Raw genomic sequence first — 272,978 nt, 5'->3', positions numbered from 1 at the left:
GTCTGAGTTCTTGTGGGTCACCGCTAGACGTTGCCGTTCATCTTTCAGTCCTGTCCTCTTCTTCATCGGTGGCGCGTGTTCTGTTTGGCAAAAAACGGATTGTTTGCAAGACACCCCTCTCACCATGATGCCCCTCTCGCAGGTGTTCCCCTGCCACGGGATATCCCTGAGGCCCTCTTCATCAGATCTGGCCTGGGTTGAGTGTCCTGTATCGTGTTACTCCCACGCCGATAAGTGCGGGTGCGGAGGAGACGACAAGTCTCACCTCAGATTCCGCAGTCAGACCTGGAGGGTAGCTGTTGGCTCCTGTCTTCGCGCGCGATGTCTTCATCCTCCCGGGACCTTTGCTGAAGGGCGGCTGATGACCATCTCTCGTCGCGGGGACGCTCTCTCACTGCCATCCCTGAGGCCTCTGCCCCTGAGTCACCACGGCTGGCGTTGTCCAGTGTCCGTGTGACCCCAGAGGTGGATGTCCCGAATGATCCAGCCTGCTTACCTCTGCAGATCCCAGGTGTGCTGAAGCATCGTGAAGCAGATGATCTTCTCTCCGTGCCACGGGTGTTCTCAGGACTTGCGCTCCCTGTTCTGGCGCTTGTCGCCTTCCTTATCTTCGGGTGTGTGAGTAGTCTTGCCACACTCCTCTCTCTTTTCCTCGGTTCACTTCTCCGTGAGAGTGTCGTGTCACTCTGACTTCTTCTCCTCTTCTTGCAGTGGCAACTGTGCCACTCAGATCTCTTCTTTCTTCTTTTCCCTTGTAGTGGCAAACGTGCCACTCCGATCTCTTCTTTCTTCTTTTGCTTGTAGTGGCGAACGTGCCACTCAGATCTCATTCTTCTTCTTTTCTTGTAGTGGTGGACGTGCCACTCAGATATCTTCATCCCTTCGCTTCACGACCTACTATGGACCGTTTCTGTTCTCCTTTTGGTCTGGCCAGGCTTCTCCATGCAGCGCGCGCACTCTGCACGTGTTCCCCCTGGTCTTGTCCTCGTCCGAGGACACTCTCTCCAGCTTCCTCAGCATTCCGAGTTAGGGTCGTGACCTTCTCTTCGTCTTCTCCTTTTCACCAGCTACTTTGGTTGTTGAAGTTCGTGGGGCCATACTCTTGGTCCTCTTCGTTCTTGAACTTCTCGGACCACTTGACGGTCCATTCTGCCGATCTCTGGCAGGATACCTTCGGTTTTTTCGTCAGACCTCTTGTTCAGTAGTTTCACTGACCCGTGCGTCGGTCACCTCCTTTTGCAACCCCTGGTGGGTTGGCTTCTGTGTGTTGACCACCTGGCTGGTCACTGGTTGGTGTGATATTCACTTTGACCTGTGCGCCGGTCACCTCCTTTCGCAACCCCTTGGCTTTTGTGGCGATCGGCTTGGCCTTTGTGGTGCGACCATTTGGCTGGTCGGCTTCACGAGGTGCGTCACGTCGTGTGACTACCTGTGTTCACGAGGTGCGCCACGTCGTGTGACTACCTGTGTTTGCTGCCTTGTCAGGCGCTGGTGCGTGCTCATCTTCGTACCGTTGTGGTACATCTTCAGTGTAGCGTTGCACCTTGTACCGTGTGATCTCTTGTTGGGGTGGCTTCTTGGCGCCACTGGGTGTGCCTCTGCATCCTTACCCGTCAGTGTCGGATACTTGCTGCGCCCATCCTCTTCAGTGGGTTCCTCTCCTGTAGGCGCTGCGGTGTACCTTCCGCGTCGTGGGTACATCTGCGCTGAGTCCTTTAACTCTTTCGAGGGTTCGCTCCACTTGATGCGGCGACAGCGCAATCCTCGCTGGGGTGGATGTGGCTTGACGACCCGTTTCCCTTTTCTCCTGTGAAGAGTTGTCTTTTCCCTGCACTTAAGATTCTGCAGATACTTTGCACTGTACTCCCAGGGTAACTGTGGGCCACAGCAGTGGGGCCCTTGCTGCAAGTGTGTCGTGCCTCCACTGTTCATTCACCAGTGCAGTGTTGCACAATGGCCAGCAGGTGGTGCTGCTGCTCTCCACAGTGTTCTGCAGCACTCCGATCGGCCCCAGCAGCTGCACACAGGCTGCGAGCCTCTTCGATGGTTGTCACGGCGTTCTCCCCGGTTCTGGGCGCTTTGGTGTTGGCGCCTTGTAGGCTTAGCTTCTCTTCCGCCGGTGAAGTGGATTGCCGGCCATCAGCAGGGCTCGTTCAGAGCTGCACACTGCGGTGAGTGTTTCGTTTTACTGGTGCACTGAGAGGGAGGGTGAAATGCAGGCTCTGACTGGGTCCTGGGGATGTGTTGTCGCGGGTGGGCTCCGCTTTATTCACTTTCCCGCGTGGTGGTGAGGCTGTGGGCAATTGGTTGTGCTGCAGGGGCTCTCGCGCGATCTCCGCATCCATTCGCACGGCCCCTCGGAGTATCGCCATGCTATTGCGGATCACCGCGCTTCACTGTCGGCGCTGTGACACTTCCCCCTGGGCAATCTGTGATCGGTGTAGAGCCGCATTCTGCCTCCGGCCGTCGTGCGGGCTTCGGGCGGTCGCTCTCAGCGTGCAGTCCTGTCGCTCCTTCCCCCGCCGCCTCATATTACTCACGCTAGGCGGCGGTGGGGAAGTGCCGGGGTTTCATCACTCCCCTCGGCCACACCCTGGGACTGCCCGCTTAGTCCGGCAGTCCGCGTGCTGCGCAGAGTGGGGGTCAGAGCCTCGTGCGCAGCTTCGTTTCCCACTCCTGGGGAAACAGTTCCTTTGCTTTCCTTCTCCGCCTCGCTGCTGCCGGCTCACTGGTGACGTGCCGCGCGGGGTGAGGGGAGGTCCGGGCTACGCTGGGTAGTGGTAGTCTTTTGTTCCCCCCCCCACGGTAGACTTACGTAGCAGTCCTGGCCATTGCCCATGCAGGGTTCGCCTCACGCCCGGTGTCTGCTCCAGCGCCTCTCACCTCGGGGTAGCTAACAGCGGCGGCCGGCGTCTTAGCAGTACGGCCCCGCTCACCTTACGCTTCGGCCATCGCGGGGTGATAACTTCATGCTGAATGACACCGCCGCAGTCTCTTCGGTGAAGGGTGGGCTCCCGCTGCAACCTCCTCACGTTTGGGGCACTCGGTCGCGGCCGATGCGGGTGGGCACCGCTCGACTCGCACTTCACCCCAGGGGGCACAGCGGCAGGCTCGACGGGGTTGGGGTGGGCACCCGACTTACTCGCCTTCACTTTGGGGCGGTGTGTACGCCCGCAGGTCTTCGTGGCGGTGCGGGGTGGACTCCCGGTCACCGCTCACGCCCGGGGCTCTTCACACGCCCGGCGGCGATCAGGCGCTGTTCGTGCCTGCTGGGGGTTTACACGCAGGCAGCTCTCTCCCCCTCTCCATCAGCTGGGCTGCTGCACGCTAGGGCACATCCCATCCTCGTCGCCAGTGTAATGTTGGGCACTAGGCCCGCATGCTGTGTGGAATGACTGACACAGACACTTAGTTAGGGGTAGTGGGAATGGCCACGAGAACGTGCGCTCGGCCCTTTTATTGACCGCGTCACCTGACACAGTGACGTCGGTGGTGGGTGGGTGTGCAGTGTATTACAGGGGTCTGGAACACTAGAACGTGTCCATGCACGGACACTACAAACTCCAATAAGAGTGAAACACGTGTCAGGGGTTGCTTATATTCATTCCAAGTTGCCTTCAATGGTATTTTACTAATCCAAAGCTGTTTACTTGGCAAAGGCGTTTGTCACTTTTTTAGCTCAGGGAGGGTGGCAGTGTGCTAATCATATGCTTAAAAACTGTGCTAGAAAAACAGTCAGTTTAGATGAGCAGTTTTGGAGTGTCAGTGGTGCTATATAGTGGAGCGTTCCATATGAAGGACCAGCGAGCCCTCAAACTCTGATTGTGAAGAGGTAGACAAGGCGCTGGCCGAGGTGGAGGTGGGTACTCGGCGTGGGGAGTTGGTGACTCTTTGGGGGGGGCTTGTCCTCCATGTTACACCCCCAGCCTTATTCAGGATGCTATTGGCAATCTGGAGCTGGGCACCGTGCAAGCAGAGCTTAGCGATAAGGGCCAGAGACTTTGGAACATATTTGCAATAAAGTGGCAGAGCGTGGGTTAGCTCCAAAATAGCTAACGCCGCACCCCATCACTTTAGAAACACAGGGATGCACCGTATTTACAAAAATATGGTGCACGCCTGCGTTTCTCCATGTGCTGGCACTAAATTAAGCTGCCTAACACCAACGCAGGCACCCTTGCGCCTGGGGCGGCTCCTCCATAAGAGCAGGGGAGCGTCACCCCACTGCTTTCTCGCAGTGCGAGAAGCAGAAACATAAAATGGTATTTTAAATACCATTTGATGTTTCTGCTTCTCACACTGCGAGAAAGCAGAAGGGTAAGCCTGGTTGGGGGCAGGCGGGTCGGGGAGGAGTGGATTGCCCAATGCTGTGGGCCCTGACTGTTTGGTCGGCCCTCTGGGTCGTGCAGCCTACATAGAGAACATGGCCTCCCCATAGGCGCCCGGCTGGGGCCGTCCTCATCAATAACAACGCTGCCATTGCAGCATTGTGATTGGCTTAGGGGAGGGGAGGGAGGCTGCCTACTGCCTGTTTCTGCTGGAGGCAGGAGAGTATGAAAGCAGCAGGAAAACTCGGGACCCAGACAGGAGCAAATGCGGCGCGGGACCCTGTAAGGTAATTTTTTTTATTTTTATTTTTAAATTCCCTCCCCCCCACCCGGCGTGACCTAAACCACAAGTCATGCCCGCTGCGACTGCCTGGCTTGCACCATAGTGCAAAGGTGCCTGCATTGAGGGAATGATTGTTTATGTGTAGGGAGGTGTCCCTTCCTGCACATAAACAATCCAGAATGCCGATTTGAAACTCCTATGTGTGCAGCATTGTGCAGCACACATAGAAGTTGCAAATCACCATTTGATTAATGATTGTTTATGTGCAGGAAGGGACACCTTCCTGCACATACTCAATCATTCATAGTGATTTGCTGTTTCTATGTGTGCTGCACAATGCAGCACACATAGAAAAAGCAAAAACGAGGAGAATTAAAGCGTTTCGCAATGTTAGGACCATGTTTTCCCTGATCTTAATTTTGGCACTGCCTCCTATTTATGCCACCCTTGTAAATAAGGGCAAGCATCTAAATCAAATGGGTGTTGTGGTGGAACGCCCACAGCAACACCCATTGCCCATCCCTTTCATGCTAAGCATAGCATGAAAGGGGCCCTTATTTACAAGGCGACGTAAGCCGCGTTAAGTGGCTTAACGCCACCTTGTAAATAAGGCGCAGCGCCTATCGCCACCACAACATCAAGAAAAGTGTCGTTCCTGTGGCGATAGGAGCTAGAAAATATGCCCCTTTGATTGTTTGATGGGAAGGTCATCTCCTGAGCTTGCAACTTGCAACTGTTGTGCCGCCCTTCCTGCAGCAAGAGCGTGATCATAGGACACATGGGGGAGGGGGACTCCTGGCAGGTGTGCGATACTCAGATGTGTCAATATAGCGACTAAATGTAATGTTCAGGGCAAATCTACATATTTATAGTTACTCGTGAAGGTGGCCTCGCGGCCTGTGATTGCAGGCGACACGCTCTGCCTTTTTAAATGCCATTATCTGTTAGAAGTTATGAACGTTGTTATTATTTTAGCCCCCCCATGTCGTATGATGAAAATCATGAAAATTCAAGGCTCTTGGCAGTTGGGCAATACTTCTATACAGGGCTGTAAGTGGGATGAAAAAACTGGGGGGGTCTCTTATAGGGGCGTGGCCTATATAATTAAGGGTGTGGCTTAAAACACTTGTGCTAAAAATCTGTGCTTCGCATAGTGTACTGCCGCACTGGTATTTTGCTACTTCTGTCCATTCATCCAGCTACATACCACAACAAGTAACATTACAGATACAAATTAGCAACAACAATGAATTCACTGCACATTATGGTGAAAATGGTTCTGTTCTTGTGGTCGTGGTTAAGGCTAGAGCTGCCCACCTTCAAGCCTGAGAACGCAGGTTCGAGCCTGACATCCGCTCAACACTGTGATTCAAAACATGAATATGCCCTTAATGTAATGTAATGTAACTGCTGCTCATGTAAAGCGCTCCAAGTTTGCGCTAAAAAAAACTGACCGCCCCGGCCTGACATAACAAAAAACAAGCATTGGCATACCCAATAGGTCTCGCCTTTGGAACCTTATACGTATTTAGTGCAGTACAATATCCTTGGTGCAACAACATCAACTGTTGCATGTCTAAACACTTATAAGGTCCCAAAGGCGAGACCTATTGGCTATGCCAATGCTTGTTTTTTGTTATGTCAGGCCGGAGTGGGCAACACCGACAATGGGAGAGTGGGTCATAATGGGCAACAAGGACAAGTGGAGGGTGGTACGTAACAGCAAAGGGACGGTACAAAAGCGCAATGACACGGCTAACCCTGGCCGCATCACAGCACCTGCAATGTCGGGGCCAAGTCGCCGGCCATCTCCACAGCCTTCCTTCCAAGCCATGAAATGCACGTGGTGGCAAAGCCCACATCTGGGCCCTTCCCTAGGGCATCGCCACAGAAGTACATTAATCCTAAAATCTTTTTTCCAACTTCAAGCACACTGAAGTGAGTTTCCAAGTAATGTGAACGCTATATAAAATAGATCAATTACATTATTGGAGCATTTAAAAAAAACTGCAGACTATTTACTTAACAGATTGAAAACTTTCTGCAGTACAAAGAGATTCGGGGACAAAAAAAGGCAAATGGATGATGGTCCGAAAGCCTACCCCCTGTGGAGGTGCGTCATATGACACAAGAAAGCAACTAAAACCTTGATTTTCAATGCAGGAGCTTGAAGATAGGTTTTGCAATTCTCGAAGAGACCCGAGGGCTGACGTATATAAACATCCTAACACTGGGGAGCTTTTCATCATGTGGGCAAAGTTCATGCAAATCCAGATTTTTGGCCTGCGCGTAGTGCTCAGAGTTTCCAGTTTGTAATAAGTCATCACTTTGGCAAAGTTTTTCTAAGCAAGCGGACAATGTTTGCTTAGGAGTGCTAGCTGGCACTGAGGTGTGTGCCACTTTCTCAAAAGGCAGGTTTAAAACTGTGTTGCTTGCTAGTTCCAAATAGGATGACATATGCAGCCTTTTTTTCCTCGAATGAATGTTAAGTTTGCGGATTTCCTAATTTGTATGTGATAAAAACCCTGCCAACTATGTGTCATTATCGTAGTATGTGCGGCAATCACAGGAGGTTTGTGAAAGAGAAACCGACATTTCTTACACTTCTATGCTGAGTAAACAAAGATTAATTCACTGTGGTGCTTACTAAAGGCAAGGTAAATATTATTCGTCAGTGTTGGCCAAAATTAGATGGGTGAAGTAAACTTGGGGCCAGAGACCAGAGCATGGGAAAATAAGCTAGCCACATATGAGGGCTCTACGGTTTACAGGCCCAAATAGCCAGCCTCAAATAAAATAAAGGCTGTTCTCCGGGTACAGCAGCCATGCCAGATTTTAAGGATTTCCTTTTAGGATATATTTGCATAGAAAGGTTCGAAATGGTAATTGCAATCTGTGGCTATCTTGAAAACCTGGTGCCGCTGCTGCCCCTGTGGACTGGAGCTGGACACCTCCTGTTGTGGACAAGAGCTGGGCACCCACCCACGTGGACAGGAGCTGGGCAACCCCCACGTGGACAGGAGCTGGAAACCCCCTGTTGACAGGAGCTGGACACCCCCTGTGGACAGGAGCAGGACACCCCTTGTTGACAGGAGCTGGACTCCTCCTGCCCCGATGCTTGCACACTTTAATGTGCCAATGAGATTCCCTTGGCTGGGACCTCACAAGGCTTAGGGGGCAGTCATGACCGCTTAGAAAGCAATTTAACATTGTACACTGGGATCAAGAATGTCATGGAAATTGATTATTATTGATTAAGCACAAGGATGGAAATATGATGTTATTAAACTGAACATTTGTTTTATTAAGTGGGAGTTTGAGGTCAAAACCACCAAAAATTGTAATGGTACACTTTGGAATAAAACATTCAAAAAATGTACAAAGAAACACCAGGAAAAGGAGGAAACCCCCACTCTAGTAAAGTTCGGACTGAAAATAAAGTTTTGCATGTGGTGTGGGTCTGTCACTGCACTTTGCCAGGTATGAAAACACAACGCTTGCAAACCTAATTAATGAACCTGGCTTACCAGCCCAACTCAACGCATGAATGTGTGAACCTACTGTTGATTGGCTCACTATGCGATAACAGACAACCAGGCTGACCAATCCGCAGTCTCAAATTACACTGTGCCTGGGCCTTCACTCAGCAGGGACTGCTGCCTTTCGACCAGTACCTAAAGTAGGAAACGTGTGTGCAAAAGAATCTTCACCACTGACTGCACTTTAACTTTCCATCAAATATTACGAAAATATAAATACGCGACTTCAGTGCACTACGTTTATGGTGCACGTGGGTGATGGCTGTTACAAACTCGCCATCCAACGTGCGACCTATCCGGACACATATAGGACATGAGTTGGCTTTCAAGCAGTAAGCATCCTTAATTCTGCTGCAGTAACATACAGCAACGGTGAGAATAAAATCAAGCATTGTCAATGGCAAAAGGTTTGATGCTGGCATTCATGCCCTGAGAAAAATCAATTAAATAAGCCTACTGCAGTGCACAACAAGTAAAAAATACTTTATTTGTATATATACGGGTGAATAAGTAAAATAAATGTGTGATGCATTCCTACAGAGACGGAATGAAAAACACGGACACCATTAGAACGAAGGTGAGATGTTGGAGGGCTGATGCAAGATGTGATTGACAATGTCTCAAGCCAATGGCAGAAGACACCAGTGCTAAAGATATCCAATGGCTGAAGGCGGATGAATCACAGCTCCGGCCCTCTCCACACAGCTGTGTGAGACTCGTGCGTGCAAGGGCAGCCTCAATGACAAGCGCCGACCCACTTAAGGGCAGCTGATGAAGCGGGGCTCCTAGCCCCAAAGCCGGGTAACTGGAGCGCAGCCTCGGCAGACTGGCCCGGGAGGCGACCAAGTGCAGCTGGTCCTAAAAATAACAAACCCCAAAAGAGCCGCCGTCCACTCTGTCCTTGAGGCCAGAGGTCGGCGTTCCTCAAGCTGGCTTCCAGATGAAACATTTATTGCGCTTTCCAGAACCCGGGGCTGTGTGTGGAGAAACTGACGACGGACTGACTGCTGTGTGGTTTACAAAACATTAATGGGAAATAAATCCTCTGGGCTGAGCTACGAAGCTAATGAACGGATGCACAGTGTGCAAAACATAAGCGCGAGATTGAGAGTATTGCCTGCCCAGGATCACACAAGGTGATCATTAGAAATCCAGTTTCTGAACTCAGGTCTCCTTTCAGCCGGGGTCATTTGCTTAATTAATCACAAGCACACACCCCCTTCAAGGGTTTAACACAAGCCGAAATGTCTCGTGAATAGACGGGTTTCAACGCGGCTTAGGACACTGCTGGATAAAAGGCAGGAATCCAATTTGAATACTCAGACAAGTCTTCTCGAAAACGAAAAACACATTTAGGAAAAAACGTTTTTTTTATTAGAAAAAGTAAATAAGGGGCAGGTGAGTGAGAGAGTTATTCCAGCAACCACATCAGGCTCCAGTGAGAAGTGCAGGCAAAAGCACAGGAGAGTAAAATAACGCTGATCTACAGATGCAGAATCAAGGGGAAACAGGGAACAACAGGTATGAAAGTCTTATTTAAAGAGAAATGTTTTTTCAAGCCTTGCGAAGAGTTAGAGAAGTATAAACAAAACAAGAAGCGCAAGCAAAAAGTGGACGCGAGTGGTGCGCGCGCGTGCGATGGGAAAAGTGAAAGTAGGCTGCGCGCGCGAAAGTGAAAGTGATTGCGGCTGTAAGGGTGCCGCGAGATGGCACCTGTGATTGTAAGCGCGCGCACGTAACAGCACGCTCTGCGCCAGCCAACAGCATGTGGTAGGACTTTTTAAAGCCCACACACTAAATGTCGCGCAGAGCAGCGCATGCGCTGGCTCAGCGAGACCTAGAAACGAGTCACTTTGAAGTTACATCAAAAGCAGTGACGGATGATACTATTGCAGAGTTAAGGTTTTTTTTCCCACCCTAAGGGTAACAAGCATTTGCAATGCAATAGGTCTCGCATTAGTAAAAGTTTGAGCTTTTGGCGTTGCAAATAATAATGCAACACCAATAGCTCTAATATTTAGTAATGCGAGGCCTATTGCCAACAGACAGCTACACAAAAATAACGATGAACACAAAAATCACTCTCAATAGAAAGCAACAAGCTCCAGACTCCAATGCCAAACAATTGCTTAACCTCAGGGTGACGGGGTGCCAGGTCGAACATTCGCAAAATGTTTCAGTTACTCTCTCCATCTCGACGGCAGGATACAGTATTGTTGCATAATAACAAAATAATTAATCATAAATAATTTGTAAAACGTGAAAACTTGTGCCGTGGTTGCGTTGAAAGGTGGGCCAGGCGTTCCTCCAGTGATTGCGGCCTTCAAATGCACAGGATGTCTTTTTAATTCAACTGCTGATTAATGTAATTAAATTCTATTAAAGAAACGAAACAAAAAGCTGAATGCTGGCAGTACTGACCCAGCCTGAATCGCCCGGGGACGCGTGTAGGTTTCCAAGAAATTTTTGTTCCATTTACTGCTGCGCTGTGAAAGGCGTTAACGAAGGGGTTGTGTGGTGCCCGAGGCGGATTCTTAGATCTTAATCATAAAAGCCTTACGCACGCACACCCAGATTGACTTAGATAGAGTGGCACAGACATCCATGCCCATGCACTTTTAAAGAAATACACAAACCCGCACACTCAGCTAGAAGGGAATTCACACACAAAGGCGGCCAAAAAGATTACATTATGGACTTGGCCCATTTAGAGGTGCTGGCAATGGTAAAATCGACCGAAAATTATGTTTTTACTAAATGTAAATGCAGGTACGTAGCTTCAGATGGGCTGTTTGGGCGGGACACCCCCTTATGATTTCTCAGTCTGGTCATGCTGCGAATTGCCATGCCAGGGTGCAAGGCGGGCGGTCAATGGGCAGGTACCGCCGCCATGGCACCTCATTTACGAAGAGTCAAGAGAACAGTTAATGCAATTTACAACCAGCTCTGATAATATGAAAAGACAAGCGTGACCAAGGCGGACCGCACTGAAAGCGGACCACGCTGAAAATAAAGATACACAATACCATCACAAAACACATGCCAGCAGGGGGAGGAGAGGCTGTCAGGCCGGGGGCACTCACCTTCCTGCGCAGCCGCAGCTGGCCGGTAAGGATCGCCAGCAGGGTGGGGTCAGGCTCCTTCACACTCACGCACACATGCCAGCACGGGGTGTCAGGCCGATCACGTGCACATGCCAGCAGGGGGTGTCAGGCTTGTCCACACTCACTCACACATGCCAGCAGGGGGGTTGTCAGGCTCGTTCCAACTCACTCACACATGCCAGCAGGGGGGTGCCAGGCTCGTTCACACTCACTCACACATGCCAGCAGGGGTGTGCCAGGCTCGTTCACACTCACTCACACATGCCAGCAGGGGTGTGCCAGGCTCGTTCACACTCACACATGCCAGCAGGGGGTGTCCGGCCGATCACTCTCACATGCCAGGAGGGGGTGGGGAGGGTGTCTGCCGGGGGCACCCACCTTCCTGCGCAGCCTCAGCTGGCCGGTAAGGATCGCCAGCAGGAGCATCTTGAGCAGCAGTGTGTTCTCCATCCTCGTGGCCGTGCGAGGGCTGCTCTCTGCCGAGGGTCACCGAGCAGTGCGTGGCTGCGCTGGGAAGAGGCACTAGGTAGTCAAAGGGGGGAGGAAGGTGACTCAAAGGGCAGGGAGTAAGACAAAAGGGGGTCGAAGAGGAGGCAGGGAGAGGAGGGGAGAGAGCTGCGAGGGAGGAAGAGAGGGGGCCTCAACGGGCGGGAGAACCTGAGCGTGGGCTGAAACGCCGGAGGGAGGGAAAGCGAAAGCACGCCATGTGCGCGTTGAGGGATACGCATGCACTGGCTGAGGGCGGCTGGTGCGTGTGTGTTTGTTGGCGCAGGGGGCGTAGAACTCGGCGAAGCAGGCGCTGCAGGAGTTCAGCAGGTGAGAGCAGGCCGAGTCGGAGTACAAGATGACCAGCGGGTCTTCCCGGGAGTACATGCCGGCCCAGCGACTGCGAAATATTCGTTGTTGCTTTGAATTGCGCTTGCATTAGTGGTTTGCCTACCAGGCACTAGGACCGGGGGCTCATGCCGATATGTTTAGCTGCCCGGGGACTGCCCCAGGGTAGCCAGCGATGGGGGTGGCTGGCCCGCTTTGGATTACACTCGGGCAAGACTGCCCGCGAGTTCTCTCCTCGCTTCCCCTTCAGCCAGACCGGGTTTCCTGACAGCCGGGATCACAGATCCTTTATCCTGTCCCTAGGGGGGGTGATAGCGCGACGGCCTAGGGGTGCAAGGCACACTACACGCGTTGTGTAGAGCAACACAACATAATGGCTAGAGCGTGGGACTTTGAAGCTGGGGAATCCAGTTCGAGTCTCTGCACCGACCCTCAAACATCCGGTGATTCTGGGCAAATCACCTAGCTCCCAGCGCTAAAAAGGAATGGGCCCGCTTGTTTACGCTTGAATGAAGAAGGCAGTATAGGGCGCCCTGAGCACCAACCCTCCCGTTCGCTATTAGCGGATGTAGCGCGGCATGTAGTATGACGGAGCGCGCATAAGGCTCGAACCTGTTAATATGTACACATTGAAATGGCGCAAGGGGCGCGAGCACTGGAGTTCGAGGGCTAGGTAATTACCGCAGCATGTGGGTACCAAGGTACAGGTGGCGCAGGTCCATCGTACCTCTCTGGTGTGGTTCTTGTATTTTTACCGCTGCGCCATAGCCATAGTTCAGGAATTGAGAGGGGCCCGAGTCTTTATGAGCGCGTTCACAAAGAAACTACTGCCTCGAGCCTAATTAACACGGCACCAAGCACCAGCTGTACACGTTACATGCAAGCGCCAAAAGCCCTGCGAATGCCCAAATGCTGCGTTTTTAACGAGTGAATGTTCACGAAAGTGAAACTGCATGCTGACTTGCGAGGGAAGGGGGACAGGAGATGTGCACGCCGCGTGGCTGTAAGCGCGTACACCAACTCAAATCCGCCAAGAGCCTGCGCGTGCCCATCTCCTGTCCCACTTCCGAGGCAAGTCAGCAACAATAGATCTCGCTGGCGACAGCGCTTCGCGCTGCGTTCGCCAGGCGAGACCTAAAAATGGAGAGCCCGATACGGACCCTCTGGGCACCTGCTTTTGGAACTACCGGTGCTGAGCACCGGCAGGACCCGGCCCACTTAAAGCCCTGCTCATATGCAAAGCATCCATGGCTCAAGTTATCACGTTGCAGATTGAATTGCTGCCGGTGAGCTCAGAATAACACTATTATATCAATGAAAGTGTTTTTTGGCCCATGATTAGAAGGTGGCACGGTATGCATAGTATAATTGATTTGCAAGTCATGGTCTTGAGAAAATATCAGTTTAAAAAATATGCAGTTTGTTTGTTCACATGGTTTAAATACAATGGTCGTGATAAAAAATTATATGACTTCACTTTTAGTGATTCCGTCACATGGGAAATGTTTAAATGTTTATTTACGTTTTTTTCAAAAGTTCTGGATTTATAGCATCATAATTCATGTGAACACTGCTTGAGTATGCTGAAAGTACATACTTTTTGTGACTACAGATGTGAAGTACTGCTAATGAGTATTTAGAAGTATTTTGTTTATATTCATGATGTATTCCAGTATAAAGATGTCATTAAAATGGCGCTTTTTAGAAGGAAAAAGGCTGTTGAACAGCCGAAATGCATCTAAGTCACCCGTCCTGGGAAGCCCAATATATTAAATTGATATTATTTCTCCAGTCTTCGAATGCATGCTCTCTGCTGTAAGGAAGTTGAGAGAAGGTATGTGTGTGTGGATAGATAGATAGATATAGATAGATAGTCCGATAGATAGTCAGATAGATAGATAGATAGATAGATAGTTAGATAGATAGATAGATAGATAGATAGATAGATAGATAGATAGATAGATAGATAGATAGATAGATAGATAGATAGATAGATAGATAGATAGATAGATAGATAGAGAGAGAAACGAGAGAGATAGATAGATAGATAGATAGATAGATAGATAGATAGATAGATAGATAGATAGATAGATAGATAGATAGATAGATAGATAGATAGATAGATAGATAGATAGATAGATAGATAGATAGATAGATAGATAGATAGATAGATAGATAGATAGATAGATAGATAGATAGATAGATAGATAGATAGATAGATAGATAGATAGATAGAAACAAACACCTTCAGTGCTGAAAAAACTAGACAAGTGAAAGGGTTTTGTTCAACCGTCTCCCATCAACTTGCTTAAGATATGGGGATTAGCCTTCGTTTTTCAACTTTTTCCTCAAGTTACTGAAGGGGCAGTTTGGCAAACATTTTAGACATGTTATCCAATAGCTATGTAAGCCAACAGGGCCAGAGGGAGTCTCTATTAACCTTTTGAATCTCACCAGGAAGAAAATGCTTCCCATGTCTGGACATTAAACAGCATGGTGGCCTGCCACAGCAAGTTTCTGTATGTTATCAGCTCTTTCAGGAGGATTCTAGAAGAGTGGAAGAGCTTACATCTAGGTGTTGTCTAGTTAAAATAGAACCTGTAAGAGGCTGAGCTCTGGAACCCCGGTGTATGCTGGGTAACTCAATTCTGAAACTCATTTGTGAATTTTGTGCTACTCTGTTTCCTGAAGCTATCCAGCATTACACTATCAGCCAGGGATCATAAAATGATTCCAAAATAATTTATAGTTCATACCAAATTTAAAGGGGACCGAGATCAAATTATCATAGTCAGTTATTTCTTTGCAAGCTTTTTATATATTATTTTGCTACGTATATATATTTCAAGTGGAGCAAAGCTTTTAGGTGCATCATATGTGACAGTACAACATATGTTAGGACTTTAGCACATAAGCGAGTGAGAAAGGAGTGACGGAAGAACTTGTTAAAAGGGAGATCTCCTAAAACCTGTCTTCATGCCGTCACACCCCACTGGAACCTTAGAATTATATGGTATAAACAGTGAAAGAGCTGGAAACCTTGGAAAATCAGGCAGTGGCATCTGAGATCAATAAAGACCCTAGCCACCATGGTGGTGGGACCTTCCTAGTGTGTTGTTCCATTTCCAGGACAGCCTGAGCAGAGCACAATTAAATGCACTGTAGTCATGGCTCTGCAACATCTTAAAGTTGTATTGGGTCTCTGCTCCTGCCTAGTTTGTCCATTCAGCGCGGCTCTGCGTGGTGGGATAAATCTGGAGTAACGCAAGACTGCGCAAATCGATGCCTTGCTTTACTGTGCGCCAGGGAGGCGTTACATGGGTGGAGCCTGGTGTTCCCCCGCATACACTCATGGATTTTGGTGCATTCGTAGAATTACCATTAGTAGTAGACCTGGGAATGGGTCAAAATGCTACACCTCCCCAGAAATATCTTTATTTCTTCTTATTTCTTCCTCTTTCTCCGGAAAGAGGAAAATGCCTCTGAGGATTGTTATTGTGCAGAAATCTGTCCCGTCCTGCACGAAATCCTGTGGAATATGTATTTAAGGATGCTCCATGAGAAAGGGGTCTCATCCAACAATTTCCTTCATATCCCAAACAAATTTCATGGTCTGGACTGAAATGTATAATATAGCAAACAAGAGAGGAGTACATCATTTATTGCTCCATTATCTCACTTAAGTTTCCCAAACAGATTCCATGCTCTGGACGTAAGAATGTAGTATAGCATACAAGAGAAAAGTACTTAATTCATAAACAAATATTGTTCCATTATCTCACATTTACATATATTGATAGCTCCAGCAAATCCTAGTATGACACCATCATATGTAATGCTTATGACTAAAGCAAATGTACACCGTATCTTAGCGAATCCTGTTGGCATAAGGATCTCATGATCTTATTGCTTCATGTTCACCCATAGTTCTAGTTCAAAGCCAACATACCTTTTATATATGAATAAGGCAGATACCTTCTTTGAAAAATTGTTTCCTGAGAAGTCCTATTAGGAGGATTGCCACATGTTCATCTTGCAATACAATGGTCATCCAGGCTGCAAAGGGGTCACAATCTCCCCTAAACGCTACCCCTAATGGGATTAAAGAAAGGGTTGCCCCATCTTAATTGTCCATGATCCTCTGGCGATCATTATCAAGTTATTGCAAATTAGCAGCAAGATCTAATAACTTGATAAAGTCTCTACCCAAAATCAATGAGCAATGTCACCTACTGTTTTGCAAACTTGTACGCCTGTGCTATAAATGTTATGTATCCCCATAAGGGCAAACACAAGTATTTTTACTTTAATCAATGTCATCAGTATTTAACACCTCAGATCGTTTATATCCATAGAGAGGTCAGAAGGATGTAGAGTCAACAAACATACTCAGACGAACGCGGCATACTTCCAAGAAACACCTAAGTGACTCATCAAATTGTCACATATCGCACCCATGGTTTTATAGAACATGCCCAGAGACTCAGCAATATTACCCAGCATCTATTTTAAGCGGCCATTCATCACACCTCTGACCCCCACATTTCCACTCAGTCCTCAGTATATGGCAACAACATCCAGCAACCCGAATGGACTCAATCATTCTGCGTGAACAGTAATGCTTCGCGAAGGAAGTTCCCTCACAGGGCATGCAGCGCTGTATTGCCCAAAAAGGTTTATGCTGCAATCATGACACATGAACCAATACCAGTGATTTGACCCCAAAAAAGGGTCAATAAAAACAGTTAATCATGCACGATGAAAGTCTTCCCTCACCTTCCCCCTCCCCTCCACATAATAGGGACTCTCGTGAAATATTGCTACATTACATTCAGGCCAGTAAAAAGAACTCAAAGAGCCCACCACATCCCAACTTTAAAGGTGCTTCTGATTGACCTGCATGGCATCTTACCTTTACGCATGTATCCATTGAGCCTTCCCAAAGCCTGATACATTAACACACTCTTGCACTCTTGTGATGCAAACCAAACAACCAAATCATCCTAAAACAGCGTCTATTGTTGTTAAGACATCTTAAGTAACAAGCATTGGCATAGCCAATAGGTCTCGCCTTGGGGACCTTATAAGTGTTTAGCCATGCAACGGTTGATGTTGTTGCACCAAGGATATTGTGCTGCATAACTAAATACTTATAAGGTCCCAAAAGTGAGACCTATTGGCTATGCCAATGTTTGTTTTCCCAGGCTGCAGTGACAGCAGGCACATCGATGTGCGCATGGTGATCGTTGTAGAGGAAGGGAAATCCTTTAAAGAGAGTCATTTTCTCTCTGGATTTCCCTTCTCTTTTTGAAACTCAGGAGCAGCAACATTGTCGTGTTGTCACCAGGGCTTTAAGTGGAAGTTTTTTCAATATTATATACAAGCCATAGTTGCTGCTTATTTATATTATGTAACTAGCAACCATTGACAAAGCCAATAGTCCTGACTTGTGCGTATAAAGTTATTTGTTGTATCATATGTCTGGACGCAATGACATGAACAGCAAAATACAAGTCTGGCGGCACACTGTGCTAAACACACACTTCTAGCTTACGTGTTTTTAAGCCACGCCCTGAACTCCAAGACCACGCCCCTTTGAGAGACCCCACAGTTTTTTCATCCCACTTAAAGCCCTGCCCGTGACAGTAGCTTCAGCAGAGGGACCTAGGACTGAATGGGAGTGAATAGGAATGGTTTGCCAGCTGCCTTACTGCCCACCCTTTGGAAAATTGGTGAGGTCTACCAGTCGAGCATGGTGGGAAAACTAGCACTTTGCATGGACGGCTGTGTACAGGTTCTGTTAAACTAGAGGTGTAAAGTGTCACAGACATGGAAACTCCGCCTGCTCCCCTGTGCCCCGGAATCTGTGCGAGCCTTCACCGAATCCACCCAACGCGCGTGTCTGAACCCGGAATAAGGATCGAGGCACTCTACACAAAAGGCAAAATAAATTAGGGCACCTAACAACTTGCTACAATGCTATTTTGGTATTACATAAAAACAACAGGTAAGGAGGTGGGTACCCTAGGAAACCAAACACACACACATAACCCTCGTCTCAAAGGCAGTCTCCATAATAGGGAGTGTTCCATCAGCTGACACAATTATAAATAATTTAGCCGAGACCTCTTTGCACCTGATTAAAGTCTATTGAAAGAAGAACATCGCATCAAATTAGGCACTGAGGGGGCCTGCATAATGAGCCGCCGCGGTGTGTGCAGCGGCGCGTGCAGCGGCAGATGGCAGGCAGGAGATCGGCGCCGGCACGACGGTACCCAAATGCCAGAGAAGCGCGAGAGACATCAATAAGCATTGGCCGCTTTCGTGGCCGCAAAAGTGTAAGTGATCGCCCGGGAGTGGTGCGTGCGTGTGTGCGTGCGCGCGCATTGTGCTCTTTTTCAAAGCACATACTCGTGCTTGTGACACGCCCCTGCGCACTCCCGCAAGGCGTATGCCGCCACAAGCACGAGTATGTGCTTTGAAATAGAGCTGCACAAAGGCTAAAGGTCTCCTATGCTGTGCATGAGCACTGCGTAGGCGAGACCTAAAAAGGGGGCACTTACATACCACTGAGTCTTGTTATGTGTCAAAAAGGCTGCTTTATTGAAACAGGTGTGCATCAAATTTAAATTCCTTCGCTCAAAGCCTTACAAAACTAAATCCTCGCTATACATCCAATCACCTACCTTCTCCCCAATATACATAACCTTCAAACTTTGTCATCATGATCTATTAACCTGTCCGCTCATTTCCTTTTAAACTCCCCCCCTATCTAAAATGAATATTCAACCTATGCTCAACTTGCTATTCTTATGGCATAACAGCTTAACTCCAGGTTTTCCGGTGTGGGTTTGTTGAGACTCTCCATTTTTGCCTCCTTATCCTATCTTAATCAAATTAACCTGAAGCAAAGGCCTGAAACCTTGTGGGCCTTCCACCTAATTCCGCACCTGTCTCAAGCAACAACCAATTCAAGAACAGAGCCCCTATGCACCTTTTGCTACCAGCTTGCCTTGCGATTGACTGTGTAAACCACTACTTATCGCCCCTAAACTAAAAAATCAGGAATGGAGGGTGGGCAAAGATTCCTACCTAAATGGGGGCTACCTCTGTGTCCAACTACCAACAAAATGGTGGATGGCAGCCCCAAAATGTCTGACTATATATCCTTGGGCTTCATTCTGTACTGAATGTAGCCCAAGCAAGCACCGTCAACTAGACTATGCCTGCCTTTTCCCAATGCCCCTGGGGGACAGAACTCTCTTCGCTATGCTGTCCCCTAAAGCCCTGCCGGGTAAAAAAGGTGTTCTTATGTACCACTGAGTCTTGTTGTTTGTGAAAAAGGCTGCTTTATTGAAACAGGTGTGCATCACATGAAAAGTCCTTGGCTCAAATCCTTACACAACTACAGTCTCACTTAACATCCAATCACCTACCTTCCCTACCCACCTCCCCTAACTCCTCTCTCCCCAATATACATAACCTTTAAACTTTGACATCATGACCTTATTACCTGCCAGCTCATTTCCTTTCAAACTTCCCCCCTATCTAAAGTGACTAATTGACCTATGCTCAACTTGCTTTTTTTATGACGTAATAGTTTAACTCCAGAACTATCGGTGTGGGTTTGTTTCGACCCTCCGTTTCTGCCTGCTTATCCTACCTTAATCAAATTATCCTTAAGTAAAGGCCTGCAACCTTGTCGGCCTTCCACCACCAGAAAAGGGCTTCCCTGACTTTTCTGCCACCCCCCACCCCCCACAACTGCTCATTCCTGAATCACCAAAGATCTTCCCAAAAAGTCTGTCAACTCCAACAAATAAAAGCGCATTCTATACTCCGAAAGATGCACTCCATCACTCCTAAAGAACTCTACCTCCTTACCTAAATCCACATGCTTCACCCTACCTAAGCTCTCATCCCTACAAGAACATCTAATTTCTCTAATGACCTTTCTCCTGGATCTATCTATGGATAATGGCTTGACCGAGCCATGCCAAGACTTCCTGGGAATAAACTCTGTCTTAGCTACAAAACAGCCTAACCATTGCCCTTTTATCTCCCTCAAGTCCTGTTTAATGCAACGTAAAAGTGCTAGGCCTTTCTCAACTACCATGTCATTTTCCCCTACATGAATCAGCAAAATGTCAGGGCAGAGTTCCTAACCATCACCTGGTTGAGCCTGGGAAGCAGTTCCCTCCACTTCATGCCCCCTTTACCAAACCATTCAATTTTTACTGAGCTTGTGTTAAAACCCAGATTCCTACCCCAGGAATTCTTCCCTACTGCCTGTTGGCCCACCTCACAAATAAATGTCCACTAATCCACATCGACAAGCCAGCATACATAGGACTAGGCACCGTATATGTCAAAAGTGTAAGCATCTCGGATTCATAACTCTTTAGTACCCATCCCCTCCCCTGCCCTGCCGTACCTCTGATAACAATCTAACGAATACCTACCTAAACCCTTTATTTGCTTCCGAGACAAACCTCTCCCACCTGCCTCTGTGGCTGCCCCTATTCGAAAGGAATGGGTACCAAAGTCTGCACCCACCAAACCGAGGCTTCATCACTGCTTTTCTCAAAAACACCAGTAGCTGAAGGAAGTCACCCAGTCCCCTTGCTGATGCGTAGGTACTAAGTCACCTGTACTGCCAGCATGTGTCCTGAGTCTCCTGCGCCACACCACTGGGCATACCTCACACCCCTGTACTGATAGGCAAACTGTAGCCCGTCTCAATTTCTGGTCCGTCTTGGACTTACGCAAGCGGCTTTTCAACCCCTCCTGACTAAAACTGACCTCTTTCCAGTTTAGACCCTGCTCTCCCGACCCACCCAACAGCTGAGATACCAGAAAGACCCCCAAAAAACATCCACAGCATCAATGTGGGAAATAAAATTGTCTCTCCTTGTGAATAACAAATCTCTGGCAAACTGTGTATCACTCTACAAAAAACCTCCCATGATAGATGTTTCCTAGTCCTTCCCAACCTACCCTGTTCTCTAGCCCAACCCTCCAACATCCTCCTACCCAACTCTCCCGCTGACGGGGCATAACCCCAAATGAGTTTACCAATGAAGGCAATCCTTCTAGTGTGATCGTCACTCTGGATAGACCTTTTTTAGTCAATTTCAATATACACTGAACTACGTTCTCTACTCTCTCCCATTCCCCGAAACGGCGATGAGCTCCTGAGCTCAAGAATTCACCCCAGGCCTGAGCATAAGCCTTACGCATGGAAGCCGCCAAGGACTCTACTACCAGTTGAAATATCCGCTGTCTCCCACCGTCCACAACTCCGGCAGCATGCGTGTCCTTCCCCTGTCCTCTTCCGGGGTCAGCCCATAGATCCTCTCCGACTGTGAACGAGACAAAACATCCACAATGTTATTGTCCACTCCTGGTATATGCTTGGCTTTAAACACAACATCCCGATGCAAGCATTCAAGCACAAACACCCTCAGCAACTTTAGGATCTGTACATCCCGTGCTGATTCCCTGTTGAACACCTGAACTACAGCCATATTGTCTATCCTGAAGATGACTTTCTTATGTTGCAACCACACGCCCAACAGTGTAACAGCTACCACTAATGTAAAGAACTCAAGGAAGGCAATGCTTTGTCCTCCATTCTTCCAACCCACTGGCCACTCTTCTGCACACCAACGTTCTTACCAATATAAACCAAAGCCTGCACCACCCAATGCATCTGAAGAATCTGCACCTCCCAATCCATTTCCTGAAGGGTCTTCATTGGCATGACATTGAAGCTGTCCAATAAGCGTCTCCACATACGCAGATCATCTTTAACCCCCACCGACAATCTAACATGGTGGTGTAAAAGGGACAGGCCCGAAAATGCTCGGCCTAGTCTCCTACAGGATGTCCTACCCGCCCGCACCACTCGGCCTGCAAAATTCAAATGGCCGAGGAGTACTTGCACCTCCCTGACCGTGACCTGCTCCGTTGCCAACATCGTATCCAATAGCACCTGCATGCCCACCTTCTTGTCCTGTGGAAGGCATGCCATCATGGCACATGAATCTAATTCAATGCCAAGGAATGAAATGGTGGTGATTGGACCCACTGTTTTCTTTGGGGCCAAAGGTACCCCCCACATCCTCCATGAGCTCCTGAAACTAACCAGTTAATGCTGGCAGTCTGCAGAACCGGAGTCTGTGACCATGGAAAAGTCATTGAGATAGTGTTCCACCTTCTTGTGACCCATTGCCTGTACAAAGATCCATAGTAGGAACGTGCTGAAGCACTCAAATAATGCAAAAGAAACTGAGCAACCCATGGGCAAAGCTTTGTCCACGTTCCAAGCGCCTTGAAACTGAATACCAAGCATTGAGAAATCATCCAGATGCACCGGAAGTAACCGAAATGCTGCACCTTTGGCCATAAAAGCTCACGGACCTGCTTGTTCAACCATGGCTACTTCCACCTCAGCTTAAGCGTATAAGACGGACGCCAATTCATCCCTAATGAAGTCATTAACTGCCTGACCATCCGGCCATGGCAGTTGCTTGATGAGCCAAAACTGCCCTGCCTCCTTCTTGGCCACTACCTACCCCTATTGGGTAAACAGCAAATCCTGTAGTGGCCATGTGTCAAAAGGTACGGCCATCCTCCCTTCTTTTATTTCCTTCATTAATTTGTCCTACACCACCTGGAGATGTGCTTTAACTGACTTAAGATTCTCTACACACCTCCTAACTCACGGTCCTGTGCTCCCCAATCAAAAACCCCATGTGAATCCCTCCTGCAATGAGCAAGCATCATCTCTATTCGGATAAGATGCTAGCCAAAAGTTGAGCCTGTCTAACGTAACCAGAGTATGATCCTTTCACTTGAGATCCTTGGGCCCCTCTCCCCCCTTGTAGCTCCCTGCATTGGGTGTGCCTGCCCCCCTGAAGGCTGCTGCCAGTTGGCATTGTAACCCAGCTGATGTCCTGCTGCCCCCCGTGTTCCCATAACAGTTGATGAGGGGACGTTTCCCTGGGCATTTGGAGCATTTGTGCCTAAACCTGCAGCCCTCCTGTTTACAGAGGCCCTTATTAAAGTCCCAGCATGGCCCTTCAGCATCCCCCCTTGAATACTGTGGGAAGTACCTACCCCTCCCTGGGTGGGACAGGCCTGAAAGGGGCGCTAGACGATAGGTAGACCTCTGGCAGTGTATATTGTCTTCCCGAATTTGGGCCTGCCCATGGTCTGCTGTGACAAATCTGTACCCAGCTCCCCGCACTTTGCGTCTGGGGAGCCATGCCAGTCATGCCCTAAACTCGTCATCATACTGGGCCCATGTGTTATCCCCAAAAGAGATTTGTGCTTTGCGAATAACATCCATGTATTTGAAGAGCACCATGCTCCTTTCAGGATGCTTCTCACAGTACACACTGGCGAATAATAGAAACGCCGATGTCCAATTCTCAATTGTCATGGGCACATGCGGCCGCTTGGCAAGTTCATATTCCACCTCTCTGGAGCCTTCTTTTGCCCGGAGTTCCGTGTGTAGGAGTTTAAACATCTCTACATACTCTCCGTTATAAATGTGCTCTTTGGTCGAAAACATCAAGTGCATTTAGTGACCCCCATGTAAGGTCATGTTCATATTTTCAGCTCTTTACTCCCCTTAGCGTCTGCCGCCTCAGCTTTCCTCTCGTCCCCTCGCTTATCCTCGCTCCCTACACCTGCCCCTGCATCCCTACCTTTCAGTGAATGTGGTATAAGCTCCTTAACCATCAGGCCTCTCTTACCTTCTGTCTCTGCCTTTGCGTCTTCTGTCCCCACACCTGTGTCCTTGACATACTTACCCTTGCTCAGCCTCCCCTCCCTCTCCCACTCGCACTCCGCATCCGCCCCTGTAGATACCATCCCTGGGCCGGTGCTGCATTAGGCTGCAAGGTCAGTGTCCGCTCCATAGCCTGCTGACTTGCCAGTGTGGCTGACTTTCTCATTTGTTGCGTGTCTCCCGTCCTTCCTCTGTCCCAACTATGGACCTGCAAAATAGCACTAGACGTGGTATTAGTTTGGAACCCCCTCCCACTTAACCCTCTCCCTCGGCAGCAACTCAGCACCCTGCTCTTCATCCTTCACAATTTCGCCCTCTTTGAGACTATCGTCTCCATAATATAATACTTTCTCTTGTCATGCAAGCCCTTCAGAATTCCTTCTTTTGGCAACCACACCCTGTAGACCTTGCCGCCCCGCATGAGGGACATTCTCCGATGGACCCTAAGGGCCATACCAAACCCACTCAGGTATTCCCTTGATGCGGGCTATTGCGCCCCAATTTGTGTCTACTCCCACGACGTCCCTTGGTGCTCCTGAGTCCTCCATGGCAAGGCCTCCCAGGACCCTCATGTGCTACTCGTCGCTGGCTCTAACTACGCCATCCGGGGGGCCGTTCTGGGCCACTCCGTCCCTTTCCCCGGGGTGTACCCGAGCCATACATACTGTGCTCTCCAGGGTCTGCTAACTATCGCCGCACCTAGCCCCTGAAAAGAAGAAAGTAGACTGGAGTGCAGCGCTCTGTAAAACAAGCATTTGCAATGCAATAGGTCTCGCATTATAGAAAGTTTGACCTATTGGTATTGTAAATGGCATGCATGCCTTTTATTAATGCAGGGTTTTTAAACACAAATAAAAGGCATTGTCATTTACAATGCCAATAGCTCAAAATCTCGCAATTGTGAAACCTATTGCATTGCAAATGCTTGTTTACTTAAGTATTCTAGAAAGAGCTTGTGGTCACTTGTTGCAGACCACGGAAAGATCAAGAAAGATTAGAATGTCCTCCCTCCCACTGTCAAGGAACGGAGCAGATCATCTCTGTTGTCAGAAGTTGCAGGTGGAGAGCTTGCCTGGTCTGAAATGTGGCATTGGGTTCATGGAATATTTGTAGCTGGTGTGTAACTTCAATTTCGAGAATTTTACAAAAGACAATGGAGGATTGAAATGGGTCTGTAATTCCCCAATACGAATTATTCAGCATTCGGTTTCGGCAGTACAGGGGGTGACAACTGCTTGCAATACAGCACCGGAGCAATGCATTTGTCATCCTTATAATAGTTGGTCCTAGAGACACTATGCTATCTTTAATTGTGGATGCAGCACAGTTCTCGTATGGGAGGTTAGATTTTGCCTGCTGCTTTGCATGCCTGCTGAAGACTTGTAACAGAAAAGGCCAGGTAGTGTCAGTGACTTACTGGTGGCTAGGCTGGACTAGGACGTTTACGGCTTTTCACGAACATTCAACCACATTTTCAGGACCCTTGTAATGTTATGGATGCTCAGGAGAGATGCTGGGTCAGTGTCAATCGTAGGAATAGGGCAGGCAAGATTAAATGCTTTTACAAACCTGCCTAAAGGGATGGTCGTACAGTATTTATATTGCATTTAATTAGTTGGGCTAACCGCTTTGTTGTGTTGAAGTTTGCGGGAAGTTTGTCATTAGAATCATCAATGATTGGACCCGAACTTATGAAGAAACCAATTTAGAATATGGCATGCACTAGAATTTGGAGCAGACATTACTTGAGTAAACCCCATGGACTCTACATTTTAAATAATGAAAGTAACAGCGTGTTTGTTGCCCGTGTCATCTACCCTAAAGTAGGTTAAAGTAGACATGGAGAGATCCGAAATTTCCTTGTGGAATTAGGTTCTGAAAGAAGGTGCAGCTTGAGTGAGGGATCACTTAACATGTTAGAGATTTATGGTTGATGACAGCAGAATCACTACTTAGGCAAATGTTTTTATTCTTTGGGATTTCATTAGGTAGAGTAGGGGTGTCAAGGATTGTGTGGGCATTAGTTTAAAAGTATATCTTTGTAACATCTAGTACAGGATATTCCTGGCACTCTCACTGCGATCTCCAATATGGGTTCGGCTGAAGAATGAGCATTAATGAGGCGCGTTCTGACACTACAGTGCCTACAACTGAAGTGAGTTAGGTGGGCTCGACCTACTCAGGGATCCTGTGGATTGATGCCATGCAACTGAGTGCTCCATCTCCTGGTGGGGGAGAATATTGAGTGGCTGGGAGAATAGGCATGATAGACTTTTGAATCACTTTAAAGGTTCGCATGGGGTTTGAAGTTGAATTACTAATCTAAAAAATGTCTGAGCTTGATTCAGTAGGTAGGGAGTACCTCAATGGACACAGTGAGAGTTCCAGTGTGGTGTGTGCATTTGTGTTGTGATTCGGGCGCATTTGTGTTGTGATTCTGTATTCTTGGTCCTTCGGAGAGTTGAAAGTTCCCCTTTTAGCCAGGTTTTATCTTTTTCTAGTTGTAGATGTGACTAAAAAAATGGGTGTTTGTAGCCCCCTTACGTCATATACTCTGTGTATTTCCCCCTAAAATACTGGCTCTTCAGAGTGATTATTCTTATACTCCTAATTTTTTTAACTTTGTCAATGATCTTAAAAAATACTCAGTAACTCTTTTCCCAATGTTGGGTGCCTGTTTTGTGGAGGAGCATTTCGGTTCTGCATTTTCATATTCTACTATGGAAGAACTGCTCAGAAATTAGTTGTTCAGACTTTTTAAACAATCATCTGGTCTTTCCTTCAAATATTGTATCAATAGATTATTTTCCACGCATTAACACCAGATGAGGTCAAGATATTGGGTGTGGCTTTGGGAGACATTTCAGAGAGGATGGGGAGTAGGAATATACCAAGTGGTGTGGGACCTTAGGCCGACTGGGTGAAAACCCTACCTGGATGAGAAGGAGATTAGACCCACTTAATACATTTATTGGTTGAGACAAGAGAAGTCTTTTTCTGAGGTCATATCACCACAGGGGAGTCAAGAGGATTCCACTCAAGTATGTCCTCCTAGTACAACACTTCACCCAAAATACTTGAGTATATATTACATCTGTCCCACTAGTCTAAACTTGATGAAGGAATAATCGTATTGGGTCATCAAATAGATAATGGAGAGGTTAACTCACCCACAACTTTTCGTGGCATGCTTCATTACGATATGGAGGGGGACCCCTGATAGAGATACCGGGCTAACACCATACTCTTGATGAATGTATGACTACAGAGGAGAAGCCTCCCCCCACACATACTGATCCATGAAGCCCGTAGGTTAATCGACATGGGTGTATGTCAGACCTGATGTTAACATGGTATGGATAATTTCCTTCTCTCAGTAGTGCATGACTGTGATAGCTAGGGAGTTCTTCCTTTCCTACCCTGACAAAGTCTTTTGACCTTTTTAGGCAGGCAACATAGGTCAAAACCTGTGCTGGTGGTCTTTCCCCCTAGAATGGTCAGACGCATGATAAAATTCGATCCAGTGACCATACCCGTATCATTTAACTGATACCAGGGTAGCCAGTAATAAAGGCAATTCCTTTGGGTATACCCCCTAGGTATTTTAACCCTTTTCTTCACATCATAATTAATACAGGACCAACAGAATTGTCCTGAAACAGTCATCTAAGAACTCTTAAGCCTCATACACTTGGTTGAGTCCGGTGGAGTGGTATCATCCTACTCCAGTGTGAGAGGTCGCCTATGATGAATCATGCCACATTAAGTTGAGGTTGAGTCAACTTCTCAATTCTTTATTTGATGACCCAATATGATTTTTCTGTGGTCACCCACTACCTGCACTGAGGATCTAGAGAACATTAAGTGTGTGTGTGTGTGTGTGTGTTTATATATATCAAGTCAGTCATGCAGACTATTCTCTCTTAGTGGTGAAATAATTTAGATATTACATTGCCCACAGGTACATGTATTTTAAACTCACTATTTGCATTTAAGAGGTTTAGTACAACAAATGTACACTAGCAAATTGTTTATGTGTACTCGTTATATGCTACTGGAAGAGCACTTACACTGCACTGAGGTTGACTCAAAGTGTTGAAATTCAGTTTTAGTAGTAATGTTACATGGTAGATCAGCTTTACAGTAATGTTACCCTGAGCTTGTAATATGCTAGCATGGCACTGAAGGGACTCCAAGGATCAGTCGGCAGCTGTGACTTCGGAAGATGAGAGGTGGGGGATATAGAAAGGTATATAATAACGGTTACCCAAACCCAGAATCCACCATTGAGGGGATTGTGGACAGTGGATCTAGGCGTTTCTGTGGCTGAAGCATTTACTGCACACTTAAGAATTTAGAGTGTTAGTTAGATAATTTATAACATTTGTATGTTCACCACAATGATGTTTTACTGTCAAATGGATAAAAATAATACTGATTGAGAATGTCCGCATAATTTGGTCCTCCATGCCGCATAATCCTAGTTGCTCTAGACAAGAGAGTGGTTTGAAGGCTATAAGTATGACGAATTTCATATTTCACAAGATTCTAATTGGGAGTCCAACATTGGTCCACAAGGGCTGGATCCATGCTAGGTTTCGGGATGACCACAGTCTATGACATGCATAACCCTTTAGTTTGCTGGATGTAAATTCTTGCCCTATGCCTATCTTCACAAGCTGGCATACATCTGCCCCTCATGGACAAATATTAGAAGCAGCGGCTGTGGTAGCGAAGGTGTGAAAATAAAGAGGCGAGTAGGACCAACATGTTTTCATCCCACGCCTGAACAGACCGTAAGACCCAGTGTAATCAGGGCCAGTTCAATTATGTGATAGTGCCGCTGCAGAGTTGATCACATCATGATAGATTTGACGAATTTGCCACATACTCGATAATCTGCTGCATAATCTGCAGATTTTAACAAAACAAAGATTTTGTTTGTAGAGCAATGGGTTCAAAAGTTATTAAAACACAGCAAGTCTTGTTGTCACGCAGTGCAAGACCCTTTGAAAGGTTCACTGGCCTCCTTTCTGTTGCTTATGTTTAGATTTGGGTGTTAAACTAGTAATACTGAGGTGCAACCAATGGCCAGTGTTAACAAGTGTAATAGTTACAAAATACTTAAGTAATAACATCACAAAATGTTCCGCATAATTTGCCTTTTCTAGCTGCAAAATGTACTCAACCCTGCCACATAATTTGACCCTCCCTTGCCACATGATTCCAGTGGTCCTGAGTATAATTAATCTTTAACAGTGTATAGTTTCTAGGAAATGATTTATACAATCGTGTTTCAAACTGCCATTACATGTGGCGCCAAACTCAGTGGCACTTAATGATAGAAGTCTACGGACTATTTAGCCTGTGACATGCACAATGCTAATACCCTAGACATCTGCCACTCAAGGTCTCAGAAGGACTCGCTGAGGCCTTCTGGGAGACGCGGGAGCAGCGCCTACAGTCCTGGAATCGGTGCAGTAACACAGGCGCTCTTACACAACACCCACACTTCCAGCTCGGGGCACTAATGACTTGCACACCACTCAACCTCGTCTCGCCGACCACGAAACACCAGCTGCCACCCTATGCCTTTCAGACCATGTGAGATATGTCCTAACAAGTCGGGCGTGACCTTCAGAGTAGGGTTCGCGGTCTGCCCACAGGCAGCGCGAGGCAGGAACCTCAAGTGATGACGACTTTAGGCTGCTGCCTCGAAGCCCCACGAGACAAGCGGTGTACAGACTGATGACGTGGCTCTCGTCTAGGGCCCAGTGCGCCCCGGCCCCCAACAATGATGGAACCTGCAGGGCTGTAAATGATGTGTAACAGTAAGAGAGAGGTCCGTGTGAACAGTTAACAAGTTCATTTATTTTGGACGTTTTAATGAAGCGCATCGTTTTTAAGTTTCAGAGTAAGGCAACTTAGACAGATAAATCACACATTTAACTGTATGCCTGTCGTACGATGCTCATGTTTTGATGCGTATTGGAGATCTAGTGCTTTCTGATCAATGGGGTGGGGGGGTCAACTCTCACCATGAAGAACAAGCGGCAGGAAAAGCGTTCGCTTTCACTTCCGCTTGAAAAACAAAGAAGCCCGTGAGTGGTGCATGCGCACGCGCCACTGCGAGCCATGTTCTTTTTTAATTATCGCACCCGTGTCTGGGCACGATAATTGAAACCACATGGCCTAATAGTGTCTATTACATGCACCAAGCGCGTAATAGACAGCAATAGGGCATGGGCGGAGTAATGCGCCCGCCTTTGGCCAATTGCGTGCAAAGGCCAATGGGGTAGCACAAAAGGAAAAGCACATGCACAAGCGTGCGCGATTCCAGGCTCCATTTCTAAAACCCGGACAAAAGGACTCTCGCTGCGCGAGCAGTGCTACGCATTGCATCGCTAGGCGCAAGACCTAAAAAATGGCCAGCTGCCCCCTGCTTTCCCCCTCTCTGCCAAACTGCCCTGACCCAATATTCTGCCCGCCCTTGGTGCCTGTGCCCTCTCGCTAAGCATAAACTTTGCAGGGTTTGCGATGCACTGACACCAACACTATGTCGTCCTCCTCCGCCTCACTCCAATCTAGCATAGCCACGGTTGGACTGGGAACCAAAACCGGCCCTGGCAAACTGTCAGCCACCCCCTGGGGGCGGGGGTAATGCAGCCGAGCTGTTTGCCAGGGCCGGTGTCTACTTACTTTGTTATAGGGGCCGATATTGCAGCTATGCTGTAACAAAAACAGCCCCCCGAGAGGCCCAAAACCGGCCCCCACCCTGGCTGCCCACAGGGAAAACGTCCAGTGCACGCTACGGCCAGTCCGGCCCTGAGTATGGTGGCCACTATTGCGGACACTTTGCTGCATTGCGCCACCTCAGATGCACCCTCTGCTATCTGCTCCTGTGTCCCCCCCAAATATTGTCTCTATGCTAGGCTCATCCCCCACCCCAGTCTGTGACCCTAGACCTGGACACCTATCTCTGATGTCCTCATTAAACTCTCCGAAGCCAAATAACTCCGGGCTAGCCCCATCCGACCCCACCCCCCATCCGCTGCACTGGCTTCCCAGCCCCTCCCCCATCCGTCACTCTCCAGATCCTGTGTCCCCAATAGGGTCACCACATCTGTGGAACCCTCCATTGCCTGGCCTAGCACCAACTCACCACCCTGCACATGCTGCCCAAGGATTCCCCCTACTCCCACCTCCCCTTCTGTTCAATGGCCTTTGGCCCTCTGTCAGCCCAGGGACGCCTTCTCCAGGCTCCGCAACGCTGCTCTGTTCCGGATGTTTTTAACATCAAATGGAAATTTTTTGAAAAAAATTGTAAACAAGGCAGAAAGTGGGGTCTAGCTTAGAGAGTTTTTTTTAAACACCTCAAAACTAGCAGGAGAGCACAAAAGATTAAGAGGTGGGCTGTTGTGAGCTTCCGTCCTCGATACCAAGATGTGAAAACTCTTCTCTGGACCTTTCTTTCAAGGTCCTAAATGTTCCTTTACACCACTACATGCAGAGAACAAAACAGAAGCATTCCACCTTTCACTGTACACATAAACAAACAGAAAGAGGCCTACAGAATACCAAATACATCATTTTGAAAGACTGAAAAGGCAATTCACCAACTATGGCATACATGGATCTCTAAGATTTTAAAATATTTATAACCACTATCCCCCCCGTCCTTCGAATTGTAAAGGACATTTGCGTTCCCCACTGATACAGCTCAGGGGGTTGGGTTCCTTTGGCACAGGGCTTGCAGGTCAGAACTTTATGTCCTGCTAATGCCTCCAGCCTTTCACACCAATGCTGATGCAAAGGGGTACCGCTAACATGTATGTAACAAACAAGCGCCGAGAAAAAATGCATGCTATGATATGCGCTTTACGGGTTACGCCCAAACAACTAAAGCTAACTGGGAATCACTGCATTTCATGCCCTTGTTTAAAAAATATGATCATAAACCTGCAAAATGAGATACTCCACGGTGTCTTGAGTGAGATCACTGTTTTGATAACGAAAGAGACAATCTTTGCTAACATGGTATTGCATTATTTATGGCGCTTACTACGACTAATGAGGCATTAAAGCACTTTATATGGAAATTGTTAGTTACAAAGAACACCTTCATAACTAAATAATAAAACACCTGAGTACTTACATGCCTATTCTTTTCTGCAGACCCCCGACTAGCACAGGTAATTCACCTGGACCCTTCACTCCTCCATCGCTTTCACCATCTGAGGGGTTGGAGGCCAGAACAGAAGTGCAAGAGGAAGTTCCCAAAGAGAAAGCCAGGAAGGACAGTGGAAGAGGGCATTGAAAGGGTCAGTGCAGGAGGGGGTGAGCTGGACAATGTTTCAGGGAGGTAGAGTGGCAGTGCAGGAGAGGGCTGGATGGAGAGGGAACAGGAGCAGATCAGTATGGCAAAAGTGCACAATTGGGGCGCCAAAAATGGCTGTACAATCTCCCTGTAGTGTCTCGCGATATTTTATGACCAAACCCTTTTGGCTCCTAATGGACTCCATAGAGCCATGACGTAGGCATCAGAGTGCAATGCCATGAACGCATGCTTTAGAATGTTGAGTTCGCAGTTACACGCAGCAGAATAAAGGTGTGTAATACTAACTGTGGTGTGGTCATTGGCGGGTACCCCGTTTGGGAAGACGCTACAAATAGCGACGAGATGTGGGATAAGTAACCCAAAGAACGACCATGCTGTCCCAGAGAGCCTGCCGTTGTCCAAGCAAACTGCTTGTACGTTCCATGTGTGTTGCTGTCGAAGAACAGAATTGATGCTTTATGCAAGTGGAGTCAAAGCGCAACTCCAGTCACTGTAATGCAAGTGAAGACAATGAAAGCGTGACAAAGTACTTACACATTGATGGTCGAGAACCTGTTGGTCAAGCCATGCATAAAGGCACCATGCTGCCACGCAAGATGAAATTGTACATTATATGGAGCAATACTGCAAAAGGTAGACACGCACTGATAAAGGAAAAATTGCTGGCTGACAGAACAAGTTAGAAAGAAGTATATTATTTTCACACTTACCAGAGCCTCGAAAGGTGGAGCTATATGACCTCTGTACCAGGCGAAGAGACCAAAGAAGACGCATGAGGGTTGTGCTTACTGAGCTGTCCAATACCTGATGCGGCCCACCAGCAATGTTGTCAGGTGATGGCTCAAAACAACTAAAGAGGTCTCCAGCAAGTGATGAGCTCTGTTGGAGACTGGAGAAAAAGTCATCGCTTCCCCGCTTGTCTATAACGACTCTGAGATCGGTCCATCACAAGGCCTCAGCACCAGAATGAATGACGCAGGCTCAAATGGACAGCTGACAGTAGCAGAAACAGTCCTCAATGTCAGCCACTCCCATAACTAGTTACCAATCTGCTGCCTTTTTTAAACCACCCCCACGTTTCGATACCGCCAAATAGACTGATAACAAAATGATTATAAAGTATCTTAAAAATCTTGCTGGTGATGGTGTGAAAGAGGTCATACAGACAATGCCACAAACTGACAAAAAAATTGCATATTTTCAGATTAAAGAAACACTGAATCTTAGGTTCAATCCAGTACCATATGTTGATTACAAAAGATACATTTTCAGTCAAGTATGCCAAAACATTGGTGAAACCATTGATTAATTTGTGGAGAGAATTGATACGCTCATCAAACACTGTAATTTCAATTACATTATTTTATTTTTTATTTTATTTTTTTGAAAAACCTTTATTGACATTTCAAGCAATGACAAGTATGGGCCTACAACCCCCCGGGGCCGGCCGCTAAGCAATCAGAGCAATAAGGATCAAATGTGAACACAGGCGGCACCTCGGAGAGCAGAATGTTCATGCTAATATAGCCCGGCCAGTGAGCAGCGCAGGTAGGACACCAGGAGAAAAAAGGTTTTTCATTTTATAATGGAACAAGACAGTAGGATCAGGTGCCAAACAAGTTCCCAACAGCGATAAGAGGCAGGCAGAATAATGGACGTAAGCAATAAACAGCAATCTATTGGATCAATGGCGCAGACACAGGAAATTCAGGATGGGGAAGAATATCATAAACAGTTGCGCCTGCAGGCCCCCGCCCTAACGCCCAAGAACACCCCGGAAACTGTGGCACACATGAAAAGGCAACGATTCACAACAAAGGAGGTGTACCACGCTGATCCCAGAAAAGAAAAAAACAAGAAGAAGCGGAGAAGAAAAAGGAGGCCATGGAAAAAGAGATGAGAGACTAAAGAATCCCCTCTCCCAACCCCCCACCCTGCACCTCTGCAAATGAGTACGGCCCCCCCCCCAGCAGTGTGCCTGTCGCCCTGGAACTAGACCCGAAATATAGAAGAGACAGGGAAAAAGGAGTAAGAAAAGAACCCCACCAGACGGGGGGGTAGAGAAAGTATAATAAACTGGAGGAGGGCCTTCAAAACATACCCCCGGCTTCTCCCTCCCGCACGGTGAGGTCTCCCCACAGCAAACAATAAGCAGCACAAAATCGACCATATCAAAAAAAAGGATGGGGAGCATTATGCACCTAATATGCTAATAGCTATGTCATGAGATTACGCAACCCCTGAGTCAGCCCGTCTACTAGATGACCACCCCCGAAGGATCAGCTTTATCCTTGACCACTCTTTGCAATTCTGCCCATGCCTACCCCTCGACCCAGCGCCATGTCCGATGTTCCAAGGTAAAGGAGTGTCCAAAAACGACCAGGAAGCGACGCACACAGGTGGGGTGGAAGTCTCTGAATACCAACACAGTCCGCATCATGGAGGGACGTCTTTCCCAGTGCTGCCCCAGGATCTGCACTGCACACAAGGTCCAGGAAGGCGGAATCAACCAAAGCAGACAACCGTTGCCGAAATTGTCCCTGGGTCGCCGGAGGCCGTGCACGGGACAAGGCCACCACCTTCCACTCAGGTCCAATACCTCCGGAACAGATCAAACCCTCAGCTAGCCGATCACACGGTAGCATACTGTCCGGAGTGTCCAGCTGTGCACTAATCGCAGGGGTGGCCGCGACATTGTCCTCCTGTGTGCAGTGTGGGGAGTCCCTGTGTACCTGTGGACAGGCAGGCCGCCACTGTCCCAACGCTGATGCCACACCATCGAGCTTACTCCCCAAGACCCCGACGCCCCGAGCCAAGGAGAAATGAAGGGCACCCAGGGCCTCTAGGAGGTCGCCGTACCCCAGCACAGCTCTCTGCGGTCGCTCCGCCACACTCCCAAAAGTCACACACTCCCAATCCTGCTGCGACCCAGTGGACAAGATGGTGGGCTGCATCGCAACAAGATGGCCGCCGGGGAGGCCCGACCCGGATTGGGGCCGGGACCCAGGGACAAGCGCCTCGAGGTCCACGTCGCTGGAGACAGGGTTCCGGGGGCAGGCAAAAATTTATCCGTTGCGTGGTCACGGGCAACAGTCGTCCCCACCACGGACCAGCTCCCGCGAAAATCCGGGAGCAGCCCGCAAGGATCAGGGCGAGCCACGGGCGGCGTCCGGGCAGCTCACAGTCAAAGGCAGGAGCAAACACCGGAGAATCTAAAAATTGCACCCCCGGGCATGCCCTACGCTTAGCAGTGGGAGCGACCACGGCGAAATGCAGGCCGAGGCTAGCACCGCTCCGGTGGACCGACTCCACCCAGTCACCACAGGCCGCTGTTGTTGAACTGCCACCCGGCCAAGGCGTCCACTCGAGGTCCCGGCTCCAGGGCTGCACGGGCCGCAAAGTTCAAATGCACATTTCTCCGGCGGTACCGCAGCCAGAAACCTCGGAGTCACACGTTCAGTTACCACTCTCATTCACAAACACGATCGCATAGCGCAGACTAAGGATCTCGTGCAGGATATCCGTGCGGGATGCGGAGGTTCACGGAGCCGGGAGTCTACGCTGCCGTCCCGGTCGCCATCTTGTTCAATTACATTATTGATGAGGAAACTATGCGACTTAGAGTTATTGATGGATGCTCGTCAGATTCTTTGAGATGATAAACGCTAAGAGAATTTAGTCTGGAGCGAGTATTGGAGGCTGGCAGAGCTGAGGAGCGTGCTGAAAGACAAGCTGCTGACATGGAGGGCGGAGGTGCCCAGAGTAGATCAGTCATGGGAGAGAGGATGTGGCCTAACAGTTGGGGCAGTCGACCTCAAATCTGGGGAACTGGGTTCGAGTCTCAGCAACGACGCACAACATCCTGTGATTCTGGGCAAATCACTTAATCTCCCCGTGCCTAACAAAAAAATTAATGCGTCCTTATGTAACGCAACTGGTGCTCTTGTAAAGCCCTCTGATACCTTCAGATCAAGTTAGCGCTATATAAAATCCCGGAAAAAAAAGTTAAGAATATAAAAAGTAAGCAGAAGAATGAAGGACACAAAGTGCTGTCTATCGGTAAAAAGAAGTTATGTTTTAGATGTAGATTTTCATTTCCACACATAGGTAAATGTCCTGCCATTGAGCAGATATGAAAAGGCTGTCGGAAAGAGAACCATTTTGTGATGGTTTGTAAAGCAAGGGAAAAAGCAAGTGCCTCACGGTGCAAAGACAAAATGGCATCCAGAACATTCCAAAGGCAACGTTCTACGCACCCCCACAAGGCTAAGAGGCAACATCAAGTGAGGCAAATTGACACTGAACTAAGTCAATTGTCATCTAAATCACTGGCAAACACTTTGTCTGCCTCAATATCAAGTGAAAGTGATGAAGACGGTTGCGCCATGTCAATGTTTACCCCAGAGAAAAGTGTGCATGTCGAACCGCCCGCATATGAGATAAAATGAGGGTCAAAGAAAAGTCGACATGCCAAAGCACCAAAATCATACAAACATTGTCCGAAAATTACATTGAACACAAATGATTGCTCGATACCTTTCATCATCGACAGTGGTGCATCAATAAACATAATGCCTGAAGAGAAATGCAATGAATTGTCTCCATTGCCTTGAATTACGCCATCGAATACCAAAGTGCATACTTGGGCTGCATAAACGCCCATAAAAAGTCAAGGTTTATTTGTAGTGACTCTGAAGCACAAGAAAATAAAGGTGCAAGCACCCATTCATGTGCTTCAAAGTACAGCGGCGAGTACCTGCCTGCTCAATTTCAGTACCGCTGCTGACATGGGACTGATTGTTGTGAATTACGATATGAATGCCAACTACAAAATAGTAAGTCAATCGCCTTTATCGTTTCATGGTTTGGGAAAGCTGAAGACTATGAAATGAAAGTTACACATTAATGATGATGTTCATCCTTTTACGCAGAAACATAGACAAATTGCTTTTCATTTACAATAAGCTGTTGAAAAAGAACTTGAATCGTTAGTTAACCATAACATTATTGAGCGTTCAGCTAATCCGATGCCTTGGGTTTCTCCCATAGTGTTAGTGCCCAAAAAGGACACTGAAGGAGCTGTATGCATATGCATTGATATGCGCCAAGCAAACAAAGCAATTGAATGCGAACGATATCCAGGTCCACATATTGCTAGCATGATAACGCAATTAAATGGTGCAAAGGTTATCTCTCGTCTTGATTTAAATAAAGGTTATTATCAGCTGGAACTTGAAGAAGATTGCAGGTATATTACAACCTTTTCTATACATGTCAGACTGTTTCAATATTAAAGACTCTGTTTTGTTGTGTCATCGGCTGAGAGAACTGTTCCAAGATGTCATTCGACATGTCAGACAGCCGGTTGTAACTGCATTCAACTATAGCGATCACATATTGGTTTTCGGAGCTCCACAGAAAGAGCATGATAAAGCTCTCACCCAAATATGTTGCTTACTGACTGATGCAGGTCTGACTTTGAATGTGGACAAGTGTCAGGTCCACAATCATTTCTGGTGGGGGTATGACACATGATTCTGCTAAAGAACAAGCACTATCAAATGCTGATCCTCCACAAGATGTTTCTATGATACTTCATTTATTGGTATGGCCAGTTACTGTTGAAATTATATACAAGACTTTGCTACCATAAGTGCTCCCTTATGAGAGTTAACAAAGAAAAATGTTTCATTCAAGTGGTCTCAAGAATGTGAGAGAAGTTTCAAGAAAATCAAACAAGGCATTGAAACTGCTACTTAAATGGCCTATTTCAATCCAAAACTTCATACAGAGGTTGTTGTTGATGCTAGCTCTGTTGAGTTAGGCGCTAGCCTGACACAGCACAGTGGACACCGCCATGCTCGAAAGCATATTGTGGCATATGCCAGTAGAAGTTTGTCCCAAACAGAACGTGCTTACTCTCAACCAGAGAAAGAAAGTTTGGCCATGGTATGGGCTTGTGAACATTTTCATGTATTTCTGTATGGAACTCCTTTTACACTGGTAACTCATCATCAAGATTTATTAACTATCTTTGGCAATTCAGAAGTCAAAATGACCCCTCGCATTGAGTGATGGAGACTCCGATTACAAGAGTATGATTACACCATTGTACATCATCCAGGGAAGGATCAAAACCTGCTGACTCCTTTTCTAGAGTGCCTATACAAGGTCAAGATACTTCGTCCAAGACGGCTGAAGCCTATGTTATTTTCATTGCAAAGTCACATATGTCAGCTGCCATATCATTGGCCCAGATCATCACTGCCATAAGCCATGATAGTGAAATGCTGAAGTTGAAAGATATAATTACACATCAGTCATGGAACCGACACGCTCTACCAGTCTCACCAGTGACAGTGAATACCAAAAGTACAAAAATGTTAAAGATGAACTGCCTATAACTCAGGAAAGAGTTATACTGCAAGGGTTGAAAATACAAACATTGAAGAGTTTGACACAGAAAATAATTGAAGTGGCTCACAAAGGATATTGTGGTATTGTTGCCACCAAGAGAGCTCTCCAAAATAGAGTTTGGTTTCCATATTTAGATGAGAGGGTTGAAGAATAACTCAAGGCCTGTCATCTATGTAACTGCCTCTCTCCAAACATTACCCAACATACTCTTACCATGTCAGAACTCCCTAAGCATGCATGCATGGGAGAGAATAGCCATCAATTTCTTTGGTCCACTCAACAATGGACATCATCTGATGGTAATTGTAGATGAGTACTCTCGATTTCCATCAATAAATGATCTATCATCCACAACTCATGAGTGAGTCATTGAAAGACTTGACGGCATTTTTGCAACATGGGGCGTTCCAGCCATTTGGAAGTTTTATAATGGCCCGCTGCTAAACAGTAGAGAATTCAAGAATTTTTTCTGGAGCATCTGAACTTAAAGCATCAGAAGAGTACACCTTTGTTGCCACTGCCCAACAGGCTTGCTGAGTGTTTTATAAGTACGCTTAAAAAAGCAGTACAGTGTGCAACTCTGGAGAGGCTCAGTTTGCAAACTGTTTTGAATTCCACCATACAAGCCTATGGTTCAACACCTCACTTGACCACAGGCGAAAACCCTCCAACTTTGATGTTCAGGAGCAATGATCGGAAATTGCGTTCCACATTCATGGCCAATTAAGGAGGCTGGTAAAGAAGAGTGACATGAAGCCAGCAAATGGTAAGCAATGGGAGAGCTCCAAGTCCTTTTTTTGTATACAATAGTGTCTCACAAGCAAGATGCATGAGCTAGAGCATACCACTCGCAGGCTAGACCATAACAAGCCCTTTTTTGTATACACTTGTGTCTCACAAGCGACATGCATGCAACAGCACATGCACTCACAGGCTGAACCCTAAAAATGAAGAAGGGGGGGGGGGGGGAGGCACAACCAAAAAGCCATAGAGGGAAGGGAAGCAATGGAGGAGCTTCAACGCAGAAAGCACAGTGGGGCTGTGATTTGAGGGGTAAAGTAACACACAGGTGAGGGAGTAAGAAAACCCATTGACTCCCACAGAGTGCCAAAGGGATAAGGAAATAGTAGCTCTCTAAATGTGAACAGTGGAAAGATACAAGTCATCGAGTCAAAAGAAAGGTGATTAGCTGTGCGCCAGGGGAGTGACAAATTCAAGAAGAAGAAAGAAAGCCATTGAATAAGAAGCAAGCAAAGGACAATGACAAGAACGGACACCAACTGTAAGCAATGGGCTGGCCCAAAGCCACTGTAGGTATAAGGCTGCTCTGATGTGTGTAAACAGTGCATGTGCATTATTTGCTTCCGTAAATTGTGGCATGGCTTACTTGTTGCAAACCTTGAGAACAAACTCCCACTTTGGGTGCATCTGGAGGCTGAGTTGTAATTGCATTGGGGGTGCAGGCATGCTTTGAACATTCTTACAATGACCCTTCCTCATTTTAGAGCAAAATCAAAATGGAGACTTCCAGTCTGATGACCTCACATTGGTGAAATCCAAATTTGGTGAGATTCCAAAATAAGCAAAACCACTTTACGTGAAAAGTTTGAGGTTATATGTTGAAAAAAACAGGGCAAGAAAATACCACAGGTAAAGAGAAAAGGAAGAGGAGTGGTAGAAATGGGAAGGGGAAAATATACTAGAGTACATGCAGTAGTACTAGCAATAGGGAACAGGAAAAAACCTGAGCAACTGGTGTGCAGGATGAAGTAGTAGTAGTATAGGGAAAGCAGATGCAATAGGATGTACTAATACTAGTGAGCGACCTCACTGTCTTCTGTCAGCGTCCGTTGCACCCCTGCCACACAGCTCCACCTGGTAGCTGTCGCCCCTCTGCGCTCCAGGTCTCGATTTTGAGAGCGTCTCCAGCCTCAAGAACCCGCCTGCACCTCATCCCTGGTGGTCCAGTGATGAGTCTGTCTCTGCTTCCTGTTCCCTCTCATCTCTTGTTCTGCTTTTCTAGTTTGTTCCTTTTTCTGTCGCTTGTCTTCTGTATTTCTCTTTTTTCCCTTATTCTGTGCCTCTTTTCATCCTGCCCTTGCTGCTGCTCTGTCTCTGCGGCCCTCCCCCTCCGGTGCCGCTTCTCACCTCCCAGCTGACCAGTTCCTCCCACTACTTAATTGCGGCCGTTGCGCTGTGAAGGAGCGACCTCACTGACGCTTTTGTCAGCTTCCGTTGTTCTCCAGCTGCACAGCTCCACCTGGTAGCTGTTGCCCCTATGCACTCCAGGTCTCAACTTTACCTTGACCGACCATACATCCTTCAAAACTGCCCCCACCACCTTGTCAGAACCACAAGGAAAACTGCCATACAGAAACATATCAATGCCAATGCACACAACAGCAAAGAAGTCTTCACTGTGATCAAGGAATTCGCCAAACCCAGCACGGATGCCACAGACATCGCCCTCTCCCAACACCTCTGTGACAACCTTGCCACCTTCTTCCACAGCAAATCATAAATATCTACGACAGCTTCGCAACCCAGGCCCCACCCCACCCGAAACTACCACACCAAAATGCTCCAGATACCAGCTGACCCTGCTCAACTGGACCACCCTCACCACTGGCTACACAACCATATAAACCATCCACTCTGAAGCCCCCTCAGACCCCTGCTCTTACCACATATTCAACCAAGCCGGCACCACCATCGCCCCAAACTCTGCTGCACCATCAATTGCTCCATCAAGTCCACTGCCTTCCATGAAGACTGGAAACACACAGATATCAACCCCACGCTGAAAAAACCCTCTGCCGACCCTACGGACCGCAAGAATTACAGACCCATCTCTCTGCTCTCTTTTCCAGCCCAAAAAATCGAGAAGGCCATCAACGGCCAACTCACCGAATTCATTGAAACAAACCACACACTGGCCCTCTCTCAATCAGGCTTCAGAAGCAACCAAAGCACCGAGACTGCACTCCTCATCGCAACAGACAACATCCGCACTCTTCTCCTCAACCGAGGCAAAACTGCAGCCCTCACCCTCCTGGTCCTCTCTGCCACCTTCAACACTGTCTCCCACCACACCGTCTGCACAAGACTCCATGATGCTGGAATCCACGACAAAGCCTTAGAGTGGATCCTCATGGCTCCTCTCTGAGCCCCACCCTCTTCAACATTTACATGGCCACCCTTGCAGCCATTGTCAGAAACCTATGGACAAAACATTGTCTCCTTCGCCGACGACACCCAGCTGTTTCTCTCCCTCACCGATCAACCTACAGCCGTTAAGAGCAACTTTCACAATGGAATCAAGGCAGTCGATGCCTGGATGAAAGACAGCTGCCTCACACTCAACTCCGACAAAACTGAAGTTCTGATCCTGGGCACCACTCCCGCCACCTGGGGCGACTCCTGGTCGCTCGCATTGCTCGTAACTCCCCCACACCCACTGACTACTCATGCATCTGAGGCATCATCCTCGACTCCTCGCTCTCAATGAACTGCCAAATCAACACCGTCTCAATCTCCTGCTTTCACGCGCTCAACCTGCTTTGGAAGATTTTCAAGTGGATCCCCACCGAGTCCAGGAGAACAGTCACCCAGGTGCTCATCAGCAGCAAGCTCGACTATGGCAACGCACTCTTGGCCGGCGCCACTTAAAAACTCCAAAAGAAATTGCAGAGCATCCAGAACGCCACTACCAGACTTATCCTGGACATCCCCCACCACAGCCATATCACTGGTCACTTGAGAGACCTTCACTGGCTCCTGATCAATAAAAGAATCACCTTCAAGCTCCTCATGCATGCCTACAAAGCCCTCCACAACACCTGACCTGCATACCTCAACCACCGCCTCTCCTTCTGCACACCCACTAGACATCATTGCCCGACTGGCCCTGGCCACTATTCAACGGGTCCGCAAGCCCTCGGGCGGAGGAAGATCCTTCTCCGACCTCACTGCAAAGACCTGGAACTCTCTATCTCTACATCTCAGGCAATCACCTTCACTGCCATAATTCAGGAATTTTCAGCGCAGGGATTATCAGCGCTCTATAAGAACCCTGATTGATTGATAGTGTAGGCAGGGGGCTTGTACTGAGCCATAACTAGGAATAGAGGTAAAAGGTATAGGTATGTACAGACGAACAGAGTGTAGGCAGGTGTAAAGGTAAAAAGGCATCGGAAGGTATAAACGGACTAGTGTATACCTAGGTAGGGGTAGATATAATAAATGATAGTTAGGAGTAAGGGCAGTGTAGAGATACTAATGTTGAGGCAGTGTAAGGGTAGTATGGTATAGCCAGAAACAGTAGTGAATAGGCAGAGGTATAGGTCCTCGGGAATATGTAGGAGAATTTGGTATAGGTAGGAGCATAGATACTAAGGTACAGTCAGTGGTAGTTGTACTAGGGTATAGGTAGGGTTAGAGGCATGAGACCGTGGGTATAGTTAGAGGAACTAGGTAAAAGGATTGAAAGAGACAAAAGGGTATAGGCAGAGTTGACTATACATCAGGTACCTACAGGCGAGAAATAATAGGGTATAGGCATAGAGTAGAAGTACAATGGTGTAGGCCTTGTAGAAGAACTAAAGAATATGTGTGAGCTAGGGTACCAAGATTGGAGTTACCAGGTAGATGTCCTAGGTTACAGGTAGTGTAAGAAACCAAATTATTGTTTAGGGAGGATGACTGGTCACTCTGAGGAATAATCTCAACAACTGTCTGGGTGAACCCTCCAAGTCACTAAAGTGACTCGAGCTAAAAAACAGTCAAATTGAATACACATAATGACATAAAAATGACAAAAATCCATTAGGGGAACTGGAGGGACGAATTGTTTTAAGTTCAGTAGAAATCGCACCAAAAGCACTTACCACCAATTATATGGTAGACCGGGACCTAGACACAATTTCAGGCTGGCCTCGATGGAGCATGGGTAGGATACACCAACCAGGTTTGCCCTGGTCAAAGATTTTACCTTCTGACTTTGGGCCTGATTTATATGTTGGTGGAAAGAGAACTCAGTTGCAACGGCGATGGAGTTCCCTCCCCACCAACACAGTGGTTCGTCTGTCCGATTTTGATGCAGGCAGACCTTATGTTTGACCCTGGGGTGATTACTCCTCCACCGCCATGGCCAAACTTCTCTGACAGCCCAGCAGAGAGAGAGCCATCGGAATGTTAGTTATATGTTCACCCAACAGATATGGGTGGACTGACATTGAACCATTTTTTTGCTGTCCGTCACCGCTTGGCAAACCCTGGCAGTGAGGGGCAATAAAATCGAAATAATGCGACCCTTCACCATGTAATTCCTGATTGCTTTACTGCAAACAGCCTCAAATGCTACAATGCTACAAGTCAGGGCATTTTCAAGATGGCAAATATCTTCGGCAGCACTAAACTTGGGTTCTGAGGACTGGGGATGTGGACAGTGCATGTACTATGGTAATCCTCGTGTCCTTCCACGTCTCACACTAAAATCCAGTTTGAAGCAGGCACTGTACCCACAAAAAACCCTGAGAGAGAATTCAGGTACAACAAAAGGAGGGTCCTTCAGCAACTAGACATAGCAGCCACAATAATTTTCTTGCCACCCTGTTCCCTCTCTCGTTCAAGTGAGCACTAAGACTTATATTTGCCTCAATGGCCCTGTCAAGCATGATCTGACAGGGGGGGAGTGTCATAGTATGCCCACAGCCCCCACTCCGTATATTCTGTGAAGTTCAGAGGAGCCATCTGTGCCCATTCAGATCAACCTATTCTTTGCTCCTGGGAGGCATTTCAGACTTTGTTCATACTTATTCAAGGCTGAGTACAGGTTGAGAGCTGACCAAGACTTATGCCAATTAGCTCTCTGGCAGTTCAGGCAGGAAAAGGGTAACTTTCTCAAAATTTGTTTTCCTTAATATTTATTTAAATCTGACTTTAAGCATTTAAGTAGATTTTTAATAACTATGAAAAATTGTGCTTTTGCATGGTAAGGTGAACTCCTTTATATGGGCCTCAAAAGGTGTATATCATGGAAAAAACTTTGTAGGCGAAAGGAGAGAGGAGTACTTGCAATACTCGATCTCTGAATCTATTGTTGGCCATTCCAGTTGAAAAAGTTGAATGTTAATGAAGGAACCCAGCCAATCAGAGACAGCACATTTTATGAAGGCAATGCTGAAATACAAAAATCAGGGAAGCCCACACTTTCTGTATAAATTTGGGGCGTCAAACTTTTTCTGAAAAGTAAGCTGAAGGTTTTGAGGGGCAGCAGCTAAGTTGTGGTGGGAAATTGGAACACTATTCAAGATTTCATACTTCAGTGAACTGGTTTCTAATTGGAATTCACTCGGCACACCAGAATGTATGAAAGATAAACTGGTTGAACCATTGCAACAGGCAGGAATTATGACTTTGGGACCGGTAGCTCCAAAGGGGAAGCTTAGGTCATGGGAAGAGCTGGTGGAGATGACAGATTGACTTCTATTGAGATATAAGTATTGTAGCAACATTGTACTGGAGGATTCCGAAAGCAACAGACTGCAATTTCAACCTGGTTTCAGAAATGGGGGGGGGGGGGGAGGGGGAAAGACTTGCCAGGGATAGACCTGGAAAACAGATGGCAAGTATCTATGTGCATTTTGTATACCACAGTGAAATCTGCAGCTCTCAGGAAGAATCATCTGTTTACCCTCGACTGGGTTTATTGGTCCCCAGTCTAAGTTGAAGAAAATCAGGAGGTACACAAAGACGATTTCTGCCATAAGAGCATAGCTGAGAACGTGGATGACCTGCATATGTTTAGAGAATGTCCAAGTTTAACATAGTTTTGGCAGAGAACGAGTAAGACATTATCGGAAACTATGCAATGAAAAACAGAGGTCAGCACTTCTCTGATTATATTTTGGTATGCCTGCAGATGAATATTTGCCTGTCTCTTTATTAGTGAACCAGAGCAAGTTACTATTCTACCTGATGCTGCTGGTGAGAAGGGAAATATGCAGAAACTGTGTTATACAGATACTGCCAAAACATGCAAACTGGGGGAATTATGGGATATTCATTCAAGATCTTGATTTGAAATGCTCTAACCCAAGGGAAGCTAAGCTTTGGAGATCGGTTGAACATTTAGTGTTGGTTTGTAATGAATGAGATGCTTACTGTCCAATGATTAGGGAAACAGTCATTACATCGCATGCGTAACAACTCATGCAATTACAACCAGGTTGTTACAACGACCGCGTTGTTACATTGCAGCACCTTTACAGTGCAAGTTGTTACAATAACTTGCTGTAGGTGGCGCTCTAAGCTAAGGAATAGTATAATTTACTATTCCAACACCTTCCCAACTATTGCACACACTGCAGTTGGAATAGTAAATTATAGTATTCCAGCATCCAGCACCCCCTACAGCAAGTTCTTGTAACGACTTGCATTGTAATGGTACTGCGATGTAACAATGCGGTCGTTGTAATGACCGCGTGGTAATCGCATGCAATGTAGAGGTATATATTCAATGATTACACCTACAAAGTCAGGCAAGATTGGGATTAATTCCTAAGTAAGATCCCCAATTGAGCAAACCATGTACGGGCAATACCTTTGCTGCCTTAAGACAGATGTTTTCAAGGTAATACATATATGCAAATCTGAGGTGGTATGAGGACAAAAAAATTGTGTTTTAGTTTTTTTTTCTAGCTGGTCCCATTCCTGAGATACAATATTCGTATTTTAAAGTCTATTCTGGTTTTCTACATAGGACTGCTAAGCATGCCACAGTGAAAATAGCTTTCAGAGGCTTGTCACTGTAGGTTTATTGTAACATTACTTTTCTACATGTCACACTTTTAAATACTATGTACCCTACCCTGTTGGCTACAAACCTTTTCTAGGGGTGACATATTAATATTTAAAAGGGTGGCTATTATCTGTCAGAAAGGGTTATTTTAACAGGGCATACTGCAAGTTTTACACCACAGCAGTCAGGGTATGCAAGGTAAGCCTGAAGCCATGTTTGTACTGCCACTATAGTGGATGATGCAGTAGATGATGCAGTCCACAAGTGCTATTTAACTTACAGGCCCTGAGCGCACTTTCTACACCGCATGCTAAAGACTTACAGGAAAGTAAAATGTTCCAATTAGAATAAGCAAATTTAACCATGTTTAAAGGGGAAGCATCCACACTTTACTCCTGCTTAGCATGGGTAAGGTGCACAGAGTTAAAGGCAGCAGAAATATAGGGCCCAGCAAAAGGCAACAAAAACAGGAGTGACCATGCAGAAAAGGCAGATTTCCTGCAAGTAAGGTTAAAGGTAGGCGAATAAAGGCAGAGTACTGGTACTAGGGTAGAGGCAGATGTTCTAGGGATGGGCAGACATATATATGTAATAGGCATAGAAGGTATAGCTAGAGTCTAGGTAAAATTTGTAGGCATGGCGTTAAGGAACTGTAGCTTGGGCAGAATAGAGTAACCGGGGCACTGGTAGTGGATTGAAGTAAACAAAAACTATATGAGGATGGAGGGAAAGAATCTGACTTGGGTACAGAAAGAGAAATGAAGGGAGGAGAAAAAATATGGGATGTGTGTAGTTAGAACCCATACCCTCAAAAAAACTAAGAGAAAGTAGGCAGAAAGATGAGAGAGAAGTAATAGGGCTCCAAATACAAAGAGGACCACCCACCTGCTTTCCTTTGCATCACTTATTCCCCCAAACTGATGTAAAATAACCAGCAGGGTGTAGGTAATTCTACAAGAAGGCAAGAGCCATATGAAAAAGTCAATATTCATGCATACCTGAAACAATAACAAAAATCAACTTTCATATCGCAGCGAGATATGGATGCAACCAGGTGATGCCTCCATGTATTAGCAATTGGACAAGGCCTATATGCTTTTGTTTGGACTATAGTTACAGTAGGTATACAATGCTAAGGTTGCAACTCTAGACATAAGAGGCCTGATATAAGAAGAGGCTGCTCACAGAGCAAGCATTTGTGCTGCAAGACATTTGACGTCTGCATAGAGAATGAATAACTAATCTTTCGCTGTGTAGAAGAGCTGTTCACATTAAAATGAACATCACTTATTTCTGTAATAAGTTTTAAACAGCGTGAACATGACACATGGGTATCACAGTGCACCACATAAACATCAGATTTTGGTTCATGTCATTCAATATCAGGTTTTGCAGTTGAGTCCTTTCTAAGGCATTCAAAGGACTCTACATAGGAAATCAGCATCTAGGCGCAATGTCTACTGGAGTAGCGTAGTTTTTCATTCATATTAATAGAAGAGAAATTAGCTGTACACCTTCTTATGTACAGTAGTGACTATTGAGAGGAAGGCCTGCATGGAACAGCAGACTTCTGTCTTAGTATTCAAATTCCAACTATATGGTTGATTACAAACACTGTCCCTTGAAGGGTCAGTGGTTAAAATCAGAGGCGTAGGAAGGGGGGTGCGGTGGGTGCGGGCCGCCCCGGTTGTCATCTCTGAGAGGGGTGACAAAATGGCAAAATTATGTACGTATTGAAACTTTTTAGTTCAGTCAACAAACGTAACAAAATGCGGCTGAACTCAACGTGGGGAGGGTGACAAGAAATTTTCCGCACCGGGTACCACCTGACCGTGCCACGCCACTGGTTAAAATGCCTCGGTAGGTGGGACATTTTGAAAGCAATTTGGGCAGTACAAAGCAGTCCAAGGCACCTGTTCCTCCTTACGCCCAGATCCTTCACTTATGTATGGAGGGTCATTCAATTACAACCTACGCTTTGCCAATGCTTACCCCCTGCCATCAGCAGGGATTAATCATTAGATGTTATGCGACTACAGCAATCACAAAGTATATATCCACTACCATATGAGTTGCAAAGAGGTCGAAGAACACAGCCCTTTGAGGCCTGCAAAAGTTTTGTATGTGTGCATTGTGAAAAGGCCCTTTGCATGTACAAGTCTGCTGAAGGTGAGTGGAGGGGTTTTGCAAGGGGAGAAGCACAGGGGAGAAAGAGTAAAACAAAGAACCGGATGGGAGGCTGCAGGGGTAAAGCACATGTGGGAAAGAGCAACACAGAGCACCGGCAAGCAAAAGAGAGGGAGAGCAACACATTGTGCAGGGAGGTATGGCAGCAGTAAAACACTCAAAGGAGAGAGCTGGGAAGCACATGTCTTGTCATGGAGTGCTTAACCCATAAGAAACAAATAGTTAACGAAAAGGGAGAAGTGGAAGACTATAACTTAGTCAAGCAAAATGATGGTATAGAGGCTAGGCTCCAGGGGAGGAGCAACAGAAGATGAACAAGATGGGAAAAGGAATGCCACTGAGTGATGAGCAAGCACATAAGAAATATAATAAAGCCAACCAATTATAAGCTATGGGTGGATGGGGATGTCAGCCCATTGTAAGTTATTAGTATGCCCACAATAGGTCTTTTGCACATAGACAGTTTGTGCTGTGTGGTAGGTGAGACCTAAAAAGCAGCACTTGGATCTTGATTATATAATGGAGGCTGGAGTCAACCAAGACTCTTAAAGCCCTCACAAAGATTCCTGGAGCAGTGTGAGCTCTCATAGAGCTAAGCCACAGATTTCCATCTCCAGTCCATGTTGAACTATGTTATGTGTATGTCAAGATCTCACATAATTTTTTCCGCAGGAGCAATAGGAAGTCACGATGCGAGTTCCAAACCTCACCCTCAACCATGGTGCCCAACAGAAGTCAAAGTGAACCAAAGCAGAAGGGGAAGAGGAGAACGGAAGAGAAAAAAGACAAATGTCTGTATGCACTCTATAGTAATACAAGATCAGATGTGGAATTAACTAAATCAACCATCCAGGCCTATATAAATAAAGACCTGTATAGACAATCAATTCCTTTGTATCTCATGTTACCGATGACAAATTGGGAAAGATCGTTATTACTCCGTCTAAGGGCAGGTACTGTCAGATTTTTATTATGTTTTCCATTAGGTTTTTGTTCATCGAAATCTGAAAGAATGCTATGCCCATGTGACGGAGCGAGTCTACAAAATGATCTACACTTTTTCTTTTTCTGTAAATTTTATCTAAAATATATTAAATGGTTTTTATTCCCATATTTTAAGAAACAAAAAACACTTTCTTTGGAGCAGTCTTACGCGATGTTGCTCACCCTGCATACTGACGAATTGATCTTCCGTGTCAGCACTTTTTTGAGAGTTGTAACCCATGTACGTAAAACAATGGAAAACCCCTGAAATAATTTTTGTTACCATATAATATGTACCATGTAATGTGCGTTGTTTACATATAATTGGAATTATAATTAATTTTTTTGGTTTGTGCATATGTCACTGCTTTTTTGAATTTTGAAAATTCGAATAAAGATGAATTGAATTGAATTGATTGACAAATGTCTCAATGAGACTGTGCTGAGGTGCAAGAGACTACCCAGGCTAGTCAGTACTCCTCCTGAAACCAATTGGAAAAGAAAGAGAGTGTCAATTATGTTTGCTATTAAAGATAATTGTCAGAGTATAAATATCCCTAGGTATTATAACTAAATATTAGAGCTATTCCCCTCTTCCATTCTATCAGAAAAATCTGATGACACTGTAGTTGTTATCTATGGAAACAAGAGAAAATACATGTATATACAGAAAAGGAGAAAGAATGGCTTTATAAAACATATACTAGCTTATGGTAAAGCGTACCTCATGATTTACTATTAATTGCGAAAAGAAGGCTTGTAAATACTAACTAGAAAAGTAAGGGCAAGCAAGATGAAAAAAACACAATGTAAATACATTTCTACATGTATAGTCTTTTCTAGTCAAAATGGAAATGTAAAAAGTAAAAACAAAAATAGAGCCTTAAGAAAATGTACAAAATTAAACCTGGTTGGGTCTGAACTGGGGTGGTGAAGTGAGCTAAAGAATGATGATGGATTCAACCCAGATCTGTGACTCGGGGTGAGTGTCTGAAAAGTTTCAGTGCTCCGTCCATCCCCTCCTTGTGTTTGCTTTGATCGCCCTAAGTTGGCAGGGTATGCACAGACGTGGGTCCCTTGCTCACTTTGCCACTGGATTCAAGCTAGCTTGGCTGATATGGGGTGTTACCACAAAATCAGTCCTAGGATGCTGGTTTGCGGTACAAGGAAGACCTGGCTTGGCAGTTCCGGCTGGACTGTTCCCATGAGGGACAGGGTTAAGACTGATTTGCATATGGCTGGGTCTGAACTGGAGTGGCAAAGTGGGGGTGTTACCCTGAAACCAGTCCTAGGATGCTTGTTTCCGGTCCAGGGAAGACCTGGCTTTGCAGTTCAGGCAGAACTATTCCCATGTTCCCATGAGGGACAGGGTCAAGACTGATTTTCATATGGCTGGGTCTAAACTGGGATGGGGAAGTGAGCTAAAGAATGATGATGGATTCAATACAGATCTGTGACTGAGGGTGAGTGTCTGAAAAGGTTCAGCGCCCTGTCCATCATTTCCTTGTGTTTGCTTTGATTGCCCTAAGTTGGCAGGGTATGCCCAGACGTGGGTCCCTTCTTCACATTGCCACTGGATTCAAGCTATCCTGGCTGATGAGGGGTGTTACCCCAAAACAGGTCCTAGGAAGCTTGGTTCCGGTCCAGGGAAGACCTGGGTTGGCTGTTCAGGCTGGACTGTTCCCATGAGGGACAGGGTCAAGACTGATTTGCATATGGCTGGGCATGAACTAGGGTGGTGAAATGAGTTAAAGAATGATGATGGATTCAACCCAGATCTGTGACTGGGGGTGAATGTCTGAAAAGTTTCAGAGCTCCATCCATCATTTTGTTGTGTTTGCAAAATTAAACATGTATAACTTATTTCTTTTCATTCTGAAAGAAGTGTTAACGGAAACTATTGTTTTGTCCACAGATATGCAAAATCATAGTTCAAAATGCGGATGCCTGTGATGAAGCCACTTCAGATAAGTATTTCTCTGGTGTAAATGTGATCATTTGCTTGATGCGCATAACGCTTTATCCCCAACTGGAAACTGTAAAGCTTGATCCTTTAAAGGTGTTATCTTTTTCTTTTCTTTGCAGGTACAACACAGGAGTGGAAAACGAGAAGAAACTCCAGGTCAGTGGAAGGAACTTCACAGAGAACTTGGAAGCCCGATGAGGGAACATTAAAAAATCCTACATGGCGTGCAGGGACCTGGAAACGAAGGTGAGTGGCCCTATGGCAGGAAGCTGCAGGCGCGGAAAACAACTAGAATGCCAAGCAGCTTCATGCTGAAATATTGTCAGCTTTAACGTAGTCGCGGACAGTGTATTTGTAAAGCGTACTATCACCCGAGAGAGTATCCTGGCGCTGAGCAGGTGTGTGTGCCTAGCCCTGCTGTGGTAGGTCGGTTAATTGAAAATCCAAGTCTTCAGTTTCTTATACATTTCAAGAAGAGAGAAGGGGGCTCTGATGTGGAGTGGGAGGTCGTTCCACACTTTAGGGGTAATGTAAGAGAACATCCAGCCTCCTATTCTGTGATTGGGTCTGAATCCAGACTGCGTGGTGTGGAGGAGCTGGTGGTTGCTGAGGTGATTATTGAGGGATCTGTTGATTAGTTTCTCTAAGACCTTTGCTGAGTATGGTAGGAGGGAGATGGGTCTGTATTCGGAAAAAGTGACTGGGTCAGCAGATAGTTTCTTGAGCCGGGGTATGATGGTGGAATGTTTCCAGGTGTTCAAGAATGTGTCTGAGTCGATGGAAGCATTGATGATGGGTGTTAGTGCTTTGCTAATCGGTATGAGTTCTTTGGTAAAGGCATGGTGGGGGCAAGGGTCAGATAGAGCGGGCAAGTGGATGGTCTTCATGGTAGCAGCGATTTCGACAGTGGTTATGGGAAGTTGATTTGCAACAGTGACGGAGTCTGGTTGAGGGTCAAAGTTGATGTATATGGAGGTGATTTTGTTACAGAAGAATTCTGAGAGCTTTTTGCAAAGATCTTGTGAAGGGATGATGTTGCTGGAGGTGGCAGGAGGCCTAGTGAAATCTTTGGATTATAAGAATCTCAGATTCAAGACGTTCAATTGAAGACAGGGACTGAAGTAGCCAAAGAGGTTCTATGACGATTTTTTCAAGTTTGCTCAGTAGTACTTTCCCCACATGTGCTTAAACAAATCTAGCAAAACAATTGCGGGAAATTTAAATTGCACTATTAACTTATTTTGGCGTGTAGGAAGTTTTAAACATACATACCAACAGACCCAATTCAGGAAGGAGACTCCAAATTTTTAAATCCAAAATTTACCTGAATTTAGCTTTGTCCTGCCTGAAATTGCTCCCAACTCAATTGGAAAAATAAATCTAACTATTTAAATCGTCCTCTTTCTGCTTTCCCAATGTTGCCATGTATGTTTAAGCTGGACAAAAAAAATGTAGTTTCTTCTTAGAAAGTGGTGAGTCCCTATCTAAAAACGAGGGTCCTGATTCACAAAGGTAAACTTACACATTTGTGTAAGTGCACGTTTTTTCAGTATTCACCTAACTGCACTTTAATAGTAAGTTTACAAGTGTGGAGCATCCACAGTCAGGGCAGAGACCTCCACTTAAAAAGATAGGACAGGCCTAAACTTATACAAACGTGCAAGTTTACCTTTGTAAATCAGGCCCAAAGTGTTTGCTTGTATGCTTTGCCTGCTTGATGATCGTCACGTGTAAATGTTTTCAATTAGTTCTGGAATTTTAGCCTACAGAACACTTCAATCTAGAACTTGCAGTTTCACTTTCATCACTGGAAGTAAGGGAGCAAAAATCCCCTCATTCAAAGTGCTGTTGATTTCCAAACCAAGAATACCTGATGGTGCCACACAAGGAAGGTGGAGCCGTGGCAGGTTTTCCAAGAAACATTCATCTCTAACTTATAATCAAAGGTTAAATTGGGGGGATCTGAAGAGCAAGATGTACCAATATTTTTTAAATTTTAGAAAAACAGTTCCCCTACTTTTTGAGAAAGACAACCGTCCTGGGACAGTTTATTTAGACAGTTGAAATGCTTCAGCCAAGTGCAAGGCAGGGAGTCTTCTGTGCTGTGAAACCATGGGCAAGGCAGACAGCTAAACAAGCCTTCTTGCCAGGGTGCCTGACTCCCTGAAAGAAATGTAAATGTGTGCATCTAGTCAATCTGCAAATTTAAGCGGTGCTTGGAAGCAGTATTGGCTTTAATTGATTAAATCACTTGAAGCTTCTGGATGACACACATTTATTCTTTTTGAGAGGTATTGTAAGGGAGCTACCAGCTAAGCTGTGAAGCATGTGCTTTTAAAAGACAGTTATAAAAAGCTCTGCTATCTGTACAGTCTGGGTATTACTAAAATCTATATTTTGGAAGCACTTTTTTTTAACTTAAACCTTTTTGCACATTTTGTAGCATCCTATCTTGTACTGTGTGTAATGCGAGTTTAAAAGAAGGACTTACGTGTTCCCAGTGCTTTCTGTCACAGACTGGGACCTTGTAGCACTATTCTCCATTGCACAAACCAGGATTCTATGTCAGGACCGGAGCCTCTGGTTATGCTTCTCATTTTCTTTACTGAAAATGCTCAGCAGCCAATAAGATGAAAGTAAAATAAATAAACACTACAAAACCCATGAACACTTACTGGGTATCACATGACAACCATAGAGTAACCACTATATAAAGAGTACAAGAGAATACCATATCCTCTTTCTTTGCTGCTCCGCAGCCAATTAAGTGTTTTTACCTCTTGCTTATTTGGAATGCTTCTGTTATTACCGTATTATTTCTTAGCGTGTTTCTAGTACTGTTGCACTTGCCTTTGATCTGTGTTACATTGTATCACTTTGCTCTGTGTCCGATTGTGTCATTTTTCCCCTCCGCGTTTCCGTGCAGCCTAGCGCAGCTGACGGGGGCGTCCCTTTCAGCCTGCTCAGATCGCGTGTTGGATTCTTGGCGCACAAACGGCAAACTGTTTCTCTGCCTGCCTTTTTCTTGTGTCCCTGTGGGTGCGGGGTCTTACTGAGGCTGTCGCTTTCCCGCTGTGTCTTTGGGAGCATTGTATCCTCCCCGGTTCGGGCGCTTCCTGCCCGCACTTTCCTTTTGTGGAGTGGGAGTGCAGGGGTGTGAGGACGCGCATCGCTTCGACGTGCAGTCCTCTTTCTGGTTTCACAGGCGGATCGTACCGCGCATGCGCGGCGGCCATTTACCCGTTTTTTTATTTCGCAACCGGGTTTGAAGGAGCACGGGAGCAGTGCTGAACTTGCTCTACACCCACTTACCTGTGCCAGACCCCAGTGACGCCCGTTCTCATATTTAGGGAATTGGGCTGTATAACAATTGCATAGGCATTGCCTAGAGTGGTCTTTCTTGGCAAGCCCTTCCTCCATGCTTTATTTCATTGGCACGTGCTGTTACTCTTTCAGTGTCTCATGCATTGGCTTGTCTGGAGTTCGCCACTCCCCCTTACTGACTTGTTGTTCTATTTCTGGTTGCACTTTCTATAAAGAGCACAAAATCTCCTCCAGTGGGTATAAGTGTCACTTTATTTTGTCAACATGTCGGATTTTTATTTTGGTGAGGAGTATCTTGATGAAGGACCCTCTGGGTCACTGGAGCAGGAGCTTGTTGAAGCTCTTGATGTGGGGGTTCAACAGTCCGTTAACAAAGCCCTGGTCCGGGCTATTGAACCTTTGAACGCCACTTATGCAATTATGCTTTGCAACAAGGCTGGCTTCCTGGTTCCACCAGTCGTCCCTCCACTAGTGGGAAAGGTGTTACAAATCCTCACGCCTCTGACTTTGCCAGGTTAGCCAAAGCCTTGTCTAATGACCACTTCTATGGTTCTTCTTCTAAGCAAGCCCCTGCATCTGGTTCTCCTCACGGTGATGACGGTGATACTTCCTCTGATCCTGCTTCAGAGCCACAAGATTCTTCTCCCCCTGCCAAAAAGTTGCGTAAAGAACGTTATGTGGATGCGCCCTCCTATCCTAGACTTCTCACCTTTGATCCCACTGAGATTGTCCATCCTAATTCCTCTTCATGGCTCCCGTTTTCCGAGGTTGCTGACTATGTGCAAAGCCATATTCGCCAGGCATTCGATCAAAATGTAACAACGTGGTTGCGCTCGGAATGTCCTCGTCCGGACTTGGCTGACAAGGTGGCGGATACTCCGGGTGTGGACCCCTCCATGCTCATCTACCTTAAAATATACTCTAAGGATCCTAAGAAGGGGGTCGATCGTGCATGGAGGTCTTGTCAGGACAAGTTGTTAGATTTAACTGACCCTTTCACAAAAATCTTGGATCTGGGTTTTCGGGTGAAAGAGTCCGCTTCCGCAATTGATCCAGATGAGCTGATTGGGTGGGGTCAAAGGGCCATCTGTCAATTAGGGAACACGAATTGCGCTATGCCTTGCAAGCGCCGTCGCTCTATTCTTTTGAAACTCGACCCGAAATTGGTGGAGCTTTCCACATCTGAATCTGGTCCCTTAGCTTAAGGTCTGCTGTTTGGTCAGCCTTTTCTTTTTTGTTTTTTTTTAATAATAAAAAAGAGAAGTATTTTATTTCTGCTAACCACACAGGAAAAATGTGATATGCACAAACAATTATACAGGTCGAGGCTCTAGTGTTTTTTTGGCAGTTCCCTCTCCCACTCACTCCTTGCAATTGCAGCAGTGGTTATTCCCCATTCACAGTTTTTTTGTTTTTTTGTTTCTTTTTATTAAACAGTTCGACCAAAACACATCAATTAGCTACAGACAGACGACTTCAACATTCCTCATTGACATTGTATACAATCCAAAACATACACAGTGATTATATTGAATAGATCAAGGAGATTCAAGCGCTTCAGTCTCTATTTGCCCGTCTGGCGGGTGACAAATATCGCCCCTGTAACGATTGCATGCTTCCCACACCTTCTTCCACTTCCCCGGGCATCCCCTGGCGATGTAGACTGATTTTTCCCTAAACATACACCAGTCTAGATCCTCCCTCCACCTCCCTACTTGAGGCGGTTGACAGGCGCCCCACAGTTGAGCGATGTTACACTTCACTACCATGAATTCTAGCGTTGCCCATTGTGTGGGGTAAGTGGTGAGGTCAGCCTTTTCTTAAAGAGCTAACTAAATTTATCGCCACTTTCAGTGGCCTCGACAAAGCGCAAAGTTCCCTCAAGCGTGCTTTTCGACCGGTTTTGGGCCGGGTGGAATGATTTCGTGGGCGGTCGTTCGGCCGTGGTTTCCATCAAGGCACCCAGCGTGGCTCTCAATCACAGTGCGGAGGATATCAGGATTCTGGCTATAACTCCTCCTCCTCCTTCTATCTCACACGGAGAGCTAGGAAAAAGTTCAGGAAAGGCCGTTATGGAGGTAACCAGGGAGGACAACAGGATACCTCAGCTTCAGGTGAGCTTGATTTCTTTTTCCGAAGTGATGTTGGGGGACAGGATAAAATAAATTCCCCACAATTGGCAAAAGATCTCGCAGGATGCATGGATCCTGGACAGTGTGCAGGGTTACAAGATAGAGTTCTTCAATTCCCCCTCTCAAACTCTTCCTCCACTCCCGATGATCTTTTCCCTTCAAGATAAATCCTTCATTTCCAGCGAAATAGAATCTCTCATTCAAAAAGGGGCCATCGTGCTGGCGTCTCCTCACCCACAAGGTTTCATCAGCAACATTTTTATAGTGCAGAAGAAGGGGGGTGGATCCAGGCTAGTTTTAAATCTCAGGGAGTTCAATGGATGGGTCGTATATCGACACTTCAAGATGGAGGGGATCCATCTTCTTCTCGATCTTCTTCAGGAAGGGGACTGGATGGTTCGTCTGGATCTGAAGGATGCGTATCTGATTGTGCCCATTTATGCACCTCATCGTCGTTTTCTTCAATTCCAATGGCAGGAAGTCTGGTACGAGTACAAAGTCCTCCGCTTCGGCCTCTCGTCAGCACCTTGGTGCTTCATGAAGCTTCTTAGGCCTGTAGTAGAATCTCTACGAGCCCAAGGTGTTCATCTCATTATTTACCTGGATGACATCCTCATCATGGCTCGTTGTCCTCGTCTGGTACTAACTCATCTGCATTGGACCATAGACCTTTTGCAGAGTCTCGGTTTTCTGGTGAACCCATCAAAATCGGTCTTGATTCCGTCTCAATCGATCGAATTTCTGGGTTTCCTGATCAACTCCCTCACTTGTCAACTGCTCTTGCCCAATCAGAAGATCAGATCAATCAAGAGAGAGTTGAGGTTGATTTTGCACAAGCAGATTGTATCGTTGTGATCTGTAGCCTGGATTGTAGGTCTGTTAGCTTCATCCATCCAGGCGATCTTCCCGGGTCCCCTTTACTACCGGGCATTGCAACAGCTCAAGATCCAGCATCTCCAGAAAGGCCTCAAGTATTCAGATCAGATTCCTCTGTCAGAGGAGGCGAGGTGGGAGATGTTGTGGTGGCTGGAACATATGGAGTCTTGGAATGGACAAGCCCTATTCGGAGCCACTCCGGAGGTAGTGATAGAATCCGATGCCAGTCGGTGGGGTTGGGGAGCCCGTTGCGGTCAGTTATCTACGGGCGACCGCCGGTCGCAGGAGGAATTGAATTTACCCATCAATTGCCTGGAGCTTCTGGTGGGCTCATTTGCGATTCGTTGCCTATCTCCCCGCAAGACAAATTGTTGCATTCTTCTCCGCATGGACAATGTGTCAGCGGTTCGTTATGTGAACAAGTTGGGGGGAACAAGGTCCCGGATTCTTGTGGAAATTGTCAAGGATTTCTGGCACTTTTGTCTTCAAAACAAGATATTAGTGGTAGCGGAATATCTTCCGGGGAGCAAGAACCAGATTGCCGATTGGCACTCTTGTCATCTCCGAGATTTCAGCGACTGGAAACTCCATCCTCGAGTGTTCCAGTCGTTGAATCGGCTTTGGGGTCCTTGTCAGATTGACCTCTTCGCCTCTCGCCTCAACAAGCAAATGTCTGCGTTTTTCAGTTGCCTCTTCCGGTCTCGCCTATAGAACTGTAAATTATTTCCGGTCTGCCATCTCTGCAGGTCATGTAGCGATCGCAAACCAGCTGCTGAACATCCTTTGATATGCAAACTGCTCAGGGGTATCCGGTTGGTAAAACTACTGTGTCCTAAATATTCTGAACTATGGGATGTGTCAACTGTTTTGCGCTTCTTGGAAGCATGGCCATCCAATAAATATTTATCCCGTAAGCAGCTTTCTGCGAAATTGACTATGCTACTTTGTTTAGTGTCTTGTAAACGGGTTTCGGATATCCGCGCACTGGATCTAGCAAGTCGTAGATTTTCACCGGAGGGTGTTACTTTTGTGATCACCCGACACACTAAGTGTAATACCGCTACTATTACCTATCCGGTTTTTCCTGATAATCCTAAACTTTGTGTGGTACAATGTATTCGGGATTACGAGGTAAGTACTGCTGAATTCAGACATGATATGAGAGGTCAGTTATTGATTGTTCTGCCGAAACCATTTCGCCCAGTGACCCCAGCTACCTTATCCAGATGGGTGTGTTGGCTCATGGGCGAGGCGGGAATAGATGTTTCAAAATTTGGTGCACATTCAGCTCGCGGGGCTATGGCTTCTAAAGCTTTTTCTATGGGTGTCAGTTTATCAGATCTTATGAATGCAGCTGATTGGTCATCTGACTCTACGTTTAAGTCTTTTTACTATAAACCTATTGTGGATATTGCATCTGTCGTGTTGGCGCAGCTTTAAACAAGCATAATCAGAGCCTCCGGTCCTGACATAGAATTAAAAATTTGCGAACATACGTGACAAAAATTTTCAATTCTATTAAGGACACGGAGGCGAAGATTATCCCACCCAGGAATTATGTATTGCTTATTGTAATTTTGCATTATCTACCTTGAGTATATATTTTAGACTGTGCCTATGTTCCTATGTTTTTCCCTCCCCTTTTTCTGATGTAAGATACTCTTTTGGGGAGTAAGGTATTACGGCTTTATCTTTTCCTTTCAGGATCGGATCTCAAATAAAGTTCGCTGGTATTCCTTTGATTTTCTTCATGGTTTCAACATGTCCAGATTGAATCGTTGATGCAAGCTTCAAGACTGCTTTCTGCGGCCCGTTGCACTGCTGTTTTTTCATTCAGAAGATTTGTTCTCCTTTCCATATTGTTCGCGGATGTGAGACTGTGTTTCATGGACTTAACTGTTTATTTTGACAAAGAAAGAGGATATGGTATTCTCTTGTACTCTTTATATAGTGGTTACTCTATGGTTGTCATGTGATACCCTGTAAGTGTTCATGGGTATTGTAGTGTTTATTTGTTTTTCTTTCATGTTATTGGCTGCGGAGAATTTTCAGTAAAGAAAATGAGAAGCATAATCTTCGCCTCCGTGTCCTTAATAGAATTGAACATTCTTGTCACATATATTCGCAAATTTTTAATTCTATCCTGTGGCTCTCTGGTATAGTGCATAAATAGAGGTTTCATAATGAGCGTTATCAAATTAAATTAACATAACATAATATACAAGAGTGCATTTCCCACGAATTAACATAACTTGCATCTAGTTTTCATTTAAACTGTGTATTATATGTAATTGCCTGACTGTGAAAGACCGAAAATAAGTTACAGAATATTTTGATTTGTTTAGGCACCCTTTGATCACGCCCCTACGTTCACTTGCCCCGCCCCCATTGCGTGCAGTATCACTGTTCCCATACTGTATTTTTAATGCAGTTCGACCACTCCTTATATAGAAAGTCAAAGCTCCCCAGGTCCAGGCGGGAGAGCTGATCTGGGCAAGGATTTTGCTTTGCATTCTGCTACACGTAGTCTTGATTTTATACGTGACTACCAGTGCCACACTGCATAGCAAATAGTTGACTTACATGAGCTACCCACGCAAGTGTCTTGAGAGCTTTATGCTGTGCTGTTGACTAATAAAGACTGGTTGAAGGTGTCACACATAACGCGGGGACATTATGCAGCTTTTATTATGTCAGCCTTGAGTGGAGAGCGGGTGCCAATACAGGACAATAAGATAAATCAGTAGGCCGCAACCTCAACTACCGATTCTACGCTCTAGCTTGTTCCCATGGAGATAAACTAGTCGTGTGGGGGCGCGTCACTTCCGTAGACGTCAGTGGTGACACGTGGATCCAAGATGGCGGCAGCACTGGTGAGTAGCGGATATTCCGGGTCCAGGAGAGGGGAGGCCTTGGGGGCGGGAGGTTGTCTGGGGGTCCTCGCTGAGACCTCCTCCCCGGTCAGGGATACAGAGTCCCCGGGAGGGAGAGTTGCGGGGGCCCTTAATTACTGAGTGCGGCAATTGAGTGCTCACGGTCTGTGCTTGAACGGGCTTTCACTAGGACGCTCAGCGAGCCGAAGAGGCTGTGTTTAAGGAAGCATTCATTGGAGGGGGCTTTTATGAGAGAGTGCAAGTGGTTGCGAGACAACGAGAGCTGTCACTTTGCTGTGTCACTTGAGCAGAAACTTCAGTGAAATTGTGAGGCTATGTATTTGTGAGTTTTTAGAATGAGTTGTTACCGAGGAAAGGGAATGAAAGTTGCGTGTACCTGTCATCAGTGTGGTTAAAAACTGTCGCTGAGTTTGTCATAGACAAGCTACCACCGAGGAGCAGTTTGTCACAGGGGGATCCGTCGCTGAAAGGGAGCCCCACTTAAGATTGAGTAGCCTGGTCGGGCGCTGTCAGGGAGAGGTCGGGACTCGCACTGAAGTGACGGCGGTTGGTCCTGGTACATTGACCTAGTATGTAGGATGACTACAGTCGTCGCCGAATTAGGGTGTGCCAATAAGAGACAGTTTGTCTCGGGGAGAGGCAGGGCAGTTGGGGGTTTACCGGGAAGTGGTGTTTGGCAACTAGAGAAGGTATGGTCTTTTGGAAGAATGAGTATTTTACATTGGATAATGTCTAAATATTCCCTGTTTTACAGTGAGGGACTTTTTGTTGAGACATAATGGTAAATGGAGACAAGTCTCGGGTGGAATAATAACTGTCTATTAGAGAAAGGGGCTGTCGGTAAGGGAAACAAATACCCGCCACATATTAAGTTAATTGTATGCAGTGCTTTAAATGGGGAAAAAATAAGTGCAGGTACTCATTAAAATGAGCTAGATAGGTGTGTTGAGTGGGCGTCGCTAAGGACAAGACATAATGGATACATAGGATATGAGTAAATAAAAGCATAAATCATTCAATCCCTTCCAAAGTGAAAAAAGTATTTCCATATATGTATGTGTGTGTGTGTGTGTGTATATATATATATATATATATATATAATGAAAGTTAACAAGAAATACAGCAGATTTTGAACTCTGCACTAATTTGTGTTAAAATGCCATTTTTAAGCCCCGATTTCATAACTGAACAAATATCTGGTACTTTTAACTAAAAAAAAGTGCCAATCCTAACTTCAGCTGTCATCTCACCTTTTTACATCCCTCCCTCCCCTTCCTTCTGTGTTCATCATCTCGTTTTACCCCGCCAGATCCATTGCCAGTTGTCACAGGAGCTCCTTTCTGGAGTGCTGCAGCGTTCCCTGCTATTCATTGCTCTTTGGGCAGGGCTACTTTCACACCGATAGATCCGTTGCTGTTATGTAAATGCAGCGATTAGTGTTGATGGGGCACACAAAGGGAAGCAGCTCCTGCGCTGAAAAAATTAAGCATTTCCAGCTGAATGGTCCTTACACGCCTAATCAACAGTGCAAGGTCTGGATAAACCCTGCTCTGTTAATCACAACGTGACACAAGCCCTCTCAAACCCCTGCAGTGTGAGGAAATAAAGGGGCGCCTCAGGACTTTACCAGCGTCTCTGCAAAAGTCAACTTCATGGCTCAGTGTTATTGCGTGATCCGGAAGCAGAGCAGCATCTGTCCTGCGTTGGAGGGGATATGGACCCTGAGCCTGACACGACATCAATCAGGGTACCGGTACTCTCCCTAACTAAAGAAAAGTGCCAGCACTGAGCGCTAGAACATTTGGAAGTGCTGGTACTCAGTACCGGTGAGTACCGGCCCATTTAAAGCACTGATTGTATTAATCGCTATCAACCAGTCCCTGTCACAAAGCTGAATTTCAGCTACTCATGAATTTTCAGCCAATAGAACTAAACGTGCTCTGTCTTGTTGCCCCCTTTTTCAGAGTATTACTATGGGTCTACAAATTTCAGTATGCTTTTTACTGTTGGTGGAAATTCCAGTTCTCTCTTAATTTACCCACTTGGCACAGGGTTAGTTGGCAGTTTTACCCTTACACTTGGGTGTGCCAAGGTGTTAGTTACTTGTCACTGGGGAAGGTGGTGTCACCGAGGAAGAAAGTATATGACACGGAGGAGTTTGCTGAGGGGTCTGTCGCCAAGAGGTGAGGTATAGGTACGCAACGTGGGGGCGGGAAGGGCTAGGATTTGATTGGGGAGATGTAATTCAGACGGAAATGTAGTGGTCCTGTCATTTAAGAGGAGGAGTGAAGATCCAGTCATGGAGGAAGGAGGCAGCTGTCACTGAAATTAAGATGGGATCCTGTCACTGTAAAAAAAAAAAAGAGGGCACCTACCATTGAGTAACAGGCCCTACAAATAGCAATAAGCTTGGCTAGGGTTGAGATCAGCGAGGCCCTTCTGCTGACGTAAAGGGTGATCCTCTACTACTAATATGCAAGGAAGTAACCATTTCGCTGAGACTGGTGGTAGAGTGTAAAGAGGGATAGACCTTGCCGTCGAGGAGGTAGACCCCTTCCTTCAGTGGGAGTGGAGCCATTCATATGAGAAGGGGGCCCATGATTGTGGCATTGAGTACTGGCACAGATTTCATACGAGGAGGTTGTACTTTTATTGTCAGACTCTAGATGAGCCCCAGAATCCATCTGTATGGGTTATTCCAAAACACTGGCATAGAATCTCTCCCAACAATAGTCTTTGTGGACAATGCAGTTTAACGAGGACAACTTCTTTATTCTGTCTCTAATAAGCATACTTCTGAGCTCAACAAGGGACCCATGTCCTACTAAACTTGCATGACGTCTCCCATTGCTATACTCTACGGAGAAGTACTCTCATTTATCATCTTCCAAACATTGCTCCTTGCATGAAAATAAATCAACTCCTCCCTCTCATTCGGGCTCAGTTATTGGGATCAAAATTGCTGCACCTATACTTGTGTGGCCATTTCGTAGTCTTTTATTGCTCCATCCTGGTCGCCAGAAAATAATGTAATCCCTCGTTCCCTAACTTAGTGGACGATAAGCTATTGCTCCCACCATCATCACAAAGATAATTGGCTGCACTTGCTCTACAGCATTAACTTTAACATGACACTTTCTCCAAAACGGTGCTGTCAATTTTTGGTTAAGGCATGAAAGTGATGGATGGTAATACTTAATATGAAGCAAACACAAGGAGATGATGGATGGCGCGCTGAAACTTTTCAGACACTCACCCCATGTCACAGATCTGGGTTGAATCCATCATCGTTCTTTAGCTCACTTCGCCACCTCAGTTCAGACCCAGCTATATGCAAATCAGTCTTGACCCTGTGCCTCACGGGAACAGTCCAGCCCGAACTGCCAAGGCAGGTCTTCCCTGAACCGGAGACAAGCATCCTGGGGCCGGTTTTGGGGTAACACCCCTCATCAGCCAGGCTAGCTTGAATCCAGTGGCAAAGTGAGCAAAGGACCCACGTCTAGGCATACCCTGCCTACTTAGGGCGAACAAAACAAACTCAAGGAGAAATAATTTGTCCCAGATTTTTCTATTTTCTCTACAGGTGGTAAATGGATATTCTGGGCAAATGACCAAACACATCTTTGTAACTGAGTGATTACGACAGAATGAGCCTCTTGTATAATGTTGTTGTTTCAACACGTATTGGCCAATCAAGTTAAAGTTCAAGTTTTAATCTTTATTCTCGGTCATTTAGACCATCAAAGATGAAAATACATAACATTGTTTGAGATTTAAAATTTACAATATTGTTAAGAAAAAGTTTTTAAATTGCACACAAGCTCAAAATTGCATGTTACAGGCATTATAATCCAAACTAAAAATCAGCCAATATCTTAAGACTTTATACAGTATCCCCCTCTTTTAGAACCCGCGATCGTATATGCCACATAGCCATTAAATACTTTGCTACAGCAAAAACGAACGGAGGTGACATGTCAGTTTTGAGAATTCTAAACGCGGGGAGATATTTCCTAAAGCCCATATTTTTAAGAATGGGCAGGAGCCAATACCTCCTCGCACGTTGATAAGCTTTACAAAAGAAGAGTACATGTAAGTCACTCTCAGAGGGATAGGTGCATACTGGGCACTGCTCTACTGCTGGTGGATTGGACCAAGAGCTAGTGAAGGCCCTCAATGGCAAGGAGCCATATCTCCAGTGAAGATATAGTTTTCTTGCCAGCGCAGGACTCATACCATCTAATACACTTTCCATTTGGTAGGAATCTTTGAATTGTAAGAATGTATGGGTCAATGATCCCACCCGTGTATTACCTATGTCAATGGTCAACTTCTGCTGGTAATAAAGTTGTGAGAGTGCCTTCCTGGAGATCCTCCTACTTGCGGTCGCAGGGTCAGTCCATAATTCCGGGAGACCCAAGCTTTCGCATGTGCTCCTTCTGTATTTTAACCAAGGGATGTTACTGGTATTTGGTAGGGCCAGGAACTCTCGAAGCTCATTTCTGTAATCACCAAGATCCTGGCTGCTCCATATTCGTCGCCAAAAAGCTAAAGGCTTCAAACCTAGCTCCTCAGCAATTGGCCTCAAACCTAGATCCAATCTGAGTGGAAGCAATGGTGTGCTCGAGGGAAGGGCCACTAGCTGTTTAAGGAATTTGTTTTCTGTGGTTGATAGGTTTTTTACAGAAACATGGCCCCAAAGTTCCGCCCCATATACAACTGAGCCCCGTGCTTGGGATTTATAAATCTGTATCATAGGGCCCAGTGGGCGGTAAATGGAATTACCCACCATTCTCAGGATGCCCCCGTCTTCTGGGATAACTTCAAATTTGCCCTAGTCGTGTGAGTTCCCCATGTCATTTTCTCATTCAGGGTTACCCCCAGATATTCAAATGTGGTAACCCTCTCCAGACGCGCCATGCCTAACAAGGGATTGGGGCGTGTGGACGGAATGGGGTTCAAGATCATAAATTTTGTCTTTGAGGCGTTTATTTCAAGACCCCTCTCAGTACAAAACTCTAGGAACCCGTCGAGTATCCGCTGAATTCCCATGGGTGATTTAGAAAGCAGCAGGGTGTCATCCGCAAACATTATGGCGGGCACCCTGCTGCCATTCAATTTGGGGGCATCGATATCATCTAACCTGGACAAATGGTCAATAACCCCGTTGACAAAGAGGCAAAACAGGGTGGGTGCAAGCACACAACCCTGCCTCACCCCCCTGTCAACGGGGAATTTTTCCGTTAGGCCTCCCAACCTCCCGTACCTGACCTGGGCAAAATTATCCTGATGTAGTTTGATCAGAATGGCCAGTATGTCTGGCGGGACTCCCATATCTCTCAGGACGCTCCAGAGTTTGGATCTAGGCACCAGGTCAAAGGCAGCCCGTAAATCCACGAATATCGTGTACAGGCAACCCCCCTCGACAAGTGCCGTCCTCCAGTAAATAAGACTTAGCCGAAAAATTTGGTCCGTGGTGGATACCCCCTTTCTGAAACCAGGCTGAAACGGACTCATAGTGGCAGTTTCCTCTATCCAATTTTCCAATCGATCTAGGATAAGCCTTCCAAAGAGTTTCTGCGAAACATCTATCAAGCTGATGGGCCTGTAGTTGGATGGGAGCAGAGGCGAACCCTTCTTAAAGATCGATACCACCTCTGCACCCATCCAAGTACGGGGTACCTGCATGCCCTTTAAAATCGCATTAAATAGGACCAGAAAGTAAGGGGCCCATATATCTGGCTCCTGTTTAAAAAGATCGCCAGGGAGACCATCCAGTCCGGGTGCCTTTCCGGTTGACAAGCCTGTTATGGCAAGCCGAACTTCCTTTATTGTGAATGGATCCCCTGTCATGCAATTATCAGCTAACAGAATGGGGCTGCTGCCCCCACATCCTGGGGCCTCTGTATACAGGGATTGAAAATGCTCCTGCCAGGACTTTGATGAAATATTTGGCTTTATTGCCGTAGCTAATTCTCCAGAACCTGAACTAACAGTTCGCCAGAACTTCCTTGAATCCGTAGAGGCCAAGGATCTTGCAAGTTCTTCCCACTTATTCTGGTCCCATTCCATTTTAGCATTGGCAATGAGCCTCTTGTAATCTCGTCTCCTGGTTTGAATCTCCAACCTATCTTTACGATTCTTGATACTCAGCAGGAGATCCCTCCTTGCACTACGGCACGCCGCATTATACCAAGTGCACTGGCTCCTTCCACCCCCCCTCCTCGGACCATTATTAAATAAATCTGCGGATAAAAACGTTACAAGTTCTTCATGGTGCAGCCATATCTGTTCATTATTGGCCACAGAACTTGGTTTTTCGCTTAAAAACGCCATCTTCTCCAAAGTAGGGATAAAATTATTATAAAACCGGGGAAGCTTATCTATACTGGCTGCTAATTTTTCCCACTTAATTCTTTGTCTGTTACTCTCAAGAACTAGGTCAGAATTTGGCTTGGGGAGTTCTCCTTCCCCGCCGGGTCGGATAGGAAGGAGAAAGTTCAATTCCAAAGCATTATGGTCGCTGTCATGTCTATTCATGACCCTAAAGTCTGCGACATATGACCAAGAGGAAAGCTGTACTAAAATATAATCTAGTCTTGATTCCCTGCCTTTTCGGTTGAATGTAGGTTTGCTCGGGATGTCGGATTTAGCTCGCCCATTACAGGCCCTAAGCCCATGTCTCATTGTTAAGGCAGTAATCTGTACTGCCAATGGGCTCCAAGCCTTTGGTGGGATAGATACTATTGATGGTACTCGCCATCTTACCTCTTCCTCTAAACAGGCCCCATCTAAAAGACCTGGTAAAGGTTCATAATGGGAGTTCAGGTCCCCACCTACTATGAAAGGGAATCCCTGGGGGAGCTCCGCCAAGAGGTCTGCTAGTTTGTCGATGGTAGGAGACTCCTTTGAAATAATAACCGGCCTCGAATAGACATTTACCACCGCCAGTCTGCAAGAATGATGCCATTCCAGTAGTACCACAAGTATATCTTCGGATTCCACTGGGAAACGCGTAGCCTTGCATCCCAAGTGGATACCGACCCAAGTTTCAAGTCCGCCGGATGGGCGCCCCCTTCCCCCCCCCATTTCGCAGGAATGGAGAATACTGCGAAGCCCCGCCTCTCATGTTCCTCTCTTTCCCATGTTTCCTGAAACATACATAGATCCTTGGAATCAGTATATTCAGTCCAATCCTGGGAATCAAACTTGTTTCCCAGGCCCGCCACGTTCCAAGATAGTATTTTTAATGAATGGGACCTGGTACTACAAATGGTATTGTGAGTACAAGCGTCCCCTTTATCTCTGATCGTTACCTCTATGTTTGTTAATGGGGTGTTCATATCTCCCTCCACAACATGGCATGCCGCGGCAGCCGGGTTGTTCAGAGCCACATGGTGTTCGGGGGGATTAAGCAGCTTTGTTCCTATGTTAGCTTCCTCCACAATCTCCCCTGCTGCAGAATTAGATTTCCCACTTGCGTGTATGGGTAGTCAGTCCACCATATCTAAATGGCTATATCTATTCTGGAGTGGGAGATGAAAGTAGTGGGGGGGTCTCCGGGAGTATTGATTTTGCATTTCTACGCCACGGTTACTACCTCTACCGTGGCAGGTTTCCCATCCCTCGTCTATCATACTGGGTGTGTAGTGGACAAGTTCCTGCCTGCGAGGGTCGGGTGGTGCTCTCCATCCTCTTGGCAACTCCTCACCCAATCTCTCTTGGTGTGAATGGTATGTATTAATTTCGGGGTTCCCTAGATATTGTCTTCTGGGATAATAGGTGGCTCCCCTTTTCTTGTGATCTCCCCACCTGATCGATCTTTGTATCTGAACCCCCCATGTCTCATCCTCTCTATCATATACCAGGGGAGGATAGAAGAAGGAGAGGGGTAGAGATTGAATGGTGGTCCCCTCTGCGTCATTGGGCCACCCACATATATGCAGGACGGCCCTTTGATCTTTGAAATTAACTATGACGCAGTCGCCCTTTATGGATTTAGTAGAGTTACCCACCCACGGGACCCTTCTTACCATAACAACGGGGCTCACTATACCTTCCGGGAGCGGCCTATACGTACATAACCAATTTATCACCTTGTTCTTAAGAGAGATAGTGGATTCTTTAAAGGTGGAGTTCAATTCTGGAACCCCCACCAACACAACAGTGTATGGTACTGCCTCTGGGGGGAGATGTATTGGTCCAGGGTTTGTTCTCTCATTGGCACCCTTCGTCGGTAATTTCGCATCATTAGATGGATTGGTAGAAGCAGATTTGCTCTCCCCAGTTTGAACTACCCTCATAGGGGGGGGAGATGTGTGATTAAGCTGATTAACATGTTTATTTGCAACATCTGCCATCAGGTCAGTAGTAATACAGGTAGGCGAGCTAGATACTGCCTGTTGGACTATGTGTGAGGCACTTTTAGCTTGGTGTGTGATTTGGGGGGAGTCCCTTTGAGCAACCCTATCGGAAGCCTTTGCTCTACCTTTATTAGCTATTTTCAGGCTATCGGCTAGTTGGACTGTTGATTTTTCTATAACCACTAGCCTGGCCTCCATCTTTATTAGTCTTTCTTCCAACGGGCTTAAGAGATTTCTTAAGAGGGCAGCTATGTCCGCAAGGGTGACATCCTCCTCAATATATTCAGGTAGGGTTAAATTGGATTGGTTACTTGTCTTCTTTGCTGAGTTCAAGGGCATGAGCTCAGCTCTGCCTGATTGCGATTTTTCCCTGGTGGTTGAGCGGGAACTTTTTGGTGGCATGTTTGTGGGTGGAACTATGGTGTTTTGCTTTCTTTTGCCCTTAAGCCCTCCATGTTTTTTTTTAAATCGCTCCCTCACTAATTCCACTTCGCTTATTTGGTTTAGAGCCTGAGGGATTAGTAATGTCAGGATCTAATGTAGGATTTATAGTGGTTGTAGGATGGGGTTGGGCTCCGGGAAGAGTTAGCATACTAAAATCTACAGAATCACTAGGGTCCTTACTACTTGCCTGGGAAGTACAATTCAATATATTCAATGACTCAGAAAAATCATTAATGTCATCCACCAATATATCCGGCGTGGTGAATTCTGAGCTTACCACAGGCGACTTAGCCTGGGCCAAAGGGCCCATAGACTATCTCCGCACCCAGTCCAGCTCTTGGGATATTCGCCTTTCAAGAAGCGTGATGTCCTCAATTAACAATGACCCTGCTTTCACGAAATAATTGTCCAATGTTCCCTTTGGTAAGGTCGTGGAAGCCATGGCGCTTTTGCTCCTTGTCTCTCTTGTCGACATCTCTTCGTAAAGGGTCCTTTAATTATCCCTCTTGTTCCGGGAAAGGTCTAAAGGGTATGGCCCTAGCCCGGCCTCTTCCGTCCTCTAACGGCCTCAAACGGCCCGCTCTTTGCCCGGTCTTCGCTCCGGGCGCGTTCCGCTGGCGCGTAGGGGCGGGGATCATAAACTGGTCGGGCGTAAAGAGAGGGGGAGGGGCCGGGAAGAGGACACAGGTGTGCTGGGTCAGCGCAACAGCGAGCACCCTGGTCCTCGCAGTCCCGGGATGGTAGAGAACAGCCTCCCCAGATGCAGCGTCCTTTTAAAATCAGTGGTCCCAGGCAGGGAGAATGACCAGCTTCCAAATGTCCTGCGGTCAAATGCGGCGAGCGGCTCCCGCGAAGCGGGGGCCGCGAGAGGTAAAATGCTTGATGGGGGAGGGGCCGGGAAGAGGACACAGGTGTGCTGGGTCAGCGCAACAGCGAGCACCCTGGTCCTCGCAGTCCCGGGATGGTAGAGAACAGCCTCCCCAGATGCAGCGTCCTTTTAAAATCAGTGGTCCCAGGCAGGGAGAATGACCAGCTTCCAAATGTCCTGCGGTCAAATGCGGCGAGCGGCTCCCGCGAAGCGGGGGCCGCGAGAGGTAAAATGCTTGATGGGGGAGGGGCCGGGAAGAGGACACAGGTGTGCTGGGTCAGCGCAACAGCGAGCACCCTGGTCCTCGCAGTCCCGGGATGGTAGAGAACAGCCTCCCCAGATGCAGCGTCCTTTTAAAATCAGCGGTCCCAGGCAGGGAGAATGACCAGCTTCCAAATGTCCTGCGGTCAAATGCGGCGAATCAGCTAGTCATCAGGATAACAAAAATGACAGCATTTGTAAAAAAAAAAAAAAAAACATTAAAACTTAATATAATATTTCTTTAACTTGGAGGTAAAATAAGTAGTGCAAACATGTATCCAAAGTGAAATACTGGCAAACTTGATTGAAACACCTTATGAATCTATATATTTGATTGCTAAAAGACCAAAAGCTGGTACGTTAAGCAAGGGGCTAAAAAAAAACCTGACGACATTTGCTAGGAATGATACAAGAGAATGCTTACTTCCAATTATTTGTAGATAAAATATTGTGTGAAAAACTGGGATATGCGGTTCTTAGATTTTTGTTTTTGGATGCAAAGCTAAATAAACATCCTAGTGCAGAATTAACAAACCATTTCTTCATGTATAAAAAAGGAGATAAACTCTTACTAATAACTCGACTAACAGTACAAGTCTGATTCAGAGCTCAAGGCTCACTGATGTAAAGTTAGAAATGGGGGCACACCTTCACTGACCACCTGGCAATAGAAGTGCAAGCACGTGTTGACAAAAGGCTGAGTAAAGATGGCCAATACGTGGTGTGTCGGGGAGATGTGGTCAAACGGCATTGGGGGTTCCATGTTGAGGAAAAATGAGTTGGATAAATTGCAAAAACATCCAGTGTGGAATGAGGTGAATGCGACACAAGATGTTTGGAAAAAATGGAGAGCAGATTTAGAAAAAATGCTAAAAAGGTGTTGGTATAGCAAAAAAGACTGGATATCAAGTGGCAACATTGATTTTGAATAAAGAGAATCTAAAATCGCCGTGCAACTTACAAATGGTAAATTATTGATAGCATATAAAACTCAATTAGTGAAGGCACTTGTAAATCATACCCTTCAGTTCATATGTAGAATTCAAATGATTTAGAATCCAGATTTCAAGTAAAGTCACATAAAGATATCCTAGGAAAATCATGCTATGTAATTCTTCAATTTCGTTGAGTCCTTGTGATAGTATCCAGGGTTTTCATCCAAAGGCATTTTTTTCCTGGTGAGATGCAAGGCAACAACTCCTCCTCTAGGTGGTCTTTGTACAACGTTAGTTACTTGCCAGGTCATGATTTCTTCACCATTTCCTGCTTGTGTGTAGTGTGTGACTATGGGGGAATTTGAGGTCTCACATGAATCCTACTCCAGTGGTATGAAATCCTAAGGCGTACTTTGTGCGTGGTTTGACCTACATATACAAGTTGATATGGACACCAAATAAAGTCTACTACCATGTTGGTGTTGCCGTTTAAATAAAAACTCACTATAAAAGGCTTGGATTCATGATTTAGAGACTTGGTGTTGATAGTAAAGTCACAGCCCAGACAGTTAACACATTTATGGTGTTCAACAGCAAGTGGGAGCCCTGAGTCCTCACTGGAAAAATATGGTATTATTGACTGTAGGTGTACTTTAGGCAGCTATAAAATGTTCTGAGATTATTGTTCTTTGTATATGAAACTGTGTCAGGGCGATGGTCCTCACCTGCCAACAAAAAAAAAACTGTTCCTTGATGCTCTTTACAATTTGGTTAGAGCCATGACTAGAGGTGGACAATGTATTCTCCTGGGCACATTTGGATTTGGGTGCGTGCAATGTGCCTCATTGGCAATAACATTTATTTGTATAGAGCATCTAATGAGCCATGTGGATTAGCCCAATTTAATAATTTGTGACCCAAAGTTTGAGTTTTTGTGAAGAAATCTTCCTTGAAAGTAGTTTCTGCATATTGTGAGAAATTGATCATAAGGAATATTTTGCCTGAGCGGGATGTAAACTCGGTACAGTAGGATGGACATACTATTCTCAATGGGTTTTCATTACCGACTGTTCAGTGATTTCCCTTCAGCAACCCTAATGTACGGTCATGATCATTTATTGCACATTGAGAGCAGATGGAGTGAAAAATAGATTATTACAGCATTAATTTAGCCATATGACAGAAGTTTCTGAGGTTTGTCTCATGGCTGACACGATCACAAAGAAATCATCAGTGTGACGTAACCAGCACCTGATACTGTGAAAGAACGGATTGGTCTCAGCTCAAATAAATTGTTTTTCAAAATTGTTCATGTGTAGCACTGCTAAACTTGAGGCAAAAAATCTCCCAATGAGGTACTCTTAATCTGTTAAAAAAACAAATTAAACAAAAATTAGCAAAGCCAATCTGTCCTGCAGAGGCTAAAGGAAAGTAGTGTTGGTATGTTACTCTAAGCATACAAATATGTCCCGATAGACAGTTGCACTTCCGAACAATTTAAATATGCCAACGGTAACTTGTCTTTTATTTACCACTTCATGCGGTGCAAATATCAGATGTTATTATTTCACGTGTGCATAGTTATTGCATTCATAATGTGCCCATCAGTTTTTTTTTTTTTGTTAATTTTTTTATTGAATTTTATCGTTTCAGAAAACACAGGTTAGAGTGATACAGGTCATGTATACCGATTTACACACGCGTTAATTTTACAGCTTACAATGTACCGCAAAGCTTTCAGAGGCCTTACAGGTTAGACTGTATACACTATACAGCAGTGTTTGTTATATGCATCATACTGGTCCGATTTCCCATCTGTAGTGGCTCTCGTATTGGGGCGTGACCTGGTGGATGGCCCCTACCCGCATCACTGTATTGTGGCATGTAATGTAAACCACCGATATACTGTTGGTGGTCGGAACGTGCGGGGGTAAACTGGGAAAGCGGGTGGGGAGCGGCTACGTTGGGCTCTGGTGTGTCCCGTAGCAAGCCAGCTATACTGTCTTTACATGATGTGTTGATGTATACGGGCAGGTGAGGGGGGGTAGGGGGTTTGTTCCTGGCGCATTCTTTCGCTGTAGTTTGGTGTTCGGGGTGTCCAGGTAGTATCTTCCCGTGGTGTCAGCGTTACATGCTTGCGTTTGGTCCGGTGATTGGACCTTTTGATCCCAGGAGAGGTGAGCATGGGGACTGTGTCAGGGAGGCCATAGGCGAATTCGCCTGTGTTGTTTCGTGTGTGTATTGGTGTAGCAGTTGTGCCCACTCCAATGATTTGGGATGTTTTTGTGTTCCTTTTGACCTCCTCCTCCCTCAGTACCTCATCTTCCGCTTTGCCCCATTTTTTTAAATGCACCTACCCAGGCTGCCTCGGGTTGTCCCGACGGGGCTCGCCAATAAATTGCCAATCCCCTTTTTGCTAAAAAAGGAGGGCTAGTGATGCAAAATGGCACTGTACCTTCTCGGATTTCCGCCTGCGGAATATACCGAGGGCACACGCCTCCCAAGTGGATATGCTCGTAAGATTTGTTGTTGCTCGAAGTGCCCTGTGGATTGTATGCCAGTAGTGTTGTATCGTGAGGCATTCCCAAAACATGTGCCTAAAATCTGCCTCTGGGGTTTGACAGCAGGGACATGCAAAGTGTGTGTCGGGATAAAAACGGTGGAGACGTTGCGGCGTGAGGTATGCTCAATGGAGAATATTGAATTGGATGTTCTTGAATCTGGAGTTCCTGGATACCTTTTTTGTGTATTCAAGTGCCCTCTCCCATTCCTTGTGATGAAATACTCGTCCCACGTCCTCTTCCTATGTTTGACGTAATGTGTGCAGCGGTTGCAGAAGCAGTTTCCTGGCGACTTTGTAGAGCCAGGTAATTAAATGTCTACCCACTCCCATGAGTAGAATTGCATGTAGTACTGGGTGCGTCGGGGGTTCTCCATCGTCTAGGGTCCAGTATTGGCGGCCACTATCTAACAGTTGTCTGTGTAGTACGAACTGTCCCGGCGGGAGGTCATACTCGTCCGCTAGTTGGTCATATGTTCTAAGTTTGCCATCTATGAATAGGGATTCCATCTCGGTAAGTGAGTGTTCCGTCCATACCCATAGGTTGCGGGTAGTGAAATATTTTTCTTGTCTGGGCAATCCCACTATGGTAGCAAGGGGGAGAACATGGGTGTACCTCTAAACATGCAATGGATTTTGTGCATACACAGTCGGGCAATAGTTACCTGTAGCGGATAGGTTCACACGGGCTTGGTACCTGGCATTAGTAATCGCCGGGAGGGGTATTTGTCCGTCACAGGTTGTCTCCCTCATGTGACGCTCCGCTGTCCAGTGTGATAACCACTGGAGTTGGGCTGCTAGGAAATACGCTTTGAAAGCCGGGGCTCCCATTCCCCCTTGGTCTGTCGGTAAGTACAGGGTGGTGAATGCAACCCTATGTCTCCCTCCGCCCCATATCAGGGAGGTGAGGAGTGTGTTCAGCTCTCGAAAGAAAGGGCGTGGTGCTATTACTGGGAGGATGGCAAAATGGTAGAGTAATCTGGGGACCATGATCATTTTTGCAAGCGCTACCCGGCCTATGGGGGCTAGGGGCAATGTCCTCCAGAAGCTCACCGCTGCTCTTATCCCCGCTAGTGTTCTGCGGTGGTTCCCCTCGTATATGTCCTCCGGGGAGTGATATAGTCTTACCCCCGGATACCTGGGTGCCGCAGTGCTCAAGGTGAGTTGCTGATCTCCAATGGAAATATCCAGTGGGGCCAGGTGGGGGGACTCAGTGGGTAAATCGTCGATTTGTCCCAGTTGACGCGCAGACCGGAGACGCTCGCAAAGTCCCGCAGTGTTTTCCAGATCGTGGTTAAGTCACTGGTGATGTCCTGGACATAGACCAAAAGATCGTCTGCGTACAGGGAGACACAATGTATAGTGTCTATCGGAATCCCCCAAGCCCCGCCTCCCTGATGCAGACGTGCTGCCAGGGGATCCACCGCCAGCGCAAACAAGATGGGTGATAGGGGTCACCCCTGTCTCATGCCGCGCTCTATCGAAAATTAGGCGGAGATGTACTTGCCCATCCGGACCCTTGAGGTGAGACCCCTGTATAAGAGTTGTGTGTATGCCATCTTGAGAAGGACATCGAATAGACACGGCCATAAGAGGGTATCAAAGGCCTTTTTGAGGTCTAGGACGAGGCATGCTGCATTAGGGAATGGGGCTCTCGCTCTGTCTTGAATATGGAACAGCCGACACAGGTTCTGGGAGGTGTTGCATCCCGGATCAAAACCACATTGATCTGGGTGTATCAGGGGTGAGAGCACCCGGACATAGCGGTCCGCCAATATTTTCCCCAGTATTCTACAGTCTGTGTTTAGCAGTGTTATGGGTCGGTAGGAGGCTGGGAGTGTGGGGTCTCTATGCGGTTTTGGGAAAGTGACTAGGATGGATTCCCTGAGTGAGCCTGGGAGTTCACCCTTGTCTAATGCTGTGTCGTACATCATTACTATGCGAGGGGTCAAGTGTGTTGAGAAGGTAGCGTAGTATTCTAAGGGGAAACCGTCCATTCTGGGCGCTTTGTTACGTGCTAATGCTCTGGTGGCCTGTACTACCTCTGGGGTCTTAATTTTGTCCTCCAAGGCATCCTTGTCCGCTGTCGGGATGCAAGGCAGTGGTATGGGGCGCAAGAATTGGGATAGTTCCCTGTGTATATCCTGCTCTGATGTCTGATATATGCGCGTGCAGTAGTCATAGAAAATGTTCAGGGTATCGATCTGTGCATGGCGGAGGGTCCCGGTTTTGTCCAGGAGTTCCGTGACTGGCTTTACATCTGTTTCTTGCTTGGCTAACCACGCCAGGAGTGTCCCGGTCCTGCTACCCTCTCTATGTACCTTGGCCGCATACGCCCTAAAGTCCCTCCGTATCTCTGCATGGGCTGTCCTGGCTTCCGCTACTTGGGCAGGGGTAGCTTCGTTTACGTCAGCTTTTTTTCGTCAGTGTCGCTAATGTGGTCTCCGCATGTTTTAGTGATTTGTCTAGTGTTTGACGCACCCCCACTATTTGTTGTATGCAGTGTCCTCTAGCGGCTACTTTGAATGCGTCCCATTCTACCAGTCTGGATGTCGCCATGCCGGAATTTAGTGTGAAGTGCTCGCGCATATACGTCCCATGCTTGTGACGGAACACCTGGTCTGTGAGGCACTCACGTGGCAGTTTCCAAGTAGGCACTGGGGGGTGGGGTGGTTTCCACTGGAGCGTTACTATGTGTGCGTCGTGATCCGATAGGATCCTACCTAGGTAGTCCGTGTGTTGAACCGTTTGGAGTATGGCAGAAATCTGTCAAGGCGGACTCTCAGATTGTGAGGTATGGAGTATAATTTAGTGGTGGGGTTCCGTTCCCTCCAGGCGTCTGCTAGTGCCCAATGCTGCACCCAGGTGCAATACCGCTCTGTCTGCCTATGCGCAGGTGACCGTGCCGGTGGAGGGTGAGATCGATCGAGATGTAGATCTAATGCTCAGTTGTAGTCACTCTCTAGAAGCCATGGGTATGTGGTGTATTGGGGCAACACTTTTGTGAGGTGGTTCCAAAATGTCTCCTGCTCTACATTGGGGGCATATAAGGAATCTTGGTGACCATGCTATCTGACGTTTAGCAGTGAATTATGTGTCGTATTGTCTGATCCCTGCATCTTCCTCCCCCGCCCCGCTTTTCGTATTGCCGCTCATGTTTCCCGCTGGGGTCTGTAGGGGAATTGGGGATATTGGAAAAGGGTACAACCAAACAAGGGGATATAATACCAATTTTAGGGGGACCTGTCGCTCGAGGCTTCACATCCAAACTAGGCATCTGGTAGTGTCTTTAATTCGTTTTATGTGGGGGAGGGGGGTTGCTTACGATTCCACTAGTCTCGGGTGTTGCGACTACCTGCTATAAGAAGATTACATTAGAGATGTCAGGGAACATCCTCCCCTCGCCCTCCTCCCACAGCTCTCCAGACCAGCATAGAGTTCAGTAGTGTTCGGGACACCTTAACTCTGTGTCATACTGGGCTAGAGGTGTCATGGTTTTGGTCCCAAGATCTCGACGGTTGCTTCTTCACAAGGCTGCCTCCTGACACCTTAGTGTTCAAACCATCGTGTCTGCAGTTTGTGGGGTCACTATCGGTGGGGTGACATAGCCTTCACGGGAGGTGCATGTGTCGTTGTCCTCCTCCTCAGACGTAAAGATATGAGGGGTTCTTTCATCATCAGTGTCGCTCCGGGTTTGACCTAATTTTTCAGCCGCATTCAGTGCTATTCTGCGCTCTGCTATAATCTGTTCGAAGTCAGGGGAGTTCTTTGTAGAGGCGGCGGGTCGCGGGCTCAGTTGTTTGAGGGAGACTTTCCGGTATTGCCTCCTTTGCTTTCTGGAAGGCTGTTGGCTGTGTATTGTCTCACTATTGCTGAGGGCCCCCCAGTCGTTGCTCTACCCAGTCGCTTGCCTCCGTGGGCTCCGAAAAGAAGTATGCGGTTCCATCTTGGATGATTTTGAGACGAGCCGGGAACAAGAGAGCATATTGGACATTCTTTTGGCGTAGGGTGCGTTTAAATGCCATAAATGTGGCTCTTTGTCATTGTACAGCCCGGGAGTAGTCTGGGAATAGCATAACCTGCTTATCCTCAATCCTTAGTGGCCATGGCTGGCGTGCTGCCCACAAGACCGTGTCCCTATCCTGATAGTGGAGCAGCTTCAATAGGAAAGGTCGCGGTGGTGAGCCTGGAGGCGGTTTGCGGGCCGGGACTCGGTGTGCTCGCTCTACTGTGAAGAAGGGGTTGAGGTCTTTTTCTGGAGTAAACATTTTCAGCCACAGTTCAATGTACTCGATTGGGTCAGACCCTTCTACTCCCTCCGGCATATTCTGGATACGAATATTGCTTCGGCGGGAATGCCCTTCTAAGTCATCAGCCTTGTTTACTAGGATCTTCATCCTAGTTGGTAGCTCTTTCATGGCCTCTTGTTGGGACTGTACTTGCGGCTCCAGGGTTTGGAGTGTCTTTTCCCCTTGCTTGACCTTGTCCGCTAGTTTTCTGTGGTCGTCTCAGAGCAGATTCAGGTCAGTGGCCAGTTCTCCGAATTTGTGCTCCATAGACACCCGTGAGTGCTCAACTGCCGCTAGTACTTTGTCCAATTTAGCTGACATGGAATCGGAGTGGGACGTCTCCCCATTTGACTGGGTGAGCTTGAGGTCCGGGGTGGTTGGTCGAGGGCCGACCGGTGCTTGTCGTTCCCGTGGCACGTTGGCGTCCCATGGTGTTTATGAGCTTGGTTAGTTTATGCTGATGCAGTTTTGTACCCTGGGGCTGGTTGTGCCGGATTGGGGTGTAGGTACGTGCTGTTCTTCCCACTCCTCTGGCTGTTGGCTCCCTGCCTTAACTATCTGGGGTCTCTTGGTGATGTAGGTGCCGTTTAGTTGTTCTGGCACCCCTGTACTATCCGGTCCCTTTTCGCGCGTCTCTTGTCCCAACGCTGTGCGGGATGGATGCTTCAAGTCACCTAGAGGTCGGTGGGGTTGTGGGCCCCCTCAGAGCCAAGCAGCCGTATGGGGCCTCGCTTGTGGGCGTGGGGTTGTCGGGGCTTCTCGAGGATCCCCGGTGTCCTGCTTCAGCCAGGCGTGCCCCAAGCTGGCGAGTCTTGACCCCCTCCCCTTCCTGTGCCTCGAATCCCGGCGCCGAGTGGGAGGGGGGTGGTTCTTAGTATTCTGGTGTCTGCCCGGCATTAGCACCGTACGGCTCCCGGTGCGGTGACTGGCCCTGCGTCTTGGTGAGCAATGCTCTGCCCAGTTGGGGGTGCGGTTTTGCCGTTAGCGCTCAATTCGGCTCAAAGCCCCCGTGGTATTTTTTCCCCCAGTGATGTCTCGCCTTGCGCCTCGACTCTTAGCGCCGATCTGGGAAACATGCAGCTGGGTGATAGGTTGGTGAGGCTCCGGGGGCAGTCGCAGCGCCCCAAGGTCCCCTCTGGTTTCCGGGGAGTTTCACTTACATGGTTTCTCTCAGGACAAGAGCCCACCTCGATCGTCCGTTCCCAACTCTACCCGACACCTCAGTCCTGTTGGCTTTCCCCTCTATTCCTCCTCGCGTGCCTCGAGGCCCAGCACCGAGCGGGGGGGGGGGAGGTCAAGGGTTGTCTGAGGAAGGGAATGCAGTGTGTCGCCAAGAGCCTCGAGGGGGCACTGCAGGGTCCTCTTTGTTGTCTGTGGGATTGCTGTGCGGCTAGGCCGCGTCCGGGCCCGTGGAATTCTCACGACTGTGCCGCTGTATTGCGTCAGGGGCTGATGTGGGCTGCCCGGGATTGGTACGGGCCTGCAGCCACGGTGTTCTCCGTGATTACGGCCTGGATCCAGCCGGTTGTCGAGGCTCACGAGGTAAATGCGGACGTTTCCCGGCCCTTTGTGCCTCACTCGCCCCCCCTTCCGCACGCCACAACTCCCAGCGCAGTGCAGGGGGGGGGGGGGGGCAACTTGTACTGCCGCCATGTTATCTGGAGCGTTGTGTGATACGCCTGTGTCGGGGCACGCAAATGCTTCTTTAGGGGTGTTCGACCCAGAGCTCTGTGGGATATCAGTAAGGGCAAAAGCAGACCTCCCAGGGTCTATAAAAGGCCTCCGGTGATAGTGCACTCCCCGACCGCACTCCCCGGTCCTGTCGGGGTTCGAGGTTTTCTGGGCGAGCGCGGTAGTAATTACTGTATCCTGGTCTAAAACTCTCCTTGAGAGTACTGATCTCTATACGAACCCGTCCGCAGGATTCCTCCTGTCACTCCCTCTGAACTGCTCGCATCTTGCTGAAAGAACACTCAGGACATTGGGGTGCTTGCACAGCACGTGCTGGCACAGGAGATTGCAAAATCTAAGGAGTAGCCAGATGATTAAAAGAAGGTAACTACTTCATTTTATCTTGTACCCCTCCCAAGGTTGGTTATTGAGTGTTGGTTGATCACTGTAGCAGTCTGATAGATTTCCCTCTCTTCGTTGGTCAGATAGCATTAAAACAAGCCCTGGTTTTATTCAAATTATCATTGACTAACTTAGCATTTGTGTTGGTCATCCAGACGTCTTTTCCTCAAATTATGTAATTCAGTATTTTCTGGGGCAATATCCGCACCCAACACAATCCAGTGGCGTAAACTTGTGGCCATGCAACTAAAATATTGCAGAACTTGGGTTCATTCAAGAAAATGACTGGATATTTTTTTTCTCAAATCTGTAAACTAATAGAATTGCGTTCAACTTTAGCATCTTTTTTTAATTTGATCGGTTATATGTCCAGGAATGCATCAGAGAGGGACTATTTGTATTATAGGGCTATTAACATTCTTTACGGATACTGCACCAACTTTGTGACCACAAACCTGTTTGAGGATGTGAAATAGTTCAGGCTTAAAAAAAAAAAAGCTTTAGGTCTTTCTTTTACATAGGTTGCTGTTTAGTACTTGACCTTTCGCTCCCTAAACTTTTTTTGTTGTAAATGGTTTTAAAAAGGGCCATGCAGTGTCTCTGTACCTGCCAGACCTATTCCACAGACTTCTGTAACTTGTTACTTGCTTGATTTGTGCTCATTTCTACACTGGGCATGCATTGTCCATGATCCTTCTCTGGCAGGCTGCATCCTTTCCTTGGTTCCCCTTTTGTTCTCCTTTATAACAGGGAAGTCCAAGAAATCTTACAGGTTGCATTAATGATTTCTAGATTTTAAAAAAGACAACCGTCTCTTCTGCAAAGTCCGTTTTTATCTGTAGCTGAATGTGTACTCTAAATAATTCTAATTTGACATACTGAATCAAACGTCTTATGTTATTATAAAGTCACTTGCTTCCTCGTTCCAATTCTGCTCACTCAGCATATATTTCTTTTCAACACCTTGAAAGCAAGAGTGTACCCTGGTCTTTAAACATTCATAGTTAAAATACCAAACTTTCTTTAATATATCATGTACACCAGTAAGAACTCTCCCCGTAGCCTTTTAATCTGGCTTTCTTTAAAAATCTCTTTTTACTGGCCTTACATCATTTCTGATGTCATTCACGCTGACCAGTGCAAAAACAACAAGGTGATTGATGGAATACTTGAATTAATCTCAGCCTCTGGCAATCGCTGGGGCCGCATCCCAGTCCATTTTTTTCCTCCCACCATGCCGCCTCAGTGTGGACCCAGCCATATGCAAATCAGTCTTGACCCTGTTCCTCGTGGGAACAGTCAAGCTTGAAATGTCAGGTCACTACCTCCCTGAACTGAAACACCGCCCAGGACCGGTTTACCCTTGTTATGGGCTCTTCAGCCGGTTGCAGCTTAGATCCAGTGGCACAGTGAGCCCAGAGCCCATGTCTGGACATATCTGGCACACTTGTTCGTCAAAAAGGTGATCGGAATGCTTGAATTCATCTTAGCCACTGGCAATCGCTTGAGCTGCATCCCAATTCATTGTTTTTCGCCCACCATGCCACCTCAGTTTGGACCCAGCCATATGCATATCAGTGATGACCCTGTTCTTCATGACCACAGTCCATTCTGAACTGCCAGGCCAGGTTCTCCCTGAACCGGAACACAAGCAACCCAGGACTGATTTTGCCCTTGTTATGGGCTCTAAAGCCGTGTATACCTTGGATCCAGTGGCACAATGAGCCCGGAACCAAGCTGTACCCAATTGATTAGCCCAGAACTAGGGCGAAACTGGTCCTGGGTTGCTTGTGTCCGGTTCAGGGAGGTCCTGGCTTGGCAGTTCAGCCTGGACTGTTTCTAATAGAGCAAGGTTAAGACTGGTTTTCTTATAGCTGGGTCCAAACTGAGGTGGCATGGTGTGCAAAATAATGATGGATTGGGATGCGCCTCCAGTGATTACCAGTGGCTGAGATTAATTAAAGCATTCCATCCACAACTTTTTTGTATACATCCTGGCTGACGAACAAGCTTCCCACTCTGCAGATGCTTGCAAGGAGGCAGAATGACTAGACAAGTGCTCTGTACTCTTTCAGCATAGTGTGTGAGGTTGGGGGAAGAGCTTCACTCCTTCAGTGCCAGGGGTATTCCGGGCCACACTGTTCGGCTTGAAAGAGTTGGTACTCTGGTGGCGCGAGCCTGCGGGTTATTGAGGAATGAGTAGTGAGCCTCACACTCCTGTAGCTTGTAATTTAAGACTTGCAGCCCCATTATTAGTCTTTTACGGGACCTTGTCAGGAGAAAATGCTTTCAAAGAAAGATGACAATTGGTTAAAGGTGTCCTTGTTCGGACCGGTTGAGAAAAGGCACTTAAGAATCTTTCCCTGCCTGTGGTAAATATTTCATTACCGGTACTATTTTTTATGCGGTAAAGTCTAGGAAGAATAACTCAGTAAATATAAGAGGCAGAATCCGTGGTATTAGAGGTTTAAAAAGGCTTTATTCCTATACAAAGGAATGTAATTCGAATTACAGGCTTCTATTCCATCACCACGAAAGTTCAGGAAGGAAGGGCATACATTATTGACAGATAAAAGGCTTTATAGGAAAATGCATTTACAGTAAAACAGATGCAAGAGGCGTAACAGCTGATAAGAGAGATAAAATATGCATACGTAACCAAAAAAGGCGTAAACATGGGTGTAACTAAAATACGTCATTAAACATGATGTCACAAATGGGTGGATCCATAAGAGAATCCTGCAATGTCAGCAGAAATATTTGGCAGAGATGCGTGCGCAGCCGCATGACGTGTGATTGACGTGCAACTAGAGGGCGAAGGGGACTTGACATTTAGCTCTACATGTGGAGACAGAAGTCTGAGGGTCATGTCAACCTAATCCCAAATCATATCTAGTATCCTATGTTTAAAGAACTGTATTATCCAAAAGGAAAGGTCTCTCGGACGGAATCTATTCTATACTGACTGTTAGTGCGTGTACGGGCGTCTAAGTGTCTACGTGAGATGCGAGGGGGCAGGAATCTTCCATGGTAACGGGGGCTATGAATTACTTGCACGAGGACAGTGAGGCCTGGCCCCTTGCACGGTAGCTGGAGGAATGTTTACCTAAACTGCTAGACAGGAATGCATTGGATGAGGAGCGAAGCAGATAATCTTGAAGGTGAAATACAGTTTTTGGCAGGCAACAGGCTGGATCAGGCACCGTTAGCCGCGCAGGGAGTAGGCACAAAGTTCATGGATACAGATGCAGGCTCAGACTGGAGCTTTCAGAGGCAGAAGGCAGGAAAAGGCTTGATGACAGAATTCAGGGCCTACTCGCCTGAATCTGTAAAATGTGGAAAGTGAACCACATAAAGTCGGTGGCCTTTCATACTTAGGAATGGAATATCTGACCCATTCATGGTGGATCTGAAAGAGGACATGTTGACGGTGGACGCACATGTATTTGCGTCTTCAGAGCTGGAACTGGAGGGAACATACATGTACTTGTAGCATGCACATGGAGTCGTTGGGGTCTACGATAGGGGACATAACTGATCACAAAATTCATATTTCCTCATTCCTTCCTTGTCCCCTACGGACCCTCAGGAGATATCGATCTTCATCAATCCATCGATCTGTTCATATAGCATCATTTGTTCTTCTTTCTTCTTCCGGGATTTTGAATGAAAACTTGGAGGTGGAATACACGATGTGGCACACAGGCCACAAATCGCGGGCCCACATTGTAAACATAAGCAGCAACTGAATAGTATGAGAAAGCCAATACCTAGGAAGGATAGGATTCTCCATCCCCAGGCTGACAACACGCCCCAGAACCAACCGGACCAAGTCCAGGTGCCTGGACTCTGGTGTATCTGGCTTATAATCTTATGAAGGCGGGTTATGGCTTTATATACTGACGGCGAATTTTCTGGTATGAAAATACAGCAACTTGATCCGATGACCCTACAAGCTCCGCCCCTATCGGCCAGGATGACGTCAAGGACAAGACGATTTTGAAGCACAACAATCCGCATAGCAGACTGCTCTTCTGTTAAATTGCCTAAGGCGGAAATAGTTTCGTTCACTACTGCTTCAAGGGTTCTGGTTAATCTACGTATCAGCTTACTATTAGTGACTGTACCTATATAGGGAAAGAACCCTTTATTGAAATCTGTGTATTTTTCCCATGCTGTTTCAGTGTAATCGACAATTGGGAGATCTCTCTGTTGTCTATTGTGTACTAAATGGGTATTTCTGTGATAATCAGGAGGAGCTAGGAAAACAGGTGGCAGAAGGAATGCTATGTAACAGGTACCATCCCAATCTAAAGGTAGACATATATATGCGGTCTGACCACATATGAAGTAGGAATGATGGGAAGCTCTAAATGTAGACTTGCCTTGATCACTGAATTTTATTACAGTGGTGCATTTACTATGGCCCATGTGTATGGAACCATTCTTTTGTACACATAATTCCCCTTTTACTGGGAATACTGACATGGCGGGCAAGATTGGTGTAGCTTCAGATTCAACGTTCAGGATCATGAGGTTAAGCGTAAAATTACCTAATCCATATACTTCATTTTCTAGATCAGTTCCTGTTCTTCTGGGAAGTCCCTCCTTGTTAGGGTAGCAGACTTTAAGCAAAACTAGGTTCAGGTTTCCCCATACCCAGTTGTCTTGATAAACTGCGGAATTTGAATCTAAGGAATTAATCAAACTAAACCATGCTCCACAGGAGCCATTGTGTGTGAACGGATATGGAAAGAGGGGCAAAACTCCCTTATAGTTTTGATAGGGAGGGAGTCGGCCACATATCCAACAATTGGTAGCATTGCTGGTCTGATGGGAGTGATGTAACATACTAATGAATGTGTTGTTGCGCAGCGCAAATCTATAGGACAACTCATGCGGAGGTAATTCGCTAAAAGAATGTTCTGCAGTAACATTGTAAGCACGCTTAAGAATAGGGTAATACATATGCAATAGTATGCTGAAAACGATGATCAGAAGACTTAGAAAAAACAAAATTAATAGTGTTACTGTGCAGTGACTACGAAGTGATTTACAATACGCATGCTTTTTAAGCTGCATCTGCTGATTTCTTTCTCTATTCCGGTCTAGAGGATACATGTCAGAGACAAATTCAACCGATTCACCTTGGAGAGGACTTAAACAATCAAATTGTTTGACTTGCTAGACCTCAATTTTAGTTTATAAAGTTCTGGTTTTAACTGCTCAACCAAGGGGAGCTTTGAGTCTGTCTGTGAGGGAATACAAGGTTGAGTATTCACACTGGATGGTAGTCCATAAAATTTCTTGATATGACTCGAGTGCAACCACCCTTTGCGACCCTCGATCTTCACGGCTGTCCTTGTAGTGAGTAGAACCAACTTAGGCGACTTCCACCTAGGCTCCAGTTGGGTCTTCCGATCGAAATTCCTGACCAAAACCAGGTCACCAGGAACCACGTCATGGGGCTTCACCTCAGTATTATCGGGAAAAGCTGCGGTTACCTGTGAACGACAAGATTGTAGTGCAGACATCAAGGAAGCTAGGTAATCTGTCAGCATATTACAGTCAACATCAGTGATTTTGCGAGGTACAGGCGTCCCCCACATATTTGGTGGTCTACCGAAGATCACCTCATACGGGGATAGCCCTGTTCGAGAATGTGCTACCATTCTCATGTAAAAGAGCGCAACTGGTAAGGCTACTATCCAATCGACACCTTTTTCTCTACATATTTTGGACAATCTAATTTTCAGAGTTTGATTATGACGTTCCACGAGACCTGCTGCCTCGGGATGTCGGACACAGTGGAATTTCCATTGGTAGCCTAACAAAAGGGAAACGTGTTTCATTAGTTCGGATGAGAACGGCTGGCCGTTATCTGAGTAGACAACACGTGGTAAACCGTACCGTGGGAAAAATTCTCGAACTAACTGTTTGGCAGTAGTCGGGGCCGTGTAATCTGAAACCGGGTATGCTTCTGTCCAACGGGAAAGAGCACAGACAATTACGAGAACATATTTGAATCCTCGACATCGTTCCATCTGGATATAATCCATCTGGAGGACTTCAAAAGCATGATCGGGAGGTTGAAATCCACCCTGCTCTACGGGGATACTTTTACCTGGATTAAACTGACAACATATCATACAGGTACGAACTTTTTGTTTAGCTGCTGCTCGCAAGTGTTTGTTGAACCAAATGTGTTGAATGCTGTCTAGCATAGCTTTCTCTCCTAGGTGCGCTGGACTATGTATTGTATTAATGATGACTTGAACCATGGAGTCGGGAAGAAACCATATAGATTTTTCCTTCGTCATCCATCCTTGATCCGTTTGGATCCCTCCTAATTCAGTCCATTTCTTTATTTCTTCTGGTGTAGCATGTGTCTGTATGTCAATTACATCAAGAGCGGGATCCTTAACTGTCATGCAATGTGTTGGTGTCGGAACTATTGTCTTTGTCATGTCAGTTGTGTGAGTCTGATTCTGAGCAGTCTGTTTAGCTGTTCTGTCAGCTAGGTCATTACCTTGAGAAATTATATCGGTAACTTTTGTGTGGGCTTTGCATTTCATAATCGATATTGCAGTAGGTAGATGAATCGCGTCTAATAGGGCTTGAATGAGGGGTCCGTGTTGGATGTGGGCACCGTGAGAAGTTAAATAACCTCTCTCTCGCCATAGTACGCCGAAGTCATGGACGACTCCGAATGCATAACGTGAATCTGTGTATATGTTGACTTTCTTATTCTTGGCTTGAATACAGGCTTGTGTCAGAGCGATGAGCTCTGCTGCTTGAGCTGACAAAATGTTAATACAGTTTGTTTCAATGACTTCAGTGTCTGTTGTGACTGCGTAAGCGGCCACTAACTCTCCTGTACTTGTTCTCATACATGACCCATCTACATACAATGTCAAGTCTGGATCTGACAAAGGGATATCTGTCAAGTCTTGTCTGGGTTTCGTCGTGATAGTAATGACTTCGACACAATCATGTGCCAATGGATCTGTTCCGCCCACTGGTAACAGTGTGGCAGGGTTTAATGTATTACAACGTCTGATTTCTATATGTGGCTGAAACAATGTCAGTTCATAACCAGTGAGTCTCGCTATAGTCAAGTGTTGTGTTTGTGTGCGGTTCAAGAGAACCTCTACTGCGTGTGGTACTTGTACTGTCAATTGATGTCCTAACACTATGGCATCGCTTTGTCTGATAGCTAAAGCTGTTGCTGCCACCGATTTCAGGCACGCAGGAAGAGCCTGAGCTACTGGATCTAATGTACTAGAGAAATAAGCACATGGTTTGTGTGATCCTGCTTGTTCCTGAGTGAGTACTGACAAGGCAGTACCTTCGCGTTCTGTAACAAAGAGTGTAAACCGTTTACTGTAACATGGTGGTGTTAAAACAGGCGCTTGGCATAAAGCTTTCTTTAAGCTTTCAAAGGCATGTGTATGTTCTTGAGTCCAAGGGGGGACAGTCGATGTGGCTGCCTCCTGTGTTGTCAACTGGATGAGTGGTTTTGCTAGAAATGCATATTGAGGGATCCACTGCCTACAGTATGAAGTGAGGCCTATAAAAGCCCGCACCTCTTTTTGTGTCTTGGGTGGTGGCATGTTAGCGATTAACTGGATACGGTCGGGTGTAAGCTGCCTTCCCTCCTTGGACAGCGAGTGCCCAAGGTAAACAACTCGCTGGACACAGAATTGCAGCTTAGAAGGGGACACCTTGTGTCCCTTGTCAGCCAAGAATTTTAAAACCGTCAGTGACGCTGTTTCACATTCAGGTTCGCTTCGGGCGGTGATCAGCAGATCATCGACGTATTGAAGCAAGGCAGTGTTAACTGGCATGTGGATACTGTCAAGTTCTCGTTTCAGTGCTTGGCTATAGATGCTAGGGCTTTCTGTAAATCCTTGAGGTGCGCGTGTGAATTTAAAGCTTCGTCCATTTAAACTGAATCCGAACAGATATTGACTTTCCGGATCTATTGGGACGCTAAAGAAAGCATTCTTGAGATCAATTACAGTGAAGAACGTTGCCTCTGAATCAATAGCTGTTAGTAATGACGAGATATCTGGGACCACAGGGTATTGTGGTACAATACATTTATTTAATTCGCGCAGATCAATAACTAATCGATATACTGGTGGTGCTTTTGGATCCGTTCTTTTAAGAATCGGAATTATCGGGGAATTACATACATTGGAGTCAGTTTCGACAACCACTCCTTGTGCAATGAGCTCGTCAATGATTTGCAGCAAAGCCACAACAGCATCGGGTGGTAATTTGTATTGTCGTATTCGTGGTAGTATTACTCCTGTTTTTAGTGTGACACGATATGGTGTAATATTCATGCAACCAACATCAGTGGGGCCTTGTGCCCATAAATGTGTAGGTAAATTCTGCAGTCGGTGAGCCATGTCTCTGGACACGTAGTGACCTTTGAAGTCACGTAGAAATAGTCGTACTCCTTCCGGAGAACAACATATTATGGCTCCTAGAGCTTTCAATGTTTTTATACCTAACAAGTTTTCTGGACAGGATTTGGTAAGCAATAAATCTGTAGTACATTTCAATGGACCAATCGTAAGTGGAAGAGGTTGTGTTACGTCATTTATTATAGGTTTTCCTGAAAATCCAAGGGAAATATTTTGTGAGCCTGAGAGGGGTGCCCCTGGAACTTCACTGCGTCTTATAGTTGTTCTGCTTGCCCCTGTATCAAGTAAAAACTTTCTGTCTTCCCCTAATAGTTCACTATGTACATAAGGTCCCTCTTGGTCTACAGGAACCTCTATAAGGGGTAAGCCAAATTCCCTCTCTAGGCTATTTCATGTGTATCGCTGATAATCGGGATAATCTGCTTGTGCATACTGATACATCTGTTGTGTTGTTGCTTGTGTTGCAGCAATAGGCTGCGTTTGTGGTGGTGCTACGGTCTGTTGTGGAGCTCTCTGTTGCGGAGCTAGTTGTTGCGGAGCTAACCTAGGTTGTGCATGCTGAGGGATTTGTTGTTGATTCTGATCCTGTCTAGGTGGACGTGGTCTCTCCTGGGTTCTACCTGTAGCAATATTATGTTTCAGGACTGGACAATCGTGTATATAATGACCTGGTTGTTTACAATAGTTGCATGTCCCTTTTGTAGGACCTGCGGGATCACCCTTTTGATGACCATTAGCTGGGACTGACTGAGCAACAAGCATTTTCATTTTTGTATCTTTCATACGTCTTTGTTCGTGTTCTTGTTCTTCTTTAATTCTATTGTGGTGATATTGTAACATCTGTAACATCTGTGATGGGGTATTACCTTGCCAGGTACTTTCGAATTTCAATACTCTATTCTTGACTTGCAGCAGGGAATTTTCAACTAATTTTGTCACAAACAGATGTGGATATGACTCACTACTGGCTTTTATGCCACTATTTATACCAAAACATTTTTCAAATCGGGAATAGAAATCACTAGTGTCTTCATCTGGTTTTTGTTTACAGGCTGAGATTGCACCCCAGTCTTCCTTTTTCGTAGTTAATAAACGTGGCAGTACCTGCACTAGTAGTCCTGCTAGTGCTGTAGTCTTTTCCCCCAAGTCCTGCTCCTGCAGCTCGGGCCCTTTCTTCGTTTTCTAATGCTGTCCAATCTATCTTTTGGTCTCCCACCTCCCATTCCTTTTCTTTAAGTTTCTCATAAACACCAGCTGGTAATAGGATTTTTAATATTTTCATAATGTCGGGGTAGGTATACTCTCCCATGAGTAACATGTCCTTTATTTCACGGTGGAAACCTGCTGGATCCTTGTCATGGCTGGGTACTACTTTCTTCATTTCTAATAATTCTAGTTTAGTTATAGGCGTGTACACAAACACGCGTGTAAAGTTATTACCGTCACCTCTGATTGGGTGTACTTCGCGTAACGGGTTCTGTCTATCTATGTGATACATTTTTCTTCCTATGATGGGAACTGGAACGTGTTCTGGGCATACGAAAGTTAAATATTGGTTTCGGAATTCTAGAATCTCTTTAATCAAATCAGTACCTGACCCTTTCCATATATTCGTGAGTAGTTCTGACAATATGTCAGGTAAGGGTCCTGGATCGGAGTGTTGGCTTTTATATAATATAAGGAGGTGTTGAATCATGTATATACTAGCTAAACGCTGTTCGTATGGGTCAAGATTCAGAAACGTGTGTGCAAGTACATCATCATTGTAGTCGCTGGGACTGTCAGCCCATTGTACTGCTGACCTAGCTAATTCTTGTTCGTCCATGGAATCGAGCATATGGTACCCCCTTCGATCTCGGAGTAATTTATCAACGGCTTGGAATAGGTGTTCAGGGGATTTTGTATTTAACATAGGATTTGGAAAATGCCTATTATATTCTGGACGTATTGGACGTATCTGATCATTAAAGCCTCTAGTATTATTATGGGGTCTTCCTCTACCTACATAAGCTATCGTCTCCACTTGCTCTGAATCTTGCTCCTCCTCTTCTTCTGATTCTACTCTGTCTGTTTCTCGTCTTTCTTTATGTATACGTTCTACTTCCTTGCGGATTTTTCGACACATGGCGATTATACACGCCTGTCTATCATGTTTCTCTTCTGATATGTTCTGACCCCATTTGACAAGTTTTTGCATGGTATCATGATCTGCCCCGGGCCTGTCTTGATTCCTAATTACACAATTTATGAAAAAACGTATTAGTTGTCTTTGTACATCCACTTTCTGGTATTCTATAGCTTCGTTAATACTTTCTGAACCTCGCCCTGTTTGGACAAAGCGATATATATTGTCTAGGTGTTCAACCATTCCTGGTATCGTCATTAAATATAATGTAGCTCGTCGTATACGTAGTGATGATATGAGCAATTTGTCCTGTCTACCTGGCACTGGATCGTATCTACAATCCACAAGTTGTTCTTTAAACATGTCGGATGTCGCTAATTGGGGGGTACGTTGGAGTGCTAAATCTCTAAGGGTCTGTTTATTTCTCGGCGGGGTAGCAAACATGTCTGTCGTACCTCCTGTAGCACCATCTGAGGCGCTAGGCACGAAAGGATTCGTTGGACGTAGGATAGAGATTGTGGATGTGGGAAAGACTGTAGAAACGGACGGACCTGTGGGAACTTGTGTAGGAGTTTGTAGTTGCGGGGATACAGACGGATGCTCTTGGTGTTGAACACCATCGGCAAGCGGTGTGGGTGGCATGGCATTAGCATACTCGGGAGCTACGTCATCTAAATAGGAGGAAAGGAAAACGTCCTTTGCTGTTTTGGGATGTGTTTTGGGATGTGCTTTTATCGGGAGTAATGGAGAAGTTAAGTCTTTTGGTATTTCCGGGATAGCCTTAGGTAACCCTTCGGCCAGAAGAGGATACATACCATTCATAAGAGCGTTTCTTTGTCTATCTATTTGTTCTGAGTTTACTCGGGTACCTTCCTCAAGTAATAGATTTTCTCGGGTTTTATTTGAATTCTCTCTACCTTTCTCTTCCTGTCTGAGCGCTTTTTCTGTACGTCTATATGATTCTTTACGCCATAATTCAATGGCATCTTTCTGTGACTGTCTGGCTTTCTTTTTCCATAATTCTTCTTCTACTCTCATGATGCAATCTGCATCCCAGGTCCCCGCTGCGGGCCATCTCTGACTTTCTGGTAATTCTTTGGTGTAGTCCACCCATAAATCAAGAAATAATACGGCGTCTAGGCCATGCTTATGATACATAAAGTATCCTGGAGTGTCCCTAGGTGGAATGGGAACAGCTTCTTCGAGTACCCCTTTTCTGGTTTTGATCTGTCTTAGTTTCGAAAAGAGCGGCATTTTTAGATCTTATTATTAGAACACACTTAATACAGTAAACACAATAATGAACAGTCATTCACACCACAATGTATAGAACGTATTAAAACATTTAACATTTAACAGTTTTTAACGAACAATGATAACTAATAGAAAACTAGTTACTGACATAATACTGACACTAGGTAATACTTATTTATATGCAAGACATACTATATATACTGCTAAACAGTACAGATACACTGCTGAAACAGTGCAGACCGGATTTGTGTACCCAAACCCGTCTTGACCGGCACAGACTATGTGCACGTTAAATGCCTCCCCGGTAATGGTACTCACCGGGTAGCTCGGAACGGAAGGCCTCGGAACTGAACTGAAACTGGACCGGACTGGACTCGACTCGACTGGACTCGGAACTTCGGAACCTGGTGGGCCTCTGTATACCTCGGATCTTGCTCTCTCAGCTAGGCTCTGGTCGGGATACTTCGCACTTCTCACCGCCTCGTCTGGGTGTTGATCGCAGCCTCAGTCACCCCCGCTTGGCCGGAGGGAGATACAGGAAATCCTGCAGGTACGCGTTTTTGTCCGTTCAGCTGTGGCAGGAGACCGGGCCTGCAACGCACCTCCGGCGCGTGAGATGAGAAAGTGTCCCTGTTCGGGCGCCAATTTATGTGGTAAATATTTCATTACCGGTACTATTTTTTATGCGGTAAAGTCTAGGAAGAATAACTCAGTAAATATAAGAGGCAGAATCCGTGGTATTAGAGGTTTAAAAAGGCTTTATTCCTATACAAAGGAATGTAATTCGAATTACAGGCTTCTATTCCATCACCACGAAAGTTCAGGAAGGAAGGGCATACATTATTGACAGATAAAAGGCTTTATAGGAAAATGCATTTACAGTAAAACAGATGCAAGAGGCGTAACAGCTGATAAGAGAGATAAAATATGCATACGTAACCAAAAAAGGCGTAAACATGGGTGTAACTAAAATACGTCATTAAACATGATGTCACAAATGGGTGGATCCATAAGAGAATCCTGCAATGTCAGCAGAAATATTTGGCAGAGATGCGTGCGCAGCCGCATGACGTGTGATTGACGTGCAACTAGAGGGTGAAGGGGACTTGACATTTAGCTCTACATGTGGAGACAGAAGTCTGAGGGTCATGTCAACCTAATCCCAAATCATATCTAGTATCCTATGTTTAAAGAACTGTATTATCCAAAAGGAAAGGTCTCTCGGACGGAATCTATTCTATACTGACTGTTAGTGCGTGTACGGGCGTCTAAGTGTCTACGTGAGATGCGAGGGGGCAGGAATCTTCCATGGTAACGGGGGCTATGAATTACTTGCACGAGGACAGTGAGGCCTGGCCCCTTGCACGGTAGCTGGAGGAATGTTTACCTAAACTGCTAGACAGGAATGCATCGGATGAGGAGCGAAGCAGATAATCTTGAAGGTGAAATACAGTTTTTGGCAGGCAACAGGCTGGATCAGGCACCGTTAGCCGCGCAGGGAGTAGGCACAAAGTTCATGGATACAGATGCAGGCTCAGACTGGAGCTTTCAGAGGCAGAAGGCAGGAAAAGGCTTGATGACAGAATTCAGGGCCTACTCGCCTGAATCTGTAAAATGTGGAAAGTGAACCACATAAAGTCGGTGGCCTTTCATACTTAGGAATGGAATATCTGACCCATTCATGGTGGATCTGAAAGAGGACATGTTGACGGTGGACGCACATGTATTTGCGTCTTCAGAGCTGGAACTGGAGGGAACATACATGTACTTGTAGCATGCACATGGAGCCGTTGGGGTCTACGATAGGGGACATAACTGATAACAAAATTCATATTTCCTCATGCCTCCTGTGAAGGACACGTTTTGTACTTTGTTGGAGAAGACCCTCAAGGATGTGCTATCCTGCTCGGATTTACCGCTTGGTTCACTACACAGTTTTCCTTTGTCCCCTCATCAAACCAGAAATCATGCAAAAGTTTTAATGAGAAATAAACCCCAAGTAGCAAGTCACTGAAGATGGTCTTAATACTGGAGCTTAATGTGATGGGTTTTGAGGGCTGCTTTGCAATATAACTGCACCTAGAAGCTTGGGCCTCATGAACTTTAGGATCCTGCATCTGAGGAAAAATAACTCTTACAGGATGGCTGCTTTTATGCCCCACTGTGGTGAGCTTGCAACCTGGCATAGTTGTAACCACCAAATCACAAAAAAGGAGTGCCAGTGGAGATTTAGAGACCGGTAGGGTTTACCTCCCCCAATTTACCACTATGAAGCACAACAGAACTTCTGGGTCTATAGTGAAGGCAGATATAGAGGGAACACTAAAAAGAATGACCTAGCTCAAATGAAGTATTCCTTTTAAAGGACGATTTCCCTTACCCACCATAGGTGGCATGCTTAATTATAAGGAACCTTCTGACACCATGATACCTAGTCATGGTGTAAGCTACAACCTCCTCACTGAAAGGGAGGAGCTCTACTGATGTTTTTGAGAAAGATGATAAATACCCTATAATGAGCTCAGGTTGGTGAGGTCAGCAGAGCATAAACAAGGAAAAAATGTGAGAGTAAAGCGGACTTCAGGGTGCGCCGATATCTTTATTAGTGCGTCCCTGGGCCAGGATTAAAAAAACGGACACTGCAGGAAGAATTAAAACTGCCAACTCATGTCACTAGGGAAAATAAACATGTTTCTGCCTATAACACTCGAAAGAGGTCTTGAGGCATTCATCAGGACGTGTAATGATGGTGCTTTTGCTTGAATTTGTGCTCAACACAAGATTTAGAATAATGTGTAATATATACAAAACCGTCCCGTGATCCTTGTAGAATCCAAATGATAGATGAAAGGGTTCCACTGGCAGTCACCCACAAACGTCGGTTATAGCGCCTCAACTCAGACCATGACGAGGAGCTCGGGGTTTATTCTGCTCTTTAAATCCCGTTTCGTGTAGCTGCTGCTAACATCAGGACAGAGGGCCCTGACGATGAAGCGTGCCACCTGGTGGGTGAGGGAAATTGTCCTATAAAAGAAATACTCCATTCAAGTTAGGTCATTCTTTTTCGTGTTTCCTCTATTTCTGACTTCGCTATAGATTCAGGAGTTCTGTTGTACTTCATAGTTGTAAGTAACCACCACATTGACGACATTGTATAAGTGATATACATAGGAAAATGCAATCACCACAAACATGTCAGTTTCCTTGTGAGACCCCCCCAAGGAACACATCCAGTTTGTATTAATGGTGCCAAAGTGCATCTGTAGTATGTAGGAGACTTTAGTGCCACTTGACACTCCACCTTCTATGCCCTCTTTGGGTTATGATTATACAGCTTCGCCCAGGTATGACAGATGTAAGGGTGACATCCCAGTATTACAATTCCAACACCAGTGGGGCATCACCACTTAGTAGTATGAAAAGCTATATTTTCAGGACCAGTGCATATTGTAAACCCACTTGAAAGATGGATAACTTCATTGTCAACTGTTAAGTATGTGGGTTGATAACGACTGCTCAAGCATTGACACTCGTTTACTATTTAATATTTTAACACAAGTAACATGTCCCTCTTTAATGTTCTGTACTTAGTGTGCTCTTGTTGGGGTAGGGATGGGCATTCACCATTGTATATATTTACTCAACAGGCAAGCCCCATTCACCACTCCCGTGCGTAGGAAGTGTCTCACATACTCCTGACTGTTCTGTTGAAACCTTGAGTATAATGTAAAGGAGCTGGTTTCTCTGTGGAATATGAGCTAAAGTTTAATCCCATTTCGTTCACAACTGTTGGCATTGTATTGTTGGAAGGAAAATATAAATGTAAGCTTACATTGAATTGTGTCTTTTTCGCCAATGAGGCTTGTAGACACTGTTAACATAACTAAAGAAAACATTACAGCCCAGTCTCTAATTTCTGATAGGCTGGTTTATTCTCACTCTGGTTTCTTGTGGAACTGCACTTCAGATGTTCAGAAGCTTCATCTGACCACTGGAGTAATAATGATGAAAGTTGTGATTTCGGCTAAATGTATTTAGACAGGACACATTTACTCCCGTCAGTGGTACAACTGAGAACACATATAGCTGCATTTATTATACATTTCTTCAGCCAGCCTGCTTTCTTTTTATTGTTGTCCACCTGACTGACAGTGAAATTACCTTGCCACCTAAACCAAATGCCATACACCATAAACAATGCATTAGATGATAAGACCATGTAAACCAATGTATATGCAACAAAAGAGAAAAATACACTCCACAGTACAACACACAATTTACAAGTTATTCAGAAAATATTTTTTAAGCACGAGCTGCTGCTGTTTACTTTATTATACGCCTCAGTAAAAACTCTGAAGACCAAAGTGGCAGGAAGATTACAAAAAAAACGATGAATATAGTTGTCTTGAAAACCCATTAGCCCTTTAAAAGTGGCCATTAAGGTACCCACTCAACCTGGTGCTCCAGGGGTTCTTAAGAGACGCTGGATTCAGCATTTCTTTATTTTCTGCTATTGGTCGTTAGTGAGACAGTGGTGTGGCTTGACCTTTTACATCACCCAGGTTTTTGTATTTATCTGTTGGTCCCAGTGAGGATGCAGTGTAATCTAGTATTTCCAGTCTTTCAGTCCCATTTTTTTCCTCAAACTAAATTTTAGTATCACTATAAACATCTGTTATTCAGCGCCAAGATACCCTTCTTGGTGAACGCACGCTTTGGAAATGCATGTTTTGATATGTTACATTGCGTTGAAGCAGTCTCTTTTCAATTTTCACTGTTTTTGCCAATCTTTAGAGGAACTCGTCTTCTCTATGGTTCCTCTGCATTCAATTCTAAACGCAGCATAGTTGAAATACCTGAATACTGCATATGTAGAAGTTGTCTGTCCTGAATGCCTCCACGCCTTCTCTTGACATTTTCTGTTGTCATCCACGCTTGATGGCACCAGTATTTCTTGATGAAGATATTTGACTGTTGCTGATCAACGACGATAGCAAAAGCAACAGAAAAGGTGGGGTGATGGAGTCCATGGCCTGGAGCCCCCGAAAGGCTAACCGTGAAGAACCGAAAGCAGCTTTGGTATTTTAGCCTCCAATGTATCCTCGGGAACTAAACCTGTTTCTAGTTCGGTTTTACAAACGTCCTGTTAAATTCCCAGGCAGCGAACACTCGGTGTGACTCAAAACCTAAAGATGATTTCTTAAACTGTTGTTTGCCTTTCCACTAAATTGGCAGGGAATCAATCGGGTTAAGGATTGGGAATAAATTGTATTGCAACGCAAGATTGTACATTTGAAGGAAATATACACGATTACACATAATAATGTAAAATTCTGTCATGTACAATAGATAAGGGGTGTAATGACACAGACAAGTGGCCACCAGGAAGCAGTTGTTCTTAGGACTCCCTTGAAATGCTGGCGGTTAAATTGGAGAAAATAAAACACAATTACGTTAATGGCTTCTTGTTGGTTAGTTTCCTCTCCATACATCTAAAATGAAGAAGGTGTTGTTTTCTTCAACTTCTAATACTGAAGTTCTGTCATAGTGGGCAGTCGTGCTTAACATAGGTGACAGGACTGTTAAATTTTATGTAAAATTCATGGCCCGAACCTCAATATCAGTTGAATGCAAGAATAACTCTAAGTTCAACCCTAATCTGGACTTCCCGACAGGTGGTAAGGTGTCTGTCATTGATTGATGCACTTTGATTTATGCGTAAGTTTTTATATCTGCATCTGTCCGTGCACCAGTTATATACCTCTGATACTTAAACTGCCAGATATTTCATATATTAAGCTGGATTGGGAGAAGGGTGGTGCAGATATGGGGACTGCTCAGTCTTCGAGAAAATGTGTATGTTTAAACCAGCATGGAGTCTTATTGTATTAAAAAATGGTAACTCCATTAGAGGTGATAAATGTTAATAGTATATGGGACCCTAGTTGCAAAATTTTTAAAGGACTTGCAGTAACTCGGAACCCTTGTGAGAGGCAGAACGGTTAAAGGTTGCTCCTTGCTTTTTCAATTTGCACATACGATTTTACCATTTTTTAAGCTGGCACAGATTGCCACTTGCATCTCACGCAGGGCTCCTTTACCCGGTAAGATCTGTGTTCAATGCTCTGGGGGTAGGAGGGTCCAGCGCACCACTTCCGCATCTGGCACTTTAGATGCACGAGGCACCGGTCTAGTTGCTGCTCCCGGTGTCAGAGAAAGCAGCTTAAAACGCCTGATGACGCAACCGCGCAGGGGGCGCGTGCAGCGGGCGCGCCGCTGGCGCGCCTAAGGCAAGCCAGTCTGTGCCAGTTCGTGCCCGAACGGGCCCAGGGGCCAGGACCCCTGCATCTTTTCCACCAGGTCACTATATCTACTCGAGTGCACAGCTCCATCAGTTAAATAGCCCACTAAGAGCTAACGGTTATCACCATATGTTGGGAGACTCTACAATAATAAAATGTCCACACTGCCCGTTCACATTTTCCCTCCGTACCTTCACCCCCTCTCTATACAAGGGCTCCTATAAAATCTTTCTTCTGAACTGCAGACCCCTGCCCAAACATACTACAGAAATCTCGATGCTGCTACAAGATCGGGCCCCAGAGGTCTTATTCTTAACAGAAACCTGGCTCAACTCGAGCTCAGAGCCTGACATTGTGCAAACACTCCCCCAGGGGTATCTGATACAAAGGGTGGACAGAACAACAGGCAAGGTCAGGGGGATTGCGATCCTCTATAAAGACCACCTCACCTGTCGCCTACTTGGGAATCCACTCCCAGACTGCGAGAATGTGCATTTCTCGATAGAATTTACCCCACTCTTCTCGCTCACTGGCATCCTGATCTACTGGCCCCCAGGATCGGCAGGCACCTTCTCCAAAGCTTTGCTAGAAGCATCCATTAACCTAGCCACCACGGCAGCGTATTTCACTCTCCTTGGGGACTTTAACTTACACTTCGACTTGGGAGCAGCCTCAGCACACAAATTAGCAAGTGACCTTGCAACTCTTCAGCTGGCTCAAAAAGTCTCGCAAGCCACTCGTGTCCAAGGACACTGCCTCGATCCCGTGTTTTCCAATTTGGAGAACCTTACAGGAAATGACCCTATCCCCCATTCGCTGGTCCGACCACTTTCTTATCCCCCTTTCATGGTGCCCCCAGGTCTCCTCTCCCTATGCCCAACCCTCACTGACCCTGAACCGACCCTGGTCCCCCACACCTATGAATATCCTGGAAAAGGTAGAACCCATAATTGCCCCTACCATCGCGGACGTAATCAATGCCTCATTAATCACAGGAGTAGTTCCTCCTAACTGGAAAGGGGCAATGGTTAAGACACGCCTGAAGAAGCGGCATCTGGGTCCTGTGGATCTAGGCAACTACCGCCCCATCTCCCTTCTCCCGGGGATTGCCAAAATTGCTGAAAAATATGTTAACCACGCTCTCTCCAACTTTCTGGAATCTCTTAGCTTGCTTCACCCCTACCGGACAGGATTTTGCCCACAACAAAGCACGGAGACTGCCCTGCTAGCGGTGGTAGAAGAAAGCAGAACGATCCTGTATTCAGGAGGGTCAGCAACCATCATACTTATTTATCTGAGTGCAGCATTTGATACGGTGAACCATTGCGTCCTGATTCACCATCGCAGAAACATAGGAGTAGCCTCAACTGCACTGAGGTGGCTGTGCTCCTTTCTGGAAGGACGTTCATTCCAGATTTTTGAAGGAAGCCTGAGCTCCAAACCCTTGCCTTTGTTGTGTGCTGTCTGGCAGGGCTCATCGCTGAGCCCAACCCTTTTAAATATATATATGGCCCCTCTGGCAACTATGGTGGCCCATTTTGGGATCCATATCGTGACCTACGCAGACAACACTCAATTGTTCGTAGCACTGAACCAAGCTACACAACATCCTGAGGCCCTGAATGCATGCCTAACTGAAGTCTCTAAGTGGATGGGGGCGTCCCACCAAGACCGAAATAAAGTGTCTAGGCATCTGGTTAGACCAGAACCTGACATTCAAGGCGCAAGCTAGGAAGACGGTTGCGACATGCTTTGGCCTGCTCAGAATGGCCAGAAAGGTGCTTCCTCTCCCCCACCCCCCCCAGTCAAGAAAATCCTAGTTCAATCACTGATACTCTCAAGGATAGACTACGGTAATGCACTTTACCTAGGGGCCCCGGTCACAGTAATCCATAAGCTGCAAACCGTCCAAAACTGCACGGCAAGACTACTGTTGGGAATGTCAAAGCGCCTGTCAGCCAAACCGGCTCTTCGCTCCCTTCACTGGCTGCCAGTGAAAGAAAGAGTTAGCTTTAAGGCCCTCTGCATCGTTTATAAGTCCTTGCAAGGGATGGGGCCACCATTAATTTCGGCCATGATCCACCCCTACAAAGCGAGCAGGAAACTCCGCTCGGACGAACTTCACTTAGTTGAAACCCCAAGAATTAAGAGGGCCAGATGCCTTAAAGCCGCAAAGCTCTGGAATGCACTGCCGTTCCCTCTCCGTAGGGAACCCAGCCACCTTGTTTTCCGCAAACAACTGAAAACTTTCCTGTTCCCCTAACCACTCTGTCTCTGATTACTAGTTGTGCCTAGCGCTGGGAGGCCTCCGGGTAGCCATGCGCTTTACAAGTCCCCCTTTCATTTCATTTCATTTCATAGTATAAGTAATGAGGAGTGGAGTAGAAGGGAACAACAGTTTAGCAGCTAAGTAAGGCAGGCTTGACAGTGATTGTCATTTATACAAGTGACCCTGAAAAACCCGTGCCATTTTTGGCTCCTGAATCCTTAACACCACTAGGGCCCTCATTACGAGTTGAGGGCTAAATTCAGATCCCTGTGCAATCGGATGTTTCCCCAAGAATTGGAATTGCAAATTGTGGGATAATTATCACAAAATTGCAGTTTTCCCATGTTAAATTTTGTCAGGTCAAACCTGCTGAAATTTATCAGGTGAAAAGGTCTGGGGGGTGTAAAAATGCAAAACATGTAGAATTTGGTGTATTAAGAAACAATTAGGCACGTTGTGCTATTTTCCCTTTATTAACTCTGAATAGTAAGTATTTATCACGTGGTAAATACCCTTACCCTATTCCGACAAACTCTTAAAGAGGGCGTAAGCCTGTAAAAAAGGCCTTGTTGACATTTAACCTGAATCAGTATGCTTTTCAGCAGTGGTACACAATGTAAGATTTTGTGCAGAAAGCCGATGGAATTGGGTTTTTGGAAATGTCTGCCTTTGGTATCAATAAAACGCTGTTTTTGCCCTAATACATCAATTACCCTAGCCCAATGTTCAGAGCAATCATGATGATATTGAGTGGGAATAATAGTAACTGCCCTGGACTCGATTCAGGGGGGATTGGGAAATGTAAGAAAACCATTGAATCCCACAGAGAGGTGAGTCACTTTAGCAGTCTGTTATAGTTTTACTGTCATTTTATGGCATTTCATTAAACTGTAGTTGGCAAGGACAAATATTTAACGAAGTCTTGGAGGGTCGATACAGTTAGCCTAACAATCAGTGAGGGAAACCACAATGCTGCAGATCCGTGTTGCTCCGGTCGTAATCGTCCGTATATAATAAATGGATAATAAATCATATGGGTAACTGGACAATAGAAGTGCCAGTATTTCTGGACTCTCAAGCAAGCTTCTTGCACTCGGGTAAGAACACAGAAGATCACGTCATGGTTCTAAAATTAGAGCAGCTTATGTTGGTATTGAATGCTCACCTGTATGTTGTCTTCATGGATCTAGCACTCTTCTTTGGTTGGGTTCAACCATATTAACTTTGAAAGAACGTTATCAAATGTTCATGAGTAGAGATTTGCTACAATGACTCCTAATAGCCTGGGAGGTCACAGAAGCTTCTTTGAGGTGTTGACGAAAGGGACAGGTTACAGAGCTTAATACACAGAGCTGGTTTAAAGGGGTGTGACAATATTGCTCATTAGCACCCATGTTTGTCAGACGCCAATCTTCTACTGGTGGTTCTTGCTGGTCTTCTTCTTTTTTTCTTACAGGTAAGGCATATCTCTATTTAAGACTTGTCCCTGATCCAGAATTGACAATAACTTGAACAGCAGGAAGTCAATTAGAGATTACTGGAATTCCAGCGTTCAGAGGAAAAAGCTTCTGAATTTCAGAAAAGAACTCTGAAAACTGGTGAAAACGGAAGCATGCCATTCGAACAAGCAAATTAACATGCAATCAGGAGCTTATTAGTTGGTAGCCAGGAGCTTAGATGTTTACGAAGCTGCCATGAGAACCTGTGTGAGCAACCCAAACAGACACAAAGTTGCAACGCATCAAAGTTCACACCTGGCTGAATTAAATACCAAGAAGTCATTGCATGACCTGGAATGTATTTCCTCCATCGTGGTTTGATCAGGAGAATCCCCCTGAAAGTAAGCAAAAAAAAAAAGCATTCCACATGTGAATGAAATATCTCCAAGTCTGTAAAAAAAAAGACTGGAATGGGAGCCAAGAACGCCAAACTGGTGAATCCAGTACAGACCACTGCAGCATGCGTGACTTGACGAGCTACTCTGAACATTGTTTATGCCAGGCTTGGCGTCGCCACCCATGTTGGACCTTGGAAAGTCCCCAGTTAGACCAAGTGGGGCAATGTTAGAGAATTCCTGACAGTGTTTTTTATCTGTTTAACTAAGCAATGATTTAAGTGTGCAGACCACTTAAAGGGTTATTTGGATAAGTAAACCATGAGAGTGATGAAGTGCTCCATTTTTCTAATTCTAACTTTCAGTGGTTACATTACATGGACACATTGGTAGTCTCATGTGACAATCTACATTACTGATAGGAAGACTCATTTGTTTTTTCTTAAGCATGCAGAAGGGTCCTCTCATAAGTATTACAGGTTTAGGTTTTAAAAACAAATTTGCTATTACTGAATACTTATTTAGAGCGGTTTTGACTCTCCAATACATTAAAATGTAAAAGCTTCCAAAGTGATTACTTGGGCTTAATTAAGGATACTACTGTGTTCCAGGTTCAGCCCCTGGGCTTGACTCCTGAGTTTTCTTGATGGATGTTCAAATCAGGTTAACGCCTAGATTGCATTTTTCTCAGACCCCTCCTGGCATTTTAACTTAACACGTTTCTGATTTGTAGGCCGGCATAGAACAAATGGACTTCAATTACAATACAAAGACTGGGGAAAAATACAATGGAAAAGGATTTTTCGTCCAGCCCTAAAGGTTGACATTTCTAAATCAGTTTAGATCTTTTATTAGATTTTATGTAAGACCATTTGATTGCATTCATAATATTTTGAAAGTGTCTATTAGGTTCTTGATCTATTGTGATCCCATACTTGATCTAGTCTAGGGCTGCTGTTTAATCTATCTTCGTTCTTAATGTGTAATAGAAATTGAATTGTTTTAACTAAGAGCAAGGTGCAGAATCTTTACATTGGTTATATATTATTTTCTCCTTGTAACATTTTAAGCTCCGTGTATGTACATTCAGCATACAACTAAATAATATTTTGGTAACGTTATGCAAGTAACTTGCATAAAGAGCAGGATCATACCCAGACATGAATTGTCCAGTGCATGCTGTCTAGGCAGCGACAAGGACAAAAAAAAACACAAATTGAGACAGGAAATGCCATTTCACAAGATAAAGAATCAATATCAACGGATACAAGTTCAGAGGAAAAATAAAAAGAATATAATGTATCAGAAGTTGCTGGTGGTAGCGGAGATGAGCATCAGCATAGGCAGACTAGTCCTCCATAATCCAAGTGAGAGGGGAGTGGTGACCCCAACCTCCCTCCCTTGGTAAGGTGCTCATGGCTTAAATAGACAATTATATTAGGTGAAAAGCAAAGGGATTTCTGGGTAGTCGTGGAGGTTTACTTTTTTGGTCTACATGTAATAATACTCTTGAAAGATACAACCTGAAGGCAGAAAAACATACAAAAGAAATAAATCATTGGAAATGTTTTATTTGTGGGATTAACAGTACTCCTCTTTTTTTGGCTTTGATCCACATTTTGATCGGATTTAGAGGATACAGTGTTACAAGTAACACTGGTTTCAGCACAGGTAAAATGAACAGTGTTTATGATTCATATACCACGCTCAAGGCTATGTGGGTAAACCATACGATAGCTGGGACCTACCTTTTATTTTGACAATGTTGTGAATCGATTCTTAACATTGAAATACTTAAAAGAATGAGTGGTCACTTATGAAATGCTCTTATATCTCAAAGATTACTTGAAGCGCTTAGTCTTCTTCAGCAGGAGGTGAAATAAAAGTTAAACTACAGCTTGTAAATGACCAGGCCTTGTGCTGCTTTATTTAAAGTGCATTATTTGTTTGTTTCATTTAAGAGACCAGCCGAGGAATAGGCCACGTTACAACGCACGCCATTACAACGCGGTCATTACAACGGCAGCGTTGTTCCATCGCATACCATTACAATGCAAGTCATTACTACGGGTTGGGGGGGGTGCTGGAGTCTGCAATAGTATAATTTACTATTCCAACGCCAGTCTGTGCAACAGTAGGGAAGGCGTTAGATTTTAAATCCAATACCTTCTGCCCACTACAGCAGGTCGTTGTAACGACTTGCGTTGTAATGGTATGTGATGTAACAACACGGTCGTTGTAATGACTCCGTTGTAATGGAGTGCGTTGTATCGCATTCGATGTAAACAAGGTTTTCCCCAGCGGAGATTTCATTTTTGGGGATTGAGCTGGTCAACATTTTTTATTTTTTTTGTTTTACTAAAATCCGATGTACTACTTATAATGGCTTTCATCCAGACTTTTTAATCTATTAGTCTGTTATTGTCATTCACATTTTTCTTTAGCTGACCATGCATGCTGCATGGGATAATCAGTAACACCGCTCAAGCCATTGCCTAACTTCATTGTGAGTGATTATTCTTTCACAAAGAACACATCCACACACAAAGTTGTTATATTAGGTGGCAGGAACGACTATGGCAATGTATGCTTTTCAAGTCCAAATAAATATTTTTGCTTTTTGTCAGTTTGGTTTCTAGATTGACTAGGGCCCTGCAGCTTCCCAAGAATTAAGTGCTGCAAAAAAGAAAACAAGCATTGACCAAGCCAAAAATGTTGTCATCCAGCCAGATCTATTGGCTTTGCCAATCCTTGTCATTCATTTTGCTGTACAGTAGATGGCGCCTTCTTCAAGGCCTTATTTTCTTATTAAGTAATCTGGACCTGAAGAAGTGCAGATGTGCAAGGGCATAGATGAGTGAGGTTATTGGGGAAGAAAGCAATTTTGCAAAAACGTCGTTACTCTTGGCCTGATTTAGATCTCGCCCGATGCGTCACTTCGTCACAACAGTGATGGATATCTCATCCGCTGAAATATTATTCCCATTATATCCTATTGGATTTATATTTCGGCGGACAGGATATCCGTCACCGTTGTGATAGAGTAACCTGTCCATCGAGAACTAAATCAGGGCCTCTGCCTTAAATGGCACTGTGGGATATATAACAAGATATATGAAGGTGATTTGTCTCTTAATCAGAAGCCTGCGTTGATTGCCTGGATGTTAGGTTATAGATTCAAAGCACTTTGTAGCAATCTACCTGACGTATTCCTGACAATCTCTAATTGTGATTGAGCATATTTAGGGTACCCCATATAAATAGAATTGCCTTAATCCAGGCTGGATGATATCAGTGCTATGGCAACTACCATACGATCAGCCCATTTCTTTTTTGTTCTTTAAGGCTTTTAAGAGCTACAGAGCAAGTGTAATGATCAGAGGTTTAAATTTGAATTGTGAAACAAAAATTGGCCCTAGGTTTCTCACCTTTTGAGTAGAGTTAAGATTCAGATCCATCAAAGCAAACCATCTGTCTTGTGACCACAAGGATGGTGTACAATCTAATATGAAAAACTCTTTATTCTCTCATTCAGTTTTGGATAGGCAGAAGCCATTCAGCCGAAACAGACTTTGGACACCATTGTAGTCGAGCCTGTAGAAAGAACAGAACATTCAAATCCATGCAGATAATCAATCAGTTGAGTGTTGTTGGAATAGCAGAACATGTTAAAGCCAAATCAGTAAATGAATATCGCCAAAGGAAGCACTTCTAAAGGAAAAAGGGTGGAGATTCAAAGAATAGTCTTGGGTCCCGACGTGTAACTTATTTGAATGGGGATTTAAAAGGATGACGGTTTACTGGATGTGCACATCTGATAAAAAAAAAAAAGATGCAGGCCAACCCAGTGCACTTTTCCTTAGTCCCTCTTCAGCAAGTCGAAAAAGAAAGGGAAATGAAACTGAGTCATAGGAGATGGACTGGGTCAGAAGAATCTCCAAGGCTCAACCATAGGAATCCAGAGTGAGAATGCAGCCATAGTAACTGAGTCTGTGCAGTGGCTAGCCCAATCTCGGCCCATTAAAGAGTTCATTTCCATGTATGAAATTGAGATTTGAATTAATACCATTCATGCTGTTTCCCATCATACCAACTGTGGTAGAACAAGTGCCATTGCTTGTAAACATTTTTCCATTGATTCTACAGTGGAAGATTTCCAGTGCCTTTGGGAGTAGAGGTTTTCTTTTGTTTAGAGTAAATAGTTAAATTGAAATAAACAGAAGCTTGTTGTTTTCATGAAAAAAAACAGACTGGGTAGTAAAATATCAGATTTCCATTTTAAAAATACTGCCGTTAACACATGGAGAGATTCTGCCTTCTATGCTCATCAAGCACGGATATCCACGAAATGAAAATGTATACTGCGCGCTACTACCCAAAGGTGTCTAGGCGCCTTAAGAATCTGTACTAAGAAGGAGAAGCAGTAACTGAATTTAGTTGTTAAACAGCCATGTTTTCAATGCTTTCCGAAATGAAAAAATTTTCAGTTTTGGTTTTAAGAGAAATAGGAAGAGTATTCCAGATCCTGGCAGTACCCGCTATAAAGCTTCTTCCGCCCCCACTGGCCATTTTACATTTTGGAATAACATGATTAAGGGCCGAAGAAGATCTAAGTTGCCGAGGAGGGGCATTCCTACGAAATCTTTTCTCGAAAAAGTCCGGGCCCTGGCCTTGTTGAGCTTTAAAAGCAATACACAGAGATTTAAAGAGAATTTCTTTAAAAGTAAAACTTTGGAATGGACAGAAGCAGACGAGCAGCCGCATTCTGCAGAACCTGGAGCTTATTGAGGCTTTTAATCCTGATGTTTAAAAAGAGAGCATTACAAAAACCTAATTTTGATTGAACTAGAGCAGAGATGACAGATTTTCGAAGCTCCAGGGGAATGAAAGGTAGAACTTTCCAGAGAATATTTAAGGTTAAAAAACAGGAGGAGGTAATAGTTGATATATCCTTCAAAAGTCAGTTTATTATCAAAGAAAACTTCCAGATTTTTTTACCTTTGTAACCGGAGCAGGGGCATCCCCCATTTCTACCGGCCACCAAGTGGGTGTCCAGAAGGAACTGTCCTTCCCAAACAGGAGAACCTCTGTTTTCCCTGTGTTTTAGTTTGACAGTTTCCTGACATCCAGTTTCCTGACATCCAGTTTCCTACCTCACGCATGCAATCCTGAAATCTATGAGTCGTAAAATCCAGATAACCAGACCGTGTCACTACGATCTGAGTGTCATCGGCATAGGAGATGACAGAAAAGCCGAAACTTTTTATGAGCCTAGCTAGAGGCGCCATATAAATATTAAATGACGTGGGGCTCGGGGACTCCACAGGGGAGAGGGAGAAAAAAAACTCCTTTGACCTAAACCCATTCATTTCAGCGAATTGCTGTCTATCAGACAAAAAGGATGACAAACGTTTTAGGGCAATGCCTCCAATAGCTGCTAGACTGGGTCCATCATACAGCAAAGATGTTTGCACCGTTATGCCAGGGGTAGTCAAACTGAAGAATTGCCTAAATAACCTTTGGATGGGCACCATTGTTCCAGAATCCCCATTAGCCACGAGTATGACCAGAATAACCGGAATAGGGAGAACGGCACCGTTTGCCACTGGATAACTAGGACGTTGTCAGGAATGCCCACAAAATGTCAAGGGGGGGCAATATTATGCCGGGATAGACTGAATGTGGTCAAGAATAGCTATGGATAACCACAACGTTGCTAAGATTGCCTACAGTATGTCACGGGTAGATGTACATTGCCAGAATGTTCTTCTGAATTCCTGTATGATCTCATGTATTGGCACCATTACTGCAGGAGGCGCCCTCTTGTGTACACAATAGACACTCCTGTACATATATACAGATACACACATACGCCTCACCCTCGAATCTCTTTTCTTAGTTCAGCAGCACAACAGACTATACTCCCATTCACCTACAGCTTTGTTGAAGCCCCGGAATACCTGGATGCACCAAGGACAGACCGAAACAGTGATTATTGAAATCTTCCACATCCCACCCACTTCCTTGCCGTCACTGACAATAAGCAAGGCAGAGGGAAGTCAGTAGAGGTGCTTGCACTATACCTTGCACAGGGAGGGTGTGTGCTGCTTTTTAAACTGCTCACAACATATGTAAGATGGACTATGGTCCAGTCATCAAGCACACCGTACTGAAGATGTGCAGTCAGGCTAGAACAGGTCTTTGGTTGTTTGTGTTCCGGTTCAGACTGACCTGGCTTGGTATTTCAGGCTGTACTGTCCTTATAAAACGGGGCCAAAATTGATTTGCGTATGGCTGGGTTTAATCTCGGTTTGCATGGTGGGCAAAAGATGCATGGATTTGAATGTTACCGTGTGCAGTTTCAAGTGATTATACTAACTTTAAGCATGCCTCCCATCACGTCTTCTGTGTTTGATGTAATGTCTTAAGTGGCCAGTGGTATTCACAGACATGGTTCCCTTGCTCACTATGCCACTGAAAACATGCTACACCTGACTGAAGAGGCCAGGAATGCCGCTGTTGGTCTTGGGTTATTTGTGTCCGTGTTCAGAGAGGACCTGGAATGGCAGTTAAGGGTGAAAAGTTCCTAATAAAGAGGACCAAGACTGATTTGCACAAGGCTGAGTCTAATCTGAGATGACATGGTGGGCAAAACAACGAGGTTTGGAATACTCTCCGAGCAATTGCCAGTGGGTAAACTTATTTGCAAGCATTCCTCCAATCACCTTTTGTCTGTGCTATGATTCAGTCATCCCTCGTATAAATGAGGTCCACATGAGCAAGGGAGTCATTGTATGTGATGCCTGAATTCAAGCCCTCCGCTAATGATTCTCTCATTGGTGGCTGAAAAGTGATGGTGCTCAGTACGTCGTGTCTAATGAGACTTCCACTGCCTTCTCCAATAAAATTATTTATATTGTTAACCCATCTTTCCCATCCAGCTGCTTGCTGCATGGGTCATTTAATACACCAAAAAAGATTACGATGTATTCAGACGTTAATGTTTTTTTTGTTGGGGTGGGGGGTGTATTTTTAATAGATATCTTGCTTAATTGTGGGGTTAGCCTGTTTGTAAGCTTTATAGGTAAAGTAAAATAAAGCTACAGAATAACAAGTAGTTTTGAAAGGACCTCACAACTTTAGGCCAAGTGTAGAAACTGGAATTAGAAGTCTGGTCTCCGAGTTTCATACTCTACAGTTTGAGGGGGTTTATTGCGGGTTATTGGTACAAGAGAGTGCTATGGCTGTTACTTTATGATGTGTGTGGAGGAATTTTGTCACTTGTGTTGATAACTCTTTGCCCGTACATATAATATTGGGTGTACTAGTCTGAGCTGTATGAAAATAAGCTGTAGATTTGTTATGTAAATCTGTAAGTTTTCTCTAGTTCTGAAGGCTGTGGCCTTGTATTAAGAGATTGGCAAAGCCTTGTAATGTTCTTCCTCCCCTTTGCAAGTAGATTAGAACTGTGAATCTACTTGGAAAGATGGGCAGATAAGAACAAGCATTGGCAAAACCAATAGGTATTGTCTGTGTAAGATTTATTGTGTCTCCTTTTTTTTTTAGCTATGTTGCAAATGGCTGAAAGTAATTTTGAAAAGCTGTATGACACAGCCAGCGTTGTCCGCATTATAGCACTTTTATTTTTGTTATGCTGCACTGGTGCTAGCGCTGCTGTATACTATAGCTATAAAAAAACTTGACAAAGTGAATAGATCTCGCATAGGCAAGACCTATTGACTTTGCCAGTTCTTGGTAAGGAATTCCATGTGGTAAGTCAGAAGTATTCATATAGTGTTTACAGCGGCAGAAGTGCTTATGTTATAGTATGCCTGCCCTTACCAAGGTGTTAGTTTGTCCAGATTCAGAAGCATTTTAGGACCATACAAAAACAGTGACAATGTATCCCATAAAAGTGCTGAATGTAACATAAGTTGTAGGTAGACTGAAAAGTCCAATAGGTTACAGCTTTTATTATAGTGACCCTTTTAGGCTAGGTGTTTCTTTGGGTGCATTAGTTTGAAAAGGACCAAAAAAGCGTTCCTGACTGCTTGTTTAGTAGTAAATTATAGCAACATTCGCAGTTCAGTGGGTTTCCTAGACCTTTTGACCCCTTTGCCACTGCTGCATCATTCAAATCATGGCCCTAGTGCCTGCAAGGTAACTGCATTTGACTGCTTGTTTAGTAGTAAAATATAGCAATAATCGGTGTTCGGTTGGTTTCCTAGACCACCTGGCACCTGTACTACTGTTCCTGCTGCATCATTCAAATCATGACCCTAGTGACTGCACTTGTGACTGGTTGTTTGGTAGTAAAATTTATCAATTATTTGAGTTCGGTTTGTTCCTAGAACTTTTCGCCCGTGCCACTGCACCATTGAAATCGTGACCCTAGTGCCTGCAAGGACAAATAAAGAAATCCTTTATATCCGGTAATGTATGTGTTTCAAAAAAGGCATAGTTGCAGATGGAATACATAATTATTGTGTAACTAAACATAAACACACAAGCTTTCATAAAAAGTGCCTTTAAACTTATCAAATTCTCCAGAAAGAGTTGCCACAGATGTGATAAAGCATATGCTTTACCCATCATAGTAAAAACCAAGCATTGTTAAATTGTGTTACAATGTGACTGGCTCTTTCCGGTGAAAAGTTCTTATCCTGTGCTTGAGGGTGAATGGGCCATAAACAGTGCAAATTGCCCAAGATCACCATATGTTAGGCGGACGCTGAGACAGAAATACGGTTTGTACTTTGCTCCTAAAAAGGCTGTTTCACAAATTAAGTGGACTCGCCAAAGAAGAGTAATTTTGCAAAAACGTGCAAACGTTTTGTGCAGCTGAAGAATGAGATACCTTTTTGAGATGGCTATGTCTCAAATAAAATTTTTTTAAAAGCGCACAAGTAGGCTCCATGAAGAAAGTACACTGCATTTCTCTTTCCTATAAACTCTGTAGTAAATCTGGCTCGGAGCAAAGATACAGTGGGAGCAAATCCCACCTGATTGCAACAGGAAAAGTTTTGTCGCCCATTGCTTTTAGGTGAAATGTTGGTATCACAAGGAGACGTAGGTTAGCAGATCTCTGCATGCAAAAAGGACGGTACCATTTTTAAAAAGGTGATCTATCAGGAGAAGAGCTTGCTTTCATGAACCAGATAGTGATTTGAAAAGGAGGTGCTCCTTCACTGGTGCAAGTGTAATGAAGCTAAAACAGGAGAATGTGACAATTCACAGCACGTTATTCTGGCTTCATAATTCTGGCTCTGTTGTAATTTACCGTAAATATCAAAGGAGGGAGTGGAGAGAGGAAGTGTCCAGAAGGGGACAGGGAGTGGATTCAATCTCCCCTGGCTATAGTTACTAAACAAATGGAATCCACCCACAAGAATTCAAAGGTGTGAAAAGATGTATGGTCTTGCCGTTGATGTGTATGCTACAATGGTAGGAGGCACACAGTGTTTCTTAAAATACCCCTCACACCAAAAGGGCCCTTGGTGTCATGCTTCATCATAGGGGGTCTTCGCACTCCTCTACGGAGCGCGGCGTGCTACTAACCAACAGATACGTGGGAGCACTTGGTGTAACCACTATGTGTAGTGTGTGAGGGTGCGAGTGGTAGGGTCTACAGTGATTGGTGAGTGAATATTAAAAAATACCTGACTAATGAGGACTAGAAATTTTTTATTAAAAGTGTGTTTAAAAAAAAAAAAAAAGTAAATCTTTGTTAAAGATATACTACTAAGGAGGTCTTTAGATTTATTAATGAGCACTGGCCTTTTACTGCACGCCCATCATCACAGACTCTTACGGAGTCTAATTGCCCTAATGCTGGGGGAGTGGGGGGGGTGGGGGGGGGTAGGGATGGTAACGGGGTGGAATTCTGGGGCAGGGACTGGGGGGTGAAAACATATAAAAAATGCAACCGCAGCTACAGAAATGAATATGGTAGCAGAGATGGAAATGGATTCTATGAGATTATTATTGGTAAATCTGGTCACATGGTAAGACTTCGCTGGTTAATAGATACAATGGAGTATGGCTAGCTTAAAATTATGCTCGTGGAATATCGCGGGCCTCAATGACAGAGGCAAAAGGGATCGAATGTGGGGAATGATCTCCCAGAATACGTTCGACATAATATGTCTTCAAGAGACACATATCCCATGGGTAGAAAGAAATATATTGAAGGTCCCGGGGTTTGACTTAATGGCATGCACAACCTATACCACTAGAACAAGAGGAGTTGCTATTCTGGCAAAATCCTTTTTAGGACCACCTATACGCAAGACAGTTGACCCTTTGGGTAGGTGGGCGATCGTTGAGCTCAAAATAGGTATTACGATATGCTCTATTTATGCACCTAACCAGGATGATCCATCTTTTTATTTTAATCTAGAGTTGGAATTCGCATCCTGGACCTCCACATTAATTTTTTGTGGAGATTTTAACATCTCTCTGACCCACGGAGCCCCGATATGTAACTATGACCAATTTAAATATGTTGGATATAAACCGAAGGTGTATAGAGCCATATTACAATTAAAGGAAAGTCTAGGCCTAGCCGATGTGTGGGACACGAAACGACATCAGGATCCGGGGTATACATATTTTTCATATCCACATAATAAATATGTCCGCATCGACTATATCTGGATGACAAGTACCCAACTCTATGACACACAAATAAATAAACTTCCAAAAACTATTTCGGATCATAATCCCTTAGTGCTCATAATAAGGACTAATAATATTTTAAGACCCCGGTCAAGCTGGTCCTTCGATAGAAAATTATTGGTTAATCAGGATTATATAGAATATATCAAGATATGGGCACAGGGATTTATAGACGCGAATCGATATAGCGCCCCACGAGATGCGGTCTGGGACTGCTTCAAAGCTTCAATCCGAGGGGAAACATTGAGCTATGTTGCCAGAAAAAGGAAGGAGCTTCTTAGAGCAAATGAGTCATCTCTCCTAGAACTAGCTAGAAAAGAGGAGAAGCACACTGCTATAATGATGCAAGGTGGTGATGGTGGGCCGATTTTAAATGAAATGACGATCCTCAAAATGGAAATTAATAGCAGGCTGACCAAGAGAGCTGCAGAGATCTACCAATCCCATCGCAACGAGATATATGAGGCAGGTGAGACGGTCGGCAAGCAATTAGCTCTCCGTACTCGACAAAAACAATCCCTTAACCTAATTGCTAGTATTAATGCAGATGGTCAAGAACACACAACACCTCAGGCTATTCTAGAAGCTTTTAAGAAATACTATCAGAATCTCTACCAAAGCGAAGATGCGCAGGACCCCCTAACAATCAAGGATGAACTCGCTAGGTGGGCAACTGAGCAGGGGGGTAACCTAGGAGTTGATGATGATACTAGACAAGATCTAGAAAGAGATATAACCCTTGTAGAGGTGCAAACGGCCCTTACAGATCTGGCTCCAGGTAAGGCCGCAGGCCCAGATAAAATACCATTGGAGCTATATAAAATTCTTGGTATTATTATAACACCCCTCCTTTTAGATTTATTTATAAGTATTCAGGTCCGTGCTACCCCACCTAGCTCCTGGAGGGAAACGAATATAGTTGTCTTCCTAAAAAAAGATAAACCACCCAATCTAACTACATCATACCGCCCAATCTCTCTCATAAATGCCGATTCGAAACTCTATTCTAAGATCCTAGCCAACCGTCTCGGGGGGATCGTCGAGCGTCTGGTCTCCCCATGGCAACACGGCTTCATTCCGGGCAGGGGCACTGCGGACCACATCCGCCGTGCTATTGCTCTGTTTGAGGCCGTGGGTGTCTCGGGCGCCCGGATGTCGATGATCCTCCTAGATGCGGAAAAAGCTTTTGATAGGGTTTCATGGGCATTTTTATGGGCGGTACTCGAACAAAACAAAATCGGTCCGTGTCTCATGAAATCCATCAAGGCTATGTATTTTACACCAAAGGCGAGGGTTCTGGCAATGGGTCTCGAGTCAGGGTATTTAGACATATCTCGAGGGACTCGTCAAGGGTGCCCATGTTCTCCGATTCTCTTCGCCCTTTATATAAATCCCCTAATTCTGAAACTGTTAAAGACAGAGTCTATCAAACCCGTCACAATAGGCCCATTTGACACTAAAATCCTCGCTTACGCCGATGACGTGGCTATAATAACATCTCACCCTGTTAAGGCCTTATCGACAATTGAACAAATTACTCAAGTCTTCGGCCGCTTCTCTGGATACTCTCTAAATAGAGATAAAACAATGGTCATATGCACTCATAATACCCAATTTGCTGACCCAAGAAGAGTTGACAGTGCAATCTACTTAGGAGTTCGGATATCCTCAAAAATAGAGGAAATAATTAATATAAACTACGACCCTCTTCTCCAAAAAATTAAGAACGACTTAAAAAGAATTGATAGTCTACATCTTTCAATTATTGGAAGAGGGAATTTCCTCAAAATGAATATACTACCCAGGGTTTTATATTTATTTCGTGCAATTCTGTCACTAGTAGACGATAAAATCATTAAGGCCATGGAATCCCAGATGGTTAGATTTATCTGGGGGTATGGGAAAATAAGGAGATCAATCCGCTATCTCTCTCTACCAACTAGGAGAGGGGGCCTTTCTGTTCCGAATTTGGGATTTTATTTGTGGGCCACCATGATCCATCAGATGACGACGCTATTCTTCGTTAAAATACCCGAAGAAGAAATAGGGGATAAATATATACCGTCAATCTATGAGCTCCTCATAGGAGATAAGGCTCACGGTCTCCTAGTAAAACAGTTGGAACCCTCCTACTACAAGAAAACTAAGTTTAAGATCATAATTAGTGCTTGGGGTATCTGGAGGAAAATAATGCGTCATCTTAATATACCCAAATATAATAAGTATATTTCTCTGTGGCACTCTACAGCTTTACCAACTCACATATACGATAGTATGGCTAGAAGATGGGAACACCTGGGAGTTGTAACGATGGGGGATTTTTTGCTACCATGCAATATTAATAGATTTCAAGCCCTGCAAGGTAAATTCAATATCCCGGATAACAATATATTTAAATTTATCCAGATTAATACAATCTTAAAATTAAAGAGTGCTGATCTCTCTTTGACTAATATTCCTATATTTGCATGTTTGGCCAAATCTACAACTAGGATTGGCACGTTGTATGGAATTCTAATTGAAAACCACCAGGATGATCTGGAAAACACGGAAAAGAGATGGTCAAGCAATTTAAATAACCCCAACGTCGACATCGATATGTCCCTATACCTCTCAATGAAAGTATTTGTTTCGTCCAACTTGAAAGCTCAGTTATATAAGACCATATATGATCTCTATTTTACACCAGCTAAGCTCTACTCTTGGGGAAAACGGGCAAATTCAGAATGCCCGAGGTGTGGAAAAAGTGGGGCACATCTACTCCACATGCTCTATGAATGTAGTAAACTTACTCCTCTAAGAAATTTGATAACTGGTTTTTGGCGGGAAGTGTTTGGGCATTTAATATCTGAATCCCCCACCCTATACATGCTGGGCTATGACAACACACTCGGTCACACAAAGAGAGAAGGAATTGGTTTGTTCCTGGGGACAGCGATCTATAGAATAATTCTAACAGCCCGTTGGAAGGACACAGATCCCCCCAACTTCCAGGTCTGGTTAACTAGGCTGTTGGCTATGTATAACCAGGAGAAGGCTATTTTTGCCTGCAAAGGTAAAAAGGCGAGAGCCTTAGGCAAGATGGTTTGGAAGCCGATTGAAAATTGGAGGAATAATAACAAATGTATGAGTATATTATGTCTAGTTATAGTTTCAATGGTCCCCGTGACTGCTTGTTTGTTTTCAAATGTAGTTATTGTATATCTGATTTTTTTATATATGATTAATGTCTAATTTAAATTTCCATCTCTGCAAGTATTTTCAATCCTTTATATATGGAATGTAATTTTTGTAACGGCTGCAATAATAAAAAAAAAAAAAAAAAAAAAAAAAATTTTATTAAACCCCTTTGCTGGTATTGTTAAAAGCAGTGGAACGGAGGTTTAACGTATTAATGTACAACACCTCCTGCGTGTCTGTGTCAACATGTTTCGAAGCCAAAAGCTTCTTCAGGACGGGTACACAGATCCCTACCCTACTCACAGAAGACAATAAATACCTTCGAAAAACATAGGGAATTCTATGTGTAAATTATATGTATAGTGTGCCTAATAGGCTCAAATGGTTGGCGACAAAGTGAATATCTCTATCTCCTTTTGCTATCCAGAAGTTCAAGGCCTCATGAGCCTGAGAGGAGACTCAGGGGACTCTGTGCTAATGAGCACTAAATGCAAGGGTACTACCTCACCCGACCGTCCCCTCCGTGGATACTCCAATCTGTTGTAATTTATGCATCTTAGATGAAGGCATGCCCAGATAGATGCCATTACAATAATCTAGTTGCAAATGTACAAAACATTCAAGATTGGAATATTTTGAAAGGGACTTAAAAGGTAAAGTGCACGCCTCAAAGTAGGTGGGTGGGAAGACTAGATTTAACCATCTCTGAGATCAGATCAGATAGTTGTGAATCAATTCTTAATCTTACGTTCTTCACAACTTTCAACGTAGAAGGGGCTAGGCCTAATAAAGTTGTCCAATAGGGAAAGTTCAGGAGCCTTGGTTTATAGGAGATCATAAAATCTCTGTCTTGCTCCAATTAAGTTGAATAGATTTTCTGGTTCACCAGCAAGGAATAGTAACAAGCATTGGCATAGCCAATAGGTCTCGCATTTTGGCCGTATAAGTGTTTAGCTATGCAGCACATTGTCCTGGGACAAATACAGTACGACATAAGTGATGGTATAAAAAAAAATATATACAAATGCAACCACCGAAGTTTATTAACGTTACCTTTATGAGGTACAATCCCTCTGATTCCCCAGTTCCCTTTTTAGCACTAATATCAGCAATCCAAAATGCACGTTACTAGTCCTGGGTATGTGAACAAACCATTAAAGTTAATCTTTGCCCGAAATTTAGTTTTCCCATAGTAGTAAAATAGTGGCATGGTGGAGGGGAAAAAAAAAATAATGAACTGCAACGTTTGTGGCTTATCATGAAAGAATGCAGGAACACAAAGCATGAATATTTACTGCGAGTCATGCTCTATGGAGTTCATCAAGCGAACTTGGGCTGTCTTTGCGGGGTGCAACAAATGTGGTAGTTTGACTCTCCACCTACCTTTAAAGGAGTCCAGATAATGCATTCAAGTGCTTCCATGTAGTTGTGCTGTTTCTCCCGAAGTTGGTTGTGGTCTGTTGCCCCTGTCCATAGGACACTAGGCAGGCGGTTGTGGAGCCCGGCAGCTACATACAGAGAATGACTGGGATGCAAGCCGGCAGCATAGAAGAAGCGGGCACATCGCCACTCTGACATCGGTTGTGGCATGATAAGTGGCCTCGGCCTGCCTCTCTCACACAGCACGTTTCTACGACATTGCCTGATGTTCCCGGCTGACTAAAGGGCCTGCACTGAAGTCCGGCCACTCAGTGAGCCACCAGGCCCTGCGCAGGAGGCGGCGGAAAACATGCAACGCTCCCTTGGCAATCTGGGCAATTAAGTGTGTGTGTGGGGGGGGGGGGGGGGGGGGGTCATGGTGGCCTGAAGCCGAGCAGTTCTTCAGAACTCCCCGCAAAGAGGACACTATTCACGAGCCCTCGCCTCTCCTATAAACTTTATACTAAGACCACTCTGTAATAAGTGCCTTTCGCACAGTATCAAACCACCGTGCAAGGCTTTCACGCCAGTGCCACAAAACTGCTGGGACTGTCCCATTAACAGCACTACTAGCCGCCGTAAACAATAAACAGGGGCATGCTGTGGGAGATGATAGCAGGGGAAGGGCAGTGCACGGCCCGCCATAGTTAAATATAAACAGTGGTGTGGAGGGGGGGGCGCTGCGGGGGAAGGTGATTCACGGGTTTGGCGGGGGGGGGGGGGGGGGGGAGGTTGCTCACGGGCCGCTGCAAGGGAAAGGTTGAGAGCAGCAGACTCGGCAAAGTGAGTTTCACACGGTGCCTGCCAGTGGGTGGTGACGTTTTCAGAATACTTGGTCGTTCAGTTCTCTCTTTACAGAATGCAGGGAGCAATGCCTTGTATAATGGTAATTGTGATTCCATGCGAAGCATTGTGAGCACTAGAGTGTAGCATAGGACCAATGCGTCAGTCCAGGGGTCCGCACGTTGTAAATACTCAAGGAGCAGTGGGACAAGCCATGAACTGCTGCGTCTTAAACAGTAGCCCATAGTCTATGTATTTACAGCTACCTCCATGAGTCCGAGCTCCGTATATTTCAGGTCCCAAAACAAGGCAACCAGGCGGTAGTGTCTTCAAGGCACTGGAAACGCCACTCGGCGATGCCGCAACCCCTCCGGCTTGCGCTCAGCGACTGGGCGGAATAAAAGCACCTGTGCATCATCCATAAGAAAAATAAACAGCCACACAATGCTGGCTCTGCCTGGCCATGATGCTCGTGGGGAATGTGCCCCCGGGAAGGGCTCCCGTCCCGCCTCCGCAAACACAGACAGCAGGAAACAAAACACATGCAGGAGACAGGGCTGGGGAGCAGGCCCCGGGGGCAGCGTGAAACCAGAGGCGGGGAGTTCTCCTGAGCTCCGGGGAGGCATAGAGTATCAGAGGGGGTAAGGAGTAATAAATGGGGACACGGAGGAGGTGAGGTAGGGGGGCGAAAGAGGGAGAGAAAGAAGGTTGTGAAGGCTTGGGTGTGAGAGAGTAAGGGGTAAAGGGACGAAGGGAGAGACGGAGGGGATATTGAGGAGGAAACATGGAAAAGGAGTCTTTGTGTAAAGTAACCGGTCCTCATGTAAAGCGCTCCCAATACCTTTGGGTCGTGTTCGTGCTATATAAATCTGCAAAAAAAGGGAGTAGAGCATGAAGAGAAGGGGAAACACGAAAACATCAACAGGATGGGGAGAATGAGAGCGGCGATTGGGGCATGGAGCTGAAATGACTGCCCGAGCAGAAGATGCGCGTGCGAATGAAGGGCTGATGGACAGTGGCAGGTACTAAGAGGAGTGGGCCATGGGGGGAGGCAGAGATTGTGAGAGACACGAATTAGAGCAAGCATTGGCAAATCCAACCGTTATCGAATTTGGAAACTACTGGTTCTGCCAAATGCTTTTAGTGGTGCTGTACCGCATCGGGACCCTCTGCAACATCATCAAAAGACGTGCGGCCGCGACCGGGAGTTGTGTGCGAGCAAAAAGAAAACGTGCGGTGCGACCGGGATTTGGGTGCGCACAAGCAGAAAGAAAAGTTTTTTTAAAAACACGCGAAAGTTAACAAGGAGGGAGTGGGAGAAGGGAGGGGGGGGGAAGTAAAAGTGATTCGCGCGTTGTAAGGCTTAATGAGCCATAACAGAAAGCCAGATGGCGGCTGCGTGCATGCACGTGCGCGTAACCGCAAGCTTGAGGCCAGCAAAAGCGTGTGGTAGCACTTTGAAACACCCACTTACTAAATGTCTCGCAGAGCAGCGCATCCGCTGGCTCAGGTGAGACCTAAAAAGACAGTCATGCAGTTAAGTGCAGCAGTCAGAGGGTCACCTTCAAGTTTAAATAAATTTAACCCAAACACCTTGATTAAATAGGACAAAGGAATAACATTAAGATTTAAAAAGCAACAATGATGAAATGGGCCCTGGGTCACCCCACATGGGTAGAGCTTTTCTGAGGACATGAAAAAGGCCTATGTCGGCTATAAGGATCTCTAAGATGGAAAGTTGACAAATCAGAGCAAATATTGTGCAGTTATGCCAAGTTCAGAGAGCAGAGTCAAAAGAACAGCGCAAGTGCCCATATCCAAACTTGCTGTCAAATCCAGTAGGAATGCAGGCATTGGCAGCACATCGTAAATCGTCCAGAACTGAGACAGTGGTGGGTTCTGTACTATAGCCTACACTACTCCCACATCTGATTTTTTTGCATAGTCTATTGTTGGTCACTAAGCTCGAAAATTGATAGTAAACCACTTTTATCCACAAGCTCACTTAGGAATGGCAGTGGAGAAATGGGCCTATGGTAGACCATTCCTCTGGGTTAAGAGTAGGTTTCGTTTAATAAGAGCGTTACACATACCCTTTTTAGGTTTCGCCTACGCAGCGCGCATGCGCGGCATAGGAGGACCTTTAGCCGTTCTGCTCTTTTTCAAAGCACATACTTGTGCTTGTGGCGGCATCCACCTTGCGGGAGCGCGCAGTGGCGCGCCACAAGCACGTGCTTACAAAAAGAGCAGACTGCGCACGCACCACTCCCAGGCTTGTTAAGTCTCCTGCGCGCGATTGTTAATTAGTGCGTTCGCCGCGCTCGGGGTGCCGGGAGCAGAGTGTGACCAGCGCGTGTTTAAATGGGTATTCGCTTTAGTATATCATGCTCTATTTAAATCCCTCGATTCTATCGCTCATATTGTTTCTCCTACCTTCTGCATTAAGCTGAAAAGCACTCTGTTACTTTTTTCTTCGTAGTCTGGTTTGCACCATTAAAATAAATACTGAAGAAGTTACAAAACTATTGCTACTCAGAGGGACAGTATCTAGGAGACCTTTATTGGCATTCAGATACCCCCAGCGGTTTTTTGTTTTTTTTAATTACTCCTCCATAGCTGGCTCTACGCCTTCTACTGTCTATTTGTCAGGATTTGACCAGCTCAAAAAATTTTGTCCTATTATCCGCTGACGCTCATATAATGTTAATTTGCACTTCCCTGCCACTCTTCATCCCTTGCCTGTGGCTTGGAGGGCATTCTAAGAGTGCAATGATAGATTCAATTGCCATACAACCAACTCAAAAAATGGGTTTCTTTAATGATTTACCACACATACAGTACGAAAAACTATATATATCACATTCTGTCATGTTTGGCACCGCCTGCTGTTTTTTTAATGTTATTCACAACATTACAATGAGACATCCTCATCATTAACATGAAGATGCTGCATCTTTGATAGTATGATTGGAGTCGTGATTTGGTTTGCAGACACCGAAAAACAATAAAAGCATAAGTCCAGTGCATGTACCAAATCACAGAAGACTATGCAGTGACACTCTCACAGGTTATTTTCAATCAAAATGCAAATGGAAGACAACTGAGCCCGGCAACAATTGTGGTCACCATACTTTGGGACATGCGGCATGCAGCACACTAGTCAAATGCACACTCAGTCTGCAGTGGTCCACACCTAGCAGCTTCATGTACCAGTTTCTTCCTCATATTGTTTCTTCTCCGTTATGAAAAATTTAGCACTAGTTATCAAGGCTGGGGTGAACTGTTCTATGAGGAATAAAAAGCTAGGAGAATGTATAATCATGAAAACACTCCTGTATTTCGTTAAGAGTGGGCTCACCGTACGTAAACAAGCATTTGCAATGCAATAGGTCTTGCATTTACGCGAGTTTGAGCTATTGACATTGCAAATAACAATGCCTTTTATTTTTGTTTTCGTTTTTAAAACCTAAATAAAGGGCGTTGTCATTTACAATGCCAATAGCTTAAACTTGAGTAAATACGAGACCTATTGCATTGCAAATGCTTGTTATTAGTCTATCTGGGACACTGCCTTCACGAAGGGAGCATCTCATGATGGCTTTGGCCCAGCTCATATCTAATACAATGTTACCCTTGTGCAGAAAGAGCTAGGACATAATCCCATGGAGCACCAGAGGATTTGGTATGGGCTATCAGCAGACTAACTTTCTTGTTATTAGACAAACTCTGATAGCGTGTCAGGTTTAGAAAATGAAATAGAAATGTCTATAGATGGCTGAAAAGGAATTCATGGAAAATGTTATGTCCTCCAATTTATTTTTTAACGAAAAATCAGCAATCAAGTTGCATTTAGTTTTAGTTAATGGCCTCCTCCTGAGAAGAACGCCAATTTAGATTTACTGCACCCTGCCTTGGTGCTGGGATTCATGAGCCTGTGACATTCCATTGCACAAAGAAACGACTTGAGGGCTTTAACTAGAGTGCGCAAAATTGATATGTAAAACTGTCTTTGGCATTGCTAACTGGAGTGGGACTATGTCCCCCAGCATTCTGTGCAGCAGTGATGGCGTTGAGGAGGAGCTGCCCGCAACGCTTAAAAGCATTTTGTTTTCAACGCCACGTGTGGAAGAGGCTGGCCCAGGCTTCTACGTCTGGTGGCCCGAATATTAGAACAAGGTACATTTATAGCTCCTCTTTTTGGGGACTAAATATGGGGAAGCTGAAGAACACAAGGCTTAAACATTAGGGCCAGCACAGCTGAAGGACCCAGAACAAAAACCACCATTGCTAATTATTTGTACTCCCTAATGGGCATGCTCACTTCAGAAATTGAGTCTGTTGAAGGAAGAATCTGCGCTGCCCAATGCCTCTCTGATTTCTCCCCCCACCCTCCCCTACTAAAACCTAGAGTCATAATTAATACATGGGGGGGCTGTAACATCCCAGTCACTAGCAAACCTAGCACAGTTGCCTAGTTAATTAGTTTACCTGGGAACTCAGATTTACAATAAACCTCTTTGCCTATGCCAAGCCTAAACGACATCTATTATACAGTAAGTAAAAATGGGGAAAGGTCGTGAGCTTACTTGGTCCACCACCCAAACAAGAAGATGAAAAAAGGAGGTGCGACGAGACCTTCGTCCCCCCCACCCCCCTTTCCATTGTACTCTGTGCATTCAAAAAAAGCTTAATCCACTGTGCCAAATCACTACCAAACCTGAACTTGAGAACTAAAGTGGCAGTTGTGGTCCCTAGCGACAATGAAGCCATTTGTGCAGAAGTATTAAAAGTTATTTAAAAAGAAGTCATGGAAATATACTCTGACTTTTTTTATTGAAGGTGTACCAAATGTTTACTAATTTTTATAAAAGAATTGATTCTAAATTAACTGGTATGGCTGGAGACATAATGGTTAGGGGCATGGCTATGGCTAATGAGGGTTTTTGTTTTACATTTAGAGTTCTTTGACAGATTGAATCTTCCTCTGTCATAGCCTAATTTAGCAATCCTGACCTCTGGATATCCCCTTTAAAAAATTGTCTGGCATACCCTAGAGTTAGTTTTAATTCACGTACACTTCTTTATCTTACCTCTCACCATGCCCTGCTCATCTAGAGATTTTAGGATACCTCTTTTCTTCACAAATAAAACATCCCTGAGCTCCTCCCTCTCAGTGAGGGGGTTGTAGCCCGCAGTACGAATAGGTTTGTAGTGCGAGGAGGTTGCCTGATGATAAGCATTGCCACCCACGGGTGGGTCAGGGGAACCGTCCTAAGAAAGGGACATTCCAGCACTCTTTCAGATATCTAGACCCAGGTGCCATTTTTTATGTTTTCTCTGGATTTGCAGCAGTGCAGTCCATAGAAAAAGGCCTTCACCAGCACCTAATTTCACCACCCATATTTTAAATGCAAGGAATGAATCCTCGTCTTTGGGGGTTGAAGATTGTGTTTCTAAATCTTCTGTGTGGCAGCACAAACAGCTCAGGAGTATCACAAGGGACCGAAGTCATTGGCATTGTATTAATAAGATACATTTACCACCAGCCTGCACCCCTTATGTGATTGTCTTGGAAGACGTGCCTGCTATTACCCCTGGGTCCAAAGAGGGCGTTTCTTCCCTAAAATGTAAACTTGCTCACTGGCTAGGTACAAAATAAGGAACCTGTTTTGATTTTTATAACCATATGTTAGTAAGAAGGGTGGGATGGATTGATCACACAAAAAGGGTACAAAAGGAGACTGTGTAGTGAGGAATTTCAAGTACCCCACATTGGTCAGGCATTTGGTAAACGATCTGCATGGTAAAACTAGGTCTAAGACCGACATTCAGTCATGTTCCTTGGGTTATTTTTATATACCCTCTAGTTTGGTTGTTAACTCACCACTTTTGACAGTCATGGGGGTCAACCCATAAGGGGCTTAGGATATCTGTTTTAATGGTCCAACATCAAATCTTTTCAAACCACTCGAAGGCCTAAATATCAATAGTTGACAATTTAGTCCTGATAATGTCGCAGATAATGTTGCACAATCACATTTTAACGTATACACTGCCTACAAATAAGTAGTGCATACCCCTCTATCTGCTCCCTTGAAACACATTCCGGCCCATCTCTTGGAATATTCCTGGTGCCCGTACAAAAATTAACAGTAATGACTGGATATCCTTGATAAATAAGTTTGATTTAATCTGCGGCCAAGAGACCTGGGTGAGTGATGACCTCCATATTGATGGGCACTATGCTTTCTTCCATCGTGCAACCCCTTCACCAGCAGGTAGAGCAAAAGGAGGGCTGGCCATGTTTAGCTCTGTTGAAGCTAACCTGATCCATGTAAGTAAAGTATTCTCTTCATCAATCTTTTTGGTCACGCTCCTTTCACTTCAGACTTCCTCTGATATCTTACTCATACATTTTTATTATAATAATTGTAATCATTCATCGAGAGAGTCTATAGATCAAATTGATGATTTTCTAGAAAACTATTTGGATACGAGGACCTGTAACATTTTTTTTTATTTGGACCGGAAATTTAAATATCTGTGTATGATTTTAGTGGCCAACGTGCATGCAGATTGTTTTATCGGAGTAACAATGAAATGTCCCATTGTTGTCACCCCGGGTAAAGTAAATCTTTGAACAAAATTGTAATGAAATATGATTTCATCTTTCTTAATGAGCTGGCAACATCGCATGCCCCCCCTATAATGAAAAGCGACTAAGGGAGCACAATTAATTTTATATTGGCTACAACAGATCTGTCTAAGCTTCTTAAGGGGTTTGAGATTATAAGTAACTGTAGTAATGATTACAATCCCCTTTTGGTGCCTCCAGAATAGAATTGTGAATATGGATGCTCCGCTTGGGAAGTTACTCTATTGTGAATTCTCTAAATCTAAAGGTGTAAAGAGTAAATTGGAAAATGGTGGTGCCTTATATTTTTATAACTAAACTCAAATGAAAAGAAGGAGGCCTTTTCTAGCTGTCTGTCAGATTATTCAGATCCATATGATATTCAAGAAAGTTTTTAAAATATTTGTCCCTCTATTTCTTAACTAGACCTGTCTGCACCAAGGCTAAGCCTTTTAGCTGGCTTGATGCCTCTTGCTCAACAGTCCACAAACGCCTAAAAGTAGCTTTGGATATGAATCTCCAAAGCCCACAGAAAATAAGGCAATCATGTGGCAGATATAAATAGACTCTAGAAGCACTCAAAAAAGAGATTAGGTGTAAAGCTTGGGAAGACTTGCTTGAAGCAGGTAGGACTAGGGATCATATGAAATTCTGGGAGGCTGTGAATCTCCCATGTGTTTTTTAAGGATTTCGGATACTTAAGGTGGGATCTTTAATGCTGGCAGAGAGATGGGGAAAACATACTGACTTTTTTATGTAGAGGACCTAGAATCTGGCTCTAACTCATTAATGGATGTATGGCTTTAATTTGAAACTGAATTACAAGAGTACAAGAATTCGTTCAGCGTAAGGGAAGCTGCCATGACTATCTTGAGGAACACTGATGGGAAGGCGCCAGGAATTGATGGGAGTTCCAGTTGACATATTTAAAGATCATATCCCATTATGAGCCCCCCCTTCTAACCAATGTAATCAGAGCTGCTATAGTAGGCCCCCCTTCCAGGGTCTTGAGCCAAGCAATTCTGGTACCGATTTTCAAGAAAGGGGATGGATGACAGCCTAACTGCTATCGCCCAATCGCATTAACAGATTCTAATGCATGGATCCTTGAGAGAGAGTTATCATGTTCCACCTGGAAGCTTGGGCTGATGGAAATAAATATTTCTGAAATTCAGTTTGGCTTCTAGCCAGGAGTTGGCACTGTGAACAGTGCCTCAACCTGTATCTTCTGGTCTGGAGAGTATGTCCATGCCAAAGAGGGGGCATGCCATCTACCATTTATGGATCCAACAAATACTTTTGATTTTGTAAATCACAATAAATCATGGATTAACAACACAACTCGAGCGGTAGGGCTCCCGGCAGTAGCGCACTAGGCGTATTCAAATGTTAAAAAAAGATTAGGTAATAAGGAAAAGGTGCTCACTTCTCGTGGTTTACCGCTAAACACCCACACTAACAAATACTTAATTACAAGAAGAAGGAGCAACACCATTTAAATACAATAATGTCTGTATTAGAATCAAATCTTCAAAACGAAAGAAGTCATTAGGCAGATAGTTCATAATGTAGATCCATTCTTCTTTATTGTAATTCGAATCAAGTTTTTTCTTAGAAATGGTCGTTCGATTTTTCAAATTAAAGACTTGCAGCTTTGTTGTATATATCTGCTCATTCTTTGTTGTGATACTTCAGCCAACGCGTTTCGTCTTAAAAAGACGTCATCAGGGCTGAAATAATAGAAAAAACAAATATAACTATTCAATTGAAACTTCAAAAAAACATGATCTTGATAAAAGTATAACTCTGCCTATATCCATTCTAATGTTGTGCCAGTATAACATAGAGGTACTGTATTTCAAACAATGTAGTTTTGGATTATTTCCAATGTATTAAGCATCTTTACATCACTAATAGTTAATTACACATTTCTATATTCTTAATACAATAGAGATAGGCCTATATCCAATGATAATGCATTCCTATACAGTTAACACAAATCCCAATTACCCTAAATTAGAACAGCTTTATATATCTAATCAATTATGGCAATCTAATTTGTCTTCATTTTAAGGTCAACAGGGGTTTAAGAACCGATAATCACTTTTAAATTAGAACTAAATTCGTACCTTAGTAATTTAAGGTGAATCTCCTCGTTAAAAACAGTGCCTCAACCTGTATCTTCTGGTCTGGAGAGTATGCCCATGCCAAAGAGGGGGCACGCCATCTACCATTTATGGATCCAACAAGTACTTTTGATTTTGTAAATCACAGTAAATCATGAATTATAATGGAACAAATGGGGGTAGAAAAAGAACTACTTATAATGCTAAAACACTTGAGTTTTGACACGTCGGTTTCAGTACTATATGCTGCAACTGGAGAATTAACGTCCCCTATAAAAACATGCAGAGGGGTATGATGGGGCTGTATCTTGACACCTTTTCTTTTATATATAAATATCAACAGATTTCTGATAACAAAGGGTAAGGATGGGCCCAGGATGGGAAATGATCCAATCTCCATCCTAACGTACGGTGATGACGCAGTACTTGTTTCTAGAACGTGTCAATGGTCTCCAAATATTATTAGACTTGTTACTATCTTTTATGGACGACCTGGATGTAAAAGCCATTTTCTCCTAATCCTTTGTTATGACATGTGGCCCTCCAAAGACAGCATTTTTAAATGTAAACATCATAAGCTGGGGGGCGTTCAGTTGAGTAGAACCGGTACCTTTAAGTAACTGGGCATTTTATTTAATACAACATGCAGATGGAATACTTTGCAAACTTTGAGAAACCAACAATTACTCAAGACTAACAAGGCTGTCTTTTTCTTTGCACATATACTACGCCAGAAGCCAGTCAGGGAGTTAGTTCACATTTACAAGAACAAGAGTATTCTAGTTGGGTCCTATGGGACAGGAATCTGGGGCTACAGTAACACAAGTTTATTTCTATAACATACTGAAAATTGGTTTATTTGCATGCTGTTATGGACCTCGAGAAGTACGGCATCTATCGTTTGCCATGAAGAAGTTTGCCTATCCTACTTAGACACTATTGGCCTCCCCGCTCTGATTTTATGGATTAACTGTTGGGCTAAACAGGAAGCAGGCCTTGTGAGGAAGTCTATTGGGGACTTTTTACTTGACAATTTAAGCCGCATACCTTGGCATACCTACATTAGAAAAATGTGTTATCAACTAGAAGTTCCTGAACTGTTTAACAAACCTGAGGACATAAATATGATGTGTAAAGCAAAAATCTGGCTTTATCAAGCATTTTGTATGGATGAAAGGATGGCCTGTGCAGCTACTATGTCCAGTATTATCAGGCCCTCTGTTATTTGTACGTCCTCTGGGATGGAACCTTATCTGTTCTTTATAACGAATCCTATAGATTATTTTCATTTAACTCGTTTAAGGCCAAGCACAGTGCACTTTGTTACTTTTCCCATGTAAGGCACTTTTCTTTCGCCCATTACCATGTTGTTCTTGTAATAATTCTGCGAGTCAAAGTTCATGTCATATTATGCTCCTCTGTACATTTAATCAGTCCCACGCCGCATGTTTTTGAGACCAATGCCCCCCGACGGGCGCATATAAGAACTTACTGTCTTTTTTAAGGAGATTGGAAACACCCGATGTATGTTATGTCGTGCTAAATTTTATCAGAAGTGGAGTTACTTTGAGGAAGGGGACCGAATTACTTACCTCCTGTAGAATGACCAATTTACTATTGTATATTTTATTTAGTGATGAGGCCTATTTTTGTACTGTATCATAGCACGTTTTAAACTAATTGCCAAATTTGTTATTTCTATATTTCTCTATTTTATGAGGACTATAGTTAATTGATGCAGTGCATTTGTACAGCTGTTAAATCTTGCTCTTTAAGGATAATTTTAGCCAAAGATTTCTTTGACTTGACTTGAACTAGAGTGTATATCTACCAGTAGCTTGAACCTTTTTCTTGTGGATGCATTTCACTGGAGCTAAAGTATCTGCTGACGATTTAAAGCAAGGAATAGTATTGATCCACCAAGGCTGAAGTTGAAAAAGCTGCAATCGTTTTTGCAGGCTTAAATGACAGTATAACAGTCTGTAGCTGCTCTCCATACACTCTTTTCCAATTCACAGAGCGCTAAGTGCACGGAGTTGTCGTATTACACCAGCAGCATAATAGTAATCATCCAGCAGCTCAGTGGTGGTCGCTTACGCAGCAGCCTTTACTTGCCCAGGACTAGCCCATTAACATTTTACTTGCAGTCAGTTAATGTTATTGGGGGTGGAATGACCTTAAGGCCGTCAGGCCGATACAACAATGCCCTTTATATAGTAAAAAGCATAAACTGCCCTGTTTAAGGGCCATGCATCTTTTTCAATTCTAAAAAATCCAAATAAGGTTGGCTGACACCCTCAGCATTTGCTGAGAGATTGTGGCTCTACTCTTACTGCCCATTTTGCAAAACTAACCATGTTATCTGCTTCTTTACTCGGCGACACCAACACCGGGGAAGGGGAGGAGGGAGGGTTTGTGAGGGGGGGGGGGGGGGGATTTTGTTTTGTGTTTTTTTGTTTGAGGAGTTAACCTTCAGGTTTGATGTTCAAAACCAAGCATCTTCTCATTTGTCGGAGGGGGGGGGGGGGATGGTTGTAAAGATCTTGTGACATGTGAATCCGAACTACAACTAGCTGAATGCGTTGAACTAAGGTCTTAAACACCCTACTGTCTTCATGTTGTTATACTTGCCTATGATGCTGAATAAAAAGAACTTCGACAAAAAAAGCAGAAACTGCATTGATGGCTGTAAATGTAAACCAGTCCTGCGTATATTATCTGTGAAATTCAGGTGTAATCCACCTTGGAAGTATAAATGCCTAAAAAGACACTGCCTGCAATGAAGAGCGTGATTAGCAGATGATAAACAAATCATAATTGTTTACCCATCAAATTGTGTTAAATAGATGGCAGCTCATGATTTTACAGGACGCATGCAGATGTCTAAGTGGACACGGACACACGACTTAAAAAAAGTCAACATGCTGTAGCGTGTGACTTAACACATTGCAAACACATTGCTTGCGTGCAGCCCTGCCATTTTATCAAGGTGATGTGCTGCTCCAGGACAAGTTTTTTTCTTGCGATTCTGGGACTTGTAGTCTTGTTTATTTCTTTAAAAAACAGAGCTATAAACTCCAGAATCCAAAGAAAAACGTGGACTGGAGCAAAACATCACACATGAATCTGGAACAAAATGGCAGCTGTATATGTGTGCCACCCCTGTTTTATAAGGCCTCCTCTGGCTCTCTGAGTGCAGGATTGGTGCAATATATAGCTTGTGCTCTATAGCGCCCTGGGCCCTTTTAGTGGGGCGTAACGTGTGACTTTTGTATTCATTCACAGGCCAGATCCCCTCCCCATCTGAATCGCATATTAAACTGTTAAATTAGAGGTGAGGGGCAAAAGGGAGAAGGAAGGGCAGGTTGATGGGTGGGATGGAACAAGATCGGCGCCCTGCTTTCAAAGGGAAACCATGTCCACGGCTAGCAGCAGTGGGAAACTAAACCGAGCCCAGCAAACACTGATCAAGAACACATGCTGAACACCAGTGAGGGCAGAGGCGTTGTAAGATCAAGTGTCATGTGCTCCACCTATTCACTTTTACCGTCATTTCAATTCTTTTTGCTCTACTCCAGGCAGTTGATGACTTGTTTTTGTTATAGCACTAAATGCCGCCGTAGAATCTATATATATTTATTTTGATTTAACGGTACTCCGTTTGTTGACATAGAAAAGGTATGAAAAGCAGAGTTGTCTCTGCCAAAAGTTTCACTTTTGACTTGTAGATTACACCTAAGGCTCCCTATTTTCCGTATTTACTGATTTTTACAGATAAATACAGAGAAAACAATGTGATTTCTGTCTGCATTTATTTTTAAAAGTGGATAAATACAGGAAATTGTGCTTCTTTTAAGTGACTCTCCGTGCAGTCTTTCATGAATTGCAGCCAACAACTAGCAGATGGACAGCATGGGAAATTAAACAGGATCGCATTTCTATAAATAATAGCATATATCACATACATTTGTGGTATAATGCTAATATTTAGTGAATGCATTGTTGTGTAATACTTGGCAACTTAAATTGCAAAATCGTGACAGACATCAAAGTATGAGTGCGTGTATCAGTTAAATATGGAAATGTACAGTTTTACAACTTCATTCATACACAACACAAATAGATATGGATAAATACAGATAAAATGGCCAAAAAAGAAATATGGATAAATACAGACGGAAATGTAAAAAAAAAAAAATACCATAAAACCAGGAGCCCTAATTAAAACATATTTCCGCGAGCTGAGCTCCTTAAATTATCTTTGTAGTTACTTAGAGGTCCTTGTCATTGTACGGGCTTTTTAAATGTTTAAAACACAATTGATCAGGAAACGAACATTTATTTACCTCGACATACGTCTTTTGAAGTAAAAAGAAATCATGAGTTTTTACTTATTTTTTTTTTTCTCTCTCTTCTGCCTCTGCTTGTACATGGTCTCGTAGAGCCAAGTCAAACCTTGGCTTTGCTGTGGCTCGGCTCTTGCCTTGAATTCTGGTAAAGGCACATGCGTGGTAAACGTTTTCATTCTAGAAGCATGCGTGGCAAACACACGTGCGTTGTAATGACGGTGTTATAAAAGCATGCGTTATTCCGTCATACAGCCGTCCGGAAGATATTCTCCAAAGCTGTCGCCATTCTGCCCTATCTCGGCAATATCAAGTCACTCGCTCTGCCCTTTAAACCGTTCTCTCTTCAGCAGTCGATTAGTTCCAAGAATGCATCATCATGCAAATTGGAGGGGTGGGGGTTTGTGGGAGCATGGGTAGAAGTACATGGGCATGCCCAACAAGGAGGGGGTGGAAGAAACGCTGATGACAGAGCAATGCATGGGGAGCGAAGTACACGAGGGAGACAGCTGGAAAATGTATGCACACTTATGCTCAACACAAAAGATTAATTTGCAATGCTGATGGATCTGAGTGTAAAGGAATGTCAGGTGTGTACCCTGAAAGTTAAAGCTCAAGCAGCTAGACCATGAAACATAACAGCTGAGTGGAGGGGCAACACTTTTTTGTGGAAGCACGTAACTTCTCCCCAATTGAAAAAATGTACTCTGTGCTCCCAACATGTGGGAGGAGCCAAAGTCCCTCTCAAGTGATGCACACACAATTGTCTGAGGACATCTGCACTGTCAAGCCAGACCGCAAAAAGTAGTGCTTGAAAAGCAATCAATGGAAGCAGATCTTTCAGCCAATCAAAGGGATGGTAGCGGCAATGCTCCATGAAAGAGACAAAAACAAGACTGGCCAGCTGGTACACTGATAAGAAGCAGGCTAGTGAGGGGGACAAGGAAAGCCAACCAATTATAAGTAAAAGGGGAGCTCCAAGCACCACTATGTTCCCGGTAAGCCACAATATGCCTCGCAACAGACCGCTGTCTAGTAGGTGTGACCTAAAAAGGTGAAGTATTGGGAAACGCTTGGTGATCCGCATAGCACTATAATATGGCTATCTTTTAAAGCAAATTTTCTTCACTGTAGTAGGTTCTTGGCACTAATAAGATACTTTTTCGGTGCTCCATCACTTGCTGGCTTGTCCCTTGTAAGACCTGTGTTAACAATGTAATGTGTGCCTGAGGAATCCGTATTCCCTCAAAAACTGTCAAAAGATAATGAGTTCAATTTCTGATCTCTGCAAGTGCCTCGTATTTGTAGATACTTGAACACAATACATTTCCTCCCTCCACATTGAGGAAAACAAAGATTGGCCTAACCCGGGTTCATTGATTTAAAAGGCATATTTTCATGAATGGGGTTGGAATTAATGTTAATTTGAATGGATATATTGCTTCTAGTTGTAGACTGTACATTTCACATGGAGAATGATTTTTACAAAGTTATGGAAGTACTCCATGGCAAGAACGTTGCTTTATATGCTGTGCCGAAATTAAAGGAGCTGCTTGAGAAGTTTCCCGCCCCCAACCCCTTCCCTACCTCTACGATCCTGCAAAAACAGGAGTATCTGATGTTGCCCAAAGCGCAATGAAAGTGATTTAATCTGTTAACTTTTCTCTCCAATTCCACAGGCCAGGTGCTTGTGGGCCTTGGCCCTTCTCGCCATTCTCCACAGGGCGAGCACCTTCTATGTGCCTGGTGTTGCCCCAATCAACTTCCATCAAAATGACCCTGTGGAAATCAAGGTAGGTTTTTTTGATTTTCTTCTCAAAAGCTGAGGCAAATGTTGGTAAAGATGCTTGGGGTAGTGGAGGGGCATGTGCTGAAGGTGAGTCACAAGAGTGAGGAGGTACTGGTGAGATACAGAGTGATGGTTTTTGGCATCAGAGGTGGAAGTTGTGCTGGACGAATACTGGAGAGATGTTGGGAATAGTGGAGAAAATGGATGCAGGTCACGGAATAAGATTATTTAACAATATACTTATTATTGTAAATATTATTGGTAGCCTGTTACTGGATTAAGTGAACTGGATTGTATGATATACCTTTTATCATATAACTGTTTTTATCATTAATGATTATTGCTCTATTAACTTTTAAAGTTTGTTAAACTGAATAAAGATTTTATTGAATAATGGAGGAAAGGCAACATACTGAGTTGAACTCCTGTTTTCCTTATAATCTTGGTGAAAGATGTTGAGTTTTTATATATCTGTGTTGATGAAATACCAATTTTGAAAGCATTTGTGTGTGTTTTTAAAGGTTGTATGAACTGCAGCTCCCTCTACTCCATACCAGTAGTTAAGTTTAAAAATATCTCTATGCCATACTAATAGTGAAGTTTAAAAATAACTGGTACAAAGTCCTCCAAGATGAATGTTTTGTGTGTGGTGAAAAAAAGATTTCTGAATGAGAATGTTCCTACTAAGGCATGAATTTGCGGGAAAAATCTCCTGACATAAAGTTGTCAATTCCACAAGATTCTCAGCTTTCCAAAGTTGTGAAGTTCAAATATACCCACAGACAGGCTTGAAACTTCTTACAGGCCTAATTTTACAATGCTTTTCCTCTTTTTCTAATTGTTAGTAGATGGGGTAAACCTGCTTTCCAGGCAACAATCCTGTTTGTGTTGCCATGTGATTTCCAGTGGCAGGATTCAATTGCATCAAACAGACTAAATGTTGTAATGGGCAGGGAGGAGGTGGTTGGATATATTTCTCTGTCCTAGCCGTTTCATTGACCCTTGATGTGTTCTTGTGCCAATACCCTGTTTTTTTTTATCTTTGTATAGGCTGTGAAGCTCACAAGTTCTCGGACTCAACTTCCTTATGAGTATTATTCGCTGCCTTTCTGCCAACCTGACAAGATCATTTATAAGGCTGAGAATCTGGGTAAACTCTTCTGTGCTATTCTCCGTAATCCTTCCTCTATACATCGGAGGTCGGCCATGCAGCCTCTGATGTTGCTTGCTGTTTTGTATATTAAATACCCCGTTTGATGGGTCACTATGATTGTTTGGGTTTAGCTCTGTGGCTTCAAACGACAGAAATGGTGTGCGAAAGAAGGTTACTTGGACTGAGCAGGCTTAGAAGGAAGGCAGAAGACGTACTTTCCATAACCGGTTTCTGTGAATAAGAGTGTTCAAGGGGGGTATACTTTGTCCTGCTCCTTCTTTTTCAACGTAGAAGCAGGCATGATGTAAAAAAGGAGTTTCTTGACAGTCATGTATTTCTGAAGGGAGAATGCTATGGGTAGAAGTTTGTTTGCTGAGTGATGTATGGGTGCATGGAGAAGCCAATGCATAAATGGCTTACTTGGTGAGTCTCTTGCATCTAGATAGGATATGTGATTTGCACAGTATCCTCTACCTGGTGAGTTGCGACTGTGGGCTGAGGAGCCGTCGTACAAGAAGGCTTCTATCTGGGCGGTCATTTATATCTAGAGCGAGAAACTGGCCTACTTCAGATGGTGGTGCTTGCAACCCCATGCCCATCCTCAAGATACTAGTTGTTAGAACGTGTCCTTTAGATTAATATGTATTGGGGATCTCTGTTTTCATGCAGGTGAGGTGCTGCGCGGTGACCGAATTGTTAACACTCCTTTCAATGTGCTGATGAACAGTGAGAAAAAGTGTGAGGTTCTGTGCTACACACCCAGTAAAACTACAACGTTGACCGTTGCGCAGAGTAAGCTCATGGTAGAGCGTATCGAGGAGGAGTACTACATCCACCTGTAAGTCTTTCCCTGTCCTTCCTAGGTTAGGTTTTGGGGTTGGATCAGGGTGCTGGAGGTGTGGTGCTTCTCTCTTAGCATATGATTCTACCTGATCATTTTTGTTTGTATGAACATTAATGCCTTTCACTTTGTTCTAATCCACTTAATTTAAATCTTGCCATATTGGTTGGAAGGGGACAAAATAGTGAGTGCGGCTATGGGTTTTTTGTCTGCACCTGCTGTATGTTTTTTTAACTATCATGGGGATCTTTCAGCTTCCCCCTGCACCCGGCCCAACCTGTTCTCCTTTTGAGCTTTTAGTTTCTTTTTCCTTTAACTTTTTTGCTGCAATTGTCTGTTTTGGAATTTTTTTCTAATTTGTTTTTGGCACTTTAAGTAACATTTTCCCACCCCTTAGTACATTTTTTTTTCTCTCTTCCTGTAGTTTGACAATAGAAACAATTAATAGCAGTTTTTACAGCATTTTAATAGCAGTTTATTGACTGTAGTATCTCGCCTCCTGCTCTTTGTTTTCAGAATTGCTGATAACCTTCCTGTGGCCTCCCGCCTGGAGATCTACTTGAAGAGCGAAGATGGGGAAAAGAAAAAAGAAACTGAAGTGCAGTTTGAACATGGGTACCGTGTCGGGTTCAAAGAAGAGAAAAAAGTAAGCGTGGAATGCCACAACTTGATCTGTGTTACTTGGGGAAGGTAGAACTTGCTTTCAGAGTTGTGATTATGGCGTCCTTTTATAGGGTAACTGAGCAACCATGGAGGTGCTGTTTTGTGCTCTGTGTAGAAGGGTTGATTCCTGTGAAGTGAATCTCTTAGGGATGTGGTACCAGCTCTCCTTACTCAACATGAAAATGCTCAGAATGCTAACCCTGATGTTTAATCTTTCTTTCAGTACTATGTGCACAACCACCTATCCTTTATCCTGCATTATCACCGGGAGGACGTGGAAGATAACCAGGAGCACACTTTCAGGGTTGTGCGTTTCGAGGTCATTCCTCAGAGCATCAAATTATCAGGTAAATGTTAAGCTTTCCCAACGTACTCAGAAGGCCATATTTGAGGGGTTTGTACCTCTGCTCCTCTGTGAGCAAGGTGTCCTAGTGTTCTGATGGATACATCTGCCTGGGAATTCCTCACCTTACGAATATCCCCTGCGCCAGCATTCCGTGTAAATTTTTCCTAGCTCTCCACGCCGACTAGGTCGTCACAATGCTATGGCTCCACATGACGTCACTGGAGCCATAAGAGGGCCACGTCGGTGTGATGACATCAGTTCCCTTTTTAACGCGCTGTCGACGCTAAAGGTTTTTCTGGGACTCTCCATACTTTCTGCTAGATACTTTGTATTTTAGCTTATTTCCTTCTGTGGTTTTGCCATGTCTGCTCCAAGGAAGTCTGGTTTCAAGCCCTGTAAAGAGTGCGGGGGTCATATGTCGATCACTGACCCCCATGAGGACTGTCTGTGGTGCTTATCGTCAGATCACGACGTCGAGGGCTGTTCCTGCTGTAGAAAGATGAACCCGAAGGCCTTGAAGGAACGGGAAGCCAAACTGTACATGGCTAAAGTGAGAAAAGGAAAAAGGGGTCAAACGTTCGAGGTCGTCCAATTCACATTACTCGAAGAGGAAGTACAAGTAAAAGAAGAGGCATGGATCTCGGCGCCATTCATCGAAGCCTGTGGTTTCGAGGTCGCCTTCTCTGGCTCCTCGACGTCGTGTTAAGGACTTTGTCTCTCCTTCACTTTCAGTGTCTCCTCAAGTGACTCCGACCCATTCTCCTTCGTACAAGGGGACTCCGGCGCAGTCACCGACACCCAGATTTTTTCTGACTCTGGAAGTTTTGTCGGATCTGGCTGATGCTGAGGCTCCTTCAGCTCCTGTGGCCCCGGTGGTTCCGACTCCGAAGGTGCCTCGATTGGATCTCGAACCGGCGCAGTATCCTCAATTTCCAGCGCCAGGTTCGGATCCCTTGCATTTTTTAAATGCGATGTATAGTGTGTTTACCAGGGCCTCATACTCTACTTTACCCCTTCGGGTCCCGTGGGTCCTCTGGCATTTCATTTGGGTGTGCCTCTCCATTGTCCTCAGGCCCCCTTCGTGCCACTCATGCCGACGACGCCGTCCTGGCATTTCCCGGCTCCAAGGATGTTGACGCCGTATGTGCAGTCCCCGGCTCCGTCCTGCGGACCACCTTCTCAGATTCGTTCGGCGACGGCTGCTGCTGTGGATCCTCCTTCGACGCCGCTCCCCGAGCCATCGACATCGCACGTGGCGCTGCCGACACCGCGACCGAAGATGCGCTCAATGAGAGAGGCGCAGAGGTTGTTACAGGAGGAGTGGTACGAGGCTGAAGAAATGGAGGAAGGTGAAATTTATGAGCCTGAGGATATGTTCGAGGGTCTGTGTGAGGCAAGTGGACTTGACACCTCTCCGTAGATTTGCGTCTCAGAAATCTACCCCCTCGAAGGAAGTTGCACCTTACCATACTGTGATAAGGAAGGCTGCAGAGCTCTTGGATCTGCAGCTCCCTATGGCTGAGTGTAAGCCTAATCTGCTCACAGAGGTACTTCACTCTCCGTCCTCTGTGGTTGAGCCACTTTTGCCGTTCAATGATGCCTTGACAGAGCCAATCCTGGAGGTGTGATGCAATCCTCTTTCTGCTCCTGCAGTTTCAAGGTCGGTGTCCAAAAGGTACAGGTCTGCTCCAGGGGATCCTGTGTTCCTTTCGTCTTATCCCTCGCCCGAGAGTTTGGTGGTGCAGGCTTCATGTTCAAAGCAGTCCACGGGCGCCTTTCCGCAGGCTGCTGCTGACAGGGATTCCAAGTAACTTGAACAATCTGCAAAGAATGTCTTCTCAGCGAGTATGGCTTTGAAGTCCACCAACGCTACCTGTTTTTTGGGTAGATACATTCATTCCCTTATGGACTCTGCCAAACAGCTTCTTCCAAAATTATCTGAGGAAGATCGGGGAAATTTCAGGGAGGGTATAGAAGATACCGTGGCTTTGGGAAGTCTTCCTTTCGTGGTTCCCATCAGCCACAGCAACACAACCCCTTGTACAAGTCCTACAGGGGTAAGGGCAGAGGTTGCCTTCGTGGAGCGGGTCGTCAGCCCTCTTCCTCCTCCTCCTCTACCTCCCCAGCCCCTCCTGGTAATGCAGGAAAGCAGCCCTAGATCCGCCATCCTGGATCATGCAGATCCTGGGAGGGGTGGGGGGGGGGGGTGGGGGCGGCCGGCCGGCTTACCCATTTTCTATGGGATTGGAACTTTGGGTTTTAGATCTGGTAGAAAATGGGTACGCCCTTCTCTTTAGGGAATTCTCTCCTCCTTACCAGGGATTTTGCACGGGGGATCATTTACTTCTTCAGAAGGAGGTGCTTGTCCTGTTACAAAAAGGTGCGATAGAGGTGGTTCCAGGGCAGGAAAGGTGTCAGGGATGCTACTCCCGGTATTTCCTGATTCCCAAGAAGGATGGCAGGTTATGACCCATCTTGGATCTCAGAATCTTGAATCTGTTTCTCAAGCAGGAGAGGTTCAAGATGCTCACCCTAGCGCAGGTTCTTCAGGCGCTGCAACAGGAGGACTGGATGGTGTCCATCTTTCACATCCCAATCCTGAAGTCGCACAGGAAGTATCTCCGGTTTACGGTTGGTTCGCAACATTACCAGTTTGCGGTCCTTCTATTTGGTCCTACTACTGCACCTCGAGTCTTCTCCAAGGTGATGGCGGTGGTGGCTGCCCATCTCAGGAGGTCGGGGATCCCGGTTTTGCCCTACCTGGACGACTGGCTTCTGAAGGCAGAGTCGCCAGAGATGGTACGTAGTCATCTGCAGGTAACAACTCAGCTGTTGCTCAGATTGGGTTTTTCGATAAATGTGCCCAAATCTCACCTGGCGCCCTCTCAGCGCAACCTGTTCATAGGGGCAGTACTGGATACCACTGTGTCGCGCTTTTCCTCCTCCGCAAAGGATTCTCGACATTCAGGAAATGATCCCTTTGTTTCACAATGGAGCGGTTGTTCCAGTTCTGAAAATCCTACGCCTGCTCGGTGCATTCTGTTGGTCAACCATGCACTCTGGCACATGAGGGCGCTCCAGTGGTGTCTCCGCAGGCAATGGCATCCGCACAACAGGGATCTCAGGGAGTCAGTCAGAATCTCCAGAGAAGCTGCAGCGGATCTGTCTTGGTGGAGCGTGGAGGGCAATCTGTCTCAAGGAAAGCCCTTTCAACTTCCTCTGTCTGTGGCCACAGTGATAACGGATGCCTCTACCCTAGGATGGGGTGCTCATCTGGGTGATCAGGAGATCAAGGGTCTTTGGTCTCCAGAGGAAAGATTGCTTCATATCAATCTTCTGAAATTGCGGGCGATACTTTTGGCGCTCAAGGCCTTTCTCCCTTCCCTTTGCGGTCAGTCGGTTCGAGACCTGACGGACAACACTGCCGCGGTGTGGTACGTCAACAAGCTGGTAGGAGTAGGGTCGTACCGTCTCTGCAGGGAGGCGTTGCGGCTTTGGTCCTCGGCTCAGGACCATCGGATTTGTTTGATGCAAATCATCTGGCCTGGGTTCTGAACGTGCGTGCGCACAGTCTGTCTGCAGTTCTCCGCCGACCACGAGTGGAGGCTTCATCCGGAGGTAGTTCGACACATCTTCCGGACGTGGGGCACTCTTCGGGTCTCCAGTTTCTGACGCAGGGGGCGTTGGGGGACGCGTTTCAGTTGAGTTGGAGTTCACAACTCCTTTATGCGTTTCCTCCCATACCCTTGATTCCTCGGGTTCTGAGGAAGATTCGCCAAGAACGGGCCCAAGTTATTTTGATCGCCCCGGATTGGCCAAGAAGGGTGTGGTACACGGACCTTCTTCACCTTTCGTTGCACCCTCTGCTTCATCTCCCTTTCAGGGTAGACCTCCTCTCGCAGTCTGAGGGGCAGGTTCTACACCCCCCACCTCCAGAGCCTGCACCTTCATGCCTGGAGATTGAACGGGGCAACCTGAACTCTTTCTCTCTCCCGCCTGAAGTGGTGGATGTTATTTTATCGGCCAGGCGACACTCCACCAAGTCCATTTACCCCTACAGGTGGTCAAGATTTGTTAAATGATGTGGAGAGAGGTCTATTGATCCCTTATAAGCCCATCTTTTTGATGTTGTTTGTTTTTCGCTGCATTTGGCCCAGCAGTGTTGTGCTGTGGCTACTGTTAAAGGTTATTTGTCGGCTTTATCTGCGTTTCTTTGTTTGCCTGATCAGCCGTCTCTTTTTAAATCTTCGATTGTTTTAAGGTTTATTAAGGGCCTTACTAATAGTTTCTGCTTACTCCCTTCATTATGGCCCAGTGGTATTTAAATCTAGTTTTAACTTTCTTAATGGGTTCCCCATTAGAACCTATGCATAGTTGTCCTTTAAGACTGCTGTCATTCAAAACGGTCTTCCTTGTGGCTATCAACTCAGCCAGGAGGGTGAGCGAGCTTCAGGCTTTGAGTTCTAAGCCTCCGTTTCTGACTTCTCATGCTGAAAGGATGGTTCTCAGGACCAGGGCTGCTTTTCTGCCTAAGGTGGTAACTCCTTTCCATCTAGGGCAGTTCATTACCCTCCCTACTTTCTATCTCCCCCCACCCCCTCACCCTTCCAAGGAGGAAGAGAGGCTTCACCGCTTGGATCCTAAGAGGGCGGTTAGTTTCTATTTGGATAGATCGAAGGACCTGCGATTGGACGGTCAGCTCTTTGTGGGCTACGTTGGACGCATGAAGGGCAAGGTGGTGCACAAGCGCACTCTATCCAGGTGGATCTTCTTGTGCATCAAGATCTGCTGCGCTCTGGCTGGTCAGGACCCTCCTGAAGGCATTAGAGCTCATTCTACCAGGGCTAAGTCATCTACTTCTGCCTTGTCCAGAGGTGTTCCTGTGTTGGACATCTGTAAGGCCGCAACTTGGGCCTCCCTCCACACTTTCGCGAAGCATTACTGCTTAGATTCCGAGGTAAGGAGGGACAGCCATTTCGCGCGCTCTGTTATGCAGGACTTTTTGGTATAGAAGGGTGAACACCCTCCTCCAGGTGTTGGACTGCTGTGGGATTCTATTCGTAAGGTGAGGAATCCACAGACAGATATATCCATCAGAAGAACTAGTTACTTATCTTCGGTAACACTTTTTCTGGTGGATACAGTATCTGCCTGTGGATTCCTCACTGACCCACCCACCTCCCTGTTGTCCACCCTTTTATACCTTAAAGTGGTTAATATGTTGCTTCATATTGTCATTTTGTATTACCTCTTGTTTGTCTTTATGTAGACTTATAAGAAATGCTTGCTTTCTTTTGCTTTCCTTTTTCACTTTATACTGTGTGTATTTGTGTGAATACTGTGTACTATGTATGCATTGTCTCTATGGTCGGTCCGCCCGTTTCGCCTCGGAGGCATGGAAAAAGTGGGTGGAACTGACGTCATCACACCGACGTGGCCCTCTTATGGCTCCAGTGACCTCATGTGGAGCCGCATGCGGAGCCATAGCATTTTGACTACCTCGTCGGCGTGGAGAGCTTGGAAAAATGTCCGCGGAATGCTGGCGCAGGGGATATTCAGAAGGTGAGGAATCCACAGGCAGATACTGTATCCCCCAGAAAAAGCGTTACCGAAGGTAAGTAACTTGTTCTTTTGGAGACTTGAGGTCCTGCTGAGCGCCCTACTTTTATAGACTACAAGAACTTCAGGTCAGGTGTTTCATGGTGTCCTCTGCAGGGGACACTGAAGAGGGGTTTTGCTGCTAATGGCTTTGCGAAGTTGGAAATGTTTGAACCTCAGACGTTGGGGTGGTTGGTTTGAGTTATTTGAATCTAAGTGCAGTTAGTTCATAATCCAGCCAAGCAACATATGTTTTCTTTTTCTGGTGGCCTGTGAGGGTTTGTGGGGTTCTCTTCATCTGTACCGGAACAAGTTTTGTGGCTTACAAAGGTATGTGTTTTGTTTGGTGAGCCACAGATATTAGGGTTAATTTGAAGACCAGTGGGTTTGATGTTGGGGTGTTACAAGAATGAGCCACTGAGCATGCAGTTGGTTGAATGTGGGGTATTTTGGAGAGATCCAAATGCAAATGGGAGGTTTGGTGACCCAAAAGGGTGGCATTTCTTTTGGTGGCACGCATGTGGTAGTATATGTTTGGTTGCTGTTTCTCTTTTGATGGCACAAGAGGGGAGATTATAGCTGTTTTTACTTGCTGGTATTTTAGTGCCCCGTTGTGATAGTAGTAGTAGTGATGGTTGTGGATGAGGTGGCCCAACAGGATGGGCAGTGTTATGGACGCTGGGAGGGTTGGATCTTGTTTTGTTGGCATGGAGGGTAGCAAGTTGCTTTAATGGTTTCCAGAAGTAAACCATTTTGATTGTGGAAAAGGACCAGGCAGCATTTTGATAGCTTGTAAAGGTGGGCATTTGTTGTGTGTCTCATAGTGGTGGGTCACGTTTTGGTGGTAGCATGACTGTGTGATATTAGTGGCTCCCATAAATGGTAATTGTTGGTGTGTCACAGTGTTTGTGGTGGCCAGACGGATTTCCATTCATGGTGGTAGGGCAATTTGCTGGTCCACAAGCGAGTCACACTGGTGGTGGCCTAAAGGAGCCAGATTGATCTGGGTGAGTGGGAGTTGGCGCACCAGGATAAGTGTCGTTTTCAGAACCTACCAAGATTAGGATTGTTTCAAAGGCCTAGTCGGCTGGACTGCGCTGCCATCTCCTACATGTAAGGGCATCGTTTTGTTTGGTTTCTGATGAAAGCCTCCTTACCAGACCACAGTGCATTCCTTACCAGACCACAGTGCATTCCAGACAACGTAACCTTTTTATTATGCGTTCACCTGTTTGTCGTAATGAAGTTACTGATGTTTAAGCTGTTTTCCTCTAGATTTGAAGGTGAATGAGAAGGGGACATGCACACTTCCCGAAGCGTCTGGCAACTCTCCTCAGGAGATCGACCCCTCCAAAGAGAACCAGCTGCTTTTCTCTTACTCTGTCCACTGGGAGGTAAGAAGTATAGTCCAAGGTTGAACTTTTGTTTTATCTTCAACTACAATTTGCAGCAGTGGGACCCTGTAATAGTTTTCTTGCAATTGTTGCATTTTGAATAATGGTTCACCATTCCCTAAACCATAATTTGACGAAGGGAATTAAGAACGAATGCAACCCATAGAATCGCAATCCCAAAAACGTGAAACAGTTTTTAAACTCTAATAGAAAATTTGGCTTGGACACAATGGAACTTTAGCTGTTTTGAAGAGCTTGTCTATTCATCTTTGTTAAATAGCTTCTCTTAATGCGAGCGCAGTGAGTACAGTGCCGACTGCACCACTTCATTTTAGCATTTCTAATAAACTGGAGGACCCGTAATTTACAGGGTGGAAAGTTAGTCATCCCTTTCAATGCTCGGGGTGAATTGATGCACTTGAATGCCAGAGGTTTTGCTGACTCTTGTGGTTTAGCTTGCTGATTCTTGCAGTTACGATCTTTAATTTCTCTCTGTTGCTTTGCTCTGTCCCCACAAAAGTAAATTGGGGTTTTGGCTTGGCACCAATACGGCTCTAAAGTAATGCAATCCTAGCTTCAATATCTGTTTGTTCGCTGAGGCTATATAAGCAGTTGTAAAGTTTATGGGTTTTGTTTAATGATATTGCTCCTTATGATTGTTGCGTCTCGGTCCTAGCAAGAGAAATGCTGCAAGGGAAATGTGCCCTAAATTACCCAAATTCAGAAACGGAAATGACAGAGTGCATATTTTTTAATGCAGATCTAGCGTCCATAGGTTTTGCACTATCTGCATATATCTGATAATTGTGCAAAATTGCTGGTTATAGTGCGGCATTTGTTTCATCGCCAATACGAATTCCAGGACCTTAGGGTAATATCAGACAAACTAGTTTCCAATCTTTTGGGCTTGTCTTGATATGTTACCAGCGATTATTGTAGTGCTCTTCTTTTGATTTGCCCAAGGGCTTTTCATGAATCTATATCCAGAACATTTGAGCACAATTCTGTCTCGAAATATAAATAACCTACTTCACTCTTAAATCTTCATTTGTAAAATTCGAATTGAATTTATTATTTTAAAAAAAATTGGGGACTTGCAATAAATGATGCGTGTGTGATAACCTTTGCCATTTTCACCCAAAGGCTACAATCTTCGTGGCGCTAAAACTTCCTTGCTCAATATAACGAAAGCTCTGTCCACATTCCCTTACAGAGCCCAGCATACATCTGGCAGGACAGAAAAGTCCAGGAAAATTACATGTATGGGCTTGTAGTAGAGGACACAAAATAGGCCAGTTGAAACATCCTAGACTGGGGTTCGATGTCCTAATTTTTGTCAAGTGCTCTGCATCCCTTTTGGTTAGACATATGCCATATAAAGAGCTTTATTAAATATTTATTATACATCACAAAACGTTTGTTGAATTAACAAGGCACGTTTATACACTGAGGACACATACAATTTTAAAATCTTTTTTTCATAGAAATGTTAAAAACAAAAGTGTGCTAAATACCAGATTTTGACTTAATTATACATACAAGTAGAAGCAACTCTATGGACATTTTTCAGTTAACACTAAGATTTAGCATATTTAAACTGTTTAGATTTTGAAACGCTTTACTTACAATTGGTTCGTCACTGAAGGTGCTGTTATCAAGAAAATGGATTGTGTGGGTGTAGAGTCAGGCAAGTCTAACGACCCTGGTTATACTGGCCCAATTTTTACGTCGAGCCTGAGTCAGCGTGCATGCGGTGCTCTGGGAGACTTGTTGTGGTGGAGTATGGAAGACAAGCCCCGCCCACTGCCCCACCCGTATTTTTCATTGGCTTTTATCGTTGCCCTTCGTAAATGCTGGCTTGCGAGTCGTTATTAGGCTTGTTAGTCCCTCCTTGGTACCACCATGTCTGCATTTGTAAACACCCATGGCGACTGGCCCCTTTACTTCGGATGCGACACAGCTCATCTTATTTAGTCTGTGAGCACTCTTTTCTTTAATGAGTTTCTCCTATTGCTGCCACAACATGCTTTGCCCGCCATGTCCATTTTCACTTTCAAGGAGCACCGGGACAATGGCGGCCGATTCTTCGAAGTAAAATAGGTCCGCACTTATAAGAGTTTGAGATCTTGTCATTGTAAATGACAATAGCTTAAACTCTTGTAAATGCGAGATCAATTGCATTGCAAATGCTTGTTAAAAGTGTAATCTGTTGATGTAGCTTATGATGGACATTTGTAAAATTCTACTTGTCCGCGGGGAGGAGGATTAAAGTGGAGAAAGTGAGTTCTGCCCAATCGTTTTAGTTAGATGGCTGAGCAGTCTTTTCAGAAGGTATACTGGGAAGGATGTAGTTGAGGCAGGCATGGAAGAGGGGATCAGTTGCAGCCATTTGAATATGGCAGAGGCTCGATGAATCATGAGTGGAAGAGGAGTAGTAGCTTACCACAACTGATACTGAAAGCCTTTGTTTCATCATCCATTTTGTGTCTGACTTTCTCACTTTTTTCTGTATGAGTCTCTCACTGAAAACATTATTTCCCTGCAGCAGAGTGATGTTAAGTGGGCATCGAGATGGGACACTTATCTAACCATGAGTGATGTGCAGATCCACTGGTTTTCCATTGTTAACTCTGTTGTCGTCGTATTTTTTCTTTCAGGTAAGTGTACCTGGGCATTAGAATTATTAAGGGCAAGAGGCAATACATATTTTTGAAGGGATGGATCAACCGATGTATATGGGGTGTTTGTTTCCAGGTGGACTGTAGAAGAATATCTAGGTTAACACTAAGGGAGCAATTCCTAAAATTGACTCACACTGGCAGGGGCCTATTTGAAGTTTTGGGGCTCACTTTAATTCTAGGTTTGACATAAATGACGCTTGCACCATTCATGGCAAACTTAGTATTGTTTGTTTTTGCATTAAAGGGGGGTGGTTTCAGCCTCCTTCATCCATTGGCTTCTTTTGCCTTGTAACCTTGAGCCATTGCCCTGTGACGTTGTCAATCACATCTTGGATCGCCTGCAGGAGTATTCTGGTGTCGCCTTTTTTCTGTTAGCTCTGTAGCTGTGTTTTTCTCCCTCCAATGTATTGAGTTTTTTTATTTTATTTTTTACACAGTTAATGAGCAGCCTGGTAGCACTAGGCAGCTAGCACTGACACAAGCATTTGTAAAATGAATGCTACGCAAAAGAAAGCAACTTACTGTCCTTGTAGTAGACATTTTCTAGAAACGTCTGTCTGCATTCGCTTCCCAGTATAAAAAACGAGTATTGGAAAAGACAAAACTACACACTACCAACGTCAAACATAGTGCATTGGATTACGCCATGTTCCTTTAGGCAATTATCTGAAATGAGGTTCTTGCTTTGTCCACATCCACAAGAACGAGTAGTAGGAGTAGTCTCTACCAAGCTGTCGAGGTTGATCATGGATACTGAACTATGCTTTCCAGTATCCCAAGCAAATTGTGTGCTCCTGCCACAACTACCCCCAGATTCAAGAAAGCCAGAGCAGGAGGAAGACGCTTTTCAGTTCAAACCGCACGTCTTTGGAACTCGCTCCCTCGCGACCTGCGACTCGAACCACAATACCTTCGCTTCAGGAAGCAGCTAAAGACTCATCTTTTTCCCCAATGACTCACGCCTTCCCTTACACTGATTCTTTGTCCCCTCCCCCCCCTCTTCACCTCTCGTTTGCCCTGGCCCGCTGAACTGAAGAGTTAGGGTTTTTTTAGCGCTGGGATACCTCTGGGTGACTATGCGCTCTACAAAAATAAATAATAATAATAATAATAAATGAGTGGAAACCAATCACTGTTGGAGGCAGGAGTGCAGGAATGTTTCAGCCTAAATGCATTCAGTCTACCGCTTTGCAGGTGAATGAACTTCACCGTACTATACATGCAGATCAAAGTATTTGTTTGAGCATCACTCAAGCACTTCTAATGGCAAATACCTATTTATTCCCTGCTGCTAGGATGTTTTATTTTTTCAATTACCTTTTTCTTTTTTTGCTCATCCCCAACCATCCCTCTCCTTTGTTTAATCTTAACATCTCAGTCTAGAGTTTCAGAAAGTTGTATAACATGCCAATCCATAAACGCAGGAGGCGTTTCCACCTGTTTTCTAACACACTGCATTCATTGCTAATGCTGGACTAGAACGAACTACATTTGACAACTGGCATGACTTTACATCGGTTTTAGATCTATTCACTGCCCTCCTTTTGGCAGTATATTCTAAAAACAAAATTCTGCATCGTGAGGACAGTTATGCCTTCCGTTGAAACAACTAAATCAGTGCAAAGTTGCTGACCTAATATATTTTGATTTTGCAACTTTCTGGAGAATTGATTTATTATCAGAGTTCATTGCAATCACAGTGGCACCTCCATCAGTGACTTGAAATTGACATGGGCCATAACTTTGACCTCACCAGTTTATTATTCTGACTAGATTCCCAACATTTTGACGTTTGAGCCAGGTTGCAATCCGGCAGTCTAGGTAATGGTCTTGTTTTTAAATGTGTCAAAGTATGTCCATGTGCAGGTGTATGCATGCAAAGGGGTTGACGGGTATTGATCTTCTAACCCTATACTAAGTAACCAAGCTAATGAATGAAGAAGTGTGTAATCTATTGGCTATTCCTACCTTTTATATTTTCTCTAAACACCTTTCCAGTATCCATTTCCTAGGAGTTGTGTGCCTGATCATAGATTAATGAGGACCAGTTGTGGAATAGCACTCCACTACAAAAACTGCATATTTAAGTGATGGAGATGTTCTAAACTTTGTCTTTGGTCTGTAAGATTACTTTTAGCTTTGTAAAAGAACATTGTTAGAATGATTGAAATGGGCTGTGTATGGGGGTTCAGCAGTCTATCCAGTGGGCGCTTAAATTATGTACACAAGCTATGCAAACACAGATTATTGCGTGTTGTGCTTTGCTTTCCCGAGTACAAGTATTAAAGCTTGATTTTGTTTTTTCCTCCCCCTTTCAGGTATACTGAGTATGATTATTATCCGGACGTTGAGGAAAGACATTGCAAACTACAACAAGGAAGATGATATTGTATGTGTTCTTAAATCTTCTTTTGACTAAAGAGTCACTGACATCATTGGTATTGAGTGGGCTCAGGCCTTTTAATGTTGGATACACCCTATAGTTTTTGCATAAGTGAAAGGCCCTGCAAAACTTGTATGGAAAATTATATATGGAGGTGGGATGGTCTGCTTGTCATTGGTATGAGCGGTTTGAATGTGGAGAATAAATCCCTTTATCTTGTGCGTTTTCTCTGCTGAAATACAGGAAGATACCATGGAAGAATCTGGGTGGAAACTTGTACATGGAGATGTTTTCCGACCACCTCAGTATCCTATGATCCTCAGCTCACTTCTCGGGTCAGGGATTCAGCTCTTCTGCATGATCCTTATTGTCATATGTAAGTACAACTTGGGGTGTGAAGGGAGTTGTATTTTGTACATAATGCAGAGGTATTAAAGAATGGTTATCTTAACAGCATTTGATTTATTTTCTCAATCTAGTTTTCTACCCAATAGGCATCCAAAAACTGGTCAAGCCAGTATACAGATATTCTAGACGTTGCATTTTTTTTTATTGTATATGTTCTTTATGGTTTAATGTTTTCATTCAGTATTCAAGGCCATTGGTCTTCAATAGCAAATGTATGCAGGTGACGCCCAGATTGTGGTAGATCTTCATGATCAATTGAAAGACATACTGGAAGCTCAGTCGTGTTAAACAGCTGTACAATACTGTAAGAACTTAAATAGACTATGCTTAAACACCAGTAAAACGGACATTTTACTATCGCGTGTAAATCAAGATTTTTATCGTGTTCTGGCCTTGCGATTTTGGGCCCTCACCAAAGCCAGTGTCTAAGGTTAGGAATTTGGGGATTTAGTTTGATCTAGATTTATCTTTTCATTCTCAAACAAGTTTAGTTACTAAACCAGCCCATTATCATTTGACCAACCTATGCAACATTACACCACTACTCCAGACCATCCATATGATTTCATTATTAAATGCAATGTCCTTTCTAGAGTTAATATTGTGTTAGTGCACACTTTAATAGAAGCCATATCAATCTGAGAAGAATGCAAGCTAGTTGCTGAAAACATGGAAGCTGTAAGTGTATGCAGAGTAAATTAATATAGTCAGAAACCAGGTTATTGGTTGTCCTTAGCTTGGTTACCTATAGAAGTCCTAATTCCCTTTAGGGCTTTAACTCTTATTTGCACAGTGCTACATTACCATGTCAAGAATTCTTAAAGAATGGCTTTCAAGTTAAACAGGCTATGAGATAGCTTTGCTCAGCTGCAGTGTCTAAACTAGGTCCAAAATGGAAACTGGTTAAAGCCTGGTAAAAAATATGTTCACTACAGTTAGAGCTGCTTTATGGAACTCTTTTCCGGCATGCTAAAGATACAGTAACAGTTTGATTAAATTCAAATGCCAATTAGAAATGTATCTGAAAGGCTAATGTACTGAATGGTCTGCTGCCTATTTGAATTTTTAGCATATGATGGAAATTCTTATGTATTATTTTATTATCTGTTGATGTGGTAATTTAGAATTGTGCACTTGTGCCAAATAAATAAATACAATGAATTAAACCTTTTACTCAAGAGAATGAACAGATACAGTTTCATATCTAATTGTGAGTTATTTCATTTGTACAACATGCACTGTTTAATTGAATATAATCATTCTATTACAGTGTATTATATAAAGGTTACAACAGACTAACATTTAAACAAAAAAGGTGTAATGACTTTGCTGCGTAATTTTTATAGGGACACTTATGAGTCACTAAGTGCACGCTGTGGGCATCATTCCTTTTTTTATTTACAGATCCAAAATGGATCGTTAAATTAAAATAAATACATTTTAAAAAGTAGCGTGAAATAATTTTTAAAAAAAGCAGATGAGCCAGCAATAAGAAGGCAACATGTGACATGTCTTGCTCACGTCTTTGATCAAATTAAGAACAACTTTTTTCTTTTTTTTTGAAAGCTCAAACTATTAGCCAGACACCTATTTGCCAAAATGATCCTTGACCCTGCAGAGCTTTCATTAAGTTGTTGACTCAGAAAGCAAATTAATCTATGCTGTCAAACCATTACACAAGGTATTTCTAACCTATTACATTTAAAATGCGGAGACTTTGTTTAGGCCTGCGAAACAATATACAATATGATAGCCTCTATAAATATAATACAACAGAAAAGCTGCTGTAATATGCAGTCATTACCTTTATGAACATTTTACAGCCCGTTTCTTTTATACAGAACATCTTCTACTGGAAAAGCGGAGTACGTTTCTGAACAGAAGTTTAATAATACATACAAATATTTACCTTAGTACAAATAAATAGAAGACCGTCTTCTCTTCACATAGAAAAGAATAATTAATACTATGAACTGTAATGAATAATATATAGGGTGAAAAGTGGTGTTGTAAAGTTTATTGTTCCTTTAATGTATTAATGTAATATGAGCTAAGACAATAATTGTACGTGAATTTGTTATATTGAGATATAGTTATATTTTTTCATACAAAAATTATAGGAAGATATCTGTAATTCACAGCATGCTAGGCATAATATTGAGGAAAGATTCCTTTCGAATTCCTAAGAGTTCTGAAAGTCTGAGGGGAACTATTTTTATTGAATTGTACCATTAGAATATTGCAATTGGTAACAGATGTGTTGCTATTCTTTACAATGAGCAGAAAGCATCCAGGGAATATAGGTGTAGGCAACTGGGCTTTTGTTGCAGTTACCAGCCCTCCCCCCCCCCCCCCCCCCCCCCCCACGTTTTGCCCCCTTTTTAGCTACTAGATGCTGATTTTCGACTCTGACAGTGCACTTAGGCGTGCTAACCAGATCTCCATGCCAGTGCTCCGTCCCTAGAACAAGGTAAAGTCAAATAGTGCTACAGTAGGACTAGAGCATCCCTGCAAATACCTAGTAAATGGTACTCCAGGTACCTAGGGTAGGGGTACTAAAGAGGGCCCCTAAGGGCTGCAGCATATATTATGCCACCCTAAGAGACCCACCTACAAATTCCACAAAGACTGTCAGTGCAGGCTACGTGACATTGTGCAAACCATGGTTGAAAACACGACATGACATACTCCTGTGTGTCATGTCAAAGTCACTGCATCTAATATATGTAAGTCACCCCTACAGCAGCCCTTGAGCTCTAAGGCAGGGTGCATTATATTTTATGTGAGGACATATCTGCTCATGCAGATATGCCCCTGTGATGGCTAGTTCTATTGCTAGATATTGCAAGTGAACATGTGTAGGAAGCTGGCACTATAATGGTACGCTACTAGGTGGTTAAAACGTACACAGAGTCCAGGGCTGCCCCAAAAGTGTACAGGGCTCAATTTAAAACACAGTGTTCTATTAGTGGTAGTGTGAGCAAGCAGCCTTGGGCTTAACACAGAGAAGTGCAAGACATTTATTGCACAACAGTGACCAATAATGGTCACACGGCTCAAAAAGGAGATCCACACCACTTTTATAAAAATAAGCTTTGTTTGTATTTTATTTTATACTTTCACTTAAAAAATTGACACTGCAATTTCTGAACAGTTCAATGTTATCCAATGGAGGAAAACAATAATGTGGTTTAACAGGTAAGTACATTACTTTCAGTTTTAGTCTTCAGGACCAAAGGTCGGCAAGGGTCAGATGAGCACCAAAAATCCTAGTTCAGCCCAATGCTTTTCAATGGATAATGGGGGTGCTCAAAGCCACACTGCGCATGTAAGTAAATTTGTTGCGGGGGCCAAGCTTTGAAGTTAGGTTAAGCAGGGAGGGGGCGCAAAGCAGCACGAAACATACACCACCAGTGGCACAGGGGTGGCCGGGTGCAGGGTGCAATTTCAGCGTCGGGCGCTCCATACTTTTCAATGAGGAATCTGCTTTTGACAAACAGGCTGCAGGCGTCGCACCAGACGTTGCAGGAGGGAGATCGACAGTAAAGGTAAGTAGAGATGTAGGGGTCGTAGGGGGACCATCAGTTCAGCTCACCAAGGCGCAGGTGCTTCTGGTACAGGGGCTCCTTTAGACGTTGGAGTTTTCTTACCGGAGCCAGTCTGGGTCAGGGGGGAGTGTCTAGATTCAGGTTGCAGGTGTCGTCGTAGAGTCCAGGAGAGGTCATCCAACGTTGGACTTGGTCAGGATTGATGGGGAACCTGTTCTGGGATGGTGGGCCACCTGGACATGGGCCATAGGCATCTGCTGCAGAGTGGGCAGGACATGTGGATCCGCAGGGCACCAAAGTCTGCTGTGTTGGATTCTCATGGACAGAACCACTGTCCTCAGGAGTTCTGGTCTTTTTCGAATTTCAGGCAGTCTTCCTGGGGTTTCTGGAAGTTGTTGGCTGCAGGACAAGCGTTATCTTGTAGGGTCTTGGAAGCAGGAGACAGGCCGGTAGGGCTGGGGCCATGTCAGTCTTCGTCTTCAGGCATCGCTGCATGGCGTCTTCTTCGTCCTTCGTCGCAGGTAACTAACGAGGAAGCCACCCAAGTACTAAATTTAGGGGGCGTTTTAGGGGAGTAGTAGGCAGGGCCAATGGGCACCTTACCTGGGGTGACTACACACGCTATTATGCCACCGTCCTGTTCGAGGGGCATAGATAGGCTTTCCTGTTTTCAGTTTCTATTTTTGGTAAATTCTGGTGGTGTTTTTTCAGTGTTTTCCAGTGATTTCAATACCTCAAAAAAACAGTGCTTTTCAGTGGTTACTCATTTTCGCGCCATAAAAAACAACTGAGACAGTGTTTTACCGGTGTTTATGTAACGCTTTGCTGTTATTATTGATTGCTTTCTTCGTCCGGCCCCAGCCATGGTAAGGACCACACTGTATGACATTTAAAGTGGATAAGAGGGCGATCATGATGTGTGCTGAAGAGATAAATGCCAGAATGTCACCATCTGACCAGACCAAGCAGTGTATATAGGTACAAACTACAGAGAATCGTTTGTGGCAGCCAGCAACGTCTCACAGTTCGGATCATTTTTCATAATTTACCCTACAATATCACTGGGAGCTTCGGACGACATGATTTACAAGTGTTCAAATGTGCCACCATAGCATAATACAAAGTTACACATTGGATGAGCAGAACAGAAAGTGTATTTAGAAAGTGTATTTTCACCCCGAAGAGCAAGAGCACCACAGTGCTGAATAACTGAAGGTTCCAGTTCATCTTATAAACACAAGATTTTTTTGAGATGCCTTTGGTTCTTCACAATACCTCTAACCAAACAAATTTGATGAAGAAAAAGCATGATAGACCATAGGGATTCCGGGAAACAAACTTATTTTCTCCTGCGCTGCATAGAAAAAGAAATATCCAAGCAGCATAACAGTAGGCAAAGGTTACAAAGAAAGGATTTGTCGCCTTTCGCCATGTGGAGATGAAGGGGTGAAAAAATAAACAAAGCCTCGTTTACATGTAAATGGTCTTTTAAAGACATGTGAAGTACTCAGGTGCGGCTTCGATAATCTCAAAAACTGTCTGTGTGTGGGCACCCGGGAGGCTGTCTCGGCTGACACACACCACGTGTGCTCTGCGCGCCTGCCTTCAAGCCCTCACTGCGAGGGCCAAGGCTCCTGTTTGGGTGGCTAGAACCGAGCCTGATTACAATGCGGGCACAGGTTGTAAAGGCATATCCACACGTGCACGAATGCAAGCATTGCAACCAGTTACAGTAAGCACCGATAGGCCAGCGCGCACACATAGGCACGATTTTATAACCTGCGCTCGTATTGAAACTCATAAGCATGATTGCACATCGAAATATCATGCATATAGTATGATAACACGGTTGGCGCACATTGTGTTTTTCATGGCAAAAGTTGAATTTTGGTGCCGGTATTTTTCACTTTTATTTTTTACTTTTTTACCGAGAGGGACACGCTTAAGACATTGAACTTTTTTACCGAGAGGGACACGCTTAAGACATTGATACACAAGGTTGTTTATTTGATCTTTTCTGAAGCACTCAGTTTGGTTAGCGATTCGAATACACAAGCGCACAGTGATTGTCATTGTTCTCATGAGTTGTGGCAGTGTATCACGGGTTGACGTCCCCCTCATTAAATGACACTATTTCTTTAAATGTGGAAACCAAGTCTTTTATTTCCGTATGTTCCCATTATGATGATCAGTGCTATAAATACATTTGTCCTATGTTGTAGTTACCCCTGATTGTACTGCTTTGGCTCCCTCAAGTGGCCAAAAGGTGCAAATGGCCAAGTGGTGAATCCAATTTGAAAAATTCAGCAATACTCTGTTTAAACCGGGTCAGCTGATTTGCAATCGGTAGGGTAATCTCGGGCAGAGTCAGTTAAAACCGAAATCCGGACAGCCTAGGCATAGACCTAGCCCTGATTGGAGGAGTCCCCTTATCTTCAAGATAGAGGGGACTGAAAAGTGTGCTTAACTTCGCCTTCTTCACCTGAGGGATGGAGTTAGCAAAGATGGGCACACCTCCTAGCCTTTTTGAATTTTCCCACCGAAAGTGGAGGTGTGAACCGGGGGCTGCCAGATTTGCATGTCGAGGGACTTCAGAGACAGGGAGACCAACTTTTTGAGTGACCCAACTCTTGTTTGTTCCTCTTCTGCAAAACAAATACCAAGACGTGAGTCTGTGACATCTGCCACTTGACTCCGCTTCGGTTTGCCAAGACTGGACTTCAGTCGCTGCCTGCAGCCTCTTTTTGCTGGCCCACCTCCAACTGCGAAAGAGTACTGCACCAGAATCCGACTCCAAAAGACACTAATGCACCCAAGCCCTACAGCCCGAGGAGAAGAGGAATAAGAGTGTCCCTGTGTGCCGGAGGATCTCAAGGGTCGAGCCCCCTGGTTGGTTCCCCTGGGCTTATCCCCCAGTCCCAGCTTGCAGCCTCTTTGTAACTGGGCCGTTCTTCCAATGAAGTGAATGGGGCACCTCTGCACCCAGATGTCACATAGCTGAGGTGACTTGGTGTTGCCGTGGACCTTTCCCCATACTCCCCTTAAGTCCTGAAGAACAGTCCCGTAAGTCACTGACAAGTGCCTGAATGCAGTACATGTTTTTCCTCCATTGGCTAACATTACCGATCCAGAAAATGCATGAAGTGTCCATTTTTGAAAACTGTAAAAATTCATAACTCAAAAAGTGCTCACCTGATTATCTTGGTATCTAAATTTATATAAAAGTATGTGTTATTTATATAAATCGGTGTTTGGGGTTTGCCTGGACTCCTTAAACAGTGTACCTCTTTTAGGTACACTATATATAGAGCCATCTTCCTACAATAGGAATGATCCAGAAGAAAGCCCAGTGATACCTTAATTTCTTGCTGACACCTGTTGACCAACTTAAGGTTGTTATGAAGTAACCCTAAAAGTTTAGCAGACACACAACTCCTTTTCCCGTTTTTAGCCTTGCATAAGATAGGCACAATTAAAGTAAACCATTTTTATGGCTAAACACAGTTTTAATATTTTCTCAGTCATTCCCCCTTCACCGCAACCTCACCACACTAAAAAGTATTCAAGAATAGCACCCACCCTACTGAATCAATTTGGTGTTAGTGAAGTGGGTCCCTATGATTAGGCATGCCACCTAACGCTAGTAGGTGAGGGGTACCATGTCTTAGTTTGTTTTCCTTAACAGCAAGCCAACAGGCACAGTGTATAATATTTTGGCCAAAAGACCAATGAGTCCAGGAACTACCTTTTTAGATGAATAAGCACAAGAATATCGTAGACAGGAAGAATTTCCCTGAACTCCTTTAACGGAGCCTTTCCAGTCTTGCGTTGTTAGAAGTGTAAGTAATGGGGAGGTGGAACTTGTAAAGGGGTCTTCAAAATATGTCTCTCTCTCCTCCTGTATGGGTACCACAATAATGTAATTGCTTAGCCCATTGCTTGTCTATTTAGAAAAGAAGGTACTTTTTAATCTTACGGCAGTACTTAATACTACAAAATTCAATTCAGCATGTGCAGTAGTGACCCTGGTCTCGATTATCTTTTGTGGCGCGTCACCTCTCTGTGCTATCTAACCCTCCCCCAAGTGACCCTAGACGAACTTGTTTCAGGAATTATAGCAAAAGCATGAATAAAGCTCGGGTGCAGATTACTGGTGCTCCACAAGTGAAATATGCATTAACTTCACTTGTTACCTCTTGTAGTATAGCAAGTAGGAAATTGATTCTTAGTCCTTCACGCTTGACTATCACAGACATTTAGGTAAGATTCCACAGCAGGCGGAGGCCCGTGACATTTAGTAGCAGTCGCTCAAGTGACGCTGAGGAGGCCTAGCACAACCCACGCCTTTCTTACATATGGTTGCCCAGATTGATCTGCTGTCCCGCGGTCATGTGGTTACTTATGCAGGCACTGGTCATGCAGTGGCATCGCTGTCCAGCCGAAGAAGTCCCTATTCGGCTGCTACAAGTACCTCAGGAGTTGTAGCCCCTGTGGGGCCAGGAGGACCTCGCAGCAGTTGTAGTCTGAGCGAACCTCACGGCATTTGTAGCCCTGATTGAACCCACGGAGAGATCTGGACATACTTTTTAGCCCTGGTCGATTTTCTTTTCGCTTTCTAAACATCTGCTTTATCTTGCTGTACTTTGACTATATGAACACCCTGGGCTTCGTCCCAAAGACAGTCTGTCCTCTTGCGGGGCCACACAGAATCCTTATCTTCCACAGCATGCAAGATTCTAGGCACTAGGTAGACTATAGTCTCCTCTAGCAGAAGGGGCAGACTTCAGGGATGTCCTCCCACCCCTTGGAGACTGGCTGTCAAACACTAGTCCTGGTCACACAGCAGTCAGACTATACTGTGGAGCAGTTCTTTGGTCATGAAGAACTTGAAACTGGAACAAGGTGGAGTGGTTTGGGTCCTACTTTTATACCCCCTTTCTAAATGGGGATGTGGATTCACTGACTCAAACCTCAGAAACGCTTGGAGTTATTCTCTTTTAATCCTACTTCCCAGGATGTTCTCCAGACACAGCTGTTGTGTAAAGTGATGCTTCACACAGCTGGAACATCCTCAACATAGGCTCAATGAAGTGTGAGGTTTATGCACCCGGCTGTTACCAGCCTTTCTAAAGCAGTAGTCCTACTACTGCACATATGCTACAGGCACACTACACACGCGCATGCACTAAACATTCATGAAGATTTTCACGCATGGTTCTGGGTATTAACAAAGCTTCGGAACTTTGTACAACAGTGGCTGTAGCCCACAATGTCGCTGACACCAAAAAAGTTGGGTCAAACAGTCCTCTGTCCACTAGGAGGACACTTGGTGTGCCCCTCCAGGTCAAGTGCTAGATCTTGCATAGTCGAGGACAGTTCTTGAACTCTGCGCATACTATATTAGCATTATGCCAGGGCCACAATAAAAGGGTATCAGATAACACAGAGTCTGACACTCGGGTTAGGAGAACACACCTGTATACTATGTAGGGGACATTCCCGTCCCAACAGTTTTCTGGAAGTGCGATATCTTTATTTGAACTTCGAATGGTTCTTTTACTTGTGCCCTTTAACCCTTTTAACCTGCATATTTGGTCCACTGCTAATGTCTATCAAACACAATTCCTTTAAATGATTCTCTGGAATGTCGGAGTGGGGGAACTGTCTCCCACAAGCATTACCGGAGCCTACAAGCAAACACAGTACTCTAATCCGCCACTATCTTCTATACAGGAAGTTAGTGTGCTTCCTCAATGCTATGTGAATGGCTCACCCTAAACCGTAGCAGAAAATTATAACTGCCATTCTCAACTAGCAGCGTTTTCAGATCTAACATGGACAATCAGATGCCCATGATGAAAGCTAAAGTTGTCAGTCTAAGGTTGGTGGGCTTGAAAATTTCATCACTATAATTGTTAAGCAGCCCTTCTATCAGAATCAAATGTTTCATTAGCCTCAAAGACTTTCAAGAGGAAGTGATCACTACAAATTCAGAATGTTATTGGTTAAGCCACAGATGCAAATGAACAATGACTTCCCGATTACTGATTAACTCAAAGTGTGGCAAAAAACCAAACCGCGCCATCAAGGAGGCCAGAGGTGTTCAGTCCACTAGACATGTTGGTCCCATCGCAATGGCCCAGAAGCAAAAGAAATCTGTGACTTGAACTGAACAGGAACACTTCTTTATCAAGGAACTGCCATTCTGCCAACAATTGGCACTAATGTTGTACTCAAGATATAATTTTGTAGAGATGGTTTATCTGAGAGGGGAAGCAACCTTCCTCTGTCCTTTTCTGGGTGCCTGGCTAGTGCACGTCTTCTTTCCTGGAAAACTACTACAAGAATTGTGAGGAAAAAACAAAGTCCTCTCCTGTAGTACCCAAGGTTTTGGAGCACTAGCTGAAGTAGTCATGGTCATCTACCCACCCAGTAGTATAATTTCGTATTCCTTATTCCTGTGAACAGGTAGAGGAAATAATGTGATGTTCTAAAAAAGAGAACATGCTAGCATGCATGCTTTTCCTTCCAGCACGGGAATACCTCATCTATATGAGCAAAGTTCAGTATGCTGATGTAGTGCATTTTGCAGGGTTTATCATAACTCCTTCAATCAACAAATGTATTTTCTTCACACATATGTGGCTTATGAGCTGCTCAGTTGGACATTGTCTTTTGACGCGTCATCAGGGAAATGGTTGTTAAAACATTTGTTGGGTATGATGATCCAAGTCCTCCATTCATTTGGAAGACAGCCAAGGCGAGGATTGTTTATTTCCTTGTTGAATGACTGATGTTTCCACTGTTCCACAGATGGTTTCCTTTCAAGACTGTAAGTATCAGGCAAGTTTCTCTCCTTCATGTATACTATAACTGCTCAACCAACAACCAGCCCGCCCTATTTTGGGCCAGTGTGAGGCCATTGTAAAACATGGCTCTGTTTAAAAGTAAATGAAATTGTTTTTTGTTTTATACAAATGCTTGAATTTATGTATAGATGTTTCTTTGCAAACCTTGCAAAACATATGGAATCTTAGAGGATCATCCGATATTGCTATGAGAATTCCACGATATTAGTGTTTGAATTGGTACACATGACATTTTTGCTTGTTATATTGATCCAGTCTGTTATTGACAGCCACAACATTATATTTTTATTTCATGATCAGCACTGCTTTCTCCTTTGGGCATAGCAGAGAAACAATATTATCTTCAGATATGGAACGTTCATAGTGGTGCAGTGTTGATGATATGTTCTTATTGTCAGTGTTTTCCAAGATACTTAAACCATACCACACTGACCCAGTTCATGATTGGCACAATGACCCACACATATGACTCATAGATTCATATGCTTGAGCCATGTAATTACGTTATTGTTTTGTTTGGCCAAAAGGGCATCAGTAAATCGTGTAGGTTTTTTGTCACTGATGGATTGAAATACCTTTCAAGTAGGTTTCAGAGGAATCCTATCTCTGCAGAATAGTTTGTACAAATTCAAGCCGTACTAGTTTCTCACTTATGCTGCCATCATTGCTGCCATCACATTTCCCCTTCATTTCATGCTTTTTTTTATTTTCCAAATGTAAAGAAGGGGCATTATGGTACTATTCAGAAAGCTCATACCTCTATCACCAAGGCTATATCTCATATAAGATTAGTTAATGGACATTGAGGTACTGGGAGTTAATGGGGTCCGACAGCATAATGTCCAGGGGAGCAGATAAGGGAGCTGCGTGCTCCCTCCACCCAGTGCAACTGGCACAGTTTCTTGTACCATTCACTTTGTTGTTCTGTGGAAATATGGATTTTTCTGGTCAGTTATGTCCCCTATCTTGGACCCCAACGGTTCTATGTGCATGTTACAAGCACATGTATGATCCCTCCAGTTCCAGTTATGAAGACGCAAATACATGTGCGTCCATCGTTAACATGTCCTCTTTCAGATCCGCCATGAATGGGCCGGATATTCCATTCCTAAGTACGAAAGGCCACCGCCTTTATATGGTTCACTTATGCCATTTTACAGTCCAGGCAAGTAGGCCCTGATTCTGTCATCAAGCTTTTCTTGCTTTCTGTCTCTGAAGCTCCAGTCCGAGCCTGCATCTGTGACCATGAACTTTGTCTCATCCTCTGCGCGGCTCACGATGCCTGACATCAGCTTGCTGCCTGCCAAGAACTGTATTTCACCTTCGGAAATTATCTGCTCCGCTCCCTGCCCAATGCATTCCTGTCTAGTAGCTTAAGTAAACATTCTGCCAGCTACCGAGCAAAGGCCCGGCTTCTCTGTCTTTATGCAAGTAATTCATAGCCCTGTTACTATGGAAGATTCCTGCCCTCGCATCTAGTGTAGACACTTAGACGCCTGTACACGCACTAACAGTCGGTATAGTCAGTATAGAATAAGATTCTACTCCAAGAAGGCCTCTCTTTTGGATAACATAGTTCTTTAAACATAGGATGTTAGATATGATTTGGGATTAGGTTGACTTGACCCTCTAGACATCTGTCGCCGTATGTAGAGCTAAATGTCAAGTCCCCTTCACCCCCTAGCTGCACGTCAATCACACGTCATACTGCTGCGCGCGCATCTCTGCCAAGTATTTCTGCTGACATTGCGAAATTCTTTCATGGAACCACCCCATTATGACATCATGCCTGATGACGTTCCTTTGTTACGCCCAATCACGCCCATTTTCATTACGTACGAATAATGTTATCTTCCTTATCAATTGTTACGCCTCTCGCATTTGCTTCACTGTAATGCCTATTGTATAAAAGTAATTAATTATCAATAATGTATGTACTTCACTTCCTGAGCCTCCGTGGTGATGGAACCTGGAGTCCACGATTTCGAAATCGTTTATTGGAATAAAGCCCGTTCTTAACCTCTAATACCACGGATTCTGCCTCTTATTTATTGAGCTATTTTTATTATGTTCTGTATCAAATTAAGTCCCGGTAATTAAATTATTTACCACATAAATGGCGCCCGAACAGGGACACTTTCTCATCTCACGCGCCGGCGGTGCGTTGCAGGCCCGGTCTCCTGCCACAGCTGGACGGACAACAACGCGTACCAGCAGGATTTCCTGTATCTCCCTCCGGTCAAGCGGGGGCGACTGAGGCTGCGATCAACACCCAGACGAGGCAGTGAGAAGTGCGAAGTATCCCGACCAGAGCCTAGCTGAGAGAGCAAGATCCGAGGTATACAGAGGCCCACCAGGTTTCCGATGTCCCGACGTGTCTGAAGTTTTCGAGTCGAGTCGAGTCCAGTCCGGTCCAGTTCAGTTCAGTTCCGTTCCGAGGCCTTCCGTTCCGAGCTACCCGGTGAGTACCATTACTGGGGAGGCGTTCTGGCGTGCACATAAGTTGTGTCGGTCCAGACGGGTTTGGGTACACAAATCCGGTCTGCACTGTTTCAGCAGTGTATCTGTACTGTTTAGCAGTATATCTAGTATATCAAGTATATAAGTTCAGAAAATTTCCGATAAATGTCGAGAAATATGTTTTATGATTAAGTTTTCTTAGATCGTCATCTTCATTGTTGCTCATTTAAAAATGTTAAATGTTAAATGTATTAATACGTCCTGCATATTGTGGTGTGAATGACTGTTCATTATTGTGTTTTATTGTATTAAGTTTGTTCAAGATCAAGTAGCAGACCAGTTCTCAATATGCCGCTCTTTTCGAAACTAAGACAGATCACAACTAGAAAAGGGGTACTCGAAGAAGCTGTTCCCATTCCTCCTAGGGACACTCCAGGGTACTTCATGTATCATAAACACGGCCTAGACGCTATATTATTTCTTGATCTATGGGTAGACTACACTAAGGAATTACCAGAAAGTCAGAGGTGGCCCGCAGCTGGGACCTGGGATGCCGAGTGCATCGTGAAAGTAGAGGAAGAATTATGGAAAAAGAAAGCTAGACAATCACAGAAAGACGCCATTGAATTATGGCGTAAAGAATCGTATAGACGCACAGAAAAAGCACGTAGACAGGAAGAGAAGAGTAAAGAGAATTCAAATCAAGTTCGAGAAAATCTATTAATTGAAGAAGGTACACGAGTGAAATCAGAACAAGTAGACAGACAAAGACATGCCCTTATGAAGGGTATGTATCCCCTTCTGGCCGAGGGATTACCTAAGGCTACTCCGGGGATACCAAAAGACTTGCCACCCCCATTATTTCCAATAAAAGTACATCCTAAGGGGCATCCTAGAACCGCAGAAGATGTTTTTCTTTCCTCATAGTTAGATGACGCAGCTCCCGAGTATGCTAACCCCGCCCCACATAGACCGTTGGCCGGGGAGGTTCAACGCCAAGATCCTGTACCGTTTCGTTAGTCTTTATTATCGATGTATTACATCATGAAAGACAATTACAATACATAAAAGAAATACATAATTTTTAAAAGTACATAGTTTAAAAAGAAGAACATGAGCAGAATACATAAAAATATTTCAGTACCCTAATGCCTCTTGGTTCTAATAAACCAAACCCAAGCCAAGAATTTGGCAACAGCAATAGCAACATATTCGCTAGGCTCAAATCTCAACATTTCAAGTGCTTCAGACCCTCGTCTGGTGCCCAAAATTTGACATAATGGTTTGAGCCATTTAGCTCGGGGTGCAGCGTAGGCAGGACAAACAAAAAAGATATGTCCGACAGAATCTATACAATCAAAACAACTTTTGCAGGAGTCGCTGGTCATGCCCTTCCATTTTTTGGTGAAAGAGTTGGTCGGAAGTGTGCCTACCCTAAATTGGTGGTATAGTTTCCTGTCACAAGGTCTGGTGATGGTGTCCCAGTAAGCTTCGAGGAGTGGGATTCTTTTTTGGGCTAGGAACCTTCCTGACAAGGACTCTGCAGTAGCTGAGTTAAAATGTTTCTGCTGTACCATTGACCAATAAAGGCTCTTAAAATCTTTCTTAGAGGGAAAGGGGTTATTGGCTGGATCGGACCATAAATTGCCCAACCCCATAGATTCCAGGAGTTGTTTAGTCTGTTTGAACCAGGGAATGTTGCCAGCCCCCAAGATGGATCGCACATCGAGAAAGGCCTTAGCATAAAGGTCCAACTCTGGGACTGTCCATAAACGCCTCCAGAAAGCCAATGGTTTGAACCTTGTAATATCTTCAAACGAGTGACAACCAAGGTCCAACAGGAGGGGTTTGACAGGGGTAGAACAAGGAAGCCCCGTGAGCAATCTGAGAAATTTATATTGCGCCTTAACCAGAAGGGAAAGATCTGCAAAACCCCAAAGTTCAGCGCCGTAAAGGATCGCCGAGTTGATCCTTACATTGAAGATTTTAATGGGGGGACCTATCATTCTCGACTGGGATTGCTTGTGTTCTTTAACTAGGCAACCAGAAAGCTGAGCAAATTTTAGGGATAAAACATCAATTTGCGGCCTCCAATCCAACTTGTTTTCAAAAACTACCCCTAAATAGGTCATAACATTAGTGCGTTCCAACAAGGCTTTGTCCATACAGACATAGCCCTTTATACCTCTCCCTTTATTAAAAACCATATATTTGGTTTTGGACACATTGACAGACAGATCAAAATCAAAGCAGAATTTCGTAAAGACGTTGAGTGCCACCTGTAATCCAGACAGGGTCTGGGAAAGAAGAAGGGTGTCATCGGCAAACATAAGGAGTGGTATTTTAGTACCTCCCAACGTTGGGGCGTCCGTCGATGTGTTAGAATAATACTTAACAACACTATTAATAAACAATAGAAACAAGGTAGGAGCAAGGACGCACCCCTGCCTGACACCCCGATTGACCCTGAACCGGTCAGTAACCTGGCCCTGTTTCCCCCAGCGAACTTGTGCAAAGTTGTTGTCATGGAGCCTAATGATGATATTCAGGAGATCGGGAGGAAGCCCTAGCTCAGCCAATACGCTCCAGAGTTTCGTCCTATTGACTAGGTCAAATGCTGACCGAAGGTCTACAAAGGCAGCATATAAAGTACCGCCACACAGATAGACCGTTTTCCAGACAATTAGTTGGAATTTAAATGCCTGGTCGATGGTGCTGGTACACGGTCTGAAGCCAGCTTGGAGGGGAGAGATGATATCCTCCTGCTCAATCCAAGCCTGAATTCGTGCCAAGATCATTCTAGCGATAATTTTCTGGACCGAGTCAATAAGGCTGATTGGGCGGTAGTTCCCCGGGCATGAGCGATCACCTTTTTTAAAGATGGGGAGGATCTCAGCCCCCCCCCAGGAGTCAGGAATATCGGCCCCTCTGGCTACAGCGTTGGCAAGGTGTGCAATATAAGGCACCCAATTCCCTAAGTCAGATTTAAAAAGATCCGTAGGTACACAGTCCATACCAGGCGCCTTACCACTTGGAATCTTACTTAAGGCCTTTTCAACATCGACACTGTCAAAAGTCAAAGTCGAGTAGAGGGGAAGATCCCTGATTATGGCTGGAGCAAAACCCTCAACCAGTGGGGAAACCGAGAACTGGGATTCAAAATGAGTCACCCAGGCGTCCGGAGGGACATGATTGGTCAGAACCTGACTGTTCTGGGAGTTACCCCACTTGACAATATGCCAGAAGAGGGTTAGATTCCGGTGCTTGCTGGCAGCCAAAAGATTATTCCAGTGATCGTTGTCCCACTCTTGTTTGGCCTGGCTTTAGCCTTATTGTAGATTTTCCTAGCCAGTCTGGTATTAGCTGGATCATTGATAGCAATAGCAGATTTTAAATTGCTAAAAGATTCACGGCACTCTTTGTTATACCAGGATAATGGCTTTAAAGTGGCAGATTTCTTAGCCTTACAAGGCTTAGAGAAAAGAGATTTGAGGCCGGTGAAAAGATGGTCATGAACACGTGTGGTTTTACCAACAACATCCTCGATACTCTGGAGAGACTGTAAATCAACCAGAGCACCGGATACCTTGGAGCTAATCACTGACAATAATTCGACATCGATTGCAACCTTGTCCCAGCGTACGCGCCGTCGATCATTAGTTAAAACGGCTTCCGCGGTCGCTATTTCGGTGGGTTTGGATCTATGTGCTGGGCAAAATAAAAGACTTAAAACCAACGGGTTGTGGTCACTCTCTGGACGGTCTAATACCGCCATATCACTTAGTGTGGACCAGAACTCGATTTTAACAAGGGCATAATCAATTCTGCTGTTACAACGTCGGCCATCTGAGAAAGTCATCTTTCCACCCTTATCGGAGGTGGTCCTCCCATTTGCGGCCCTAAATCCCCGCTCCATACATAATCCCATCCACTGGGTGGCAGACTCAGTCCACCTCTTGATAGGAGGGAGATCAAGAGGGGGAATATTTAAGATCGCATCCACTTCCCCAGTTAGTGGGTCAAGAGTAGAAAGCAGGGGTTCGAAACAACAATTTAGATCGCCCACAATATAGACATTGGTGTAAATATTAATGGTGTCCAGAAACCCATCTAATAATAAAAAGGTGTTAGTACCACGTCCACCAGGGAGGCCTCTGTTATAAACATTTATAATTAAAACTGCGGGATCGTTGTTATGTTGCAAAGAGATAATTAATATGTCGGGGCTGTCAATAGCTAATTCCTTGAGTGAATACCCAAGGGATTGCTTAACCCATATACAGAGCCCGCCGGACGGACGGCCCCTGGTGCCACGAATGGCCCCCTTAAAAAAGTTTACAAACCCAGAAAGATAGATCGGATCCACCGCCCAGGTTTCCTGGAAAACCAGGATGTCGTGGGTGTTTACCCAGCCTACCCATTCTTCAGAAGTTACCCTACTACTAAGGCCCGCAACATTCCACGAGACCAGGGTCAAAGGCATGGAACTAGGTGGCATAGCACATAGTGCTGCGGAGACGGGACCATTAGTGACTGGGGTTGATACAATATTAATGGGCCCCCTAGTCTCACTTTCGGGTAGACGAGAATCAATGAGAGGGGAAAATGAACTAATTGGTTGAGGAGGCGGGGTGCTGGGAAAGAAAGTAACCAAACCAACTTGACCACCCCGAGAGCCACCACTCCCCTTGTGCACTAAGTTAACTGGACCAAGGCAGCCTTCCCACGAAATACTAGAATTTTCCTGATAAGATAACTGTCAATCAACCCCGTCTAATGAATTCAGGGGTGCATAAAAATTTGACAGTGGGAGATGAAAATCCGGCCTTATCAGACGGTGGGAAGTCCTATTAACCCTTTCCCAAGCAAAAGACATGTCACGTATTGTGGCAGAGGGTTTTTGGGGATAAAAGTATGACAAGTCCACTGTGGATATGCCGGTCCCTCTCAAAATATTGGGAAAGGAACAAATATGCCTAACAGCCCTGGGGTCACGGAAGTTAATAATCACACAATCACCCTCCACCTGTTTAACACTACTGCCCAACCAACATACCCTACGAACAGTCATTATTTCAGCCCCTAGACCAGCTGGTAAAGGCCTGTTGGTATTTAACCAGTGTGAGACTTTGTTCTTCAGCTCACTATGACACTCGGACTTTGTCTGAGGGAGCCGAGGAACACCCACCATTATGACAGTGTAAGGCTGGGACTCGGGTGGAAGATTAATAGATGGAAAATTGTGGGGGGAATCAACTTCCTCTAAGTTGGGCTTACTGGTAGAGATAATGTTAGAATTGATGGCAGTGTTGGTGTGGCGATCTGCTTCTCTCGGGACCTCAATATGGGCCTGGGGACGAGGAACATCCACCACCTGGACATTAAGAGCCGGGTTATTAGGTAAAGCTCCATCCAAAGATGTAATGGCCGTGGAAGCAAGCCTAGATTTGTCAGCAATGTCTAAGTTAGAAGAGGTGACATGATCAGTAGGAGACACTGCAATCTTTTCCAGTAAGGACATATTGGCTGATACCATACCCTCTAACTTCCCAAGCGACGTAGCGAGACGAGTAACTCGCTCTAATAGTGGGAGGAGTAGTGATTTAAATAACTTCTCTACAGGCTTGAGAAAGTCGGAGGTAAAAGAGTCTACATTGGGTTGAACAGAGGGAGGGTGCAGGGACTTTGAGCTATCAGATGCCAACTGGGAACTAGCAGGCGTAGTAGGGTTGGGAGCTTCGCAGGTGGTTACAGATTTATGAGGGTTAGGCACTTTAGAGGTTTTAGCACGTTTCCCCTTGGGAGGGGCTCCCGTACGTTTCCTTTTACTCGAAATGTGCCTGGGCTTGTGGACCTGAGTCGTCGCTCCAGTAGATGGCTGGTCGAAGGTGGACTGTTGGATACAAGTGCCATCGATGGTTTGGTTGCCGCTAGTAACTGGGGTACTAATTGACTCATGGAAGTCCACCAGCGGGCAAAAATCAACAGTGACTGGAGGTACATTTGAGGTGTTACCTGACATATTGGAAGGAGGTTGGGGCTGGCTATTGTCAGGCGAAACCGCTCTCATGATGTTGCCAAGGGATGATCTTTTAGCAGATAGTTCCAGGGACAATCTTTTTTCTGTTAATATAATCTCGTGTTCAAGAACACGAGCAGCTCTAGTAATAAAGTTGTCTAGGGTCCCTGTTATTTGACCCCCTATACTGCCCCGGGCCACCTTCCTGCCAGACCTTAAAGAGGTCATGGTTTAGGGAAAGAGCAAACAAACAAGCAAACTCAGAAGGTGGTAAACGGATAAACCTCCAATGGTTACAAGAAATTTAAATTGACTAGAATTGTCCAGAACTCATTTCATTGGTTAAGGGCAAGATATAGGCCACCAATGCTGTAAAACAGTTCACCAGACAGCAAATGCGATTATACTCACTACGCCAGCAAAGTATATAGTTCATATATGGCGTCAGGATTAAGGGAGGTGGCCCGCCCCGACCACGACTGACCTCGAACGGCCTCAAACGGCCCTGTCTTTGCCCAGTCTTAGCCCGGGCTGCGTCCCGCGCTGCGGGAGTAAAATGTTGTTTTAAAGCCTCAGGAGGGCGGGGGGCGGTGCAGCAGGGAGAGCGGACCGGAAGCTCGTCGTCGGTCTGGCAGGGACTTCTGGGAAATGAAGTCCCCGCACGCTCGCAGCCCCGCTGCAGCCACTCGCCTGATGCCGCTATGTCTCCTCAGGACTCCTCCCAAGCGTCAATTACGGTCCTCTCCTCGGGACGGGCGAAGGGGCACCCGCGAAGCGGGTGCGCCGAGTGGTGGTAGGGCGCCAAGTAAATAACAGGTAAGCCAACGGTTGGTAATGCAGACTCCTCCGCTTAGATCCTCAACAAATCGAGCAAAAGATCCTGTACCTATATCCTTACAGCATCAAATCCTGACACAAGTTCCGGCAAGCACGTCCGTTTCCACATCTGTTCCTACAGCTACTTCTATAGCTGTGCCCACACCTATAGTTGCTGTATCGCGTTCTACGAATCCTTTCACGCCCGATACTCCAGACGGGGCTACTGGAGGTGCTACCAATATTTTTTCTACGCCACCCAGAGTAAATAAACTTACCTTTCAAGAGTCAGCACATCCACGTACCCCCAAACTCATAAATGCCCGCACGCTTAAGGAACTTCTAGTAGATTGTAGATATGACCCTGTGCCCGGCAAAGAGGACGAAATGATCATGGCATCATTACGTATCAGACGAGCCGCGGTGTATTTAGGGAAGTTACCAGGAATGACTATGCATCTAGATAATATATATCATTATGTCCAAACAGGGCGAGACTCTGAATGTATTAACAGAGCTATGGAATACCAGAAAGTGGAGATACAGGGGAAACTGTTACGTTTCCTCATAAATTGCGTAATCAGAAATCAAGACCGACCGGGGGTAGATCCGAAAATAATGCAAACTCTTACCAGATGGAGCCAGAATATATCAGAAGGGAGACATGATAGGCAAAAATGTATAATAGCCATGTGCAGAAAGATCCGAAAAGAAATAGAACGCCTACACGAAGAAAGATTAGCGGTAGACCAGTTTGAACAAAATGAGGAGGAGGAAGGATCAGGACTGTCCACAGGACAGTCAGAAACCATAGCCTATGTAGGTAGAGGAAGATCTTGTAATAGTACTAGATACTTTACTGACCCGATACGTCCGATATGTCCAGATAATAACAGGAATTTCCAAGCACCTATAATAAATATGAGGTCCCCCGAGCATTCGTTCCAAGCCGCTGACAAATTACTGCGAGAACGAAGGGGTTATCATTTACTCGATTCTATGGATGAACAAGAATTAGCCAGGTCAGCCGTTCATTGGGTTGACAGTCCCGGAAAATATGGTGATGATACAGTAGCGCACACATTTTTGAACCTCACCCCAGATGAACAGCGTTTAGCTGGGATTTATATGATTCAACAACTTCTTATACTATATAAAAGCCAACATTCAGATCCTGGTCCCTTACCTGATATATTGACCGAATTACTCACGAATAGATGGAAAGGTTCAGGTACTAAGTTAATTAAGGAAATACTAGAATCTAGAAAACAGTACATTCTTTTTGTATGTCCAGAACATGATTCACTGCCCATCAAGGAAAGACCGATGTATTACATGGACAGACAGAATCCCTTACGAGAAGTGCACCCAATAAAGGGCGAGGACAATCAGTTTAAACGTGTATATGTATATACGCCCATATCGAAAATAGAATTGTTAGAAATGAAGAAAGTGGTACCCAGTCATGACAAAGACCCAGCGGGTTTCCACCGAGAAATTAAAGACATGTTACTCATGGGAGAGTATACCTATCCCGACATTATGACAATATTAAAGGTATTAATGCCTGCTGGCATTTATGAAAAACTCAAGGAAAAAGAGTGGGAGGTAGGAGACCAAAAGATAGATTGGACAGCATTAGAAAATGAAGAAAAGGCCCGAGGTCCAGGTTCGGGGCTTGGGGACAAAACTAAAGCACTGCCATGTTTACTAGTGCAGGTACTGCCACGTTTATTAACCACGAAAAAGGAAGACTGGGGTGCAATCTCAGCCTGTAAACAAAAGCAAGATGAAGACACTAGTGATTTCTATGCCCGATTCGAAAAATGTTTTGGTATAAATAGTGGTATAAAAGCAAGTAGCGAGTCATACCCACATCTGTTTGTGACAAAATTAGTTGAAAATTCCTTGCCCCAAGTGAAGAATAGAGTATTAAAATTCGAGAGTACCTGGCAAGGTAATACGCCATCACAAATGCAACAAATGTTACAGTACCATTACAATAGAATTAGAGAAGAACATGAACAAAGACGCATGAAAGACACGAAAATGAAAATGCTAGTCTCCCAGACAGTTCCAACTGAAGGACATAAAAAGGGTACGACACATTCTGGTGATTCAGCAGGACCTATAAAAGGGACATGTAACTATTGTAAACAGCCAGGACATTACATACATGACTGCCCAGTCCTGAAGCGTAATATCGCCACAGGCATTACAAAAGAAAGACCACGGCCACCTAGACAGGATCAGAATGAACAAGGAGCACCGCAGCATGCACAGGCCATGCCGGCCCCACAACAGTCTATACAGTTCGTGCCAGCCGCACCAGCGTTGCCTGCTGCTGCCACACAAACCACGACACGACAGCTGTACCAGACAGCACAGTATGACTATCCTGATTATCAACGATATGCATGAACCAGCCTAGAGAGGGAAGTTGACTTACCCCTTATCGAGGTCCCTGTAGACCAAGAAGGACCTTATGTACATAGTGAATTATTAGGCCAAGATAGAAAATTTTTACTAGATACAGGGGCAAGTCGAACAACTATAAAATGTAGTGAAGTTCCAGGGGCACCCCTCTCAGGCTCACAGAATATTTCCCTTGGTTTTTCAGGAAAACCTATTGTTAATGAAGTATCACAGCCTCTTCCACTTACGATAGGACCCTTGACCAGAACTACAGATTTATTGCTTACTAAATCATGTCCAGAAAACTTGTTGGGTATAAAAACACTGAAAGCTCTAGGAGCTATAATATGTTGTTCTCCGGAAGGAGTAAGATTGTTTTTACGTGATTTCAAAGGTCATTATGTGTCTCGAGATATGGATTCCCGACTGCAGACTTTACCCACACATTTATGGGCACAAGGCCCTACAGATGTTGGTTGCATGAACATTACACCCTATCGAGTCACACTAAAGGCAGGAGTGGTACTACCACGAATGCGACAATACAAGTTACCCCCAGATGCTGTAATGGCTTTACTGCAAATCATTGACGAGCTTATTGGCCAAGGAGTGGTTGTGGAGACCGACTCCAATGTATGTAATTCACCGATAATTCCGATTCTTAAACGAACTGATCCAAAGGCTCCCCCAGTATATCGATTGGTTATTGATCTGCGCGAATTAAATAAATGTATTGTACCACAATACCCCGTAGTTCCAGACATCTCTTCATTACTGACAGCTATTGATTCCGAAGCAACGTTCTTTACTGTAATTGATCTCAAGAATGCCTTTTTCAGCGTCCCAATAGATCCAGAAAGCCAATATTTGTTCGGATTTAGTTTAAATGGACGTAGCTTTAAATTCACACGCGCACCTCAAGGATTTACAGAAAGCCCCAGCATCTATAGCCAAGCATTGAAACGAGAACTTGACAGTATACACATGCCAGTCAACACTGCTCTGCTTCAATATGTCGATGATCTGCTGATCACCGCCCGAAGCGAACCTGAATGTGAAAAAGCATCACTGACGGTTTTACAATTTCTAGCCGAAAAGGGGCACAAGGTGTCCCCTTCTAAGCTGCAATTCTGTGTCCAGCGAGTTATTTACCTTGGTCACTCGCTGTCCAAGGAGGGAAGGCAGCTTACACCAGATCGCATCCAGCTAATTGCAAATATGCCAATACCCAAGACACAAAAGGAGGTGCGGGCTTTCATAGGCCTCACTTCATATTGTAGGCAGTGGATCCCTCAATATGCATTTCTAGCAAAACCACTCATTCAATTAACAACACAGGAGGCAGCCACATCGACTGTCCTCCCTTGGACTCAGGAACACACACTAGCTTTTGAAAGCTTAAAGAAAGCTCTATGCCAAGCACCTGTTTTAGCAACACCATGTTACAGAAAACATTTTACACTCTTTGTTACAGAACGAGAAGGTACTGCCTTGTCAGTACTCACACAGGAACAAGCAGGATCACACAAACCGTGTGCTTATTTTTCTAGTACATTAGATCCCGTAGCTCAGGCTCTGCCTGCGTGCCTGAAATCAGTGGCAGCGACAGCTTTAGCAATCAGACAAAGCGATGCCATAGTGTTAGGACATCCATTGACAGTCCAAGTGCCACATGCAGTAGAGGTTCTTGTGAATCGAACGCAAACACAACACTTGACTATAGCGCGACTTACAGGTTACGAATTAACATTGTTTCAGCCACATATAGAAATCAGACGTTGTAACACATTGAATCCTGCCACACTTTTACCTGTAAATGGAACAGACCCACTAGCTCATGATTGTATTGATGTTATTACAATAACGACGAAACCCAGACAAGACCTGACAGATGTCCCAGTGTCAGATCCAGACTTGACGTTGTATGTAGATGGTTCATGTATGAGAACAAGTACAGGAGAGTTAGTGGCCGCTTACGCAGTCACAACAGACACTGAAATTATCGAAACCAAGTGTATAAATACCTTGTCCGCTCAAGCAGCAGAGCTCGTCGCTCTGACACAAGCCTGTATTCAAGCCACAAATAAAAGAGTCAACATATACACTGATTCACGTTATGCATTCGGAGTTGTACATGACTTCGGCGTGCTGTGGCGAGAGAGAGGTTATTTAACTTCTCACGGTGCCCACATTCAGCACGGACCCCTCATTCATGCCTTATTGGATGCAATACATTTACCCATTGCAATATCGATTATGAAATGCAAAGCTCATACGAAAATTACTGATATCATTTCTCAAGGCAATGATCTAGCTGACAGAACAGCTAAACAGACTGCTCAAACTCAAACATCCGACATGACAAAGACAATAGTCCAGACACCAACACATTGCATGATGGTTAAGGATCCCGCTCTTGATGTAATTGACATACAGACACATGCTACTCCAGACGAAATAAGGAAATGGACTGAATTAGGAGGGATCCAAACGGATCAAGGATGGATGACGAAGGAAAAATCTGTGTGGTTCCTTCCTGATTCAATGGTCCAAGTCATTATTAACACTGTCCATAGTCCAGCGCATCTAGGAGAGAAAGCTATGCTAGACAGCATTCAACATATTTGGTTCAACAAGCATTTACGAGCAGCAGCGAAACAAAAAGTTCGTACCTGTATGATCTGTTGTCAGTTCAACCCAGGAAAAAGCATTCCCGTAGAGCAGGGTGGATTTCAGCCTCCTGACCACCCTTTTGAAATTCTCCAGATGGATTATATCCAGATGGAACGATGTCGAGGATTCAAATATGTTCTCGTAGTTGTCTGTGCTCTTTCCCGTTGGACAGAGGCGTACCCGGTTTTAGATTACACTGCCCCGACTACTGCCAAACAGTTAGTTCGAGAATTCTTCCCACGATACGGTTTACCACGTGCTGTCTACTCGGATAACGGCCAGCCGTTCTCATCCGAACTAATGAAACACGTTTCACTTTTGTTAGGTTATCAGTGGAAATTCCACTGTGTCCGACACCCCGAGGCAGCAGGTCTCGTGGAAAGACATAATCAAACTTTGAAAATCAGATTGTCCAAAATATGCAGGGAAAAAGGTGTCGACTGGGTAGTAGCATTACCAGTTGCACTCTTTTACATGAGAATGGTAGCACACTCTCGAACAGGGCTATCCCCGTATGAGGTGATCTTTGGCAGACCACCAAATATGTGGGGGACGCCTATACCACGTAAAATAACTGATATTGACTGTAATATGCTGACAGATTATTTGGCTTCCTTGATGTCTGCACTACAATCTTGTCGTTCACAGGTAGCTGCAGCTTTTCCTGACAACACTGAGGTGAAACCCCATGACGTAATTCCGGGGGATCTCGTTTTAGTAAGGAACTTTGATCGAAAGACTCAGCTGGATCCTAGGTGGAGGTCGCCTCAACTGGTCTTACTCACCACAAGGACAGCCGTGAAGATCGAAGGCAGAAAAGGCTGGGTACATTCAAGTCATATCAAGAAATTTTATGGACTACCATCAGATATAAAAACTACACCTCGTGTGTCTTCACCCATTGACTCAAAACTTCCTTTGGTTGACTCAGGTAGTCACGAACATTATAAACTAAAACTTCGATCTAATCAGTCAGGAAATTTGATTGTTTAAGTCCTCTCCAAGGTGAAGCGGTTGAATTTGTCCTCTGACATGTATCCCTTAGATCTGAATAGAGAAAAAACCCGAAAAATGTTGAAACGACATACATACTGTAAATCACTGCGTAGTCATTGCACAGTGACGTTATTGATTTTGTTTTTCCTAAGTCTTTTAATAATTACTGCAAGTATATTGTTGCACATATGTTCTCCTATTTCTAGACATGTTTATAATATTACTGCTGAACATTCTTTTAGCGAATTACCTCCGCATGAATTGTCATACAGATTTGCGCTGCGCAATAACACCTTTATTAGTATGTTACATCATTCCCATCAGGTTAGCAATGCTACAAATTGTTGGATATGTGGCCGACTCCCTCCCTATCAGAACTATAAAGGAATTCTACCTCTTTTTCCATACCCGTTCACACACAACGGCTCCTGTGGAGCATGGTTTAGTTTACTTAATTCCCAAGATTCGAACTCTGCAGTTTATCAAGACGATGGGGTATGGGGAAATCTGAACTTAGTTTTACTTAAAGTCTGCCACCCCAACAAGGAGGGACTTCCCAAAAGAACAGGAACTGATCTAGAAAATGAAGTATATGGATTAGGTAATTTTACGCTTAATCTCCTGATCTTGAATGTCGAATCCAAAGCTAATCCAAGTTTGCCCGCCATGTCAGTATTTCCAGTAAAAGGTGAATTATGTGTGAGAAAGAATGGTTCCATACATATGGGCCATAGTAGATGAACCACTGTAATAGAATTCAGTGATCAAGGCAAGTCGACATTTAGAGCTTCCCGCCATTCCTATTTTATATGTGGTCAGACGGCATATGTACGTTTGCCTCTAGATTGGGATGGTACCTGCTACATTGGATTCCTTTTGCCACCTGTTTTTCTAGCTCCTCCTGATTATCACAGAAATACTCATTTAGTACACAATAGAGAAAGGAGAGCTCTCCCAATAGTCGATTACACTGAAACAGCATGGGAAAAATACACAGATTTCAATAAAGGTCTCTTTCCCTATATAGGTACCGTTACTAATAGTAAGCTGATACGTAGATTGACTAGAACCCTTGAAGCAGTAGTGAACGAAACTATTTCCGCCTTAGGCAATTTAACAGAAGAGCAGTCTGCTATGCGGATTGTTGTGCTTCAAAATCGTCTTGTCCTTGACGTCATCCTGGCCGATAGGGGCGGAGCTTGTAGGGTCATCGGATCAAGCTGTTGCATTTTCATACCAGAAAATTCGCCATCTGTATATAAAGCTATAACGCGCCTTCATAAGATTGTGAGCCAGATACACCAGAATCCAGGCACCTGGACTTGGTCCGGTTGGTTTTGGAGCGTGTTATCAGCCTGGGGATGGAGAGTTCTATCCTTCCTAGGTATTGGCCTTCTCATACTATTCAGTTGCTGTCTATGCCTGCAATGTGGACCAGCGATTTGTGGTCTGTGTGCCACATCGTGTATTCCACATCAAGATTTTCATTCAAGATCCCGGAAGAAGAAAGAAGAACAAATGATGCTATATGAACAGATTAATGGATTAATGAAGATTGATATCTCTTGACGGGCAAGTAGGGGACAAGGAGGGAATGTGGAAATATGGATTTTTCTGGTCAGTTATGTCCCCTATCTTGGACCCCAACGGTTCTATGTGCATGTTACAAGCACATGTATGATCCCTCCAGTTCCAGTTATGAAGACGCAAATACATGTGCGTCCATCGTTAACATGTCCTCTTTCAGATCCGCCATGAATGGGCCGGATATTCCATTCCTAAGTACGAAAGGCCACCGCCTTTATATGGTTCACTTATGCCATTTTACAGTCCAGGCAAGTAGGCCCTGATTCTGTCATCAAGCTTTTCTTGCTTTCTGTCTCTGAAGCTCCAGTCCGAGCCTGCATCTGTGACCATGAACTTTGTCTCATCCTCTGCGCGGCTCACGATGCCTGACATCAGCTTGCTGCCTGCCAAGAACTGTATTTCACCTTCGGAAATTATCTGCTCCGCTCCCTGCCCAATGCATTCCTGTCTAGTAGCTTAAGTAAACATTCTGCCAGCTACCGAGCAAAGGCCCGGCTTCTCTGTCTTTATGTAAGTAATTCATAGCCCTGTTACTATGGAAGATTCCTGCCCTCGCATCTAGTGTAGACACTTAGACGCCTGTACACGCACTAACAGTCGGTATAGTCAGTATAGAATAAGATTCTACTCCAAGAAGGCCTCTCTTTTGGATAACATAGTTCTTTAAACATAGGATGTTAGATATGATTTGGGATTAGGTTGACTTGACCCTCTAGACATCTGTCGCCATATGTAGAGCTAAATGTCAAGTCCCCTTCACCCCCTAGCTGCACGTCAATCACACGTCATACTGCTGCGCGCGCATCTCTGCCAAGTATTTCTGCTGACATTGCGAAATTCTTTCATGGAACCACCCCATTATGACATCATGCCTGATGACGTTCCTTTGTTACGCCCAATCACGCCCATTTTCATTACGTACGAATAATGTTATCTTCCTTATCAATTGTTACGCCTTTCGCATTTGCTTCACTGTAATGCCTATTGTATAAAAGTTATTAATTATCAATAATGTATGTACTTCACTTCCTGAGCCTCCGTGGTGATGGAACCTGGAGTCCACGATTTCGAAATCGTTTATTGGAATAAAGCCCGTTCTTAACCTCTAATACCACGGATTCTGCCTCTTATTTATTGAGCTATTTTTATTATGTTCTGTATCAAATTAAGTCCCGGTAATTAAATTATTTACCACAGTTCAGTTACCAAGTTTTGATCATACATCTTTAAACTAAATCTGAATGTTAATAGGACTAATCATTGCTTACAGAACTCGTAGTGAACAGTACTTAAGATGGTGACTCTAGCTCATTATTGAAAGGTTCAGAGAAACAAACATGATATTCAGGGCATCTAAGACAGAAATGAGCAGTGACTGCCTTTGTACAGGATAGCTTGGAGTTGGATACTGAAATTGGTGTTTGGGAATAGTGGTAGCCGCAGTACAGAAAATATTATTAGTGTGCTTCCATGTTTACCATAACCTCTCTTGTTCTGCAGTTGTTGCCATGTTAGGGATGCTCTCGCCATCCAGCCGAGGAGCTTTGATGACCACTGCCTGTTTCCTCTTTATGTTTATGGGGTAAGTATCTCTTAACCAGTGTGGATATTTCAAACATTTTTGATCGTCCTTATGGTCTTTGCTTATGTGTGTAGATGCATGTTCTTACTACCCAGCAAGGTTTTTATCCATCTGTTGACTGCTTCTGTGCTATAATCTGCTTGCATTGTTTTCTTCTGGTTTAATGTATCTAATCTTCCATTTGATTCCTTTTCACCTAATATTACCTTTCCTATGTGATCTTTGTTTGCTTCTGCTATTCATTTGAGGACATCTCCTATGCTTTCTTCTGTTTTCTTTCCTTTGTCCTGACCATTCCAAAGACAAATTATTTGTGCTTTCATTCTTCCACTCACCTTGTATGTTCTTCCTTAGGGTGTTTGGGGGGTTTTCTGCTGGTCGCTTGTATCGGACATTGAAAGGCCACCGATGGAGGAAAGGAGCTTTTTGTGTAAGTGTCTTCATCTCCAAGTGTGTAAGAGTAGTGCAGGAAGGTTACTGTACTTCACCAAACTAGGACATGGGGGGGATGGCCGGTTAGGATTCAAGGGAGGGTCCTTGACGTGCCTAAAAAGAAATGTAAATGGCTTTTAACTATTTGCGCTTCTACTTCTGTGCACAAAGCAATGTTCCATCTGCTTAAAGTAGTCTGCCATCGCAGAGATTTCCATTCTTTGTTCATATAAATGAAGTAGTTGTGAATCGTTTGCTTCAGTGTTGACATCACATTTCAGTAATGCCTGTTACTCAATACTTACCCTTGTATGACAAAGTTGGCACATTGCACACACTGCGGCGAGAGTGCTCTACTATTCATTCATTTCGTGCGGAGGGGTTGTTCTGGGGGTACTGGACCTGTTTGTGGTACTCTCAAAGATGGAAAGCTCTTAGTGTGAGCAAATGTTCAATGTTGGACTTTGTAGATCTTGTTCTCTTGGAACAGGTAGAAAGCCTAACGTTTTGGAGGCCTGTAATACAATAACTTTGACCATTATTATGTTATGCACATTTTTTCCCTGTCTGCAGTATTGGCTCATCATGAAGTGGGTACTGGGGAGGATTAAGTCGGTGCACACAATGCTGTGCATTTGGCAATGAAGCATCTGGGGAGTTCGAGTTTGAGGTTACTCATGACTATTTAGTGTCTCCTTCTTTTTCTTTCAGACTGCCATGCTGTACCCAGGGGTTGTGTTTGGAATCTGTTTTATCCTTAACTGCTTTATCTGGGGAAAGCATTCTTCTGGAGCGGTAAGTACTCATTGGGGACACAGGGAACCTGTAAAATTGTTGCAAGGCATCCTTAATGCAAAGATATGGCGCGTTCCCTCAAAATCTTTACTGGATGAACGCTATAGTCCGCACTCTTGAGTGGGCATTAAATGACATTGCCCTGAAAGTAGCCATGGATGTAGTAAGATGGCATACAGAAAGATAGCATTGGTCCTGAATACAGGTGAATGTCTAGAATCCTGCATTAGTCCAAGCTTTACACTAAATACAACAGAAGTGCTCCATATTACAGACTATATGAATAGGGAAGGTAGGGATCGTGCTCTGATAGAAACTTTATACACTGGGAGGTAACGGGTGTCATGGACCACTAACACAAACAGGACACTGAGGGCCTCATTTGGATGTCGGGCGAACTGCCACCATCCGCCCGACATCCAGGGGATCAGTCCGACCACCGGATTTCAATACAAGCAGTCGGAGCGATTTGGGCGAGGGGGAAAGACCGCCTCCGCCGGCTCAAGGAGCCCGTCAGGGCAGCAGTTGTAGCCTAATCCCTAGAATGGATGCGTTGCCTGCGGAGGCACTGCCATAGGGATTAGGATGTCCCTTTCCCTCAGCCTTTACATGGCGGTCCTGTCACCATGTAAAGGCAGACGGAAATGGACTTTGGGGGCCCCTAGCAGGGCCACTGTCCCCCTTAGGCCTCTGCTATGGGGCCATGAGGGCACATGTGGTGCCCCCAGTGGCGGCCGCTCCATTAGGGTGTTGGAGCTCCGCCCCACTGCTTTCTCACAGTGCGAGAAGCAGAAAATAAAATAAAAAGCAGTCATGCCCACTCTACATTTTCTCTATGTAGGCTGCATGCAGCCTATATAGAGAAAATGGCCTCCCAACTAGTGCCCAGCTGGGTGCCGTCCGGGACTCCGCACCAATCACAACGCTGCCATTGCAGCATTGTGATTGGCTTACAGGAGGGGGAGGGAGCTGCAGCATGCCTGTTCCGAACGCACAGGAGCAGAGGCGGCGTGCACCAGGTCAGGTAGGCGGCAGCAGCAGCAGCAGCCCGAGGAAAGTAAGAATAAAAGTGAAAAACGACCCATCAATTATAGGTTTCGCAGGTAGAATCACGTAATTTCCGTGTGATATTGTAATGCTAGAAGTGACGCATGGCCTCTTGGTTCGTTCTGTATTTGTTATTCTGAGGACGAATAACCTTCTACTTTACACCTAGGCGAATTGCAATCGAAAAACACAATAGTGAGACAAAGTATGTTGCAGAGGATGAAATAGTGTCCTGCAAGCCATTACTGGTGACTAGATATAGTACAGCGCTTCAACTCCTCATCAGAGGTAGTTAGCGCTATATTGGCGCTCCGCGAAAGGCTCCGCTTTCTCCAACCAAATTTTTTTAAATGGGCCAGACCACTTATTTGGCACCACAAATTCTTAATGCTGCAGTTTAAAGTAAAGGAGGTTTATGGGCAACTTTGTAAAGAAACTCCTCAAACGTTCCCTTACTTCAGGGCCCAGCATTGTACTTGGGTACACAAACTCTCTGCAGCAGCATGTGCCTGTGAGAGAACAAATGGTATGTTGCTCTCTTGGGGCTTAATGTGACTCCGTGTGCTGACTCCCCTCCCCACACAAACGTACACTCCTTTCCCCAGCCCTCAATGCCTGTACATTTTTCAGCAGATATATCTCCGAAATGCTGTTACGACTCCAGTCGGTCACATGTCACAGGCAGTCTCCACTCTTGAAGGCTGGCATAACTGGAGAGAGGCTTGCCAGTCACATCAGCCAGGACCATATAAAAAACGTACCTCTCGAAGGTAGTGCTTAATTTGTAAAAACATAATAACTGCCACTGCCCTGGAAACCACCGGATCAAATTAAGCACTGCTCAAAGGCCAATGTGATTGCTGGACAGTTAGTTTCGCCTCTTGAAGGTTGACTGGAGCGAGGCTAGTCAGTCACAGTCTGTTTGACCTCTGAGAGGCCGTATGACTTGAACTGCGTCACTCGCCATGTCAGGCCCTGGGGTCACCCCGAGAGTTCAGTGTTTATACAGCAAAGCCAGTCAGTTGCAAGTCAGACACGCCTCTGAGAAGCCAGTTTGATTGGTGTAGAGTCAGTCAGTCACATGCTGGACTCCCTCTGAAAGGATACGATGACTAAGTAGTCAGTCACAAGTCAGGTTTGACACTAAAAGGCGTGACTAGAGCATTGACAGGCTTTGAGGCTCTGCTCATCTGTGTTTAAAAATGTCAACCTTCCTTTACAGTGTGGCAGCTTTTATTTATCGCTTGTCTTCCTTTTTCTATTGCACTGTAAGCAGCAGGAAAAAGTGGCTGCTTGGCAGATCCCGTACAGTAGTTTGAGGGCAGCCTGTTATTTAATGTCTCCAGAAAGATGGGACACCACGTCAGTTTTTTCGGGAGGTAGCGAGCTCTTTTCCATATCTCTCACGTGAGGCTTAGCCTCTGTATTTAGTGGAAAAGGAATTGACACTTCAGGAGGCACTGCATACTAGTGTTTCATTTGTGTTTAAACGTGTCATTCAAAGAGGCGTACGTGTAAATGTAGCGTGTATCGTGCCCAGGCTGGCCTCTGGCACACAAGGCAGGACTCTGGAGTATTAATCAAAGGCTGTGGCTACTGTGCTACGTAGGGCATCACACTGTACACTACTATACCCTTGTTGCCAAAAATTGTGTGCCTATTAAATATGATATTTAAAAAACAGACTAAAACACGTGTTAAAGGTTTGAAATCGCTGCCTGCGTGTAAGCAGAAGAGTGCCTAGCGCAGGCCTTTGTATGAAGAACACACCCCTCACACTTAATCTGTGAGTCTCTCGATCTCTGTATGCGTGTGCACAAGAGAGCGCCTAGTGCAAGGATCCGTAACTTCCCTGAAACTCCCTTTATCGCACCCTAAGTCACATGTTTACTACAACAGACATCGTACTGGTGGATTTGACATTGTTGTATGTCTAATTTGTGAGTGATAAAGCCAGCTGGCCCTGATTCTCTGACTTGTTCAGCCTGTAAATCTTTCTGTGAATGCCGCTGAGTCTCTGCCTGGACACTCTTAATAATAAAATATCTATTGTCTGGTTATGTGAAATTACAGGAGATGTGTGAAAATACAGGATGCATGGGAGCACCTATTGTTTTTTATGTTGCCCAAAAATCAAAAAGGTCGGGGGGCGTGGCTTGCAGCCGAGCAAGATGTCCGCAGCCTAGTTGGGCTCCGAGGGTGAGATCGACTCCCCTGACATCCGTGCACCATCCGTGAAGTGATCCGGCTCCAGGGTCCTTGTACCAACGGCGGAGGGGAAGCGACGCCGATTGATCCGATCCCGAAGTTTCCCGGGCGCCCAGGGCGCGAACAGCGAGGTCCGGAGATTTGCGGCCTGCACCGGTGCTGAAAGCCGGGGCCTCGAGTGACGGAGGTGCCCCTGACGGAGCGCGGCCGTCTCTGGAGCGGAGGCGGTGTGTTTGCGGCCCCTGGCGGACCGTTGCCAGAGTGGAGGGGCGAGGCCTGAGCGATACTGCTGTGGGTGGCCCTGCGGGGGCGGAACAATCGGGCCCAGAGATCCTGGTCGGCCCCTGCTGCGAGTACCGGCTGGCAGAGCGGAGCTGAGGTGCTGCTCGTCTTGGCTGCCTGCATCACGACTCCTGGCGCCTCTGCCTGGCACCGGGGAGGCCCCCCGGGGCGCCTATTACTTACTGTGACCGGAGGGGAGGACTCAGGGCTGTCCTTATACCAAAGGCGGAGACGAAGAGACGCCGGCTGATCCGATCCCGGAGTTTCCCGGACATCCAGGGCGTGAACAGCGAGGTCCAGTGAGTTGCGGCCTGCATCGGCGCTGAAAGCCGGGGCCTCGAGTGACTGAGGTGCCCCAGACGGAGAGCGGCCGTCTCTGAGGCGGAGGTGGTGTGTTTGCGGCCCCTGGCGGACCGTTGCCTGAGTGGAGGGCCGAGGCCTGAGCGATACCGCAGCGAGTGGCCCTGCGGGGGCGGAACAATCGGGCCCAGAGATCCTGGTTGGCCCTGGCTGCGAGGTCCGGCTAGCAGAGCGGAGCTGAGGTGCTGCTCGTCTTGGCTGCCTGCAGCACGACTCCTGGCACTGCTGCCTGGCACCGGTGAGGCCCCCCCCCCCCCCGGGGCGCCTAGCACTTATTGTGACCAGAGGGGAGGACTAAGGGCTGTGCGCCCGCCTGGTACCGGATTTCGCCGAGACCTGGACGCTTCGCCGTGCTGACCCCAGGCGAGTGGCTGGAAGTGGTGTGCAGCTCCTGGGCTGCCTGAGTTGGACGTCGCCCGGTCGGGGAGGCCCATTTCACCGGCTCGCTAGTGGTGAGCGGGAGGGAGAGTCTGGCTGCGCAGCCAGCTGTGACCATGAGCGGGAAGGGGCCCAAAGGGAATCCGCAGGGCAAACTCGACAAATTCGCCTACACCAAGGACTCCTCCGCACTGCCTGACCGTGGCGGGCGCACCGAGAAGATGGCGGCGGACAAGGAGACGCCTAAGGTAACGCTGGAAGACATTATGGCTGCCTTGACGCAAGTGCAGACGATGGTGGGGTCAATTTCCACGGACGTGTCTCTTCTCCGAGCGGACTTCCAGAAAATGTCAGCCAGGGTTGCGGATGTTGAGCAGGTGACGGAGACCCTGGCAAAAGACTCAAGCTATCTCCTACAAAAGGTGTCTCAGTTGGAGACGGACAACAAGCGCATGGCGGCCAGGCTGGACGATCAAGAGGGGCGCTCTCGCCGCAACAACGTGCGCATCACAGGGATTCCCGAAAGCGAAGGGCACCCGACCATGGACCTCTACATTGAAGACTTGATCAAGTCCAAATTGCAACCCAGGGGCCTGTCAACCTTTTTCTCGGTGGAACGTGCCCATAGAGTACCCGGCGGCCGACCGCGAGTGGGTGCGGATGGCAAAACTGTATTCTTCAACACACCGGAGGAGGCTCACGACTGGCTGGAGGGATGGCGCCAAGCTACGGGTGGTGGACGTTCGGCCCGCAGGACGAGGCGCCTAGGGAGTGAGGAGGACTCTGATGGCCGCGACCGGCACGCGGAGGAGACTGAGGGGGAGCCCACCGGCTGATGTTGTGGCAGCGGCATGAAGCCGGAGACTAATATCTGGTGCCCACCGCTGCTGGACTGGCCTACGTTCTATTGCCAGAGGGTGTGAACGATGGGACCTGGGGACCGGGGATGTTTTGGTCTTCCTCGGACCCCACGCTCCTTACAGCGCAAGTACTGGTTGGGGTTCTGGGAATGGAGCACTCTGCTGAGTTGGGGTGGCGGGCAGTTCTTAGTCCGTGTGGCAGGGAGGCAGGGAGGGGGGTGGGGGGGGTGGGGAATGTTTCATGGTTTTGTTGTTATGTTGGGGTTCTGTAGGACACGGGCCTTTGACCTAAACCCAGCGCGATCTCGCTGCATGACACATGCATCTCGCTGCATGACACATGCATCACGCCACGCTATCCGCACCATGCTCCGTCACTTTGCCCAACCACCGTAATGTCCGGCGTGCAGCATGACCCACCCCCTGACAACGCTCTGACTCCGGCGCAACCCCTCTCTTTACTCACGTGGAATGTACGGGGCTTGGGAGATAAAATCAAACGGGGCCTGGTCTTGCATAGTCTCAAAAGATGCTCCCCGACAGTGGCCCTGCTCCAGGAAACCCACCTCACTGGCACCACAACTAAAGCGCTTGATAGATGGGGGTATAAGATGGTGGCGCACTCTGAATTCACCTCTGGGTCCCGGGGGGTTGGTATCCTGCTGCGGCGTCGGTCCCCCTTGATCGTGCTCAGTGTACACACGGACGGGGCTGGGCGCTTCGCCGCAGCGCACACACAGTGGGAGGGCCGGCCCCTCAACATAGTGTCTGTCTATATCCCACCTGGACTGCACGCTTCGGCGCTCCCGGCACTCAGTGAGTTTCTGCTCGCGCTACCGGAGGGGGAGGTGTTACTGGGTGGCGACTTTAATGCTGTAATGAACGATCTCACTGACCGGTCTCCGCCTAGGGGGAAGAGTGGGGGAGTGTCCCGCCTTGCGGGCTTCGCGACGGCGATCGGGTTAACTGACATATGGCGGTTCCATCATCCGATGGCACAGCATTACACGTATCACTCCGGGGTGCATGACAGTCTCACCCGCATTGATTACTTTCTAGGTTCCCCCGGTTGTCTCCACAATGTTGACAATAAAGACATTCGACCCAGAGGCATCTCTGATCATTCCCCGATCCTCTTGCAATACACTAGTTACCACCTAATGCGCCGTCGCGTTTATCCGCTGCGCCCTAGCTACATGCGCCTACCAAAGATTAATAAATCCATAGTGCAAGCGACGAAATTTTACTTCCAGGAAAATGCCGCCTCGGTCGACTCCCCTGCGGTTCTTTGGGAGGCGTACAAAACGGTGGTGCGGGGCCGGGCGATGGCCGCCGTTTCGGAACACAAGCGTGACCAGGTAGCTGAACTGCAGGCGCTTGAGCTCGAGCTCCGGGCGGCGGAGGCCCGCCAGGCCGCGGCTCCCTCCCGTGCAACCTCGCATGACCTGCATGTGGTTCAGACGAAATATAAAGAGCACCTCGCAGAGCGCGTCAGGCAGCGCCTAGAGGCCTCGAGGCACACAGTTTATGATGTGGGGGACAAAACCGGTAGGCTGCTGGCGTGGCTTGACAGGCGCGATAAGGGCGCCAGGGGGATTGCGCAGCTGAGCACTGATGAGGGATTGGCAGCAACAGACCCACGAGTAATAGTGCGCACTCTGGCAGAGCACTTTCGCGAAGTATACTCCTCCAACTCGTCCATGACGGTGGAGATGGCACTGACTTACATCAGAGACCTGCAGATGCCCAAGCTTTCCCCTGAGGCTCGAGAGACACTTGAGGCTGAGCTCACGGTGGAGAAGCTCCAGGCGGCTATCGGCGCGCTGCAGCCTGGTAAGGCGCTCGGACCGAACGGCATCCCAATCGAGCTTTACCAGCGGCTCTCCGAGACGTTAACGCCTAACCTACTGAATATGTTCACACATAGCCTCGAGGTGGGAGAACTCCCTGAGGACCAGCGAACGGCCACCATTGTGGTGATTCCGAAACCGGATAAGCCGTCGGACCGATGTACCTCCTACCGTCCCATTTCGCTGATCAACGCGGAGGCCAAGATTCTCGCGAAAGTGTTGGCCGCCCGGCTCACACCTCACTTATCTGACATTGTACACCCGGATCAATCCGGTTTTATGCCTGGCAGAAGTACGTATCGCAATCTGAGGCGACTGCATGGTGTGCTGGCCCGAGTGGAGCGGTTGCAGGAACCGGCTGTTATTCTCTCCCTTGACGCACGAATGGCGTTCGACATGGTGGAGTGGCCCTTTCTCTTCGCGGTGCTCCAGCATCTGGGGTTCGGACCGAGATTTTGCGCCTGGGTCCAGCTCCTTTATACTAAACCACTAGCCCATGTCACGGCCAACGGACACATGTCGGAGGACTTCCCATTGACACGTGGCACGAGACAGGGCTGCCCTCTGTCGCCTCTGCTTTTCGCCCTAGTGCTTGAGCCGCTCGCGGCTTGGATCCGCTGGGAGCCCATGATGCGGGGCCTCCGGTGGTCTGCCGACTGGGAGGACCGCGTCTCACTCTACGCGGATGACATACTGCTCTATTTGTCCTCCCCGAGGCGTTCCATCTTGACACTACTTAACATCTGCGAGATTTTCGGCCGGGCGTCTGGCTACACGATCAACTGGTCGAAGTCGGTCCTCCTGGTGCTACGGGGCCCACCTCCGCGGCTACCAACGAGTTGCCCGCTCCGGGTGGCGGAGGGGTCGTTCAAATACCTGGGGATACACATCGCGCTGGATCAGACGGAATTCTTCAAGCGCAATCTAAGCCCTCAGATGGACCGCCTTAAGCGGGATGTGCAGTATTGGGGAGCGCTGCCCCTGACCCTGGTTGGGAGAGCGGCGCTCTTCAAGATGATGGCTTTGCCGCGGTTTCTATACGTGCTAGAGAATACCCTGTACCAGGTGCCTCCGGCCTACTTCCGTGCGATAGCGGCGCAGGTGTCCAGCCTGCTCTGGGGCAACAAGCCGGCGCGCATAGCGCAGTCTAAGCTGGTTTGCGGGTGGTATGATGGAGGAATTGCACTCCCGGATATCCAGCTTTATTACTGGGCGGCGCAGCTGAAGGTGATTAACCAGTTGCTCCACGCGCCTCAATCCGACCCGGCATTTAAGACGGACAGGGACGTGCTGGGTGAGCGGGGTATGCTGTGCCCACTGTATGATACCCGACTGGCCTCGAGGATGATCGGCCCCTTGCGGCAGACTATATCCATCTGGCATGCTGCACAGGCCAGGTTGGGATGGCGAGGGGTCTTGACTCAGCTAACACCTCTGTGGGATGCCAAGAAGCTGGGACGTTTGCGGGACAGCAAGGGCTTCGAAGCTTGGGACAACATTGGAATATCGGTGATAGGCGATGTGTGGCAAAAGGGGGAGGTCGTCCGGTTCGCGCGCCTGCAACAGCAATACGAGCTGGCCCCCTCGGGGTGGTTCAGATACCTCCAGATGAGGCATGCCCTAATGACGCAGCTGGCTCCTGGAGCGAAGGTTCCGGCGGCGTCCCCGTTGGAGGACAGGTTGCTGACGGAATATATGCCGAAGAAGGCTACCTCCTTCACGTACCGCAAACTGATCAAAAATCTGCCGGACCCTTTGGGGCTCCTGCGGGAGCGGTGGGCTGACGAGATCGGCGATTTTGATGACCCCGAGTGGCGTGAGGCACTGGCCTCGCCGCGCGAGGCGGGTATACCCTCGAGGCTGCGACTGGTGCAGCTTCGTATTTTACATCGCTCCTACTACACCAGGTGCTTACTACACAAGATGGGCAGAGCGCCACATCCCTTCTGCTTGCGGGGTTGTGGGGAGGAGGGAACTTTCTACCACACTATCTGGGAATGCCCATCATTCAAGACTTTTGGAAACGAGTGCTACGTACAATGTCACAGGCGTGTGGAATATCGTTGGTGCCGGAGCCCAGATGCTGTTTGGTAAATGTATGGGAGCCCAATGACCTCGATCGTCAGACGCAGGGCTGGGTGACGCTGGGCATCATGACGGCCAAAAGGAATATAGCCCAAAAATGGGGTGCAGAGGGGGTGCCATTGCTGTCCACGTGGCGTAGGGAGATGGACGTAGCCATGTTTGCAGAGCGTTCTGTATTTATTAGACGGGGATGCCCTCGCAAGTGGGCCAAGGTCTGGGGGGCATGGAACAAGTACAGGGGAGGAATATGCGATCCGCCGCCTCTTTCAGATGAGGACTCCTCTGACTCGGAGGGTTAAGAGGACCTGCGGGATGGTGGGACGATGGGGAGCCAGAGTCTTTCGCACTGCAATAGAACTAGGGTTGGTTGAGGGATTGTGCAATTGGGTGGTGATCTGTCTAGGGATATGTATGCAAGGTTTGTTTCAGTGTCCTACTGTTTTAACTGTTTTACAAAACAATGAAATTCTTTTTATAAAAAAAAAAAATCAAAAAGGTCTCCCACTGCCGTCGGTCTTTACCAAATCCTTGGTGTGGGCAGGAGGGAGGCTGGTGGATTGGTGGGGGTCTCTAAGGAGTGGCAATTAATACTCAATAGCTTTGTGTTACGTTGTGGTTGGTAATGCCTCTTTATCCTCCTTTCTTTGCCACAAAACTTCATTAGCTTTCAAAACAAGATAAGTCGCCGAGCATCCCAAAAAGTAGCTAACAGGGTAGCCGTTTAGCCACTTAGCAAGCAATCCGAGTGACTCTTTCACACATGGGGTAGTCACGCACAGGCACAATATGCCTCCCCACATCAGCATATGCAAAGATTGTCCTCTATCTCATAAAAATTGGAAATTTCTTAAATGATAAATAATTAAATCGTATTGCTTTATTAACCTTCCTGCTTCCTCAAGTTTGCTTGAAAATGCACCATTTGTTCACTCTTTTTTTGGTCTCGCCTAGCGTTCCTGCGCACATGCGCAGCGCGCTCGGCGAGATTTAATTAATGTTTTTGAGGACTTTCAGTAAAGGGCTTTAAGCCCCGCCCCTCTTTTCTATTGGTTGGCGTCACCGTTTATGCTAAACGGTGGCCAGCCATTGGCAAAGAGCTGTGTGTGTGTTACCTCCCTTTGGCTTTTTCTGTCGTCCCACTTGGACAGGCTCGCCTGCTTTCCGTTCAAGTCGCAAAGGATTTCTTATCTTTATGGGGCCATGTGTTTAAACACATGGACCCATAAAGACGCACTCCGCCGCGTGTTTATTTTTGCATCTCGCTTTCACTTTGGAAAGTGCTATACAAAAATAAACCGTGGCTGCCTGGCGAGCGCTTGATTTATTTACAAGTTTACATTGCTTGTGTTTTTTAGACAGATATGACCCCTCTCACTGCTTGGATGAGTTAGAGTGAGGGATGGGAACCGAGGGCTTCTCACATACACTCTTGTTCTGCTTCTTGTGTGTCTGGCTGGCTGTGTGAATCGAAGTGCAATGTGTTGGCTTTATTTGCAGCCGCGTGTTTATTTTTGCATCGCGATGCAGTTATAAACACGTGGCTGCCTTTGCCAAAGCAGAGAGCTTGTCTTTTCTTGCGGCCCTGCCGCTACCGCTGTTGCCCCATTCCAGTGGAGAGCTTACTTAGCAGTAGGGGGTCGGAGATAACACATAAAAGCCGTTTCCGTAGATATTACTTCATTTGTTGACTCACCCACCTCCCACCACCGCCCCCTGCTGACTCCCGGCCACCTGTCTCACTGGTGCTCCCCAGGGGGTGACGGCGGAGGATGACCGACAGGCTGGACTAAAACAGCCACTTTTTGGGAGAGCATTAAATCCGTTTGCGGGTTTTGTCTCAATTCTCTGCGCCCCTCAGGGGAGAAGCTTCCAGACTTTGTTTTATTGTCTGCGTTGCTCGACCGGTTGAGGGGGACACCGCAGGGAGGGTGCAGGGGGATATGTAGTGTCACCCATCAATCATGGCCCTCAGAACCAGCGACCAAACAGCGGACGGGACTTCTGTGAGGCTGAACTACATGTCCGCAGCACACAGTGACAACAGTGAATCTTGCAGTGAAATACGCGGAAGTTAATGGGCAACTGAGGAAAGAAAAGATGACACTTATCTATCATAATATAACAAAGAATTGCAGAGAAGGGCTCCGTTAATGGCAACACCGGCTGGGAAACAGAAGACAGACTTTGACCCATCAAATTGTCAGGAGGAGTCTCTGAAGGAGCAAGGCGTACGTCGATGGGTGGCTCCGAGGATCAGATAGCACCCTACATCGGTCTTTAGCAGAGAGAGAGAGAGCCCCCAGACAGACAACGCACCACAGTAGAAAGATGCTCCGAGACATCAGTCTAATGAATAACTGCCAATGAAGGAGCAGCCAGAGAGTTGGTAGGGAACAGCTGGAAACAATGTTTCTTATCCATTTAAATTTCCCACTGCATTACCCAGTGAGCAGTCAGGCACCCTTAAACCTCTCCTTCAGTTGTGGCACGTTTAAAAATCAAAATGCGCTCCAACATAATCCTTTACCCGGTCTTTATGTGCACATCTGTCTTTTCCTTTTCCCCCATTCTGTTCCCTTTTCTGTGATCCTTCCTCATGGCGTCAAAATCCTTCTATGATTGTTGAATGCCCTTGAGACATGTTTGAATTTTGCTGTCAAAGTAGTGTTTCGAGTGACCACTTTACATTCTGGTTTATGCTGGGCTATTGCTTGGAATCAGTGGACCAAAGTGTCACCAAACCTGCATACCCACCGTTTTCTGGTTTTTGGGGGGTGGGGGTGTCGGCACTCGATAAATAGCTTTGAGGGAGGGGTGGGGGCTGTAAGATTAGTAAACTCACTTGGGGGATGTTTCTATCTGTAATCTGACTCCTCTGTCTGAACTGTGAAATACAGCAATAATAGGGGTACAGTGCCCCCAACCCCCCGGCCTCTTGGCACAGGGAGATTGAGTGATTTGCCTAGAGTCACAGGATGTTGAGCCGACACTGAGACTCGAACCCGGATTCCCAGCTCCCTAGTCGATAGCTCTGGCCGTTGCACCACATCCTCTGACTTAGAGCTGCGTGCCCGGTCACCTTCAATGAGTGGGTGCGCTTCTGTGAGTTAGCGGGCAGATACTGTGCTCTGCTGGGGGCACTACTTTTGATATAAGCGAGAAACGGGGGTTAGTTGTGTTACCAATGCTGTTTGGAGACGCACAGATGGAGTGCGGTCTCTGTAATTCCACGAGTTAATGCATGAGCTGCAGAGTGCACAGCTCGAAAATCCTTCCACGGTTTGTTTCGGAGTTGTGTTTTTGCTGTTCACGCACTAACGCTTCCAGTTACTGAGTTAATGGCTGAGCGGCAGATAACACGGTTACAGTTAAAGGCACACCGCTTCACGGCCGTGCCCTGGGTAATAACGTAGCAGTTGGCAGTGGGGATAACCGTGTGAAAGGTGAAAGCCTAGATTAAAGTTTAGATCGTGATTAATTATCACGCTGACGTTTTTTCTCTGAGGGTTTTCATCTGTGAAGAACCGATAATGTGAGCTACTTGACTACTAATGAATACTTGGGAGAGGATGTGGTCCGTCGGCTACACTGCCGACTTTTGTGCTGGAAACCAGGGTTCGAGCCTCAGGGTCGCATCCACATCCTGTGATTCTGGGCAAATCACTTAATCTCCCTGTGCCTGAATGTGTAATGTAAATACTGTGCTCATAAAGCGCTCTAATACCTTCGGGTCGAGTTCGCGCCATATAAATATCCAACAAAAATAAATAAATAAATACTTTGCCATTCCTCAAAGGTTTACCGTGAATACCCCAAAATTCATAGCTTTGGCATGCATTTCTACTTAACCCATGCAATTAACTCATCCGTTCGAGGACAGGCTTGCATATGGAACCAGCCCGGATGGAAAATGTACTGGCTTTGTTTATTTTTATTAGGAAGTGTGCAGGCTGTTCATTGCGTTTTGAGCTTTGATGGTGTATAGTTTATATTTTACAAAGACTTTGAGATGTCTCGCTGCTGCTGCCTTGCATATGGAATCAATAAGAAACGGACGTGGTCTGCATACTCATGACACACAGTTGTGCAGGATGTGTTCTATAGGCCCAAATGTAAGAGAGGAAAATAGACCACAATCTCTGGCAGGATAGTAAAAAAAAAAAAAAAAGCTTCTAAAATGCAATAGGTCTTGCCTTTGATTAAGTTAAAGCCATTTGCTTTGCTAATGCTATTGTATAGCAAAGCAAAAGGCTTTAACTTAATCAAAGGCGAGACCTATTGCATTTTCAATGCATGTTTTCAAAATTTTCTTGGGGGAGAACCCCCCCCGAACCACCCTTACGTTGTTTGGGCTTGCTCGCTTCACTCCCACACCATAGTGCAGTACGGCAATAATTTTACGCCTCACCACTTTCAAATGTCACTAGCCACTACTGGTGCCCCCCGCCAAATGTGCATACATCGTGTGCCAGGCACCACATGGTGCCTGGCACACAGTGCATGGATGTTTCAATTGCGGCATGTGCTACGGTCCTTTTCTTGGTCGCAGCACAATCCGCAATTGAAAAAGAGATGTTTCCGACCGCCTACACGGCAGTCGCAACACAATCTGGCCGGTGGGACCCCCGACCACTTGTCGTAGGGACCAAATCCCGATACAGTGGCCATCATAATAACTCCCTAAGTCTCTGCCATTGTTAACTAGGCGGGTTACTTGTGATATTATTGGCTAAGCTTCATGTGCTGATGATGAGACTGACTTGTTATTTTTTTGCTGGCAGGTTCCTTTTCCCACAATGGCCGCCCTGTTGTGCATGTGGTTTGGAATCTCTCTGCCCCTGGTGTATCTGGGCTATTACTTTGGATTTCGTAAGCAGCCCTACGATAACCCTGTGCGGACCAACCAGATCCCTCGGCAGATTCCAGAACAGAGGTGGTACATGAAGAGATTTGTAGGGTAGGTTTTCCAACATTGTTGTGAATAATAATGCCACTTAGGAAATGCTAAAATTACTGTTAAGCACATGCTAGCAATCCCAATGGAAGGAAGTCATCCGGGGTAATAACTGCCTGGTTTTCAGGCCTTAGGAGTCAGCCACCAGTTTTTCATATTGGTGTCTAAAATGCATTGTTGACCATCAGGAATGCTAACAATTGTTTGTACCCTCACTGGAATTTATGTAGTACTCATTGGGAATGTTGAGCCGTCTTCTGGGTCCTCGTTTGCAAAACTGGTCCTAAGCTCATGTGCCCTCTCTAAAATCTCCTTGTAGCATCCACTTTATGTGTTAATAAATTCTCATGTGTACCTGCTAAGGAGTCATGCAGCTAGTCGACTGGTATGTATGTTTTAAATGCTGCAAGAGATGGTTTCGTCTGTACCACTGGTCTAGTGAGACGCTGTGCCATTCTTCTGCTGCTGTTGGTAGTCATGTGATCTAGTAATTCTGTCCCCGTGTTCTGCAGTACGTGGTATGTGAATCACATCTCCACTTCCCATTGATTATGTGTGTGTGATCCTAGGCAGATTAATTCTCACTCTGCCCTTCATGTAAAACTGTTGCGTCTGGTTCATTATCTAGAAGCAGTTTATTGTGCGGTGCAATAGCCATCTGGGGGTGTGATTGGTGTTTTTGTCATGATCTCTTCACCTTGTGTTTATTCGTCTCCACAGGATCCTTATGGCCGGAATATTGCCGTTTGGAGCCATGTTCATTGAGCTGTTCTTCATTTTCAGTGTAGGTAGCAACTTTGTTGCAGACTGGCAGCACTTTTTGGCTTGTCCTCTCAAACGTCAGCATTAAATTTAGCCGCACACTTTCTGGAGTTGCTTTTCAAACCTGCTTGCTGCTGCACTTGCTTCTGAATCCCTTGGATTGACATTGAAACTGATTGGAACGTGTCAAGCTTGTATTCAATCCTAGTTGATACACAAAGCCTGGCAGCCGAGATTATCTACTTTTGCAATTGGATACAGTTTAACGCAAGTTCAGCAACAAAGACCCACCATTACTCAGTAATGTAGCTCAATGGTGTGAGTGCTAGTCAAAAAAACATTGCCTAATCACGTCTTAATCCCTTCATTACCAACTTGGTCTTTTATTCTTACAAGTTTAACAAAAGTCCAGTTTTATATGATAGCGCCCATAAATGGCAGTACAAAGGGTGGTTTTAAGTGTATTACATAAAATTACAAGTTATAATATTATATGTAAGTTTCAGTTAGTAATCCTTCTACCCGAGGTCTGGGTGACATGGGTTCATAACATTTCCACAGAATCACTTTAGCCCTCCAAAAGAATGCCCTACCCTACTCTCTGCCCTTCAGCCTGGGTCCTTGTGTAAATTCTATCAGGTGTTGGCGTTAACTTTGATTATTTTTGTAAGTGCTCTGTGTAAAGGCTTTTGACAGGCTGTGTAATTGTATTAGCTACGGTAGCAGCCTGCGCTTTTGGATGTGGTATGCAAAGGTTGTTCGCACACTGCTCGTCACACCAGCAAGTTGCCCCAAAGGACTGTGGTAGATGTAGTGGCGACGGCGGGTACGCCTATGCCACGATGTATAAAGAACAGTATGTGTTGCGATGTGGTGTATTTGAGACATTTGTATTGGTTCAATACTCAGTTTTGATGTTTGCATTTGTGACCATGCATTACAGATTGTGTGTTGGTGTGGCACTCCAGAGAGCTGCAGCAGTGTGCTTTGGGCGATACGCTCTGGGATATAGAGCGACACTGTCAGGATGTATGACATGATGTGTTTTGAGTGCTATTTTAAGGAGTGAAATATCTAACTTTTGTTCTGTTTTTCAGGCTATCTGGGAAAATCAGTTCTACTACCTCTTCGGCTTTCTTTTCCTGGTCTTTATAATCCTTGTGGTGTCATGTTCCCAGATCAGTATAGTCATGGTCTACTTTCAGCTGTGCGCCGAGGTAAGAAAGAGCTAGTGAGGCATTCTTGGCATGTATCAGTGCATTTTGTCATTGCTGTGCAGTCGGTGGGGAGTGTTCTGTCCATGGGTTTGCTGGGTGTTCTTTGCTGCAGGGCTAATGAATGTGTTCTTTGGGATCGGTGGTGAGTGTTCTGTACTATAGCATTGGAATGCTTGGAGTGCACATAGATTGTTTGTTCGTGCTGTACCATTAGTGGGGTACTTGCCTTGAAGTGGAATTGTTGGGCAGTGCTTTAGTATTTGATTGCTTGGTGGGTGTGGCGAAATCGGTAGTGTTGAAGGGGTGATAAATCAAATTCTGTAGGACTAATAATGTAGTGATACTGTGCTCTTGGATCTGTGGATGGGTTTAGAACTATATTAGAAATGAAGTTAGAGTATTTGCTTGGTTTTCTTTATTTCATGTTTTTTCATCTTTCTATCCGCTTAGGATTATCGCTGGTGGTGGCGGACATTCCTGGTATCTGGAGGATCCGCTTTCTACGTCCTAATCTATGCCGTCTTCTACTTTGTAAATAAGGTAATATATGAAAGTCGCAGCAACCCAGGTAGCACGTGGTGTAATTACATCACAGATCTCACTGCAACAGTTCAAGTTATCTCATACTTCCTATCTCCAGGCCTGAGCAACTGGTATTGGGTGTTTGAAAGGGTGCATGATTACAAAGAGATGAGGGTGAATAAGACGGACGTGACCATGGGCATTTAAAAGAGCTGTGGATTGGACACCAGAGGGCAAATTTAACATGTATGCCAGCTGCTAGAATGAGTATTTCATTAACTAGGAACAATAATTTTCCAAAACCTTAGCAGTGGACCTTCATCATAAAATTGGTGTTTGTCCTTCTTCCATCGAGTTGGAGGGATATTACAAACCTCCACCATATTGGTTTAGGAGGTGGTGAAGGTGCAGAACTGTTCTTTCCAGTATATAGCACATTGTATCAATAAGTTTTGTTCGTAATACTAAGAAAACGTCTTTGTCTTTTGTCTTACAGTTGGATATTGTGGAATTTATCCCCTCGCTCCTATACTTTGGATATACTACTCTGATGGTCCTGTCCTTCTGGCTTCTCACTGGTACCATTGGCTTCTACGCAGCATACATGTTCATCCGTAAGATCTATGCTGCTGTGAAAATAGACTGATTGAGGTCAACTGTGTGTGTGAGACTCGACCTCGGACACTGGTGTTTCCGCTTTTTAAGGAACAAATGTCATCCATGGCACACCACCTATGGCCTGGAACTCAACAGGGTCACTCTTGGTGGGAATGAACTTTTCGGGACAGTACCCATGGATTTCGGGGGCGGGACATGGTGATATATCAATGCATTTTAACTTTATATTCCAGTTTTGGAGCGGTTTTAATGAGGACCCTCCTCCTGTAAAGTTATTTTTGGTAATTAATCTTTTTTTAATTGATTGGGTGTGAAAGGCAAAGGGATTGCTTCATGTGGTTTCTTGATGCTGCTGTACACTTTCCCTCTCCATGCACACAGCGAGTCTTGGATCTTGGCCTATTTCTGCAGTGGTTGTCTGCAGGCAGAACCAGTAAAAATATTGAGAAGCATATGTTGTGCAGCTTTTATCTCTTAGGGGTTGCCCCAGTCTCCTGATTTCATTGTACCTATCACTCCGCATCCTGCCTTGGCAGTAGGGTTACAGGCTCACAGTAGACTTGCACTGAAATGTCAGGGCTTTGTAAATATATGCCCTCTTTGTGCCATGATCACCTTAAGAGGGGTGGGTATTCTCTGTCACAGGTGCCAAGGGTAAATTTGTGAGTCTTGTAGATTTGCTGCCGGTGACAGACTGATCTTGGTGCTTGTTTGAGCTGCAGATGAATGTATGGCTTTGGGTATTCTGGAGAGCATTTTGTGCAGAAACCTTTAGTGGTCTTTCAGCCTATACTGTTAAATATGTAAAGTGTATGTGGAGGGGAGTTGGTGAAGGACAGAAAATTGGGCAAGTTGCAAATGTAGTCCAAATGCTGACAGCGTTAGTTGCGTTCAGTCGCTTTGGATCTGAAGAAGAGGGACTTTTCTACATATCTGCCCTGGTGTAGCTGCTGCCTTGACTGCATTCATATTGGATGGGCATGGTATTTGGAAAAATGTCTTTGTAACTTGAGGCATGTGGGACCTTCAGTACCCCTATGTTTTTCTCTGTCTCCTTTCGAACATGCATCTCGGATGAAGAGCTTTATCGCCGAGACATTTGTAATGGGACATTATGAAGGAACAGTGTTGAAAAACATAATTGGCTGTGTGGTTGAGATTCACAGCTTGAACAATTTTACCAGGACAGTAACAGCAGTTACACTATAGGAACTTCGTTGTGTGCTGAACATAGGGGCAATGCCACCCAAAATCTAGAATAAGAGTTAACAGATAGTATATAAACCCTAGGCTGTGCAGAAAAGAGCATAATTACACACTTGAGCAGCCCTTCCTTTTACACATATCACTGTGAGCTGAGATGGTTTCAGGAGAGAATCTGAAGAAGTGCTGTTCAGACCCCTCTGTGGGTAAGAGTGCAAAGTTATGAAGTTTGATCATCTTCCCGTAGCAGTATCAGTGGTTGGTATTGGAAACTCTTCCCTGGCATTGAAGGCAAGATCTAACCCACCACTTGCGGTAGTAGGGCAAAGGGGTAGCGCTTCGATGTGGGGATGGGATATGTCCTGTCGCTCAACGCTCCTCCCAAGGAAGTTTAGTCATCGGTTGTGAATTCTCCGTTTGTTTGAATTTGTGTACATCAGTCTGAAGCATCCCTTTCTTTGAAAAGCAATTGAAATTAAAGCAAATAACGGTTTCTCCGCACAGGATGGTTTTTTGCCCTTTTTTAAGGTGCCTCCGAGCCAAAGTAAAAGGCATCAGAGGGAGCATATGGAGCACAGAATACAGAATTTTTTCCACTGGAATCTGCAGCATATTTGACCTGGATAGAAATATTTTAAATGTTTGTTTCTTTCTGAAGAGACTTGGCTGGACTGTTTGGCTCTAGTTTCCGATTTCTTTTTTTATTGCTGTAATATGTGTCTGTTGTAAATAAAATCTGCTTCTGTGCTATAAATACTGTTCTGTGTTGCATTGTCACTGGTGTCCATAGCCAGACTGATAACGAATGCTTCACTGCATGCTATTGGATCACGAACCGCCCGCTAACAGGTGGGTTGAAAGACCCCTTTCATAAGAGATAAGATACGGACTGCTGATCTCTTGAGGAATTTTCAGTTTGCGAAATGTGTACAACAGCCACAAGAAGGTGCATGTATCTGACACAATTATTTGGATTCTGACACCAGAAACATAGACCCAGGTTGGTCAAATGTCTCGCTGCTTTTCCTTTTCTTCTTGCCTAACCACCTCTTGTTGATGGTGGGGGGGTCAGTTTGCACCTCTGCCCAGTTTCAAATATTAATGAAAAGTCCTTGCTGGAGAAGGAAAATGTAGAGGACTTTCAAAAAATCCATTAAATACCTCATGTAAAACCATCCTAATGTATAGGAAAATGACCTTCTTCTTACTTTGTCATTCTGCTTTCCCAACTGCTTGGAAGTTGCTGTGGCAGGCACTATCGGAAAACGTTTAAAAAAAATACTGTCACTTTTAGTTTAGAAGCCCTCTTACGTAAACACCCCCAAAATTTGAACACAGCTCTTTCTTTACCCATCCATCACCAAATGCAACACACATTTCCAGATTACCCCAAACCTCCTACAAGACAAGAAGCAGAGTTTGTCGTCTTTACATTTCATTTTAGCACTCTACTGTTTTGTTCTGCCGTCTCCTTTCCTGGAAACGGCTTGTTTCTGTTGCACCTTATGTCTTTACTATTTTCGTCAAGCCAACATGAAGTCTGTTTGAAGTGTTAAGGAACCCCAAAAAGTTTTTTATGTTTTTATTAATTTTTTTTTTTAGACTTTTCTTTAATTAGAAAACTGTAGGCATCTCTGGTTTATTTAACAACCCAGTTAAAACCAACACATTTCTACAGCAAGTTAACTTTTGTAGAGCAAAGCATGCAAACAGATTTATAATTCAGACTTTATACATTATAGTAATCCACCAAAAATTCAGAGGGATCAATAAATGTACTAAACATACAAATTGGAGCAGGCATCGAAATCTTAAACGAATACTCTGCTCATCTCCATCGTTCCATAACAAAGCACTTTCATAGTTTGCATTTCTCACACCATACTTCATACTTCCCCACCACTGCCCCCCCCCCCCCCTCTGATTCTATCAAACTTTACAGATTTAGCCAATCAGTAGGAACGGAGCTTAGCCTACTATGAAACAATATTCATTTTATGAGCTCACTCGACACCTGTGAGGGGTTCAAATGAGCACCATTTTCTGGTAATCGGTCTTTTTAACAAGGTGCCAAAAGAGAGAGGCCTCTGAGCTCCCCTGTACACATTGTTTATATGAAGTTAGCCCTGGAGATGAATACACTTGTTGGCCTTCAGCCCGGTAGATGCCTTCAGTTTGTTTTAATACCCCATCCCAAAAATTATTCCAGGCAGTGCATACTAATATTTCATGCTTTCAATTGCCCACAGAATGATGGCATCGCATGCATATGTCCAAACAGAAAAATGCAGGAAGGACGGTATAATTTAGCCACTACTGCCCGAGTGCAGGCTAGAGCTAACCTGGATCCTAACCTTGGCCGCCCATAATTCAAGAACGTTGTCACTTTTAGGGATCATAACAGCATTGAGCTTGTTATGTATACCAGTTACATATCATTTCCTAGCAATCATTGAAAAAAGCAAATCAAAAACTTATGAAGTTTATATTTTTAAATGCCTACCTTGTGGATATAATTTTTTTTTCTAAAACAAACCCAAAAGAAAAGTTCAAGAGTTCATGGAGGTGGTTAGTTCTCGTACTTTCTACACTTCAACTAATTTTTGGTCACTGAGAAACTACTTTTCGTAGATGCTGAAGAATGCCTAGGGTCCAGGACTTTTTAGTGGATGGTTACTGTTCCTCTTGGGTAAAAGGAAATGGTATCCGGCACACTCACCAAGTCGCCAAAGCCTAGTTGTGTGGTAAGCAGGCTTCCGCCCCCTTTCCAAGGCCTTCTACTGCCCGTTTGGAAAAGGGAAATCTCTGGTCATGTGCGTTTGGTGTTATCTCTTGGAGGGACATGGCTAAGTCCAAAGGTTTGAGTCTTGTGCTTACGTGTTACCAATTTTCACCTGATCCAGTCCATAAGCTACCAGAGATGGTTGCTTTTGTCTTAGAATGTCCCCAAATAGTCCGGAAGCATCTTAGGATTTTTCTGAGAAAAGGCTGATGGGCTTTTAGTCAAGTCTCTCACACATCAGAGGTTAATCTTGCCTCCCTGCAGTGTCTGGGTACTGGATATCCAAAATACCCTGTCCTGTCGTAGATTTGCTTAGAGTGCATTTTCATGGGTTGGAAAGGAGGATTTCTGGGTTAAAATTGCTCCATCTTGGTACCACAGCATGTGTCTGAAATAAATGCAAGAAAGCAAAAAAGGAATGTTAGTCCACCTAACCAATTGTTCAACCGACCTGGAAAGAAGTCTTTATTCTCCACATAATGTATGTATTAGTGATTTAAGCTCCCTGCATTTGAGCACAATATTTTTTTGTGAGCAGGACCCTTGTTCTCCACCTCGAACTGCGGCCTGAACAAACCTATTTTTTTCACAAACCTGAAAGTACTCGAACTGGTGTGGTTTACCTTCTACCAACAGACCACTAATAGTGCTTCTGCTGTGTGAGTCATTTTCTTAGGTAGTCAGCAGTAACTCTGCAGGATCCTTTGAGGATCGTGTTGTTTACCACTGGTGTCCCAGTGCAACAACACTGGTGCACTCAGTTCAATGACTAAAGGGTCTATTAGGATGGCGGTCGGATGGCCGCCGCCGGGCCGCCCGCGATCGCAAACCAGAAAATCGTTGGTCCCATTAGCATGGCTGTGAGATTTCCCGCCCGCCACTTTTCCTCCGGTAGCTGTCCGCACGCTTGCCTGGCGGGCAGAGCTGGACCGCTAAAATGGGGCCGGTGCAGGGTCAGGCTCCGCCGGCATAATTATGATGCCGGCAGTAGCCAGCCTTTCCGCGGCGGTGGAACCGCCATGGAAAGGCATGCGGAGAATGTCTCCGGGGGCCCATTGCGGGCCTCAAATGTGTTTGGGGGGTTGTGGGTGCACTGGGGGGGTGCCCCCCCCCCGACATGTCCCTGTACCAGGTGGCAGGCACTGTGCAGTGCCTACCACGCAGTGCAGGGATATGCTAGACATGCATTTTTGGACATTGCGGCAGTGCTGCTGGCAGCAGCAACCGACTCAATGTTAAATGCCGTGATCGTACTGCCGTTGTCGGATATCTGCTGCGGAGCATACTAATTGGACCGGCGGTTATGCCGCGGTCCTAGCGGGTGGTGTTTTCCCGCTACCATCGCGGTCGGAGTGATTTTCCGACCGCCATCCTAATAGACCCCTAAGTTACTACTTTTGTCCTATGAATCTCTCTGGGTAGTGCAGTCAAGCATTCTGATGGATTCTTCTAACTGCCGATTCCTCACCTTGTGAATATTACCCAGGCATTGGGCTGGATCCAAGATCTTTAAAGCACCACTCCTGCGCTACGGTAGCACACCAACATCGTTTTGCCTCAGAAGTGACAAGTGAAGCCGCATATAAGCTCCACCCATGTGCGCTGACATTCGTTCCTTTCTTCCCACTCCTTTGGATGGGGTTCCGTCGCTACTTTTTAGTCTTTACAGAACCTTTTTAAAAAAACTGTTTAGTTTGCAAGGCAAAATGTCACTCTCTAAAACACAGTTCTATTCGCATAGGGACTTCTGCAAACATATGTCTTTGACAGACACTCACGAAGTATGCTTATGATGCCTAGGGTCGGATCGCAATTGCAGGCCCTGCGACAAGCAAGAGATTAATCCATAGGCCATACGAGGCCAGAAAGTGAAGCTGTATGTTAATAAACATTGTAAGACTCCAAGTCATGACCCACTGAAGTTGAAAGGAGGGTCCCGTTCCCGCAGCTGATCTTAGTAGCAGTCAGTCTTTGGTTAAGCCCAAAACGAAGCAAAAGAAACCAAAGCGTGAATCGGTGCCTTCCCTCCACTCTCGAACTCCAGAATGGGCACGAGGGCCTCAACATGCCTTCTGGTCTCATCTCAATCTCCAACGGAGCCCTTTGAAGACTATTCCTGATGCACCCCGAATTTCTAGGTCTATCTGCAATGTCGCAGCAAGTGGAGGCCTCTAACGAGGCAATGCTGCACATTTTTGCACTTTTACCAGTTCCCTCTGGCGTGCCTTCAAGCCCCAAGAATCCGCAGAATGCCTCCTATCGCTCTTCACCTGACTCGTCTGCCCCCGGTGTCATCTGTGCCCCTCAAGCCCGCATCCGGTTCATCGCCATTGTAGACGCTCTGGTTCCTTTGCATCAAAGTCATTGACAACGCCGCCAGTGGATTTGCAGCCCATTGTGCTTTCCGACTCTGAGCAGAATCCACCTCAACTGAGGCCGCTTCCCTCTTGAAAGCAGCCAGCGGGCAATTCCTCCAATTCTGTATTTTTGCCCTAACAACTAGGTAGAGCCCATATTTTGCATAATCTTTTCAGCACTCATTCTGACAATGACCATTTTGATGAAGGGGATGATTTTGTTCCCCAATATGATGAGGAAAATTGGTATAGAAAACTCGAAGATGGCAATGGCCTGGATACCTTTCCAGATACTTAACTTGTTTTGACTCCTGGCCCTGCCACTGAGGAAAGCACCTCCTTTCCGTTTACGCGAAGGGCAGCAAATGTTTTGGACCTACAACTTCCTACTATGGAGGTGGAGAACAATGTTTTGACAGAGGTGCTCAAGCCTTGTCATGCACCTACTGAACCTCTATTGCCGCTTAATGAGGCCCTAACAGGTACATTTACGGCACTTGGTCAAAACCACGTTCGGGTCTGCCATTTAATAGGCAGGCCGCTCAGCGCCATTGTCCAGCACCAGATGCTAGGCCTCAGAATTTGGTGGTGCAGGCTTCCTCCACCCGTAAGGTAAATTCCAATAAATTCCCCCCCACCCCATCTGATTGAGTCCAGAAGAACAGAGAAATTTGGCAAACATATTTTTTCCTTCACAAGCCTTGTTCTTCATTCACTAAATGCCAACTGTCTTCTAGGCCGCTACTCCCATGCTTTATTGGACATGGTAACCCCAGTATTACCTGTAGTTGCTGACGACATCAGGACATCCCTAATCCAAACCTATCAAGAATGGCTGCGATGCTGCAAAGTTTGTAATTCAGCCTGGTTAGGACACAGCTGACTGCTTCGCTCAGGCGTTTGGTACAAGCGTGGCACTTCCGTGCCGTGCCTTGCCTTGATGAGGTTTACTGGCTTCCCTAGGAATGTCCAGGCATCTTTAATTGACATGTTGTTCTATGGCTCTCGCCTTTTTCGGCAACTAGGCAGATTTAGCTAATGAATGGATTAAGGAAAGAAGGGCCACTGCAAATTCCTGGGGCTGTCTGTCCCCACCAGACAGTGCCTGCCTCCCACCCACCCTCTGTTGCTGTGGCAGAGGTTTTCATTTTCACCAGCATCCCACCTCTCTACCAGCTCAGCTGTCTTTTCAGCCATTTCATAGCCAAGGCCACAGCTCACAGTGCCACCACTGCGGACAGCAGGGACAATGTGCAGCTCAGTCAGTCCCTCCACCCTCCATCATTCACAACAAAACTGCTTTAGTGTGTCCTCGCAGGCGCACAGCCGCCCTGTCGAGGCAAGATCTGATATTTTCTCTGCACACCACTTACCGGTGTGTAAGAGTACTGCTTTAACATTCCATTTGGGGAATATTTTACAAGCTGATGACTCTATGGTTAGATACAGTATCCACCAGAAAAATTGTTACCAAACGTAAGTAACTTGTTCTTCCAGGCTTACTCCTAGAAGTGAAGGGGGTAGAAATTCGTGTGATGTCACAGTAAATGACAGTCCTATTTTATTTTAGCATCATCTGTATCCAAGACTCAATCCCAAACTTCAATAAAGTCTTTTGATGCTTGGCACTAGACTTTTGATAAGGGACAGTTTTAAACTGTAGGTTTTGGCTGTGATCATTGGAAACATTAGTGTATTTATCGTTATCAGGAGCTTTTCTCCCACAAAAGGGTCTCAAAGGTGGGCAGAGGATGCAATTGTAGGGATTGGTTGGCCGTTGCTACAAACCCAACACAAAAACAGGACCCACCCATTGGTGCAGCTTACGTCTTGACTGATTGTCCTAGTTTTTTTAAATTTCAAATATTTTTATTAGATTTTCATAATAAAACACATTCCGTAAAGTGTACAAAATTGCAGTCTTGGCACTGTGTTACATCTGGGCAGATAAGAAAACTTAGCAATATAAATAAAAATTATGAATCTGAACAATATATAAGCAGAAAATATGAATACAGAGCATCACTGAAAATAGAATATTGTACACTTATGGGTGATTAACGAAACCAAAAATAATAATAGAAAGAAAGAGAAAATAAAAGATGAATAAATAATAAAAGAAGAAAAAGAAAGATAAAATAAATAAGAGTCCTTATAAAACAATTTAGAGATCTACAACTTTAACTGGAAGTTATGTCTACATAACTATATGAGAAAAAGAGTTATGCAATAACAACATTTAATAAGATTAATACATAATTTGATCCAACAATAATTATGCATCTCTAAGATAACAATATGTTCTGGATGAGAAGATAACTTGAAAGAAACGTTTGAAATATTACATATGAAGTGATCACTGTGGTTTATGTGTGGTAAAATATACATCTAGAGTATTCCACGTAGGTCAGTTCGGGGGGTTCCACAGAGAATTCTGTAAAGCGATATTATCTGCACCCCTGAGGTGAATAATCCAATTCATCCACCCTCTGTATGAGGTCTTATGTGTATCTTTCCAATTATTTACTATAATTTTTATTGCTTGATATAAGATCTCATAGGGCTTTATCGTCATCATTACCTGCATCAACCGTTATAAAAACAGTTGTTAAAGTGGAAAATTCTCTTTATAACTTACAATTGAATACATTTGAGAGAAAATTAGAAACGCTGTGCCAAAAAGTCAATAAGGCCTTACAATATAATATAAGGTGGGCTAGATCGCCAGTTTCTTCTTTACAATTCCAGAAAATAGGGTCATTACAAAGGTGTTGCAAGTGTAGCCGAGCAGGCGTCCAAAATGCTTTGTATAAAAGCAAAAGTTTAGTTTGAGGCAAAACTGGGACATTTTATTACGGTTTATAGAACACCATACTTGAGGCCAAATGGAATCGGGTAATGGGTTAGAGTGTCTCTACAAGGTTGTTGTTGAGATTCGAGGTCTTGGGGCGAAGGAGTTTGTAATTGTTTGATACTTGATGACCTGGCTTATTAATCTGTGACACAAAAAGAGGTAGAGATGGCGGTGAGTTATGTAATTTGGCTTTTGATAGTGCTGCTCTAATTTTGAAAAAGTTATAAAATGCAATGTTGTCTAATTTGTATCTGGATTGAAGCTCTGCAAACGTAATTGGATATGATGAGTTATCTAGCTGGAAGGGGAAGAATATTCCCTCGTTGATCTAAGAATCAAAATGTAAACTTTGCCCTTTACATAGAATATTACGATTATACAATATAGATTCCATCATGGACCCCTTTATACTTGACTCTAGTTTCTTGTCTACCTTTAGTAGCGCCAGGTTCGTATTTTTTAAAATAGATTTGGACCTGATTAGAGGTGAGCAGAGCAAGGGGGTTCAGATTTTCTAAAATAGCTTTTTCAACATCTAACCACACCGGAGTATAATTGATAGGAGGCAAGATCCAATAGGAACCCTGTTTGACCAAAAATGCTGTTTGATATAATTTAAAATCTGCTAAGTTAACACCACCTAAGGATTTGTCAAGCCTTGGTTTTTTTTAGACCAATTCGAGCCCTCTTGCCTTGCCATAACATTTTTGAAAAAAGGTTGTCCAGTTCATGATGCAAGTCTTCAGTCAAGATAAGTGGGAGCATGGAAATCAGGTAATTAATAATGGACGTAATCATCTTTATTGTTTCTATTCTCCCCCACCAGGTAATTAATTTTGGTGACCATGAGTCAAGAAGTTTCGTGACCTTTTCCAATGTTTTCTTTTCATTGTGGTCGAGTGTGTCAAGTAAATTACTACCAAATTCGATTCCTAAGTATTTTATATATCCCGGTTGCCACGCCAGGCCTGAATTGCCTAAAGTTTCTTTCGTACAATGAACATTCACCTGAGTGCAATTAGTGTTTTGTGCTGTATGCACAGACGTTTTTAAATAAAACATTTTTCAATATTAATATATCTTTCTTTAATAGAAGTGAATCAAACATAAAATCTCAAAGTATTTTAAAGGCACTCTAGTTTCAATTAACAATGTCCTATATATCAATTAGAAGCAAATAGCCTCCATGCATTTCGGAGCATTCCATGCGCTGTGCCTTCTGCAATCTTTCACCCAAGAAACTTTTAACTTAAAGGTACATGAGAAAAATATTTACTTAGAGGGTGATTTCATTATGTAGTTCTATTGCACTGTTTAGTATAAATTATTCTTTATCCCGTTTATCAAAACGCTAGTGACTGCACATTATTTCATCACTAATTCTTGTAAATACATACATGTTGGTGAAGCTAAACTTGATCAAACCACTGCAGGTACTTAAGAATTACACTTCACAGTCACTGCAATATATAACTGCTGTCTGTCTCATCCCTAAATATAGCTGCTCTTTATATTACAACTGGAAAATGTGCCAGGTTACTCCAGTGCCATATAAAATTTTCTATGCTGCTAGTTCCTGTTTTTGTCATTCTGTAGTGTGTAAGAAATTGGGTTGTTGGTTGACTGGGGTGTGAGCCTGGTCAAGCCGCAACCACAGTCTTTGTCGGGGTGAAGCAAAATCAAACTTTAAATTATCCTGTGGTCTACCCTCTGGTAGCTTGGCACAGAGCAGTCAGGCTTCGCTTGGAGGCAATGTGTAAAGTATTTGTGCAACACTTCAAACAGTAATAAAATGAACACACCACACACAAAGGATCCCACACCAAGTTAGAAAACAATAACTTCCTTTAATAAATAAAACAAGACCAAAACGAAAAAAATCCAATCAGTAAAACCGCAGATATTGAAATTTAAAGATTTTAGTGGCAAAAAGCACAAAGAGCCAACTGTGGCTATCTGGTTGTGCCAGACCCGGACAAAGTCACAAGTTCAGGTCAACTGAGATGGAGCATGGGCCGGCTACCGGACCCAGTTAAGCCCGCTGAAAAAAGTATGTTAAATCCAGGTTGGTGGAGCATTGCTAGGATCCACATCCTAGTGCGTAGTGCAGCTGAAGCAATGCGCTGTTTCTTGGATGTGGCGAGGCTGCAGTGCAAGGTTCTGCGTCATCGAGGATCACATTGACAGGGGCTTACGATGCGAAGTTCAGCGTTGAAGATGCGTCTTGCAGTCAAAGCAATGTCGTTTCCGAGGAGCTGCAATGTTAATTCCGGCATTGTTGTCAAGGCTGCTGTAGAGATGCAAGGGCCTGCGCCGCGGATGTGTCTCGCAGCAGTGGTTCCGATGGGCTGCGATGCAGGTCTTTTGCAGTGGGGCAGCAGAGATCGTCTGTTCTGTTTGATCCACAGAGCCTGGCAGAACACCTTAAGCCCCCTTCGACGGATTCAGGACTGGGGTGGCACCACTTGGAAGGGTAGATTCACAGATGGCATAGTCCAGGTGCAAGATTGGGGGGAGTGTCCCTGAAACTTCAGATCAGGAGAGAAATCAACTAGCTCTTGGTGTCACTCTGAGATTCTGGGTTCAAGAGGATGCTGGTCCTGTCCTTCTCATCCAGGCAAGAGCTCAGCACGGCAGGGCAGCAGTCCTCCAAAGCAGCAGTTGAGCTGAGTTACAGTACTTTCAGCAGCACAGCAGCAGTCATCCTTCCTGGGAGTATCCCCAGGTCCAGAAGCGTTCTGAAGAGTTGGTGTTTGAGGTCCAGTATTTATACCCAATTGTGTCTTTGAAGTGGGGAAGAAGCTTTAGAGGCATCCCTTTGAAGTGCACAGGTGCCATGCCTTCTTAGCCCTGGCTCCAGACTAACTACAGGGGGTGTGCAGCCCTGTGTGTGGATACAGGACACAGCCTATTTAAGTGTAAGCCGGGCTGGGCCCAGCTCGTCCCGCTTATCCTGCCAGTGATGGCCAATCCAGGCACACCTAAGCTCCCTTTTTTGTGTCACTGTCTAGGAGGAATACACAAAACCTAACTGTCAACTACATCCAGTTATGTGACCAAGAGACAGACAAACTGCAGGCACCAAAGGGTTGAGGCAGATAAATACCAACTGTCTGAAAGTGGCATTTTCATAATTGTAATTTAAAATCAGACTTCACCATAAGTTAGGGTTTTTCATTACATTTCCAAAGACCCCCAAAATGAACTTGGTTCCCTTTTAACATTAGGAAATTATAGCGTAATATGGTAATTCCAATGTTATCCTATGGAAGTAGGCCTTGCAGTTGTGAATAACTGATTTAAGAGTTGTTCACTACCAGTACATGTAAAACCTAGAAGTACATGTCCTACTTTTTAAATACCTTGCACCCTGCCTGCTTGGCTTTATAGGGCTTACCCTAGGGGTGCCTTATATGTATTAATAAGGAAGGTTTGTGCCCGACATAAGGTTTATTTTGTCAATGCCAAAATGGCAGTTTAAAACTGCACACACACGGGCTGCAATGGCCGGCCTGAGACAATTTTGAAGTGCTACTTAAATGAGTGCCACAATCTGTGCTGCCGGCCAACTAGTGTTTAACCTAAAACAAGTGTTCACATGGAACTCATTCTAAAAAAAAAAAACAATATGGAAATTCTGTTCTAATTTAACCTTTGAAGAAAAACCAACCAGTGTTTAGAATACATTTGTTTCAGCTAAATCTTTTGAAATGTATTGTCATCAATAGCAAATCCAGAATCACATATTATAAAAGTCAAGTGAATAGTGAAGAGATGTTCTACAAGAACCAAAACCATGAAAGTAAAGAAGTGACAATATAGGTGGGCGTAAATGGTATTTTGGTTACTTCTATGCAAGACAAATAATATTACAACTTTTTCAAATCAAGCGGGTAGTGTCCCGGTTTCCATTCATACAAAAGTGAGGTCTGCCTTTGTTGGTGTCGATGGTGTTTCAACCCTTTGCGGATAGCAGGGTCTTATCAGACACGGATGAACCTGGGGTATGGTGGTATAAAAGAAAGGAGTAAAGTAGCCACTAGAGTCGGCCCAGCCCGCACGTGTGGCTCAAACACCAGGGGAAGACCTTGGACTGGTGTATGTGAATAGCAAGCAGGCCCAATAATTTTGTACCGTCGTTATTTGGTACATCACCCTGAAAAATAATGTGAAAGGCCAATACCGGATTTACAGTGTGGGTATGGTAGCCAGTATCTCGTGCTAGACCCTGTGAATCAAGGATAGACAAGGAACTCTCGATGGGCGAGCATCTGCAGAGTTTTCTGTGGGCTACAGGGTTTTCGTGTGCGCTGTTGCCAATAAATTAATTAGGATGAAGATCAACGGGTGGCGGACTCCCGATCGGAGACCGCTTGCCGGGAAAATTGAAAAACAAATTTGAGTTTTTTACTACCAGTACATGTAAAACCTAAAAGAACATGTCCTACTTTTTAAATATATTGCACCCTACTCATTTGTCTGTATAGGGCCTACCCTAGGGGTGACTTATATGAATTAAAAAGGAAGGTTTTGGTCCGACATAAGGTTTATTTTGCCAATGTCAAAACGACAGATTAAAACTTAGCAACGCAGGCTGCAATGACCAATCTGAGACACTTTAAAGTGCTACTTAAGTGGGTGCCGCAATCGGTGCTGCAGGCAGAATAGGACACGCAGTTACAATGTGGGCCATTACAACACATTTTTTACAACACAAAATCCCTTACAGCGCATGTCATTACAACGCAAATTACTATTCTAAGTCCAGGGCGTTACTTTAGGGAATGCGTTGTAATGGCATGCGTTGAAAGAATTGTGTTGTAACGGCACACATTGTAACGCGTGCATTGTAAACAATGTCTCCCCTGCAAGCCCACTAGTAGCGTTTACTTTACAGGCCCTGGGCACAAGTAGCGCAACCTTACTAGGGACTTATAGCTAAAGGGACTTGGGACTAAATATGCGAGTTGTGTGAAAGCCAATTCTATCATGTTTTAAGGAGAGCACAAGTACTTTAGCACTGGCTAGCAATGGTAAAGTTTGCAGTCTCCGAAAAGCCAATAAAAACTAGTTCAGCAAACAGGAGGGTGAAGACAAAAGGTTTTGGGATGGCCCTGCAGAATGGGCCAAGCCCAACATACTTCCTGTTTGTTTTGTGTCAATTTTTAAATCACAAATATATACTTCGTTACCTCTGAAAACTGAGTGTCATATCAAAATGTATGTTGTAAAGTGCTGGATGCAAGTTGTTCCTTTACAGAAGCACATAATATCCTTATAATCATTAAGCCCTTTGAGAGCTGACATTCCTAAATTATCAATTTCGTTTCACACCATGATCATACTAAATCTTGATTGTTCCTTTCATGAGAATTTGTATTTGCTTGACAGATTGAAAGTGCATCTACACTATTGTGTTTCATAAGGACAGTCTTGTAATTGGAGCCTTTTCATTTTTCAACCAACTGTCAACTTAATTGACAAAACTCATTCTACCTGGTTTTTACTTCTCTGCTAGTGTTGCTGCCAAATATGAGAGACATGGATATCTGATAGTATTAACCCATAACTTTTATAGCAAGTAAGAAAACCATTTGATCTTTATAGCCCTCAGCTGTACGGTGTGATGTCTCCATGTGCAACATTATTGCAGTTACTACAGTTAATGCATGGGTAAGTACCAACCTGTTTTTAGGCAAAGTAATTTTTGTATCTTTGGAGTTCTGTACTGTTTCAATCGATAGTTGTTTGATACTGGTCTGGTGCTCATAATGAAATAATGTATTTTCTGGAAATCTGTTTTCTGTGGTCTATCGATCATTCACTTTCCAGCATTTCAAAATATGCTTATCTTGTTTGAGGAATTAGTGGAGACGTGTGGCTCCGCCACCAGCATCCTGCCCGAGCCCAGCGCCTGGAACCTTGTGAGTCGGACAGGGCGCGCTGCTGGAGGCCGATGAGGGACCCGGGCAGCACGCCAGCAGGTTGCTGTGCCGCAGGTTGCTGTGCCGCCTGCCGTCTTACTTGCGGCGGCTGACCCAACATTGTTACTGTAACCCTATCTCGGTCATGTGGAAAACCACTGCTGGAGGACCCCAGTGGCACCTCCATTCTGTCAGGTCTTCTTCCAGGGATTCCCTAGGAGTGATCCTGGGTTCCAATAAAACCCAAGCTAAGATGTCTGACTCTGTCTACGCAGTTGTTGCCCTTTCCAAGGTGGCTTCCCCATAATTTCCTGTTTTTTTGTCCCCTATATAAGGAAGTCTTTCTAGCCACTTCCTTGCTTTGCAATTATTCGTACATGCTGCCCTAGTGTTTCATCGCTCCTGCTTAGATTGGGTTATTCCTTTCCAGCATTTCAGTCCTCATTACAGAAGTTCTGCTTCTTTCTGTTCCTTCATCTGCTTGGACCCTTCCAGTTATTCCTCTTGGATTCCAACTGTTTTCTGGAGGTTTTTCTTTTTTGCCCTCTGGCTTTTTCCTTCGTTGGGATTCCTTCTAGAGGGCACTTCCTACTTGGATGTGTTCTTCGTCGGCAGCAATGTGGCAACTAGAAGGGGCTGCTTCTACCTCTGGCTAGCAGACCAGAAAAGCCACAACCTGGAATTCTCCATCAGTCTGCGACCAAGGATCCACAAGTAGGTGTCTGATTCCTAAAGTTTATAAAAGTTCTTCTTTTGTTCTCTTTCCCAGTTTTTTTTTTCTTCTTCAAAAGTTCCTCTTTAGATTACCTCAATTTTTCTTTTTGCTTCTCTTAGGTTTTTATTCTTATAGTCCCTTTTCTTGAATTTCTTGTTCCAACTGGGTTAAGACCTAATCCAAGTCCTTGTTTTTATTACTTACTTATACTTCACCATTTGACTGGAAAACAATCCTTTTTTATAGAACCTGAAGGAAACTCCATAACTACAACTATGTAGGTTTACTGGAAATTCCTATCTTCAGTCCTCCAATTTTAGAGCAATTATTATATCCAGAAAAATAATATTTGGATTTCCAAGTGTGAAAAGTAATATATGGATTTCCAATTGTCAGCGGAAATGGAATTGTGATGTTAATATTATTACGCAGTGAGTGAAACATTTTCAATTCATCTCTTGTGCCATTCCAGATGCCAATGGTGTCATCTGTATAATGCTTCCAGTGTTTAATTTTTCCACACCCCTTCATGTTGGCATTAATATTAACTTCGATTTATACACAAAGTTGTTAGCATATGATGTAGCCTTATCGGACCCCATCACTGTCAAAGATATGTGTAGTTAAAATCTTTTCAAATTTAACGTAATATTGATACTAAATTATGTGCACTAATTCTATTTGCTCTTGTTTCCATTTGTTGGAACTTATTTATGTATAAAGTGATTACATGTTAAAAGTAAATTGTTTATCGTCATCTGTAAAAACTGATATATTCTGCAGTCGCTTTAGATAACAGGGTAAATCTTCAATGCGTTTAGAAAATGGTTTTAAAAAAATCCACATATACTGCTTGAAGGATGCTCATAAGAATTAATGCTGGAAAGGTTTGGGAGCTAGCTGAGTCCACCAGGGTTTTATGGACCAACCATGTTTACAGAAGGATGTTAGGACCACAAAATTTTACTTTCCAGGAGTATAAATTATGCAAAAACACACCCGACTTAAATTTGAGTTGCCTGTTAAAGAGGGTGACCTGATAATAATGGAATGGGGAAAAATACAGACCAGAAGCTTTAGACCAATTTTCAGAATGAGGCACACCATTTGGAATTGAAGGATTCAGTGCTACAAAATGTGGCAATAATTACTGAAGTTCTGTCACAAGTGGATGACCGTGTGGATTTTAAAAACAACATTTATAACTAGTAGGCATCCAATGGTGCTAATATTACAGTTGGGGCAGAAGGCTTTAAAGCCAATTACTTAGTTACTACATAACTTCTGTATTATCTATTGACACAGGATGTGCTTTCTTCATATTCTTCATAACAGTAGGGCACACACCCCTACCCTAAGAGACAATGAAGAGTCCATGCCTGCTATCTCTTAAAGGCCAATTCCTATTGCTGTATTGTATTTTATTCTCTGTAATAAAATATTCCTACTATTAATCAGGAACTCTGTGATGCGATTTGAAAACAGGAACCATGTTATTCACCATTACACAGCCCCCTGTGGCACCAAAACGTATTACACGCACTAGCCCCCAAAATATGTAGTTATTTTTTAGGTCTCGCCTGACCCAGTGCATGCGCTGGTCTGTCGAGACATTTAGTAGGTGGGTTTTGAAAGTGCTACCCACATTTTTGTGCTGGCTACAAGCGTCTGTGCATGATGACGTGCACAGCAGCTCCCCGCATTCCCCCCTCCCTTCTCGCCCAGCCATCTGCCTTTCCTGCGCCAGCCTTCAGCCCCATACCCCTCCCCCGCTGCTGCGCGCGCATCCCTATCATGCATCATCGCGATCACTTTCGCTTTTAGAGTGATCGCGATGAGGGATTGATAGCTCCTTCACACTGAGGCCCACTGTGTCAACCGAATGCTAACGCTCCGCTCTCCTCTGGAAAAGCACTCTTCCCCCTAACCCTTGAGTTTGCATCAGAGACATTCAATGTCCACACTTTACAGAAGTCTCAACTTTGGTTATACTACCTGATTTTGACCATTCACTATGTATCAGGCCCTGACCCCTCCCTCTTGGAAGATCTCTTCTGACGTGAGGTACCACCTAATGGATTATAGTCAGCCTCACCCTGTTCTCCGTATCTGAAACATTCCTTCATTTGGCCAGCCACATCCTCCTCTTCCCCCCCCCACCCCCACCCCCTCATTAACCATGTAACCAGACCCGTCGCTGCCTCTGCCTTAGCTGCATAAATTAGTGACCACTGCTCCCCCAGCGCGCTTTTGTCTACGTCTAACCTTAATCAGAATCCTAAATCGGTCCGCTCCCTTATCTATTCTTATATTTATCTCAATATATACATGCATTCGATATTTTTAAATGTGTTCCTTTACAAGTAACCTATTCAACACTATCAGCTGTGTTCGTATTATAAAAACCAACAAGCATTCTCTATACTTTGCTTCTTCTCAAAGATTTCCTTTTACGTTCAGGTGTTCTCTCCAGATAACTGTTATAAGCCACAACCAGTGGCTTTGCAGTGCCAGATATCTATATGCCTCTGAGAGTGTCTGGCAATTCTCAGCAAGTCACATGCCAACCAAACTGCAAAGTCTCACACAAGTCTCAGAAACCATATCCTGCTCATACTCGGAATGCACTACTTCTCCCAGAGGTCTCTGTAAGTTGTCATAAACGAGAGACAAGGCAAACACTGGAACAAATTGCCGCCCGTACACCAACCCAACCCCCCTCACTCGCCTTCAGCTCTCACCAGACAGCGCCCGACCCCCGCCATGTCTCCCAAGCGCCCGTAGTAATTGCCACCAATCCAGCCGGCCTCATAAGGATGAAAGGCTGAGATAAATGGAAGTCAAATCACTGGTGTGTGTGCTTCACTCTAAACACATCAGCCCAAGCTCTGCATCCCCTGGCTCCAATCCAGGACGGCGCTTTGCAGCAGCTGTAGTAAAATGAAGCGCCACAAACTGCACAAGGAGCACATCTGCCGGTCAGGCCCCGGACACAGAGCACACAGGCCCGCCATCAACCACCCCTTTTCTGCTCAGCTGACTGCCTCCCTCCCTGTCGCTCTCCTCCTCTGCTGGTCTCTTTCCTCGGCCCTCACCACTGGCTGCCATGTCTTTTTTTTTTTTTTTGCATCTTTTATATAGCGCAAACTCGACCCGAAACTATTGGAGCGCTGTACATGAGCACTGCATTTACATTACATTGGTCTCTACCCTATGTTCCAGCCAACCCGTGGAGAGCCCAACCTGGCCTGAGGAGGACCCCCAGGCAATGCACCTCTACAGATGTTCACTTGCACCATTACCGAGGTGCTGCATTTCATCATATTCTTCGCGCCCTAATAAATATGAGCCAATACTCTAATGGGAGATTAGCCCCCGCCTCCAAAGAAACAACAACATTCTCACCCAGTGTTGCTGACTGCAAAGTACATGAATGTCCTTAACTAATATGATGTATTTCAAAGTCGCTCGTAGAATTTTGTCTCACTTAATGTTACGTCATTACTTCAAAGCATTTTTTGCTACGTTGATGCAGCAAAGTGATTCATATTACGACACTGCCTCAACGTATTTCATTAAGTTCCACTCTTGCAACGCACTTCACATCATTCACTCGCTACTAAGTGCTTAATGGTACTCTGCAGAAAAGTGCTTTTTCTTAACCCTCTGTAGCACAGCACTTTGTTACTCAATTTAAAAGGGGTCAAGTCTGTGGGTATTGTAGAGTGTTGGCTGTTAAGGCTCAAGTAAACACAGGTAATAATGATAATCTTCCCACAGTCAAATCGCACTTTTAACTCAGCACTCCATGTACAAGTTATATCTCGTTTGTGTAGCATGCAGGATAAGTTGGTCACGGTGAGAAGGTGAAGGTGATGGCATCTTCTCACCCTTAATCTGTAAGTGTGCACAGTGGCCCAGCTGCACTGACATGCATCAGGCAAATGTCTTGACAGTGAGTGTAGTTTCAATGTACCCCTCACAGATGTCAACAAACTCATTACTTCTTTCATTTTCTGTGGTCAAATCCAGTGGCGACCGGCATCTACGGGGGCAAGCAAATGGGAAGTCTGCAAGCTCTTACAAGCACAACAGACCTCTCCGCTCCAGCCTCAATCCCAGGAAACCTGATGCCTTTACGCCCAATTCTTCTGCCTGACAGGAACTGCAATGTAACACATCTTGCATTTACGCGAGTTTGAGCAATTGGCAATGTAAATGACAATGCCTTTTATTTATGTTTTGGTTTTTGAAACCTAAATAAAAGGCAATGTCATTTAAAATGCCAATAGTTTAAACTTCCGTAAATGCGCGACCTATTGCATTGCAAATGCTTGTCTACTGAGGGTTTGTACAGCTAAATGTTGTCTGGGTTGTAAGAGCGAATGACTTAATTAGGAGTGTGAGTCCTCTATGAACTTTCTCCACTTGGGTGGTCAGTGCTACATATGTCTCGTAGAGATTAGATAACTTGGCTGTTGCCTTCGCACCAGCGAGGGCAGATCCCAGGGCTGCCTTTGCAGGAAACTGCTTCTACTCGAGTTAAAGTGTATTTGAAGAATGAGGGAGGAATGTTGGACAGAATGAGAAGATGAAGCTTTATAAGAGGGCAGTGCCTGCACCCTTGATAATAGGCCCATAATGCAAGCCCTGTGTGAGAAAAAGGGAAAGTGATGCAAGGATGTGCCAACAGTAGAACCATGTGGGCATAAGGCTTATCCTAAGTCGCTTGTCCTCTGTTTGGATGGGTTTGGAGTGTCTGCGTTTCAACATAGAATGGGGTGACTGCTGTAACTATCTGCACGAGGCAGGTTGTGGGGAGTGTATGGGTGGAATTTTGTAGCGTTGTGGACTGTGAGGTTGCATGGACATGTTTGTGTTTTATTTGAGGTGCCAGTTGAGGAGGCAATGTGCATTGCACATCTACATTGAGATTGATAAAGGGTGAACCAAGCAATGAAGTGTTGCGTCTAATAGAAGCAGCATGAAAAAAAGTCCATATACTGGAGGAAGTTCTCTTCTACAAGGACCAGAGGTGGAGAGGAAGTTGAGCTTCTTCGTGGAAGGTATTATTGTTGACTGGGACACAGAGGTAAAAGGAAATGTGGCATTTAGGTTACATTATTTTATTTTTTAACTCCAGTTGCCTTCTCGTCATTCTCCATGGAGCACAGGAGAGAGAAAGCTGGCACCCAGAGTGAGGGAGACTGGCACCTAGAGAAAGATCCATGGCCTTGAGCTAGAGAGAGAGCCCCATGGAGATAAACCAGGACACATGGCCCACAACAATGGAAACGCCATCTTAAAAGGTAGAGGCATGGAATAAAGGAAATTAAACAACTTTGAAAGCGCCAAGGTATAGTTTTAGGGAGAAGGGCAAAGCGAGAGACTCAGACATAGCACTCTCTACCACAAAGAGAACCAACGAGGTAGTGAGTTTCGGGCTCTACCGGTTAGAAACTGGAGGAGACTAAAGAACTTGAATAGCAGTATTTTTTATGCACAATAAGCGAGGGACATACATTAAACGCTTAAGAGTATTTTCTTGCTCAGCATGGTTAACAAGATCCACTGTGGTGAATTGTAACATCACCCGGTATGGCCATCAACAGATATCCTATGTGAACACATTTGTTCTTATTATTAGTCGATAATAAAATTCACTTGTGGCAAGTTACATATATTCCTCTGTTTACCTCTTCCACACCTGCCTCCCCTGAGAGGTGTGAAGGTAGTGCATCCTGTGATGCCCTACAGAAGTGGGCTTCCCACGTGTGAATGAGGGTAAGGGCAACATATAATGCCTTCTGTCCACTGCCCCCCAACAAACCATCAGGTACATTGTCACTCGAGGAAAGGCATCTCATATTAGCCTCCACCTCCTTAAATAGGCACTTACTTTAAAGTATGTGTGCCAAGCTCCGCTAGTAGGTAATTGACTTTGATGTGTACTGAGGACACTCCCACTGGGGACTGTTTTTGAAGGGAAGGGAGATGCGTCCCAATTAAGAAACGCAGAATTAGCCTAAGATTACAGCATGTAAGGCCAAGCAGCGATCAGTCTCGCCCTGGCCCTATGTGTATAAAGACGTAAAGGGTATATATAGAGTAAAGGGAACAAGATTCCCTGGGTCATCGTGTTGTCCCCACCAGGTTATACTGTCACTTGACATCTGTGACCTGTGGTATGGCCAAGATGTGGGTGTAGCCGGACTCTCACCACTGAAACTCCCTACCTCTTCAAGGGAGTTTTCCGCCTTCACATGCCTGCACCTGCAAGCAGGCAATCCTGGAAATGTTTTGGGGCCCTGAGAGACGGAGCCCATGAAGAGCAGACACTAGTGGGTTTTTAAGCCCTCCTGTGATGAAGAAGAGCACCAGGCTTGCTCGCTGTAACCAGGGCCCGGGTAGCGCACTGAAAGGGAGGCAGGTGCCGGGGAGAATGCGGGTGCTCTCTCTTGGAGGAAAGCCTCAATGGAATGGGTGCTGGGGGCGACCCCCAAGGCTCCATGATTGAAGAAGAACCATGACCTGCGAACCCGCAATCCCGGATGAGCTGAATTCGCCGGTGGGGGCTTTCTCTATGCAGGTGAGTTTCCACGTGGCCTGCGTACCAGAGACTGCTGCTTTTGAGGGTGACCGTGGAGGCCACTCAACAGGGTCACACCACAGGTTCTGGACAGGACAAGTGCCGGTCCTAGAGGGGAAAAATTGCTGACTCCTAATTTGTTGCTTGGAGCCCAAGAGGCAGCTTGCCAACAGGGGAGCAGCCCAGACTTCGCGGATACTATGAGAGCCACCTAGATGAACCACACAATTAGACTCTGCATTAACCTGCCCTGCATATGGCACTATCTAAATCAGATCTATTCCAGAGCCTCAGCCGCTTCAAAGATAAATTACGTGACAAGCTCTGTAAGGACTTTGAGAAAGGCCTTGCGAACATTTGCCTTGACTTGAGACGTGTAGCTCAAATTTGGAACAGCAACTAAAAGGTGCTCAGGGTATGATAGGGGACTTGATAATCTCTCCTGTAGAGAACTTGTAACGCCGCAGACTGAGCAAGGACATTGCTGAGAATAAGCTGCTGACAGAGAATAATCTGTCAACATTTTTTAAGGGCCTTCTATCATCTGTACTTCTGGGCCAGGTGCACCGTACTGGCCCGAGGAAACCTTCCACACAGCAAAGACCCTGTGACATGTTAAGTTTTACTATTTTTGAGATAAAGAAGTGGTCCTCCAGAGGCAAAGAGAATTTGGCACAGTCTCCCTTCAAAATAAGTAGCGGCTTCAAAAATAGAGTGGAGAAGCGTCACCCTCCCCACACACTGCTGCGCAAAAAGAGTGAAAAATAAAATCGTAAGAAAATGATTTTATTACCATTTTATTTTTTACTCTCTGCTAGCAAACTCAGTGTGAGGGCAGGGTGGGGCCAGTGCATCACTGCTGTCAATGATTGAAATGTGCATGTTAGTTTGGCCAGCTACCTTGCTACGGCCAAACCGGCATGCGCAATTCAAACCTCTTCAACAAAGCTGTCTTGGACAGCTGGGTTGGAGAGCAGGCACAGGCCTACAGAGTTTTTTGGGGTGTAGAGCCAGCCCGCTCCAGCCAATCAAGACGCTTCACTCATTCAGCTTAACAGCATTAGAACAGCCTCTTGTTTGGATGAGAGAGTTGGCTGTGGGCTTCACGCTCGGATGACGTGCTACAGAATGAGGACGTACTGGAGAACATAGTGGCAGAGGAAGGTAAGTTATTGTTTTTTATATGTAAAATCTTTTTTTGTGTCTCTCCGATGTGTTTGTCACCAACCGCCACTGAAAATCTGACCTGCGCTCTGTTCATGGATGTCACTCGGGCAACCCTCCTACACCGCGCCAACTTCAGGCCAATCCGCTAAAAACTACGGGAAGACAGAATCAAGTACAGATAGACATTTCCCTTTGGCCTCTCCTCTGATCTCAATGATACATGTTATGTGGGGGCTAACGTTGCGGAGGCCTTTTGCTTGCTAGGACTTCCGCAGTTCCAGCACCTTCCCGTTATCACATACGACTTTTCCCAATGCTCTAATGCCAGAGTCCGCCTTTTAGGCCGACTGGGCTCACCCCCATTACGTTACAAATTAAATACAAGAAACTCACTGAAAATAGATAAAATCAATAAAGGTAACTCACCCTGTCCACGTGGAAATCCCTGGCAGGGATAGTTTATAAGTGGGTGGTAACTGGGTCTGTACCAAAAATTGCAGTAATTTCTGGCTGCTTACCTCTCTCCACTCCTGCTTCACTTAGAGGGTTTCTCGGGCTCCCCCATCACGACAACTCATGACATAGCATGAGCTCTGATGGAAATGGCTTCCAAAGAGCTGCCCTAAAAAGGGGGAACCTTCTGACACCTCGTCCGTTGGCTGTTTTTGGGTTGGGGGGGGACACAAGTGCGTCAAGGACATTTGTTTAATATTTTCCATTGCCAGGAGTCTATTTTGAGAATCTGTTTTAAAAAATGCAAAGGGGGTAATCTGTCTTCCACGGGAGGCCATGTGGCACACGTTTGCAAGGAAGGTACTCTTAGCTTAAAAAAAAAAAGTCCACGGAATCCATATCAAACTCAAAAAAAGATAGGCTGTCACAGTGGTGCCGTGCCATGCTAGCAGCTTACTAGCCTGCACACTATGCTTTAAACTAAGCCCTAAATCTTTTAGGAATGCGTGATTTTCTTGGCTAGGTGTTTCTACAGATACTTGCAAAGTACCTCCAAGGATAACCCTCTTTATGTTCTGCTCTTCCAGACTACCCTTCCTCTCCCCTTCGGCACCTCTGCCATTATGGCTCCTACCCAAGCGTCGCTGGCATCACTCAATATACCTGACCTACACTGTAGCGAACACCATCATTTAGATTCTCATAACTTTGAAACTTCCTTACCTGTCTTTCCTTCCCAGCCACTTTCACCTGCACCACCCTCTGAATAATTAACCCTTTTCATCAAAATGGGTTTCTTTTTACCTCACACAGTAAACACATAGAACTCGTGGTCTGCTCTCTTATTGACAAGTTTCTCTTACGTTTCTGCTCATCAGTGCTCCTCGTTTTGTGAGCTGTTTCATCCTCCAAAATCATAGAGTTGACCTGCTGACACCTCTCCGCTCAAAAACTTGAATGGTCAGTGTTAGAAATGGGGTTTCTGGTTGGCTAGGGTTTGCACCTAAGCTAGGCAGAACCCACCACTCTAGTCAGGGGAAGCGAGCCTCACACCCAAAATAACCCCTGCTTCACCACCTGTTGTGTTTCGATTTAGATGTCCATACATAGGTTTTCCTAAATCATGTCCTTGTATAGGCACAATTCGCATTGCCCTTATTTAGGCATAGAATCCCAGTCCTTATTTAGGCATTAGCCATGCTATCCAAATACAGGCATGGTCACCTACATCCGTCCATCGCCACGTCACGAGTTCTTAGAAACCAGACCCTTAAGCCATTGGGACTTTCCCTAGCTAGGATTATTGATTTCTCCAAGAACACATCTATTATGCATGAACTACTATTCCTTAGGGGTTCATTCATGACGTCTTCCTCTGCCCGACTTTACGTCAATGCTAACATTCCTAAGCACCTTCCAGGTATAAATATACCTTCCCTTACCATGGCAAACCACGGCTCGGCTACACAGCTTGATACGACTCGCCGCGGCAAGTTCGGAAGAATTCAAGTCCCCGCCTGACGCACTGACCAGACGCTGTCATCCCTGCTCGCAGAGAATCCAGCTTCCAGTGTTCTGACTCCCTTCGCGGGTTGTTTAGAGTTTGAGACCCGGAAAGAGACTCCCACCTCTCTCATTCTAAGGTATGGAGCTGACTAGAATCTAGAGGGACTCTTGGCATACAAACACATAAAAACTTGGCATATGCAATACTATAGCATACAGCACCTAATTCTTACCTTGCGCTACACTTAGGTTAGGTACACTGGGGTAGAACGATTTAGAAGTATCAAACGAGTATCCACTTTTTAGCCTATGTTATTTATGTATATGAATATATGTCATAGCTAGAAGACAATGCTATTGCAGTATTATTTCTTCTTACTGCTTACGCTGTGCGTATTATATCTCGCATACTGTCTTGCAATTGTAACAGCTCATATCTCTTACACGAGAAACAAGACTGTTCAATAAATTCTTTTATTGAAACGCCCGTCTATCTATTTGTGTAACTGAAGAAACTAAGCATGCACGATTGACTGAGTGAAACTGTTATCTGTTGTTTCCACGATTCTGAGACATGTTCCCATTCTAAGGGAAACAAAGTTGTCACGTTTATGCGGTTGCCAGAAACTACTCCCTTCTTGTTTATTCAAGGAGTTTCTAGTGGCCTCTGAGTTAGCTGGCACACAAAGTAATTAAGTTTAATGAACTCTATGTGATCAGTCCTATGCCACAACTATAGTTTATATTATTCCAATGCGCAGAGCCTATAAGAGCAATAGGAACTAACCCAGAGGCAATGTGTAAAGCGTTTGCAGAACACACTCACACCAGTGACACAATAAATACACCACAAAAGAAACTCCATACAATGTTATATAAAATATGTTTTACATAACCATAGACCAAAACATCATAAATCAGTGATTACTTTGCCAACTAGGCAATTGTCAAAACATCACAGTTTGTGCAATAAGATAAAGATTTGGATGTTGCATACATCATGAAAACCGCGTCAGTGTGCATACAATGCTCATCCTGCAATAATACTTGTCATCCTGACAATGTGAGGCAAAAACGACATATAACATCAGGTCATGAAATGCAGTAGTTAGATTACTCGAAGAAAACTCATTAATCACCAAACTTCATTGTAGTACATAAACACATCATGCATTACATACAGTAAGGTGATTCAGGCCAATTGTGGTGGCACAGGAGCTCCTGCACGCCTACTACAGTTAACCCGGTAACTTTAATAGTCACCAAAACCTCGATCACTCAAACGGGGTCTTCTGTAGAAGACTCACCGTTGAATTGCCTCCAATGCAGACCAGTGCCCCCAGGGTATGTGCCAACCTGGGGAGAGGCGCGCACACTGCCAAATTCTGCAGGGAGATCTCGCTGGGTCCCCTGCTTGTACGACAATAAAAAGCAGTAGTCCGCAAACGCGCGTAGCAACTGCAAGGGAATGCAGCTTTACCCAAAATGAGGAGCTGCCATCACAGTAATTCCAGGACCCTCCCGGACTGCTGATCAGAAAGAGGAACAAGTGAGCCGTGCTGAGCGGTTTCTCTGCTGGCGCTGCGGTGGTCTCTCTGAAGGAGGGCAGGCGGAGCTCAGCAGCACCAGGGGGATGATCCGGTTGGCACAGCTGGCTAGAGTCCGGCTCGCTCAGCCTCAGTGAAGCCCTGATCTCTTGAGGGGAAAAACATGTTGCAACACTACTCTCCTTTGCAGGAAGGCCACTGACGTCACAGGCATCACTCTGCCACCACGCGTTGCTGGGAGGGAAGGGGGGGGGGGGCTGCGCTGGTGAGAGATTTCCCTCTGGCCTAAGGTGATGCAGTGCACAGACAGCGGGTGCCTCAACACTGTACTCCTGCTTCAAAGACTGCCTTGCGACGATGGAGAGCACTGGTGTAGAACCCCAGAGAGGAAGCAATCACAGGTCCATAAAGCAGTGAGAGTGAAGCACTCGCCACATGCTGATGGAGAAGCCAGGAGTAGAACACAGTGCTCCCAATGTGCTGGGCTCCTGTGAGAACTCTTGAGGGGGGTGGGGAGGGGGGGTGCGAACACGAGCAAGCAAACAGGCAGCATGCTTGCTTATCAGGCAGTGCAAAGTGGCAGCCCCTCATGCAGCCCTGCAAGCCACATTACAAAACAGGCAGTCCAAATGGTGGTTCCTTCTGGAAGCACAACAGCCCCTTCTGGCAGGGTGCAGTCTGTACAGCCAGCAGCATCTGGCTACAAGTCCCACACAGTTTCTAAAATCATGGGGTCAGAGCCCCTGTACTTCTACTCAAAATGTCTTTGATGTGGAGGTAACTTCAAAATAAATCTTAGAAGTGCACAACACCCCCTTTAAACCAATCTCTGCCTCTAGACGTATAGTAGGGGGTAAACAAGCCCTTTGTGTGAGGTCAGGACTCCACGTATACAAATGTAAGTACGCCCCACCTCCCTCTCTCCCAGTCCAGAAAGACCATTCAGTATGCAGAAGTAACCCACCCCAACCCTTCCTGTGTGATGTTTGTCTGGAAAGTGTGCACAAAACGTAGCTGTCACTCTGCACTAGACATGCATTGAAGTCAGGCTGCAAAGCACAGGGTCATAAGCACATAGAAATGTCCACTTTCTGAAACATCCACCTGCACCAATAAGCAGGATATATCATCACTATTCCAAACATGGCAACACTACTCCCTTTCAGGTCAGAAATTACCACTTACAGACATATAATGGAATTCCCAATGCTAACCTATGAGAGGAGCTATCTAGGGCCTACCTTAGGGGTGACCTGTATTTAGTAAAAGGGAGTTTCAGGCTTGGCAAGTAACTTTAAAGGCCAGGTCAATGTGGCAGTAAACTGCGCATGCAGGCCCTGCTGTGGCTGGGCTGAGACCGATTTGAAATGCTTCTACTGTGGGTGGCGCAAGCAGCGCTGCAGGCTTACTAGCAGCATTTAATTTACAGGCACTGGGTATATGGGATACCACTGTAAAGGGACTTCAATGTAAATTAAATATGCCAAACAGGTGTAGACCAATCATACCAAGTTTAAAGGAGAGAGCACATGCACTTTAACAGTGATTAGCAGTGGCAAAGTACCAGGAGTCCTAAAGCAAACAAAAACATGTCGGAACAAAAAACAGGAGGAAGGCAAAGTTGACTTCACTGTATTTGTCAGAATATGATTCACCCTTTCAGTTAATGTGTTTCAACCCACAACTACCAAGAATCTTGTTTCTCGTTTTATGTCATAGAGACAAGGTGCAGGCCTCACTAACACACTTTGTAGGAAGCCTAATTCCTTTTCTTCAAGAAATCGATGGCACTTGCTGTGGTGAGCACCACACATGCCACACTTCAACCCATTGAGAATAATTCTCAGCCTGCACCAGAGCACAGACCCAGTTCACTGGTAGAATTTCAAATGGGTCTGTGATCTAATTGGCAACTCTGCCATGGTCCTTCCCATAGACTAACATGTTCTGTTGGTGTGGTATGGATAGCCAGGGTCTCTTCCACTTCTACACACAACCAGTTCGATCTAAATCACTGTACCATTTAACTGGCCACACCACACAATCAATCATCAGCACTCGCCCTCCTTTTACAGTAAGTCATCACATTCACGCCAGTGCAGCTCAAGTGCTTGTCTAGGCAAACACCTTCTTTTAAAAAAAATGTTTTGATTATTTTTCTTTTAACGTAATGGGAGGAATACAGTTCTCATTTCTTCTTAATGATCACCAAACAACATCCACAAACAACTCACTAGTCACATCATGATATTATCTTTCCTGGCCTTCACCCCTGTCCTTTCATGGCAGCACCCTTTACCTGTTTTTAGATCGAGGGACCGTCCGGTCTGCCGAAGGCAGAACCGGAAGTCCGGAGATCTTATGTTTCTTAGAGTGGCTATTTAGCCCGCCTCTCTTTTTGCCTCTCCTCCATTGGCTGGCTTCCTAAACGGAGGCCAGCCATTGGAGGAGAGAGCCGTCCCTCCAAATAGGCTCCGTCTTTTTCAGATTCGGGGGCGTGTTCCGTGCTGTTCTTTCCACTTTTTAGCCACGCCCTTTTTAGGCGTGTTTTTCTCTCCTCCAGCCAATGGCAAGAGGAGAGAAAAAGAAACACGCCCCCGAATCCGAAAACGCCACTGCGTTTCTCCGAGGCATTTCTGCTTCGCCTCGGAGAAAGGCAGTGGTGTGCTAGGCAGTGGTGTGCTTGTTTTTATTTTTCTCCTCAACTGTAAAACGAAACCTCTCGCTGTACAGCGCTCTCAATCTTCTTGTCCTCGAGGACTACGGGAGTTGGACTTGACTTCCAGTTTGCATCCTCCAACGCGGTGGTTGTATCTTTTTCCTTCTGTCGGAAAGTCCGTCTTTTTATCCTCTCCTAGGTGGCAAGGGTCTTCTGTCTCCGAACAACCCCTCGGGTTTGGGATGTCGTGCTGGAGTTTCTCTACGTGTAGTGTTTCCAGGAGTCTCCGCGGTGCGTGGTGCTCTCTCGCAGTGCAGTAATCCTCCCTGTCCACGCTCTCTCTCTCTTACTGCCTGAACCCCTCTGGCTGCGAATGCGCCTCCCGGCTTGTATGAGATGCTTCAAATATACGTGAGAGGCAGAGGAGAGACAATGCGAGGCGGTGGTCTCTTTGCATGACAATGTCTCGTCCCTCTGTAGTGGGCAGTGGAAAGGCCAGTCCCCTCCCACCCAGAGCGCATCACTAATCTGTCTTTTTAACCCCTCTGGGAGGGGGCAGCACCCCCCTTTTCCATTTCTGTTTTCAGAAAAGTGTACATTTTCATACCGTTTTACTTTTTTGTTTCAGAATATGGAGGTAATACGTTATTTTAAAAACACTGGAGACTTTTTCCAACCTGAACAACAGAGTATTAGAGGCTAACCCAGTGTAATTTAATTACACCTTTGTTTTTATTTTTGTAGAACAAACCGGATTTCACTAATTCTTTTATCTTATTTGATTTTCGTAACAATTTTTCTCCCGTTAAAACCAACAATTACATTAGGCTTGTCTTATTTATTTAGTTTTCGAAGGTAGTCAAGCTGCCAATATTTCCAGTCCATTTCATGCCATCCCTCAGCCTCGGTCACTTCATTTAACAGGACCCTTTCTATTGGTAGGTGACTGTGTATTACTGTCTTTTTTTTCTTCTTCTTTTTTTTTTTTTTACATTTGTTGTTCAATGTTTTCCTTTCGACCGTTTTACTTGGTCGTTAGTCGTTTATTAGCCGATTCTTAAGATGATATCAACAATAACAGTAAAGCAGCTGATACAACAGCAATTTGAAATCGAGCGTTTTGGTTTTTTACAATATATGTAGTATTGTACCTTTTTTGCACTGTTTCATATGCAAACACTGCATCTTTTAAAATGTTGTGGATACAACATTTGAAAGGTGGCTACGGCATGCAGCTTCTACAGTCACATAAACCATGCTTTCCCCAGATATGTAAGGATGACGCATAAACTCACCCTGACACCACGCCCTGCTTGTGAACATGGCATATAAGTTGCACTGTTTTTTGTGTGTAATGTATCTCAACCCACTTTATGGCACGCTCTTTTAGTGTTCGGAAGTTCGGTTATATCGCAGCTACGCATGAGTAGCGTCAAGTTGGGTAATCGTAGCACCTGGTTTTAGCAAGGAAAATGCCCATTTTATTGCTTTGTGAAAAGATCTGATCTGATGGGGCTGGAGCATGCGTTACGTTAGATAACATACTCTAGAATATAGTATGTTACGTTTAGATACACTATTATGTTTTGTTTGTTAATGTTTATGGTTTACAAAAAGCATTAAGACTACAATACACATTGATATAAGTGAGCATCATGGAAGCTATAATAAGACCTACCATTTTTATTATTTTGCGAACGTCTATAAATTCACACATTTTAAATACCCGGCTTCAGCGGGAATACCCTTCACTTCCGTAAGTAGCGGCCCCTTTCAGCGGCGCTTCCCAAGCGCTCCGACTAGTGCCGCTTGGCGCTAACAGCGGTCCTTCATATCTGGTTTCTCAGAGGGGTATGGGGTGGTCTGGAGTCTAGTATAGTGTGGATCATTACAAAGGTTGCATGCCCGATTCGGAGGCCTAGGTGTTCGTTGGGGGCAGTGGGGGCTGATCATCGGACAGAGGAGGATTCACCGGGAAGACCTGGCGTACAATGATACCCGGCTTCATTTATAATCCAATAATTCATTTTCTTAAGATATTCGCCTGCTCTTCTTTTCTAAAGGAAAGTACCGTTTGCAGTTGCACAGAAAAGGGAAAACAAAACCTGGATCAGAATGAAATATATATAGGCACACTCTACCTTCTCTTACTCCACAGGTATGTGCATATGAGGAAAACGTGTACGCATTAATATAGTTTGTGTGCGTGTGTGTGCCTACATCTTTTTGCCGTTAGCGGACTAACAAAGACAAATTAAGCGCTCCCTAGATTCATATTTAATGATTGGTTCTCAAGACAAGTCCAGGTGGATGGACATTGTGTCTGTTATAAAAATGAAATATTTATATTACAGAGACACTTATTATTATGTACTTTGTATATGTTTATGAAATATATCGCGCTACAAGCCCCTATTAGCGTGTGTGTGTGTAGTAAAACGAATGTCTGTGTAGACGTAAACGCTCATTATTCGTTTAGCACACTTTCATACATGTATGTATACATACTTAATCCGCACTTGGATTCTTAGTACAGGCTGCATATATGCTTGGTAAACGAATAATGCCAGTAATGCAACAGTATGTGTATCCGTAATATATGTGTAATATTCCGACCATACGAATGTTATTTACACAAATGGCGTAAGTTGGGAGATAGCTGGTACACTGCGCGCGCTTGTTCTCCACACACAATTACAGCTAATATAAGCATTTCACGTAAACACTCGCATAATAATGTAGTTATTATATATGTTGCTCCCTGCATCGCCCTCCTCCCCCTTTTTCATTGAAAGAATGAAACTGATACTTAATTCTGGACTTTGTTAGAAATGTTCTTTCCTGGACCTCTGAGCCCCTCTTTAAACCGACCATGTTTTGTGTCTGTATTTTGCAGCAGACAGGTAGGATGGGCGTCACTCTGCCACTGGCCATTAACTGGTTAATAGGGCCATTAACTCCTTCTGAAAGCACATCTTGCTTTCAATCTCGCATGTAAGGAACCTCATCCCCTCCCTAATTCAATCAGACACTTGAACCACGCTCACTGTCAGATGGCCCTATATAGCTCAAACCTCAAAAAAGAGCTACCTTGAACAGTACATAGTTATTAGATGCCTCGGAAGCTGAGCTATCTGATAGGTAGGTAATACACATCTCGCGTGCCAGACAGCAGAGCTACCCCTTACAGTACGTATCTTATGAGCTCTCACTTCTAACAGCCGAGTAGCCTGCAACCTGACGGCACGGGTCTTGGTGGCACAATGGGAGAGGTGTGTTGGTGCAGCGCGTGCGCTCTTTAAACAGCAGAGCTATCTCTCATGTACGCAGATTACACCGACCGTACAGCCAGCACTCCGGCTACATGTCTTACAGCCTCCCTCCACGATGCTCTGTGTTTTTAAGGCGGGGGCGCAGTTTTGGGATTGAATGTCTGCGCATCACTTGGAGGGGTCATTGGAGGTCAAAATGTTCTCTTTGGCAAAGGTTTCACCTTTATGTTTTTTCCTTTTTAATTGTATTCAATCAATCAACGTTAATTGTTTGGTTAATTAATTAAAACCGTAACAAGGTTACTAAAGAACACACCAAGAAATCTGTAAACGCACTTCAGACCTCAACCAAGACTTACTCGATTCTCCCTCTCACATTACTTCCTCACCACCCCCACCCCACACACTGTGGCCATGTGTTTAATTGCTGCATTGCTTACCTTCAGATATACCCGCCCCTTACCCATACTTTCACCATCCTAGTCATCAATTAAATTGTTAATGTTGGGTTTTGTTTCAGACACATCTGTAAAAAATCCTTACTTTTGCATGAGAGGCCAGTATTGGTGCACAGTGTGAGAAGCAGATACTGATGTATGAGGGCCAGTATTGGTGCGCAGTGCGAAAAGCTGACAATGGGTTTGCATGAGGGGCCCTATGGTGCACAGTGCGAGAAGCTGCTACTGTTCGAGAGTGTGAGAAGTCACCGGTGGGCAGTGAGAGTGGTACTGGTGAGCAGTGTGAGAAGCTGCCATTGACAGCTTAAGGAAAAGGTACCTGTGGACAGTGAGTGTCTGGGGCTGGTGTGCGGTGTGAGAAGCTAGCACAAGTGAGTAGTGTGAGGAACCAGCACTGATGGGCACTGTGGGAACTAACAGTCGTGGGTTTTATAGTGCGTCTGCATTGGTTGGTAGAATGAAACGCTGTCCCTGGTGTACAGTGCAAGTAGCTGTCATTAATGAACAATGTGAAAAGCTAACACTGGTGATTGGTGTGAGGAGCTGTCATTAGTTGGTAGTGAGAAGCTGGCACTGGTAGAGAGTGAGATGTTGTCACAAGCGGCTTTGTGAGAAGATTGTGCATTGTGTTACACAGAACGACCTTAAACCAGCGAGGTTTCAAAGAAATGTGCAGAGTAGGTTTAAGAGAACAGCGTATATGCATTGACCGAAAATTAATAAGATGCAGAGTTCAGAATTAGAAGCTCACAACCTCACAACTTCACTCTCTCTCTCACTACCTCACTCTTTCTATCTCACTAACTCACTTTCACTCTCTCTTTCACTACCTCTCTCTCTCTATCTCACTACATCACAACATCACTCTATGTTAATATATCACTACCTCACAACATCTTTCTCCCTCACTACCTCACTCTCTCTATCTCACTCTCTATCTACCTCACTCTCTATCTCACTACCTCACTCTCTATCTACCTCACTCTCTCTCACTACCTCACTCTCTATTTCAATACCTCACTCTCTCTCTCTATCTCACTACCTCACTCTCTCTCTGCTAATGGAATAGGTATCACATATGCAAAAAAAAGCTAATGCCAATAGAAATGACACTGCCATTTATTTAGGGATACAAAAATGATAAAAAAATAATGAGCAATACCAATAGCTCTACCTATAATATTGCCGAGACCATTGCATTGTAAATGCTTGTTCTATGTCCTCCTACGGCACAGGGCAATCCCCATCTCTTCCAACAACACACTTCTGTCTTCCAGTGAATCTGACAACCCGCTGATCGATTTTTGGCCCTGAAATGTACTTCTTAGTGTATTTGTTAATGCAGGTGCCTGTTAAAACAAACTCTGGTGCCGCATAATAGCATTTTGTGATTTTTATTCTCAATAAAGCTGATTAAACACAAAGCTCTTAGCATCACATACTGCAACAGTCCCCTCTGAAATAATATACACATATAGATGTGACTATTGTGAGCGCAAAGTACTTTGTGAGGGACTAAAGAGGCAAACATAAAAGGTTTCACTTTGGAAATCTACAGGTTTTCCAATGGTCTAAAATCTATGTTGGGTCAAATGAATGTTGTTCTGCGTAGGTCGTAACCCAAATTAGTGAATTCTGCATTGATTACTTTGATTACCAAATCGAGTAAATGTTTAATGAATTGTAAGAACTTTATGCCACTCTCCTTGTTAAACATGTTGGGTAAGGAATGTCACCTGCATGGTATACTGATGTTTTCCCCTACCCTGAGAGCTGGACTGCATGTATGTCTGACTTATTATTTCTCTTTTTATTTTGGACCCGACATCACGCTAATCAAGTACGAGCACAGAGGCCTAGGCCTGTCCCTGACTATGCAACGTCCTACACTTGGCTGTGACTTGTTTGGGTGCACCCCGCATGGCCTACTTGGTATACTGTCCCTGTACAAGATATAGCACAGAAATAGGTGGTAACAGATACTGTGTTTTGGAAAGATCGATTATGTGACCAGACATTTTTACTAGTATTGCACTGTAATTGCATTTATATAGCGCTTACTACCCCTGACAAGGCGTTGAAGCGCTTTTTGGGCGATTAGCACGCTACTCTGGAGCCCATAAAGGATTAATGGTGAATTAGTATAGTGAAATATGAAAGCAATTTGAGTGGTGGATGTGTTAGTCAGTTATTTGGATTGAGAGGGTTAGCGGAGGGATAGAAGAGGGAGAAAGGTTTGCTTTTATATAGCGATTGCTACCCTTGATGGGGTGTTGAAGCACTTTTTCGGCGATTAGTACGCTGCTTCAGAACCCAGAAAGGAATAGTGGGGAATTAGTATAGTGAAAATAGGAAAGTAATTTAAGTGGTGCATATGTTAGTCAGTAATTTAGATTGAGAGGGATAGTGGAGGGATAGAGAAGGAAAAAGGGTTGGCATTTATATAGCACTTGCTACCCCTGATGGGGACTTAAAGTGCTTTTTTCGGTGAGTAGCACGCTACTTTGGAACCATACAGTGATAGTGGTGAATTAGTGTAGGGAAATATGAAAGTAATTTGAGTGGTGGATATGTTAGTCAGTTATTTGGATTGAGAAGGATAGCAAAAGAGTAGAAGAGGTAAAAAAATGTTTGCATTTGTATAGCGCTTGCTACCCCTGATTAAGTGTTGAAGTGCTTTTTCGGCAAGTAGCACGCTACTCCGGAACCCATAAAGGATTATTGGTGAATTAGTATAGTGAAATATGAAAGTAATTTGAGTGGTAGACACGTTAGTCTGTTATTTGGATTGAAAAGGATAGTGGAGGGTCAGAAGGGAAGGATTTCGATTTTGTTTTTGTTTTGGAGCTCATAGCCGTAGGAGGAGGGTTGGGATGAGTAAAAGGGAGGTGGAGGGGGGATGAGTAAAAGGGAGGTGGATGTGGGGGAAGGAGTCAGAGGGAGGGTTTAGAAAGGCTTGTTTTGGGGATCGGAATAGTAAAAAGAGGTATGAGATGATGCAAGGAGGGGTGGAGTAGGGAAAAGTCTTGAAAGGGTTATTTTGGCGATCATAGTAGTGGTATGGGGTTTGGGATGAATGAGAGAGTGGAGGTAATGGATATATTCATAGAGGTATAAGGTGAGAAATAGGTTAGTGCATTGGAAAGAGTAGTAGAAACAACTAGGGGCCAGATGTATCAAAGAATTGTTTTGCGATTCTCAAATAGCAATTTTTAGAGAATCGCTATTTGAGAATCGCAAAACGAGATGTATTTGAAAAATCGCAATTTTTTTTGCCATTCCTTAGCATTCCTTAATTGCGACTCGCAATTTGTGAGTCGCAATTAAGGGATGGCTTCCCATTCATTGCTATGGGCCAAGAGGCCCATAGGAGTGAATGAGAATTGCATGCGCAATTTGCGAGTACCTAATAGGTACTCTCAAATTGCTCATGCAATTTCAAGGGTGCAAGGGTTCGAAAAGGACTCCCTATTGCACCCCTGAAATGTGCACGTACAAAGTGCCATGTGGCGCCGCATGGCACTTTAAAAAACCCAAAAAAGTGCTTTTTACTAGGAAATCGCAATTTACCACCAACTTGAAGTTGGTGGTAATTTGCGATTCCTTACAGCAATATCTCCATTTGCGATGGCTTCAAGAATAGCATTTAGGGAATCGCAAATTGCGATTCCCTAACTGCATTTGCAATTTAGGTAATCTCAAATAATTGCGATTACCCAAAATGCGATTAAAAAATGTATCATACATTGCAAATTGCTTTTTTGCGATCTCAAACGGGCCAATTCTGCTCTTTGGCCCATTTGCGATCACAAAAAGCATTGATACATCTGGCCCTAGAGGATATATTGAGAGCAGTATGGGGTGAAAAATAGGGTAGTGCGTTGGATATGCTGAGTTAGAAGAAAAGTAATAAATAAGTGAAAGTAAGAAATATATAGATCCAAAAGTAATAAAGATATAGATCCATAAGTACAATGAAGGTATATAGATACATAAAGGAAGGTAGTATATGTAGCTTAAAGATGCATTAAATAAACTCTGGCTTTCAAGTGTTGCTGTGCTTTAAACTAGTTAAAAAATTGTGTATATATATATATATATATATATATATATATTTGTTTTGTAGATCAATAGTGAAGCAATTGTAGATAGTTATGATAAACGATTGTTATATATGCAGTCCCTTAAATACATGTTAAAAACAGAATAATGTAACTATCAGTAATATGTACATTTGTTAAGCAGAAATAATAAATATATATAATTAAAAAAAAATAAACATAAGTATGCTACACGTTTATACAAAGCAATACACATATATAGGTTCATATCTATTTGACAAATAAATGCTTATATACAGAGAGATACGCTGTATATTGCTGTCTGTTTGCGTATGGTGGTTATGTGGGGAGGAGACAATTCTTGAGTAGTTTCCTGAAGATAAGGTGGTTATGTGTGGATCTTATGTTGGAGGGTAAAGAGTTCCATAGTTTGGCTGCTTGAACAGAGAATGATGTGCCACCCATTGTTTTTTTCTTGTATCTCAGGATTTTGAGGCAAGGTGCAACTTTAGAGCAGAGGTCCCTTTGTTGAATGTGTTTGGAGATTTTATTCCTGATGAAGAGCGGTTTCGTTACAGGTATCACTTTGTGGAAAATACAAAGCAGCTTTAACGTGGATCTTCTTGCGACCGGTAACCAATGCAGGGCTTTCAAGGCAGGGGAGATGTGGTCTTGCAGTTTTATATGAAAGAGTAGTCTGGCAACCGAGTTCTGAATCCGTTGTAGTCTTTTCATGGTCGTTAAAGGTGATCCATCGTAGAGGCTATTGGCGTAATCGAGTTTGGACAAAACAAGGGAGATGGTAGCCTGGACCTTGTGTGGAAATCCCAAATGTGGGTAGATTCGTTGCAGAGTTTTTATAGTAACAAAGCTTGATCTTGCTAGTTTGTCCACTTGGGCATTCATAGATAGCTTGGAGTCCATGGTCATTCTGAGGCTTCTTACTTCTTTCGATATTTTCGGCGGTGTTCCCAGATCATCAGGCCACATGGCGAGTGTATCATAATGTTTCCAATTGCCACACATAAGTATTTCCGTTTTGGAAGCATTCAATTTGAGACAGCTCCATGTCATCCATTGATCCACAGCTCTGAGACAATTGACGAGTTTCCAATATCTTTGGGGCATTGCAGTTGAAGGAGTATTTGCGTGTCATCTGCATAGTTATAGCACCTGTGGTGAAATTGTTTGATCAGTGCCGGTAATGACTTATTGTAGATGTTGAAAAGCATGGGTGAGTTAATAGAGCCTTGAGGGACCCCTGCTTTTGCGAAGTATGGTGTGGATGAGAAAGGTGGGGTATTGATGACATTAGTTCTGTTGCAAAGGTAGGACTCAATCCAGTCTAGAGCAGTCCCCTCTATGCCTGCTTCGTGGACTCTTTGTATAAGAGTGTCATGGTCAACTGTGTCAAAGGCAGCTGAGAGGCCCAAGAGAAGTAGCGCAGCAACCCCGTTGCAGTCAACTGTGTTCTTCAGGTCATTCCAGATGGCAAGGAGGGCAGATTCTGTGCCCCTTCCTGGAGGGAATCCTGCTTGGAAGTCTGAAAGTTATGGCATTCTCTTCAATTAATTGTGACATCTGGGCGAAAGCTGCTCCTTCTATCAGTTTGCCCAGGAAAGGTCCATTTGAAATCGGTCTGTAGCTCTCAGGGTTCAGCTGGTCCAAGTTTGTTTTCTTCAGTAATGGGCGTATGTATGACTTTTGAGTTCTTCTGGAAATATTTCAGTAGTTAAGGAGTTGTTGATGATTCTCCTTACTTGAGTGGCACCAGATGTTGTTAAAAGAATTGTCTTCAAGGTTTGCGGTGGACACTGGTCATTTGGGCTGCCGGCAGGCCTGCTTGCTTTGACCAGGTCCATAAATTCATCGTTTGAAATGTGCTGGAAGGAAAGGAGAGGCTGGGTTAGAGTATTCTTGGATTGTAGCTTTGTAAAAGGGTTAGTGCTGATGCTTTGTCTCTGTTGTAAGTATGAATCCAGCGTGTCTGCTTTGTCCACATAATGATTTGCCAGTTTTTCTGTGAACTCTTGAGTAACGGGATGAGCTGCTTCTAGGCAATTTGGTTTACGAAATTCATTGAAAATTTTATAGAATTCTTAATTTGCACATTTAGCATTTTGAATTCTGTCTGAATAGTATTTTTTCTTACTGTGAGTGAGTCCTACCGGCCCCAATTATGTAAAGTTCCTCTGCTATCTGTATTCCCGAATAGAGTACAAGCACTGTTCTTCCAGACAGTAGATGTTTATTGCCTGCGCTCCGGTTGCTAATGGGAAGAGATCCAGAAAATGAATTAAGACAAATGGAGACAGGTTACCATTAGAATTTCCATGTGGCCTTTTATTAGGGGCTGATTATTAGTTTTTCTGAACACTGCCATTTGGTTAATGGTAGGGGTGATGGGTGGGACTGCAGTTTCCGTTGCAGAAGTAAGGAAGTTTCTACATTAGGATTACCCTTTCCTGTATTCCTGATTACTAGTACAGTTGGGCTGGTGACACCCAAATGCAGAAACCTCACACCTAATTGGTGTGGGTGCTTCAGTTTGGAGACAGCCCTAGGGCAGCTTGCTGTGAGAAACATCACTCTATGCAAAGGTTGCATACTAGGAGGCGGAGGAGGACATTTATATGAAGAACCCTCCCAAACTGGTTCTGCAGTGAGAGACAGTGTATCCACATCCCTTGTCTGGAAAAGGTGCATTGAAGTAGGGCCCAAACCACACCACTTTGTTCCACCGCCAATCCTTTCAGACCAGACCAGGGTAGAGGGTACTCTGCAAGGTATTAGAAGGATTGTGGTGCAACCAGGGCTGGTGTCTGCCTATCACCAGGTCTCCCAGGGGTCAGGGGACTTCACTTGAAGTCCCCACTTTATGTGGAGATACTGACAATCTGCCTATTGGTTTACCTGCTGAGCCAGGGAAAAAGTCAGTCTGGCCCCTCCAGATAGGCGATTGTCCAGGAGGAGAGTGGCCCATCATGTCCCCATGGATGAAGGGACATCCAGATAGAGCTAACTGAGAGCTAGCTAGGAGTGAACCACATTGCAACAAGGTTCTATCACCTCTGGTTCCCGGCAGGAACCGCTTCAAGTAGAAGCGATCATTGGCATGGTAGGGGTTGCATCCTCTGTTATCATTTCATTGGCCCAATGGGGGATGCTGCTAGGGCTGCATCTCCTGGAATCCTCACATTGGCTTAATCAGGGCGCAACTATGTACCAATAGCAATAGAGATATACAAGGCAATATTATGAGCAGGCCCTGCGCTAGCTGCCACAACAAAAGCCAGTTGCCCTATCTGGCTTATAAATTTAGACAAAAGTAACAAGATTTGTTGGGCGCATGGAATAATCAAAAGTACATCAGTAAGGTTCACTCCTTTTATTTAAAATATAGAAATCTTATGTTTAAACTATATATTCTTGTCATTAAATTATACATTCAATCTGGTATTAAACCAGGTAGCAAATAACCATGCTTACAACATAAAGATAACTCGGTATCACTCTATTGTGTAGAGCCAACTTGACAAATTTCAGCCAACACTTGTTTCAAGGCATACTACGCCGCATCTTCAGGGCTGAAAACAAATAATATAATAAACGTATTTTCATTTTAGAATTGAATTCGTTTGAGTTGAACTAAACAGTTGACATAATTATACCTGTACATTATTTATTCATGTTAACAGTGAAAAACCTTTCTTGAAGATGATAAAATATATTACAGCCACTTTGCCCAAAACACTTTCAGACAAAATATAAATCACAATTATCTTGGCAATTTCTTGAGATTAATTAAAGTCCCAATAAAAATGAACATTGGAATTGTGGAAAAGCAATAGACATGACTCTCTCGTAGAAATCACTTAATATAATCTATTGGTGGTTTCACTCACCTAGTTTCATATTTTTGAAGTGTATCATGCAAAAACGTTTCCCAATAAACCTCTGTAGTGCTGATGGGCATAACCTTTTGCAACAAGCAGAACATTTATCATATCTGTGAAAGAACCCACATTTAATAGAAATTATGCATTTTTTTAAACTAGTTTCTAGGTGTGTAAGAAAAGGAATGTCTCTGTTGAAATTAATGCAATCAGCAATTTATTAAACTTTAAATCCATTCAAAAGAGTTTTTGGTCAATATTTACCTTAATTAGATGTACCTGTTAAATACCTAATTAAAAATACAATTTTAATTCAATGCTTGAAGTCTAAGCTTATGCCACTAATAAGGCATGTTTGTAAAAAATATCTTACACAAATTCTTGAAACAAGCAGAATGGCATACACTATTACAACAACGCTTGCAATCAATCTGCGACCTAAACCGTTTGCGAGTCACTCATAACTTATACATTCTTCAACAATGTATAAGGTCTCAGAATTTCCCTTCAATATCTGGAAATGAATATCTGTACCTTTATAAATCTCTGGTTTAATATAAAACATGTTAATAGCACTACATGACCACTCACGCTAATTGTACTAATTCTGTTCCCTGTTTCAATGAAGTAGTCATTGCACATAAACGTTTGGTAGTAGTTAAACAGTGCACCATATCAATTTTATCATCCTGAATCAGTCTTGTGTCTGGTATTACACTATATTTCATAAATGCACACATGTACATACAGTCAGTGTATGCTGTATTGCTAATTACTTTTCAAAAATGATCGAGCAGCTCCTAGAGTAATTTGAGTAACAGTCGCTTGAATGTTGTCATTAGTAATGTCATTTAACATGTCATTTAACATGTCATAATTGATGTAATAGGTGAAGTCATAAGCAGTACATGGTGGGGTGCAAGTTAAAGTTAGCTAATTGAATTATAACTTAAGAATTTCAGTGTTTTTGATGTTTTAGAAGTTAGTTTCTAGCTTATTTTAACACCTAACTATAATGTTACTTTAACTTTTGTGTTTTGTGCAGTAAATTCCTAGTATTTTACAAATGCATCTTTAAGATTATATTGCCATACCCAACTATAGCTTAATTTTAACCAATGTTTTTTCAGTGAATTTCTGAAGTTATTCAGTGTTAGGGAAGATTATATTACATTACCTGACTAGCCCTGGCTCTTCACACCTGTCATCTGTGGTCAGCTTGCTGCCCCTGCCACCCCCTCTACCGCCCTCCAGCTCTCTGTATGTGGACCTGTCCCCCATCTCCTGCTCACCATGGTCCATTGTGCACCCCATGCCCGCTTGTCCTCCGTGGTCAGTATGCTACCGCTACCCCTACCCTCCATTCTCCATGTGCATGCCCCTGCTCCTCCCTCCTGCTCTCCATGGTACATTGTGGAGACACAGTGCATGCAGGAGTGCTAGGAGTGGTGAGATTGCTGCCCCTGCCCCCTTCAGTCAGCCCTCCGTTCACCATCTGCATGCTGCTGGCCCATCGCGTCAACTCTAGGTTGACAGCCTACTGCCCCTGCTGGCCTGCTAATGTGGTCAGTTTGCTGCACCAGTTCCTGCCCCTTCCCACCTGCCCTTTATTCTCTGTGTGTGGACCCCTTCCCTCATGCCTTCCTTGGTTCGTTGTGCTGCCCCTACAGGCCTTCCTTCCATTGTTAGCTTAATGCTCTTGTGCCCCTCTTCCTCCGTTGTCTGAGCCTGACCCAGCTCCCCCTCACCCTCCCTCCTGTCCTGCATGGTCCAATATGCTGCCACTGCCCCTCCCGCTTTCCCACCATGGTCAGCTTGTTGTCTCTGCCCCTGTCCCCCTCTCCCTGCAATCCATTTGTCAGAGTCCATGCCCCTGCCCCCTAAGTCCAGCCCTGAGTGGTCCGTTTTACTGCTGCCACATTTTCTGCTTGCCAAGTGGTCAGCTTCCCATTAAAGAGGATTTTAAATTACAATTCCTTAGACACCAAACATCACATTTCTACCTGTCCCCAAACAATGGTTAACCTGCTCCAACCTGCCCTTCATTGTCTGTGTGCATGTCACTGCCTCCTTCATCCTGCCCTTTATAGTCTATTTAGCTGCCACTGCTCCTCCTGCCAGCCCTGCAAGGTCCCTTGTGTTGCCACAGCCCCTTATACCTGCCCAGCTGGTGAAATTGGTGTGCTAGTCCTTGCCTCTCTCTCCTGCCTTCCATTGTCCGATTCCATGCCCCTATCCTCTCTTTCCTGCCCTTCATGGTCTACTGTGCTGCCACTTACCCGCCTGTCTTACTTGCAGCGTCTGTTGTGCTGTCACTGCCCCTCCTGTATGGTCAGCTGGCTGCACCTGCCCCCTACTGTCCGAGTCCAGCCACTACCTCCTCCCTTCTGCCCTCCATGGTCCTTTGTGCATGCCCCTGCCACCTTTCTCTTGCCCATTGTGGAGCTGTTGTGCTGCCACTAACAGTCCTGCCTGCCATACATTATCAGTTGTGGTGCCACTGCCCCTCCTACTTGCCCTGCATGGACAGCTTGTTGCCCCTGCTCCTGGTCACCTCCCACCTTCCCTCTGTTTTCCTTGACTTTGTCCCCTTCTGTGAGAAATTGGGTATTTAGTTGAGGGGGTTGTGAGCCCTTCTCCAGCAACAGCCACAACCCTTCTCAGGGTGAACCATAAACAGTTACTAAATTAACCTGTGCTTAACCCTCTGGTAGCTTGGCACAAAAGCAGTCATGGTTAACTTGGAAACAATGTGTAAAGTATTTATGCAGCACTCAAACAATAATAAAGTAAACATACAGCACAAGAAAAATCACACACTAATTTAGAAAGATAGAGTACATTGTAATAAATTATCTGACACCAAAATCTCTTCAGTAGAACTCGAGTTATGAATTTTTAATGTTTATAGTGAAAAATAGCACCTAAAAGCTCACAGCACCAAAAAAGGTAGAGTTTAGCAGGGCAAGGCAGCCAGCAGTGGTCGATGAGGAGGAGGCGTTGTCGTCTGGGAGCCACTGGACAAAGTTGCGGTGAAGATTTCTATGCTCAGACTTAGTCTTTTTTTTTTTGGAAGTGAAAAAAAATCCAGTAGGACAAAGCAGCAGGCTGTAGACAGTGGGGGCTCAACAAGGCCTGATACTCCTGCGAGGAGCTGCTAAACAGGATTTGCTGCTGTGGAGAAGAACTTACAAGGAGCTATTGTGAAGTCAGGCTGACTCGCAATGCACCTTGGGCGGATTGACAAGCAGGTGGGTCCCGGTCTCCTTTTGATTCTCAGGGCATTTTTTGGCTGAAGTCCAAGTCCCACATTTTGGATTTTGGGGTGTCTTGGCACTTTTTGCTCCACTTCGAAGGGTCCAGGACTAGATGAGCGCCACTTGGAGGGTCAGGACTCACTCAGGCTGGGTCCTGGTGCGGGCTATAGATGGTTAGAGCCTTTTCTGTCCCTGAGGCTCTGAACAGGTGGCCTGCACACTAGCCTTTGGAGTCACTCTGGTAGACCTGGGTTCAAGCAGTAAAGTATTTCTCAAGCAGCAGGGCAGTCCTCTGAGAGCACACATCAGGCTTCAGGCAGCATGGCAGTCCTCTTGGAGCAACAGGGCAGTCTTCTGAAAGTCCTCCACCGGTCCAGAAGTATACTGAAGAGCGGGTCTGAGGATCCTATTTTTATACCTGGTGCCAGCTTTCAAGTGAAAAAAACTTCTAGAGATTTCCACCAACATATGGTCCTGGAATTTCTTGCCTCCCTCCCCAGGCTCCACTGGGTCTGGGGTCACAATAGGCAAGTAGGAAGTTCTTTATATGTGTGTTGCAGCTGCTCCCCTGAAATGTAAGCAGGGTTGTGCACTGCTCCGCCCCTCTCACCCTGCTAGGATAGCCCATCCTGCAAACGTCTAGTCCCCCTTTGTGTTACTATCTGGGAGGAATACACAAAGGCCAACTGCACCTAGTCATGTGACCTACGATACACACTGTATGCACCAAACGGTTAGGACTAGAAAAGAAAAATCCAATTTCTGAAAAGTGACATTTTCAGAATTGTGCCTCAAAATCCGACTATACTATTAAAGAGGATTTTATAGTGCAATTCCTTAGATGCAAACATGGCATTTCTACCTGTTCCCAAACAAAAGTTATTACTTATTAACTATAATAGGGTAACCCATGGGAGAGTTAGGCCTTAAAGTAGTGAAAAGAAATGTGCGAGTTGTCACTACCAGGACATGTAAAATATAAAAGTACATGTCCCTTTTTGTTGAATACAAGGCACCCTGCCCTATGAGCTATTTAAGGCCTACCATAGGGGTGACCTATGTATTAAAAAGAGTTTTAGGCTTGGCCAAAGGTTTATTTTGCCAAGTCGATTTGGCAGATGAAAACTGCGCACAGGCTGCAATGGTATGCCTTAGACTGTTTTTAGGGGCTAATTAAGTGGTTGGCACAATATGTGCTGCATGCCCACTAGTAGGATTTAATTTATTGGCCCTGGGTATATGGTATACCACTTTACTATGGACTTATAAGTAAATTAAATGTGTTAATCAGGTATAAGCCAATTTTACCCTGTTGTCAGGAATTAGCACAAGATCTTTAGCCCTGCAGTGGCGAGGTGCACAGAGTCCTAAGGCCAACAAAAATTAATTCAGAGGAGAAGGCTAAATGTTTGGGTTACGATCACCCTAAGGCTGACAGGTCTAACACATCCCTACTGCCCTCCATGGTGCTTTATGCTACCACTGCCCTTCCGGCCAGCCCTGTGTGCTCAGCTTGCTGCCCATCTCCTCCCCTCCACTCTGTTGTCTGAGTCCATGCACCTACCCCCTCATTCCTGCCTTTCATTGTCCATTGTGTTGCCACTTACCCTCCTTTCTGTCCTCCATGGCCCATTGTGTTGCCATTACCCCTCCCTCCTGCCCTCTATGGTCCACTGTGCTGCCATTCCTCCTTCCACTTACCCTGCATTGGTCCATTGTTCTGCCATTTTCCCTCCCACCTGCCCCGTTTAGTCTGCTTGCTGCTCCGGCAACCCTCCACCCTGCTCTGTTGTCCAAGTCCATGCCCAACCATTCCATTCTCTCCTCTATCATCTGTTGGTGCACACTTGCCACATCCCTCCTGCCCTCCATGGCGTCTTGTGCCATCACTGGCCCTCATGCCTGTCCTGCATAGTCATCCTGCCGCTTTTCCCTCCCTCTCCCTGCTCTCCATTTTCCGTGCCCATGCCCACACTGGCTCTCAATGGTCCAATTTGCTGCCACTGCCCTCTTGCCTGCACGGTGTTGTTTATTGTGCTACGACTTTGCCTGCCGCCTACCCTACATGGTCAGTGTGTAACCACTACCATCTCCCTCATGCCCTCCATTTTCTGAGTCTCTGCCCTCACTCCATCGCTCCTGCCCTCTATGGCCTGTTGTGCTGATGCTGCCCCTCCATGTTTCTTTGTGCTGCCACAGCCTTTCTCATCTGCCTAGTTAATGTTACTGTGATTTATAAAGCGCACGTATACCCGGAGGTGTCTTGGCGCTGAGGACGGAAGAGAATCTGTTCTGGCAGCTAGTTCTTGAACAGCCAGGTTTTCAGACCCTTTCTGAAGGAGGCGAGAGAGCTGGCGCTTCTGAGCTCAGTCAGAAGAGAGTTCCAGAGTTTGGAGGTGCCTAAGTGAAAACTGCGGCCACCCCAATGTAGAGTTCGAGTTTTAGGTACTTGCAGGAGTTTTGCTCCTGAAGAGCGAAGATGTCTAGTCGGTTCATACCAGACGAAGAGGTTTTGCAGGAAGAGCGGACCTGTGTGGTTTAGTGCTTTGTAAGCCAAGGAGAGCACCTTGAATTTAATCCGTTGTGCAACCGAGAGCCAATGCAGACTATGAATTTCGTTGGAAACAGACTTATGCCTAGGGAGATTAAGTAATAACCGCACCGCTGAGTTCTGTATGCTCTGAAGTTTTTTCAGGCACTGCTGCTGCACATTTACCAGTAGTCCGTTACAATAATCCAATTTCGATTGGATTAAGGATGTGACTACGTTTTTTTTGGTATCTGCGGGAATGTAAGGAAGAATCTTCCTCACTTTTTGATAAGGAAGTAGGCGGAAGAAACAGTTGCGTTTGTGTGTTGAGTGAGTGAGAGTTTGTCGAGCCACACTCCAAGGTTCTTGGCCTTCACCGCAGCTAAAGGTGGCTCTCCCATCTCAGCTGGCCACCACAGACTACCCCAGCTTTGTTGCATATTGCCAAAGATCAAAATCTCTGTTTTATCAGAGTTAAGTTTGACAATGTGTGTTCATCCATTGATTAATGGCACACATACAATTTTGAAATTGCTGGGTGGGGGGGGGGTCTGATTTTTGTACGCCGCCACCACAATCTGAGTGTCGTCAGCGTAAGATGTAAGATTGAAACCGAAATTCCGGATCAGCGGGGCCAGTTCGGATACATAAACATTAAATAACGACAGGCTCAGGGAAGAGCCCTGTGGCACTCCGCATGGAAGAGTATAGGGCTCGGAGTGATGCTCGTCAACCAAAACTGTTAACCTCCTATCCTTGAGAAAGGAGGACAGAAGGGCCAGTGCAGTGCCCCTGACCCCTAAGCTCGGGAGCCGCCGAAGCAAGAGAGAGTGATCGGCGGTATCAAAGGCAGCTGACAGATCAAGGAGTATAAGGGCAGCGGTGCCTCCCTGATCCATCACCGCCCTGATTTCCTCTGTGGCTTTGAGTGCCGTTTCGGTGCTATGTTCTCGGCGAAAGCCAAACTGTGAGTGATCCAACAGATTGTTTTCGCAAATGAATTGGGTGAGTTGGACATTCATGAGTTTGTCGATTATTTTAGCAGGCAGCGGTAGTCAGGCTATGGGACGATAGTTATTAGGGTCAGAAGCGTCTAGCGTGGTTTTTTTTTTAGCGGCGGAAGGATAGAGGTATCCTTCCACATTGATGGAAAATTGCAAGAAATGAACATTGAGTTGAAAATTTCTGTTAGCCCAGGACTCACCAGGTCTGCAACTTCTTTCAGAAGTGCTCGCGGGCAAGGGTCGGCAGGGGACCCGGATTTTGCTTTGTGAATGTATTTAGCCACAATTTCCAAAGAGACGGGCGAGAAAGTAAGCAATATGTTAGTATCCTGATCATTAGTAGAGGGTTGGATGAGAGGGGAATGGATTGATGTGTCCTCAAAAACTTTAAAAATATTCAGCACTTTGGCTTTTAAAAGCAGCAGCAATGTCATTGCACGTCTTTTGATCCCTCTTAACCCCTGAGGTCTTGGGAGTGGCGAGTTTGTTCACCACTGAAAAGAGTGCTTTAGAGGAGTGTTTAGCATCCTCAATCTGTTTGGTTAAATAGTCTCTAGCATGGTTGGGGTGCTGCACTTTCTTCCCTCGCCCCTACCCTTCATAGTCTGAGTGTTGCCACTGCTCCTACCGCATCCCTGGCATGGGTAGCATTCTGCCTCTTACCCTGCTTCCTGCCCCCATCCTCTGTGTCCAAGTCCCTGCCTCGCCCCCCCGTGTTCCAGTGCACAACTAGGTTGTTAACATTATGTATTTATGACAAAAGAGTGGCACACCTGAAGTCTTCTTGATGGAATCAAAACTGTAAAACCTAAAGCATTTCTATTAAAAATGAACAAAATTAGAGTTTTTCGCATTGAAATTATGACTAGTTCTCTAGAAAGCTAAAATAAGGACACATTTTCTGAATTGTGAAATAGCGACAAAGGCCTTTTCAACTAGTTGTTATTTTTATGTTTTTTTTCGAATTGGCCATTTGATTAATTGTTGCACAATTTACGTATGTTGCACACTTCTATCATTGGACTATATATTGGCTACATTTAGGCAATATTTAGGTTATATTTGAGCTATTTTTCCCTCGGCGGCCACCTTGGGAGACCTTTTTGCCGTCAAGCTCCCTCATTTCTTCATTTACTGCAGTATCCTCTACAGGATATGGGGTCAGTTTTATAGCTCTGATTCCATCAAGATGATGTTCACGTGTGCCCCACTTTTGTCATAAATACTGAATATTAGCACCCGTAGCTCATTAGAACATTATGGTAAATCTGCAGTTGACCACCAGGGAGTTAATTGGCAGGCTGCTGCTGGTGTTGAAAGTATGTTTCAGTCTGCATGTCAGAATGTACAGCTGAAGTGAATGAGGAAGATTTTTGAGAATTTATGCAAAAGTATCCTAATTTTGCTTTCAACATTACTGACCATAATCTCTGTGACAAAACAAAGCCCCTCATTTTGTTCATTTCTAAAGGAAATGGTTTAAGTTTTACAGCTTTATTCAATAAAGATGGCTTCAAGTGTGCAATAATTTTGCCATAACGAATGTTAGCGCTCTAGTTGTTCATTAGAACAATATGTTCTTCTTTTTGTGAACCTCAAAAACAGGTTTTCACTGCAATGCATTTCAATGATGACTATGTCCCAGAGACCTGTAATGCCTGCGACGACATGTTGTCAATGTTGTAGCCAGCCAGCCGGCCAAGCCCCCCTCCATCTCCAGTGCACTTTGGGGTCAGGGTGAGCTCAGCCTGCTCCCTTAAATATATATTTGTAATAATTTTTTTGAGAACACAGGAGCATGTCCCTGGGTCCTGTTATGGCTGCGCCAACATTTGTTTCAGTGTGCGACCAATCAATCAGGATTGACTAGTTCCCTTTAAAGTGATCAGAGCATATCTGGACACCAACTGTCAAGACATCACTAACTTTGAAACCTTAATTTCTCAGGCAGTTTATTATGCACCAAGGGTCACACACCAATGACTGGTCTATTAAAAATGTAACTGTCTTACTGTGGATTTATTTGCCAATTATATTGAAAAGAGGAACAAAGATATACATTATTTCCTTTATTTGAACTCTAACTACCAATTACATCGTTTCCAGTCCAACTCCAAAAGACACTATACATGGGCCATAAGTGGAGATTCAAAGAAACTTTATTAACTTGAGTCATTCAGGCTAATATCACCTCTGGAATCCTATGCTGTAGACCAGTGATTCCCAAACTGGGGTCCGAGGACCCCTGGGGGTCCCCGAAGCCTCCTCAGGGGGTCCGCGACTACTTTGAAAATAAAAAAATATTAACAAGTTAATAAAGTGTTGATATATAAAGATGCTGAATGTACAATTGAACATTTTAAAACATACTGTAAATGTGAAGGAATTTGAAATGGGAGGCTAAAAATTAAATTAGTATCCTCAGATTAATTAGTGGGAGAAGTGCAAGTGCATCAACCTGAATATACTATGGAGATGAGCGGCCTCAATTGAATTTAGAAAAACTCCAACCATTCTATTAAAATTTCATTTCAATGTCTTTTTTTATTTATATGTGTTTTAATTAAATAAAAAGTGTAATTTGTGTATTTGTTTGATGAATGCATTTTTCTGTATTTTTGTGCATTGTTTAGTGGTTCAAATCATCAACATTGCTTAGGCCGGAGGCCCTGACTTCCAGTAATGACTCATGGGAGGTCCCCAGATTCGAATAATGATTCAGTTGGGGTCCCTGGATTGCAGTATTAATTAAGTGGGGGTCCCCAGAAGTCAAAAGTTTGGGAACCACTGCTGTAGACTTCTATGCAAAAACCCATATTCCATCATGATTCAGTATTCTAGCCATAAACTTTAGGCTAACATAGCCTCAAACATAGCACTGTCTCTCACACCAAAACACAACTATTTTTTTTTCCAAGGCCCCATCTACCTCTGTAGGCTTCCAGTAGCGGCTCCTACTTGAAGTGGGTGGTGAGACGGGGAGGGCTGGGAGGAATGAAAGAGAAAATAAAAACACCTGGCTACGGCTGGCTGCTGCGCCTCCTTCATCCTCTTCTTATCTTCTTCCTGTCTGGAGTCCAGCAGCAGGAAGCACCCGGACTCCCAGGCTCTTCTATACCAATCACAATGCTGCAATGCAGCATTGTGATTGGTCTGAGCGCCATGGTCCGGCACTCAGATGGGGAATGTGAATGGGAACTTGGAGCATGTTCTCCACCCAGGCTGTAATGCAGCCTGGGTGGAAAACATGCAAAGTGCATGATTGTTTGGCCGGCTTGAGATGACTGGCCAAACATTCATGCGCACTTTGAGTGAGCAAACCCCCCCTCCCACTGCTCTGTCAGCGGAGTAGCCCCGCCCGCACCTTGAAACGGAAAACTAAAATGTTGATTATTATCATTTTAGTTTTCCTTTAACTACGGCTCGCAGAACAGTGGCACGGCGCTCCTCCGCCTTAGTGGAGGAGCCGCCATGGCCTGCTTCTTTAGTAGTGATGTTACGGTTCTGCATGTCCCAGGTGGACACTGTCTAGATTTCCACCTGCGCAATTTAAATAAACATAGTCAAACTTGCACTCATCAAATTGGTTCGACTAAATCTAGTTGTGGAGGTTTGTACGGTGGATTTGCTCTTTAGTGAAGGCAAGTTGATTATGATGTGATGGAGTCTGAATTGTCAGAATAACCATATTCCTCAGATGCTGCAGACAAAGGGGAGGACAAAGAAACTGCAGCAGGGCATGGAGGCTCCTAAACCAACAAGTAAGGGGGGGGCGAAAAAACAACTTTAAAAACAGTGTGAGGCAAAAAAATAAAAATTTAAAACTGTAGTTGTAGAAATAAAGTTTTAAAAAACTGCAACAGGGCACATGCGGCAAACAGTTGAAAAAAACCACAGCAAAATAATTTCACAGATGTCTTCCAAGAAATGTAGTGAAAAAAATGTTAAGAAAAGAGGTTCTGTTCACGTCGTATCCCTGTGCATACAGAAAAAGGTGCAGTATGACAACCACTGATCAATCATTTTACTGTGGAGGCTTCCAGATATGCTGTGGTGTAACTCCCATTCTAACGAAATAAAAATATTAGAAACAAATACCCCAAAATGGAAACCAAGAATCTCCGAAACAAAATCCAAGCTATGACTGGAATGCCCTAGAACTTCATCCATGTTATTCTTCTCATATTGGACTGCTGGCCCTACTTCAAGTTCACTTAGAAAAGCTTTGGATTGAATTAATATTGAGGGGATGATCAAAACCATTTATAGGTCATTTATACTAAATAAACATCCCTATAAATTGAGGGAACCTCAATGCATGGATTTCTTGAGATCTATCACATGGCTAGCTTTTGAAAACTTGATCTGATTGAGATCATGGCTGCAATTCATTATATTTCAGGGCTGGAAGCTCCATTATAGCAAGAACGCCTCTATGAACCAACATCGCGGCAGAACAATATCAAAGTAATAATTCGAAACAGTTTTACAACAAAATTATCTCCGCATCAGTTTAAGGAATATAGTCCCTGAAAAGGGAAGTTGCTTGTCCCACTGCACCGATCAGGATACATCATTCAATATGTCCTCCTCTCCTTGCAGCATCACTTACTCTTTGCTGCTCACCTCGCAAATAAGTCTCAGGTAAGGAGGTTCTGAATTGGAGTTGAGTTATTTGTAGACATTGTTTATATGGTTTGCTTATACTATACATTGTATTATAGTTTTACGTTGTACACGACCAAGGTGGTATTTAAGAATAAACTGATGCACGATGGGTTAAGGGATTTGAGAGAGGCAGGGTTTCCACTTTTCCCATGCCTTCCCACCCTTTCCCATCAGCTCCTGCATAGTTTCTTTTTTTCTGTTGCACTCAGATGGGCACCCTTTTCTAGAACACAAACAGCCCAGCTTTTAATTTTTCATGCCCCAGAGCAGACAAGGAGCCCATCCACATTCCCCGGCCATGAGCCGCCTTTACTCCAGGACCACTTCTTTCACTTCAGAAGATGCATTCAAATAGCCTTCCTCTAAGGATAAAATAGTTCAGTCAGCATTATATACATCTGGCTTTTTAGGGCAATGAATGATACCTTTGGAAAATCTGTTGCAGTGTCTTTTAGTTGACTGATTGCTGCACTTTATCAGGAATTACAGATTAGGTAAGGTTGAGGTAAAACATAGTCAGTTGATTTTCAATTTAAGATCCTTAGGTGAAGGAGGAAATTACAGAATCAATTCTCGGAATTGCAGGGGGGGATCGGAGAAGATTGGGAAGCATTTGTTTCAGCTAAAATCGACCGTCTAACTCTGTTTCAAACAAGCACACTTGTTCAAATGGACGTCCCTCAATCGGTTTCTTCAATAAAGGTGTTTATTGGTGACTAACCAGTTTCTATATGGCTATTAGAAATGGTTCAGGTTATGGATATACCACACACTGATAACTTGGGTAAAGCTATAGGGATTGCAATGTTACTTCCTTAAGGTAAAGAGAACGATATATTGAATTCTTTGGGTGTTCCATAGTTCAATCTAAATGGAATTGAGCATGGTAGGTGAGTAGACACTTCCTATTTCACTGGTGAATTTCTTTATTTCTTGGTGTAAAATTCTATGACTACATCTAATTAAAGTAAGCGAAGATCTGAATATCCCAGACACGCACTCTCAGACAATGTGACAGAGACCAAAGGCTTGGACCGTCTCTAATTTTCTGTCTTGCAAAAAGGCTGAAAGATCTTAAGAAGGGGGTTGATTCCGCCTTAAGATCATGTCAGTACAAACTAATGGGCATTTTAGAACCACTCATTTCTGGCCTTCTTTAAAATGTTTCCACGCTCATCAATGTTAAAGGGCTGGATAATTTGTTTTGATAACACAAAAATGCCATTGTCATCCAGAAACACAGCGGTTTGTTGATAAAAACTGATTCAAAAGTAATTGCTCTAACTGATAAGGAGTTGGGGCACAAAGTGAATGGTGCTAGGGGACAAATTTATTAAGGATATTTTAGCTTATATCCAAATGTTTACCGTAATGGATAGAGCCCTGCAAAATATAAGAACTCAAACTTTCAACCCAGGGCAAGCAGAGGTTCAGCTTCCTCTTGTCATCAAAATACCCAAAGCTACTTTTGACCATTTTACTATTCTGCACGAGAGGCACGCCCTTTAGGGGCAGCAGTGCCGTTCTCTAAGAGGTCAAGGACTTGATCTTTTTCTACTGTCTATCTGAGGAGAAGGATTATAGCTTGCCTTGGGTTATTCAAACTCTTCAGGGGCACAGAACAGAATATTATTCCTAACCAGTTCATTTGCTTCCTCCCCATTCATTCATATTCTCAATATCAGATTGGCTATTGGTAAGTCATGAGGTCCATGATTTGGTTTCCAAAGGAGTGGTGGAAGAGATCCTGCTTTCTCTGCAATCTATTTTTGGTCAGAAACTTGGAGGAAGACATAACATTCAGTAATAAATGTTAAAATTTTAAACAGGTTTGTGTCTTATAGTCTCTTCAAAATGGAGACCTGCATAGCACCAATCATCCCCAAAATGACACGAACTGCACCTGGGGTAGACATTCAGCACGAAGTATGCAGCTGCACCATAACTGAAGAGAGCACGGAACAGATCTAGGGCATAACTGGTTGGTCTACGACACGTGCAAAGCATCCAGCACATGCTCACCGTCCAAAAGTTAGCCATGGGCCACCTATGAACGCACAATCCTCATGCAACAGCAGGCTCCAGAGCAGATAAGACATCATCTGCAGACGACCCCTTAGAGCATGAAGCACCACGCCTTGCACTAACTACTAAATTGGGCACGGTGCTGAAAGCTATTGAGAAGATAGGAGCTACCCTAGACCAGACATGCACATCCCTGGAACCCAAAATTGACAAAGTCACATCGGACTTCACCTTACTGCGTGCAGACCAACGTAAACTGGCGGAAAAGTCCACAGAAACGAACACACCCTGGCAGAATTACAGCCAACGACTCATGAAAATGCAACAGCACTGCAAAATCCATTGGATAGGGTGTGCAATTTCGAGGATAGGCTGAAGGATGCGGAGGGCGGCTCACGCCGGAACAATATAAGAGTGGTAGGCCGTCCGGAGGTGACTGCTGCCTCACTTCATAGTGGAACGCGCACACAGGGTGCCAGCTCATAAACCACCACCGGGCGCAAGTCCACGACCACTGCTGTTCAGACTGCTGAACTACTGGAACCGGGACAGCATCCTGAGAGAAACGCATAAGTTGACTGACATCAAGATCCAAAATACCTGTTTCATGCTATTTCCTGACTACACAGCACCGGTACAGAGGCGACAGAGCTCTTTTCTAGCTGTGAAATGCCGGCTTAGGGAATTGGACATATGCTACTCTCTGCTATTTCCGGCCCAGCGATGAGTGGTGGCAAAGAGCACCGCACACTTCTTTGACACACCATCGGAAACCTAGGACTGGCTGGAAGGCGCTGGCCTGGCGGGGGCAGCTGCCGCAGGGAGGCAGAATAGAGACACGTGGCAAAAAGAGAGGTCATTGTAGGGGCAGAAACAGAGGAGGGGTGTCCCTGACCCACCGTTGGCGGTCCCTAACCTAGAACAGATCATAACGGAAAGGAGAGAAGCCCTAAACATGGCAGCAATGATGCGTGACCTGACACAACACCCAGAACAAGATGTGGAGTCAGCCAAGTCCCAGGACGAAGCGGACATTATTCCTGACTGGTCTGGAGGTCCGAGCTCTCCGGCCATGCCTGCCGTTATGTCGCAGAATACATCAGTGCCTATGTCACTAGGGTCATGGTTTAATTCTCATGAGGGCTCCGATACAGAGCCTGAGAGGAGCGGCGCTGTCACTCCACAATAGGCAATAGGACACCATTAGGCAAGCTGAAACATGTTTAGCATTACGCATGAATCAACATAGGGGTAACCTAGAGTGGGCACTACACCACACGCACTCCCCTACCAAACACCAACACATTTGATAATTGCCACGGTTAGGTGACCTAGTATGGGCAGGCTCACGTTCCGGTTACAGTTAAATGCCCCGTTTTTCTTTTTCGACTAATGGAGAAAGCAACTATCAACCGACCTCGGCCCGCACGCCCACATTTGCATACTGAAACGCGTAACAGAATCACGTATTCCATGATCTGTGCGAGTTATTACAAATCTCTGATATGGCACGAGTAAATATTGTCACCTGGAATGTGAGAGGCTTATACACTCCGTCTCGTCGATATTCTATTTACTCATACCTGCAGCACAGAATAGCTACTACTACTTTGTTAATTTGCCCTTATACATCTTACCATCCTTTTTTCGCTCCCTAGAGAGCACCATCAGGGACTTCATATCGGTGAATACTTGCTGCAGAGTGGCCATTAAAAATGATTCCTACTGACCAATCGGGGAGGGCTGGCACTGCCTAACACTGAACAATACTATCTTGCTGCACAATTACAATGGGTAGCCCGATGGCTGGTAGGTTGCCACCTGCCTGACATTGCTATGACCTCCGCGTCCTGGTCCCTCATCACATTAAATAACTTGTTTCACCCCTGCACGAAGGGGAAGCCGCCTGCAGCACTACTACTTAACACAGTATATCGCTGCTACTGCAGACAGAAGTCTTTACATTACACGGCACGTTAAACCATAAGCATCCGCTTTGTCCACTGCAGGGTACGCTTAGGGGTCACATAGTGACCACGGCTGCTGAACTGAGGCAGTGAGGTGAGGCGGTGATCCATGACATAGGTACCTAAACAATGAAGGGGCCTTAATACCATATGCCACCCTGATTGTGGAAAACGGGCTGAACCCAGGCCAGTTTCTGTTGCATCACTCACTGCTGGTGGCACTGACCAAACAAAGGGGTAATATGACCAATGAGCCCCTGACACATCTAACAATCCAGTACTTGCATGTTATGGGGTGAGGCCGGCTACTCACGAAATGGTTTGTGGCATCCCTTAGACACCACACTGCGATAGCGCTGTCGCCCTTAAGACAGCGCTGGAAGGAGGACCGACCATTCACATATGCTGAGTGGGACGCTGCGCTAGAGGGCCCTACATGCGTTCCCAGAAATACTCGCTTTCGGTTAATACAGTATTATGTAACGCAAAGGCCATACCTTACGCCAGCCAAAATAAACAAATAATTTGCTCACACTGATGTCGCCTGGTGTACGCGAACTCGTTACACATGCTGTGGAACTGTTCGCATATCCAAGAATACTGGAAATCAGTATAAGACACTGACCCCCTGCACGGAGTGAATAATCCCTCTGGAATGGGAGGCCTCTATCCTTCACCTCAATCGCAGGAGCAAACATCAAAGGGTGACCTCCCGTTTTATCGACCTGGGGCTGGTGGTGGCGAAGCAGCTGATTATGAAGAGGTGGAAATCCTCTGAACCCCCAGAGACACCGGCCCGGTGACGCTCCCTACAAATATGGGCCAAGGCGGAGAGTGTTGCATTGCACAGAGAGACACACTAGGCCTTCCCAAGTAACCCATTGCAACAAACTGGGACGCAATCCTGAACGACTTCTAGGACACACCGCACACTAATGTGGATGCACTACATCCTGATAATATAGCCGAGGGAGAGGGCGTGTGGGGCCCCGGAATGAGATACATCTAGCAGGCACCATAAGACCGCACACTCGCATCACAATCCTTCCAAACTTCTTCACGCGCACTGCCCTCTTCCAGGCAGTAAAAAGCGAGCAGGACCTATTGAGGTGGGGCTGAGGGTTGCTCCAGTTACTGAAAATGCCCTCCTGTTTTATTTTTCTTTGCCCCATTTGTTACTACCCGCCTCCCAAGTTGGCAGACCGATTCACAGTCACTAAGTCACCCTACAGGAGATCAGATCTCCATGCACAAAAGCAGGGACATAGATATGGTATGGGACATGATGAATTGTTGCATATGCGAGTGAGCATCATATGTACAACATTATTATACACATGCCTAGGATGCGCACCAGTAGACTACGTGAAAGATGTCCAGCAGATGGAACTGTACTGAGATGCAACATGTACTGTAAACGTCTACCTTGTTACTGTATAAAAGAAACAAAACTTTAAAAACTTAATAAAATAGATTTAAACAAAAATGAGATAAATGTTTTCCATGTAATATGCATCATATTACAGTTCAAAATCACTAAGGCTGGTTTGGATGTAATATTTGGGAGGTGGCCAGGTGTAAAAAGGGTTACTAGATGAAAGTCAGCTGTGCATCAGTAGCTTGAAGGTGCTTGCATGTTCTTTTGTGGTAGATTATTTAGCAAGGAACAAGGTGAACTGCTGGGTGCTGTTATGAATGAACAACGTATCTGCAGTATTCTATGGAAACAAAGTTGGAGATTCAAAATCAAAGGGTGTGGCAAACTTGGCTGGACAACTGTATAATTATCCAAGCACTGTACCTTTCGGGTCTGTACAATTGAGTAGCGAATTCCAGATTTAGGTAGGGCAGGAGCGATTGAGCTTTGGATCAGTCAGTGTTTTAACATCTGGCAGGTCTTGTTGCATTCTGGCCCAACAGGAATCTTCCCCTTTTCTTCAGTTGGAGGCCTGTGGTGCGGTGGAGAAGCAGACCAGGACACAGGGATAGGATTGTCACTAGCATGTTTATTCGTGATAACTTAAAGCAGGGAATTATGGGACTTGTAGTCGAGTCCCAGGTCTTCTTTCCTCTCTTTCTTTAGAGGGTATGGGGTCTTCCGCCTTCTTCCTCTTCTATGGTTGTTGAAGTATGCACTCATCGGGGCACGGCGGAAACATGGGGGGAAATAAAGAAACAGAAACACCCTGTAAGGCTAACGTCCTCGTTCTTATTAATGTACGCGAGGTGCGGGTAAGTGCCAGGAGATAACACTCGATTCCACCACCAGTGTCAGGCGCGTGTTCAAGCGGCAAAGGCTATGCCAGGAACGGAGTCAGTCAGTCTACCTTTCCTCTTGCGCCCCTGCCCTAAGGACTCTCGGTCGTACGGCCCCACACCGACCCAAGGTGTCCCCGTACCTTGTGAAGCCACGACCCTCCTAGGCCGTGGCGGGCTTCTGCGTGTTGGCAGATAGGGTCCGGCGTCCCGTCTGTGGCTCCTCCTTGAGCTCCGACCTCCTTCTTCCGGCGGTAGCTGCTCATCTCCCCTGCAGGCAGGGCCGGACTGGGAACTGAAATCAGCCCTGGCAAAATTTGTCAGACCAGCCCCCGTGAAATTTGTCAGACCAGCCCCCGTCGAGCACGTAGCGAGCGAGCGCAGCGAGCGAGCCCGACCGCTATTAGGGGGGTTTGGGGGGGTTCTCCCCCCAAGAAAATTTTGGAAAACAACCGACCAAAATTGTGAATTTTACAGCACATTTTTCATTACATATTCAATTGTATCAACTTTCAAACCACAGTAAATAGTAGATGATGACCTTCAAGAGCACCAGGTTACCCACCCAGTCATATGTACCCATAGACATTCTTTCAGAGAGCACCAAAAATAGGCACAAGTAGTAAATCAGAGAGAAGTAAAAGTGAGACCAGCTCCCACATGGTGTGGATCGAGCAAGCGCAGTGAGCAACCACTACTAGGGGGTACTATGGTGTACATGGACCTGCTCCTAAAGGGCAAAATGGATCCTTTATCAAGCTTATGAGTGAACAGGACGTCTTTCTCGTTATCTCCTCCAAGTTTCTCCCCCCAAATTTCCATTATTTCCCCCTTTCCTTTCCCTCCTCTCCAGCATTTCCTGGCTTTAATTGCGTCACTGGGGAATTTCAACATATGACACTGGCCTTGTAACCATAACATACAATTATCTCCTTTATCAGTACAATTTAGTGATCTTGTGCCATGGGGGGGGGGGGTGGGGGGGGGTCACAGTGGTGGACATTTAGTGTGGTATGGTAAATCTGGTCCCATTCTCAACAGATCAGTATTATAATTATTCAGAGATAGCAACGAGATTGTTGAGCAGGCAATGCAATGCAAACTGTAATGGGAATGTTTTGAAAAGTTAGGTAGAAACTACAATGCAGAAGGCCGGTGTTATTTCTACGAGACTGCGTGATTTCTGCTCCTGTACGGTACCTGTGCCAATCAATGCCTCTTAAGTGATGAATGTGATCTGGCCTCAGGCTCTCCTCCTTACTGCAGCATGATGTTCTATTTATATCATTTTGTAGTGGCAGGCCACATGAAGTGAGTCAGTGTAAAATTTCTATAGATTTCGCATATTTGGGTGATTACATATTTGATTGCGGACCTCAGCGAGGTAGCAGTACTTGCGAGATAAAGAACACAGCGCGGAAATAGACGCCATTGTTTTGGGGGAGGTCGCAGATTATCTTGTTGAATCAATGCGCTGCTTCAGAATGTACAACCGCATAAGAAGCTGCACCGTATAGAAGTGCGCGATCCCGGCTACTTGGAGAAGTGTCCAATAGCAATTGGTTTCATCATGACAAAGTAGTAATACCTTTCCTGGAAAGGTATTACTTCTTTACTCCCCTTCAACACTGAAGCGACCAATTTCGGCTTTAACTTGCTGGTATAGTGACGCCCTGCCCCCCCCCCAAACCTCCCTCACTGCACCCACCAGCACGTCACCGCCTCCCTGAGTGTGTGTCTGTTTATGTGCGCCAGGGTCAGTAGGGAGAGTGTTGTTTGGCACATGGCTGCCAAGTGCTAACTCGCTAGCCAAGCGGGACTGATTGGGGCCGTTTCGGTTTCCTCACACAGCAAAAGAGCAGGCCCTAGCAGCAGGAGGCGACTTTCAAAAGAGACACTAGCACTGAACACCCAAGTGCGCATTTTACCAGCGCAAACTCCTTTCTTGTGAAATCCGGAAAATTAAACAAAATATAGGTCATGATTCATGAAGCAACTGAGCCAGCGCATAGGGAACGCACCGAGGGAGACCTTCAACAGATGGAACTGATACAAGGGTACAAAGGCCCATTAGAGGTCAAAAGTTACATTGAAGAAGATAGTAGCAGCACTAAGCCTTTTACTCTATAACCTGCACCATAAGATGTTAAATTACAATCCTATATCAGAATCGCGAATGATCCTGGAGCCCATAAGACACTTCTTGTAGGCTAGCTTCAAATTCTGTTCGCATTAGTTGGTGAAAACTTTATTAATAAGAACGTGCACGAGGGGCACACTTTGGAGTGCTTTAATAAAATGCTGCTCTCCCGAGAGATGTGATTTGTCTAGTACTGTTTTTATTTAATGTATCCCCATAATGGTAGCGAGAGGAGAATGCAAGAGTGTGGCCCTAAAATAAACACCATCTTTAAAGAAAAGCAGCTGCCACCTTTGACTTGCCTAGGTTTCAATGCAATGCCCTCTTCTATGTTGAGGTCACTCGCCGATATTGTCGATGCGATGCTGAAATTACTGAGATAAGTAAAGGCATGTAAATATTGTGCGCAGCTCATCATCTTGTCGCTGTGTGCCTTGAATACGAAGCACACTTCCTACAGCGAATACAAAATCAGGCACCGTGTTAGCAGCCGGTTAAGATGCGCTGTCTCTCAGCACACTACATCGGTTATTTAGTGTGAATACTGACTGCACAATCACAATGACATCTAGATACAAGAAAAATCCATGTGCACCACACAATAATTTGACACCGAATTGAAACATCTAACCTAATTCAGGAAACAATGCGGACTACACTAAAACAACCACCCTGATGTAAGGATTGAACGCGGCGCCGACCAGGCTGACTGCCACGTGTTGGCAGTATGTTCTGTTAAACTCGGTAATCCACATGGCTCGGACTCCTTCCCAAAAAACAGACTTATCTTTCATGTTCAGGACAAAGCCTTTGTCCTGAACATGAGCTAAAAAAGGCCCCCCACGTTAGCCTAAGCGGCGCAAGTGCCAGAGCCCAGTGGCAACACCAGGCAGTGGCCAGTGGAAAACAAAACAAAAGGACTCAGTCGTGTTAAAAAAAAATGTAAATAAATAAACTCTAGAAAGCCCTGTTGTCTGCTTCAAATATATTTTTCAGCACAAGCCCCAAGATGGGGCTTGTGCTGAAAGATATATTTTAAGCAGACTTGCTGACGCCAACCTTCGCCCCAGTTACAGCCCCCCAAGAGTCAAGCAGCACAACAGCGCCACCAATGGGAGCACAGTCACACATATCCACAGTGCTGCACTAGCATAGCCAGACTCTCGCAGGCACAGGCAGGCAGCCACCCACCCACCACCACCTCGCTCCGGCAGCAGTGGACTCCGCCTGCAAAAGGAATCTTTGTTTGGGTGGGCCAAACATACATTCGGGTGGGCCACTGCTGGCCAGATTTATCGCTTATATATCTAGCCAGGCCTGCTTCTGGGCCCTCCTTTTATCTCTCCTTAGTCTTACAAGGTACAGTAAAACACACTCTTTCTAAATGTTATCACTCTAAAAAAGTGCTTTTCTTCCATGTAATGTCCCTTTGATGGGAAGAGGAGGTTTCTAAGGTGGGAGCATCTAGCAAGTGACTCTACTCGGGCTCCCTCTGTGCGAGCCTTCAGGGAGAAACCCTCTTCATTACTACCTCCACCTGACCCAGGACTGTGCAGCGCACTTCCTTACAGGCTTGATTATCCACTTTTCTACCACCCCTCTCCATTACACCTTATCTCACAGCTGACCTTGGGACCCAGCCCCATATCAGCCACCATTCAGTTCCACTTTCTTTATTCCCAGTAAAAAACAACAGTAAAATCACCTTCAAACTTGAAACATTGAATATAGCAGTAAATGTAATCAGCATGCATGTTAAAGTATGCTCTACAGTTGTCCTAATCACATGACTGTTAGTTAAATAAACAAAAACAGAAAGGCCCTGACAGGGCCGGCTTTAGTGCTGGTACAAAAGTCTTTTTGACCTCTTTCTCTGTAGATAACTTACCAACCACCCTCCAACAGTGCTCTTCATCTCTCCGTAGCCACTCCCCCTCATGGCCTCCTCCTCAGACTCCCTAACTACCACCCTCCACCAGTACCCCTCATCTCTCCGTAGCTCCCACACCCCATGACCTCCTCCTCAGATTTCCTCACTGCCACCCTCCACCAGCACCCCTCATCGCTCCGTAGTTCCCCCACCCCATGACCCCCTCATCGGATTCCCTCACTGCCACCCTCGACTAGTGCCCCTCATTTCTCTGTAGCCCCCCCACCCCATGACCTCCTCCTCAGATTCCCTCACTGCCATCCTCCACTAGATCCCCTCATTTCTCTGTAGCCCCTCCACCCCGTGACCTCCTCCTCGGATTCCCTCACTGCTCCCTCCACCAGCGCCCCTCATCTGTCTGTAGTTTCCACTCCACCCCGTGACCTCCTCCTCGGATTCCCTCACTGCTCCCCCCAACAGTGCCCTTCATCTCTCTGTAGTTCCCTTCCAGCCTGTGACCCACTTGCTCCTCAGATTCCCTCACTGCCACCCTCCACTAGTGCCCCTCATCTCTGTAGTTCCCCCTGCCCGACATCCTCCTTGGCTTCCCTCATTGCCACCCTCATTGGTGCCCCTCATCTCTCCTGTAGTTCCCCCACCTCATGACCTCCTCCTCGGCTTCCCTCACTGCCACTCTCCACTAGTGCCCCTCAGCTCTCTGTAGTTCCCCCCCACCCCGTGACCTCCTCCTCTGACTTCCTCACTGCCACCCACACCCTTCATCTCTCCGTAGCTCCCAGCACCCCATGACCTCTTCCTGGTATTCCCTCACTGCCACCCTCCACTAGTGCCCCTCATCTCTCCGTTGCCCCTCTCTCATACCAATTCCATTCGTTGTATAGCACTACTCATATCAGTGTAAGGTGTCACAGTACTTTACATAACAGCACACATTATACAGAGACAATAAATCAGTTTACACGAAATGTCATATAAGCTAATGAGGATTACAAGGAGTAGAAATCACTTCATCCATGGTGGGCAGTATATTTTACGGGGGTTTGGTCGGGAGAAGCACAAAGTCAGGGTTTAAAGAGTACTCCAGTGGGCAGGGTTGGCTTTACTGATCAAAATGTATAACTGCCCAAACAAACTCTTTTTAGTAACATTAGAATAATGAAAGAATGGAGAAGTTCTAACTACATCACAACACAAAAAAGCGAAGATTGTATGCAGTTTTTTGATGACAGTTCATTGGTCAGATAATAACTTCTGAACTGCAAGTAACACAAGGATATCTGTGACCGAGGTAGTAACCCACTGAGCTATTCCCATAAAATTCAGTTTATCTGCATACCGAACTACCAACAGACAAATGGTTGCTCTGCAGCAGGATCGTAAATCACAAGTTAACAGTTGTTATTGTTGTTGTACATCGGTGGCAGATTCACTGCGAGGGCCAAGGAGGCTCAGGTTTGGGAGGGCCTGGCCCACCCTCTAGAACCGGGCCTGGTAGGTAGTGGTGCTGCTAGCATAGCCGGAGTCTTGCTCGCAGGCACAGGCAGGCCTGGCAGCCTGAGCCAGCCACCACCACCACCTCGCTCCGGCACCAGTCGGCATCGCCGCTGTGTTGTCTGCCCCCCTGGCCCCTGCTCACGAACAGCAAGGAGGCCTGCTCAGTGATCTAAATGGCTGACTCTAAATCAGGGCCGGCTTTAGTGCTGGCGCCCTGTGCGACATTGTTAGTTGGCGCGTCCCCCCCCCCCCCCATGAGTCATGACCACCTCCACCACGGATTCTCTCACTAGCACCCTTTAACAGTGACCAAGTCTCCATAACCACACTCTCTCAGATGCATTGAATTAGTTATATAGCACCACTCATACCAGTGTAGGGTGTCCGAGCACTTTGCATCACACACATTACACAGAGACAATCAATCATACGTGTGTAAATCAGTGTATAGGAAATGTTACATAAGCCAAAGGACTAAAAGTGTAGGAGTCACATGTCATCCATACTGCTAGGCAGTATAGTGTAAGAGTGCTTGGTGTGGAGAAGCACAAACTCAGAGTCTAAAAAGAAACCGCATAGTTGGGGGTTCTCTTTAATAATAAGAATCAATTTCTAGCCAAATTAATCCTTTTTGCAACATTAATAAATGTTCTAATAATGTATACTTTGCAGTGTGTATGCAGTTCTAGGATGAAAGTTAATAGCCCACTATTCTATATTAGGACTTTAAGTTATAAATTGCAAGTAACAAAAGGATGCTTCTTTTGAAAGTAGTAACCGGCTGATCTTTTTACATCATACGCACTCTGTAATCTACTTGGTACACGTTCTTTGCAGCAGGCATATTAACCCTCTGCACTAACTTCACCTAAGTCAAAACCTCAACTATACAAAATGCTGATCTCTCTCCAGGAAGATAATTAATCACACCAGTTCTCTTGACATTTATGTGAGGCGGCGGCCTGGTAATTGCGGGGGAAAGAAACGCTGCAACAGGTGCTTCAAAAGCATAATAAACTTTCAAACCGGTGCCCCCAGGAAGCCAGCACCCGGTGCGGTGGCACCGGTCGCACCGCCCTAAAGCCGGCCCTGCTCTAAATCCACAATCCAGACTCAGGGGGGGCCCAGGGCGCTAGTGCGCTGCGCAGAACCGGCCGGGATCAACAAAAAGGTATAAGCGATAGGCCAAGGCCCTGGGCCGGGGGAAAGGCCTATACCCTTTGTATAATCCCGGCCCCGCGGCCCAGCCCACAGTAGTGCCAAACAAATGCCATTGCCAACCAAAGCCATGCCATCATCCATGTTGAATTTATCATATTTCCTGATAATAAATTATTTGCTAAAGACACAGACTCACCTCTGCGGGCGGCGGGCGGCGACGGACGGACAGTCGGTAGTACTAGTGAGGGAGGGACAGGCAGCAGGCAGAGGCTAGAATTAGAAATAAATTACGGGGTGCCCGTGCCTCGTTCCCTCAGTCTCTCTGTCTTCTTAGTGGCTGGCTGTGTTGTTGTTCTGGAATCGAATGCTCCTCGGTCGGGGTCACGCGCACTTTTAATTGTTGTAACCCCAATGCGCATGTCACCACACGGGACGGCCGCCCCACCCTAAGGTGGATGAACTGAGACCGCGGTCCGCGCACACGCCCGGGCCTGCCTGGCGGAGATTTCTGCGACTGCGCGCGAGCGCGACCCGAGTGACGACCCTCCCCCTATTTGCAGGTGATACTGATAATAATAAATTATTGCAGCAGGCGAAGGCGGCGCCGCAGCCCAGGCACAGGCAGTGTGTAGAATCATCAGTCCAGAGCCTGAGAGTGATGTCAGTGAACTGAATGAATCTGATTTTTACTTGATATTGTGCTTTTTCTGTGCCGCACCCACACGCAGTTAGGAGAGAGACGCACACAGAGAGAGTAGTGGTGCTTGCACGATTTCTTACTAACGCCGTCGTCGCGCGACTCGCGTCGGACCAAAAAACCGGCCCCAGCAATGAAACCGGCCCCCTGCCAAAAAAACGGCCCCCACCCCTGGCAGCCTACCGGGGGATTGCCCGGTGCCCGGCATTGCCAGTCCGGGCCTGCCTGCAGGTCCTCAGCTCTCTCACCGTGGGGCTCACGACAAAGGTCTGCACACAGCGCCTGTCTTCTCCGTACTCTCGATTCTATTACAGGACCGGAGGCTTCGGATTATGCTATCTCTCTCTTTACTGCAAAACACAGCAGCCAATAAAAACATTCAATTTAGTTATTACAGAACTACATTTTCCATGATGCTTCGCATCAGTCACGCCTCCTTAGCCCTCCATAAGAGCCCTGAGCATAGTCCCATCATCCTCTTTCTTTGCTGCTCACAGCATGAGATAAGTGCCCATCTATGCTTCTGATCTACACTTTATTGATTGACTAAAATATTTATAGTGATTGGCTAAACCATAGTATTATTAACGCACGAGGTGTTTATGAATCATTTACTTAGATAATATTAGAGATAAAAGCTTCTTACTGTAATAGAGGGATTAATGCCCGTTAAGTGGTGCGCGAGTCGCGCGCGATGATGGGACTTTGTCCCGGTGAGACCTGCATGTCTGGGGGGAAGCCTCCGCTGTTCATCGTGGGTAACGCGCGAGTGTACCGGACCGCTTCGCGGTCAATTTGGCCGATATCCGGGCCGCGCGTTAAGCGCTGAAGCGCTCTGGGCTTCCCTCATCGCAAGAGCGTAATGTAAGAGCAGGGTGGTTCACGGCGGGCGTGTGTTGCACAAGCGATCCCATTCGGCTCCTTTTGGGCTCGCGTTGGGCTACACACGCCGCGCTCGTCTCCCTCGAGGTATTTTCACCGTTATTACGGTGAAGGCTTGGTGATGGACAGAACGCCTGGTAGGCTGTAATAATACTGGCCTTGTGGAGTGGCACACGCTCCTGATATTACTGGATCTGGCTCATACGCCCTGGTGGGCTGTATAATAGTGGACTACAGCTTTGCTGAGGGGGCCTGGTACAATTGAGATTGGTCATCTGCCATAAAAGTGTTCAAAGTGGGCTGGCCCCCCCCCTTACTTCTCATTTTGAAAAAATATCTAGCAGATTGAAATTGCTCATATATCTGTATACCTCACCACAGTCTGGCAGCAGAAATGGATGACTGGGTGAGATATGAAGATGACCATGAGGAGGTTTATTATGAGGGACAGCAAGAGACTGTCCTGGAAGACAGTATTGTGGAGGCTCTGGACGCGTCTGTCTAATCCTCGGTCAATAAGGCCATTGAGAGCACAGTACCCAGCACTGTGCAGCTAGCTCTAACTGCTGCGCTTAAACCTATCACTAAGCAGCTTGAAAGCTTTGCCAAAAGGCATGGGTTTACTAAGGGTAAATCAAAGGGCGCGCCATCGCCATCCGAAAAGAAAAAACAGTGGCCACATGCCAGCGCCTTTAACGAGCTTCCTCGTTCGCCGACAGGAGAACATGAATATTCAACTGGGGGCAAAGCAGAGAGTAAACAGAAAGTATACCCCGATAACGATACCACTCGCACCGATACCGATACTTCCACCTCGGACGAGGAACTTCCTCCTAAAAAGAAAGCGAAAAAGGTGTCTTCGGTCGAACCAGAGAGCGTCCCTAACACACCCTTCACCTTCAATCCTAGTGATATTGTGCATCCCAGATCTGCGGACTGGCCCCCGGCGCCGGAGGTCACTGAATATATTCACGAGAACCTCCGAAAATGTTTCGATAAAGAAGTCCGGAACAGACTTAAATCCGAATGTCCGCGACCGGATGTCCCAGACAAGGTAGAGGAGACCCCTGAGATAGACGTCAGTCTCCTCACCTTTCTCAAAAAGTTTGCCAAGGATCCCAAAAATGGGATTGACCGCGCTTGGAGCGGCTGTCAAGATAAGCTTCTTGACGTGGTGGGCCCACTAGCTAAAATTCTGGAAATGGCCCTGGTGGCAAAGGAAGCCGCGACACCAGTTGATCCGGATATCTTAGCCGGCTGGACTCAAAGAGCAATTTGTCTCTTAGGGAATGCAAACTGCGCCATTTCGACAGAAAGGCGTAAATCTCTACTGTTGCGCATGGATGCTAACCTGGCAGATCTCGCTGCAGCTGAACCCGGTCCCCTGGCAGAAGGCAACCTATTCGGTGACCGCTTTGTTAAAGATGTATCAAAGTACGTGGGGGCATTCAACTCCCTGGATAAGGCGCAATCAGGGATTAAGCGTGTGTTTCAGCAAGGCCTTTTTAACAGGGCCGGACGAGGCAGGGGACCCTCGTCAGGCCGTGGATATTCCCAGTGTCCCCCCAGAGGTGACTATGGTTGAGGTAGAGGTGATTGGGACTCGACTAGAGGAGGCACCTTCTATCCCACTCGACGGCGCTTCAACAAGCGACGCTTCCAAAGAGGAGGAAACCGAGCTGGGTTCCAAGCACAGAATTCCTCCGGTGAGCCTTCTAGAAATTTCTCTACTTCCATTGGGGGGTCGGACGCAATTTTGTATTCAGAATTGGCAGAATTTAACACAGGATGCGTGGGTGCTTCAAACGGTTCAGAGATTCCAGTTGGAATTTTACGATTCCCCATGTCAAATCGCGTTTCCCAGACCCCTCCATTTTTCCCTACAAGAAAACAATTTTATAGACTCAGAAATAGAAGAATTGCTGCGGAAACTCGCTATTGCGCCTTGCGACGGCAAACCTCACGGTTTTTGCAGCAATGTCTTATTGGTCCAGAAGAAGGGGGGTGGTCACAGACTGGTACTAAATTTGAAGGAATTCAATCCATTCCTGATTTACAAACATTTCAAAATGGAAGGGATCCATTTTCTGACGGATCTGCTGAAGCAGGGAGATTGGATGGTCAGACTGGACCTCAAGGACGCATACCTGTCCATTCCCATTTTCCCTCCGCACCGCCGTTTCCTTCAATTTCAATGGAAAGGTCGGTGGTTCGAGTATTCGGCCCTTCCTTTCGGGCTTTCCTCAGCTCCTTGGTGTTTCACCAAGGTGATGAAGCCAGTGGTGGCCCACCTGCGAGAGCAGGTTGTACGCATGATTATTTATCTCGACGACATTCTGATCATGGCACAAAGCCCCACCCTGGTGCTCCAGCACCTACACATAACAATGTCCTTGTTACAGAATCTCGGGTTTGTGATCAACCATGCCAAGTCAGCTCTAGTCCCAGCGCAGAGGACGGAGTTTCTGGGTTTTGTGATAGACTCCCAGAAGGCACAATTGAGCCTTCCCAAAGCGAAGCTCAAAGACCTCAAAAAGGAGATTACGACTATGCTCAACAAGCAGACGGTGTCTCTCCGAGTCATAGCCAGGATAGTGGGACTACTAGCGTCGTCCATCCAGGCGATTTTCCCAGGACCACTGCACTATCGAGCTCTACAGAGATTAAAAACCCGACATCTACAGAAAGGATTGAGGTACACGGACTTGGTTCCACTGTCCCAAGAAGTACGGGAAGAGATGCAGTGGTGGCTGGGCCACGTGGAAGAGTGGAACGGCAGGGCAATATTCGGTTCGCAACCCGAGGTAGTTATCGAATCAGACGCCAGCCGTTGGGGTTGGGGAGCGCATTGCGGAGATATCTCCACAGAAGGAAGATGGTCAACACAGGAACTTTCGTTACACATAAACTGCCTGGAACTCTTAGCGGGTTCCTTCGCAATTCGGACTCTATCTCCCAAGCAGAGATCTTGCTGCATCCTTCTGAGGATGGACAACATCTCAGAGGTGAGATACATCAACAAGCTAGGGGGAACGAGGTCGTCCCTTCTAGTGGAGATTGCCAAGGATTTCTGGCACTACTGCCTGAAACGGCAAATCACGGTCATAGCAGAATACATTCCGGGCCAATCCAATATTGTAGCGGATTGGAACTCGAGATACCTCAAAGACTACAGCGACTGGCAGCTGACCCCGAAGATATTCCAGTGGTTACAGAATATATGGGGACAATGCCAAACGGACTTGTTTGCCTCCAGACTGAACCGGCAACTCCATCGCTTTTACAGTTGGAGGCCGGATCCGGCAGCTCAGGCGACCGATGCATTTCTCCAGAACTGGTCGGGGAATTTGAATTATGTATTTCCCCCGTTCCTCTTAATACCCAGAGTCACGTCACATGTTTACAAGCAACAGGCTGAGGTGATTCTTGTGACACCCCTGTGGAAGTCCCAACCTTCGTTTCTGGTTCTATAAGAGATGAGCTGCGATCTTCCCAGGATGATTCCGTGGTCGAAGTCACTATTGCTGGGACCTCAAGGGGAACAACATCCCTTGCTCTTAGAGGGGAGATTGTCCCTGATGGCATGGAGGCTTTCCGGCAACAGTGGGAAATGCCGGGATTTTCGGAGACGGCTTCAACTTTTATCAAGCAAGCCTGGGCTCCGTCCACCAGGAAACGATACTCTTCAGCATGGAAAGTTTGGATGGGTTGGTGCCTGGAACGGCATTTGGATCCCGTGGGGGCAGACCTACACCATATTGTGAATTTTCTTTCTGACAAAGCGGCAGGGGGTTTAGCTTACCGGTCAGTAAATAACTTCCGATCTGCTATCTCAGCAGGTCATACTCAAGTCGACGGGAAACCCGTGGGTATGCATCCGATGATATGTAAACTCCTTAAGGGCATAAGGATAGCAAATCCTCCGAAACCGAAATACTCGGGCCTATGGGATGTTTCACGAGTAATTTCTTTATTTAACAGTTGGCCGGCAAATTATCATCTATCCTGGAAGCAGTTATTTGCCAAATTGGCAATGCTTCTATGTCTTTCGGCATGCAGACGTTCGTCAGACGTGCGCACTTTGGACATTACCGGTAGAGTATTCACTCCGGAAGGAGTTTCTTTTACTATCACAGGTCGTACAAAAACTCTAACCAGACACATTGAATATAATGCCTTTCCCGGTAATGACAAATTATGTGTTGTGCAATGTTTAAAAACATATGAAGATTGTACTAGTGTATTGAGACCTGAGGGTTCTACTCAACTGCTAATTGCGGTACAGAAACCTTTTAAACCAGTGTCAGCTGCAACAATTGCCAGATGGCTACGGTATATTATGAAAGAAGCTGGTATTGACATTCAAATGTTTGGGGCACATTCAGAACGTGGTGCCATGGCATCGAAGTCTTATATGTTAGGTTCTAACATTCAGGATATTATGCATTGTGCTGATTGGTCATCTGAATCAACTTTTAAGCAGTTTTATTACAAGCCGGTGGGAGATATAACATCTGTTGTTTTTAATGAAGCGTTAAACTAGCATAATCCGAAGCCTCCGGTCCTGTAAAAGAATCAAAAATTTGCTAGCATTCGCGCCAAGAATTTTCTATTCTATTAAGGACACGGAGGCGAGGATTATCCCACCCGGCTATGCTACAATATCATTGTTCATGCTACCCACCCGTTGATTATGAGCTGCTATTGTCTTTTAGATTCACAGACCTTACGGGTTGTTCGTATCTTTTTTTCTAGGAGCAGACAGGAAGTCTGAATAAGAAGTTTTCTTCAAGTTGAAGTTTCTCGAAGGATCTGGGATCCGTGTTACCTTCCAAGTTGGAGGACGTTTGATGTTCTTGGTTGACTTAAACGACTTTGCAGTTCGAGCAAAGAAAGAGGATTATGGGACTATGCTCAGGGCTCTTATGGAGAGCTAAGGAGGCGTGACTGATGCGAAGCATCATGGACAATGTAGTTCTGTAATAACTAAATTGAATGTTTTTATTGGCTGCTGTGTTTTGCAGTAAAGAGAGAGATAGCATAATCCTCGCCTCCATGTCCTTAATAGAATTGAAAATTCTTGGCGCGAATGCTAGCAAATTTTTGATTCTCCTCTTCTACGATTCCAGACGAGAACACTCCTCCTTCAGCGTCTTCCGTTTTGAATCCGAGCGGGTCATCTGACTCGGTCACGTGACCCAGGACTACATGGGCTTAAAGAAACAGTTTTCCGATGGTACACTCTGCAAATAAAGCAGGGGACAGGGAGAAAGGTAAGGAGGAAAGCGTTCTTTTCCTGTCCCTGGCGTATTAGTGTCCGTGAGTAGCGCTTTGTCGTCACAAGGCCTCATTGGGCAGGGGCTCTTGGCTGCCTGCTTCATCCATGAACAGAAAAGTTTGGGCTTGAGCCACTTCCAACAATGTTTAGATTATTCTCAGAATATTAGTGCAGGTGAAAAGGAACAAGGACTTGTTCGTCTCTGGGTTTCACTTTCGGCTAGCCCAGGTAGCACACTGTAAAGCACCGAAAATGGTTGGATTGTCTGTCTATGTTTTCAAAACATTGAGAGCTGCGCTATACTCGGTTCACTTTATACATATCTTCATCCATCCGTGTAAAAGTGTGTGCAAAAAAATTGAGAAGTTTACTTTTTAAAATTATGGGTATGGAGTTCCTGACTCAGTTTTTTTTTTTTTATTTATTTTCGCACATATTTTATATTGTTCTGTTGCTGGGATAAATATGATCATGTAAACAATGTCCACTGATGAATGTTTGTATATAATATACAAAAAATACCCCCTAAAATTGTAATGTAGGTCTGGGAGAAGGGGGGAAAACCAGAAAACTGAAACAAACGCTCCAAGAGTACTCCCACTCGACCTGTATCTCTTCAATAGTGGCTAGATAAGCACCTTGGGCGGTCCATTTGCTGTATCAATACATCAAATACAACAGTGCTTTATTCACACAATTACTGTTTTTATTTATAAAATTCATTTTTTTCAACTTTTTCAGAGAGTAAAAAACATTTTCAAAATACATTAACATTTCTTTTTTTATTTTTTATACAGAAGAGTTTTTTTCCTTGTTTAACCATGATTCAGTCATTCATAATATAGTGCATAATAAAACCTATTTGTATGAAGAAACACCTATACTATAGTCAGCCTCACACCACAACTAACTCACAAGACATCACCACCTAACTTGCCACGCTCATGCATTCATACTTCACACACATATTTAACCCAGTTTGAGGCGCATACACTATTCAACACATGGAGAAAACATTTCATTTAATGTCCATGGTTGTGTTGCCTCCTGGGGATCCAATAAGTCAGGTCGACGTACGTTTCTGTGGGTAAAATTTGTTTGCAGCCACCTTCTTCAGGACCTTGTGTTACGAGTGAAATTTATATCGAAAGATAGTAGGGGTATCTGTAAACAAAGGAAATATTTTGATTGAAGGGCTCCCATAATGTACTTTGGAGAAAAGTTCAGTGGGTATATCTACTACTCCTTTTTAGGATAGAAAAAACAAGAAAGATGCAAGCCATCCACCATAACGAACCCGTGTGGAGAGAAATATGTGTTGGTGACACAGTCCTTTTTCTAAGAAGATTTTTGAAAAGTAATTAAAGGAAATAAGAAGAACAAGAAAAATAGAAGAAATTCTCCGCTATACATTTCGGAGTAATTAAGTCCAAATATCTTTAATGTGCCAACATTTTGACGAGGTGATAGGATGATTTTACACCTTATAGCCCTTCTTCTCCTGGTGCGATGTTACTCATGCATTATAAAATGACACATGCGCAACACTAACCATGAGCAGATAAGCTGGTTTCAGGATCTCAACCAGAATATGGTTTGAAAGGGCCCTTTCCAGGCATAGGGTTAGTCGTTCTATCAGAATCCGTCTAATTATCTTACGCCGTTACTGTAAGACAGAGACGGCCAGGGAAGTAGTGGTCGTCCTCAATCAGGAAATCCTGGACCTGGAGGAGAAACTAAAGACCATGACCGCGCTAGAAGAAGAAAAAACAAAGCTAGAGAATATGAGCAGTGAATTACATGACTTTGATGAATACCTGATAAAAAAGAAAACCGACAAATTGAAAAAAGATCCAAGATGGTACACCCAAGAAAAGGCGTACCCATACCTGAATTCTAACTATTATCAAGAATGGCAACAAGACCAAACAAATCAATATCAGTATAGACTGAGGAGAAAGATTTTAACATTTTCGGATACAAACTCATCCGAATCAGAAGGAGACAGCTCCTATACACCAGTGCATTGTTCATGATCTTACAATGAATTTGACACGTAAGGAAAAATGTATTTGACGAATAACCAGTAGCAAGGGACGGTTATTTTCAAGAATGGAAACTTGACAAATTGAATAAAAGTACACCAGTAATGGTATTTGAGACAAAGTTGACCAATCGAGTTGACGCTTTGTAGAAGGAAATATGCCTGTGCATTAGTAGTAAGCATGCACATCGTAAGTGTCCACCTTTCCCTTATGTTTGATATTTCAGTGCATGATTTTGTGTATTTAATGCACATCTTAGCTGTGATACATCTACTTACTTCATGTGATTTTTCTCATGTTTTTAGTGAGATTATATGATATGTGACATTTTAAGGCACAATTGTGTGTTACATGGGACAGCAAAGGCTCCCATTTTGGCTCTGATTTATGAGCGCGTTTCATGAGGGCAAAGGATTCTGCTTTTGTTCCCCATTTTCAAGTGTATTTTAGGAGACGGGGGAGGGGCTAATTATGAGTTTCACAGAGGCTCCTATTTTAGCTTTGGTTTATGAATGTTGTGGGAGTGGTCCCCTTTCTCAATCTACTTTGTGCAAGGTTTAGAAATATGTGCATACAGCTGTAAATATGTGTCAAAAAAATGAAATTCTGTAATTAATGTGTAAATACCAAGTTGAAGTACACAAACTCCTGGTGTCTCCCAACACACCCATTATTGTGGAGCACTCCACTACTCCCTGGCTAGGTTTGACCTATGTACGTGCCAATATATAAATACTAAGGGACCATATTTAAACTAAAAAAAAACTAAAATAAGGTTACAATTTATATATCCTGTAGTTTATGTATTGGGGAGTAGGTTCTAATTGAGTGAACAGTTTGTCGTCATTGGGTCTTTTAAAACAATTAAGTAACAATAACAGCCTCAAAGGCCTATTACATAGAGCCAAATGTGAATGAGTATATATATCTTTTTGCATTTAGTTTTAAACAAAACTTTGGAGTGGTAGGTATGCACCACTGATGTTGGAGCTTCTTGGTTGCTTGTCTTTTGCACACGTTACCGTGGCTACGTTTCACAGTGACCTCACAGAGGAATATAATTAGAGAGAAAATTGCTAAAAACTCACAGACTCACCTGAAGATGTACTGTTGTAATGGACATATAGACCTTGCACAGAGATTGTTTATGTTATGATGGACGTGGTGCCTTATTAGCAACATTTGTATGTACCACATATTGGAAAATAAAGTTAAAAAAAAAAAACTCACTCACCCAAGAACTGACAAGAAAGAATGACCCATGTTTTAAAGGACATGGATTTGCTATCCCAGGTCTATGCACATCAGACACATCAACATTTCGACAGCATGGCCCAGAGCGAATGATATTGCTGAAATGTTCATGCACACTTTGAAAAAATATATCAGAATAGCATGTGCCTACGTCGTCAGTGATAAAAGATGTATCTCCTCATTCCTCCAGGAATATTGCAACACCCTGTACACAAAGACTGGATGTGTTCCAGTTAAAATGTGCATGGCGAGGACCCTTGCTCACACCCTCCTGCAATGCATCACCCTCTCTGGGTAAATCACTGATGTGTAACAAATCTGAAATAATTTTGTAGATTTAAGTAAAGTTTTCCGTAAAGGTGTAACGTTCGAAGAAATTGCGATACTCGTTATCTGGGAAGAAGTAGTGATTAC

General features: G+C 45.1%; 1 protein-coding gene across 1 annotated transcript; it reads left to right on the top strand.

Moving 5' to 3' along the window:
* The first annotated feature begins 60,650 nt into the window (after positions 1-60,650).
* On the top strand, positions 60,651-198,529 carry TM9SF4 (transmembrane 9 superfamily member 4). Its single transcript, XM_085619499.1, has 18 exons — positions 60,651-60,783; positions 133,661-133,774; positions 134,821-134,920; positions 135,593-135,761; positions 136,281-136,410; positions 136,651-136,774; positions 143,647-143,765; positions 146,311-146,422; positions 148,765-148,835; positions 149,073-149,205; positions 178,121-178,202; positions 178,557-178,632; positions 179,346-179,429; positions 193,281-193,456; positions 194,174-194,237; positions 195,313-195,432; positions 195,883-195,972; positions 196,451-198,529. Exons 1-18 carry the CDS (start codon positions 60,769-60,771, stop codon positions 196,598-196,600), a joined length of 1,929 nt encoding a protein of 642 aa, XP_085475625.1. The 5' UTR covers positions 60,651-60,768; the 3' UTR covers positions 196,601-198,529.
* The last annotated feature ends 74,449 nt before the right edge of the window (positions 198,530-272,978 follow it).

Source organism: Triturus cristatus, chromosome 7 (assembly GCF_964204655.1).
Source record: "Triturus cristatus chromosome 7, aTriCri1.1, whole genome shotgun sequence".
Classification (NCBI taxonomy): domain Eukaryota; kingdom Metazoa; phylum Chordata; class Amphibia; order Caudata; family Salamandridae; genus Triturus; species Triturus cristatus.
This window is presented reverse-complemented; position numbering and strand designations above follow the sequence as displayed.

Coding starts and splice junctions, on each gene's coding strand:
- TM9SF4 (XM_085619499.1), top strand. Junction 134,921..135,592: donor TTATAAGGCTGAGAATCTGG/GTAAACTCTTCT, acceptor GTTTTCATGCAG/GTGAGGTGCTGCGCGGTGAC. Junction 143,766..146,310: donor CTTACTCTGTCCACTGGGAG/GTAAGAAGTATA, acceptor ATTTCCCTGCAG/CAGAGTGATGTTAAGTGGGC.